At 41.3% G+C, this 245382-nt stretch overlaps 5 protein-coding genes across 25 annotated transcripts; 1 reads left to right on the top strand and 4 right to left on the bottom strand.

Annotated features, from left to right (window-relative positions):
• The first annotated feature begins 306 nt into the window (after positions 1 to 306).
• On the top strand, positions 307 to 13638 carry PCID2 (PCI domain containing 2). The gene is made up of 15 exons (XM_055801149.1): positions 307 to 464; positions 866 to 956; positions 2478 to 2567; positions 3001 to 3074; positions 3818 to 3883; positions 4407 to 4448; positions 4928 to 4982; positions 6626 to 6729; positions 7488 to 7563; positions 7686 to 7827; positions 8898 to 8998; positions 11062 to 11135; positions 11305 to 11430; positions 11630 to 11753; positions 12729 to 13638. Exons 2-15 carry the CDS (start codon positions 915 to 917, stop codon positions 12816 to 12818), a joined length of 1206 nt encoding a protein of 401 aa, XP_055657124.1. The 5' UTR covers positions 307 to 464; positions 866 to 914; the 3' UTR covers positions 12819 to 13638.
• A 303-nt stretch (positions 13639 to 13941) lies between these two features.
• PROZ (protein Z, vitamin K dependent plasma glycoprotein) lies at positions 13942 to 35429 on the bottom strand. Its single transcript, XM_055802012.1, is given in 13 exon segments — positions 13942 to 14703; positions 15236 to 15359; positions 15439 to 15524; positions 16791 to 16922; positions 18343 to 18456; positions 21412 to 21436; positions 22924 to 23087; positions 24691 to 25047; positions 29563 to 29613; positions 29995 to 30098; positions 30815 to 30983; positions 32715 to 32846; positions 35354 to 35429. Coding segments are annotated over 13 exon segments (2046 nt in total). The 3' UTR covers positions 13942 to 14191.
• Positions 35430 to 39740: 4311 nt separating this feature from the next.
• On the bottom strand, positions 39741 to 52210 carry F10 (coagulation factor X). The gene is made up of 8 exons (XM_055801147.1): positions 51957 to 52210; positions 49418 to 49578; positions 47914 to 47938; positions 45230 to 45343; positions 43853 to 43993; positions 42820 to 43070; positions 41872 to 41989; positions 39741 to 41114 (listed from the first exon to the last, which is right to left on the bottom strand). Exons 1-8 carry the CDS (start codon positions 52024 to 52026, stop codon positions 40564 to 40566), a joined length of 1431 nt encoding a protein of 476 aa, XP_055657122.1. The 5' UTR covers positions 52027 to 52210; the 3' UTR covers positions 39741 to 40563.
• A 2048-nt stretch (positions 52211 to 54258) lies between these two features.
• F7 (coagulation factor VII) lies at positions 54259 to 62747 on the bottom strand. The gene is made up of 8 exons (XM_005228641.3): positions 62530 to 62747; positions 60175 to 60335; positions 59645 to 59669; positions 59440 to 59553; positions 58402 to 58542; positions 55835 to 55941; positions 55191 to 55311; positions 54259 to 54979 (listed from the first exon to the last, which is right to left on the bottom strand). The coding sequence occupies exons 1-8, from the start codon at positions 62597 to 62599 to the stop codon at positions 54441 to 54443; spliced, it is 1278 nt and encodes a 425-aa protein (XP_005228698.2). The 5' UTR covers positions 62600 to 62747; the 3' UTR covers positions 54259 to 54440.
• A 7128-nt stretch (positions 62748 to 69875) lies between these two features.
• On the bottom strand, positions 69876 to 233637 carry MCF2L (MCF.2 cell line derived transforming sequence like). 21 transcript variants are annotated; one of them, XM_055801156.1, is made up of 35 exons: positions 233547 to 233636; positions 223832 to 224030; positions 139140 to 139223; positions 130015 to 130129; positions 109549 to 109639; positions 100946 to 101065; positions 100024 to 100140; positions 99406 to 99555; positions 98597 to 98721; positions 96743 to 96857; positions 95628 to 95747; positions 94157 to 94348; positions 93749 to 93940; positions 92895 to 93054; positions 92675 to 92745; positions 91567 to 91643; positions 90491 to 90557; positions 86865 to 86980; positions 85824 to 85893; positions 84493 to 84585; positions 84250 to 84342; positions 82741 to 82866; positions 81794 to 82015; positions 81137 to 81229; positions 80503 to 80581; positions 80284 to 80350; positions 78871 to 78986; positions 78118 to 78204; positions 77195 to 77254; positions 76767 to 76841; positions 74526 to 74606; positions 73287 to 73414; positions 72560 to 72672; positions 72330 to 72433; positions 69876 to 72177 (listed from the first exon to the last, which is right to left on the bottom strand). In XM_055801156.1, the coding sequence occupies exons 2-35, from the start codon at positions 224007 to 224009 to the stop codon at positions 72083 to 72085; spliced, it is 3792 nt and encodes a 1263-aa protein (XP_055657131.1). In that variant the 5' UTR covers positions 224010 to 224030; positions 233547 to 233636; the 3' UTR covers positions 69876 to 72082. The 21 variants fall into 21 exon arrangements, with proteins under 21 accessions (XP_055657131.1, XP_055657135.1, XP_055657137.1 ...); XM_055801160.1 differs by lacking the exons at positions 223832 to 224030; positions 233547 to 233636 and adding an exon at positions 204008 to 204081; XM_055801162.1 differs by lacking the exons at positions 223832 to 224030; positions 233547 to 233636 and adding an exon at positions 198423 to 198662.
• Between the last annotated feature and the right edge of the window lie 11745 nt (positions 233638 to 245382).

The following is a 245382-nucleotide window of genomic DNA, read 5'->3' on the forward strand; positions in this document are numbered from 1 at the left end:
CTTCAGGAGGCAGGGGGGACAACGGTGAGCAGGCGCCACCGCTCCCACGATGCCAACAACCCCCCGCGGGCGGAGAACCTGCAGCAGCACGACCGCCGGCCCACGCACGCACCCACCCGCAACCCGCGAACGTGCAGCACGCCCCGGCACACGAGGTTTATCGCTGACGCACGCCCTCGGCACCGCCCATCGCGCGTTCCCATTGGCTACTGGGGAAAGGCCCCGCCTCCTGGGCACCGCTGTGGGCGGAGAAGCAGCGCGGCAGCATCTACTGCTGGGGGGTGGGTGTCACGTGACTCGTCGCGTCGCTCCCGCTGCCCCTCGGACGCGGGGCGCGCGCGCGCCGGTTGGCTGCTGGGTTGGCTGTTGGCTCGCGCCCCGTGCCCTGCCGGGTACCGGAAGTGCGGCGGAAATTGCCGGAAGGGCTTGTCCCATTGCCGGAAGTACCGTGCCGTGGCTTGAGGGTGGGTTCGCGAGGGGGCAGGGCAGGCCGGGGCTGCGGGGGGCGAGGGGCTGCGGGGTCGTCGGGGGTGCGGGGGGGTGCGGAGGGGGGGGGCGCCTCCCGCCGCCGCCCTCCTGCCCCCCCGATGCCTGTTCTCCGCCTCGGGCCCGCCGGCTGCCGGGGCGCTCCGCTCTCCTGGGGCCTGTGCGCCAGGGCTCTTCCCCTCCGCGCGGTGTCCGGCGGCCGGCAGCGTGGGTTTGGGCTCTGCGCCGTTTTCCCCGTGGTTGTGTAGGCGCAGGCTGGCAGCAGCTGCCCGCCACCGAGAGGTTCCATGAAGTCCCCGTGTGCCCTCGGAGGGGAGAGGGCACCTGTGATGGGATGCTCTCGCTTTGCTGTTCTCGGAAACTCCCGTTTATTTTGCAGAATGTGATACGGCTGCGTTTCATTTGCGAATCCTGCCTCATCTACTTACATGTTAATGGCGCACATCACCATAAATCAGTATTTGCAGCAAGTAAGCAAGTTTTTCTTGTTATTTGTGGGCACATGTTAGAGTATGTGCATCTGTTTTTGTTTGCTGTAAATATGTTTTCTTCCTTAAGAAATAAATCAACCTAGAACACGTGACAAGGTAAAGGAATATACTTCAGTCTGTGTTGAGTATACCAGCTGCGTGCCAAGGATGTGTAGCTGGAATTCCTGAAGTGCAATGGTTACTGATATAATGGATAGTGAAGTAATTTATCCATAAGAACTGATGTAGTGGGATTGTGTCTGTGTAGTAACAAATGCAGCTCAAGGATTCAAGAAATACAGGGATTTAAGGAATACAGAGTGCAGAGACGCTGTGTGTGGCGTGGAGGATAGGCAGGAGCAGGGTCATGAGGGCAGCTGGGCAGAACCCTCACTGTCAAGCTTTTAGTGTGACCACTCCTACTGCTTCTTCCTGAACTGTCTATTTCCATCTTTGTTACCATCATACTCGCTTTGGTCAAGATCATTCAAGTCAATTGAAGGGCACAAAACCAGTAATTGTTTGGGTTTTAGTCTCAAAACTGGAGCAGCTCAGATCTCTCAGGACAGTGATATGCTCTGAAAGTTCGGCATCTTGTCTGGTTGCCAGTCCATTCTACATTTAATAAGAAAAACTACTTCCAAAACAAAAAATTAGCTCTCCGTTACATTAAAAAACCCCATCAGTCTCTGAAGGAGTTTAAGCAGTTGGTTTTCACTCTTTTCCTGCTTCCTTTGCTATTTTAGTCTATGATTTTTCCCATTTGGTATGAATTTTCCACGCAGCAAACTTTTTTTTTCTTCTTTTCCTGTCAGGACACAAAACAGAAAAATAAAGCACAAGCAGTGGGAAAGGAACTCTTAAGAAGTAATATCTAAAACTACTTCCACAACTGAAGAAGATTCTAGCTTGACATCACAATAAGCTGCTCAGACACTATGTTTTACAAGGAGTTATCTTGAGCAGGAAGCAGAATTAAGCCATTCTCCCACAGAATATAACATTTACAGTCCTGACAGGTTTCAACAGTATTCTATACAGATGCTAGTCTAATACCAGACATTGCCTTTGGAATGATAGCTATGCATTTAATCTACTTGTCTTCATTTTTATGCGTTACTCAAAGATTGTTTATGCCTTCACATTTATGTTTGATGCCTGTAAGTGTAACTGGAATTTTAAAAGCTTAACCAAATCTGGCTCACAACTCCTGTTCTATGATGCTAAACCCACCCAAGTTGTTTGGAGAGTCTCTGGTTTGCTTGTATCCTACAAATAAGGAGAAAACCAATAGTGTTCACCTTACCTTCCCTTGATACTTTTGTGAAAAACGGGTCTATTGAAAGTACAATGTTGATTAGTTCTGGTTTAAACCTTTAAAAACTCACATTTGAGTTGGTGTTGATGTTGATGAACAGTGGTAACATGTTTTGGTAACAGAACATGGCTTCTGTTGTCATGTGTAAATATGTGTGGCTGTGGCCAGATTCGATTCTGTAATATGTCTGTTTTCTTTGGTAGGTACAAGAAGCCATTGACAGCAGAGATGGACAATTTTGCGCAGAATTAGTATCATTTAAACATCCACATGTTGCCAACCCAAGGCTACAGGTGTGAATCTGTTCTTGACCTTTCTTTTGTTTTGGTTTTGGTTTTCTTAGCTCTTTATATGGTTTCCTTTCCATTGGAAACAAACCTCAGAGATGTTTCATAGGCCAGAGCAGGACCTTCTGGCCAGGTCTACGTTAGTTAGTAACGTGGCACAGTGGAAGTGACTACAAAGAAACAGTGGGTAGCCAGGCTCCAGCGTTTGTGATATATGTGTTTCAGATGCTTTTATTTAAGACTAGCTCTGATCAGGTTTTGGAGACAGAATGCATGCTAGCAATTCATTATGCTGGCTGTGATTATTAATGTAACGTAAGATACTGACAGGTAGCAGTCATATATGCATAAAACTGCCATGACAAAATATCCATATGGTGTTCTGTTTCTGGTGCATTGGATGTTCCTTTAATGTTTCATTAATTTATTCTGTATTTAGCTTCCAACTCCAGAGGAGAAGTGTCAACAAGTTTTGGAACCACCATATGATGAAATGTTTGCTGCCCACTTAAGGTAAAGATGGACTGGGAATGTAAAGTCAGTTGTGAGGTATCCAGCAGGGATGAAGGAAATCCTTGGGTTTACTTAGTTATTTTAAAGGGCTTACATCTGAAAACTTGGTATTTATTACTCTTACAAATAATGCTAGAACTGCAGGAAATAAAGACCACCTTTCTCCTCTCCACGTAAAGTTTGTTTCATGTACCTGGCAGTCATCTGCGTATAGCCATTGACACAGCTTTCGTTTAGGTGTTTGCTGTTTCCTTTGCTCTGCGTTTACTAGCTACACAAGAATTTACAGTGAAATAAGTAAGGGAAGTAGGTGTTTTTAAAAGGGAATTTTAGTCCTAGAAGTACTCTTAAGACAGCTTTAGGACCCAAGTAATTCTGTGAGGCTTTTATTTAAAAAAAATCTGCATTAACACAGTCTTCAGTTCACTTTCAACAGTCACGGAAATTTTTTTATTTGTGCTAATCTTGGTGGCAGGTTCAATAAGCATTAGCATATTACAGTTTGTACTGTCCATATTAGAGAAACAAATCCTTGTTCACCTCTCGGATCAGTTTGCTACAATTATCAGGCTTAGTGCTGTGTTAAAATACTTGCTCCATTTTGTTAGGAACGTTTCTGATCATATTTCTGTGCCTCTTTTAAATAAACTGTAAAGCTCTATGCCTGGTAAGAAGCAAAAAAGAAATACTTGTCTTAGGTATATGATATTTCCTGATGCACTAATACACCTTTTCTTTGGCAGGTGTACTTACGCTGTTGGAAACCATGACTTCGTAGAAGCATACAAATGCCAAACAGTTATTGTCCAATATCCTTTTCCATGAAACTCGTATATTGTTTTCAGATGAACTGTGTGTCGTCTTGTAGGCTAAGTTATCTTTACCCCTTTCAAAATCTAATGGAGTGTGGTCTGCTTCCAAATACACTTCAGCTGTGTAGGTTCTTAAGCAAGGAAGTCCAGGTACACTCAGCTTTCTGTAGGACTTGTCACTTGGCTCTAGAATAGAAAATTAATTTCTCACACAGCATAGGAAACCCTTCGATCATTAATACACCTCCCAGTTTGTCCTTGACTAGAGGGGAAGATACCTATAAAGAAAGCCATCTTATCTCTTTAAGTGCCCAGTGTTTCTTACTGCTACTACCACACGGAGGAGTGTGTGGCTGTGCTCACATACTTCCCTACTGTGCCTTTGCATCCTGACTCCTCATGTACTTCCTGCTTTTTTGGTTTCTACCCCTTCATGTAGCAATATACAGTACCATTAAACTGCTGGTTTTTAAATATGTGCTTAACTTCATAGCATTTGAAATTCTCCTAAATACAATACATCCTTCCTGCGAGCATTTCAGGCACATAAAGAAGAAAACTGGTGAGTGCATCATGGAGAGCTGCTAGAAACTAGACTGTCATCTTTCCCTAGTACAATACCATGGTAGTCAAACTAAAATTGTGCCTATAGTTTTTATTTATCTCCAGTGATACTTAAATGCAGCCTAGTTAGTTTTGCTGCCTGTTTGGGTTTATAGGTCCAAAAGTGTGAAAACTGAACACCTGAGCTTAATTACGTAGAATGCTCCATAAGTAAATGTAAAGATTTTGTTCAAGGTGAGATGGTGTTTTGTTAAAGCCACAGTAAAAAAGGTTTCAGAATTAATTCTTCCTCCATTGTAGTATTTCTGAAATTCTGAGGTCTTGAAAGTCTTTCCTTTTTAAAAGTGCATAGTTCTTATTTAAAGATGAATGTATACTTTTCTAGTTTTATGACCAACTAGGAAAAAAAAAAGTTTGTTTCTCATGTCTCACATTGCATGAATTGTACATGTGAAATACAGTGTTTTACTTTTCTAGGGCTTTACCTATTATGTATGCTGTAGCCCTTGATCTTCGAATTTTTGCTAATAATGTAAGTATATCTGATTAACAGGCTTGTTACTTTTCTCTGTTAGGAGTTTCCATGGTGGAAATATTTTAGACATCATTACATAGCCTAGTTTTTGCTAGGTACTGTTTAACACATTGTTTCAGATTTTGTTGACACAATAAATTCATCCAGTCCTATTGAAAAACTAGGTTGCTTAGTGTGCCCATCTTGATTTGCAGCTTGAACTAGAGAGGTTCTAAGGACCTGCATGCAACTCACAGCAGTTGCTTAGAGCATATGAAGTGATTAAGTACTGTCTTTATAGAGTAGCATGGTGGCACTACTCACTATTTCCAGGTGTTATCCTTGGGATTTGGTGGAGATCTCTGTAAGTGTGGAGATATCTCAGCCAACTGAGATAATCTAACCACTCACCCCATCTGAAGAGGGAAGTTTCTGCCTCTTTTCCCCATTTCCAGCTTTGTGTACTGCTTTTGATGCTCATTGGAGCCCTTGCTGAGCTGATACAGCTGCTGATAAGCAAAAAACCGCCCAATTTACATTATTTTTCTCAGGCTAGTGAATTGAAGTAGCTTGTGTAGGGATCTGTTGAGAACTGCTAGGCCAAGGTAAGTGGCAGGGTTGTGATCTTGCTCCTACTCACTTTACCTGAAGAGGTGAAGCTAGAGTTCCAGTTAGGTTAGAGTTTGACAATATCCAATGTTTTCACAATATCCAGTGTTTTCAGCATTTGTCCACTCAGCACTTTCTTGTGCCCACACACCCACAAAATGACACATTTGATATGCTTGCACAGGTAATACTTTTTGTGTTTGTGTGCCTGCTCTGTAAGAAGTCTCAATTCTCAGTCTGAATGTGGCAAATTTGTATATCTGAGATGTATGAGAAAGGGGAAAGTGGGACAGTGGGATCAGTCGTACTGGAAGTGTTTGAACTCTTCTAACTTCAGTATATTCAAAGGGTGCAGATGCAGAGAAGACTTCTGCAGCAGAGGATGCATTTCCATTTCTTTTCCTTACATTTCAGCTAGTGAGAATGCAAACATTACAGTAAAACTTTTTAGAAAACACACAGTAAACATCTACTTGCCATTTCCCCCCTGCCCTTCTTTATTGTTTAAGTTCTGCATTAATCAGTGCATAGATCTTTCCCATGTGTTGGCAACTCATTTATTTTTTTCTCTTGCTGCTATGACATATGTTTTCCATTTCTTCTGAAAGTCCCAGGTCCTAGCAGTGTGTGTTACTGCTAGAAAATGTAGAATATGGTTTAGAAATAAAATACAGCCTTTGTGGCTGTAGTAATAAGCTTAATTATAAATTCCAAACCTCAAACTCTGTAACTGGTAATCATTTTAGTCTGCTTTTTTCAAAAGACATTTTTTTTTGCAAGACTCTTGGTCTTTGAAGACTTGTTGAAGTGTAGTGCTCCAATACAGCTGTGGACAATCCTCCTGTGCATTAGGTTTGGTACATGTTCAGGAGGCTCTCCAGGTTTTTTCTTTTATTCTGTGAGCTTGACTGCCTTCTAGATTTGGGGGATAGCAGGCATGAAAAATTTATTGCTATAATACTTTATAAAATGTTGTATTAAGGAATTGAACTGTTTACATGCAACAAAACAGTATGTAGAATTACACATTGTTTCTTGCTGTGTAATGATAGGCAGATCAACAGCTAGTGAAGAAAGGGAAGAGCAAAGTTGGTGACATGTTGGAAAAAGCAGCAGAACTGCTGATGAGCTGTTTTCGAGTCTGTGCCAGTGACACGTAAGTGAAAGATCCTTTACAGAAAGAACTTGGACTATTAAATTGTTAAGAACGTATTGAACTTTGTAAGATTTTCCCACTTACTAAGTCTGTATCTAGGTAAGAATGAACATTTGAGGCTCGTTTCCTCTCATTTATAGTCTGTTCTCTGTTGACTATTAACTACAGCTGGAGAGGCCTCCCTTCAGGTTTAATGCTTCTAGCAGATGTTGTTGGGAGGAACTAATTATGTCCCTGTTTCTCAGGAAAGATCATTAATGCTTTTGTGCCCTCTTAGTTGTCAAGTTTGCTTCATTGTAATCAGGTGAAAAAGAGGTCACTCTCTGGTTTCCAATCTTGGCAGTTTCAACACTTTTTAGGTGGAGAAAATCTTTCACCTTGAATGTTACAAGCAACTGCTATGCTAGCGTATGTGTTACCTGCAGACTGGAGTGAGGACCTTGATGCAGATGAATAATATTTTGCATGGCATTTTTCTGTTACGTTGAAAAAATGTAGCAGAGCTGTTTAGGATGGAAACATGTTCTGTTTTGACAGTGCTGGTATGGAAGGAGTGTGGCCCTGACTTTTATTTTCAGACACTTATTTTTACCCTAAAAATCTATGAAATATCTGTGGAGGGAATCTACCATAAGGACGAACAGCACATGTCTGTGTGGTACTTAGTTGTTGGCTGGGGTTGAACCGCGACAAAATCATTATTTTCTTACAATGTTCAATACTAGTAGGTTTTTTTCTTTTTTCTCTTCTTATGACAGTCGAGCAGGCATTGAGGATTCCAAAAAGTGGGGGATGTTATTTCTTGTGAATCAGCTGTTTAAAATTTATTTTAAGGTAGGGTTCAAGTCTGGTAAGCTGTGTTTTGTATTTCATATTCTAAGTTAAACCCATCCTTTTTTGGATGATACCATCTATCTAAACTCTCTGATTAAAATTAAATCTTTTTTTTTTAACAGATCAACAAGCTCCATCTATGTAAGCCCTTAATTAGAGCAATTGACAGCTCAAATCTGAAAGATGAATATAGTATGGCACAGCGAGTGACATACCGATATTATGTTGGACGCAAAGCCATGTTTGACAGTGACTTTAAGCAAGGTACTGTGTGCCAATAAGATAGATTTAAAGTCCTGCTGCTTGGTGTGAAGTCTGGCTGATGTCATGTGTGCGTGACTCAAAATGTGTGTAGAAGGTGCAATTGTGTTTGCATTGATCAAAGCAAAGGTCGCGCTGAAAGATCCAAGGCCCCTAGGCTGAGTCAGGTCGGAGGTGAGATTACATGACAATTCTGATTGTAGTATATGCCCAGTTTTAAAATATTTGTGTCAGTAAAGTTCTTTGTAGTCTTATGCATTATGTGCATGCATAATAAAATGTATGAACATCTGAAAGAACAGGTTTGTAGAATGTTTCACAAAGGAGGCTTTGCGACTCTCTTGTCCTCTTGAAGTTGCTGTATGCCATGTAGGAAATCTTCACCAACCTGTACTGTAGAATTAGTTTCTCAGTGCATGTTTTGGAAGGTGTAGAAATGGCATTTCTGAGATTTCTAAAAGTCATTAGTAGAAATGCTTCTAGAGGCAAGTTGCACAACTTTCATTGCTAACTGAAGTCCCTGACCAAAATCTATTTTGGAGCTGGTTTTGTTACTCTATACAGTGTCTTCTGCCTCTCAGGCTTGCCCTCTTTTAGTGAAAAGTGATGAGGGATTTTCATGTTGTCATGCTGCGTGATCTCACTGGCATGTTTCTGCAGCTCAGCAGGTGGGTGCATCGCATGCAGCTTACATCCACTGAAGAACCTAAGCTATGAATTTAGAAAATAGAGTTTGGTTGCATCACCGCTTCTTGAGATTCTCCCCTCCTGTAATAGTAGCACATAATATTACTAAAATGAGCTGAAAATTCCAATATTGCTTGTGGCTATTACCTCTGACATCTAGACCTTGACAGGTTTTCTTTGTCTTTCTGAAGGAGGACATACTTTTCTGGTAATACTTTGTATTTTTTTTCTTAATGTATTTTGATTGGTGTGATATTTTTTTTAATAGAATTTCAAATGTCATGGGTTCAAGCTAGAGATGGACATTGAGCCCAGAATTTGTCTTACAGTTTTAATCCATTTTTGTTGTTGACTCATGTTACTAGCACTCTTATTTTTGTCTGCAGCTGAAGAGTATCTGTCGTTTGCCTTTGAGCATTGTCACCGCTCAAGCCAGAAGAACAAAAGAATGATTTTGATCTACCTGCTTCCAGTAAAAATGTTGTTGGTGAGTAGATGTTACAGTTCTAAATACTTTTTTAGGGACAGATAACCAAACTGATGCTCAGTACTGTTCTTATTTTTCCCTTACTGGAATTCAGAGGCTTTCTGTGCCTAACTGCCATAAGAGCCAGCATATGCACACTTTGTTGTGTGAGGACAAAAAACATTGAATTGCCATTTGTAGCAACAAAAGAAAGAAAAAAGAGGGGGGCGGAAACCCCAAACAAACAAACAAAACCCCCAGCCTCCTTTCCCCCTACCTTCCTCCTACCCCTCCTAAAGATGCAACTGAGGTTACCTCTGTAATAAAGATAAATTTGAGTTCTTTGGGGAAGCATTTAACAGTGCAACTTACATCATGTAGCAGAGTGCCTGTCTGGTGTACAGATGGGCCAGAGAATGTGTGGATTCACTAGTACAAATCTGTTTGCTTCTTTCACCTGGTGAAGGGAAGGAGGATGTGCAAACACATGGCTGAAGACTGTTGAGGGGAGTTTGCCACAGAAGTGAAAGGATTCCTATCTTTGGGTTTTCTGCTTGCACCTTGTACATTTGCCCATTTGAGGCATGTCAGAAGGGTCATGAAGTAGAGCATTTTGATTTTGAACAAATCAATGAAGACTGGTTACTATTTGATCATTTCATCTTTCTATTAGAAAGTTAAGCATATCTCTATTTCTTGTTCCTGTCCTTTCCCATGTGCTGTGCTAGCATTTGTGTATCCCTGAGTTAGTGGGATTATGTTAACAATGTGATTCAGTGTAACTGGGGGGACAAGAACTAGATGTTAGAGTTTCCTGTTCCTGGCTCTATTACCAAAGTTACCTATGGAGAATGTCATTATCACCCGCTTCTGTGCGTTGCCATCTTCTGCCTTTGCCCCAACCTGTTTATGACCATCCTCCCTTTTCCATTCAGTGCTCCCTTTCCAGTCCCTTGCAGTGTCAAGTGCATAAAGGGGAAGCACAGTGGGCGTGATAATTGGCTTCTGTTTTTAATTATTGACTTTCTTACTGGTTGGTTTCAGATCAATCAACGGTAGGGTTGATAAGGGAAACCTAACAGTCTTCCTAAAAGCTTCGTCCCAGTCCTGACTGGGTGCCTTAAACTGGTGGGTCCATTAGTGCCTAGAATTACTGTGGCTTTTCTGGAACAGTTCTCGTGTACAAGAGGTGCTAAAGAACTGGATAAAGGTCACTGTATCAGAGCCCAAACATTAACACTAACCTTAAACTGTACTAAAATAGCTTGGATGTTTTGGGGTTTTTTTTATTCCTAGCAGCTCTCAGTAACTATGCAGCTGAGTTCTGCTCTCAGCTAATCCTCCAACCAGGAAAGGAGGTAGCAACAGCACAGCATGATGGTAACTAAATTTAAAGTCTGACCCAAGTCAGAGTGCAATCTGATCTCTCCTGTGCAGGGGGAAAACAACAAGTTTCTTTTTGATAATGTAGCTGGTTCGGTCTTACCTGATCTAGCAATGAGAATTGATTTTGTTTCTCTAAACTTAAACTTTCCATCTCTTTGTTTTATTTTAGTTTGTTTTTTTGAGGGGACATATTTATTTCTGCATAGAGGCATAATGAAAAAAAATTCTGGTACAGACTGAGCTAGCACTGGACAATGTGAAATACTGCATATTATTAGTAATGCTTGGGATTCCCATGGTTCTTCTGTTTGCAGATGAAATCATACAGCCCCACGACATAAAATTTGGATTTGCCTAGGCCTCATGTCACAGGATCTTGATTTTACGAGTGTGAGAACTGTTCCCCAACATTAAGAAATACTAAAATTCCCTAAACCATGTTACCATGACTTGAGCTACAAGGGTTGTCTTACACATATTTTTATTCATGTCTTATTCTGTAGCAAAAAAAATTATTAAACTCTTGTTATTAAAATATTAAAATAATTTAATATTATAATATTCAAATGTTATTAAATATTACTGGATAATACCATGTTAGAGTCTTTCTTCTCTAACAAATGTTTTTATAGCTTACTAGATTACATTTAAAAGGCATTTGACTTTACCCTGGAAAACGTGGAAACTTTATTTTTCAGGGCCATATGCCAACAGTTCAGCTCTTAAAAAAGTATGACCTTATGCAGTTTGCTGAAGTAACAAAGGCTGTGAGGTATGATGATTTTTTATTGTGCTGTGTGTTAGTTGAAAAAGTAATAAGTAAAATCCATTTATTTGGGATGACTGAGGAAGGCAAGGGGAGGATATTCCTACCAAGTCAAGCAAGTTCTTTTCTCGTTTGGGTGAGACCCTCTCATGTTTTCATTTCTTCATCATTGTAGCGAAGGCAATCTTCTCCTACTGAATGATGCTCTGACAAAGCATGAGACCTTCTTTATTCGATGTGGAATCTTTCTTATCCTTGAGAAGCTGAAAATCATCACATACAGAAATCTCTTCAAGAAAGTGTAAGTGTAACAAAAGCTATGTTTTTGCAAAAGCATATTTAATACAGTTTCACCTAGGACTGAGATCGCTCCTTGGTTCTCTCTGAGAGTTGAATTCCTGTTAAAGTGAATTTATTATAGAAAGGCCATATTTCTAAGAACCAGAATTTTTAAGTGATCGTTTCTCAATAACAGATTTTTTCCCTGTTGTTTCTTTCAGATACTTACTACTCAAAACCCATCAGCTATCTCTAGATGCCTTTCTGTTTGCCTTGAAATTCATGCAAGTAGATGATGTTGATATTGATGAAGTCCAGTGCATTTTAGCTAACCTTATATACATGGTATGTGATGACCGCTTGCTGTCTGGTCCTTCCAGACTTCAGACAGTAAAATATATTGGGTAGAGAGCAAAAGTTCATTACAAAAACATATCAGTAATCCCAGTGTTCTTGTGTAAAAAAGTTGATTGACTTGTGCCCCAAGTGAAATGTTTTCGTTTGCCCTGAGGGGTGCCTCTTTTGCAGGAACCAGTTAAACGGAAGTTGAATTTTACATTACAAATCTAGTACTAACATTTCTATATACGCATAAATACTGATTCAAAAATATGATAATTGTATCTGGGACCAAAAGGGATTTGTTCCTTCCGCATTTGAAGTAGGGGAGACTCTTGACATTCTAACATCAGAAAAAATGAAAACCAGATTTCTTTGGTTTTATTTCATATTTAAGTGGATCTCAACTATTTGTGAACAGATAAAGGCTTGAAATCTGGAGATTTCTAATAAATCGGAGATTTTGGAGCAGCATTGCAGTGTTAGCAAGGAAATGAACCACTTCTGTATTTCTGAGACAGATTATTTGGTCTAGCAGTAACAAAGGGTGGGATTAGGTCACTGGAAGATTTTTTTCAGTGTTACACACTATGTCTGAAAAGGAAGTATTGTGTAATTTACTTTATTTGGTATGGAATAGTGATAAAATCCTCATTTTAAAGTGAGCAAGAGTAAATTCAGAAATGCTTCTGTAGAGCTCTGTCTCTTCAAGGAAACCTAAGCAAGCACAGTAGGGGGCCCTGACAGCAGGCTCTGTCTGACAGCACCGTTAGTATGCAGACGTGGTTGTGGTTCCAACTTTCTGCTTACTTTGAGTTGACCCAGTTGCATAAATTGGATCCTTATAGATACAAAGTACAGTAGTGCAGTGGTGATTGACTGTACCTACATGTCTTTGCTTGATGTAATCTGAAGACAGCTGGGGTGGTGGGCGTTGTGTTACCAGCTTCTAGTACTAACGCTGTCCTTTTCTCCTGCCAGGGTCACATTAAAGGCTATATATCTCATCAGCATCAAAAGCTTGTGGTCAGTAAGCAAAACCCATTTCCTCCGCTGTCAACAGTGTGTTGAGTGTTGCATCTTATCCATGCAAGTACCTCTCAGATACTCAGCTTTGTCCAGTGGAGCTGCTCCTAATCACCCTGAGAACACTGTAAATTATTTGGTTCATGTCCAGGACTGGAGTACCAGGAGCTGTTTGTGGCTCTTTTCCCAGAATGGCCAAGGCTGCCAGTGTTACAAAGCGTGTTGGAATGAAATGTTAACTTTTCAATGATACGTTCTGCAGACTGTCTAGGTCATTCAAAGTATTTTACGAAGAAATAAAGCAAAGCATTCCAAATTCCTTCCAAACTGCTTAAACGCTTTTTTATAAAAGTACTTTGTATTACTATTTCTGGATTTATCTTTCAGAGAGAAGTATCCTTCTTTGTTACTTGTATTAATCCATTCATCAGAATGGAAATTATGTTTTCTTTCATTATTTTTTTTAAGTCCATTTAATGATCTTACTGGTATTAAACACTCTCTTCAGGCTTTCTCTTAAAAGTAGAGAAGTGCTTGACACCAAAAGCTTTACTATGTCAGCAATACTTACAGGTTCAAGTAAATGTGGGATTTTTGTCTGTATGTGCCTAGAGATAGGTTTGTGGGGTTTTTTTAATCTGGGAAGTATTTTGTTTCATTTTCATTATGAAGAACAAAAGCTTATTTAAGTAGCTTATTGATATTGTTTTATTCTGCATCTGGGGATCCATTATTTTGTGTTACTACCTTGGAGGTTTTGTTTGTTTATTTGGGGTGATGCAACATAACTTTGTCCATAGTGAGGGGAGTGGTAGTTTTGAGTTTTAAAAGTTATTTTTACAGGAAATAAAACATTTTTCCCCCACTCTTTGAGACTTGGGTTTTATTTTACCCACTAACTGATGTGGACATGATTCATAAGGGAAAACAGGTAGCATGTATGAACAGAAGCATTTTTTTTAGTGTGATGAGAGCATTGATTTAAAGGCTTGGAGGTTCCCCTGGTGTTCAGAAGTTTTCCTTGTTGGGATGCTGAAATAATATGAATTTGCTGAATGAAACCTCAAGGTAACAAGAATTAAAAACCCTAATTTCCTTCTCCCAATATTTAAATTGCAGGGAAGACATCAGTGCTTTCTGAATTTTAGGATTAATAGTTCTAGGAAACTTAAAGTTCAGCCAGTTTTTAGTAAAATAACTAGGTTTACCACATGATGATGTTTCACAGTATCATGTGTCAGCAGAAGGAAAGACAGATGGGCTTTTCTGTACAAATGGGAGTTAGATACATATCATCATTGCTACTTCCATTGCTGCAAATCATCACAGAGTCTCAGATGGGTGTACTGACTGCATCCAAATGTTCCCTTGCAGTGATTGGTAGAGATTGGTGCTGGAGGGTTGGTTGTGTTTGTGTTTTACTTCATTTTTTGTTTAAACCATATCATATACCTCGCGGTGCTGGTGAAGAGAAATGTTTCCTGGTCCATGTCTTCTAGTGGCCAGGACCCCAATATCCCAGTCAGAAACCAAGTGCCCTTATACTCAGTAGCTAAAAAGCTTCCTCCGGCCAGTTGCTTGTCTGTGGCCTCCTGAAGGTGTCCACAAAATTGCCTGTTTGTGAGGCTTATGTTGAGGATTTGTTTGCAGTCCTCTGCAGGAAGGTATGAAACCTGCAACTCATCACCTTGGAGTTCATCACCTTCCATTCTCCAGCCACTGACTGTACCAGCCAGCTCTGGAATTAAAACATGTTCTGCAAAGTCTCTTTCAGGAGCGCATACGGGAAGCTGGTGGTTGTTGCACTCCACATGTTCTTGGAGTTGTAGTAACGCAATGTTGTTCTCACCAGTGTCTTCATCATACCGGATGTGTATGTGTTTCTCGCTAACTTGCATTATCTTCTCACTTCCACTTGTTCCTTTAGACCCTGTGAAACAATGATATTTCACTGCTTTTAGCACTAATTTATCAGAGACCTGAAAACTGCATGCAAACAGACACCCGTCTAATCATGCTGAGAAGTACATGCATGAGAGAAACTAAAAGCACCATTTCTCAAAACTGCTGCAGTAAAGGTAAACTGGGAATGTTACGCTGACAGCTGTTCCATGCTGGGTAGAAGCATGCATAGTTTAAGTGGGAAGGACAAATACCCAACAAAAGTAGTGAATTTTGGCATGAAACAAAAGCCACCTCTAAGTCCACCTGGTTTAGCTTATTCCTAGGTGCTGAGTTCTGAGTTGTTTGAGAGTCAGTTGTCTCTCTGCTTGGCTTGTAGGGAAGTATGGGGCAGCTGCAGATCTAGCTCAAGATACTTAGGTGCTGAAATGAGACTACAGTGGATTTGCTTCCTTTAACTGTTTTTATGCAGCAAAAATTTCAGTAAGCTTTTTTTAAAAAAATTACCTTGTCAATACCAAGATGTGCTGCATCAAGAGAAAATGTGTTTGATCACCTACCAGCACCAACCCTGATTTCAAAATGGCTGTGCAGAAGGGCACACTCTGCCGTAGTCAATACAAAGTTACTTTTTAGCAGCACTCCTCCACAGAAGCCCTTCCCTTCAGAATTTAGCAGGAGGACCTAAGGAAATGCAAAAAAACAATAGGTAGCACTGTCTGTACGCGGTTGAGCGATGGGTTTCATGAATTGCCAGAAATACCTGCCAAGGAAATCGCTCATCATGTTTCTTCCTGGTTTTACTTATCAGATTATCACTGTCTTGAAGTCTGCCACATGCACATTGATCTAGCAAATGAATTAAAAAAGGAAAAAATAATCAAAACCTCATGCTGTATTGTTACAAAACAGCTAATACCTGCAAATACCTTATTGCTTCTACCTTCACTTCAGGGTTTCAATTTTGCATGAAGAACAAGGACAATTTCTCAGCTGGGGAAAATGGGAATAATTTATTTGACATCTGTAGTCTGATAGCTTGGTGATTGTGCTGAACGTTTTGGGTCATTGCATGAGACTTGCAATTACCAGATTTCACTGTGTCTGTCACTAATGAAACTAAGCTTCCTCTCCAGCCAACCACCAGCACAGTTTGCTTCCTCATCTTTGTATCCTGTATCTGAATTGTGCCAAATACCTGACAGCTGTGGCCCAATGTGAACAAGGTAAATCCTGGGTTTTCCTTGTGAAGATGTTACTCTAGGGACATGTATGCCTTTCTGTTCTGGTTCAGACAGCATGCATACTTTTCAAGTGGATTCTCCTAGTTATCTGCATTTATCATGCTTTCTGTTTACCTTGTGGGATGGTCTTGGGTCACACAAACTGGATTGTGTTCAGGTAAAGCTAAAACAGAACATACCCTTCAGGAGTGCACATGATGTACTCTCATAGCTAGTGGGTGCTTAGTCCACAGGACCAAACTAGACCTAGTCTGAAGTAAAGCCCACCTGAAACGTGCACGGAGTGTGGACATCAAGCCTTCGTCACCAAGGTGTGGGTTTACAGCTGAACTCCTATTGGGCTGCCCTACTTGCTCAAGGGTCTGCAAGGGTCTAAGTGTACAACTGCATTTTTGGTAGACCTGGTTTATAAAGGGATGGGATTGAATGAGATACCTGGTGTGAGATTGAAATACTGAAGGCGGCTATTGCTTCAAACTAATGAATATGGCAGCAAACATTGCCCTTCATTTATCAGGCCATCAGGTGCCTGATGGGAATCAACTGAACCTCATTCCCAAACAGACAGGTCTTCAGCAGAGTTACTCTTTACCAAGCGTAGGAGTGGTAAACCTGGCTCATGAGTGATCCTGTGAGCAGTCCTCTCTGCAGACCTGTGTTTAAGTGTTCAGATCAAATATCACTTCTTTCACTACGGCTTTGGTTTCTTGGGTGGTGGCCCCTAGCTGCCTCCTCTTTCTGCCCTGTGTGGAAGGTCAGTAACCTCATCACTTAAGGCTCAAAGCAAGCTGATCGCATCTGGTTATCAGACAGTGGCCTACCCACCCCAGCACTGAGCATGTGCCCCCTGTACCTCCATGCTCACACCTACCTAATGCGATGCACTGTTTTTTATCCTTCCCAAGCTCATAGCCATCAGCACAGGAACAACGGTAGGAATTGCTTCCCGGGTAGCAGAAGTGGTGACATCCTTCCTTTGGGTGGTGATGACATTCGTTTTTAGCTAAACAGAACGAGTGGAGGAAAAGCACTGGGGACTGGAGTTCAGCTGGAGTACTCCTGCGTGGCTTCTCTCCTCTTTACTAAGCACTTGATTTTCACTTGCTTTGTGTGGAGGTGGGTAGGGACTCTGGCTTGGTGGCGTTCCCCCCCCCCCACACACACACACACATTGTTTCTCCTCTTGTTAAGCAGAAATTGGAGACAGCTGAGTTTTTGCATCAACTACAGACTCGTTACAAACCGTGCTCACCCAGCACATCCCTGCATCAGACTGTCTGCACCTCTAGGTTTTGGGGAGCATTAGCCATGGGTCAAACTAGACCTTCCATGCAAACATGTGGAAGGATGCCATGGGTTTTCTTCCTGCTCCCTTAAACACTGCCTATCTGCAGCAGGGGAAACTGCTGCACATGTTAAGGCGGCAGGTATTGCTTGAGGAAGAGGGTGGCTAAAGCTTCCCATTTTTCAGCAAAAACAAATGCATAGCTGTTAATTCTCATACTTGTGCTAAGAAACTTAAAATTAACAGCTGCCAAAGATAAAAAAGAAACAGGCTATTAATCACCTTTGAAACATGCTTGGTCAACTTTCCATAGCTGAACACACACTTAGGCAAACACAAAGCAACAAGAGAAACAGCCATTTGATGGTGGATCTAGCTCACAGGTGGAGAAGTAGCAAAAAAACTCACATAACGTGGCTCTCTATGGCTGAGGCTGAGCAGATCCAGTTCCCAGCACTGGTCCGAGCTGTATCATCTTCTGTACTCCCCAAGAAGCTGGTCACAGTCACCCCCCCTTATACAGCAAATGACCCTGCCCTGTGGCAGCCAGGGCATCTCCCACCCAAGGGGACTTCTGAGCCAGCAAAAATTGCTGCAGTAAGGGCTGGAAAGTAGAACCTGGGCAGATATAAAAATGTAGTATCTGGCCCAGGGTGGTTTAAGTGCCAGAAAGCATCCATTTTGTTTTATGCCTTTTATACTGAGAAGTGGGGTTTTTTTTCTGGAGTCCCTCTGTCCTGAGGGACTGTCTCACGGGTGTGTGTGGGAAGCCACCCTGGCACTGCAGCCCTGGTTCTTCAGGCCATGTGCCACCTGGGACCACAGCAGGACAAGCAACTGGAGAATGCAGGTGGCAGTGGCAGGGCTGCCTTTGGAGCCCACCCGTGATGGGGACTAGCTTCAGCTCTTTTGCTGCGTCCCCAGAGGAGGGAAGCTCAGGGAGAAGAGGCAGCCTGCGTAACCTTGGGATGCCATAATATTTCAATAGACAGGCAGCACACATCACCCCTGCTCTGCCAAGAGCTGTGTTTTAACCTAAAATATGATAACTGGCCGTAATGGGAGAGCTGTGTGTCGTTCCCTGGGGACCGCCTACGACAGGGGGAGACAGGGCTTAGAAGGTAGAGCAATGCCTTACCGAAAGCACAGTTCTCTCCCTCATAGCCCTCGGCACAGGTGCAGGTGTAGCCACGAATGCTGTCCTCACACACACTGTTGTGCTGGCAGGGGCTGGATGAGCACCTCCTGCCACCTGGAGAAATGCCACAGGAGAGGGACAAGTCACCACCACTGCCGACCCAAATTATGCAGCCCCCTTCCCAGCATGTAGTGAAAAGCAGTTTGGAAGGAAACGGGCTGTGTCTCACTGAGCCGCTCCTTGGGAGGGATTCTAGCCTGAGTCTCCAGTTCCAGAGGTGCTCCCGCAGCCCCTGGCAGAGGCTGGGAGGTGCCCAGAGGCAGAGCCTGCTTCTGGAGGACAGATGCTGTGCTTCAGGGAAAAGCAGAGTTACAGTCCATGCGTTTGTTACAAATGTCATGCAAGACGTGTGTTTTAGGTCTCCCGTGTTAGGTTGATATGCACTGGGTAAAAAAGCTGATGTCAAAATTATACAGCAAGCAACATCAAAATAGGAGGAAATCTGGCTTTTACACATTTATACAGTTATTGTACAGCTGCTTAGACACTAGCAAGCTTAGTCTTTCCAGCAAACCAGAGGATGTCCTCACTATGGGTGAAGCACCATGCAGAGCTGCCAGCTTCCCTTCAAGCTACCCAGTGGAAAGACTCCAAAAGAGTTTGAAAACATTCTCCAAATAACTGCTTATCGTAGACCTGATCAATCAGTGAGCAAACCAGAAAAACCTAACCTGGGACATGCTCTCCAACCTTTTTAAAATTTAAAACTTCATTGGAGAGGTTAACTTCAGTCTGCAGGTTGCCATAATGGATATCGGGGATGGAAAGGTGAAAACTCTGCCTACTACTTGGAAAAAACCACAAACCACCATCTGCTCAGATGGGCACATCTGTTTTTGAGTGTTAGCTGTACTAAAATGCTGGCTTAAAGTAGTTACCACCTTCAGCCCACCTGCAGTCAGATGCCACCAGCGTACCCTGGCACACTTTTGCTCTCCTGGGAGGGTTTTTGGGTGGGCTTGGTGGGGGTGTGTGTGTGTGTCATCAGCACAGCTGAGCAGGCAGAGTTGAGGGGCAAAGACATCCAGCAGCAGCAGTGAGTAGTTGGAGCTAGGGAAGGGCTACACTTACAACCTGGAGCAAGTTAGATGGTCTCAAGCCTCTGAAATTCATACTCAAATATAGGTAGGGAAGTCTCAGAAAATGTCTGGGGTCTGGTGAGGTTCTGCAAGACTGGGGAAAAAAGTAAACCTAGCCCCTAGCTTTATTAAAGTAGGAAAGAGAAGATTCAAGGAATTATACATAAATCATGCTGATTTACGTATTTCATTAATTTATATAATGTTATTGATTTATATAATATATTAATAATTATAAAATATATAATATAAAAGTTACTGGAAAGATTAAACAAACTGTTTGTAAGCATCCAGCAAAATAAGAAGGTGGTAAGTAACAACCACCACGTATTTTTCATGAATAATCCAAACCAATTAAATCTAATTGTATTATAGGATAAGGGACCTAATGGGGAATCAGTGAACATCATAGAACAGAAATGCCTCAGGCATTAAGTGAGCTCAGAAAACAGACTGCTATGAGGCATGCACAAAGCTGCTTGCAAAACTGTTTAAAGAGAAATTCTCAACAGCTAAGTTTATACTGTTAGTAAGAGAGTGTCAGGGACAAGCGTGACTTCAGGCCAAGTGCCCTGACAGCATACATCCACACTACAGCAAGATGCTGCTATGTCAGCTTTAGCTTGACGAGACCAAGGTGGAGCAGTACAAACAGAGCCAAAGGATGAGCCAGCAGCTGGGTGGGTGCTCAGCCCTTCTCCCCAGGCCTCCCTTACTACACAGATTTGCCCACCTCGGGCTACGGGACAACAGCAACATGGATACCAGATGTCTAGGCAATGAGATTTTTGGAAGACAGGATAGAAAAATTGGTTTTGTTTCTTTAGTGAGGAGGAAAGAAGCCATGGAAATGCACAGCAATGCTCTTCAAAATGTTAGAAAAGACATCACAGAGAAGGAAACATGCTGCTGTTCTGTAGGAAGAAGACAGGACACAATGGCATTTAAATACAGCAAGGAAGCCACCCCTGAGGCCAAAGCCAGTGACGCATCCTAACTATGGCTAAGCTTGTTTGGATGGACCATTCTCCACTGGTTGCCCTTCTCTCTTCATAGACTAGAGAGGAAGCCTGCACGACATGCTTAGTACAAACTGTGACTGAAATTAGGAGAAGTTAATCCCACCCTCACAGAAGTAATGAAAGGCCAGATATTTAGCGTCATTCCTCGTAACATTTATATGACTGATGGGATTCTCCTATGTAATGGTTCCCTGGACTCAGCGTTTTAGTGGCCCCTGCAGAAAATTAATACTAACCACTGGTTTTGCCACCTTCATACCCACTATCTAAAACAAAGATTAGACATTAATAAAAGTTGAAAGCAAGAGAAAAACTTAGGATGAGGTATGCAGAAAAATGGAGGGAATAGGGCATAGTCACCATAAGCTGTTTCCCCAGGCTCCTTGTTCCGGAGGCATCTAGTTACATCAGCCTCTCAGCTTTTACAGATTTGTTTCTTGCCTTGACAGCTGCCAAGGGATGACGACTGCCAGCATCTAGAGTTTGCAGACAGCCCAGTAGCTTTTAACACCCATTTTTCTCACTCACATTGAGGTGGTAGGTTTGTATTTGGGAGGTTTTACTGGTATAGCTGTGTTGCTCTATTGTATCAGCAAAGCAGGCTTTCTCAGGCCCCAGGTTGTGCCAGAACAGCCTTAAGTTCAGGAGAAGAAATAGCCTATTTACTATGATAACATCTCACCTTCAACTTTCATTCCCTTTGCAGTCTTACACATTTTTTTCTATTTATTAATTTTTTTAATGCTTTCACATCAAGACTTTCTCCTGCTTTACTATAGACATGACTAATAGTGACTGGCTGTTCCTTGTAAACTACTAAAAACTCTCAGAAATTCAGCACTAGACTGTATCATGATGTTCATAACATGACAGTGCTATGAAGGAGAGAAATCAAGAGGCCAGCTTACCGTAGTAGGCATCCCAAAACATTTTCTGGAAAAACAAAGAAAAACAAAAAAGGGAAATCAGACTTTAACTTTCAGATAGTATCACCTTCCATGAATATTTTGATAAAACAAAATATGAGAGAATATATACTATGGCGTAGCATTTGCACAGTTGCCCATCTGCAAGTTCTGCCCTGCCAGCAAAATTTGACTGAGATGGGAGAGCGTTTGCATCCTGCTTATTTTATTGTTTCTTGTTGCAGCACTCTCAAAACCAGGCAGCTGCAACAAGGCTTTTACCATCCCATACCAGGTTAACTTCAATAAGTAGTCCCCACGCCTTGCCCCAGCACAGCCACCAATCCCCCACAAGGTTTCAACAGTTCATCTACTGTGTGTGCTGTTTCCTTCATACACTTCAGGCCAGTCCACCCTGCTTCTTGCTTCTGCTGCATCCTTCTCCTTGTCTCTCCTACCTCCAGGGCACTCTCCTCTCTCTGCTTCTTCCAGGCCTCTTTTCATCCAGGGCTCCTCTTCCATATACCCCTTAGAGCTATTTAACTACTTAGCAGGAACCAGCCACAGCTGCACATTATCCACACCAGCCAACCCATCGCCCCTGAAGCCAGCCCACAGCTGTATATTGTTAATTAAACCAGCTTCATTCCTTTACAATTCCTTTACAGTTTCTTAAGAAGCTATAAAGGAAAACAAACACTTTAGATCCCCAGAGAGGAACAGCTGATCCTTTAGCAGTAGGGCTTCCCGGAAAAGAAATGCCTGGCCATTGTCTCCTCAGCAGGCAGTGGCCTGGGAAGCAACCCCATCCTGTCCCATCCCATCCCATTTGGCCCACAGCAGATGCTGCTGGAGGCAGCTGGGTCAGCACAGAGCAGAGCTGCAGGTCACCAGCACCATGTGCCTCGCTTTTCCCTGCATTTGTCAGCCAGCTCTGCCGCTGCTTTCCCTGTGGGGACACCTCTCCCCACTGTCCCCAAAGCACCAGGACCACCCACGGGCAGCCCTATGGCTGTTGCTGCTGCTTTCCCTGCAAGCACGGTCTCCGGCCAGATACTTATTAAAGAGCACAGCATCCAGCTGGACGTGGCAGCAGGGCTTCTTCCATGAGGGCATCTGCAGCCACCAGCTAAGTGAGCCTCTTCCTATAGGTCCCACTACCTGCTGGTGCATTGCTTCCCTCCGTCCTAACATCCCCTCCACCCTCCTGGTCCCTAGGGGATGCTGAAGCTGTATTTCTTGTGTGGTCAGGAAGGGACAAGAGCCATACACTTTCACAACACAGGCTACAGGACACGTCACTTTCAGGCAGGGACTTTAAAAGTGTCAGATCTGACCTCTGCATTTCCATTCTGATGGCTGAAGACACCTGCTTTCTACCTGCTGAGGTGGAAAGTGCAAAGATTTCCCATGGAGAGAAACTCAAACAAATGAAGCAGGCTGTGGAGCTGTATTTGATAGTAAAGGACCAAGGCAGTAATTTTTATTATGTATGCAGGAAAACAAAGTACTTACGAGCATTTCATCATTTTCAAATACTTCTCTCGCTTCTTCATGCGTACATCTCTCTTCAAGGCATTCCCTTTCCAAGCTGCCTTGGAGGACCTCCTCCAAAAGTAGGGAACTGGCACGCCTCTGTCTCTTGATAATGTTGTTTGCGTCGTTAGCTGATATAAACACTGGAACGTTGTATGACAAAACTCTACCATAAGTACTTAAATTCATTTCCTTATATACTTTTACATCCTCGTTCTAGGGAGAAACCCCTTTGGCTGATTCGGGGTTTCAGCCACATTAAACTTACATACTGAAAGAGCCCTGCTTCCTCAGCCCAAACTCAACTGAGGAGTGGTGACCTTTTACTTTTGGGAAGTGCCCGACTTGCTGTCAAGCAGGGACAATCTGCAGCCCTTCCCGATGCATTTTCTTCCTGCACGAGACACACAGAGCAGCATTGCTGTGGCATGGCCAGGGAAAGGGAAAAAGCAGTATCATAAAGGCAGAAGCTATTTCCTAAGACTGCACAGGGCTTTCAGACTCATCAGAAGTGAAAATGATTTGTATTAATTTATGATGATGGATCCAAACTGATGCCTTTCAGTCTTAGGTCACGGGGTTGTTTTTGCTGAGAAGCAAAGCTGTAACATGGCTGAGTTCTCAAACAAATGTTTCTTAAGGAGAATAAATAAAAGCTACCCCTCAAAGTTGAGGGCTATATCATATACTGTTCTTTATGTGGAAGACACCATCATCTTTTTGATTTGAGTAAAGAGGAGGAGAGATCAAAACCATGACAGCTATCAGATCTGAAGACTACTCTTTGCAATGATGCCTGCAACAAGAACTGCCTGCCAGCTGGGTAGCTGTGCTGTGCTGGAGCCTGTTGCCTTTGTCATGAAGCAGCACGTGGCTGTGTGTGTCAGCACATGTTTGTCGGTTCGCCTGCGCTTGGAAAGTAAACACGTTGGGCCAGGGACTGTTGTTTGGGGTTTGGGGATTTTTTTTGTTGTTTGTTTTATACAGCGTTTGGGGGCCCAGCACTGCTAGGCACAAAGGTTGAAATAATAATATTAGAACTGGAAAAAGTGACAGCAATAATGAAATTCTTCTGAAACTGCATGCAAATGCTTAGTTATGCTTTTGAAGGGTATCCGATAAGCAACAGGCTTGCATGTGATATGAAAAAAGAAAAATGAAAAAGCTTCATGACTGTGTTTTGCATTTTAAAGTGTTATCTGGCACCCCAGTGCACATTTCTGCCATGAAGTGGTTCCAATGCATCCAGCATAACTGGCAGCGCGCATCGGCTGCTGCCAGGGGTGTTTTGACCTTCTGAAGCAGTCACCCTCTTTTTCTTCCTTGCCCAGCTCCTCCTTATTTTTGACAAACCGTGAAGGATTAGTGCAGAAACATACATTTCTTCAAGCTATAACAAGCATGCATCTTTCATAGGACTCTTTATTTCAGCAACAACTAGAAATATAAAACAAAATTCTCTTTAATATCTGGGGCACTCATTAAGAATGATAAGAAAAGGTGAAATATTACCCCGGTGTAAATGATGGCACTTCAACATTACATTGCCTCAGTAACTTCATGCAGTTTTTACTTAGCTATATGAAATTAACAGGAGAAATGTAAGGAAAATAAGGAACAGATGGTTTTCAGTGATGTCACCCTGTGCTACAAAGTAAACACGAGACAAGGTACAAAATTACTGGGGCTTTTAGAGGAGCAGGAGCACAAATCAGAATTAAAGCTGCAACAAAACAAAGGCCATACCTGTCTGCTCTGCCTGAAGGAAAAGGGCAGGGAGAAGAAACAATATTGTCCAAGAGCACCTTGCCATGTTACCCTCTGAGCCTAACGGCCGCCTGCCTGCATTCCTGCTGCTGGTGAGGGAAATGGCTACATGAGAGGTGTGGAAGTTTAAAGTCCAGCTGCTCAGGCAAAAAACAAAACCTCTAAGGGCAAAGCCTGGCCTCAATGTCAACACATGAAAAAAATAAAAAAAACCACCCTTAAAAAAACCCTGGTCAGTGGTGCAGCAGTTCCCCATCTCGTGGTGCACTGGCTGAAGGTGGAGCAGGTTTGCCAGCTCCACCGAGGTGTGGGTGTTCCTCCACCCCCTGGCCTTCTCTTACCATAACGCAAAACAGGGAGAGATCAACAGTAAAGACATTTCTTTGCACCCTTTGCACAAGCCGCATGATGACTACAGGGATCCATTTTATGGCGTGGCTCTTTCATCCATTGTCCCCACAAAACACTTCCCAAGGCTTAGCTGCACTGGTCAAATCCTATCAGCTTTCGGAGCAACAAAGCAACCAAAGCGTGCGATTTCCCCCATAGGGGTGTATCTGAATAGATACGGCATTTTTCTTTTTCACTGTCGGGTTTGTACTGCCCAGCTGTGAAGGAGAGCATGGGAAAGTCTTCCTGACTTCAGGCTGCTGGTCTCACAACACGCAGAGTCCGTGCAAGGAGGTGTAAGTACAGCGAGGACCAGAGCACCTCCCTGGGCTGCTGTGCCATGCACCCAGCGGCCGGGGCGGCCCTCCTGCCTAGCCTGGGGCAAGAGGAAGGATGAACTCAAGGGAGTGCAATGGCAAGGATGCTGCAGGGAGGGTTTTTTCACTCCCAGCACAGGCAGCTCCTGGGACAGGCAGAAGTTGTTTCTACAGGCAGAGCAGCAACTGGTGAGAGGAAAAGTGTTTTTCTTAATCTGAGTTAGATTAAGTAGAGACCATTCTGTGTTTTAATGTCATAAATACGCAGCTATTATTTGAGTATGCAGTTCTTTTAACGAGGCATAATTGATCTGAGCATTTATGCATAAAGCCCCAAATTAAACTTCACTTTCCATCAATGGCAGCTTTCAAAACTAGCTGCAGGGAGTACCGGAGCAGGTGAGTGAAGCAAACCACGCGCCTCACCAAGACCAGTTCCTGGCAGCCCGAGGCTGATGTTACAGCTCACATCACAGACCCTGATGCCTTCAGCAAATAATTAACCTCCAGATTGGAATCGTACGATGGGAGGGTTTTCCTGACAGTCTCTGCAGGGGTGTTGTTCCAGAAGTTCACTCAGATTTAAAACCCTTGTAATATCGAGCTTGGTATTATTCACAGACAGTTCAGAACCTTACGTATTTATTGTTCTCTCCCTGATATTTCTGCAGAACTGGTATAGCCTTCCATCCTCTCTGGTTAGCCGTGTGTTGAGCTTTCTGTAGTAAATGAGCTCTCTTTGCTCTCCTTAGTCCCCTGAGGCCACCAAACCCCATTGTACCTGTCCCAGCAGGGGGCTTCTTGGCTGGGGAACGGGGGCACTGTTGCCAGTGGTCACATCTAGTGGGTGCTGGGGGGCTCAGCCAGCACCTTGGGTACCCGGAGCTGCAGTGGAGGCTCACCTCGCCCTTCTTGCCTCACACGGCGGTGACTGCGTTGCTTTTCCATACTCCTCTGGCTGTCCATCCCCATGGGAGCTCCTGCCAGCAATGCTGCTGCTGCAGCCCCCTGCAGCCTGGGTCTACCTACCTTTTACCTTCCCGTGATAACGAGCATCGCCCCATGCATATGCATGCGTATGCAGTACTGCGAGTCTGGCTCCCTTTGGCGTGAAAAATGTTTCACCACTTGATGTCAGTACAGGACTTTGCAGAATCCAGCACAAAAATGCAGATCTGCGGATTTATTTTTTTTAAAACAAGCTGTTTACATTTTGCAAATCTATGTAAATTAAGGACCCCTTGTAGATCTATGGTAACTATTCAGATTAGGTTAGTATTAACAACACAGACCTTCAGAAGCTGTATTTTCATCAGGTCTTTGTTTACATAGCCATTTTTTTTCCTTACTGTGTGTTGTTTTTTTTTTTAAAAAAAGTATTCCTTGACTGAGCAGCTGTGTCCTTGGGAATGAGCCACAGTGTACTAAGTACGTGAAGGCACTGACTTTGCTTTTTCTGTATTGATATCAATGCAACAGGCTTTACATTTTAATTTTCATATTGCTGTGGAAAATTGCATAAAGAGAGGGTTTTAAAAGGGCAGTCCTTTCCTCACATCTTTCTTTATGAAGAGTTACTGGGATTTCTTTTTCCATTCCTTTAATTACCACAGTGAGCACATGGAAACGTGTTTCATTAAGGAGTCTGGCACCCTGCCTGTAGCCCCTCTGAAGCATTATGTCCCCCTTGAAGCCTGCACGCCGTGTCAGATACAAAATCTGCAGTTCCTCAGGTTGGAGTAACTGAGTTAGTTGTTCCTGCTTTAGCAGCTGGTTCCCATGAAAGTCCCATCGTCACACACCCCCCCCGCAGCAGTGCGGCCAGCCAGGGGAAGCGAGTTGGCAGGCCAGCTGCCACGGATAGTGGTGGGACAGTGATGGGGACATGCCAACGCCACCCACCTCGTGCTGCAGACCCTGGCTGGCCATCAGCCCTGCTGCAACAGGGGCGGCTGAGGGCAGCCGTCCCGAGTAACTCTTGTCACATGCTTTTTGGAAACACCTCAGCTAGCAAAAAGGGACAACAATTATTTTCCAGAAAATGTTACCTCCGCATGAAGCAAATAATGAAAGCTGATGGCTGGGCTTGCAGCCACATTTCTCCCTGGGGGTGTCCTCTCACTGAGCAGCGTGCAGTCACAACCATTAATTGTGAGTCCTGGACACTTAAGGTGGTTCAAGGTGAAGTGGACTGTGGTGCACCTGCCCCATGGCAGGAGGTGCAGGCTCACAGAAACAGCTCCAGCCTCCCCTCTCCTCCACCTTACCTCTCTGCAGCCTCTTCTCTTTGCATCATCCCTCGACGGGGAGCTGGAAGCCCTGGGATAAGGCAAAGCCCACAGCTGCTTGCTGCTGCAGAGCTGGGAGGAGGAGGAGGGACAGGGACTGGGCCCACAAGGAGCAGACCCCTCCAGTGTTGCCTTGTACAGTGCCTCCCACCCTGGTCCTGTGTGCCTGTTGCCAGACCACAGCTCTGGGAGCACAAGGGCAGAAGAAAATGGAAGGATGTGTTTTCTCTCATGTGCAGAGAGATGTATAAGTTGGTGGTTAGTGACCTGGCAATGCTCGACTTTCTGGAAGTGAGTTGATAACAGGGGCCCTCCAAGCCCCTCTACTCTGAGCCAACTGCGCTGCAGGTGGACCAGGCAAGTTTCTGGCTTCTGTCTCCCCTCTTGCCCCATTTTTTCTGTGGCATGGTCCTCAAAACCCCACTGGCTTCCTCTGTGCTGCAGGTTACCCTGAGTCCGGGCTGGCAGGGCGAGGAAGTAGGAGCAGGCATGACTGACTGATGTGCTTGCAGCCCCACTGCAGCCCCCCGTGGGCAATGCCTGTCCACCCCCATGTGGCACAGGGCAGCAGACAAAATGCTGCTGAACCTCATGGCCCTGTCACCCCTTTTGCTAAACCTCCCAAGGCTAGAGCAAGCCACCTCCTTGTCCTCAATGTCATCATTTTCCATGCAGGTGACTTGTCTCCTGCCCAACAAACCAACGACAAAAACTTCTCTGTGCCTTGTGTATCGATGGGTCCCCAAAGCACCATCCCTACACCTGAGGGATGTGTAGAGGAGGGGACCGGGCCCTGCTGCTCCCTGCCTGCCTGGTCTCTCCCTTCCCGTTGGGAACAGCGCTGGTGTAGCTGCAGGTGAATCACAGCAATCACTGTCAGCTCTAAAGAGAGGGAGAGGGCAGAGGCCAGGTTTTACTATGTCCTCTGTCAGAGGGCTGATTTTGGGGACAAATAAGTTGTGGAGCTTTAGGCTAGTCTTTGTATAGAGAATATGAAAGTGGAAGCAGCAGATTCATGAACAAGGGAGAGCTTCTTAAACTGAAGAAGAAATGCTCCTTTGCAGACAACTGTTTAGGAGCAACAAAATGGGAATGCATCCCTCAGCCCCAGCTAGACACCAGCTGGTCCAAAACAGGGGACTATGGTCATGGGTAGTCTTGCTCAAGAGCCAGCAATGAGTGACACAAGCTAATCCCATTTACTTGCCTGATGTACACTCCTCATACAAAGCATAGTTATCAGCATGCATGCTTATAAGCAGCACAGGTCTTTGTGTGTACAGAAGCTACAAAAACGTCAGCTGAGCTTTGCTCAGCCAGCAGAGAGGAAGCACATACTCTGCAAAGAGTTAATGCTTAGTGCAGTTAAAATGGATTATAATTCAGCTAAACACCTGGACTGTCACCAGCCAGTTCTGTTCACCACCTGCAGAAACGTTTTTCTTGCCAAAGCCGAAGTACATCGAGTACATCACCATTTCTAAAAGGTGGAGGAACTTGCAGCCATTTTGGAGGAGCATCAGCACTGTCCTTCTGGTTGGGTTACAGACTGCAGAAAATCCTGGGAGAGCAAGCAGGGGGAGGAATGTAATCCTGGGGAGCCCTGATTCTCTGCCATGGATGCTGCACTCACAACAAGGACTTGAGCCTAGCCACAAGGTTGTGCAAGTCTCCTGACAGCCTGGCAGTGAAAACAAAAGCCACCTTGGAACTACTCTGATGTCTGCCTCATCCCTGGAAGTGTTCAAGGCCAGGCTGGATAGGGTTTTGAGCGACTTGATCTAGTGGAAGATGTCACTGCCCATGGCAGGTGGGGTTGCACTAGGTGATCTTTGAAGGTCCCTTCCAACCCAAACCATCTGATGATTCTATGATCTCTGTAGACACAACCTCTGACAGACTACTATCTACACGCTGTCAAAACAGTTATTGCTAACATCTGAATGAGGCATATGGAATTCTTCAAGGTTTGGCCAACACAGGAAATTGAATAAAGGTGTAATGTTAGATCAGTTTAACTACACCAGCTCAACCTTACTTGCTTGCATACCTTCCCAGTTTACACTTGGCTTCTATCATATACAAGCTACACTAGGCCAAGCCAAGCTTAAAGAAATTGTCCATTCAACAAAGTTGAACATGTATTTCACTGTCAGTCAAGCGACAAGATGAGGCAGTGAGAGATAACAGGAGTAAGAAAAAGCTCTTGCAGAGTTCAGTGTCTTGCATATGGAGACTAGAACATGGGAAATGTTAAAATTTTTGTAGTAAAGGGCAAAATGAGAAGCACTTACCAACAACGACACATAAGTCTTTAGACTGGTTAACGCACTGAGCTCCAGAAAGTATAAAATACTCATTCAGAACTGTTCCCCCACAAAACCATCCACCTCACTCATCTGCTGGTAGAACAGTCTGCAAAGAGAGAGAAGAAACATAAAGCACAAAACCACATGTACAGAGAAATCCTGAACAGCTAGCTGAGATTCAAGCAATTTTCTTTAAGTAGACATTCTCATGAGTATTTTCTGTCAAAGGCATCTTTCGTTCAGAGGTGGTGGGAGCCACCACAGCAGGAAACGTGTCGAGACAGACCTTTTTCCTGGCTCAAAGTGGAGTTTGTGCATTCAGTTATTTTATCAACAGGTTTTGGTTGCTATTTTTTAAACAAAATTTAGCTAATATTGTAATAGCACTGCTCCTGCTTCGTTTTTTTTTTTGTTTCACTTTGCTCTTGGTCACAACAGGAACTCAGGCTATTCTTCTGATACCACCATGCTGCAACCCAGAGAACAGGGTGGCTGGCAGGGAAGGAGCCCTGCGGCTCACCCAGCTCTGTCCCCTGTATCTGCAACCCTACTTTTCCTAGCCGCCCCCTCACAGCACCTGCTTGGTGCTGAAATGGAGGCACAACATCGTTCACGGTAGGAGACCCGTACAGAAACACAGTACTCAGGAGAGTGGAACAACCACCCAAAATGTTGACACCCAAATCAGGCTAGGTCCCCTTGGCAAGTGGGGATGAGCAGGATGTGGAATAAATGGCTGCAGTCCTGGTGAGCAGTGTCAGGTGTAGAACATCTGAGGACAAGGGCTCTTTGCTGCTACGGGGATGCACTGGGTAAACTGCCAGCCTCCCTGGTGACCTCTGGATGGCTGCTTGGGGCCTCGGTGGTTTCCTCATTGCCAGGATGAGCACCTGGACTTGCTGTGGTTCCTGTGACTTTCTCTCCACTGGCTTCATGGTTTCTCTGAAGCTTACCACACGGATACTTGACTGCAAAGGCAAACCCAAAACACTAAGACTTGGTGTCTGGATGGTAGTGGGACTTTGAGGCATGTATCACTTGCTGAAAGCAAGGTGGGCCTGTCCATAAAACTGAGCAAAGAGAGGTGAAGGCTGAGCTGCTGTTACCAGCCTTCACTTTAGCTCAGAGCTACCTTTCTTGCTGATTTAAGCCAATATATAGGATGTGGAGACCACGGTCATCCCCCACGTAGATGGAAGACTGTGCTGTCCCTGAGGCACCAAGGCATGTGACACGCAAGGGACAGCAACCTCCAGCAGAAGGACAGACAGTTGCTGCTGAAAAAAATTTCTGTCACCAAAGTGCCATTCAAGAGACCTTGTCTGATAGAGCCCTTGGTATAAGGGACAGTTTCATGGTCAGGAAAGTAAATCCAGTTTCCAGTGCATCTCATCCTGCTCATCATAAGAAATTATTTCAACCTGGTGGAACATGGGTTTTGCAGTCAAAAGCAGTCTTTAGAGTTACAGATAGGTACCTACAGTGGAGGAAAATGGTTTGCAGGGAAGCAGGTCACTTTCAGGGAATCAACTCTTCATGAAAACAACAGAAAACTTAACAGTTCAAGGCAGACTCCTTGACAACAGCCTTTTGCAATTGAATCAGGTATGCAGGTGTCCTTAACCAGGGTTGACTCTGCTAGATTTTTCAAGACACTAAAAAAACCCTTGCAAATGCAAAATGACCAGAATGGTTGAAAAATGAAAATAATTTTCCACTTCTAAAACTTGGCCATTTTGAGCAAGTGGGAAAATGGTTACAGGATTTTCAAAGTATTAAAAAATTAAACATCTTACATTATTGCCATAATTATTTTCGTGTACCTGCTGTTATTAAATCTTTTGTAACTGGGAAGCAGAACAAAGTATTCTACATTGGGAATTACAAGCTCATGACAGCAATTTGGTATAAAACTACAAAAAGCATTATAACAAATATCAGCATACAGACAGAAGAATAGGCAGAATAATTGTTACTGTTCACTCTGGATGCAGGCAAAACTGATGGATTTAAATTCAATGTCAGTAGTTATTCATGTATTTATGTTGACATGTTGACTGCAGAAAACCTGCTTTTAGAAGAAAATAGAAAGGCAGGTTGTATTCCTTTTAAATGGGACAGGTGATATTTGAAGGGAAACAAGAGAGACATAACTGCAATCACACGACCACTGAAATCACAGTGAGTCCTTGCGAACTGTGTATTGTAAAAAGGGAGGTGTTTCTTGGGTTCCTACTTGTTTGGATCTGTAGTTCAGCACACCCCAGAGGCCTTGAAAATTGATAAATCTAACCTGTTCCTTTCTAACAAACTCTCCTGAAGCATGAAAGGCCTGTTTCAGTCTGTGGGAGAAGAGGAATCTGAGCTCTGTTGTAATCATCAGTTTCTCATGTTTTCATACCTGCTGGGATGTGGGCTTTGCTGTCTGCTCCGAGAATGCACCCACTTGCACAGAACACTTCCGTAAGCTATTTTTGCTACTACACATCACTCACAGTTGCACAATTTGATGTTACTTAAATTATGACCTTTAGCTAAGATCTTGTTAAATTTGTCAGCAACACCTTGAGCAAGCCGTGTGAAAGGCGTGAACAATTAGCATTATTCTTTACGCTACAACAGCACTGCAACACACCAGCACTTCCAAAACGTGGTGAAGATGCGTCCCATAGAACGAACTTAAAAGTTTGGCTTCATACCTACAGGAATGCAGGTTTTGTTCTCATTGCCCAGGGCATAGCCAGCAGCACAGGAACATGCAACTCCTTCACCTTCACTTTTGCAGAACTGCTCGCAGTCCCCATTGTTGACCTAGCATGCACTTGGTATGACTGCAAAGGAGCCAAATGTATAGGCAGCTTACAAATTCATGGTCATTTCATAAAAGCACAAGCAGCTCATAAAACCTTGCTTGCAAACATTAGTCAAATGCCCCACCATTTTGGGAAATTCTGTGCAATTCCTGCTGAAGGCCTTAGTAATAACAACAGTTGTACACTACTATTGTACATCTTATGCTCTGTTTCCCAGCTATAACTGGCAGCTCTTTGAGGGCAAAGCAAAGGGTAAGCTGTGCTCACCAGAACAGCCATCATACCAAGGCAAAGATGAACATAGGTGTGGGTAAAAGGCTAGAATTAGCAACAACTGAAGTATCAGTAATAAACAAAGTATTGGTTTCTTCGTAGGCCTTTGCAATATTCCTTTTCCATCTGTATACGGCTTACAGTACTCAACTTAGCCCAGTCCCTGGCACTGCAAGATCATTGGCAGAATGAGAGAGCTTTTCCAGGTGCTAACAGTGTGAGAGCAAGGAGAGGTAAACTGGTCCTAACAGAGGCTGTCTAACCTGTTCCTACAGATTCAGCATGGGATTCCACAGCTCACCCACGCAGCTTAGTCCGCTCCTTAACTAGCCTTATAATGTCTAAAAAGTGTTTCCTAATAGCTAACCTGAGTGTCCCTCAGAGTGATGAGATCCCATTACTTCTTGTTCTAGCTGTTAATCCTCATGAAAATGGAGAAGACTTCTTGCTTTTACTACACACTTTACAAATTTCCTTGGTTGTGTGTTGTAGGATCAAGCGTAAAATTTTGGGTTTTTGTTTACTGAATTGCCTCCTGTTTATGTTGGACCACTGTTCCAGTTATACAAGATTGTCTTGAACTCTCATCTCGACCTACGGTAGTCCTTTTAGTCTGGAATGAGCTACAAATGCAGTGAGTAAACACTCTCTTCCGTCTTGCATGTCACTGTGGAAAATACCAAGTATCAGAGGTTCTCAGGCTCACCTGTGTAGAGCCCTGCCCTCCATGTAATCTTTCAATCAGTTAGCACGGTTTCTCAACCAGATGTGCACCAAACTTACAGTAGTTTCACCCAGACCAGTGTTTCTGTTGCAACAAAAGTGTTAAATAAAACGATGCTAGAAGCCTCCCTTAATGGAGAGACTTGACATGTACTGCATCTTTTGCAGCCACCCAGCCCGTTATCCTGTCTTTGGAGGAGACTGATGTGATTTGTTCCTGACTAGTGCAGCTTGGCAGTTTCCTTCCTCCTTGTTGGACACAAGTAATCTGGTACCTTAAGGAATAAAGATTTTCTTCTCCATTGTAAGCAGACTAACATTCTTTGTCTCTCTTCCAGTGTCGATATACTTACATCAGCTCTTGATTTTCACATCATATTTATCTTGTATTTACTCCTTAGTTTTTCTGGTTTTATGCCAGGATGTTTGCAATTCTTTTATACAGAACTATATTTTTCTGTACTTCCTTCTGGAGGTCAGGTCATGAAGGAGATCCCGATTTTAATCAAACTTCCTGTCCTTTCTTGACCTTGGGATAGTTTGGACATGTGCCTTAAACACTTTGGGGTTTTGTGGGTTTTTTAATAAGTAGCCTGATCTTTCTCTCTTTTAAAAGTTCAATTAATTTTATTCTCCTGATATTTTTCTTACTTCCTTCATGAGCTCTGTCAATTTACAGTTACTTTTATTAAATTCTTCTTCCATCTTTGTATTGTCAGACACTTCTAGTCTGTTGATGAAAATCAAATGTAGACAAGTGCACTCAAAATTGCTTTCTACATGTTTATATGGGAAAATTTTCCTTGGAACATCCTGAAGACTCTCAGGGCACCCTGTGTCCCACTAAGTACCTTTCCGACCTCATCTCTGGAATGTCAAAATCTCCTAACTCATGGCCTTTGTAATGTGGATGACTCAGGTGTTTGTTCAGTTGCCTTCAACCAGCCCTCTGTAACCACCAAATGACTTTTACAGAAAAATTAAATAACAAGGCATGCCTCATGTCTGCAATATGATTCACGTGCTTACCATGTAGAGAAGCATCTCAGGGTCTGACCTGAAAGACAGGTGGGACGTTTCCTCAAGAGGAGATGTGATGTTTGTGTTGGGACTTACACAAGCACAGTGAGTGACGGTGTAGGGTTCTCATTCCCTCTGCACTGTTAAACCTTGTGGGGTTCATTTTGTCACCCAATATCTTACGAATGGATAGTAAGGCTTATTTAATTATCACATCTCTTGAGGACATGAAGAATAGCACATCATTTGTGCTGTCAGTTTGAAAACCCCGCATACTGACATATTAACGTCATATTTTACACTGACACAATTGCTTCAGTCCAAAATGGTATTCCTCTGGTGACTCAGCCCTGGATGTCACTGCACTGCAGCAGAACAACAGGAGCAATGGAGGTGAGAAAACAAAGCTACTAATGTCACCTCGGTCCACAAAGCACAAATAATGGCAAATAATTACCTGTGCAATTTAGGCAAAGAAGCAGAAAGCCAAATTAAAGCAAAGGCTATACCTGTCTGCACCATCCGAAGGAAAAGGAGGACAACAGGAAGAAGCCACATTGTCCTGTGATGGCCTGGCATTGCCATCTTCCTCACTGTGCATCTCCCACCAGTTTCTCTGCAGGGCTCTGGGGCAGCTGGTGTATGAGAAACACTACAGCACAAAGGTTGTCAACTCATGAAAAAAAAACCCTCTAAGAGCAAAGCCTGGGCTCAATGTCAGCACGGGACAATGTTAAACCAGGAAAACGCCACTGTGCTGCAACAATGCCACCCTGTTAGCTTGCAGCCACCTTATGCTGGCAAAGCCCCTCTCTCCTGCATGGGCATCATGGTTTTCCATCGCAGCTGTGACACCTGTGTATTTCAGACTTCCCAGGAAGAGTGGGGTCCATAAACCAGGGCAGGTTCTGCCTCAGTAGAATAACACGTAGTTGCATGGTTAAACTTGGCCATGCTACCAGAACTTCAGATACCAGGCTGCCACTTGGTGATTCCCCCTGCAGCACCATGGTCTATGGCTGTTCTCTTTCTCCCTGTCTGCTGTGGGTGGCTTTAAGTCTTCAGGAAATATGGATGAAACCTCCCTAAAAAAGCTTTGCTAGCCAGGAAGCAAGGAGTTAGAATAAGTGATCTGGCTGTTGCCCATGCCCCAAGGAAAGCAGAACAACCAGAGCCAGAGCTTTGTGCCTCCCACAAGCTGGGCAGAAGCAGGAAAGCGTCTCAGAAGTGAGGAGTAGCTCAGAGCACCAGATCTGCAGAGCTCAGTAAGTGCATTACAAAGTTGTTGCCTCCCAGCTCTGGTAGTGTTTTTGGAAGCAAAAAAAGCATGGAGCAAATCAGGCTTTTTTCGGGGTTAAGCCAATAAGGTATTGTGCAAGGTTTTGGTCACTTTTATTTCAAACCACCGTAGTTTGAAGTGCTTTAGGTAGGGTGAAACTGACTGTCATGCTCATAGGTGAAGCCTTTGAATCCAGTGGAGCCGCTAAGCAGGTGTCCTGTACAGATGCATCAGGCTGGATGGGACCTCTGGGACACACAGAACCCAGTCTCTGTTGGAAGCACCAGGCCAGACCACACTTTCACAAATTCTTCATTTTCCACCTTATTCTGGATGGAGGCTTTGTTGGTTTTTTTTTTGGCTTACCCCACTCCATGGGGACAGCTGTTGACAGGGCCTTGTGGTCTGGGGCCCTGTCTACGGAAGACAGTCCTGTCAGGTGAGTCACCTGTGTCACGGAGCAGTAAAGAGGAAGGAGAACCTCACCTGTTATTACTGTGCTAGCGCGGGTCACAAATGCATGATCGTAACAGTGACCCTTTGCCTGTGTTGCTCACCTGGAAACAGAAAACAGGGGCTGGCATGACCTCCAGGATCACCCAGCCCAGCTTACTGAGCCAACAAGGGATCAGATTTGCCTCTGTTATTCTTGGCAAGTTGGCCAAGGCTCCAGAGAAGGAGCCTTCTGGGGAATTGCTTCCAGTTGGACACTGTGTCTGCAAAAGTGTGTTTTCCTGCCACGCTGTAGGCTGCCATAACGAAGGCCAGCTTGTCCACATGTGTTCCCTAGGGCAGCCCGCCTCACGTCACAGGCCTGACAGCTACTTACCTCTCCTGCTCTGAAAGGCTACCAACACTGGAGATCCCCTGCCCTCCACACAAAGTCTGTTAGAGGGCTTTTCTAGTCACAGCATTCAAACGTTTTCCCTGGGATCTCCCTGAAACTTTCTCACTGCAATTGAGATGTGCTATGTCTTTTTGTCTTCACCACAGACATGAAGATCTGATTAGTCCCTACATATTGCACACAAGAAGGCTATCACTATGTTTCTCCTCAGGCTGTCTCTATTTTAGTCTAAAGAAGCCTCATTTTTTCAAAGCCCAGTGCCTCATGCACAAAAGTCTCTTGCTCAGATACATCATCTTGGACTAAGCCTGATCAATGTCTTACCTATTTTTTTTATTCTTCCTATCAGTCCTTCTGAAAGGCTCAAAGTGATTGCACTCTTTTACTTAGCATCCTTCCTTTCTTCTCAGGACTGGCTTTTCCTTGAAGGCTGAGGAAGCCTCAGCACTAGAGGGTAACTTAGAGCATCTCCTTCCACCACCCTTGGTAAACACCAGCTCTTGCCTTAAACCAGAAGTGTTTGCTTGCCGTGAGGAGTTCTGGTATTGCTGTGAGGAGCACCGGTTTACTCTGCAGCTGTGTGCAATAACTCTTTCCTGGATTATAAAATCTGTTCAAATTTTGCTACATGAATTTACCCTCAAATAATTAGTCTACGTAAAAAAGTGTGCTTTAATTCTTTCTTTTCTTCAGGCTCTAGACTTGGTTATGGGCTTCAGCAGGAGGCCAAAATGCAAGCGTTTCACTCAAGTCCTCTCAGCATGGCAAAGACACTGCTAACAGAACAAGGAATGGGTATGAAGTCCTTGAGCCTTGGGCACCATAGGCACTACGGCACAGGGTGAAAGGCTCTCTAGGAATCAGTTTTGTTTGTAAAAGATAAAAACTCTGACTGTGAAGCCCAAAGACAGTCTTTCATACTCTGCAGAATAATGACACATCTCTTCTAAGCACAGTCATGTTGCACACAAACATGGACTTTCACCACCCTCCTGCATGCTTTTTGTTAAACCAGCTCTGTGCCTGCTCTCAAGGCACTACTTGCTTGGACAAGAACATATATATATATGTATACACACACACCAGCTAGTAAAACCCAGCTACTGCCACCATTACCAGAAGGAGGTCCCCCCCTCAGCATCTTATCATAGTCCAGTCAGAGTTCCACTTCAGTCCTCAAGCTTCACCGAAGCAGAAGAGTGCCCTTAGCACGAGTAAGTGAATAGGATTTGGGTAGCACCTAGGCCTGAGGTTGTCCCTTTGAAGGGTGATGTTTCAGCCTGGTAGAGCACCAGGCAGGCTAATTTGACCAGGAAACCAGTGGACAGATGAACTCAGGGAACAAACATTGCTGAGCTAACACTGAAGTAAGCCCGCTGAGGGTTTATACAGGTGGAGACCATCAAGCTGGGGTAACTGACCTATGGTCCTTACTGTCCACAACTGTGGAAGAGGAGGATGGAGAATGTCTGATCTGACAGGAGATAAGAGAACAACTGGGTATTGTGGAGGAAAGCAAGAAAGATAAACATGGTTATCTAGCCAAAAGATGTCTGCATGCTTGTAGCGATATATAGCTATGTAACTGCATGAATGGTTTCTGCCCTGAGCCTGGCAGGGCTGATATACACAGCTGGAATTTGTATCCAGCCTCAGAGATACAAATATGACCTTCTCTGCACAATAAAGTGTCTCTGGTTGCACCAGAACTGGAGTCCGTGCCTTCATGTGCCACACACAACTACTGCTGACTTGCTGCAGTGCAATACCTTGCTGCAGGGCAGAGCAGTATTTCTAGTTTGTCAGCCTGGTTTGCCCCCAGTACCTGCTATACAAAACTAGCCAGTACCAGCTTGAACACCAAGAGATAAGTAGCAGGTGTCTGGTGAAGTTCAGTGTACCTCAGACAACGGGGGAGCATAACAGACTGGAGAAGCTATGAAAAGGCCATCAGGATGGTCAGGGGGCTGGAGCACATGATGTACAGTAACAGGCTGAGGGGCCTGGGTTTGTTCAGTCAGGCAGAGCCGGGGGATCTAACTGCAGTATTTCACTGCCTAAACAGGGAATTACAGTGAAGACAGGGCCAACCACTTCCCAGAGGTGCACACAGAAAGAAGATGAGGCAGCAGCCAGAGGCTGCAACACAGAAAATTCCAATTGGACACGAGAAATTTTAACCATGAGAGTGCTAAAGCACAGGAAAAGGTTGCCCAGAGGGTAACAAAATCCCTGCCTCTGAAGTTTTTCAAAACTTGACTGGCCCAAACCATGCACAACCTGCTTTAACTTTGATGTTAGCCCTGCTTTGAGCATGGAGTTGGACCAGATCATTTTCACCCGTCCCTTCCATTGAATTTTTCCCATGGTTACTAAAACTAGGACTGGAGCAGAGAAGGTTTGAAGAAGAATATGTGGAGGAACACTACTCCACAGTCAAAAACCCACCGGAAAGTGGAGCTTCTGCCTGGAAACCTTACAGCACAGATCAGATCATAGTACCCGAACAGACTACGTGTGGGAAATCACTGGTTGAGTTTGCCTCTTTCCAGGAAAATTAGTATCTTGGCATCTAACTTGTCATTTATGAACCTCTAGGCCAGTGAAAGTCTTTTAATTATCCCCCTGCATTCTCTACCTCCTCCTCAGCCTTGACATAAGGCAAGTGATATGTGTCACACCTATTTGTTTAGGGACATCAATCTCAGATGAGATTTTGTCTTCATGCATTTGTAAGTTAACTGGAGAGAATAAATAAAATAAAAGAACAAAAAAGAAAGAATGTTTTATTTCAAATGCTGGTGTACATCCATATTGCACCTTACAGAAACACCCAAGAACAATACACATGCAGGGAGCTTTCCAATCCTCAGACATACACAATCCAGAACATGATACAGAAAGCAATGAACATGCACTTTTTGCTTATGATAAGCAGAACAGAAGTGTTCAAATCAAACTGAAGTACAATCCCTACAAAGCAACACAATTTTAATTAGCTGCTGTGACCTAAGCAGTCAATTTTGTAGAACATGGTTATTTAGCATCACATGTTGAATACTTAACTCAGGCCTCAGCTTCTACCAAGAAAGCTTCCCTGCTCCCTTAATCTTCTAAATACATCCAAAGGTAGAATCTAAACAGCTCTAGTAATGACTCCCTGCTGAGCCAGCTGGCTGCAGTACGAGGATTAACTCAAGTCCTGTCCTTCCCCCTTTCATCATGATTGTTGGAGGTTCATAATATGTTCAGGAGCCTCTGGTGGAAGCACTTGGGTGGACAGGAACCAAAATAGCAATGCAAAAATAACTAAACAAGCAAACAAAAGACACCACTGAGCAGCCATTTTGTTTGGGGAAAGCCCCTCATTGTACAAATTAAAAACAATACCAGCAGTCCACATATACATGCTTTAAAGCCAGGAATTAAACAAAAAGAAGCAGCACCATAACTTTACAGAATCAGCTCTCAAAACAAGTTTAGTAGATGGGGCTAAAAAAACAGAATGAAGTTTCCATTACAGAAACTGCATGCTGTTAGCTAACAGAAGGATCAAGAGCCACACCACTAGAAATTTTGCCTCATGACCGTTCCTACCCAAAATTGTGTCTCATGACTGTTCCTACCCAGCGTAAGAACCTGGACAGTTTCGTATAGACACCATATTTGCCTTTCTTTGCACATCCTTCTCCCCAGCTAACAATTCCAGTAACAAAATAAGTATCCTTATACCTGGTTACATGGGGGCCTCCACTGTCTCCTTGACAAGCATCTTTTTGCTCTGTTTCATAACCAGCACAGAACATGTTTTCTGTTATCGCAAAGTTAGTGGATTGCTTGCAAGTGTTCCTATCAACATAAGGGACTTCAAGCACTTTCAGTTTTTTGGATAGTCGTCCACCTTCAAATTCACGCCCGAAGCCACTAACCATCCCAGATCTTTGGTTCATCAGAACTTCATTAGCAAAGTCTGCTTCTGGGAGGCATGCTGCGACAATGTACTCAGAAAACACTATAGGTTCCTTCAGCTTTATTAAGGCTATGTCATTATCGTAAGTCTCGGCTACATATTTAGAATGAACAAGTATTTTGTCCACAGTATGCATCGTTTCAGACTGCTCCTTCTTTTCTCTGTCCACTTCACCTGCACAAGATTATTAAAAGGGTCATTAATGTGGTGATAGTATAGGAAAATAAGAACAACCTTGATAAAGGACTGTGCCTAAATCTTTTTATCATACAAATAAACTGTAAAAATGTATTGCAGTATTTATTAGCAGCACCTGTATCACTCTGAGTCCCAAGCTTTTGTCTAAAGATTTTTGTACCGGTTTACATAAAGGCATAAACTGATTCAGCTGAACTAATGCAACTTTGGATTGAAGCTCATACAGAGAAGAGAAACTGGTCTGGGTCAAGACTAAAACAGTGCAAATACAAAGTTGTGTTGATCTAGTATCATGCCTCAGAACTGAAGCAATCATAATTTGAGTTTGTTCCTTCTCCCTCTATTCAATGTGTCAGCTTTCCTGAGTGTTCCTGCAGGAACAAACCCGTATGCTTCAGATGTGCCAGGAATGATAAGCTTTCTGAAGAAACACTACTCTGATGAACACAATGCTAGCCAACACTTCCAGAACATTTGTTCTTAATCACATCCAACTAGCTGGCAAAGAAGAAAGGGATGCACCATTATCACCTTTCACATCAGCTGCCCCTGTTTTTACAAGGCAGGATTCCCACAAAACGAAGAAATTAGACAAAGCAAAACAACAGTGAAAAAGTAATAAACGATGATAAATAAAGTAAGGACAGCGCATCTCATAGGAGATTTAGAGCACAGAGGATTAGTCTGCAACCCATGCCCAAATGTCACAGGAGTAAAATAAATAACCACTTACCAACGACAACTTTGATTTCTTTAGACTGGTTCATGCAATGAGCTGCAGTAAGTACGAAATTTTCATTCAAAATAGTGCCGCCGCAAAACTCTTCCCCTGCCTCGTTTAACAGAACAGCCTGTGAAAGAAAAAAAGGTGAGTGCAGAATTAAGAACAGCAGTTTAACATCAGTGAGCTATAAACAGGTAATTGATCTCTCTTCACACTACATATATGCTTATTACTGCAACATGTACTGCCCTGCAGGTCTCTCGTAATATTGCATTCACACACGCGTATGGTACAGATTGGCATGTAATGCTACAGAGTCTCAATTATGTTTATCTGAAGTAGATGTTTGGCTTCCATGTTACCTCACTTACAGTGCTTAGTAATATCTTTTAGGAACAAGACACTGACTGAGTAGGGAGAGCACAGCCTCCAAATCACCCCATCCCTTGGACTTACCACCCCAAAGAATTACTGCCCAAGTTCTGTTCCTGCTTGACCCCCTCTTAGTGTCCCAAATACAGGAACTCATTTTGGCTGGTACAAACTCAAGAGGAAAACTTAGATATGAAAGCATATTTGCAAAGTACAGGTGGTTTATCTGACATGCTCTCAAGTATTTTACCTAAACATACCTAAATAAAACTGCTATCAGAGAGAACTGGAATATAACCTGCAAAAATGACACTGGTAGGACAGCATAACTCAAAAGCCCTCTCTGGTGACAAGTTAAGCAGCACCATTTAAAATTGCACAAAGTCTTTCATTTTGACATTTTAAGGCTGCAGTTTGCAGAACAGCACATCTAAGTGCCTATATTCACGCAATTCAGCTACCTCTAGCTACAAGTGACGTACTACAGGGGTAATGTTCAGAAGGCAACTGGATTAAATGAACAATTGCATGCTTTTCCTCAGAAACACATTCTGCTTACATGCAGAGCACAAATGCCAGATTTACCTGCCATGGACATTCACCAAGCAGACACTCATCACCACCCACTATCCTGGTAATCACATAGGGAGACTGGCTACTTGTTTCATTGCCCGGACCGAGGGTTGGGCTTTCTGTGGTAGTAACAATGTCCTCCTCCAAACTTGTTGCATTTGTGGGAGGGACATCTTGATCACTAGTTGCATTGCTATTATCAGCTGGTAAAATAACCGACCTTTTTTTTCTTTTCACAAAAACTTTTCCACAAGGATATTTTACTGTAAAGGCAAGAGTGTTGAAGTTAGAGACAGACAGAAACACCAGCACAAAAGGAAACTCCTTGACAACATCATCTCACAATAAATCAGTTGATACACCTGTCCTATTTTCAAAACACTAGCAAAACCTTGGCAGGTGCAGCAACGGAGGAAGACCAGGTGGTGTGAAAAACAAAAGCCATTTTGTAGTCCTAAAACTTGTCCATAGGTTCAGTCTCTGGACAGTGTTCTCAAAGTATTTAAAATATCATCTTCAATTGTTTCCATTGCTATATTTATGTATCTGCTCTTACTAAAACGATGTTAATTAGGAAACAAAGTGGCTCATGACAGCAATTTATTATTAGTTATAAAGGATATAAAACCCACATCATGAATATATGCTTGACTTATCCCTCCCACAGGTTTGTTGAAATAAAACAAAAGTATACAAATGTAAATAGCATTAATCATATTTAATGTAATCAGTTACTATTTTACTAGGTTAACTGAAATCTGAAGTAGAAAAATCTTTGTAAGATGCTATTTTATATGGTGCATAAGTGTTTAAAGAAATGACACATGGTAATTCTGTGAAAGGCACCTTGCAAAGGGCTCCAAATCAGCTAGATTTTGATAAGTCCATCACATCACCTCACAAATGGAAGGCTCTGGAAATATGAATCAGTTGGGCCTCAGTGTTACATCTACATTATGTAGAATACTGATGGTTCAAAAGACATTCTTTAACTGTGAAACAAGTCTCACCATAATTGCTATTAGTTTATTACATGGCTTCATACCTGATGAAACACAGCGTTTGCCATCCTCTGCTAGAACATACCCTTTTGCACAGGAACACAGAACATCCTTCCGTGTACTTTTTTTGATGCTGCAGAACTGCTCACAGTCACCGTTGTTTATTTTGCAGTACTTTGGTATGACTATAAAGGAGATGTTTGGAGAAAAACTGTAAATAAACACTGACTTCACAGAAGATCTTGAAGTTCACCAAATTAAACTGCAGTGGTTAAACAGGATCTGTATCTCCATCTGTAAAACTCCTGAAGCACATCTTAGTTACAACACGAGTGGCTAACATTAGCTTATGCCTTACAAAGCAGTCATATCCACCGCATGAAACATACTGGCCAAGTCCACATGGGCCCAGTGGCCACGTCATGGTAAGCTTAAAAAAGCAGAGACAGAATAACCAGAAGAATTAATAAAACACTAGCAGAAAAGTCCAGATATTGGTAAATCCTCACATTTCCTCCCTCCTGCCTTAAAAAACTCAACTCCTCATCACTCCCCTCAGTCTTGTGCCTGAACTTCAGTTCCACGCCCTCCACTCTTACTTCTGAGCTACTAATACATGCTCCAATGACATCATTAGGGTAGTAGCTGTATGCCACAGAAGTGAGGCTTAGGAAGGATTCATATGCATAAAATGATTCCTTGAAAAGCTGAAAAGATCTCTGCATACTGAAAAATCTGTTTTCTTTGGTTCTTCCTGCTGTGAGATGAGCAGGGAGGCTGTACTTCTGAGCATGGAATAAAGACTCTTGGATATAAATTATAAGAATCCTATGCTTTTTAGTTTTATCATCATGTTTTGGGGCTTCAAGCTCATGCAAAGAGGTGCTGCCATAATTAAGAGGGCTTTCTTTGGAGCAAGTGTAACTTCAGAGAGTTCACTAACACTGTCCAGCTGTAGAGCCACCAGGTCTTAGTGTTTCTGGCACTGTCCTCCAACTCACTGTTGACTGCTGTAAAGGAATGAAGCTGGGCTAATTAGCATTGATAATATACAGCTGTGGGCTGGCTTCAGGGGTGTCAGGTTGGCTGATGTAGATAAGGTGCAGGTGTGGCTGGTTCTGTTAAGGGGTTGAGAGCCAGTGAAGAGAGAGCAGCTGGGGAAGAAGCAAGAGAAGAGAGGGTGGGTCCTGGATGAGGCGAGAGGAGAAGACAGCAGAGGGACTGGCATGAAGAGTGTGTTGGTATGAGGTGGCAAAGGACCTTGTTGTAGCTTGATAGTTTGGAGAGTGCTGTGACAGACGGCCATTCTATTCTACACATTTTTCCAAGCGGCAAATAAATCTGGTTAAGAAAGAGTTAACAGTCTCTGTTTCAGCTCCCTGGGAAAGTCATTGCCACAGGTCTCTAAAGAAGAAACCTACCAAATTCACAGTTCTTGCCTTGATAACCATCCAAGCATGAGCAAGTGTAGGAACCAATTCCATCTTTACAATGTCCACCATAGTGACAAGGATTTGAGCTGCACTGGTTCCCATCTACAAAAACAAACCAAAACCACAATCATTGTAAGAGCGTAAGCATTTCCAGCGAACTCTGAAGGGGTGTTAGTGTTAATAAGCAATCTTTCATCCTTCCTTTTAAAACATGTGTCCTGTGAGTTGCCACGTTCCAGATGGAACAAACAGCGTAAATGCAAGCATTCCAAACCAGCAATGATTCATATACACATCCTCAGTTTTGCAATCTAGTTTTGGTGGCTACTGTATGACAGTGCGTACACAAGTCCTTTTCCGTAGGAAGTAATATATCATGGTCAGAGTACACATAATTTACAGTGAAGGCTGTAAAAGCAGGCAGGACATTCTAAGTTGCAACTACTGCCTAAAGATACCAACCTTTTGGCCTCTTGCATTTCCCTACAATTTCTGCATAATAATGACAACTCAACTTTTATTTCTTTAAAGGTCACCTCATCCCTTGTGCATGTTTTTTGCCTGCAGTGCTGTTCACTTAAATAAACAGACATCGGTATATTAGATAGACACAACAACAACAACAACAACAAAAGCTTTACTAAGCCCTGCTAAATTCATGTGTGTAGGCCAAATTCCTGTTTTGTGCTGCTTACAGTAGCAACATTTTCTCATTGTATCCATTCAGGTATGAGCTCGAGTTTCAAAAAAGTAGCTCTTACCTCACACTTCTCACATCTATCCTCGGATGTCCCACATCTGAAAGGTAGTTCTGGAGCCCTTCTTCCCTTCTGTGATGGGGACAAAACTGTCTGACCTGACTCCAGGGCCCCGGCCACATGTACCTCACAAACTCAGTTACATGTAGGACTGTGAGGCTGCACTGTGTTTGGAGACATGTTCCATGCAGCAGCCCTTTCCCCCACCCCCACAAAGGTATCTCACTCCTGCATTGATGTTTGCTGCCACAATGTCTCTCCCAGCTAGTCATCTGCTGTAACAAAGGTGTTCCCCCATCACATGACCCTGCTGGGCAATTCTGCACTGTTTGATAAGAAAAGCAGGATACCCGGAGAAGTGATGCTCACTCAGTAATTCGTTGCTTTACATAACATGCTCTTCAAATTTCTGCATTTTACCACCTGTTCTGCCTTTGGAGCAGCTGAAAGAACAGCAATACCCACAGAGGAGGCAAGACGCAAGAAGTCGCTCATCCTAAGGATTCAGTGACCGTATCTGCTGCAGCTTTATCTGCCACAGGGAATGTCTGCTGGGGTTTATGTACTACTCCCACACCTCAACATCACTTCTGTACCTGCACATGGCCAAAACTAACAGCACTCCAAATGCTGTGTCTGTGTGGTCCACCATGGAGGCATTGAAGACTGATGTCCATCCTCAACAGAGGAAAAGCAAGACCACTATTTACCAAAAGGACAGACTCAAGGCCCACAGCACAGCTCCTGGTTTCTGCCTCCTCTGCAGTGCCAAAGCACTCCATTCTGTAGTGGTTTTAGCTAAGCACCACCCTACTGTTAGAAACTGTACTTCTTTAGTTTTTCCCTACACTGTAGTTGCCACTGTGGTAATGGGTTTTACATCAATATTGCATAAAAGCATTGCAGAATCCCCTACTAAAAAAGGAAGCAAGAATGAATTGTTCTAGTAACTTGGCTGAGGGTGTCTGTGGTTTTCAACACTTCTGAACACCAACAAAGCATTCATGAACTGTGGTTTAAAACATATGGAATTGGCATTTCTGCTAAGAGCGCTGGCACTGATGTTCTGCCGCGTGTATTCTCAGAAGAAAATGGTTTGAAAATTTCCACTCCTGTTCATTGTAACACGGATGCAGGCTTTGCTTGAAATTTCAGCCTGTAGGCTGCAGAGTGCATCCCCTGCTTAGAAGATTGTGAAACTGCATCTCCTTTGTGGCAACTGTCTTCAATTTACTGCAGGCTCCAAAATACAAAGCTGTGCTGTCTTTTGCCAGTGTTTTTGAGGTACTCCTCCTAATGCGCAAACTGGACACGTACATTCAGGAGAAAATGTTACCAAACACTAAAACATTAAAAATCTGTCCCTTCATAGTGATTACAAACACTAGAGCCCTAATAAATACAACTCAGACCTGACAACTCTATAATACAGGAATCAACAACACTCTGGCATGGCAGGTGACATAAAACCGGCAAGCATCTGTGTGATACAGTTCAATAACTTTGTGTTGGCTACGGCATTTAAGCATCACCCTCATCCATGACTCTTTGCATCTTGAATTCCCCCATCCAGGGCTGCCCTTCTGGAGGACAACTGACCATCAGAGTCATGCCCAGTTTCTGCTTCTCACTGTCTTTTGCGCGCAAAGGGCCACTATTCTTTTTTTTGAAAGGACAAAGATCACCCCAGCAATTGGAGGCAGTTGAACCTTGCCTTCAAATGGAGTGACTGAGTTCAAGCAACAGCATGGCAGTAAATCAGATTCCTTTTTCAGAGGAAACACAAAGTGAGGGTGTCCCACAGTGAAAAGAGAGGAAGCAAGGGAGCAGGAAGCGGTTATTTAAGAGGTGCATCCTTTTTAACCTTGCAATAAGGAAGCTTAATTCTCTAAATAAAGGCAGAGTGTTTCTTACCTACATAGGTGTTCCAGAATTCCTCCTACAGGTAGGTGTGGTAAAAGGGGAATAAATGGAGACAGAAAAAATTAGATGAGAATTACTGAATTCTTCAGAAAAATATTAGAGCTTTCATACAGAGGGTACTTGCAGCTAACAACTGTTAAAACAAATATTTAAGTTACAGGCACATAAAGTGCCTTGCAGCCTGGTATTATCATTCAATAAATTAAAACCATGTGATCCCTCTATAGGGCCCAGCTCTACAAAAACAAGTCTCATGCATTTTTCAGAAATATGTAAAACTCCTTAGAGATCTCCCCATGTGATTCAGTCAGCACAAGGCACTTGATTTCTTGCGCAACTGTATCTTTCCATCAGTTCTGACTGAATTTACTTACATTCCTGTAATGCCAAATTCTCAGTCTCCATCCTCCCCTAAAGTCCCATCAACCAGGACCTCAGAAACCCTGAGATTTAAAAATATTTTGTCTGATTTGTGTTCTTTCCCTCTGCACTGAGGACTGCAGGTATGCCATGTGTCCGAGACAGTCCTTTTCAGTGACAGCTGGTCACCAAGCAGAACAGGCGGTGCTGGTTCTGCTGTACACCAGCCAACCTTTATGCTCTGAAGTACCCTGGCGATGCACCCATGACTCCCCACCCAGGTCATCTCAGGGCCACTCCAAGAACACTTTGGCCATCAAGTAACGCTAAAGTGAGATGGATCTGGCCTTAACTCCAGTTTCAGGGCTGTTCTTCACAGCCACATAGCTACAGCCCATGGTCCCAACTCCTCTCCACCACTGAGTCACTTCAAGTTTTCAAGTATCACCTTTTCTACTGACCCCAGTCCCCATAGCTGACTTATCTCTTTAACCCTTCCTTGAGTTTGGGAATAGATTGCATTTCTGTCTGAAGTCACACAGCCATCAGGGTAGGGCAGGTGACACAAGAGTCACATGTACAATCTTAATTCTGCGTGGGCAATTTAACATTAAGGCATGTAAGAACTGTCCAGAGTATACATTCTGTCAGTTCAGATACTGAAAAAGAGAGCCACAAAATAAGCACTGCAAAGCTGCTCGAGATAAGTTTGGAAACACTCTCCCATGAAGTTCCACATCAGCATTTGCCTTCTCAACCTTCCCATGGACTCTCCACCAAAGAACTCTTGACCATAGTCATGACACTCCGCCACACCACCCAAACAGGGTAAACATGTTTCCAACATGAGTAGTACCAAAGCATTTAAAGGTCAAATACCTCACAATGGCAATTAAACAGATCAGAATAGGTAAAAGAATGGAGGCTTTAATATGGGCTGGCCTTGCAAGAACTAAATTAAGACTGCTACCATACGTTCACACCTTGGCAATTCCAACCACTGTTAAAACCACTGTTCTTTGTGTTAAGTGATTGGGAGCAATTTGTGAGATTTAACACTCGGCTCAAAAGACCTTAATGCTAGTTTATAAACACGAAATACATAGACAGATGTTTCATATTAGTTCATCCTTACAGTTTTCTCCTGGTCTTCAAAGGCTTCTCTTGCTTCTTCTTTTGAGCAGCGCTCCTCATTACATTCTCTTTCAATATTCCCTTGCTTCATTTCCTCCAAAAAAGAGTTAGCACGTTTTGTTCTTTCCAAGAACTTGTCAGCATTTTCTTTCTTGATGAATACTAGACAATAAAGAAAATGATACAGGTGGCAGGTAACATTTGGTGGTGGTAAAGAGTCATTAGAAATAAATGAAGTAGAAATAAAACCAAACCAGACCCTTTCACCACTCTACCCACACACCACATTACCTGTGAGGTTAGTCCTCACGCAGACTGATACATCTCAGGATCTCTCAGAGCAGTCTTTCTCTGAGAATCAGCAGCTCCAGGACAAGCTGTAGGCCTCCAAAATTCTCTCCTACCGTTTTTAGTCTTGAAAATCAGAACATGCAGCTTGCTGCTGAGGGCTTATATTTCCATTGCTCCTGCTCAAGACTTCAGTCTTAAACAGAACGACTTGCCCCGAATGCCAGGGAAACTGCGTTCCTTGATTTGGTTTTAAAGCTGACCACCAGGCAGTACCACCACCCGCTCCAGGGGCTTGTGGTGCACAAACTAAATGCCACATAAACTCAAGATGTAGTAATGTATCTACTGACAGATGACAAAAGCCCATGTTTGAGTTCTTCTGCCCTTCACCTCCCCAAATCCCACTGTGTTCTCCTGGGGTCTTCCTTCCCTCTTAATACCACCTCCCAATTACCTGTAGAAATGTTTCTGCTTTATTAGTATGTGTACGGGTAGAGCCAAGGCAGCTACTATCTAAGATTTAACGAAGAGCAGAAGTAAATGAACGTCAGTTTAGCAAGGAAGTACAGTCTGAGGTCAGTTTCTTGGTTTGGTTTATGTTTTAAAAGCCTGGTGTCACAGAAGCCTAAGACCTGCTGCCTTCAAGTTCAAGATGCAGGTAGCTGTTGATTTAAAATCAAGGATCAGAGGCATTAAACTCAGCTCAGACACTTGGCTGTGTGAACAATATCGTTACCCTTCAGTAACTTCTGCACACATTACCAGACAGAAAAAACGGAAACAACACTGGATTTAATAAATTGCCAATTACCCTGTAAAAAGCCCATATTCTGGGAAAGGTTGCAGAGTTTGGAAGCTGGCATTTAATTATGTTCTAAACATCTGGAATTTAAAGAGAAAAAATACTTTCCGATCACGGAGTGGAGTGTGGAAGACAGTGCTGCAAGTGGGACTTCAAGGCCAACAGCATACGCTCAGTGGGCAGCTCGCATGTACCGCTGCAGTGCTCTTCGTGCAGCTCAATTCAGCAATAAATAAAGTTGCTGACAGTAATCACATACCCTAATATCCTCTAAGCGAACACAGAGAGGACTTACTCTGCTTTCACTGAAATTGGTGGATCAGCCATAGGGAGCCAAATTCTGCTTGTGATATTTATGTTAAGCAATCCCATAGAGCCCATGCGTAATTTGAAGCCCCACATTCTGAAAAGGCTTCTCACACCAAGGCTTGCAGAAAGTGCGTGTAACTTGTAGCTCAGCAACTGTTAGTTCATTCACCCATTATCTTATTTGCCCTTAAATCCCTCTCTGCGGTGGCAGGAAAGTGACAGGACGCAGCCGGTGGGGTTATCGCCTCTATATTCCTTTGCCTCCATATCACCCGCGTAAGCGGATGTTTTCATAACCTTGAACCAGCTGACCAGTCTTCTGAGGCTGGTTGTTCTCCTTCCCAAGCCTTCCATCACGCTTCCTTCTTCAGAGGCATCAAGGACCAACAGGTGTTGGGCAGCTGAAGTAGGACGTTCCAGAAACGTGTGGAAGACCTCATGTTAAAGCCTGAGCGGGCTGACCCGCTGAAGGAAGAGTTAACGACTTTTGAAAAGCCACTTGCTGATCCTGCTTTGGACTTTGGTGTTGACCCTAGCGGCACAAACAGGGCGGCTGGCCGGATGGGCTCCCGGCTGTGCTCCAGCCCCTCCACGGCCAAGCGCACCCCACCGAGCCTTGGCCGTGAGCACCTCAGCCTGCGAGGGCGGCCGTCCTCCCGTGGGGAGTGCCCGCCATCCATTCTGTGGGGTGAGGGGGGGTGGGGGGAAAGGGGAAGGCGCAGCAGCCCGGGAAAGCCCTGCGGGACGCGGCACCCCGGGGGCTCAGGCACCCGGAGGGGTCCCATGGCAGCTCCCGGCCCCTGAGGCGGAGCTGTCCCGTCTTTCGGCGGCATGCGGGGGGGCTGCACAGGTGCAGACGAGCCCTTCGGCCGCTTCGCAAACCGAGCCCGCGGGGAAGCCGAGCCGTGGGGTGCCCTCCCCGGCCCCCGACGCTTCCCGCCGGCCGCAGCCCCCCGCGCAGCCCCCGGCCGGCGGGGCCGCAGGGCTCCCCCTCAGCGCCGCGGGGTGCGAGCCCCCGGCCCGCAGCGGCGACCGGCCACCTCCTCCCGCGTTCCCCCGGCAGCCCCCCTACAGGCTGTCAGGAGGGGGACCCCGGCCCCCCCCCCCCCCCCCAAAAATAAACAAGGCGCCGCCTTACCGCCTCCTTCAGCCCGGAGCTCGCCCGCCAGCGCCGCGCCGAGCAGGAGGAGCAGCAGGCGGCCGGCCATGGTGGCGCGGAGCCCCCCGCTGCTGCCTGCCCTGGGGAACTCGCCGCCACCCGGCGGGACGGGACGGACGGACCGGGACGGGAGCCGAAGCCTTCACCCCCCCGGAGCGGGGAGAGACTGCGGCGGTGTTGCTTCACCCTGCCCAGAAATAGCGGAAGCGCCGGGGAAGGGGGCAAGCCGCCGCGGGATTTCTCAGCCGGGGGGGCGGCCTGATGATGAGGCCCTTCTTTATTTTTTTATTTTTTTAAACCCGAGGAAGCCGGCGTGTTTAATTGCACCTTTCATTTGCGCGGGAGGGGAAGCGAACCGCCACTCGCAGAAGGCAGCGCTGGCCCCGGCCCGGCGGCAGGTGAGGGGCCCGGCCGCGCTGCCCCCCGGCGCCGCCCGCCGCCTTGCCGCCATCCCGGCACCTCACCCGCCGGCTCCGCGCTTGCCGTGCCCGGGGCCCGGTGACCTGGGCCTGGCGCTTGCCAGGAGCTGGCCTCCATCTCCCCCTTTTTATGGGGGGCTTCCTCCGGCTGCGCCCGGTGCGGTGTCCGTGTGCTGTGGGGGCCACGTCTTTGGTGCCTCCAGAGCCTGCCGTCGGGTCCCCGTCGTCCCCTTGGCTTGTGTAAACAGGCTGCTGTATTAAAAATGTACCTAAACCCCAGCTTTGTTTTGAAAAAGTCAGTGCAGCCAGGGTTTCTTTCAGCTTTTTACCCTTTTTCTGCAAGACAATGATTTCTTCATAAATGTCCATGGTTACGCTGGAAGGTTACAGAGAAAAAAACATCGTATGGGGTGTGGAAACCCCAAAACTGTCGTAGCTGGAGGGAGTCTGGAGGTATGGTCTTGCAACGCAGAGTGCCTCATCTCAGTGAAAAAGAGGTCACTGTAGTTGCTGGTCGCTGCTCCTAGGCACCTTCCTCCCTGGGAATGTATTCTACTGGCATACATGCTTCCCTCTTAGGAGTAACGGGAACTGCTGGGGTATGTTTTCATAGTGGTAAGACCTTTTGTTTCTCAGGTCTCTGGAATCTGCTGCTTTTCCCAATGCAGTTCACTACTTAAACCGCAAACCATTCTTTTATGTCAGTAAAGCAGGTTATGGGGTGTTCAGGATTGCATGGTATATGTACCATCTAATGTCACTGTTTTCCCCTAATAATAGAGTATGGTCAATTTTAAGTGTTCTACTTGCTGATAAGCTTTTGTGATTGATATTCAGCATGATTTGAATGAATCCAAAAGCTTTTGTGATTGATATTCAGCATGATTTGAATGAATCCAAAGTGTAAGTTTTGCATAAGAAACTGTTTCCTGATTGCTGGGTCGGTTTTATCTCCCTCAACCTTTCACTGTTCTCATGCTTAGATTAGAAGCTACATTTATTAATGGTATAGTTGGTGGTGTTTTCAGAGTGCTTCAGGTTCTACCATTTATGCGTTAAGGCTTTAGAGAATGGTCTTTGGCCAGTGTTTTGCGGGTGGTCAGGCATATACCCTATTCTGACTCTAGACCTCAGGGTAGAGAGTACGACTTAGATTATACTGGACAACAAATAAAACAAACATTCCCTTGCATTTGCCCTCTTCTGTATCGACATAATAACAAGGCAAAGATAAGATTCAATTTGTGGCATTCTTCACCACTCATAAATATAGGGTTAAATATTACACTAAATAGTTATGTGCAGTAAAAATACTGCAATAATGCCTGGTGCAAGAAGACTAAAATCAAGTTTTTCCAGCAGACCTCTAAATGTATAATTAACCTTTTCTCAGCTTTCTTGTCCTGGTGGCTCTCTACAGTTCCTTTCCTTCAAATCTGCCTGTTGCCACTGCAGCTGTTGGAGAAAGCTACCTTAACACAAATTGAAATAAACACTTTTTTCTATTTCTTCTGCTATTGCAACATTACATTACAGGATCCATTGGCATAGGAAGTTGCAAAAGCCAGAAGCATAAATGTGTTCAAGAGATTGCACACATTTGTGGACAACAGGTTCATTAATGACTGTTCAACCTAATGCAACATCTGGTTCAGGAAGTCTGTACATCACTGATTACCAGAAGCTGAGAGGGTAGCTGGAGGCATAATCATGGTATACTTGATATGTTGCTGACAGCCTTTTCTCTCAGCATCTACCTCTGTCCCTTAGCAGAAATGAATACAGAATGAGAGGGATGCTGAGTCCAATTTGTTACTGCCATTCCATGCCTGCTTGACAAGACACGCAAGTTTACAAACAACACCGATAAGGAAGTTTTTTATATATTCAAGTAAGCATTAGGCCCGTTTCAGATCATTAGTAGTGGTGTGGCTATCAACATGTATCACACAGCTAAGATAATGAAGGAATGCTTCAATAGGAAAATGATGCAGAGGGATTGAGGGCCAGCAAAACCGTCTGGAAATGCTCCGGTTCAACATTATTAATCCATGTGCTTCTTCAACCAGTCGATGTATTTGGATACCCTTGTGTAAACCCCATAGCTGCCTTTAACAGCACAGCCCTTTCCCCAGCTGACAATTCCAGTCAGAAACCAAGTGTTCTTGTACTTTGTAGCATGAGGTCCACCACTGTCTCCCTTGCAGGAGTCTTTAACGCCGGTCAGGTCTCCTGCACAGAACATATTCTCTGTAATATTTAAATCAGTCTCCTTTTCACATTCTTGTGTCTTTACACGTGGCAAATCGACTCTCATCAGAACAGAAGAGGTGGCACCTCCATCTAGTAGGCGTCCCCATCCACTCACTGTGGAGAACTTGATGGAGGACAGTTCATACACTGCAAACCGTTTTTCAGGCAAACATATTGGCACCACATAGTCGGTGAGATTCATGGGTGTTTCCAGGTTCAGGAGTGCAATATCATGATCAACTTGCCCGTTCACGTATCTTTCATGAACAATTATCCTGGCAACTCCACTTTCTTGTTCGGTTTTCTCATCATTATTTATTGTGTGTTCACCTGAAAAGTTGTTAAACGCAGGTCATGTCAGGCAGCTCCTTGATTCCCCAGAAGTTTGAGGAGGTAGGGGGGTTTCTAGTCTGACACTTCTTAAGGGCAATTCCCTTATACTAGCAAAGCCTGCACATTTTATCTTTTACTCTGGTTTGTCAGGATGAGAAGCTGTCACCACAACCACATCTTGATAATATGAGAAGGGGAAGATACATACCCAGCCTCACCCGAAGCTGTACAGGATGAGTATGCTCCAAACAGTGAGCTGCAGTGACCACCCACTCTGGGGAAAGCAGGGTACCGCCACACTTTTCTACCTGGTTCTGTATTATAAGGGCCTGCCAACATAAAGCAAATTTATGTCTTGCATCAAATGTGCTTGACCTGAATCTCAGTAGAGTTGGGGTTTATATCACTTTTTTCTGTCTCTTTATGCAACCGCGTTTGAGGATACTGTGCTGATTGCATGGAGAATTTAGGATGGGGAGTCTTCCCATTGACATTTTCTCCATTTTGTAGTATGAACTTTGCCTATTATGGCCAAGAGCGTATCCCTGGAAGCTGCAACTAACATTCTTGCTGGCAGTGGCATTAAGAACTAAGGGGTCAGGAGGTAAGAGGAGGCTCTATTACCACTCCACTCCCATGAAAGCAGGAACTCCAGAACAAGGCTAAGGTGCATGATTGAAACAGGTAGATCTGCTGGCTATGGATGGAGCGGGAATTTGGGCATCCAGACCTGGCACTTTTTATGGATTTTTAACATAATACATTTAAAGCAATGAATTTAAGTTAGTGGTTTCAGAAGGGGGGTGTGTGTGTGTGTGTGTGTAAAGCAGTGAAAGATTTCTGAAGACTCACTTGCCATGGACATTCACCTGGAGGACAGATTAAACCACCTACTATTCTCCCTCGTGCAGTTGCATTTGTTTTTGCCAGCACTGGTATTTTTCCACATGGGTATTTCACTAGAAAAAGAAAAAAACAAACCAATAAAAAACCCAAACCCAACCAAAAGGCAGCAAGTGTGATCTTTTTGCGCTGGAGTCACAGCAAAATGTGTAAGGTCTTCAGTGAAATTATGTTAGCTGAAAAACTGGGTTTCTAGTCTGGGAGCATGGGTTCTCAGAAGTAATTTAGAGCAGCTCAGCAGGTAAGTAGTCTTTTTGTTTGGAAACAGCCAGAAATGCTTTTACAGATAGAGTGCAGGCCCACACATTATCATTGACACACTCACCTACCACAGAAGTTTGCAAACAATATACCTGCTTAAGATACATGTTAGCACTATGAGGTAGGCTGCAGGCTGTAGAGCAGAAGTGACTCTGTCAAGCTTTGTAGTGTACAAATTTTTCAGCAACCCTGCTGACTTTAACTCCGTTGTACCGAGTGCACAGCATCCGTGGCGTGGTGAGACACAGGCTTAAGCATGGGATGGACATGCAGCTTGCTGTCCCTTGTGTGGGTGGACCTGAAGATCTCCTAGGAGCAGATACTATGTCTTCTGGTATATCTTCCAGCAGACTGGGATTAGTCTGCTTGGGTCCAGAGCATCCTTGGTTCTTCTGGACTGCACATCTCAGTCTAAGGTCTGTTTTTAGCTTGAGCAATCACGTGAAGACTGGCAGAGGATCAAATCCTGAGAACTGAACCTGCGACTGACCTGCAGTGCAGAGGAAGCCTTGGCGTTTTCGTAAATCCTTCACCCAACACAGTTTTCCTTTCAAGAAGAAGGTCTGCCTTTGGGGATATTTGTGTGCCATGTAGCTGTGCTGTAAGTGAACACACCATCCCTTCCATCCAGCAGTCACTCTGTGATAACCTTCCATCCAGCAGTCACTCTGGATAACGCTGTGAGGAGCGCCCGCCTTCCATCGCTTTGGGAGCCAGGGCCCTCTGGTCTGTGCTGGGCTGAATCTGACATCTCCATGGATCTGTAATTACTTCAGCTGATACAAAGACAGCATCAAGCTTTTACAGGTACAGGCAAGGTATGGAGGAGCAGGGCTAGCTCTTTGGTGACAGCTGGTGTAAGATCAGAATAGGCGTAACACAAACCCATACCCTGTAACGCTGTATGCAGGGCAGCGCAGGGTCAGGTCAGGCGTTCGAAAGGGCTGTTGTGAGATGTGACAGGAGGATGGTGAAGGGACTGGCAGTTACACAGTTTTGTCTCCTTGCAACACACTGTCAGCACTAAGGCTATTTTGGTCCCCAAGAAGCAAGTAGCCACAAATACATCTTCCTCATGGGGGAAGACGTGCTGAAAAGCCTGTGGGGAATATTGAATCCTTTGTTCTCAGCTTTTAACAAAAGCAGCTTCCCCATCACATGATATTGCAGAATCTGTTAATAAGGGATAAGCACATTAATAGACATTTTTCCTAATGAAATTGCTGTTCTTGAGAGCTAGGTTGTCATTATCAGTTCTCTGCATGAGTGCTCCATCGAGGTGTGTGTAGCGGGGGGGCATTACCCCTCAGAATTACTTTGCATGCTCCCTGCCGCTTTTTCCGTTATGTTCATGTCCCTAGGAGTCTCTCCCCTCTAATAAAGCAATTCAAGTAGGCATCTGCAATAGAGTCAGGTGCCAGCTTACATATTGGAAAAATAATGAACTTGCAGTACTGTAGTCCCAATTGGAATTCACCTTGTCAGATGAGTGAGAGAAATATCTAGCCATAGTGCTGAGAAGAATACCAAAAGTGTACTAGTCCTGCCAAATGGGGGTGGGGGGAGAAAGAAAAAAAAAAAAAAAGAGAAAAAAACCACAAAACTTGTTTTCTTTGGTGCTAACAGTCCTCTTCCTCTCTTGACTCCTGTGCTGAAATAAATATGGTAATAAAATCCAGAGTCACAATTTCAGATGGGAGATCCAACAGTAAAACAATGCTGCCCCAAAAATGTTTTCCCAGTGTGGGTGTAAGCTGAAACAAAAAAGGACTTGTGAGGCCCAGAGCCCCTCCACTGACCAGAAACCCCTCAGCCTGATCCCAGATCCTGACTACCTGCTGCTGTGCTGTATTTAGGCTCCTTGGCCATGAGCTTGTCTCCACTGCTCAGTCCTTCACTACTAGACAAGTGGTGAAAGCACTCCCTAAGGAGGAGGCAGGGGTTCAGCTCCCTCCCTGCTCCTAGTAGGCAGGATGTTCAAACTCGAATTTCCCGTGTCCCAGAGGAGTGGACCTCTGGGGCCAGGAGGGGGAGGTCCAAAAGGCTCTTTGCTCAGTGTGCACACTTCGCCAGCTGCTTTCCTGGTGTCTAACTCCCACCAGCAGCCCAGACTTACTGCTCTGGACTCTACCCTCAGAAGAAGAGGTGGGGAGCTGCTGGCTAAGGGTTATACCTCGCACCCCCTGATGTGTACGTGTTGAAAACTTTTCCTCCAGAGCTGGCTTAGACTTGGCATCAGGCTAGCAGTATCTTACCTTGGGGAATGCAGGACACGCCATCACTCGCTAAAGTGTAATCATCCGCACAGAAGCACACTCGTTTTTCAGACTGCTCATCAGTACAGTACTGTTCACAGCCACCGTTGTCGTAAATGCACTTCAGTTTGTCAGCCACGGCTGAAGTCAGAGAAAGAGCATTTAGTTTTCCTAGCATGGATTTTGGTGCTTATCATGAATCAGTTGCAACTGGAAATGGTGACAGGGAAGCAAGGCAGCAAAGCAGATTTCTGTGATTTATGTACAGCAACTGCATCAAATGTGCCTTTTATTTGGCAAAACTTAGGTAGGCCTGGATCTCCAGGCACTGGGAAAGAAAAGGCTATGCTTAAGAAACACACACCTAAAATTAAATCAGTCTGCATTTATGCAGTAGCTGAACTGTTTAAAGGATGGAGGTCTTATGATTGTGTGGTAACCATTGTAACGTATGTCTGAAAAATAACTGTTTTGTATTTTGCCACCTGGCAGAAGGATGCTCTGGGATGACTGTTGAGACTGCCTGGTTAGACTTGACAAGTGCCTAGTCCTTGTTTGGGCTCAGCACGTTCTGATGGTGTAAGTGTAACGCTCAGTGTGGGGTGCCCACTGAAATCGATGGGAAGACATATACTGACTTCCTTAACTGCTGGATCTGTCACCCTGGCTCTGTACAACCCGTATGCAGTGTAGTTCTCATTCACCTACTGTACCAAGCTTCTAAGTTAAAGTAACTTCAGCATTTGAGTAGGGCAAAAAAAAATCCTCCTTTTCTCTCAGACAGTGGACAAAAGGCAATTTTCTTTTTTTTTTTTTTTTTTTTTTTATGAAGTCATCATCATAGAGTAATAATTATCTTGCTGCCTTGCAGTGCCTGACTGCCAGCTGGTTAGGTCCATCACGCACCACAGGCAGTGTGAACAGTAGCTGTCAAAGCTAGAATGATGCAGAATGTTAATGGTTGCTACTGCTTATCTCAATGCCTTGCATTTGAATTAATAAAGACACTTTTATTTTGTTATCGATGCCAGAGCTGACCTTTTTCACAGCTTTTGCCCTCATATTCGATGGGACAGCGGCAAACAAAATCCTGAAACTGGTCATCACAACTCCCGCCGTTCTGACAGGGGTTGGAGTCACACTGGTTAGGGTCTGTAAAAACATTCAGTGTCAGTCTGGTTCATGTAGAGCTGCAGCAGCAGGAGTGTTTTCACAGCTGTTAGAACATCCCAAATGATCGTACCGTAATAGATGTGCCAGAACTCTTTCTGGAAGAAAAAGATGTGAGATTTAATTAAAGAAAAATTAACTCAGGTTAAGCCCTACAGCCTGTGTAGCACAGGAAGAGTTACAGATGGCCACAGTGATGCCCTTTTTGCCTTTATAATTTATGAAAGTTGATATCCATAAAATATTCTACATTATTTTCTACATGATTTTCATGTACCAATAGAGAAGGGCACTGTGTAACACACACAAATAGGTTATTAATCAATAACCTCCGGTATAGTTGAGGTGGGATTGACTGAAACAGAAATTGCACAATACAATAATTTAAGGTATTGTCAGGTCAGGAATTACTGGGGGGTTGGAGAGACAACTTCGAGAGCATCACTACTGCTGCGTGTCCCCCTGTAAACGTAAGAGAAAGATGCAAACAGCAGGACACACTGCACTTTTTTTGCTCTCATGGTTTAATAAGTCTGAAAGCACAACCTTGCGTAGGGGGAGTCCACCTGACAGTGAGCACTCACCCAGCCCCGTGTTACTTACTGTCCTTTCTTCATCACGGTAAATCTCTCTTGCTTCCTCAAACGAGCACTTCTCTTCCATGCATTCTCTCTCTAGTGACCCCAGTTTTAGCTCTTCGAAGATGCTGTTGGCTCGTCTTTGCCTTTGCAAAATGCTGCTTGCCTCTTCCTGCTTTAGAAAGACTGAAAAACAGCGGCATACTCTGTTTGTTACACAGCTGTGCTCTCCAGACAGAGAGGATGGGGGGACCAATTCCCCTGAAAGCTTTTCTGCATCCCAAGGTTTTTCTGAGACACTTTAGAACAGAAATGGGCAAATGTGAAAGAGCCTCCTTTCTCTGGCCTGCCTGTCAGGTAAAGTGGCAGCACATGAATTTTACAGAGCCCAGAACTTAAGAGAAGATGGCATGTTGCTCTGGTGGTGTATGTGAGCAACTCTCAAGGTACCGCTGTATGTCGTATAGTCAGTCTCAACATGCACAGCATGGTTTCTTCTTGAAAAGCCTGTGTCGCTTTATGTAGCACGGACGTACGTGGCAACACCTGATTTTTCTGTACTTGCTACAGCAAGTCACTTTGTGGCAGGTGGACCACAGTCATCCCTTCACCCAGTCACATGTCATCTCACACACCTGCACTCTTTGGACCTGTAGAAGGGATTTACCGCACTATTTGTAGACCACAATCTAAAACCCACTGCTTTAATGTATCTTTAGTTTTATTCTGTAAAAAAGGCTACGTTAAGGTACATAGGAAGACTGGACAATGGTGTTCGCGTTTCCCGGTGAAGCCTGTGGATGGCTCCTAGCTGCTGCCAGCACCATAGACCACATTCGCAGGGGCCTTCTCCCCGTGTGTCTCCACCATGCTTTCGAAGGTCACTGGGTGCACAGGTCTGATAGCAGATATCAGCAGAGCTCGCTTCCGAGAGCTACGTCAACTTGCAGCTGACAGAAATGGGCACCGAAAGAGCTGATACCATTGCCACCATGCTGACCTGCTCCTCAGCTTCAGGATACAAGCACATCACGCAGCTGTGCCCTCCCAGTGTAATTCAGGATAAGGAACAAGAAGTCCCAGTACTGTGATGTACTTTTGATCCGTGTACTACACAGAACAAGTCTTGAAATAATTAATTTGTGAGGTTTTTTTACGTTTTGGGTTTTTTTTTCCTCTTCCTCCATGTCAGTAGGAGATTCTGGAGCTTCATGACAGCAACTTACATTTCGGTTCTTTTAACTATTTCACCTGGGATTATGGGTAGATTTGGGGACTGAGGCTGATGCATATCACCTGCCTTTCCCCTGGGACATTCTCCACTAAATGACCCCCGAGAGAGCAGGAGTTGCCTCCTACCTGCTGGAAGGGCCCTGAGATATTTGCTGAGGAACAAGACACGTGTGTCCTCACTGACGTACACACAAACATAAATACTGGGAAGGTTTATTCCAGTCTGGTGAGGTGTCTCCAAACAGTTGTGTCTAATCAGAACATTTGATCATTTACATGCAATATAGTGGTAACTGTCTCTATATTTCAAAGTTACTTGAAGGAATAAAATACCGTGCAGCATGCATTGAATTTTTCCCAGGGTGCTTCATAAACATTTACTCAGTGTAGGAATGGCAGCTGGGTCTTTCCGCCATGATTTTAAAGTCGGGCTGTATGCATTAATATGGCTTTCTTTAAAGGCTTTTAATTAACCTTACACTGCAGTTACATGACAGTATCAGTGCACAGGCACAGAGTCTGGCAGAGAGCATGCCTGGGCGTGTGGCTGGGGACATCCTCCCGCTTTCATTTTGGCGTTCTCCACTTATTTACATTGGAATGCTTTTGACTTTGCTACAATATTTTTCCAGCTTTGTTCACTGCAGTGCAGGAGACCCAGCCAATGGCTAGCTGGGAATCTGAAAGCACTGGGTCTGCTTTGTTAATCTGGGAGCTGATTTTCAGACGCGTACTGGAGCCACGAAAGAGCTACCACCTCACTGCCTTCTACTGCTACCGAAACAGCAGAATGACTGACTATTGATTCTTTGCTTTGAAAAATGCCACAGTTCAATATGAAAGAACAATAAATCCAAGTTCCCTTTTTTTCATGTAGTGGGCAGACAGCTGATATTTTGCCTGCTGTCTGCTCGGTGAGATAACAGATTCATTTAACAGTCTAGAGGTGCTTTTCCTTAGTTGGCAAAACAAGTGTGTGGATGCCATCACTGAAAGCAAACAAGAACCTTAGAATAACTCACAGGCGCAACTGGAGGCAGGACAAACATGCAACAGTGCTCAAAACTTGCAGTGAAAATTATGTCTGAGTAACAGGAGAGAAGTCCATTGCCAGTAAACACGATTACAGCCATATCCTACAACATACCTGCATCCAGAGAAAGAGGAATCAGTAGCAGGAAGCAGAGGAACAAAGCCATGCACTGCCTGGAAACCATGATGAACCCTGCAAGCTGGCGTCCTGGTAGTGTATTGACATTTCAGCAAGTACTGTTTGGCCAAAGAGCTCAGCTTCAAATGATCGGAGCCAGAGGAGGGGCTGGCGAGTCATGGAAACAGAAAAAGATCCATGACAGCCCAGTGAGCTGAGCAAATCCTGCAATGTGCCCTTTTCAAACAAGCGCGGAACTTGGTTTTGAAGCGTGCTCTCCTGACCTGTGCAAAGGCTATGCTGATTACACAGGCTGCTACCCCAGGCCTTCATTTTCCATCTAACATGCCTGTTTCATAAGAAACCTAAGTGCTGGGACCTCGGGTCCGTATGACTGGCACTAACTTGGCCATATTGCCATGTGCGGAGGGAGCAGCGACGTGATATTTATCTTGAATTGGCAGTCAAGATACAGCCTTCCAGTGCTTTGGAGTATGATCGAACCACTGACATCTGTCTTTTCCCATTTCTCTGTCACCAGCTGAAACACTGCACTTCTAGCTGAATTTACTTGGAGACACTAATTAACCAGCAAGAGACACCCTTCACTGTTTCTCTCCATCTTTACTGCAAGGCCCATGTGGCCAGCACAAGTTGTACCAGTTGAAGAGATGCTGAGCTGACCCACGTTACATTTCATTAGTAACATAGGGGCTTGAGGGGCTGATCTGCAGGCAATGTTTTATCTGGAACACAATCAGTCCTCTGATTTAATGGAAATCAATTAATGGCATCAGACTAAAGAATTGACAACATTCCTGGGGAAATATTTACTTAAGATAGCAGTGAGGTAAAGAGCATGTTTGCTTATGAGAAGTGAAGCGTTGCCTGAGAGCTGGAGTATTTCTGGGCTGTTTTCCCCTTCCAGTGTCAAAAGGAAGGAGGCTCAGCTCTGCATCTGAATGCTGCAGCAAAGAAAAGCAACAGCTGGATTTTTACTTTGCTGCCAACACTTGGTGTAACTCCTTGCAGCAGTCGTGATTGCTTAGGAGAGCCGGGCTCCCAGCTGTTCTCCACATGCGGTGCTACTATTTAGTGGCGATGTGCACAGCTGGGTGTTCTGCTTTGAACTCGCTTTCCCAAGAGGGAGCATCTGGGCACTTCCCTGGATCGCAACCTGGCTAATTCCCAGCAGCCCAGTTCCCGGGATGGTCAAGGTGGCAGGTCCTGTCCCAGGACAGAGGAAGGAGGCAAGTTACTAGAATACAAGAGGAGCTACAGCAGCCCCATGCTGTCCCCATCTCTGCTTTTGGGGAACCCTCTCCACACCTCATAGCCTGCTAACATGATCCTCCCTGCTTAGTCACTTGCCTATGGCAGCGAGTTCAAAATAGCAAGGGCACGTTCAGCTTAGCAAGACCAAAGCTTGTTGGCTCTTTGTCTCGTCCGCTTGGGGAAAGATCTAGCCCCGTCCAGCTAAACGAGCCAGGCAAATCAGAGCACGAGGCTGTGCCTCCCACACCTGAGGCCAGCCTGGCTCTGTGCCTATTGCCCACCCTCCCCGGCCATATTTCCTCAGGCTGGGTGGGTAGCTCCCTGCCAGGGAGGGTGGGCTGGCTGCCACCCCACAGTGGCATCACAGCAGCTCTGCACCAGGGCACCCACCCCATCACTTTCTTGTCTTCTTCCCTCCTAGCGTGCAGATCCTGTGCCTCCTTCAGGACTAATGCAGTATTTTCCTTCCGTCTTCCTTCCTCTGTTGGCATCCCTTAAACATGAAATATTTTGCTTTTATTGCTTGGGAACACAGCCAAACAGTTACTAGTTTTAGAGCCCAGGGAGAAGCCCAAGTGCTGGGGACAACAATCAGTTCATACAGGGACAGTCTTTCTTCCAAGAAAAATTTATGTGATTAGGTTTCATCAGGGATGACAGGGGTGACCATGCCTATGAGGAGGGTCACTGAGGATTCAGCAGCTCTTTGCTCATGAACTTCACATTCACAGATCTTGTCTCAAAGCTGTTTTCTACTAACTTCTGCTGGGCTAGTTCTTTGGTTAGAGCTGTGTTTTTAAAGAAGAGCTCCCCTTCCTTACTGTCTTAGACTCCAGCCAGGGGAGCAAATGTCAGTTCCTTAGGTTTTCTTCCCCAGAAGATCCCTAAGTCCTACTTCGCTATCCTTCTTGTGTGGTCTTGCTGTAGGTTCATGAGAATGGCCCTGGTATTCTGCTCTATAAACCTCCTTGTCAGCACAGGCTTCAGCCTTGGCTTATGTTTTCTGAGCAATTCCAAGAAAAACAACCCACTGTTCAATTAAAAGTGAATACATATTAACACAAACATGCACCCCTGCTGCTCATGGGTGCTACTGGAATGAGTTTGGGGGCAGCTGTTCAGAAAATGTGATTCAGGGTGTTTTTTTAGTGCATGTTTTGGATATGCCAAGATTACTTTATTTCAAGAAAAAAAAATTAAACATGAAAAATGTTAGCAATGTGAAATAAAAAAAATCTAAAGCAGAAACATTAGCCTGGAAGACATGAACTGATGTTTCAGAGCGTACCAATCTTTATTTTTCTTTTGTTTCCTACTGATACTTTTCAAAGAAAAACTCCTACAATTTTGCTATTTTTAGTTTCGTATTTTGGGTTGAAGAGAAGGTATGGAAGCTATTGGGAACTGTGCATCTTGAGCCGATCCAACACATTGCTGGTCATTTAAGCCCGAGTTTTCTAATCAGCACTCAGGAACAACTTAAAAAAAATAAATCAATGATTTCTATTTCAAAGAGGCCATAAGAGATCATTTCAGTAAGCTGACAAGGCTGTGTCTAGTTAAGAAAGGTTTAGAAACAAGCTCCCTCATGAATTTACAGAAGATTCAATTTAAATCTTCAATAACAATAGTAACTTGCCATCATTCATTTATCAGGCTAATTACAAGCAAGCCAAGCCTGTGATCAAGATAACGATTTCCTGTTTCTGTTGTACTAATCTATAAATATACGAATATCATGCTGCTAAGGTTTAAAGCAAATTATTTGGGTTTCAGACCTCAAAAGAGAACTATTTCTTTCCAGGAGAAAATTACTTGCCCGCTTGACTGAGTTCTGTATCCCCATAGAACAATTACTCTCATAAAGAGGAAACAGAAGATGGGGAGATAATATTTTTGATAATTTTTTTGTGACCAGCCCTGAATACAAGTGCTTAACATTTTATTTTTTAATCTTGATGCGGGTTATTTCATTCTTTTCTTTTGCTGTCTGAGAAGGATATCTAAAGATACCCAGATAATAAAGGAAGCAAAAGACATAGAAAAGGCAGTTGCAAAATAGATTTACAGTAAAGGCAGTGTGTCCCAAAGTTTGTCTGTATTATGCCACCTATCTCGGTTGATAATGAGAAATATTAACTCTACTACAGACCTTCTCTTGACTGTGTCCTGAGACCATCACAGCTGCAACAGCACCACTGGTAAATCCGTAGTCCTAAACGCAGCTGAGGACCTTGCTGTCTTGTCAATTGATGTGCACAGAATAAATATAAAAACCTGAAAGGCGATTAATCAATTCACTTCAAATGAATTGTCAAAGATAATATTTCAGCGCTAAACTGGCTAATCTGAGTAAAAACCTGTCACGACAAAAATGCAAAACTTGATCCTTGATTTTCTACCACCATCTTTAGGCTGCTGCTGGTACAGGCGGCGGCAGCAGTACCTGGGGAGGGGTGCAAAGATACCCAGCAAGCATATTTTAGTGCAGCCAGCTCTTCCTGTCTTTCTGCTACACAGACTTGCTGTTGTGGGTGATTTTGGCCACAGGTCAGAGCCATGGAGGAACTGGCAGAGCTCCTTGTGGTTTGCCTTTGCCCCAGCTGCAACTCCGTCCCTCCTTGCGAAGGGCTGAGGAACTCATCTTCGTGCTACGCTGCTAGGCTGGGTGAGGAAACACTGCCACTTCGTCCTGCAGCCTGCCTTTTGTGTACACCACGCTGCTTTTTTTCCTCTCGGGGCTTTGTCTAGGTGTAATGCTGCCCCCAGATTTCTCAAAAGGCTTGGGCTTTGGGCTCGGATGTTTCATGCTTCAGCAGAGACCCCTGGCACCCCTTGCCCCTGCGCTGCTGCTGCCTTTGGGGGCTGTCTTGGCCAGGGACATCGCAGAGGCCACAACCACAGGAGTGAGCGTGGGTGCTACTGCTTAGGAGAGCGGAATGCTGCACCCGTTCTGGGAGCTGACCCAGCCAAAAATTGCCAGGGAAAAGGTGAGGGAATAACTGAGCTGCTCCCTGGAGCTGGCAGGGCTACGGGTGCACTGCTTGTGAGGCAGGAGGGGAGTTTGCTGCTGGGCTGGCAGCAGCTCCATGCAGCTTCTACTTTGGCACACAACATGCAGCATTTTTTCATGCTGAAACAACTTTCCACCCCTGTGCTCCTCACCCCACTGCACCCGCCAGCCCCGTATGCTCCCCTCAAAAAATAACCCACTCTGCATTCTTCCCTCTGCCTTTTAACCTCTGGCTGACATGTGACAGCCCCTCGCCCCACCAGCAAACCAGTCCCTTGCCATCCCTCCATCCCTCCAGGCTGGCACAATGGGTAGCTGCTCTGGTACAAAGGAGCCTGCGGTGGGGCCAGCCTACGGTGCCCAGGTTGCCAAACATCATTTACACACTTAACCAACTTTTAGCAATGCAGAGCAACGCTAGCTCCAGTCAAATGAAAGAGGTATTAAGTAAACTGACAGCCAGTTTGGAAAATAAAGACTACTAGACATCCTTCTTTGTCTTAAAAAAAAGATTCTTTCTCTTAAATGGGCATTTACTGAGCTGGATTATCCACAGAGAGGTGGCATCCGAGTTTCTGCTTGCTGAGCGGATCATCCACCACGAAAGCAAGGAGAAAAAGGAGGAAACAAGGATGCTCGAGAAAGAGCCAGGTAACAGGGGCTCCAGCAGCCATGGCTGAGAGCTGGTGAAGGCACTGCCTGGGGGGTGAGTGGCCATCTGGGGCAGGAGGGCAGCAAGGCATCCCCAGTGCTCAACAAAGCAGGGTGAGAAGTAGGGCAGCATGTACCTTCTGGAAGGACAGCAGAGGGTCTGCAGTAAAAGGCTGGATTTCCTGAGGATACAACATTTGCAGGATATCAAAGCCAAGGCCAGCTCCAGAGAGCCACAGAAACAGCTTGCGATAGTGAATGGCCAAGTGATCAAGTGATAGATGAAGCTGGAAAGTGTGCCTGGGAAACGAGCTGGGAAGACTGTGCACACAAAATGCTGAACTCTAACCCAGCGCCATTGTGGATGGTTCCCTGAAAGTATCAGCTTGAGGCGCAGCAGCTTGGAAATACGTGGAAAGGAATGAAAAAAAAAAACCCAAGAAAAATCTGATCCAGTCTTGCTGGTGAGGGAGCTGGCATCCCTTCGCCTGAGCTGGGTCTCAGGAGCAGCTCCCGCTGCCTTTTATGCAACAGCTCACTGACTGAGGCGAACAGCTGCTTTGGTCCCCACGTTGCTATTTGAAGACGGTATTACACAGCCTTCTGCACAGAAAAGTGACAAGCTCAAAATTTCACAAGCCTTAAATTTCTTTCCTGGATGTGTTAAGGGAAGAAGGGGAAATTTTAGAAGTATGTCAGACAGCATTTAAAGAGGGCTTCTGGAAGCTGCCTGGAACAAAGTAAGTGAAGCACATCTAATACCTCTGCCAAAGGCCTTGGGTTGTCCAGCTGCTGCAGCTGGCCTCACCCTGCCGGGGTGTTTGTAAAGGCAGGAGAAGGTATTTATCAAGTGCTTTGCTATTACAGGTCAGAAAACTACTTCACCCTCTGCGACTCTTTACCTAGCCATTCATTTCTTTCCACCTGCCCTGAGTCTCTGAAAGGATCGCATCTTCATCTTCCTTAACAGCTGCTAAAACAATAAAATTAGTTGTTGCTAATGTGGCCATCACAGCTTACACATTACCTATTCATCTCCTTTCAAATGAAAGCCCAGAGAAGCTACTTCAACATCTAAACATCTTATTTTGATCATACAGTATCTAGACACAGTTTACAACAGATATTAAGGGACAACAGAATCTGGCTCTTCTATTCCTGCATCCCAAGTTAAGGGAATTGAACTTGGGTAGCTTCCTCATACAAGGCAGATTTGGCACTCACCCATACCAATCCAGGGAGACTGCTAATTCTGGGGACTTGTGCGGATGCGCCACACTTTACGATGCAGTTCATAACAACTATCTGATATACGATACAGAAGAGGAATGGGAGTCCCTGTCATCTTGAGGTAAGTGATGTAAACAAGTTATGGTTCAAAGTCCTCAGTTTTGCCCAATGACAATGGCTGTGCAGAATGGAGAGAGGGTTTTGTATTCCAGCCAGAAAACTGCTTCTGTGTCTGCGGAGACCATGCTCCAACTTTAAGCCAGTTATCTAGGATATAAGAAACCCAAGATGAGTCCATAGTCTTTACAATAGGAAAAACCATCCTTACAATTAAAAAGAGACCAATCATTATTAGGGTTTTACATAGAAAATTATTTAATTTCCACTAAGATAAATCTGGCCTGGAATTCTTTCTTTCTTTTGCTCTAACTAGTATGATGTGACTCTGCTCAGAAAGGCTGGACCTCCTTTCGCTCACAAAAGTAGGACTACCTACTACAGAGGTAGCTGTCAACAGGAACAAGAGTAAATAAAAGCAATCAGATCCTAATAACACCTTATTTGAACTGTGTAATTGCACATGGCCACCAACTCAGCCCAGATGACTCCAGTCAGCGTAAAATTCACCTCCTTACCATGATGGCCCTTAAAACCATTAATCAGTAAATGCGCAAACATGTTCCTCTTCAGATGCTGCAAGGGTGAACATGGTTTCTCATTTCTCATGAGCTGTGGCCAGACATGGACCTCCAACTTGTTCTGCTCAAACCACAGGATCAGGAGGAGCGTGCATACAGGAGGGGAACCATGGGATGATACATAGCTTGCTTCAGGAAAACCCAACAGCAATGTGCTGTCTTTCAAAAACGAGTGTGTGGGAGAAAGGGAATCAATCTGATTACCTGGCACTGGCTTTCATTTTTTTATCCTCAGCCTGCAGGCACGCTTTAATTCCCCCACACCAGGTGAGACAGGATCACAAGGGTGAAACGCTGTTCTTCTGAGATGGTCCCACAATGACTAGGCAAAGGATATGAACATATGGACCCTGACAAGCGACAGCTAGACAGACCTGGTTTTCTGTTCCAAATCCTTCAGCCTGTCTGTTTTTATGCGATACCCATAAGAAGCTTTTAAGACTGTGAGAGAAAATAAAACACAGAACATGTCTACATAAAGGCATTCAGCAAGAAGCGCTGAAATTTATTCAAATTAATTACAATAGGACCTCTGACTTTGTACTTCTAATTCACAACAGCAGTAAAAAAGGAAATGGTGAAATGGGTTGTATTAAAGTGCTATGATGTGGAGAAAACCGCTGAAATAACACAAATGAGGCTGCAGTGACAAATGAAAGGACAGTCTCATCCTGGCAATGACAGCAATATATAAGTAAATTATGTTACAGATAATTTACAAAATAACTTATATAGATGAAGATAAGCTGAATCTTATGTTGCCATTCCGTTGTTAAATATCAGACTAAATATTCCTGGTCAGCACAGTATTATATGGGATAATTAAAAAAAGATCAGAGGATTTCTGCATTGGAAAAGATGCCTGAAGTAAAACCCTGATCAAACTTTATATTGCAGTATTGCAAGAAACCTAAGTATTTATGGAATTGTAAAGTGACACATTCAGCAGCATGAAGACTATAAATACAACTTTTACATTGATACATTATATCTACACACATATACATATCTACACACACATATACACACACAAGCACATACATGCACATATATATGTGCATAAATATATGTGTGTGTATATATATGTTTCAATTTGTACTGACCATGGTCAGCTGCATTTTGATTGCATCTGCAGTAGGGTTGCTTTTGCAACCAAGGAGTAAGATAAATCTTTAGAATATTTGCCATTTAATTTTCCTAAGCTGCAGTCTCAAAAATATAGAATTCTGGCATAAAGATAGACTTCAGGGCTCAGCCATCAGAGGATCTGATGATTAAACAGCAGTTCCTGTTGACATAACTGACATGACTGCTGTGCTTAGTGCTTCTGAAAAATTAGGCTCTTAACATCCGCATTATTTTTAAGTGATATGATACATGAATCAGTTAAAACCCTATTTTCATATAAGTAAAAATATTTGAGAGGTGGACAGGAATGAATACAATATTCCATACATGCACAGAGTTTGGACTGTTTGTAAGGATGACATGCAAAGAACATTTGAGAATGTGAAAATCTACAACATTGGCTTACATCATACCTTGAAAAAGGGCAAGTTTAGCATTACCTTTCCTTTAAAAAAATTTAAAATACTTGCCTGTAGCATGAATCTGACTCTTCTCTAATAAAGATCTTTATTCTCCCCTGCTTCCCTTTTATAGAAAAATTATGTCATTATTTTTTTCTCTTTGAATAAATCTGCAACAAACACTACCGACTAAAAATAGTCTGATTTCTAGCCCTCATAGGTTTGTCTGAAGGACGGCTCTTGACCCATAGTGCAGCCACAAGTTTCCTCCGCCTGTAACTGCATGTTAATTGTGAGAGCTGAAGGTAACCATGCCATTTCCATTTATTAAGAAATCATTTAGTGAATAAGAACATTTGTGTTTCATTGTGTACCTGCATAAGGAAAAAGATACTACTAAATTGCCAAGGCTATGTAAACACAGTGATCTTGGTGAATAATTTGGTTGTGAGGCCAAAATACCTCAGAAAACAGCTATTGCATTGCACACATAAAAAGGTTGGAAAGGACAAAACAATAGTTTCTTTTGATGCTGCTGTGGTCAGTGAATTGGTCATGTCTGCATCCCAGTCTCTAGGGAGCAGAAGAATGTCCTGAAGACCCATAAGAAGAAAAATGGCTGGATCAAACCTCCTTCCTGGTTGCTGTAAGAGTCCCATTCACTGCACTGAGGTACATCCTTGGAGAAAAGAGGTTTTTTGGGAGAAGAAATTGTAAACTCTGATTTATTATCCTCATACCTACTCCTGTACAGTGATTGCTATGTTATTAGTTTACAAAGAGGATTTAGCACTGACCACATTTTGTTTGCTCACATTCAGATTCTGGCTGTTACGAAATGATACAGTTCTGCAGAAACCTGATTGTGTATCAATGAGAAAATGTGTTCTATGCCTACAGCTCTGCAGCTTCAAACTTCAGAGCAGAAGCCTCTACAAGACCCTATTTCAAATCATTCAACTTTTATTTACAACTTCACATTCCATGCACTTTTCGTTGGGATCTTCTGGGAGAACCTGTAAAAATCACTGAAAATACGCATGGCTGGCAACACAGAACTGGTGGTTCTCCGTTGGAGTCCAATGTCCAGAACTCTGCACAAAATGACCAACTCCGGGATTTACCTTCCGTGGAGGTGGGGTGAAAATTTAGTGTTAGCCCTTAATGTCTGAGAAGCTGGTGCTGCTGGCATTGCAGCTATCACTGCAACTTGACGATGTGCTCAAAGTGCTGGAGGCAGTGCCTGATTCTGGAAAAAAGAAAGACGGAAAGAAAGAAAGAAAGAAAAAGAAAGAAAGAAAAAAGGCAAGAAAATATGATATGGTTGCTGTTTTTCACAACTTTCTTCAATAACAGGAATCTTCAGAGAGACAATCATCTCATTTAAAATAAATAGCCTACCAGAGCTGCTTAAAGATTGAGCTGATTTCGAATTGCCTATGAGTATCAGCAGATTGTTTGCTGGGATCCAACCTTCTCTACCAGTGCTCAGGTTCTTTACATACCTAAAAAAATATAAAAAAATAGAAAGTCAGATTGCTTCATTTGATGGCTTTGAAAGTTTTGCCCTAAATATCTGCCTTCCAAACACAGTTCTGCGTATAAAAATTTCCAAACACAGATCTGCGTACCAAAGTCCATCCTCCCCTTCACGAATCAGTTGAACTAGATCTCCACTTTTCACTGTAAATTCTTCAGAAACTCCTTTCTCATAATCAGTCACAACTGTATATTTACCGGGAGTCTAAATGCACACAGAGGAAAAACATAAACAAATTATTTCTATTGTGTACTTTAAGGTTGCAACATTTGTTATGAAATTATACTTTTCCCTTCTTTCTCATGCACATACATGCTGAAGATGGTGTAAACATACATCCTGAGAAGCAGTAAAACTTTGCTGTTTGATTACAAGTAAATTCAGTACATGAATTCTCACACCCTGAAAAACATTTAGGGAAATGTTCCCATCACAACAATTAATTCAAATCTCTACAGAAAAAAATCAAAAGACAAGACAAAAAACAAGCTGGCAGACTAGCGATGTGATGTACGTGTGGAAGTTTGTTGACATGGTAGCTCAGCATGTCATTGCTTGACTGCTGTACTATGGCATAAGCAGTCACGGTCTCACTAGCCTGCAGGTACACAAAAGCACAGATGGATCTTCCCAAGATACAAACACAAGGCTCATTTAAGAGAAGAGGATAATTTCCATTCCCCTAGGAATTTTGCCCAGCTGAGAATTTCAAGGCAGACACTTTCATTCCTGCAATTTTCAAAAGCATTCCTGTATACTGCCACACACGATGTATTGGTATCATTTGCTTAGCTCAATAGGAAAGCATTTCTGGTTACCAGCTTCATCTCGCCTCCCCTTCCTCCCCCTTCTTCCTCCGCATCCGATGAATTCAGCGGATCTTCAGCACTAGACCAGCCATCATTTTCTTCAGATGCATCAAGAGAATGAGACGTTTTTGCCCAGCCTTGAGGAACAAACAGCCAACAGTTAACTTTGCAGCAGTGAGCCACTGACTGGGAGGAATGTTCTTCCTGCGGAAAAGCTCTTAAGTGATCTACATAAACAGCAGATAAACTGCACACAGGGAAGTTATTACAGCCACTGGGTGAAATTCACAGCTGGCAGAAGTTGACCCATTTCCATCAGCGTAGGTGGAGTTGTGGCAATGCACATCAGTGAATTTGGCCCTTTGGATTTATACAGAGTGAAACAGATGGAAAGAATGCACATTCCCAACTAAAAAGCAGCTATTTCTCTCTTATACAAAGATGAACAATGGATAGATACTCTTTTTCTTGGGAGGAGGTAGAGGACTTTATGGGAAGAGGATGAACACACAGGACTGTCATCCAAAACAACCTATCCAGCCTACTGGAACAAGGGATGGAGGCACACTACCTCCTTCAAACTTCTGAGCCCTTAGAGCTGTCAAGAAATTCAACACAAGCTCCAGGCACTCTGCACTTCATCTGACAAGGCAGCTTATTATTTAAGGGTATTCAGGCTGACACAAGGATACTTAATCACGCTGACTTATCTTGGTATTAAGTCACTGCACCAAACACCACAAAACCAATCTCCTGCCTGTCATTTATTGCCAAGTGTTCCTTTTTCTCTCTCAGAGTGAAGCATTTCATTTATTTACGAAGCTCAATCATATCCAGAGTGTACAAAATCCCTCTCCAAATAAAACTACAGTAAGTTTTACTAGTACCATGCTTTTCACTAAGGTCAGCAGCTGCTAATGTGTCAAGCTTATAATGAAAAAAAGTCATAATAAAATACAAATATTTGTAAGTAAGATTTTGGTTCAAGCCAAATGGTAACAACGATGAAATTTAATGAAAAGAATGAAAGCAAGAACAAACCTCGCAACTTTTATGTAACTACTTGTTAAGTTGAGAAAGCACCAGCATTTTTGCCCTTCGCTGCTTCCGAGGCATTTGTCACACAGCTGGTCATGCCAGTGCATTAGGAAAAAAACCTGAGCACTGTCAGAGAGTAAAGCCAAAGCAATCTAAGAATCACAGAAACAAATCACACCTAGAGCACACCAAACAGAGTAGGACTTTTACCTCGCCTGCGCTGGATGACCTGCACAAGGTTAGAAGTACTGACCCATTTGGCCCTGTCCAGGGTTAAGAATGAACTTCCATCTGTGAAGAAACTGAGTAATAAATTCCTGCTGTATTCCATGAAAATTTCCTTATAAGTTCACATCTTATAGTTGGCTCATGGGACACAGGCTCATGAAACCCTTTCCATTATTTCCAAGTCAAGAACAATGCAACAAAAGAAAACTTGGTTTCTCCTAATTATTCCAAGCTCTCATTAGAAACAGAACCAACACGTTGCACAGAAGAAACAGAAAGTGAAATCACTGTAAATTGCTCTGCCTGCAGCATCATACTCACTGGCCTGCTCACCTGGAACATTTTGGGTAACAGCTCTTGTTCTTCAGCCTCTTTTTACCCACATCAGCACACTGTGTGAAAAGAAGCAGACGTGCCTGATCCTGCCATAGCAACAGCACTCCTACTCCTCATACAAGCTGTTGCTCTATTATTAGCAAGTCTGTAAAAAAGCCCATCTCATCCTGGGCAGGGAAGTGGTCACTATGGCCATATTCATATTAGCTAACTACAAGCACCAAAATTATGCATGTGCATTCAATGTCTATGTGTGTTTCTGCACAGTGTGACTAGATCTGAGCTCCCTATAAAGGCAGAAAAGGTAAGAAAATGGCAGACAGTCTTGAGAAAAGATGAGGTGAAGCAGAAATGAGTTTAGATTTGATGGTGCTAGGAAAACCAAGGATTCATTAACCACTTCTCTTCAGAAATGGGCCTGCAGATTTCTTCACAGACATAGGATCTATCTGCAAGATCCTTGAGCTCACTATGATGTAAATCAGAGCAATAGAGCAGTGAAAGGACGTAAGTGGAGCAGTGTGCTCTGCACTGGGGAGCTGTGGCCATCACCTGCTGCAGTTTCATCCTGAAATGCCTGGGTCAACTGCCTGCTTATCCCTGAGTTGGGGAAGGAGAAGAGATCGCGTCAGAAAAGAGATTGGAAGGTGCAAGACAGGAAAGGGAGTTACCAGATGTTTTAAATTCATTTACTTGGTTTAGTAGTTTCATAAAGTGAGAGGCTACTGGACCAGACAGCAAATCAGACAAGTCTGTTCCAACAGTTTTACTGTAAATTAGTAATGGAAAAGGACTCTCCACCCTGGAAAATTCCATCATCTGTGGAAAAGGCCACAAAACACCCTTTTCTTTCTAATAGCATTTTCAAGCCCTCAGGATTTCTAAGGCACCTGGAGATCTCAGAGGTTTGACTGATACCTGCAGAAAATTAACCTTGTAACTCCCGTATTCCCACTTGTGGAGTTTCTGCATGCATCCAGCCTGGGATTACATTGCCTGCTGCTCAGACAAGTGAATGGTGTTCCCCAGCACAGCAGCTGAACCTGTATCATTTCTACAGGTGAGAGAAAGACAGAGGCTATGGAAACCTGGAGAAGAGGATGAAAGAAGGGCTTGAAACAGCCTCATCTTTAGAATAGTATTTTCTAAGAGATGGTGACGGAAAGAAAGTCAGGAAGAGAGCAACTGCTCTCCTTGTACTCTTTAGTTAATTAGCCCTAGGGATTTGTACTCAAGCGTTCACCAACAGCCTTGCTGGTTAGAAATGGGTCATTTAACTGAAATGCTTTTCTGTTCTTTGCTTAGCTATGGGTTGGGAGGACAGAAGGGAAACTGCTACAGTTAAATGGGTTCAGTTACAACATCTGGGGTTCACAGGGTGGTAAAAATTGTCTGCTGTCACCCAAAGAAAGATGCAACAGGACTGTGACTGCAGTAATAAAAGCAAATCTAAAATAGAAATTCCACATGGCAGTGATGATCCCCACTCTGACTAGAGTACATGAGTTTTGCATTTCTTTTTTTTCCCTTCCTTTTTTAAAAAGTTAAATCTCCTCCACAAGGAGCACAGTGACAGGACAATGCTGACTGGAAAACCATGTGTCTCACAGCAACTGGATGCCCCTGTAATTCCATTAAACACCCAGCTTCTGGTTATTTCTTCAGCAGATGACCCCTTTTGCATTGCCGTCTCCCAAAACCTAGTTAGCTGTATACTACTTTATTTGATGCCAAGTGTAAACCTTTAGCCAATTGTACTATCAAACCCAGTATATACAGAAGCTGACAGACCCACTTAGAAAAACTCAGCTGAAAGCGCTCTGATGTAACATATTACATGAGGAATGCATGGCTATTTGTGGAGTACAAGATGTGGTATCACTATACCTCTTAAACCAAAAGGAGTTGGGTCACTCACTACTTCATGCCGTTTAGCTTTTTTGTCAGGACTGGTAGGAGAAGCTGCAGGAGGATGAATAGGCAAAAAACACAGAAGAGAGATATTGAAGAACTGGAAAAAAGAGAATAGGTGGATTGCATGCTAACTACCTTTGAGTTTACACTGGAAAACAAGCGGATTTCTGTAATCACTCTAATTTTAGCTGTCATTGGTTAATTACAGCAGAAGGAATTAATTATTTACAGGTAGTTATTTGCAGATAAATTGACAAATTTATTTTATAGTAATAGACGAAAATAAATGTAAAATTTTCTAAATGAACTAGGTATCAACTGAATACAATTAATTTCAATTTTAGACAAACAATACCAAATTAAGCAATCATTTTTATATAAATCTAGTGCTACTTCAATACCTGGTCCTGTAAGAAGGATCATTGGCAATATCTGGCTTTTAGCAGAAGGAGATGGAGTTTCTGTCAAGGCAAGCATGGGATATTAGTGCTCACCTCATTAGCATTAGATACACATCCCTAGAGTCTCTCCAGAAAGAACTCAAAGGTAATCAGGTTTTTAAAAGGCATTCTGAAAGGATGCTGGAAGGAAAAAAAAAACAACCCCAAACCAACACCATGCTCTTGAACAAGGGCCATCATCACAGTGCAATTCAGTGTTCAAGACAGCTGTTCAAAGCAAGAAGTGAATGTACCGGTGCAATTACTTGGCAGGAGGAAGCAAGAAAGGTCTCAGTCTCCTATTGCCAGTTTTAGGGAAAAAAGTAAAGACTGTTTCTGGAAGCATAGGGAAATTCTTATTTATTTTTGTATCCAGCAAAACACCACCATCATACACATTCTGCTGTAGTCATGCTTTGGGAGTTTTGTTAGCAAGTATGCCAACAGAGAAGTAATCTAGAAAACCTTGATTCCTTTTTGCCAAGTACAACTGCATTTGGGGCAGATCCACTGAAGCGAGAAGCAGGCCAGGTGTCTGATCTGAAGACAAATTCCTTCCTCTAGTTTTCCTACAGGAATAGGGCACTATACACTTCCTCCTTAGCCTTGATAGTGAGGCTAGAGGCACTGGAAACTGCACTTCTCCTCCTGCATCTCCAACAGCTCCACTTTTCCCAGCTGCACCTCCCCCTCCCACTTTGGAGCTGGTTTCTTTTGATATCTCCCTGTCAGGGTCATTGACTCAAGAACCCAGCTTGACCTCAGGAGAACAAGCTAGTGCATACACCGAATACCTGTTAACACTACACACATATACAAAGTGATGCTTCAATTACAGCCTTAAACAGAAAACAGTCTAGCTTTATTCATTTTTTTTTAATTACCTTTCTGATTTTTGAGGTTAGTAAAGCTATGCAGCGTAAAGCGCTTTTTTGACAGTACAGAGCATTCTGAGGTAGAGCTAGTGTCATCTACAAAGGAAGAGAAAGACATAGAAAGAAAGAGGAGACGGCCATGAAAAGATCAAGGCAAAAAACTGTTTGCAGCCCTGTCAGGAACCTGCATGTTAGGATGAGAAAGGACAACTGAAAGGCCAGGTACAACAGATGAACCCAAGTGGCCAGTTGTTCTCGCTATGCAGGGCTTGTCCTGCCACTGGTTCAATAAATAATCTCCATTATGGGAACCAAAATTAAGGAGAAAAAAAATCCCCAAACCAAAAACTAAATTAAAACTCTTTAGAACAGGTAATGCTGAGAAATTTATCCAGGGTAAGAGAACTCTGAGAAGCTGGGCAGCTCTAAGAGAAGATCTGCTGCAGACTTGGGCCTCGTAACACATCGTTCCCACCTTCTTTTGGCTACCCTTCATTCAAGGTGGCTTTGGGCCTGTCCACACCACAAAGTGGAACGCAAAAACCCCAGGCTAAGGGCAAATAAGACTGGTGTGCTCGTGGAATGTGGGCAGCGCTTTGTGGGTGGACTGCCTTAGGGATGAAAGCAGCAAAGCCCTGCTCATTCAGGTGTATGCTGCGTTTCCCTGCACTACCATGGCTACTCTGCTGGTGGATCTGCCTGTGCATCTGCAGTGCAGGCATGCTCTTTGCAATTAAAGATAACACATAGGTGTAAACTCACCTTTGCCTTTTTCAGGGTACTTTGGTGCTACTGTGGTGCCATAACCTTCTAGACTTGCAAGATCAGCTTTTCTCTCCTCCATTTTTTTGGTGTTTCTGATGTGGTTCCGTGAAGGACTGTTTATTAGAAGAAAATTAAGACAATCAATACATCTCCAGCAAATCCGGGTCTGAACAGGGATGATGACCTTTGGTCACAGGCTGCCTTTTACATACAGATATATAGGCTGAAAACAATTTATTAGATACTTTCAGGACTGAAAAAGTCATTGGTGATTGTGCATTTAAAGACCATGCCCACATACAAAGGAAAAGGCTCCCCTAACTGACTGCAACCACATGTACTATGGCAGTGGGAGCTCCTGAAAAGACAGGTCAGGACAACTTCCACTCACTCTCAGTTACAGGCACACATTCTGTGCTGACAGTTTCCTCCTGAACTTACTACGGAAAAAAAAAAAAAAAAAAGGGCATAAACTCTGCCCCTCTGAAGCTCTTAACACAGGAACAGTTGAGGGATGAACAATGAACATAGGCTGGATCTTGCCACTGGATTCTTATCACACCTCTGTTTGGGCATGGAATGGAGAACGACATCTTACAAATACTATATATCTTGGAAACTCTCCCTGGGTGATAAGCAGATGCATAAAACATGCAGGGCAGAGAGCTACTGATAGATATTTGAGCAGACACCATGCAGGAATAACTGAAGATACAACCACATGGTACATACACATACTCACATCACAGAAAAAAGAGTGAGTAGCAGAGGATTAAGAAGAGGTGTCAGAGAAGGTGGAAGCAGAAGAATGTATAGGTTGGTAGGGTGAAGGATTAAAAATAGGAAAAGAAGAAAAGCTTGACTCCGAAGCTGGGACACTGGAGGAATCAACACACCAGTTAGTTTAAAAAAAGAAAGGAAATTGGAGGAAAAGTACAAGGGCAGAGCAAAGATAATGCCCTGAAAAAGACAAGAAGAAAGGTAACACGACATTGGAAAAGAAAAAAAAAATAGTCCAGGTGAATGAAACAGAACAGAAAAGAAAGGAAAAGGCTGCTCCACATAACTCTTATCCGGGGTGTAAAGTATATAATTAGCTGTTCAACAGACAGACCCATAATGCCACCAGGATTTTGGCTGGTGCAGAAAATTACTTTTCTGTGTTGTTCTCTTCATCTGGCAAATCCCATGCCATGGGTGCCCAATTTAACAGTTCTGGAGATGCATTTACATATATATATATATATATAATATATAAAAATAAAGCTTTACAGCTTTATAGTGGGAAGAGACCTAACAAACCCCTATAAGATAAGGGCCAGTAGTAAGGGACAGGAGTAATGAAGAACTGCAAACTAGATGTATTAGTATATTTACAAGACAGCCAGGCTGATTTGACAACATACTTACCTGGTACAAGATGATGTTGGAAGAGGTAAGCTCTGTGTTTGTTCTAGTGTCCTGTGCTGACTAGCTTCTGTAATGGAGGAAAGAGAAAGAACTCAAAACATAAATCTATTTTAATAACTTTTTATTTCTACAGTCCTACACAGTGAAGATACACAGTGCAGGTTTTGAAGTTCAAAGAGAAAAGAGATTAAAAAAATATATATATCCAAAATATTTCACCTCTGCATGCCTGCAGTTGACTCGTCAGCACTTTTCTTATTTCATTTACCCAAGTAGCTTTAACTTCAGGGGTTGGAGCCTACCCAAAAATAAATACAATCAGCCATCAAGCATAGAATAGTTATTACCCAAACAGTTGTGTGCCAAAGCACAGCTTCAGAGGAATCCTTCGAGAGGGACAGACAGAGTTCCCTCTCCAGCTCTTCAGTGGCAGAAACTAGTTGTAACACCTGGCACATGCTGGGGCAGAAGCTGTGCATGTGCTATAGTCAAACCATGGCTCCCAAGCCATCCACTACTCCAAAGAGAGCAGCAGTAATGGTGTGTACAATATCCTCCATCAATACTGTAAAACATGACTATTTTTTCCCCGCAGAAGACTCTGCAATTGAAATATATTAAGAAACTACCTTATGAATTAATCTGGTGGTGGTTTGTTTTTTATTTTTTTTTCCCCGATTTTTGTCTTTTTTTTCCCCCCACATTTCCTCACCACTGTCTACTAGTGATATAACAGAAGAAAAAACCTCCAGATCTTAGGATTAGAGCAGTGACACCCCCCCCCCCTTCTCTCTCTCTTTTGTTTTAAAAAATGTAGTGGCAAGTTATTTACCTGTAGTGGCAAGTTATTTACCTGTATAATGTAAACTTCTTCCCTTGCATTATACCAGATCTCAAATTTTTTTGCATCACCTTTGACATTTTCTGTTATTCCAACTGCTGCCATCTGGAAGCAAAGAGAACAGAAGCTGACCTACTACATTGTGTTTACGGTAACAATGGAAGCACGTGGCTACTGGTATTCTTTGGTACCCTAGTTGTGAAAAGGAAAACTACATTTAGCTTCTTGCTCAAGGAAAAGAAGAGCTAATAACATATGATTTGCATGTTGGACATGAGATTTAGTGCTTTGTATCAGCTTGGCTACCTTGGAGGGAAGAAGGGTTTAGGTACATTAAGACTGACCCACAAGATGTCTCTCCAAATCCAGACCACCAAACCTTATATCTATTTTATACTACCCTGCTCTAAAATTTCTGTGTGATTAATGCAGCTGTCATACAGCTAGACTAGTACAGTTTGGATTTTCTCAAAGGGTAATTTCCTCCCCCCCAATCCAGACAGCAAACACAAAGTAACACAGATGTGCAGCACCACTTAGGTTTGCCGGAAAGGGTGAAGTTCCCAGTACAAAACTGTACACAGCCTCACAGACAAAAAACTAGAACGTTGTATTACTGCATGCTAAGCCCTCAGTACCTCGACTTTGCTGGACTGCTCAGTGTCTTACATTTAAGGAGTGTTTGTAGCTATAAGAAGGTGCTTTCTCATATCCCTCTCCATTTTCTTCTCGCTTTTTACAGAACAGCACTGCTTTCTCATGTAGGAAGAGGTGTCGCTGCATTGGCTTGAAGCGTGCCAAATCTTTCACCTTCGAGTGACCCTTTTTATGATCAGTCCAGACATTGAAGGATCCCTGCATTAAAAGCTTGCCCAGCTCATTCAGGTTTCCCTGGAACAAAAAAAAAAGTGGTATTTATAACTATAAAGAGATCATAGCAGACTAAAATGCATACTCTGAACAGGTCTTTACAAGTTCTGTTGTTCCAAGTAATCTCTCACATCAGTGTTTATGTTGGATTTGAAATGTAATAAAAATAAAATCAGTGTTGGATTTTTACACATAAATTTTCTCTCCCCAACACTGTTCAGGGAGGATTTTACAGTCAGGAGTACCAGTAGCACAGATCTACACAGAGAGAGAGGGGGAAAAAAACCACTTATTTGATTATTTGTTTTTGTTTTTGGTTTTTTTTTTTTCCCCCAGCATTCTGCTGCAAAGCTGCTTACATTTTGTTTTGTTTGGGTTTTTTTTTTTTTTTTGTTGTTTGTTTTTTGAGTGGAAGTTCTGGGTGTAGTTTTAGACATAGATGTAAATCCCATTTGACAGTAGCCTAAACCACACTTTTCATAACAAATTTCAGTTTCTAACTCAGTGTTAAGTAGATATAAGAAAAAAACTTGGGTAGACAGAGCAAAGTATTATTCATAGCAGGAAAACTTCAGAAGAGTATAGAGATTTATTTTCCATTGTTTTCATTACACATTTCAGTTTTAAAAAAGCACCTTTTGTAAACATTCTTCTCATTATTTGTACACACTATACAGTATGCTGTACATATATCTAAGAATTAAATGAAAATAAATTAAAAAGTAAGTAAAAATACCGTTACTTACATCATAGCCTGTAATGGCTATCTGGTGCATAGAATCATTAACTGCCTTGAGAATACCCAGTATAGAGGTTAATGCTTCCTGAAGATCCTCAGCCCCTTCACAGTTCTTACTGTACTTCAGCATTTCCTGAGCGGCAGGGAATGACAACATACTTAGCTTTGGAAACAGCAGAAACTAGGAATGTTCGAATTTTAACACTGAATTTGGGCTAAGTTTTTAAAGTCATCCAGTAAAGTTTTATACCCTATAACCTAGTGGGTTAAATACTGGCTGAAATTCAGAAGACTCTAAAGTTTTACTTCTCATCTCTGCTGCTAATTAGCCAAATTATTTCATTCATCTAGAGGTTTTGTAAACTCTACCTAAGACATTTTACAAGACTAGCAAGACTAGCTTTGAAAACTTTTTTTATCAGAATTTCTAAAAAACCCTAAAATAAAACACACACCCCCAAAAAAAACAAAAAACTGCAAACACCCCAAAACCCAAAAGAAGGGGGGATGGTATTTTTTCTATTTGTTACTTTGCAGAAGTGAACAAATGCAAAAACATAGGTAAATTTCATTTGCTATTTGAATTATGGTGAGGCCTGGGATGCTAGTAACAGGTCTAGACTTACTACACTGAGCATTGTCTACACATTTAAAAAAGCATCCCTTCTCCAAAAGGCTTATTGGTGAAGCTGCATCTTCTGGTTTGGTCCAGATAAATATAGCTGCAAGTTCACACGGAACTCCCCAGACTCCATACTATGAGAATAAACATCTACTCATGGATTGCAGGCAGTAAGATATTTTAAATCAAAAACCTTTCTAACACTTCTTTTAACACAAGCTTAATGTAATGTTTTTAAAAGCTGTTAACTTCAGCTTAGTTTTAACTCAAGAGTAAGTTTGGTCCAGTGCAATCTTTTTAAACTACTTTTAAATACAATTAATGAGATGTGTGTCTGTGGGAAGTATTTCTTACTTCAAGCATGGCAAAACCTCACACATTAATTAAAAAATCTGTGACAGTATATTGCTTTCATGTTGCTTCTCAGTATGGCATGTTTAAGTGAATCACAACAGCATCCTTCGTAAAAACACCATACAGCGCTCTCAGTCACGTACATTTCCTAGAACCCAGCAAGGCAAATCCCTGCAATATGGGTGAGGTGACTATAACAGAAGAGCAACCAGTACTTTAGATACTCTCTTTCTCTATGTTCTTTGTTGCAAAAGTTTTTTATCTTTCTGTTTCCCCTAATAAACTTTCCATTCTTCTCTTCAGCAGAAATAAGGGCAAAAGCAGTTACACAAGGTGTCTCTAACATTTTCTGTCTACTGGCAGCTTTTTGGCTGAAAGAGAAAAGAACCAAGCTGCAAGCTGGTAGGCTAGGATTTGTCTCACAATTTATACATCTGTCCACTAACTTTTAGGTTTCTCTTCAGCAGGTTGAGAGAAGCAGCATACAAAACAACCCAAATGCACAAAATGTACTTACCATTATAGTTTAGTAACACATACCTTTAGCAATAATTGGTATTTGGTTATTCTTTGAACAGGTTTCAGCAAGTATGAGTCCAAACTGAGCTTGTGATCGAGTTTCCTTTGACATTCCTGTAATCAGTGTTGAATTTTATCAGGATACAAATCAATGTATTTGTTATTTCTTCTTGAGATGATTAAATAAATAAAGAAAACCAAACAAAACCCCAAACCACAACAAAACCAAAACCTCAATTATTTTGGAAAAGCAAGCAAGCATACCTGAAAGAATACAGAATCTGAAAACTGCCTCCACAAGCTTTCAGATCGAGGTTTATTTTGACAGTATTTTTCATAAATCTGGAAATCTTCCATCTGAAATCGGGGAGACAAGCAAAAACTTAATAAATCCTTGTGACTTCAATAGACAAGGTTCATAAGATTTTTTTCATAATTAGTAAGGCTACAAAAAACCAACAATAACAAATGCAATTCCTTGAGGCATCCTAAGCACACAAAAAAATATAAAATTTTGAAATCACTGATTTTGTAATGGCTACTAATTTTGTACTTGGAACATCAGAATAAAATATTACTGTAAATTTTTGCTTCCATTGAATGTTAAGTACTTTATGAAGAAGCATATATTATGTTTTAATATATATTTCAATACAACAAATATATTTCTATTACAATACGAAAAACACTTCTATAACTGCCCAACCACGAGTCCCTCTGTGCAACTTTTTACAAAGAAAAAAAGGCAAAGACTTTACGTGTTTTCATTTTATGGATGTGTTTTTCACTGGGAGTTGCACTAAAGTAGACCAAGCAGTTTGCTGCCACTTAACCACTTCAGCAAGTAAATAGCATGACTTCAGCACTTGTTGAAAGCAAAAGCATGTAAGACTGTTGAAAATGTCCTAGTAACTATGAAGGACAGACTAGATAGGAAATCAGCAGGCACAGAAGCACTTCTGTCCCTCAGCTTTAGGAAACAGCATCTCCATGGATGTAGCCAGTAAATAGGAGTGGGAGGGATGGTTTATCTCAGGAGTTCTACAGTATCAATAGGTAGCAACAACAGATTGATTTCCATAAACAGATCCCTATTATAACCTTTAGTATACTATGGGTGAGACACATTGTTTAATAAAACCCAGATTAAAAAAAAAGTTTAATTTTGTCATAGCTGTCTGTTTTCACGATAAAAGTATTTTGGACTTACTCTGTTGCGGTGTACTCTTTAAAGAAAACAGAAAAGAACAACAGCAACAACAACAAAAAATCGAGTAAAGGAATCCAACCAAGTAAACCAATCATTTATAGTGATGTGAAATCATGTAGTGCATGACTTCTCTTCATGTTTTCCTAACTGCCATTTTAATAAAGCAGTTTTCTTTCAATAAGGTTGTAGCTCTTTCTAACAAAATTAATTACCCCATCAAGTGAAAAATATCCCCAACTATCAATTAATATCTACATTCTCAATCTGTTACCTGTTCAAGACAAACAAAGTGGATGTGGTGGCAATTACTACATGAAAATCAGCCTCATATGTTACAGTCCTAGAGGGGCTAATGAAAACAATGCCAACAAAACATGACACATACCTGATCCAAAAAGCACCGTCCTACTAGTTCTGGGTATTCTACGTAGTTTTCTAGTTCTCTCAGGAATATTCTATGAGGAAGAATATTTTCTTAGAGCACATGTTAAAAAAGTTGTAGTAAATGTTCACATTCTTGCAAATCATTTTCTAGATGTTTGGAAACAGAGTTGTAACTCTGTACTACAGAACTAAACAAAACTCTTCTAAGATCACATACCTAAAAAGGGATAGCAAATTAAAACAAACATTCTGACCAATTTCTGTTAGCTTACTGTTGCTACAACTGAAATAAAATATAGGACTGGGGAGAATGGGAGATTTTGTTTCCCTATCTTATATATTCAGCAGCAGGATTTGTACAACTTAAAGTGTTTGGGTTTTCCTTCTCAATACAACAAACACCACAAAGCAAACAAACCAACCAAACCCCACCTCCTCAAACCAACCCACCCCCCAATAACAAACTACCCCAAAAAGTCAGAGGCAAAACTTCCAGCCTAGTTTTGCCTGAGTAAGAAACAACTGTTTAACATGCCTAACTTCTCTTCAAAGTACTTGTCTTTTCTAACAATTTAAATATTATCCAGTGAAGAAATACCTCTCTAGCAGCAAGGATTCAAACTTCAGAGAGAGGTCACTCAAGTATAAAATTAACCAGCCTCAACCAGATGTAAGAGTTGAGAATTTGTGGTTTAGAATAATAATTTACTTTCCACAGCAAATTTCATAAAAAATAAAAGAAAGCCAAACCCAAACAAACCTTGCTTTAATTAGCTTGTAACCAGATCCCAATACCTTTCTTCAGGAAGAGGACCACAATGAAAAGTTTACGGGTGTACCGAAACATTTCAATAGTTTCGCACAGCTTTGCTCATCTTTTATAGATATTTTGCTTTTCCTCCTCTATGCAATATGAATTTTGACATGCCAGATAGCCAACTGGGACTCAGTAAGGATATTCTTAGCAATTTAAATCAGATTAAAAGAAAGAGTAAGGAATCCCATCCAAATGCTGGTTTTAGATCTGAATGCAAAACCTCACCTGTTGTGAAAATGATAAATTTCTTCCATATTCCCAAACAAGATATCCTTCTTATTTTGGAGTTCTGGTGAAATGAGGTGAGCCATTAAGGGGTTGTCCATCTCTGCAGCATAACCCTGCAGCACAGGAGAAAGGCACACTGATTGTCACCCTTCACTTGCAGTACTCACCCCTCTCTGACAAAAGCAGACTGTCTGCCTGCAGGCTGACAGTGAGCAAAGAAAGAGCTCAGCGTTAATCATTAAAAGAGTATACAATTTCTGTTTTTCCATCAGTCGAGTAAGAAATACTTACAGACTTTAGAAAGACAATTGAATTATTGCAATTTTAGTTAAGCAAGGATGAAACAAAGTTTTCAATCATTTCCACCAAGCAAAGGCTATGCATTCCCATACTGCCTACATATTATAGTTTGTACTTTTCCTGTTACAACTTTACATATCTGTGTCTAAAGCCACAATTCCAGTACACATGTAAACCTTCATGCTGGTCTTGGCTATCAGTATGAGGGAACAAGCTGAGTGTACTTATTTATGCAGGTAACAGAAGGCATTAAGCTGCAAATTCTATCTTTAAGACATTTTCATTAGTTTTGGTACCAAAAGTTGTGACTTCAGATTCTGACATCTTCCATTTGTCATGTAAGGCCATATTCTCTTGACTGTTTATCTGGCACAGATAAGGAAAAGAGAACACACCAGTGGCTTTAGCCCAGGATTGTTCTCTGGTCCTGAGGTCACTAATCTAATCTGTGATCTCTCAAAACACTAAAAAAACCCCTAAACCAAACAACCTTCTCCCCAAAACCCAAACAGAACACCCCCAATCAATCAGAAAAACTGCAAGAATGCTCTAGTACCTGCATTGTCAGCAAATTTCTTAATGCAAGCAGGTTCCTTAGTGTACAGTCACTGAAGGAAGATGATGCAACCTACTTTAGATTTGGATTAGATTTCTCTCTTGTGGTTTTGTTTTTGTTTTTTTTTTTTTTATTTTTGTTGTTCTTTTAAAAACAAAATTATCATACAGAAGGTGATCATTGTATTAGTGACTGGTTATAATAAACTGCACTGAATTGTAACAACCTGACAAATGAAATGAAAGGGTAAGCAAAAGTGCACCTAGAACTAAGATTTTCAATTTCTAAGTGATGTCCGAGCTACAAAAAGTAGGAGAACTGGCTAGTAAAGTCAGCTAGCCTGAGGAATTCAAGCATTTGGATAGGACAGTGATTAGATTTTTTAAAAAATCAGAAACATTCTTTCAAAAATCTGGGTATTTTTTCCTCAAATATTGTAAAAAAGAAAAACAATGGTATAGACAAAGATGATGGAACTCATAGATAGTTAACCATTGGTCCCTCTCCCGTATCTCTCCCCCAAACAGAAAAATGTGGAGTCTGAAGAGGGGGTGGGGTGGTGTACAACTTAAAAAAGAAGGAAGGTAAAATGTACAAAAAATGGGAGTTCAAAAAATTAATAGGAAAGAAGAACTATGGCCGCCATGCAGTTTAGATGCAGTGAAGAGATGCATGAAGAGAATGTTGATTTCCACTTGAAGTAAAGATATGCTGAACATAGCAGCAAAGGCAGCATTGGCATGAAGAATGGGCACCTAATTCAGCTGAGATGAAAACAAACATGACAATTAAAAAAAAAAAAAGCATGAAATCCATACATTGACAAAAAGCTTTTGACAATTTCTTTTCCACTTCAGGCTGACGTAGTACTTATTTTAAAGCTTTAATATAAAACCCCTTCATGTTTTACTATCTGTGCAGCACTTGTGTTTTAGGAAAGGCGAGGAAAAGCTACTCTATGCAGCCACAGGGATCATTTCATCTTACTTTAAGAACATATAAGGCTTTGCTTAGTCTTCCATTTGAAAGCTGTTCTAAAAGCATCAAAGTAGATGAAAAAAAGGCATTGAATACAATATCTAAAAATAGACTAGACCAGTATTCCACCCCCAGTAAAAATTACTGGATTTCACAGACTAAAGTAGGATGACCATGGTTATTAATGAAAGAAAACTATCAAGCTCAGATGAAAGCAATTATAGCAGTTTCCGAATAACCAGTCTTGGGAACTTCCCCGTTTTTTTCTACTGCAATCTTTGGCAGAGAGAAAATGCGTAGTAATTAAATATGACATAATATAGGAGAGACTGTCCATACAAAGGAGTATCAGGTTGTTTGACAGGAAGAATGGGAAGATTCATAGAATAGGAAAAACAAAGGAATTGGGAGAACAGCCAGAACTACGGATTAATAACTAGAAATACTCAAAAGCTGGAAGACTGCCATTGAACCATACCTCAGCAAGGATCTGATCCAGAATTACTGTTGGCAGTCCAACCACACAAATCCAAGAGATGAATCCCAAACTGCAAGGAGGCACAGAGAAGTGTGCCTGGCGTGGTCAGAATACTGGACAGCCTATCACAGAAAACTAAGACAGCTTGGCCTACCAAGGCAAGGGTTGCGCTATACTCTAAGCAAAACAAGAACACCACCAGAGGAAGAGAGAGATTTTGCAACAACCCAGCAGCAGTAAGGACCAAAAATTCTCCAAGTACTTGAGGCTTGGTTTTATGAACGGAGCTGTACAGATAGCACTGCATACAAAAGCAGAGAATAAAGTGATCCTTAAGGTCCACTCCAGACCTATCACACATCAGATGCAACCATCCTACTGTCATGAACACTTCTTAGCACTCGGACAGGACCCAGGACATAAATGCTATGGGAAGCTGAGCACAAACTATGTAAAAGCAACACCAGAGTTCAAAACCCTCATACAGTACTCTTATTTGAAGGTATGCACCCAGAAATTACCATTCCTAGTCCATAACTTAAGACAGCTCCTATTTAGGAGTTTAACATTGGCATGCACACTCAGAGTAGCCATTTGGCTCCTGACTGGCACCCCGATTAAAGTAATTCAGCCTCAGTTATCTGCAACTTCGTCATCTCCTACAGTCAAACTGGACTAGAAAAAAAAAAATGACACACGGAGGTCCGAAGACCTAAACTTGAGGAACAACACAAAATACTGTAGCATGTATCTACAAGCAACTCAGCAGTTCTGCAATTGTGCCTCCACAAAGGGAACACCTTTGTTTCCTTCACAATTTTGAATGAAGATATTATTACAAGGCACTCTGTTCCCACAGCTGTGCCCAAGACATATGGAAGATCACTTAAAGGTATGCAAAGAGGGATGCAAGAAACAAATTTTTTCCTGACACAAGATTCTCTCGATGCGGTTTCACATTCCTTTGTGACACACTACTGTCCTGGGGTTGCCCCAAGACTCTGGAATGAACTTTTGCAGGAATTCATCATTACACATCTCACTTTGTTCCACCTAAATAATTAGGCATATCTTATTTTCTGCCCAATTTGTGTTTTCTAATATAAAATCCCAGTTGCACGAATATTTCTAGAAAAAAAAATTGCACAGTCCTGCCTCTGTGAAAATATGATGAGAAAGGAGAGATTTAATGATCACACTGCTTGACAGGACAAGCAGAGGCATTACAGTGGTAAGAAGAGCATAAAAGCATCCATGAAATGGAAGAGAGAAAGAGATTCACTAACAGCTGCAATGAAATTTAATCTTTACCTCAAGAACACAGAGAAGTTCTTCCACATATGCACGTTCAGTCTCAATAAGTTCATTCATTACATGCCTGTAGACAAAGAATGAAAATTAAGGCAGGCCTATTCACTTATGCAAAGTTAGGAGGCAACATTAACTTTTTCTGTGTTTCTACTTTAATTCAGACAATAAAAGAACAATTTCCAGGTAATGGAAAACGTGATGTTTCATGGATACTTCTGTGAACAGCTTTAGTATGCTTACTGAGAAGCATGTATTTTAAAAACATTTTTCAATTTTTGAAAATGTTTTTAAACAGCAAAAAAGCCAAATGTAGCATTTGCAGTGCTGTAGTAACTGAATTGAAGCAGTGAATCATTTTATCATTGTAAATACAGAATCTGGTTATGCTGTGTTCACAAGTATTACCGTAGCTGGAGTTAGAGCTGCACAGGATTATCAAATACAGACTTAAAGTTACCACCTGTCATTTTAAATTAGGGGCATTTAGGGCACACTTTAAATATCACAATGCTGCTTTAAGTTTAATTCCCCTAACTCTCTCCACTTGTGATTTTGTATGATTTAACATGTGGTTGTAACAGCAAAAAGACAGAAGTATCCAGTTTGTAGGTAGAAATGTAAGCTCTTCTATACACATTGCGAGGGATAATATAAGTTTTTGAATATAGTTTTTATATAAGAAAGTTATTTTTTCATAACATTTATCAAAACAAGGACTAAAAAGAGTCAAATAAAAAGACAAAGCCTCCTGAAACAATGAGACCAAAACTTCCAATAGACTTAAAGGAGGCTTATTACTCAAAACTATGTCATCTCTGAAATGAAAATACATAGTTATCCTGCCATAGCATCACCTCGCTGCAGCAAAGCTGGAGTCTGGTACTATATAAACTGCAAATAATGCTACACACTGAAATATCTTCTTCTGTGTACAGAGCATAGCCAAGGCATTTCAAAAAGCACTGAGGCTTAATTCAGAGAGGTGTACTTGTCTTATCAAATCCTTAGCCAAACTCAGCCTTTGCTGGAACCAAATCAGAGAAAAAGCATTTTTTTGTTTATCAAAATACACTTACTGCCGTAACACAGCTAGGTTTTCTTCATCATCCATTGTAGATCCTCCTCTGCTTTGATGGAGTTCAGTCATTTCACTCTAAAGAAGGAAACAAACAAACAACAAAAATCATCACAACATCACAGATGGGGAAAACCCACTTTAAAATACAGAGCTTTACACTCAGATCTGCTTGCATGTATTTTCACAGGAAAGACTGTACTCCATGAAAAATTAAGGCAATTTGCAAGAATGCTGCAAAAAAATCCAAGTCAACCTGAAGGTCTTGAAGCACACAAGGACACGGGGAGTTCTCCATGAAAGGCCCACTTAGAAAAGACCATGGTTCAAGGCTCTTTTTTCAGGAAGACGTTTGAGCATCAGCATAATCTTGGAGGCAACACTGGCCTTAGTCTGTTTTCCAAGCTAAAAATGAGGTACTGTGCTAACTTTCTGGTTGCTTCCTAACTTAACACAGAAGTTCACTCTTACTTCTACTGTAATGACTGACCTAATTACAATTTGTTGAAAAAATAAAATAAAATAAAAATTAGAGGTTCTGCTTTCAATCCCCCTTGAACTAACCCTTTCCTCCAACTGTTGTCCCTACTGGTCACGTGGCCCTGCCTTGCTCCTTGCATTGTCTTGCTGAACCTTCGCTGAGTTGATTCAAGTCTCTAACCCAGTGGGAAACTACTTGCTTCTGCTCCTGCTGTCAGGTTACTTTCCTTGCCAGAGGCGGAGCAGGAAGACCATCCCCACTTGGGAATGGCAACCCATTAGGTCAGGTGAAGCTGTCTTGGAGCCAACGACAACTACCTCTTCACTTTCGCCAGTTTTAAGAGTAGCCAATTACTACTGGCAAATAATAAATGTTTCCTGTTCATAGATTTTATATTTTGCTGCCCCTAACATTTTTCCTAATATAGGCAACTATTTACTTTACATTCCCTCATACCCAGCCCAGCAACAAAGCAGCCTCTATTTAAACCACGACTGCTTCACCAGAGTTACTTTGATAGGGGCAATACCATCACTTTTTCAGTGGAATTGCCTCACTCTTCTTGACGTTCCTAAATATTCCATTCTATTATGATTTTCTCAAGCCGTATGTGCATAAAAAAAATTACCTTTCCTCTTCTGTAGTTTACCCTCTGAAGTGCACTGCTTTCTGAGTTGGATATGTATTCTCTTTGAAGACCTAAGCATGTAAACCAGAATCAAACAGCAGTTAGAACCTGAGCAGATCCAACACAGATGTTTGTGCAACCACAAATTACAGCTGAAAGTTTCTTTAAGTTTCTCAGCATAGCACAAAAAAATTAGTTACAGGCTACTACATTTGCTTACCTGGAGAAGTATAAGGAGATTTTACAAAGGCTTCAGGTCTTGGTGCAACTGGCTGAACAGGACGTGTCTGCTTAGCTGCCAATTTCTTAAGACTTACTTGTCTCTTTTGAAACATTTCTTCCATACTTTCTTGCTTCTGGAAAACCTTTTGCACATGCTCCTACCATTGCCACAGAAATAATAATAAAAAAAAAAAAAAATCCCTGTCAGAGACCTATCAACAAGCTACAGTGCCATTCACAAGCACACTGATTTGAAATTGCAATTGCTTTTATGCCACCTATAAAAATATTACCCTACTCTTCACTCTTAATAAGACATAATTTACAGTCATTTAGTACACTTAAAAATTGGAAAATCACTTCATAAATTTTTTTGTGCGCTTGCTGTAGAGAAACCAATGGGGTTCAAGTTTCAATTAAAAAAAATAGGGAAAAGGTTTTTTTGAGTGTGTAATGGTTCTGTTACGTTAAGAGATCAACTGAGAGGAAAAGCCATGTATTCTCAAGTTCTAAAATAAAGCAGTTACAAAGCAGAAGTCACACAAACATCAAGGACAGGCATGTTCTTACTACATTAAAAAAAGGTATTTCACATACTTACTTGGGATAATTTATTTTAAAAGCAATCCTCCTGTCTGAAAAATTGAAGTACTTACTAAAAGGCTCTGAAGCCCTTGATGCTTATCCAACGATATGACATGACTAGCACCTCAGGCAGGGAAATGTGTTGGCTTTCCAGTTCCCAGGTCTAACTCTTAGTACTGATTATTTGGCTTTATCAATGGCCATACAAGAGAGCAATTCTAAAATTAAGAACCGGATGCACAGATAGGCATAAACGTCTTCTGGTACCTTTAGGTCCTCAGTGAGGAGCTGTGCATACTCTCTGTAAATTTTATTCAACTCCTTGATTTTATTGTCTGCACCAGTGTCCAGGAATTTCTCGATCTCCTGTAATGCTGATTCTGCACCATCCTGAGACTGACACTTATCCACCGGCTGTGAAGCCAGCAGATAAATTCCTTCATCGCACCACTTCATAGACTAGAAACAGAGAAAAGAACAGGCTCAGAATGTTTGATGTCAGCATCAACCACTAAGAGGTCTAAAACATTTCATACCTATACTTGTGATGTATTCAGCTATTTAAGGAGAAAATGTCCAGCACACTCAGATATTTTTACCTGCTGTTACGACAACAGGTTGACTGAGGTTTTAGCACACAAGATGGGAAACAGAACTGTTCCGTACAAAATTTACCTTTTCTAGTAAGCCATGCAGTTCTAGAGATTTGTTAAGAAGATTCCTTCTGCGTTCTGTCTCAGTAATGAAGGCATCACAGAGATGATGAAGTTCACTGCATTTTGGAATAATGGAGTCCACAGCATAATGATTGCTTTGAATAAAAGCATCACCCTCTGAGGCTAGCATTCTGGCTTTTGCTATAGTTTCCTAAGAAAGCAAACATTGATTTAGGTAAGTCTGGAGCACAAATCTTAAGAGGAGCAGCTGAGGAACTGGGGTTGTTTAGTCTGGAGAGGAGAAGACTCAGAGCGGACCTTACTGCTCTCTACAGCTACCTGAAAGGAGGTTATAGGCAGGTGGGGGTAGGTCTCTTTTCCCAGGTAACAAGTGACAGGACAAGAGGAAATAGCCTTAAGCTACACTAGGGGAGGTTTAGATTGGATATTAGGAAAAGCATCCTCACTGAAAGGGTGGCCATGCGTTGGAATGGGCTGCCTAGGTAGGTGGTGGAATCGCCATCCCTGGAGGTGTTCAAAAAACACGTAGGTGCAGTGCTTAGGGAGATGATTTAGTGATGGACTTGGCAGTCCTAGGTGAATGATGGGACCTGATGATCTCAAAGGTCTTTTCCAACCTAAATGATTCTATGATTCTATCTTTCCTTGAATCATCATCAATGAAAGAAGTTAAAATTATACCATTTGGTTTTACACAGTAAAATACACATGTTGATAAGAACACTTCTTTAGTTAACAGCTGCCTTGCCTAATAAATCAAAGTGATTTCCTGTCTTCCCAGACACCCAAGAACGTTTATGCCTTCTTTATTGTATCAGAGTACTTCAGAAACATTGAGTTTAATCATATGCCTCCCTGTGAAGGAACTACTATTGGCTTTCTATGCCCTAGTTATTCAACAGCATGTTTGTGTGCATATGTCTGCAATTTGGAGTACAGCAGCATTCTGAACCCCAGTTAAAAAATATGTAACTGCAGCACCTCATCCTCAAGAGCAACAACCTCACTTACTGAGCTGTATATTTTATTGAAGCACAGATCATAATAAGGTTCTCCTTCTACAGTGTTCAGAGTGTATGTTTCTGTTCATCATCTTTTAACATGTTGTACATCCAATACACAGCTTTGTCATTTCTGAGATTTAATGAAGTAAGCGGCTTTAATAGTAATGGAAGTGGCCCCTCAATCACTAAGTGCAGAACTTTGCTATGCAAACATTTCATGCAATTCTTCCATGAACTAATCACACCAACTTTATGACTGGTCACTCTGGTCTTTGAGAGATGCCAGAGAACTGGGCTGCTCCAATGGTTAAAAACTTTATTCCAAATTCCTTCTGCACAGTGCCTGAGACACTGATTCTGCCCCGTTGTCAGCTTAAGCTCTGCTTATAAGATATACCCAAATATCGTGCCCCTCCACACACACATTGTCATACTAAAAATTAAGGAGACTTGCAGAGTTCTTACACATGACTTTTCTTCAAAGTTGGCAAGATCTTTCAAAATATGCTCCACGTGTGAACAGCTGTTTCCCACATCTGTGAAAGCAGTCAGTCTCTCGGACACAATATCCAAAGCTGCTTTGACCTGAAATGAGACACAGCTATGTATCTGTGTGATTCTACCTCTCTGGAGACCCACCAGTTGAATAACTGATAGCCACTATTTCCAGTCAGGTGACTCACATTATGTGGTTACTGGGGCACAGAGAGAAACCACTTTTACTGACAGCCTACCTTTACCCCCAACTCAAAATGAAAACAATTAAAAAAAGGCAGTGAAGTAATTCTATTTTCTGGTAGTGAAAGAAAAAAAAAACCAAAATAACAAAACCCCAAACCCAACAATGAAGGAAAACTAACGTTCACAAAGCATTTACGATCTTGCTTTTACCAGATGATTGTAATACAAAACAACATTAACAACTAGCAAAACGCGAGGGGAGAGGTCCTCACACTAACAACTGGCTGAGACAGACATACACACACACACACACTTGTAGGAGGGTTTCAGAGCTTTGCTCCCATGGAGACACAGGGGCCATGCTCTGAGATCAGCTACACCAGCATAGGGAGACTGTAGGTGCCATCGAGCATATGAGTTAAACTAACATGAGATCAGAAACTGGCTGTAAAAATTGTAGTTCAGCCTCCACCCAGCTTCCAACAGTGTGGTTGCAACTTCCCACCCACAGTGTTGGAGACTGTTTCATAAAATTTCAGCCAGAAGGTTTAGGTAAGTCTTGGTTCCTTAAAAGGGCCTACTGGCAAGATGAAAGTGTTGCAGCCACCGTATTATGCTTCTGTGGTGGAGAACAGGTTTCAAAGGAGTTTTTGAATGCTTATACACTGCTGGGCCTGTGGAAAAAAAAATCATAAGCCTGCAGAAGAGAAGCTATTATGTCTCTATAGGCAAGTATTCAAGGTAGTAAAGATAGCAGTATGTCAAGTAAGGACACATTCAAGAAAAAAGTTGGAGAAAGCTTTCAAGCACACACGAGCTGCAGAAACAAGAGGGGTAAGTATTTTCGCCTGAATCATTTCTATATTACCAAATACTGACTGCCACCAAGAAGTTCTCACCTCTCTGAAATTCTGTTCAAAATTCCGAAGGCGCAGACATTGCTCAAGTTTTTGCTCATGCTTAATCCAAAACTCATCAAAGGCAGTCTCCGTTTCATGTAATTGAGCCAGAAGCCTTTAAAAAAAGAAGAAATACTGTAAGAATGATGGGTATAGCCTTCAAGGGACAATACAATCTTCCACAGTAAACAAGAAACTTCCCTAAAGCAATATCTTCCAGAAAAAATAAACTGGATACAGGAAACTTTCTGAGTATTGCACAGAATTGTTTCCTAGAATAACATTGACGTAAAACTGAAACCCAACACAAACATTCAGTTATGAAAAACTGGCAAGTGCTGATTTGAAGCTAACTGCTGCGCATACTATTTCTCAGCTCTGTTCTGGGGACATGGGGACTTGGGGCTAGCAAACATAAATAAAACATGCAAATGTGTGTGGGCTAGGACCCAGAGGAACTCAAGCCTTGGGCTATAAGGAAAAATGAAGGCAAAAATTTTTACTGCTGTGACCAGCCAGCTGCCCTTACATTTCATTCTTTGGAGCAAGGTTCATAATAAACCCGAAGGTCATTGCTGCTCCTCTTCTGAGCACAGTTACTACTTAAGTATCACAGGCAAGTGTGATACAGCAGTACTGCAATGAAAAGAGCCTTCTTCGATTATAACTTTGGTGAATGCTTTAAACCTTTTACTTTTCAACTTATCTTCCAATATTGCATTTGACAGCATGGTATCCTATGGACTTATCTTTACAGTCTGCTTTGCTGTACTCAGACTACATCCAGGGAACATATCAGAATTTTAATGAACTTTTGTCTTCAACAGCAGAGAAACAAACTCTGAATTCGCAAGTTAAAATTGATTAGAAAAAAGGCAGACACACAGAGTTTGTTCCAACTTCTGTCAGATATTGTATTGAGTGGGAATATTTTGGATAAATAAGCAACACCCACTCCGATTGTTCTTCGGATAGCTGATAGCAACAATGACCAAAAAAGTGACTTCTGCCAAGCTTTGTGGATTGGAATGGACAGTTATTTGGAAAGAAAAGTCAGCCTGAGTGTAACAGAAACATGGAATGACCGACAAAAAAAGAATGCAGAATACTGCCTGGGGGAAATGAGCTATGCTTTCACGCTTTGTTCAAATTTGCATCTGTGCTATGGTGATATAATGTCTTCAAACCTGGCAGTAATTTAAGGGAGGGGGGGTGGGGAGCAAAGGAAAACAACATCTATTACTTGTATGCCCAAAGGAAGCATATAGGTTATTTGTGCATAGATACTTCAAGAGCAGTGTACTCCCTAGCAGCCCTTTATAGGCCACTGACGACATTGGTAAGATCTCAGCAATGTTAGAAGCTGCTTTGGGCAGGGTTAAAGAAAAAGAAACCCCTCACTTCAGTTCAAAAGGACATAATGAATGTGGACAAATCTGCTGAAAAGAAGGGATATATTACTTCTGTCTTCCTATCTGCTTTCCCTATAGCAGCAAAGTTTCCTTGGGTTGCACTTTAGTTTCTAAACAAAGCTTCAATATTCTTTTAAATAAGGAAAAGCTGCTGAACTATATAGTCCAAATCTGAAAAAAAGAACAGCATTAGTTGGCGCCAGAAATCAAACCCCAGCCCTTATTTCCTTATCAGCAAATGACCCGGTAATGGACAGCAGGGGTTTACTTTGCTCAGAACAGAACAGACAACAAAGAAGTTGTTTCTGAAAGTACATTTTATATGTTCATGTTGTAATATCTGCTTATTTGCTAAGGTTAAGTATGGAACTAAGCAAAAGAGCTGGGGAGGCATCAAAAAAAACCCAGAAAAGCAGCATGTTCATTATTTTGCTCCTCTCACCTTTCTACTGTTGTTTGATTGTCTAGCTGATCTTGATTCAGTTTGTATTCAGGATTCTCAGTAACTGGTTTTGAAATACTTCCAAGGATATCATCTCCCTGTTCTACTGCTAACCTGATATCCTCCTACAAAACAAAACAAACACCCCACACACTGTAGTTGTGTGGTTTTTTTTTTTTAAACAGACTTCATAAAGCACCAAACTGGAAAAAGGATTTTGTTTTAATAGCAATAGAGCAACAGTAGTATGATTAAAAGCAGTGTTTGACAACAAATACAGACAGTAAATGCTAAATTTCAGCTTCTTCTACATTTACCAGTTTAAGATCTCAGTAACTTAGTTGAATTTTCATGATACGTAGCCTTCTAGTGTCTCCTTAGGTTACAAATCTCTCAAAAGTTTTTTGGGGTTTCAAAAGTATACATCTAACAGTTTTCATTTAAGCTGATTTGAAAGAACATTAGTCCATTCTTCAAAAAGTCATGTATCTGCATGCATATGAAAATAAAATCAGTTTTCTTGTTGCAAACAAACCTACAAATTATAAACACACCACTACTTACACAGGAATTTCTGTTTCCACATACAAATTATTATGCATTTGTACATACGTAGACTTAGTCTCAATAAATGTAATTTTTGAATGCAAAAAGGACTTTTAACATCAAGCCAAGCAAACCAAGTTCAGTAAGATTTCAATGTTTTGTATTATTACTATTAACATCCTCCACATTTTCTACTAACATTATTAGCTATAAATTAAAAAACAGTTTCACTAGAAGACAAAATCTTTACAAGAATTACATACCTTCATTTTGTCCTTCTTTTCTTTATGTGTTGCAAGAAGGGAGCTGGTTGATTGCACATCATTTGGTAGTTCTGTTTCAGCCAGTTCAGTCCCAAAGGACTGAAGAATCTGAGCTGTTTGCTTAACCTTTTGGGCGAAACCTTCTATAGCCTTTTGGAATAAAAATCATTAAAGATGTTTCATGCTCATCACATACACATGTACCAATGACACATACACACAAAATACAGCTCTCAAAACAAACACAAGCAGGTTAATTACAAGCCTGAAAAACGGTCAAAGTATAATTTTGCAAGCAACAGATACCGTCACCATTAATTCCTTAATTGTCTATTTTTCCTAGGCTCGTATCAGGTCTATCTTCCTCATATTTTTATAATCTGGAGTTATTTTACAAGTTGAGATTTTTCTTTCTTGTAGCAAAACCAATAAACCTCAACACAAAAACACACTGTAGTTCCTTTGCTCCAAGTGTTCAGAAAACCACTCCCAAATTATTACTCATATTATTTCTCTAAGATGACTAAGTACCATTGGGAACATCTTCTCACTCTGAGCAAGTCAACTTGCATCACTTGGAATCTGTTTTATAAATGACAGGGTATAAAACAGACTTACAGTGCGACGGGACAGCCATCTGCTATGGCAATAATCCAGGGTGCCACCAAGATCTTCTGTTAATTGTGTTTTATCAATGTAACCCTGCAGTTCTGACACTGAGCCCAGCATTATGACCTGCAACAGCAAAGAAAGTGAACACTATCAGAGGCGAGAATTCTCTTCTTAAGGATTCTAAGCCCCATCCTTCAGCCTCTGATAGAGAAAACTCAGCTTAATACAAAAGCAAATGATGGAACTATTTCCTTTGCGTACAGAAAACCAAACTTAACAGTTGTTTCAGTTTAAGATGATGTAAATGTAGATAACTGCATACGAGCAAGAGCAACAGTCATATTCAAAAAAAGCTTATGGATTATACAACATAAATTACACCACCAGTTTTTTTATCTTGATAAACCATACAAGGCTTTTTTCTAAGGGCAACATTCATTCAACCTATTTATCCTACGAGAGAGAAAAATAGTACCTCTGTGGATTTGGCATGTAAGGACTGGTTCCCCAAAATAAACAAGGGGTGGGGGAAAAGTACCTTAACTTAAAGACTTGAAAATTTCACCCTTGACATTGACATATGATACATAAAAACTTGTATATCTTTAGTTCATTTCATTCCAGTTTATTTTCAAGTATAAATGCTGTACGTTTTCAAACAGAAGTATAATCAGTGGGTTCACTGGCAATGCAACAACAGGCATCAGTTGTATGTTTGCTCAAATGACAGAAACTACAGCATTTGTCCATGGGAAATGCATTTGCCTCAAAATTCACATACTTCAAGAATAAACCATCAAGAACTAGCCAAAATTGCTGGAACCGCCTTTAAGCATGGTGTTTTGTTGGGATTTTTTGGCCCTCGCTAGCTACATTAAGTACTTTTAACAGATTTCTGACAGTACAGTGGGAACAGAGGATTACTTACAGGTACTTTCATTTTAAACTCATCTTTGTTGAATTTGAAAGCAATGTCTGAGAGAGCTCGATGAAAAAATCCTGTTGGGCGCAGAACGAGGACTAGTTGCAGATTTCCCGGGAAAGATGCCTGCAAAACAAGTTTAGTCTGTTATTTTCTGTCTCAGCTCCAGAAAATATTTTTGAACAAGGAGAAGCCCCTGTTAAACCACAAACTAACTGTATCAAAGGCCTCCCATAATGGGGTGACCAATTACAAACTTGCAAGGCTTGCACAAAGAGCTTCATTCAAAGAGATGTTTACTCATCTTTGGGTATTGGAATCTATTCTCCTGGAATCAAGTTTTTCAGGGCTGGCTTGTACTGCTCTTCAGCTAAGAATACATCCTAGCCAAGGAGGCTAAAGAACAAACAGCAGTGGCTTAGTACTTTTTCAACAGCAGTACTTTCAGGGTTACCTTATCTTCTCTTTAATAGAGGGTGTCAAGAGAAACCGCCATTATTGTCTGAGCACCGAATACATTTCTAATTTGCCCATATACTACCTTGCCAGCTGCCTACACAAACTATTGCCACCAAGACAATTTCTCAGGCAGTAGCTTCGAAATAAGCTTTAATTTTGCAGACAAAAGTAAAAATCAAACACAGTAATTGTCAGCTCTTTTTCTCATTATCTTACAACTAGTAGTCTCAAGATCTTTCCTATTCTACAAGTGATAGGGGGAAAACAGAAGAGATCTGAAGGAAAGCAAAGAAATAGCATTAAATTAGTAAAAACCAACCCCTGCTGTGGCAGAGGTTTGCATACTTGGCATTTAGCTATTCTTGAAATTATGCAGATCTTCTCCCCCTTTCGTTATTTCCACCATAGGGATGCAGTGAAGCTCACTAAAGAAATGATCATTACAATGATTAAGTATGCTATTTTCTTCATTATACTGTTGGAAATTATGTCACAATTTTAGTAAACTGAATTACTACCAAAAAAAAAAAAAAGGTCAACCGAAAAACAAATACTGACTGAAGAAACTGTTATGCTATGATCTGTTTCCATGCTTAGTGAAACTGTTAGGATCTGGAAGGCTGGAGAGTAGTTTAATATCCATTTTAAGATTTCCAAGAGTCCCAGGTATTTAGCACTGGAAATTACAAACTTTTAAAGAAAAAAACCAAACAAACAGTTTAAAACTTTTCTGAAAGACTTCACAGGTGCATTGTGGTTCCCCAGATACTCAGTATACAACCGAGATCTCAGCTTGACTGAGAAACCTTAAAGGGCTGAACTTCACAATCTGTCTCCACTTCAGTGATGTCCAAATTTTCTAGAAAGCATGGTGGTTTGGTCCCAGAGAAGTCTGTCTGAGGGCTGGGAACAGAATCCAGACAATTCTGAGTGCCCAGCTTCTCATCCTTGCACTGTAAACAATCTGTCTCTGTGTACTAATAGTAGTACACCCTGTGGACTTACTAATCCACAGTTACTAGAGGAAAAACTTCTAACAGAAAAATTCCTGATGGTATTCAGAAGAAAACGTTAAGAAAAAAGATGATTTTTTTAACCTTTTTTCCCTCTGAATTACTGTACCAAAGGCAATTGCACATTTATTTCAGAAAATTAATTAACTCATATTAAGAGACATTGCAAGAATGGATAAAAGATTTTTTTTTAATAAATATCCTGAATAATCTTTTTACAATGATGGCTGTGCAGTCTATCATTTCACGCATTCAACAGATGTGTCCAACTGCACCTGGATCACTGTGTCCCGTTCCGGTTCCCACAATTCAAGAAAGACGTGGACAGACTGGAGAGGGTCCAAAGGAGGACCACAAAGAAGATCAAAGGGCTGGAGAACCTGCCCAGTGAAGGAAGACTGAAGGAATTAGGTCTCTCCTCTCTGGAGAAGAGCGGGCTTGGGGGGGACCTCATTACAATATTCCAGCCGCCACTTAAAGGGCATCTACAAAGAGGACAGAGGCTGTCTCTTCACAAGTTGCAGTGTGGGAAGGCAACGGGTACAAGTTGCACTGAGGGAAGTTTCACCTTGATGTAGAGAAAGAAATTTTTTTTACAGTGAGAACAATCATTCACTGGAACAACCCCCCCAGGGACACGGTAGAGTCCCCATCACTGGAGGTTTTTCATGATGAGACTGGACAGGGTGCTAGTGTCAACAAAGCTCCCTTTCCCCGGGAAAGGTTGGGCCCGGTGATCTTTCAAGATTCCTCCCAATCTGAGCTGTTATTCTGTGATTCTATTGATATTTAGGCTATTACTGAAGCAAACAGTAGTAGCCAAATGCAAAGCAATAGTAATTTTTTCTAAACTGTGTATTATCTCTTATGAAATACAAAGTTTAACTGCATGACCAAATTGAGTATCTTATTAGTATTCAATTCAAAGAATACACATGTACTATTATTCTCCATCTCAGTGTGTCTACCCAAAATGACACTGTTGAAGTCACTATAGTCTTGTACCACTAACTCCCATTCAAGGCTTGCCAGAAGTTTCCCCTCTCTCTCAACAAAACCTCACATTCTAGGTTACTCTAACTTTGTCTACAATACCATTCTTAGCTCCACTAGTCTGTCTCCTATGCTTCCCATTTGGTTTTGTTTTTTCAAAAAACAGTTTTTCAAGACTGATGCCTCCTCTGTTTGTTGTGGCTAGGAGTCAAATACGAAAATTGACCTTTGTGAAACAACAAGAAGAACAGGGAGGATTGCTACAGTAAACAATGCTGGACCTGTGCCAGCTATTCCAGTTTATCTGAGCTTGTCTCTGCACTGCCCAAATATTAATGTTTTCCTAACTTTTTTTTTCCCTTAAAGCCCTGATGACTTGCAGAGACAATGATATGATGCAAGAGATGCTCCTTAGATGCATGTGAACTTCATCAACCAGTCCACCCTGAATACAAGAGAACAAAACCCCCAAAACCAAACCATAACACCCAAGTCTACGCTCCATTCCAGTCCAGCAGCATGTTTGTTTGAAGCCATTGTATGCTAAGCAGACAGAGCAAACAATGAGCTCTCAAGAACGCTGTGCCAAGTGTTAAGCACAGAAATAAATATTCATGGATGTTTAGTACTGCCATACAATAAAGTGCCTTCAAGGACTGTTGAAGTCAATGAACTTCACTGCAACTTGAAGAAGGGTTTGTGTGCTTGAAAGCTGTTTTTTCCAGAAGTGTCTTTCTTTACTAAATGAATTAATGCCAACTGCTCCCCCAACATTTTGTCTCAAATATTATACTTCAACTCATTTGATACCTATGCAAAAGAGACCATGGGTCATGTTTTTGGTATCCTCTATGAAAATTAGAGTAGCCCCTATTCTATTGTAGCCCAACCCATACATTCCTTCATCTCACTTGCATTAGTTCTCTATCTGCTTATCTCCTTCACTTTCCCATCCAGTCAGGTCAGTGCTGATTCCAAAGATACAGGAAAAGATGCAGATGTGCATGTAGTTATCAGCTTTGAAATGAATCTGACCAAACCAGGAACTCATATACAGCACAGCCCTTAAATCAAAGCTTTCCAATACACTGACATCTTTGCTGCCTTGTAAGTACCCTGAATCAGGAACACGGGAAGAACCTTTGCTGGCTGGAAAAAACAGGAACTACTTTAAATCCTCTGGGAAATCAATTAATTAATACTCAGGAACCGGTTGACCTGCCCGCTCTCAGGCCTCCACTTCTCAGGGATGTGGAGCTTTCCACTGCATGCTCTAGCCTTCTGCAAAAGGGGGGAATCTTAGAGAGACTGAACGCAGCTGGGTTTTGTGCAAAATGGAAAATTAAGTGAGCTGTGTATAATCTTATTTATCACTTTTCTTCACATTATATTAATGACAGAGAGGATGTCTGTAGCACCAGTATTGACCCTGAAGTTAAGCACCTTCTAACAGGAGAAGGTAAGGAGAGGCAGGTCTTCTCTTGAATGAAGATGACACAATGCTGAATGGCTGGTAAGGAACTGGAAAAGCTGGGCAGGAAACAACCCCTGCCTGACGCTCAGTAAGGGGTGGTGGCAGCTTATTTGCAGGGAAGGGCGGGCAGCATTTTGCCAGGCAGGTACTGAGATTCTTCATATCTTTGGTTTCCCCTGTGTAACGTGGTCTTGCTCTGTCAGTGTGAACAGGGAGCTATTTAAGTCACTCAATTTTACCTGCACCAGTCAAGCTGAGAAGCAATCCCACACAACTGAAAACAGCCCATAGCTGCTAGAGGCTATTGGGCAGATGGCATTTTCAAGGGAGGAGTAAGTCTCACTGAATCACATACTTTACAATAGTTCCAATATTCACTGAGGTAGGATGCAGTGCTGCCAGGCTGCCGCTCCCTGGAATGGGCAGCACTGGAGCAGGGCAGGGGCTGGGATCTACAACAGGAGCCAGTCACTACAGCTTTCAGCAGTGAATAGCCAAAGGTGAGCTTTTGGAAAAGACAACCAACACCTTTGAGTTTTCATATCTCCGGTTACCCCCTAGGGCTTATTTAGTATACAAAATAATTATGTGGATAGATATATGTACCTTTTAGACAGAGATTCACTTAAAATAAAGTTGCAGTCTGCTGTGTTCAGTCCCACAGGGCAATTTGCTCAGCTGTCCCAGAGCTCAGAAGTCGTTTATACTTCTACACAGCAAAGAAAAAGCTATTCTGATAAATGGTGAACCTACAACCCCTTTTCTTCCACTTCCCAGGTAAACAGGCAGCTTTCAGAAGTATCCGAACGATGTGAGCCATCAAAGAGCTAATGCTTGACCCAGTTTTAGTAGTTCTGTTTCAAAATACTTGGAACAGCACTATTTTCCATTTTATGAAGAGCTTCAATATACCCAACATTACCAAACTCTGTGGTGGTGTTTTTGCTTCTGCACTTATTAGTATGCCGTAAGCCACAGGGCATTTCTTTCCAAAATACCTCTGTATATAAAGGAGCTAATAAGTACTTCCCCCCCCCAAGACTGTTTATTCCTGGCTAGAATGAAGTCTCTTACACAGGCTTCTTGTCAAGGAAGAATCTTGAATTAAATCAGTTCATAAAAGGAGCAGTTTGAAAGCTAGGTTTAAAAACATTGAGCTGTTTTGCCTTAGATCTGGGTTTAATGCTTGTGTTATGATCCTGGTTTTAGAGTTTAAGTGATTCACTTCTCTCTTTTTACATATTAAAAAACCCCATGTAATAAAAAGGAAAAATGGCTGACTATACAAGGATAACCGCAAAAGTGCCTGCACATGTAATATTCTCAAAACAACCAAAGCAGTAAGACAAAAATGTACAGCATCTCAAAATAACCTTTTTAGTTTATCATTTACTGGAATAAAATTAATATAAATACTGTTCTACCTTCATCATACTGTCAAGTTCTTGTTTTGAATCCAAGCAAAAATAAGAAACATGACTAGGGGCTGAAAGAAGAGCAGTTTTTTCAAACTCAACCCATATAAATTGTTAAGTGTCATTACAGTTTTCCAGACATGACACAAATTGCTAGCTAGAAACTGGACTAATGGGAAATACCTATCCATAACAAAAAATAGTGCCTTTCATGGAGTATCACTTACTAAATGCATCTTTTCTCCATCAACACTCACTAAGAAACTCAAGGTCTTTCTATAAACAAGGCAGAAGAATGCAAGGTTGGATTACTGTAATTCATGGTTTCTCACCTTGGATGTAAAACCAATGATAAGACTCCAGATGGCACAAAAACGGGACTGCCTGGCTCCTGCAAGGTTTAGGTTGGTATTAGCAACTCCAGTCTCTCCATTGCGTTTTGGTATCCTCCTGCCAGCTAAAGGTCTTGGCCCTAATCTTTAAAGCAATTAATGGGCTATGCCTGTGCTACAGGGAAGGTTGCATTTTGATTTATGAAGAGCTAAGAAAAACCAGTGCTCTGGACAATGCAGTCCAAAGCAGAAGACATGAAACCTGCATGCAGTGCATCCTTAGCCAAAGGTGGCAAGTCACAAAGCAAACTTCTCCAGGGGGTTGAATAAAACCCAACTCCTGCCACATTTAGAAAGGACTGTAAAGTTTTGTTACTGGGTAAATCTTTCTCACTACCACCTGAGCAACCTCCATACCAACTTCTTGCTCAAGAGTAGTTGCCCACATGTATGTTATTCCCTAAACACCAAGTTTAAGGAAGTTTGTTTCCTCTGAACTTTCAATATGAGGCTGATGGATGGCTATGGTGGAACTTTTAATGATGTTGAGTGCAGTTTTTTGTTTGTCTAAAAGGCTGAGTTCACACTTCAACATTTCCCTCAAGATGGAGGAAGACAATGATGACAGGACAACAGAGACAAAGAAAAATGTAATGACATAGGCTTCATTTTTTTAAGAAAACACACTGGAACTATGAACAGAAGAGCAGTGTGAAACCCAAGAACACATTGATTAGTAACATGCCACACTCCTGTAACTGTGGATTGAATATTGCTTTTTTTAGTATGATAACACCAGGCAGCATGGGAAGGAGAAAAAAAAGTAATTTTTGACTGCATGGAAAGGAAAAGGGGATCAATTTGTCTGGTGTTTGTCCTTCACTCGACTACAGTTGGGAAAATACGGAGCCATTTTACCAAGCTATGTGACTGCTCCTCCTTGCACCCTCATTCATCATCATCAAAAGACAACTCTAACTGTTAGGAAAACTAAACAAGTGGAAGTTAAGCCTCCAGTTTCCCTTGAACCATTTAAAAAAACCCCTTTGTCCATCAACAGGACCCAGAGAAATCCTCATGACTTTGGTGCAAGATACGTATTGTGTATATTTGGCTTTGTTTTTTTAAGAAGCAGACAGAAGAAATGAATTTAGAGTTCATTTATGGCAAATATTACAGCAAACAAATGGTGGACAACAGCAAACAATGACTTTTCACTATATTTTTTTTTTTTAATATGAAGATAAAATTTTCAGGCAATCGAGGGTGACATGACGATTGCTGAAGCCCAAGAGAACTGCCACATACATCCACGGACACAATACGAAGCCAAAGCTGAGCCAGTTCAAAAAAGGAAACATATAAAAAAAAATTATGCCTCTAAATATTAGACTTCAGCTAGGAAGCATGATTTCTCTTTTAAATAAAGCTCTCAGAAGAATGAGAAAAGAAGAAAAAAAGGAAAACAACCCATCACCAACAGCACTACAATCCGCAGTGCTCCCTGCTCAGTACCCTTCTCCAGGCAAAGCCCTTAGGCACCAACATGATCACTACAATGATGGATCCCTTATCATGGGGATAGATACTCAGGTTCTCTATATTGAGTTTCTAGGCAACACACAGGAGGAACGCTACGATAAACATTACTATTATGGGTATAAGTAGCATGTCTGTAGTTGCCCCCCACGCTCTACCACCCCAATTACGTAAAAAAAAAAGGACTGTCATCTGTGGAATACTCACCTGTCCTTGAACAGAAACTACAGCATTGCATTTTGAAAAAGATTTAAAAACTCCACAGATATAGTCCTTTTTCCTTAATCATCTCAATTTATGCTGCTCTCTGTTTCCACTACTGGAATCTGCTCAATGCTGCATCTCAAAATTTCGAAATGAGCTGCAAAAGCAGATTTTGCTAGTATTTTGGCATATTTTCAATATTTTAACATTTCTAACATACTCACTGTGAAAAAGTTGTATTGTGAGAATATTATATCATTATATATTCATTCACAAAAAAGTCATGTAGTGGGAGTAAGGTATTACCTTTAAATAAATACCTTTAATTTACAATAAGCAAACAGTTCTTTGGTCAGAATGGGGCTACACAAAAATGACATTTACTGTTTTGATTTAACTTTCACCTTACAGAGTCAAAATTTTTCAGCCACTAAAAATTGAATAAAAGATGCTTACAGCACTTACTGGAAAGATTATAAACACTAACAATTCAAGCAAGGATAACAAGAAAAAAAACCCAAAGAAATAAAAAAGTAAACCAACAGTAGGATAAGTACATGATAAACATGAATCTCTTTTCCTACTCATGTAAAAAAAGAAGCCTCTAATAAGCTTAGTTTTCAGATTTAAAAACTAATAATTAAAAAAGAGAATGAAAGTACCAGCATGTGCTGTTGATTGATCACAGTAGGTATGTAATATCATAAGGTACACAAGCAACCCTTATTTTAATTTGAACACCACTGAATCAGTTTTTACACCTGAATACCTTTCACAAGTGGCAAACTAAATCAGGACCCTCATCCCTTCCTAAAAGGAAAGCTCACTTGATTAGTGAAAGGTGGACCCAAAGCTGTATAGGACACATGGGACGTCCATGTAAACACTGGCTCCCACCTGGAAGAGCTGCACGCTGCACACATTTGCATGCACACACACACATGTTCTCCAAGTGTTTTCTCAGGAAGATGTTCTGACCTGCAAACTGCATTAAAAGCACATCATAGATACATGATGCTTGGTCCCAGTCAGCTGCAATACAAAACTACTGGATACTTCCTGTGTCATCTATCAGCTAACATTTTGCTGAAGAAATAAAATATTTCCTGTTTTTCCACTCATAAGAGGAAGGTTCAACATAGAAAATCTTTCTTAGGAGTTAACTTAAAACAGTACTCACTGCTATCCGCAGTATGGAAGCTTTCACAGAAGTCCATTTGTCCTGTCTGCGATCTATGACAAGAATAAATCCAATTCCAGCATCTCGCAAACTAAGTTTGGAGGAGGAAAGAAAGAGAAAGTTCAGTTAAAAATGCAAATGAAATTCCTATGTTGTCTCACTCACAAAAAGCAGTTAAAAACTATTTACAAAAAAGTAGCTTGACCTTTTTGTGCTGAATCTTCTTCATCTACACATCTGAAATAAATACATACTATACACCATTGGAAAGATGCAGCAGTCCCAAACAGGTTCCACAGAGCTTCAAACCATATTCAAATAATGAATTCTTCTTTTTCACAAGCGAGTTTTTACATTTCTTGCACAGAGATTATTTCAGAGGAAAATAAACCCCTTCGATTCTCCATTGCTTTGGTGCTGATATAATCCCTCCTTCATGCTGTTTACAGTATAATTCCAGGATCAAAACAAAGTTGTTTTCCTTTTGCATCTGCTTTTAACCTTCTGTTTGAATTGTCTTCCTCCTCACTGATATTTAAAACTCCCTAAACCCACAGATCCTTCTGATCATTCCATGATACTGCCTTGCGCATCTGAAATTCTCACATGCCTCCAGGTTGCAAACTTGTTCCCAGGTGCATTTTCACGTTCACCGAAAGAAAAATATCCCTATGGCATTTAAACACTCCAAGTCGTAGAGGAGAAAAATGGGATCAGACGTGCTTCTCTGGAATGGAAACATCTGTGAGAGAGATTCTGCTCAAATCCTTGTCTATGGGTGACCTTTCTTTTTCGCCTGTGCTCAGCTGCATGTGCTACGGAGTCCCAATCAAGGGATCTGCTCCTGTTTTGTAATTCCCCACTAAGCCAATTGTGCAATGCCAGCAGCAGCCCTTGCCAGCCAATCGCAATCAAAATGGAAATGACAGGCAAATACAAGGCAGACGGGCTCGGATTTGTTATTTTCTCATATATTTGGTCATTTCTAATATATGTGCTGTATTTTCAATCTGGATAATAATTTACTGCAAGGCCTACTGTGTGTCATTTAGAAATACTGTGCATCAATTTGTTACCAACATACCTTAAAAGGCAATATAAAAATCAACACACAACAGAATGTCAGGATCTCTTATTCGAGATTGCTGAATCATGAAAACATGAGCTTTGCTATATGAGATTATGTTGGTAGCATAATAATAACAGGATGATGAACACAGGTATCCAGATGTGTCATCTTAAGCTATTCTTCAAAATTACAATTTTAAACATGACTCACAGTCTACCTCCTCTCTTTTACAAACTGTAATATCTCTCAAATTTACAGACTAAATATTTAGGGAGAAACATGAATATTCATAAAAAATGCAAAGGAACACTTGCTTTCTTTCAAAAGAAGCTAGGCAGTCATTTTAACATAGGAGAATATTAGAAACAACCCCTCGCTACCTATATTCAGTGCATGTTACTTAACTCTTGCCTCTGGGTTTGGACAGCACTGATAAACAACATCTGAGTACTTGCTTTGTAAGCCTGAATAAATCTTGCAAACAATCAGGGCTTTATATTAGCAATATGCTTCCCACTACAGTAAATATCCATGATTTACTAAAGCTTCCCCTCTTCCTTCTCTTTCTTTATCTGAAGGGCAAGAGGGACAGATCCAGACTGATTTTAGCATCTTCCTGTTCCCCATTTAAAGGTCCCACCATTTTAACCTTTAGCAACTGAGCAAAATAAAATGCCAACAGCAACCACGTTCCACAATGATCAAGTTGCAAAACAAAGTCCTTGGGTTACACAGTCTAAACATGGGTGAATGAAATAAAAAAGGTGCTACAGCTGTTCCCATGGCAGTTCATGCAGATTTTGAAGAGTATTATGATGCTTAGAGAGCTATTTTCCCTGCTCAATAGAAATCTCCAGGATTCCTGGAGCATTATGGAAGCATAATTTCAGATCCCACAGAGTACCTAAATGCAACATCTGTATAATATTTCAAGAAGCTATTGAGATTTCTGCCTAACAAGCATAACTTTAAAGCCTCTGACAGAGCATCTATCAGAGATCTCTCCAGGAGCACAGAGGATGACAGACCCAGCTGGGATCCCAGAGAAGATCTAGATGGTAGCTCCACACAGTTAATCACCTGCCTTAACACCTAGCGATAAGCAGAGCTTAATATCATTCTCCTAGGAAAAAAACCCAAACAAACAGACGAGGCTTACTTAAGCGTAAGAGTTGACAAAAGAAAAGTACATCTCTTAGATAGCCCAGATGATGTCTTTAGTCAGCCTTCTTTTTCCACTGCTGGACCAAACTGAGGGATCAAGTATGTTGGGTGATTGCATGATTTAGATTGCAGCCTCCTTCCAGGCTTAGACATAAAAGCCACAATTCCCCACTGCTGGCTAGCAGACAACCAGTGGCACTGTCTTGAGCACCTGACTTCAAACTGTTAACACTCCATTAATATAGACTACTTAAAAAAAAATTAAACACTCTGTTCTGAACTGATCACAGTGGGAAAAATATTTGTTATCTTGATAACAGTGTCATGTTGCCAAGGGCTGGCTATGGAGTCTGGGATCCAGCTCCAGCAAGTCGTAGGCAGGAAGCAACAAACTAAACTAAGACATTGTGTACAAGAGTTGAGAACATTACGAAGGTAACAAAAGTCACATATTCAAGAAAAGTAAATACTGGAAATGGGTCTGTTTGCCAGTGCACCCTTGCTCTACTGACCTCTCTTTGCTGCTACACACACCTGTGTATGTAGTTACAAGACAGTTTGCGAGACTCCCCTCTTTTAGGGCATAGGATGAATGGTGTTTCGGCAACAAGCAGTATTCAATTTTTCTTTGGCTCCTGATTTAACTTTAAGTATCAGCTCTCCCTCTTTTCCTCAGTCATAATTATTACATTCTATCCAAACAGTGATTTCCTCTCCCCTGCCTTCCCCCCCATTTGCTGGAGAGCAAAGCATTTTGGTGTCTACTGTGTTTCAGCAGAAGAATGCTCTGATGGACACGACCTGTCCTGCTCATCAAGCTTTACCCCCTGCCTTGCTCCAGTTGCACTGTACCCATCAGCTTAGGCAGGATCTTCTCACACCTCTGTTACACTCTCCAGTAACTTGTCACCACCACCCACATTTGTGTCACCCATTCATCCCTTCAACCATTCTCATTCCCTGCTGCCTTGCTCCAAGAACAGCTCAAAAAGTCTTGGGGCTTTAATTTTTTTTATTTTATACTGTCAGAACAAATGACCAAACTGGTTCTCACCCTGCCCCTTCCTGAATATCCAGTCCTCTCATCCTCCAGCCCAAGTCTCCTTCACCCTATGTCCCACTCAATCTGTCAGTATCTTCCCTCAGGTGGACACTTCCCTTGGCTGTGGTCCTGCCTGTTGAGTCAGGAAGCTTGCCTGCACAGCCTGCTTGTCAACAGGCAGCACTTGCACCCCAAGAGACAGTTTTCCCACTGTCAGCCTTGCAGCAGACCTGCCTCTAGAGCAGCTCATGCTGCAATGGCAGAGAAGGCCCTGCTCAGCCCCAGGATGAAGTGGGACATTTTTGACAACAGACGAGTAGTTACTGAGCACCTGTGACCTGCGATACAGGCAGATTTTTCTCAAGGTATTTCCTTGAGACAAAGGCCATCATTCTTCTAAGCAGTCCAAGTCCTTGACCAAGGATGGAGGCACTTGAGCTTCTCAAACAAAAGACTGTTTCCATGTTTGAAAAACACAGTGGATTTGTTCCCTGGCTTCTTGGGAACAACTCAGTTGTTTTGGCTGAACTTTAAATCAAAAACTCAGGTGAGACTCACGAATGGAAAGAAAATCTGGCAGAGTTGTAAATGACTGGAAACCAACCCTGACAGTGAGAAACAGCAGACAACCTTAGCAGAAGCACCTGCCTATTAAGGCCTCTCGACATTTCCCTTACAAATTCTGTTTTCTTTAATGCCTTTACTTGTATCTGGTGTACTTTCTGAAATGTAACTTCTATAAGCTTGTAATTCAAATTTAGTATTTCCTTCCTTTGTTTCCCTCCTAACACACACACAAAACAACCCAATGTTCATGGCACAAGCTCTGTTTTTCTCTTTACTCACCAGCACAAAGAACAGAACATTTTTAGAAAGGCAGAGAAACCATCCATGCTCTGCAGGAAACACATCTGGCAAACTCACAAAGGCTGGGTCAGAAAGGTAGAAAGCAGGGGAAGGGGAGCAGGGGCCACAGAGGACAGGAGAAAATACAGCAGAGGGTAGGCTTTCTGCTCAGTCCCCTTTCTCCATCTTGGGGAGCCAGTTTAACACCTTTTGGAGAAGGTGAGAGACTGAGGTTGAAGCACCTGCCCTACAAGCACCAAGTTCTCCAACATAGACTGTACAGCAGGAACTGAATCTTCCATTTAGTGACTCCTCAGCTTTCAAATCTGGGGACTTCTCCCTCTTTGACTTGTTTGCAAGACTTAATGAGCTCATGCACCTGGGGGAAAGGGTGGGAAAGCTTCTGCTACATAGGACTGCAGAAAGAAACTTCCCTCTGGGGTGTGTGGAAGCAATTACATAGTCATCATCTGAAAGATCCTTGCATTTCTCCAAGATATGGGTGGTGACAACTGCTACACAAATAAGTTCCTATTGCTTCTAGTATGAAAACTGATCGTATACATTGCCCTCTACTACAAACAAAAACAAATCTTCAGGTTCACTGCAGAGGCTTGATAATATCATCATTTTGCATGTTTGAAATTCTGTGCGGCATTTTAGGTTAAATAATTCCAATTTAATGAAAGTGAATTTCAGTCTTAAAGCTTTAATAATAAACAGTTGGCTTACATTACACTCAGGATTATTCCCTACCTTGACTACCTCTGCCTATGCATACAAACTGACTAGAAATTCTTGCTCTCAACAGCTGAACAGCTATTTTGACAGGAGGACTTCAGTAACATTCAGTGAAGAATTAACTGCATTAAGCAGAGCACCCAGGCAATGCCTGCAGCAATCTGCATTATAAACAGCTGAAGCTGTCTTTAGATGCCTGGTATCACCCATTATTAAAGATTACTAACCCTCTGTAGCTCATCACTGACCAGCAATGTGCATCAGTGATACATACACACTGCTCGAAGAGATGCGGGGTCTCAGGCTGCTCACAGATCTTGGCCTTTTTTGGCATGCAACATGTAGACCTATGTACGAAGGACCATGGAATCGGCCCACCCACCCATCATTGGCCATACTACTGTACCACAAAAAGGGAAACATACAAGACCCAGTGAAACATCTTCGGAATGATATTGCCCATCCTGTCCATATGGCAATTAGGTTTATGCTTGGGCATGCCACAAGGGTTGTGTGGCTCATAAAAAAATATATATTAAAAAAAAAAAATCTCGAAGGTAGAATTGTACACAGTGCAGAACAAGACAAGCTGGAGCTCAAACAGGTTCAGCATATACAAGAAGACAGTCCAGTAGCCTGAGCCCAGGGGTAACAATCACTTTGAACAGCAAGTGTTCCTGTCATGCCCCCAGTCATAAAAATACTTTCAGCAGTTATCAATCTTTGAAGTCAGAAAGTTACCCTATATTCAGTCATCAGCAAACAAGCCAGGGTAATCAAGAACAGCATTCTCTGTTACTTTGTTTAGGAACAGGCTGTTGGAAACCAGACACTAAGTACTAAGGTTATCGTTCCCCAAGAGAAACTCTGCATCCTACATTTTCAGAGGCATTTCAACAGATTGAACCCGAGTCACTTCAAAGACCACTTCTCCATCTCTCCTGCTGCTGCTAGGAATGACTTCTAGGGGGGTGAGGGGGAGGACAAGAACTTTTTCTAAATCGTGTTTAACATATTAAAAATAAAAAAAAGAAACCACTAATGCCCTGGCAATGAATGCAAGCAGAGAAGAGCAATCTCCTTAGCTGCCTTTATACGTTCTAGAAGACAATCAGATATTGTCTTATGGTATTAATGGTATTAACAAATCAAGACAGAAATCTCCAGTACAGCATCTATGAATGAAAATAATTCAACTAAGCCCTATGGTGACATTTCACATTACCAGTTTTATGCTGGTTTTCCAGCAAGGGGAAGGGCTGGAACAATTCACCTGGCATAACCCTGCCCCACATCTCCCCTCCTTGTGTCCTTATGTCGGATAACCAAGACTTTTTCTATTTGATAACTAGGTAAGTCCTAGAGGATGCAGTTTTTCCTACAGTAGAAGAATTTAAGTGTTTATGAATTTGACAAAGAAAATAAAGTTGAAGCTCAACTGTAACACTAAACAAAATCTAGTACCCAGGCACTAAACAGGAATTAGACCTACAGCAGTTTAATTTTCTTATAATTCCTGATTGCTTGTTATCATAAAGCCTACTTTCTTTCAAAACTGGCCAATTCGTCCACTTAATTCCAAAACAAATCCACCAGCTGGATATTTTTAAAAAGAAACAAAAGAAATTATCACATTTGGCACATTCCCCTCATTTTAAAAGGTGTTCTAATTACTGATTTTAAAATATTTTTTAATTTGGTCTTAGTATTTTGATCTTACGACAGCTTCTTTCTCACTATCCAAAGCAAGACTAAGATTAAGGACTTCTTAACATTTGAAACCACAGTCTCTAAGGAGAAAGCAGTCTTGTGCTTTCTTGAGTAAATGATGGGAAGAAGGGGATATATCCCGCTCTGCAAAGCTCTAGTTTGAAAGCTACAGGTACTGCAGGGTTTTATAGCCCATAATACCCAGCCTCACTGTAGAATGTGCCTAATTGAATCAATTTAGATACAGCAGAAACTGAAACAGAACTATAAACCATTATTGGAGTTCTACGTTAGACAATTAAATTTCTGGTTTAAATTGCTAAGTAAGCCTGTAGGTTTTAACACAGCATCTAAGCTGAATACTGCTCTGTAATGCTGCTGCTATATCAGATCTCTCTTAGGTGTTGTCTAGAAACCTGCACTTAAATTAGTACTTAAAAGCATTCAACTGAAGAATAGGTTGGAAAATAAAAAGTGTTATAAATCCTTTGTAACACCAACATTACAAATGACATTCCAAATTTGTAATGTGAATGTACAAATCAAAGTGATTACACACTTAAGAGAAGTTGGAAGTATTGAGGGCTGGACAGTAATACCTTCCCACTAACCACACTTGCTCTAAATTAGGAAACTTTAAAATCATATTTTCTATTTTTCTGACAGAAAAATTGAGGTTTGCATTGGTGTTGAGACATCAGTGGCAAAGAAACAATCTGCCAAGAAAATAAATAGAATGAAAACATATTCCCAAAAGATCACTGCATATACAAGTGCATGATACTACCATGACATTCAATCGGTTAGACAGAAAATCAGGCAGAAAATATCAGTTTGGTGCCAAGTTCTGCCAGAGATGTATATGTATGACTGAGGTCAAAGAATATTGCACACATCTGAGAACAGAACCGTTCCTAACAATGTCACATTTATGAATATAAGATTTACGAACACCCAGATGAACCTCTTTGGATACCAGCAAACCTCCTGAGATGCCTTAGAGCAAACTGGCATGACATTTCAGCTCTGATTCAAAGTGCAGGCCCGACACCTCAGTCCAGATTCCCACAAAAACACACTTTCAGTTGAGGTGTGTAACTGGTCTATCAGGTATCGGTTCTTAGTCCAGCAACATTTAAGAGAAAGAACAGGAATGATGAGCACCCTCTATTTCTGGCATATGACAATGCATACGGGACAAAAATGTGAATGCAATCATTGACAACTTCAGCATAATTTCAGATGGAATTAGTAATATAGTTTTGTCTTTAATTTCTGTAACCTACACGTCTTTAGCTGAGAACACTGAAGAAGTCAGCTAGTACAGGAAGCACAGCTGGGAGGACACATCTATTGCTTCTAATCTCCTTGGAAAACCATCTATAGAGCATAGACCCAAGGAACAGGCTCACCTCAAGCTTCCTGAGGTGCTGAATTCAAAGCAGGTGCTTGGTGTTGTGAAAGTCACTGCACTGCAGCTATCTCTCCATATCCAAATCTCCGGAATCAGGGACAAAACCTGCCATCTACTCCTTATTGTATTCAGTGAGTGCCCGTACTGTGCTTCCACAAAAGGTTATTGATCTAGAATTTGTTATATTTGATTACTGGGCCCTCTCACAGTCAGCTCGATTAACTTAAACTGTGGAAGGATAAACTCACCCATCTCAAACTAAGGCTGACCATTGTTCATGAAGAAATCTAGGAAAGAGAAGGAATTCTAACATAACAAATGTAAAGTGAGACAGTCAGAAGCGCTGCTGTACTAGTGCAGCCTCTAGTGGTCTGTCCAAGATTGCTGAATGCCAAGTAAAAATTTATATATAAACCTCCCGGCAGTATCAGCAGCATTTCACTCAACACACCCCATTTTGTGGCAGCCCACAGGAGGACCATAACCTGTAAGCAAGGAGGCACCATTTCTCGTTGATTTTTATGTTTAAAAATCTGATTATGAAAATAAACACTGCTCCCCCCCCCCCCCAATCACTATAAATACAACGTGCATACTATTCTACCATCTTTTTCATTCTGCACTGGAATTCTGTGACTATACGGATTTTTTAATGCACATTCAAAACACAGCATTTGGACTTTTTTTTTTATTTGGTTTTGATAATTACTGCCTTCCCTTCAGAGAAACAGATGAAGCTGCCCAGGAAATGAAAAAAACCTAAGCCTTTGTGCTGGAGCTGAACCTGTTAAAGTTTCATCATTAGATAAGGTTCAGATAAGAAATCTGATCTGTTTCCCTCCACTATGCACTTCCCCCCCCCCCCCCCCCCTTCTCCACATTCCATTTAACTCTCCCTAAACCTCTTCCAGTGTACTACTGATGGAAAACTTCTATTTTTCTTATTTATGCTTACTTTTAGTCTCGGCTGTTATTAGTTCATGCCCCAGGTATGTCTGAAAACACTCATACTGTATTTCAGTGTTCTCAGGATTGGGGAATCATCAGATACACAAAACTGTATTTTAGGATTTCACAGCAACCAGGCAAAGAAGAATTTAGATCAACGCTCGGTTGTGAGATGGCATAAATAAAACCCATGACATAATGATGTAATTTACTCATGAGGTGGAAGAGACAAGCAGAACCACACAGCCTGGAAGAGCAACACCATGAAAGTACCTTTTGAAACTTTATAAGCATAGGCAAGATAATTATACATGATGTGTCAGTGACAGGAGATCTTAAAGGCCAGATAAACAGGAGACAAAATAATGAAAGCAACTTCAAAGAGCTTTGTCTAAAGTGCTGATGAGAATTCAAAATTTTGGAAGTGTCATCCAAACTTCACGATGATTGTAGATGGGCTGAAAAGCAAGAACCCGCAAGGAAGATGGTCTGCTATCAGAGACATATTGTCTATGAGGCAAGTGACAACTCACTGACAACCAGGAGAGCTGCTCTCAAGCCTTGGTCCCAAAGGCAACCACTGGTCTTTATCCTGCGCAGCAGTAGGTCCCTTGAAATTGTGAGATATGAATTAAAATGTGTTTACTTGAGGCACCTCTGTCTCAAGCACTGTCTCAGCCAAATAAGCAGCACTGCTACATACCTTATTTATTTTAAATTATTTATGTCGATTTATATAGCATAAACAGTCACATTTCTCTTTTCCCTCCCCACTCAGCTTCAGAGATACGGGCATCAGTATCTTCTTTGATTCGTCCCTACAGCTCATCTATCTTCTCTGCTACTTCAGGTTCTTAAATCAGACTCTCTCCCACTTTAAAGTGAATTCCCCCTTAAAATAAACACAACTGACTGGAGTACAGTAATCTATTCCATTATATTCCATTATATATGCTGAGATTCCTTCTGCTCCAAAAAGCTTATGTTGTTGAAGGCAAGCTGAGGGAATGTAGCCAGTGTTAAAGATATAAACTACAGTGTCCAGGTATCATCATTTGCCTGGGCCTGCTCATCTGCTTGTACCACGTGCACTGGTGTCCTTTCCATGGTACCTATCAGCCTTTTTTACGGTAACTTACCAGGCTTTACCCCATCAAAGAATCCCATAGACTATAATCAGAATGTCTGTGATGCATTTCTACAGGTAACAGAAATAATCACTAAAAGACAAAGTTATTGCTTAACAGATTCTCTTTTAGTGTGTGAAATTAACTAAAGTAAGGGGGTTTAAGGAAGAGTTTTAATTTTCTAAACTGAAAAAACAGTGTAATTTCTTCAGGTTGTGCAGAGCTGCTTTGGGTGGACTATTTGAATAAAGTTAACAACTTTGAGGACTCATTTAGAGTCAACTACAGATGGCTGAAGTAGGCCATGTTATTCTTGAGGGCCAATTAAGGATAAATAGGTCAATAAAGGCAAAAGGGCTCTATGCTGGTTAATCTTAAGTAAACGTAAGTAACAGAAAGCCTGCATGATCCTCACTTTTGAACTACTAAGTCCAACTCCGTAATAGCTTTTTTACACCTATTCAGAACTATGATATTGGAATTATACGTATTTCCAGTACACTGCAACAACCATTAATGCCACTGAAAAAAGTACTGGCACAACCTTATCTGGAATGCTGCTTGTTTTGTTTTTGAAAGGTGAGTTTACCCTTAGTAGGGTGTTAAATTCTCTGAACTTAAGACTGGACTAATGAAACCTGCTGCATAAGGTCCAGCATTCTGGTAACTAACTTCCACAATTTTACAGTGCTTAATTTAGTTTGTCTTCTTAGAAGATTAAATTTACCACTGGACAGTATGTATCGTGCATACTATTCAATTCCTCTAAACCATGAAGGTGTAAGTGGTATTTGAAGACTAGAAAAGCTTTGTCTGTATGGGGCTGAGCTTTAAACAAGTTTGAGACATTCATAAAGTGAACAAAAACAAGTGTAATTTGTTCCAAACTCATTAAAAATTCAGACTCTAAGTAACGTGTTGCGCTCTGACCTAATCTTGTCAAACTACGTATCTGACACAAAAGCTTCTGACTATCACTTGACTTTAAGATGCAATGCCCCTGCTTCAAACCTAAGCCTTTACATTTCCTTTCTGCTTACAGGAACATATGGTATTTACAACTGTTTGGCAGCTGTGCTCTGAGAAAGGAAGGTCACACACAGCATGACAGATTTTGCTGTAAGTCCTGGGATGTTCTCACTGACAAATCTGAGGGGCTGCCAAGGTAACAGCAGGGTACAGATTCCACATCTTCAGCCTGGATTGTAATTTGACAAAGAGGACAGCATGGAAATGAAGCACAGCTGACAGAAACAAACTCTGAAGCTGCAAAGCTGTTGCTCAGTGTGTCAGTGCAAACTGTCAGAGCATCTGGGTTTTGGCACTTCTTACCCATTATGTGGTGATGCTCATCCCTGGCACTATAAAACAAAAGTGGTTAACTCTTAGCTAGTGGTGGGCTGCCTGTTTAGTTTGCAGATAAATGAGGAAACATGTGCAACTACCCTTCCATAACTGGCTCTTCACAAGGTCAGCCCGGACCCTGAGGGAATTCCCAACTCAAAATACAGCACTACCCCAACACTGCTGCCCCTGCAGTGGTGGATCTATGCCAAGAACGGCCAGACCTGAGCTCTGTGAGCACTGTGCTCTCCAGTGACCCTCACGCTGGGAAGGTTTGCTCCAGTAACATCCATGCCATGCTGTGGTATATTCTTCTAGTCCCTACTTAAAATCCATTCTGTCACTCTTTACTGTGCCCACACCAGTAAAGTCTTCCCAGATTTGAACCCACTGGAAGGCTTAGCACAGACATTTCTTTTTCAGTTTTCCAGCGTTAACCCAAACAATGGGGAGCTGGTGCAGTTAACAAGGAAGGGTCTACTCAAAGCTTAGGAAACCCTAACAACTGAGTTTTCAAACTGTTGGAACACTTTTGGAGGTCATCTTGTTCTGTTTCATTACTCAGACAGGATGGCTCCCTAGTTTCCAGCACCAGACGGTACCACAAAGAACAGGATCTCAAAGGGGATGCTCTCAGGCAGGAAAATGACAGGGACAGTTTTCAAAACAGGAACTTGCCAAACACACCAAGTTAACCTGAGAGATGCTCAAGATCATGCAGTAGGACAGAAGGGCGTTGCAAAGAGAGGCTGTACAAGGCTCTGTCTGAATACAAGTAAAACAGGCCTGTGTATTATATTTAATCAGCAGTGTGGGACTCCAACTGGCCATCAAAACCTGTTCTGGATTTCCTAATCAACACTATTTCTTATTTCTCTGGAAGGAATTTCATATTTAAGATTCAGTTTTACACTTTTAAAATACTAATTTTCCAATCTCTTGTGACTGCAAGAATTTTAACTTGCTTTCTTTGTTCAAAGACAAACCTATATAAGTAACAAAGAAAAGCATCAAAACTATGTATCCTTTTTTCTCTCATACAGCATATTGTTTTCTGATTGCAGTAGAAGCTGCTAATTAACCAGAAGCAAAACTGTATGTTGAAAAATCCTTTTTTTTTTTTTTATAAAAAAAGCACCACACACTGCAATTATCTATTAATTTCTTTTGGACCAAATTCTCATGCTACACCCCACATTTCGTAAAGTCTTATTCCAAGAATGTGTACACACTGAAGTGAAATAAAATATATTTAGAGTGACAGCTGTGATGGACAGAATTAAGTATGAACAACACTTGCCTTCAGGGTACATTGCAAATCCTAAAAGTCTGTTTACTAAGATAAATAGAAATAGTAAAAAAATACTTTCAAAAAAGAGATAAAAAAAAGAAGAGAATACTGAAAGCCCTGAGATGACTTCTTAAGGGTACAGTTGGCAGCTGTTTCAGGAGCCAACTGCAAACCTGAACAGAATATTCTTCCTCTAACCGTAGCAAAGGTACATCCCACAGGTGTCTCTCCCACTTTGCAGCAAGAACGATGGACACTGTGTATGGAGGTCATCAGTTTTTTCATTAGCTAAGAGGTGAGACAACCCTGTTCTGCATGACCTCCTTTTCCTACCCAGCCCAGCAGCAATCCCCAAAGGACTCATCCAGTGAAGTCACAGGAGACATTCTTCTCTGCAGAAAAAGAATCAGACCAGCTACGTGGACATTATAAAATGTCCTCAAAGCATCTCAGATAGATGCAAGACTCAGCTCACTGTCCTCTGCTGAAACCCAGTTGAATTTAAAGAGCTTACCTCTTACAGACACTTATCTACAGATATGACTTCATTCAGCATCTCCACCGACAAGAACTATTAATTCCTGTGGATCAATACTTAGATGGAAAGCATTTGTATCAATTCAACCTTTCAGTTAAAACACTCTTCCTAGAAAGTACTGTCTTAAATATATTACATACTGCCATAGATTCTCCTTCTTTCATCTTGGGTACTATACGTATAAAACCAAAAACCATTTGACTCAAGAAAAATCTTCCCAAGAGAATGCTCACCTTTTTAATAAAACTTCAACTTGTACTTCAAGACTAATAAAAAAAATTAGCTGCTGAAAGGAAAAACCTGTTTCAGAAGTATTACATGTATACCTTTACAACATAAATCTCATTACCAAAACAGCAGTTATAAACGGATTAGCTGTAATCTTCCACTGGCTATAGCATTCATCCTTAATCCATCATTTTTTTCCTGATAAAGCAGTGATCTTTAAGTATACATGACACATGACTGTTGTCACATGCTATGTCAACAAGCTGTATTGAATATTTTGAGATAATTACAAACCATATGTTAGATATTGTATTTTATCCACCTGTCTATAGAACATGAATTTACCTTGCAAAAACATCCACCTGAAGAAGATGGTTCAGCTCTTTGCTTAATGATATCCAACTGCACCAGGGTTAATTGAGTATCTTAAGTTGAGGTATTCCCTTTCCACTGTCTCCTTTCTTAACATCATCATGTATCAGGCATTTACACATCTGAGCACAAGCTGATAGCTTTACTATTTGCACTATTCTACTCCATGGTCAACTAAGTAGGTAATGTGCAATTTGTAACAGTTCCATTTCCAAACGCAAGGTGCCCCATAAGACATTTAACTCTTCATGATTACAGTTCACTATGAAAAAGACAGGAGAAAGTTTACACAGAAAAAGCTTGCGAAACCCAGAGACTAGATAGTATAGAGCAAGAACGCAAGAAGAGGAAACAAGGTCATGTTTACCTATAAAATTAGAGGGGAATAATAAAGGTAGATTAAGAGTTTTCAGTTTTTCCTCCTTCAAGAAAGTCCTAAGCTAGTCTTATTACCAAGACTACTTCTTTCACTTGGGAAAAAACCTTGAAAACCTGATGCCACTGCTAAGATTTATTATACCACTGAATATTTTATTGGGTGAACTCTACAGCAGAGCAAAGAAAGGTCCTTTCTTATGAGGCTGTAGTAGTTCCTCACTGTCATTCCCATGAAATATCATTTCCCTTAACACGCGATTGCAGGCAGGCAGACAATGAGTTTTAAGTTATTGGTACCAACCCCATACTGCGATCACGAATCTTGTACAGGGCTGAGTAGCATAAGCAGTTTTCTGACAAACTGTTGTGGCTCCAGAAAAGTCTGTGCCCTACAGGGCTTTTCACAGAAAAGTCCACTTCCCCTCAGTCAGCCAGAACACAGACTTAGGTACTTCATAAGCTAGATGACACTAATCTGGACAGCAGTCTATGCATAAAAGCTGTGGGCTGCATTTCTATCCTTCCTGTAAATCTGTACTCCTTATGCCTCTTTAATAAAGTTACAAAATAAATAAAAAACTGCCTCCATTTCCCTCAAAAGCAGTTTCCAAAGCATCCAAAACAGTATATGAAATTTTAGCCCTTGAAAACTAAGATAACAATAATCCTAACTTAGGACAGCTTTAACAGCACTAGAAATATCACAATTTAAGGAAAATTACAGTACTGCCCCTCTTTGGAGTATACACAGGCAATAACTTATCATTAACAGAACATACTTTATAAGGGGATGTCTGCTGACATCTGGCTATGTCATCTGGTATTTCTGTATTTTTTTATTCCTATAAACCTTCAAAAGGGCTCACAAACACAATTTCACACACACTAAGCTCGTAACACCACTAGAGAAGATATTAAGGATGTCTTCAGCCCTCTGAGAAAACTGCAGTTCTCAGGCACAAAAAGGTCCCAGGTTTATCAGTATCTTAACCGCAGCATTATTTTTACAAGGTTGAAACTGAACTGTTATCGCCCTAACACTGAAGTATTGTTATATTTACAATAGTTAATACCTTACTCTTCACATCTACTCAGCCGGGCTATCTCCTTCTTTTACACAGAAAAGTGATTTCTTTGTAAAGAATAATAAAAGAAATAAACAAGAAAATCTTACAACAGCCAGACTTGAGGAATGACCACTACTGGCTCAATACACATGGAACAACTGTTGTCAAGCACGGTAAACTAATAGAAAAACCTCCAGAAAATCTGCTCCCAGACTTAATTAGTAAAAACATGCTCCTGCCAAACTGGTGCTCTTGAGATGTGTTCAGTGCTCCTCCCCTGCACCAGATGCTGTTTTTCTGATCAGAATTTCTCACACAAATCCCAGTCTGTGTGGAAGTTCAATGGGCCACCATGAAGCGCACCACCAAGGACTTTCAAAAGGAGGTGCAGATATGAGTTTAGTACATAAGTATTTGTAGTAACAGTATCCAAAAAAGGTACCATGAAGGAAGGCTTAGCACCATGCAGTTTAATCAACACAAGGATAAACAAAGAAAACTGAAAAGTTGATTGTTAGCCTCACAGTTCCACTCCTTGATAAACTAGGGATTATCAAGCACAGCCAGGAGGGCACCTCACAGTACAGTGCTACGTATAACCAGTATTCCCTCACAGGGAGCAGGTCCTACAAAATAATTAAGAGGAAAGCCCTTTACAAGAACACTACCATTTCTCTCCACAGACGTACAATAAAGAAAAGCATGCATGTGTGTGAAGGACATCTGCCATGACTAGTTCCAAATGTGAGTTCAGCATGAATGCTGTCAGTGAAAAGAATGCAAAATTCAGCTTGAGCCCAAATTTAGCCAGTGTTACATAATGTGTATTTCTAAGAGGTTTTAATCTGGGAGAGCCATATAGATCAATTTGGGAAAGACATAAAAGAGATCTTGAATCATACAATGATTCAGATTTGAAGGGATCTCAGGAGGCTTCTAGTCCAGCTCATCCTCGAAGCATGGGCAACTACAAATTCAGACCAGGTTTTTCAGTGTTTTGTACAGCTAGGTCTTGAAAACCTCCAAGGACAGAGACTCCATAGCTTCTCCTGGCAGCTTGTCTCAGTGCTTCATTATTGTCCCAGCAACGATTTTTTTCCCTTACTTCCAGGTTACAACTTCTCTGTTCCTATTCCCATCCCAGGCTTGCCTTCCTCCACTGCCCACCCCTGTGAGAAGCCTGTTGCCACTGCCCCCTGGCCCCCTGGCTGGTGGGAATGGTGGCTGTTGGATCTCCACAGCTTTCCCTCTCCCAGCTGAGCAAGCCCCGCTCCTGTAGCCTCTCCTTGCACATTGGGTCCAGCTCTGACCATTGTGGGGCCCCCACTGGACTTACTCCCAGTTTGTGGCCCCCCCATCCTGTAGTAACTCAGAGCTGGGCCCAAACCACAGATGGGGTCTGGAGAGAACCAGCCAGTAGACCTCTTGCTGCCACCCTCTCCTGGCCATGCTCCTGCTGGTGCAGCCCTGGGGCCACCAGCCTTCTCTGCTGCCTACTGCCCACCAGGACCTCCAGGTCCTTTTCAGAAAATCTGCCTCACAGTCAGTTAGTTCCCAGCCTGCACTCTTGCAGGTGGTTAGTCCATCCCAATTGCAGGACTTGGCATTTGTCGTCAAATTTCATGAGGTTCCGGTCAGTCCATACCTCCCACCTGTCTAGGCTCCTCTGAATGGCAGTCCTTCCCTCAAGTGTACCGACAGGCCTACTGGTCTCATCCACAAAGTTGACGAGGATGACTCCAATCTCCTCCTCCAGATCTTTGCCAAGGATCTCAGACAGCACAGATACGTATGGTTCTCTGAGGAACTCTGTTTCCAGGTAGAGCATGAGCCATTAACCACCAATCTTTGAGCTGGATGATCCAAGCAGCTTCTCACCTACCCAGCACCTGCCAAAACTTAACTACTCAAGTGGATACAAGGGTGCTGGGGAAGATCGAAAGTTTTGCTTAAGGTGAGGTAAAATACATGCACAGCTTGCCCTCATTCATGCAACCAGTAAATTCATCACAGAAGTAGGTTGGTCAAGCAGAGTTACTTTTGCTTAATCAGTGCTGGCTACTCCCTATCACCACCACCTTTCTTGTGCCCAAAAATGTGTTTGAAGAGGACTCACTTCATAATTTTCTCACAGACTAGAGTGAGGTTGACCAGCCTGTAGTGCTCCAGATCATTATTCTTGATCTTTCTGAACACGAATGCAATATTTACCTTTCTCCACTCATCATGGTCCATCTCTGATCTCAAAAACTAAAAGGTGATAAAGAGCAACCTCGCCATGACACTAGCCAGCCTCCTCACCACTCTCAGCGTAGCTCATCTTATCCCAAGGACTAGATTTGGGTCAAGATTTCTCAAGAGACCCTTGATCCTCATCCTTTGCTAGTCATTCTCCTCCTTGAACCCTCACTCTAAACACACAGGCCTAGGAGACGCTGTCAGAGAAGACTGAAGCAAGGGATTTAAGTTCCAGCCTCATCTTCATTGGCTGCTACTAATTTACCCAGCCCATTCAGCACAGGTCTACATTTTCTTTGTTTATTCCTGTATAACTAAAGCAACAGGAGGTTTTTTTAGGTTGTCCTTGATGTCCCTTTGTTTCTTGTCCCTCAGCTCCAGGTGTGCTTTGACTTTCCTAAAACCATCCCTACAGGTCTGGGCAATGTTTCTATATTCTTCCTTTGTAGCCTGTCCCTGCTTTCACCTCCTGTATGCTGTCTTCCTACTGCAGCTCAGTCAAAAGTTCCCCATTCAGCCAGGTCAGTCTCCTGCTATGTCTATTCGTTTTCCAGGACGTACTGTTCTTTGTGCTTGGAGGATGCTGTCCTTGAAAACTTGGCAGCCTTCCTGAGCAGATTTACTTTTCAGAGTTACCTTCCATTGAATCCCACCTACCAGTTCCCTGAATAAGCCCAAGATCTATTCTCTTGAAGTCTAGCTAGGGTCTGTACTTTGCTACTTGCCTTCCTCACCTCCATCAGGATCTTGAACTCCAGTATTTCATTCCCTAATAGTTCTTCAACAAAAGTCACAATTTTTATTGAGCAGCCCGCTGGTAATACTACCGTACCCTCTAAGAGAGCCAGGATTAATTGCTGGGCCTGCTTAGCATCCTCGAAGTTTTGGAAGTGCTGCAAACATGGCACATTCAACTGAGCCAAGGTAACAGAGCACAGGCTGTTAGGACAAACCTCTCTATGTAACTATGAAGTATTCCTTCACACTGAGTAACCTCTTGAGTAGCATCCAAGAATTAGCATGTTCTGCCAAAATTACACGTTTTCAATTAAAACATAGAGCATTGCACTCTAAGATACAGCAAAGATAAGAAACAAGAGGACAACATCTATCACAGAATCTGCATCCATACATACCAAGAAGTAGTTTTCTGATGCAACATAAATAGCAGTATATAATTATGGGAAAAACACCATGAGGGGGGGAATTAGAGAAAACTGGGTCCTTATAGAAGCATAGTATTACAGAAAACTTTTTAGGTTACAATACAGCTATCGCTTTCAGGATGGTTGGCATGCATGGAATCTGCATCACCACAGTTCCCTAAACAACACACCCTGCCAGCTCAGCAGGTGCTGATAGGAGTAATGGAGGATGGAGCAGAGTGGAGACCTGGTGGCCAGGCTCTCTTGTGCTCCCTGCAGGAATGGGAACTTGATGGCACCACACAGCTGACAAACTTCATATACCAGTTGTCACATGAAGAATCTATGACGTGTCTGTGGCTGAGCCAACCACTGTGGTGAAATTACTGTCCTCAGATGAAATAATCTCATTGTAACACTAACGCACACCTCCAAAGTTACCAGCTCCCAAGGTACTACACCTCACTGGGCACAAGATACCAGGTCGCAACAACAATATGTGTGACTAGAGTCACTCAAGCTCCACCTAAATGTGATGGAAATGGACTAGTCCTGAACAGAAATAAGTCCAGAGGCAGGGGAATGCTGTCTAAACTCCCATATCACCCAACCCTGGTTCAGTGTTCACAAATCTAAGTCAATCTGACTCACTTGAAAGTTGTTAATGAATGAAGGGACTTCTAATCAAGGTAGCCAGCCTTCGGGAGGATGAGTGACAAAGAACAGATAGTGAAGAGAACACCATTATCTAAGTTATGCAGAAAGAGGCCTTCAAATGAGGAAAGTTCTAGCTATGAGAGGAAACAGGAAGATAAGGTGTTGCAATCCACTGACGTCAACAGAAAATTAGTTGAAAATAAGACAAAGATAATTGTGGTAGTGGGACATCATGACCTCCAACCCAAATAGCTTCCCTGAAAGAGGGCAAAACCCTGCTTGAGGAGCATGCATAGTTAGTAGAGGACTTCAGTAGTGCAATCTGAGGATGTGTACTAATTTGCATTAAAAGCAAGAAACTTGTAACCAATCCTATGTATGATGAATGAACATGCAATATACTATGAAGTATAAAAGGTGGACAGAACAGGGGAGAAGTTAGGAAGATTCCATCATAACCTCTGAGATCAGTCAACAGGCTGAACCTATCTTCTCCCCCCTAGGGACACCTATTGGGTAAAAACCTTTCTTCTGTGATTACCATATGTTAGCTGTTATTAGATATATTGTTTAAAACTTGCTTTGCAGTCAGTGTATTTATCACCATCAATCTTTGAACCTTATTCTATCACAATTTTATACTACTAAAGAGTGTTATTCCACAAACTGTTAGTGTTAGTCCTTTGTGGTGCTAGCAGTCAACCACAGTGAATAACATATTCAAATCAAGTGGTAAGAACCACTGAGGGGTCCCCCCTTACGCTGTTGGCGTGTTTCCCTGAACAAGTCAGTTGAATTGCCCTCTTATCCAGCAGGACTGTTCAGTGAAAGGTCCCTGTAACAGGACACTGACAGACTAGCTGGGCACAAGGGTCTCGACTTTCCTGGGGTGCTGATAGAAATCAAACATTAGGGGTTGAGAAAATCTCCCTTCCTGCCACCGTCACTTTTCACATGGCAATAATTCATCCAACAGCTACATTAGGAAGCTGTCACTGATCAACGCTTATTGACACTGAACCATAAGCTGCATTTTCTTTTTCTTCAATTAAATACCAAGCCTGACCTTTACACCATTATGTAAGTGACTGAACGTGAAAAATCACTTAGCAGATAAAAGGGTATTTTCTCCTAGACAGGTGCTCACCTTGGGATGCTTGTCAGGTAGGTCAGGACATTCTGGAATTCCTTCTCTGGGATCTCACTGAAAGCTGGATAGTCTGGAAAGGTGATAACAGGACATCCATCTCCTCCTCTTCCGCCTACAAAAGAAACAAGCAGCAGGCGTGTTTACATGCAAGTCCCTTTACCCAGCTTGCAGTTTCCCAGTAATGAAACTACTGTGGCGGGTTTTTTTGGTGCAGGGCTCATCAGCATGGACATTGTTTATTCTGAACAGTCTAGTCTTTTCTTCAGAGCTTTGGAAGTTTTTTAGGAAGGAACTTTTTGCACCACATCAGATTTTTTCTGTACAAATGGCTTTGCTCATGTGAACACAGTTTTGACACCAGATGGCAGTGCATCTTTTTTTTGATAAAGGTCAACTGTATGTAAATATTGCCAATTTGGAGAAAGAAATGAACCAATTTAGGAAAAGAAAAAAAAAAGTAGGTGAATCTCCATCTTGAACTAAACTCAACCTTCTTACCAGTTTGAACTCATTCATGCAGCCCCACCCCCGTCTCAGCTGGCTGCTCTACTACCAGTCTAAAAGAAATGGCAGAACATTAAAAGAAATGGGGGAAGGTGTTTCAAATGAGATTTCCTGTTCAGCCTCTCAGATTACCTACGAAAGGTAAAGTGGAGCCAAATACCTATGCTGCAGTATGGCTGCTGCTGAGCTAGATATCATTATCTGTATCTTTTCTGTCATTTGCACCACTGGGTAAAATTCACAAACACAATGCTTTTAAGTGAGTGTGCTTCACACGTTTTTATATACAAAATGTAGTTGTTGCTTTTTTTAAAGGCAATGTTACTGTTTCTTGTCTTAAGCAAGTATATTTTCATAAAGAGAGGCTGGACAAAGGACTTCTTGAGCCCTAGCAACTGCATGAATTTTACAGTGGGAGGTGGCAGGGACACATCGCTGAAAAGTTATCTTTGCTTCACAGTTAAAAAATTGAGTAAAACCAGCCAAGAATTGCTGTGGTAAAATAATAAGGATATTTTTTCCAGCCCTGAAGCCTGACAATTGTGCAGAAATCAGTTGGAAACTATATTAACAATACTCACGACAGCAACAGTGATCTGTGAAAATTAGTGTGCTATTATGCACTTTCAGTGTCTTTGCATCCAACCTCAGCAGAAAAAGAAGAGAAATATTTGAGCTCAGATTTATTTGATAAAAGCAACCACCACTTCCCTCCAAAACCACATATAGTTAGAAGAACTCAAGTAGTATCCTTATGTTAATTTATGGTGAATCTGTCTTCAGTCTACCAGTTTACAGGCTTACAATGCTACCACTATGTGGCCCTTGAAATCAAACTACATCAGAAAATAATTGTGCTCTGGATGCATGTAAACAGCAACAACAAAATGCAACTATTATGCAAATATCACAAATTTGCAAACATAACCTTTACAACACAGCCAAATGCAGCAATGTTAAGTCAAGGGACTTAATTTTAGCTATATAAATATTCACAACACAAATGTAATTTAAGACCAGTTTTGATTCTATTATTTTTTTTCTACCCCCGGATCCTAGGACCAAAGCATTTTCCTCTCTTATTAAAGAGATTTTTCAAGCATGATAATGATTATTTCTGTTGCTCATGAGGTGTTCTGCTCTCTCTTGAATATCTATTTTTAGGTCCAATTATACATTATTTGCTGTATCCCTATTGGTTACTTGCTTTGTTCTACTTAATTTCTATAAATAGGACATATGAAACAAAAACCCAACAATAGGCTTGCAGGACACATCCTAAGAGCAGAAGCCCAGACTATGACCTTCAGGAAGTTCCCAGACCACCACTGATTGTCAAGGGCAAACACAGTCATCCTGCCTTGATATTGCCTATTAATTTTCCATTTCTAGTACAGTCATCTGTGGTTATCTTGGGTGGAGACGACTCTGTCCTGCCTCGTGCTGTTAGAAGATCGTTACTCACTGATTATCTTTTTCCCCAGTATTTTCCTGCTGGGACACTTAGGCACACATACACCTTCAAATGCTGCTGAGCTGTTTTTCCTTATCAGGACCTCACTGCTGAAAAGAGTTTAGGGCAGAGTGATCTGAAGTGCTATCCGTAATATATTCTGTAATATTTTCAGCTTTAACATCGCTGATCTATAGAAGTCACTTTCTATGTTGCAACTTTAAATACATGGCCACCAACGGAAGACAGGCCACTAGCAAAGCAGTTGCTTGTCACAGCAAGCTACAAAAAGGACATGGGAAAAAGTAAAAATCCTACAAATAAATTTTGTTTGTATTAAATGACAGTAAAAGTAGGTGGATTCACTTTTTAAAAGGTGCCCTTTATTTCATAATGAACCTGATAGAGCACGGAATTATTTTTTTTTCCTTGATTTGGAATCACTTTTTCTTGCTTCACCTCTACAAAAGCAGCATTACACAGTTGATTCTTAAATTAGCTCCAGAAAATGTGATTTTATTCCCTTCTCCCAGAAGTAAATCAAGCCATAGCATTCAGGAGGGAGAAGATAAAAGGGAAATTTTAGGAAGCTAGATAGGGTTTTGTTGTTAGTTTTTTGTTTTAGTGAGAGAAAGCATTCAAGTGACAAAATGAACAATCTCACTTCTCTCATCCTTCTTGAGACACAGGTTTAAGGCAAAAATCTAAAACACCTTATTAAAAACAAATCCACACAGTAACCTTCTAGCATCTCCAAATTATATACATCTAATTACAAAAAAAAGGAGACAAAAACTTAGATGAGCTCTATACATGCTACAACTCATGAAAATAATTCAATCTGTACAGAGGTTTGTTTGTTTGTTTGTTTTTTTAAAGAAATGACTGGAATTTTAATCACCATCCAAAAAAGTAATGATTTAACTGTAATATTTTAATAAGTTCAGGTCTGTTGACTGTCTGTAGAGTGACTACATCTAGTTACCTCAGCCATAACCACTGGAAAATCATCTTCTTCCCCTCTAGCTCACAGTCCTGAAATCTCATCCACAGCTGTGCAGCAACCTAAAGTTATTTGCTGGGCAAGTTCTGTCCACATAAAGTTATTTGCTGGGCAAGTTCTGTCCACAATGGCACACACAAGCCCACTCTCCTATTTCTAGGCTTAAGCAGGGATGCACTGACGGATACAATTGGAATCAATTAGTTCTATGTGTTCCTAAGACAACCAGGTATCTCTTAGAGAGCATTTTCTTAGTCTAATCTTAGGTTCTTGTTTGTTCTTTTTTTTTTTTAATCAAAATTTCTGAAAGGATATAAACACACACACCACCCCCCATGCCCCCCCATCCCTTATTTTTGCTAAAAAATGTAAACACTGTTGTGACTATGCAAAGGTCAGGTTGGATCAGGCTTTGAGCAACCTGATCTAGCGAAAGATGTCCTTACCATGGCAGGGGGGTTGGACTAGATGACCTTTAAATGTTCTTTCCAACCCAAACCATTCTGTGATTCTATGAAAATGCTGAAAAACATTCAGCATTATTTCATTTTGAAATATTAAACAAGTGCCACTTGAGTGCTACCTTTAGTATTTGTTTATTGCAAAGGGCAGAAGAGAATGCATCAGTCCTCAGTGGGTGCAATCAGTCCACACACATTTTACCTGAAATGATTCCCAAGAATTACTTCTTGTCTTATAACATGCACCTGTAAGGAATATTCTGTAAGTGAGAGCATTCTAACTTTTCCGTCTAAAAATGGAAACACCATAGAAAAAAAGAGCACTGAAGTGCATGTGAGCAATCTAAAAAAATAAAAACACATCACTTCAAATGAAGTAGATCTGCTTCCACTCTACTTCCATGAGCCTTCATTAAAGAAAAACTTTGTTATTAACTCATTTATAACTGACTTTGGCAAGCTATTCAACTGAAACTTCTTTAACAGATTTAGTATCAAAGAAAACACAAATTACCTCTCTAAAACGTAAAGCTTTCAGTGGATAAACCTCTACAATTCTAGTAAACCTCCCGTTAGGTGGAGCTCTTCTAAACAGATCTACACACCTTGGTGTAAGGCCATTTTTTACAACAGCAACAGCCCTATATTTTGGAGAAACTCATATTTTAAAAACATGTTAAACTGCATTAGCTCCACAGGTTAGGTAGCAAAATGACTTAGCTTAAGAAATAGCACTTTGTGCTCCTAACTCTTGTATACAATTATTTAAACAACAGCACCAATTATTAAAATTATGTGGACCCAGAGCATTGTGATCTCACATATGAAAGGAGTGGAGAAATGATCCTTGGAAAACTCGCTGTGCTACTGTGGGATGGGACTGGTAAAGTTTACCACAAGGCTAGGTAATTTAGCGTTTATTCTTTACACTCTGTTACATCTAAATTTTTCCCATCACAGTTGCAATTTCTTTAGGGTTTGTTTCCTTGTTTTTATTAAGCAGGTAGGGTAACAGAGAAGTGTCAAGCCAAGGAAATTGCACTGTTTTACACAAATTCTAATTAAGAGGCATATTAGTGACTTGATATCTAAAAACAATCTCAAATTAAAAATAATTAGTATTCTTTTCAATTTCAAATGGCATTGACAGGGAAAATTAGAAAAACAATGTAGTGCACAGCTGCTAAAACACACACACGTGTGCATGCACACACACACACACAGAAAAGGGTAATGCCCCACAACTCTGTGAAAGCCATGCTAGTTTTTTTGGTATGGCAGCAAAATTTGGGAGCAGCAAAGAGACTGCTCAGACGTCCAAGAAAGAAAGGCAGGAGATTATTTTGTAATGTTTCCTTAATTATTCTACTGCTGTTTGCACAAGAAAAAGTATTATTAAAAGTGTTCTGCCCATCCCCACACAAAGGAAGCAAAGCAGTTGGATATAATTAGATGATGACAGAGCAAAAAGGTGGGTCTTCTAGCCTGAATCTATAATGCAAATGAAATGGTATTTGGCCTGTAAGAAAAAGATATGATCTTTATGTCTATCAATACTCACACACAAGATTCAAGAGTGCCATCATTCTTAAACATCTCAGATCTACAACTTTGGTTCAAAAGTGAGGTCCTTACATGAATGAGCGAAAGGCTTACCACAGATTTTGCTTTACTGTTGTGGTGGTTCAGCTATTATGTTTGTATGTTCCTGATACAAAATGTCTCCTTTCTACTTGCATAATACACTTAACTGGAGTACTCTGAGTATTTGAAATTATGTGTAGACTTCAGTGAGGTAGTAGATAAAAGCTTCATTGTGTATCCTTTGCAAAGAAAAACAGAATCAAGGAATTTACTAAAATATTCTTTCCTTGAAATGAGAGAGAAGTTTTACTTTTATAACTTCACAAGCTGCGTTTTTCCCAGGCTAATCAGCAGCAAGTATACTAGCTCAGAAATTAAGATTGCAATAACTAAATTTGTACCTGAATGTATTTGAACTGGAGATCTTAGCCAAGGATCTATTCTTTCTCTTTTTCTTTGCTACTTTTTTTTTTTTTAAAAAAAATCTCTACAATGGGTTTAGCACTGTGAATATAAACCAGCAGTTAAGCTTACACCTGTGCAAGACAGAAATTGGTAAGTCACATCTCTTCCCTTGTCAATATACAACATAAGACGTTGACCATGTTATATCAGCAACAAAAATCAAGTTGGTATTTTTAACTAACTGATGCAATGTATGTGGTACAAGATCCACTCGGAAGTTCTCCAACACAATTTTACAGACAGACTCAGCACCTGTGGACACTTCAAAGGGAACAGTTTGACCAGCGAGGTATTTTCAGGTCATTTCCACAGAGGAGAGCAAGAGCACAGACAAGTAAATAAAGTTACAGAGAGCAGGGAGAAGCTTATTATTTAGATTGATAGTTTAAAGGGGCAAAGATATAAGCATTTTGAAAGCTACTACCAAGCTAACTTTTCCAACAGCAGGAAAAACAGCTATGAATAGCTGATAGGCAAAAATGCAACCAGCACAAACTTGTATTTGTATTTCCTTTAATGGAAATGCGTTGTTTAAAGTTGTTCAGTGCATAAAGAGGCATTCAAAAGAAAGTGAGCTGAAATAATTGGTTCAGTACTTAGGGTGGCCAAGAGTCTTATTTGCACATCACATAGCTTGTACAACTTAAGACGCTTGTAAATATATACAGCTGTCTATATGCTCTTCTTCACGTACATTTATTTTAACATACCTGCATACAGCAATGGCAGATAGCTGTAAAGCTGGGTAAGAAAGTCACACAGCAACTTTCCAATCAAGGCAAGAGAAAAGGAAATACTTATGAAAGAAAATACAAATACAAAATGCAAACAAAAGGAATTTATATAAAATATAAGGAATATATTTTCCAATGACTTTTAAATGGACCTTCCCAATGTCCTTCATGAGGATGAAAAAAACAAAGGCAAAGACCCTTTGCAATGCTGATGAAAAAGTGGTTGCACAAATACTAACTGAAGGAAGAAAAAAGATGAAACAGTGAACCATGTAGAGAGGATGTTTAATACAGTCTAACAACAGCAAAAGATTAACAATTCCTGCAAAGAAAGATAAGGACTTTGTTCCACAGAAAGAAAAAACATCCAAGGGGAAAAGTAAACAGCTGGGCCTGAGGTAAAGTATTAACTTCAGGGTTTATAAACTTGTTATGTGAATGACTGATTAAAAACCTCATCCCCATCTTGCCCCTCCATTAGATTTAAGCTCGACACATGACTGCATGCTCATTGCTAAGTGACACCTAGAGCCTTCAGTGTCTGTAGGAGTAGCTAGCACCTTGATCTCATAGCACTTTGCTATATTTACTGAAAAACTGAAGCATTAATGGAAGTTTTTGCTTTATTTTGTTTAATTTCAAGCCTAATTTGGATGTCCCTGCAGCACTTTCATTATAATCTAGCAGAAGGAGGGACATGAATTACTTTGTACCTGCAGAGGAAAAGAGACCAAGAAGTGACTCCTATTTAGACCAAAACACAGGAAGTAGCTTGGGAAGGGCTACAGCTTTTAGCCACAGAAGCAGACTAGGTTTCATTCACTATTCAAGCAAGCATCCCACAAGACCTAGATACATCCTATTAGAGAAACTAAAGTAATTCTCAAGTATCTGTCGCATTGCTGTTCAAAAGCCAAATCCTAAAACCTGAAATGCATCTAAGACATTATGCAATTCACCATACCTGCAAAGATGCTATCTACCAGAAGTGTTCGTAATCTATGGACTTTCATTTTAATGAGCTTTATGCCATGTCCTAAGATTCTATTTCCAAGGCAACTTAGTAATAAGCAAAAAAGTCCCTTTCACACACACTGTGAATGTCTTAAGTGGCACTACAGCACAGCCACTCATAAGCACAACTGCAACAAAAACCAAACTGTATGTACATTATCAAAATATTGGCTGTTCCTTTGTTCACAGAACCCGTAACACCACTATTTGGTATAGCACAGAAAATTAACTGTCAGTGTCTTGCAGGAGAATTAGGGTAAAAGAACTGAGGTCCAAAGTCAAATGAAAATGCTTAACAGTCAAATTACCCAAGAAATATGAAATACAACAGAGGGTAATGCAGATGTCCTACTATTTCAGGCAAACAAAACAGACTTCTGATGGGTGTAAAGGTGAATAAAAAGAAGAAAACAGGATGAAGAATGGCTGCTCTTACTAAACCCCACTGCATGGTAGATGTAATGAGCACTGAAGGTGCTTGTGGCTGTGTGAACTCAACAGTCTTAAGACATGAACAATCTCCAGCTGGACTCAATGAGATTTAATTCTTCTACTGTAGTCACCAGTTCTCCCCCTCACTCAGAGGGGCAAAATGTAAACCCTACTTACAGTTTCCTAGATAGGCTGATTCTTGCATAACACTATTATGAGTCAGTTTCTGCCCCTGGATACAAAGGAAGAACTTGTAAAGCCAAAAAAATAAACTGCCAGAAAAGAATTGTAACTTAAACACCATAATCTCAAATGGAGCATGAATGCCAGCTTCATATACAAAATAATCTTCTAAGTGCTACCACCACCCCACAGAAAACACAGTCATTACCACAGACTCACACTCAGTTTAGCTTGTGTGGCAGGAATAAACTATAATTAATGGTTAGTTATTAATACAACAAGATTCAATGAGCTCTTGCCAAGCAAAACAGTACATTGCTTCATTGCCCTGTGTCTTGATCTGATGTGAGGAGGGATTTAAAGGAAAAAAAAAACAGTCATAAAACCCAGCTCCAGCCCAGAGAGGTAAATCTCCTTTAGGCTGAAGGAGGCAGGGCAGCTCTGCGAAGCCACTGATGCTTTCCCTCTCTATGTACCAGAGGGAGGGCAGAACAGTAACTCCAGCAAGTTCACTGCTGAACACCTGCAAGAGCTTTACGGGCAGGAAAACAAACTCAGAAGCTTATCAGACACCTGCCACGCAGCCCGATCAGTGAGCAAAGGCACTATTGTTCCTTTACCCATTATTAGCCAGCCATGGTCCCAGCATTGAGATGGGCCAAGCTCAGAAGCCAACACCTGGATGGCACAAACACAGGCCCCCCATCACCTACCTGGCACAGGTTATCCAGGGGCAAAGACTCTGTGCTGTGTGAACATGGCTGTGCTGCATTTAGAGACAGCTTCACATCTAAAAGCAAGCTCCTTTGCAGAAGACAGGTGGTGATACCAAGCCAAAAACCCTGTCCAGAACTCGATGTTACATGTGCCTGACCCAGCACTGAGGCTGCAGGGGAAGGTAGTACTGTGATGCTCACTCCACTGCTTTGGTCAAAACCAAGGTGTCAACTTGGGCTTCAATATCAAACCTGACGGCAGAGCCAGTGGCAGCTGAGGCTGTGGGCCGAGGACTATAAGATAACAGCAACCACCAGTGCACCCATGCTGCACTCTCCAATTCTGGAAAACTCTCCAGTTAGCTGGAGAACTAACTGTAATTTAAAAATTCTATAACACTTTCTTTAAAAAAAATAAATTTGTAAATTATTAAATAACAATTCTTGATAGTATGTATTTTTGGCTCATAATACACAAATTTCTCCTATATGAGACCTCAGAAACCATGAAAGCACAACAGGCCAAACCATATATCTAATCAATGTCTATAGGACAGTACACCATAGTCTTACCTGACAAGTAAGCAAATTGTTTCTTTAACTGGTCCTGAATATCTGCAGCATAGAGGGGAACGCTATCCTGATGCATGATTTCATCTGTGGAGGGAAAAAAAAAATTGCATTGCAAAGTCATTTTATGTAAAATTTCACAGCTGATATTAAAAAAAAATAATCATCATTCCTAGAACACAAACACCAGAAAATTAGAAAACTGTCCAAGTTTTCAAAAATACAAGAAAATGTTTGGAGTCTTTCAAGTGTTTGCCAAGGGTAAACTTTTCTTTGAACAGCATCTGATAAAAGAGTAAAGTGGATTTGCTGACACTGGGAAGCAGTATGGAACGTCACTAAACCAAACACTGCAGAGCTAATATTCCTCAGGGATTATGTTAAACAGTGGGTTTTTACATATCAAATTCAATTTTTATTAAAATCTTCTCAACTCACACAAAAAAAAGAGAAACTTATATCCCTCTAACCTGTTGTCTAGCGTTCAAGGCAGCCCCAAAGCAACAGTGTTCAATAAGATAGGCAGAACGGGCTTGAAAGTACATCCTCACACTACGCACACACATTCATACCTCAGCTGTGAAAAATATTGCTTAATCTTTTATCTCAGCCTTTCTGCTTTAGCTTAATGACAAACTTATTGCTTTCCCAAGTCTTTGTCTTCTGCCGCACTGTTTGAGCAGAGGCATTTCCCACGGCCTATTTCCAGAGACCCAGGTTTTGCTGAGCACAATAAAGTCTGCGTGACAGAGTTGCCTCATTCATTAAACTATGATGTCACTTTTTTTTTTACAAGGAAACAAGAAGTTTTACTCTTTCAAAATTCATAAAAATTATTCTACATTTTTAACCTCATTGAAAAGTAGCGAAGGGATAACCCAGCATTTTCATTATTTGGTTTTGAACATCTCTTTTAATCTGACATTGTATAAAGTTTTGTTTTTTAATGCACTTTGAAATGCTATTAAGGTACACTTGAATCTGACACTCAAAACTGTGACTATGCACAGGAAAAGCAAGTAAAAACCTAACAGTGATGCAAGGGTGTCATCTGCCTTGAAGTACAAGCTGATCAAACAGAAAGAAGTACGGTTCTGGCCCTCAAGGAAGGGACTCGTTATTACTGAGATCCATCAAATACTGTATCTTGAACAGAGACCAACTTGCTTTTGTAAGTGATTCTCATGTACGTAAAATTCTGAGAATGGCAATTATTTGAGAATAGCAAAAAACCCCCACTTTCAGTTACTTCTTCCAGATAAGCAACAGCTTATACTGGGAAACAGATCGTCTCTGTTCTCTTTCAGCCAGCCGGGCAGAGGAAGACCCATGACCACTTCCAAGGTCACACACTAATCAGAGCTATTTTTCTGCATCCGGTGAACTGCTGCTTGATCAGAAGACCTCTGCATACCATGCTGTCAAATCCATAAGCGGATACATTTAACTGTTAAGCTATATTTCACCCAGACCTTCAGTTATGTCACCATCTTAAGGATTTTAAGAGAAAACTGAATACAGATCTTTCAGAAGGCCAATCTCAGATGGCTAAGTCATTTCCAGATGAGGGGAACCCCTCCCTCCAAAGAAAAAAGGATTTTAGATTTTACTTTTGCTGTCAGCACTTTTTAATATAAGGCGCCCTCCTGCAGCAGTGTTTAAGCAATGAAACATCCCTGATTCTGCAAACCAATGCCTGCAGGTGGACCCATTTACCTGAATATAAGCTGTCACAGGGTCAACACCTGATATTTTTGGTGGGAGATGGGAAAAGGGAAAAGAATGTAATCCCTTTGTAATATGCCATTCTGCCTACAGCCACAGGCAGAAAAATTTTCATTATTTCAGCATAAGCATGCAATAAAATAGATGTGTTTTGCATATTCAAGTAAACATGTGACACACAACATTCAAGCAGGCAAGGCATTCATAAGGCAAGGAAACTCTTTATGTTTCCCAGATAAATAATGATCAACATTTCTTCATGTATCCACGCGATCAATCCCACTGCAGTCCTGATTTGTGCCACGTGAAGACCCAAGTCTTGATTGCCCCACTGTTCCCTCCAACAGGAGCAGCAGCTTTTGCAACCAGCACAGAGCTGCCCCATAATTTTGTTGACAAAACAGTGTTTCACTGAAAACACAGTATCCTCCCCATGATTTTAAACTGTTTTAACTCAAATTTAAGAGACAGCCTGTTTGCAACTGGAGGAGAAGCACACTGTCCATTTACAGACTGAAAACCTCCAGAAGCTCTTCCTGTTGCGTCCTCCTCCTCCAAAGTGCATCTCATCTTGCTCTTGCTGATCTAGTTTCAACTTCAATGCTTCTGGAAGTAGAATATGCATGAAGACCAGAGCTGATTTTCGATAATTTGAAACAGCTGAGATAAATACCAGTACAAAACGAAGCAAGAAAATGCAACTCTTGGAACTCCTGAACAGTTCACATCCAGCAGCTTGAATGGATATGCTGGAACCCAGTATCAGCGCTCACAGATTTAGCCAGAAATCCCTCTCCAATACCCTGTTTCCTTGCAGAGGAGATGCAATTGTAAAAACTCATTGCTCTGCATAATTTCCTTCATATTTAGCATCCCTCTAGAAAAGACAGCTCGTCACAGTTTGCTTGGGATTTAATCTGATTTCACTTTAAGTTTGCCCATCATGATTTGAATACACTATTCCCTTAACAGGACAAGATAACAAAAGGCATCCACACTAAACAGACTGCAAGGGCACACATACACTCCTGGACTTTGGGGAAAATAATTTCTTGGAAATATTCTTTAAATAGAGAACCTGTCACCTGCTACATACTTTAGGGACATTTTCCATTTTAGTAAAGCTAATTACACACACATTAAAACACAGAATTACTGAAAATCATTCACTGTTTTCCAAGGAATTTTTATAGGCTTGAATTCTACTTCCACTCACATGGATCAAGGTTTACACAGCTCATGATTTTCCCTGTTCTACCTTGACTGCTTTACATAGTATTTTCAAAACAGAAACCTAATAGTTAGTCCGTTTTGCTTTATCCAAAATCCACAGCTGAAAAAAAGATGCTTACATCAGAACATTCCAGAATATCTACTCTTTCTTGAAGAACTCATTTAGACTTTTCCAGAGTAGCTTGCTAAAAAGAAAGCCTGTGGAATTTACAGTGCATCTGGTACTGTAGGTGCTAATAAACAGTAAAATAAGGTTCTGTAAAGTTATTACTGCTCTCTTATTATTATTCTTTTTAAAGAATGAACACATAGAATAGCTGGGAATGCACAACTGGAGGTTCTTTAAAAAAGCCCCACATTATCTAGCATTTAAATTATGAGTGTAAAAGGGGACAGAAGTGTCATCTTACTAATGTACAAGGATTCAGTTAAATATGTGGTTCTTACTAAAAAAACCGCCAACCCTTTCTCTCTAAAAATGTGAACCAGAGTCTTATGGATATATCATTTTCTGATTCAATTTTAAATCTTGCTTTGATAGTCCTGTCTCTATGATGGAGAAAGATGGCTTAAAGGGGCCTGACCCTGTCCATCAAAGGCATCTGACTGCATTTCAAATGAAGCAGGATGACAGATTTAAGCATGAGGGCACAAAGATAACTTGTGCTTGAATTACCTGGTGCCAGTAAGCCCTGAAGAAACCCAGATCTTAGAAAACGATCAATGTCACTCAAGTCAAGATTTTCACTTACTGGTAAAAAGGCTCCTCTTTCTTTTCCAACCAAACCAAAATGCATCATCACTCAGAGTTTGTCTGACATGCTGAAGCAAAACCGTTTTCACAGAAGACAACGCTGGAGGGGAGTCTGGACAGACCATACCTACATTATGAGGAAGGAAGTCTCTGGACACAACTCATGATCCTCTCTAATGGGTTTAATCCAATTCCCACCAAGCCAGCTGGAATTACTCCACCCTTTTGAGTAGTTTTGCATTAAATTCTATGGTCATTACTTTATACCAACTTGAAAGCCAATCTGTGTGTACACATACGGACGCAATTATGCCTTTCAGCACAGATCCCAGCAGTACACCATAAAACAAACTACCAATAATTTTTCCTCTTCCTCTTTCTTGTTGAGTCAGCAAGATTTTCCTGAAAACGTGCTTGGCTCCTCTATGAAATTCAGGCTTTAAACTCAACCAGTTTTGTTTAGTTTCTCCTCTGGAACAGCCTAACCACTCAAAGAGTTGAATGCCTTTTATGAAGGGGGTCTTCATTTGAAAAATCTCTCAATTAAAGCACCCTCCCATCTGGTAATTACAAATGCATGATAATGACTTTCAGAGCAGTGCCTTCATCTTTCAGCCCCAAGGCAAACCTTTCATTTCCTCATTCTTCACTCTTCATCTTTGCCTCCAGACCACTGTCACTAACAGTCAGCTCCTTTGTGTAACTCCAAAAGGAGGAAGGGCCAGAGCAGCAGAGCTGGTGAAGACAGTCCTCTTCCATGCTAAGCCACATGAAACTAATGAGCTAGTTAAGACGCCAAGAGAGATCTCCAGCTTTAAAACTGAATTTTAAAAATCACTGCTGAATAGTGATGATGCCTGCAAGCTCTGTGCTAGGTCTGCCCAGGCACAACAGCTGCAGACTGAGCTATTCAGGTCCATGTGCAATTTGTAGCCACACCAGGCTGATGACAGGAGTTCATGCAAGTGTTCATAAACCAAGTATTAGAACCTCATCAATTCGAACTATCTTCAGGAAGAGTTCATTTCTATTTTATTTGGCTAAACTGCCTTCAAAACAAAAGGCCAGGAAAAGCAAGTGATTAAACCTCTGGAATTTTCATGCAAAACACAGTTCTCTGCTAAAGTGTAGTTGGGAAGGAAATTATCACCCCAATGAAACAGCGCACTCACAACTTGTTCGTTTGTGGTGAGCCTAAAGGTCCCAAGCAAGCAGGAAATAGCTAGATTCTTTGCCTCCACCAGCAGCCCAGTTGCTAGCACAAATAGAAATAAAGCAACATAGCGCTCCAAATGCTTCATATGGCACATCCATTTTAAATGAGACAGTTATGTAAAAATTTTACTTGTAAAAGCTTTACAGACTACAGTCAAACTACGTCTTCCATTATCTCTCCTAGCCAGAAAAGACAATTTCCTCTCAAGAGCCCTGGTACGTAAAACAGATCCTCAGGTTGAGGTACTTTTTCTTTTGCATGGATCATGCTTTGCATAAGTTTCACTTTTGCAGCATTACTAACATCAGTTCATCTTCTAGGAATGTTGAGCCTACCACCACAACATGCGTAGGCCAGCATGACTATGTAGCCCATTGCTACAACAGGCTAGGCTGCAATCCCATATATTTCCAAAGTAAGGATCTAGTTGAGTCAAGAGTTCAAAGCAGTCCTGCCAAAGAAAACCCAAAACCTTAGGAGTGATGTTCCCTCTATTATAAGTGCATGCATGGTGGACAGAGGCACCTATTATTTAAGTGGTGCTCTGAGGAGTCTGAGAGGAGTTTGAGAAGCCCTGACCATTCAGATCTTTCACAAAGTCCATATTTCTGCAGCGCTTTTCATAATCCCTAAGTTTTGGTAATATTTAAACTATTCCATTGACATGAAACTTGATAACTGCTCATTTAATCATACCTGAAGAATACCACAACTACTTAGAAGACACATAAATTAATCAGAAAAGGCTAAAATTCCAGAATTTAAATACAAGGGGCAGGAACTAGTCATGGGTGAAATAAAAGAAAAACAAAAAAAGGAAATCTCTGTATTGTATAGATGCCTACTGAACCACCTGCTTTACCCAGGTGATTCCTGCTTCCTGTAACCACAATTAAAGACAAAAGTGTCCACCTGTTCCTTCTTTGAGATCACAGAGCTGGAGATCTGGCACAGGACTACCTACCTACAAGACTACGAGGATGATGGTTCAGTTTCTAGTAGCGAGATTAATCACTCATCCTTCTTTTAAAAAACATTTGAGGTGTACAGCAAATGCAGCACTGCTGGGCTGGCACAAGACAGTAAGAGGTGTAACAGTCCCCATTTCCTTGACTCATATTATGAAATACCTGCTCAAAAGCATACTTTGAGTCTCAACGAAGATTTCTGTTTCTTTCAAACTCTAAATATTTTTATTTGACCTCTTATTATGCATGTCAAAGGACATTCTTGGGTTTTTTCTCTTCCTTCTTCCACCTCCCTTTTTGGAAAAGGCAACAAAGTTTTTTTTTGCCATAGTTTGCCTAAATAATATCACCTCAAAGCACAAACATCAGAGGAAATATAATTCTCTCTCTTCCATGTATAGTAGATGCATTCACAGCCTATCTTGAGTGCCAAATACTACAGCTTCTTCCTCTTCTGCTTCATCAGTCACACCTACTTGACACAGGTACTCCGTAGCCCCACAGCTTCTCAGGGATCAGCTTTAAGTTTGGATATGACTTACAAGAGTGATCAAATACTAGCTAATCTGCAACTAGAAGAAATTGATGCAATAATTAGAAAGTCAGTCTAGGGATCAGTATTTTGCTGTACTTGAAGAAAATCTAAAGTAAGATAAAAGGGGAGGGAAGATGTTGCAACTTCTGCAAGAAATCTGAAAGTGTTACCAGTTAGAGCACCTAATCTGTTTTGCCATGCTTTTGCTCCATACAGTGCTTAAGTGCACCTAGTCTGTTTTGGTGAGAAAGGTATATTCTTCATGCTGTTCCAAGTCATAATAATTACTCCTTTCCCAAACTGAGAAGGAAGGGGAACTTTGAATCACGCCACACAGCCATACTACAGCATAGATTCTGTTAGCCACAAGAGGACATAAAGGGGCAGCAACACTGTCACATGTACTTACCAGCTAAAAGTAAGAATTAACCTGGCACACATGCCATGCTCTTACTATTGCAACAATAATACTGTTCTCATCCTTTTTCCAGGATGTCCTGAAGAAAGCCAAGCCTGCTGGTAAACCCTTTTCTGGTTCTTGCAGCACAGATTCAGACTGCTAGGAACCACACCCCCAAAACAGGGTTAAAATATTGCCAAAACTGCAGCATCATTAACTCCTTAATACTGCAAATCACACTGAGTGCATAGTATAAAAATATTTCTAAAGTTAAATGTACTTAGCCACCTAGAAGCAGCAGATTTTGCAAAAAGCAAGGATTTTTTTTTTTTTAAATGGAGAAATAGTAGATACAGACTGAGCAGCAGAGAATGTTCCCCTAGCCAGCAATCAAGTGATAAGAAAGTGAGTGACCCAGATGTGTCTCACTTTAGTACTTTAGCAAGCAATCCTCCATGGGATAACAGAAATGTTAGATTTTGCCAACTGTATTTAACAAGATTTAATGCTCTGAAAAAATTATTATAGGAATTTTGCTTTCTAAGTACTTAAGTCTTGCAAAGAAGGGGAAGTCTTACAAATACAGAAAATGGAAAGATTAGCTCTGAATAGAAAAGCTGCATGCAGATTGTAGGAGTCATCTCCAACATGACTTAAACACTAATGATGCAATCACACAACTTAAAACACATTTGCTAAAGTGGACATCTTTTCAGGCAACCAAACTGAAGTTTCTTCTCCACTGAAATTACCTGCTCTCAAACCTCCCTTTAAAAAAATATACATCTCAAAGCATGACCCAAAGCTTTAACTGAAAAGTCAACACACGCAGGACCAGCTGCATGAATACTTGGCGATTCTGCTAAACAGAATGCTATTTTTGTATGATATTTTGGAAGCAAGACAAGATTTTAAACAACGATCTGAAAATTAAAATCACTTTTATAAAACAGCAAAGTGGTAAAATCTAATCGCTTACTGTACACTTGTATTCTGGTAAGAAATTATAGAAGTGCTAACAATTGTAAGGTTGTCACAGAACGGTTTGGGTTGGAAGCAAATTTCAAAGATCACCTACTGCAACTGCCCTGCCATGGGCAGGGACACCTTCCACTAGACCAGGTTGCTCAAAGCCCCATCCAGCCTGGCCTTGGACACTGCCAGGGATGGGGCATCCACAGCTTCTCCGGGCAACCTGTGCCAGTGTCTCAACACCCTCCTTGTAAAAAATTTTTTCCTTATGCCCATACTAAACGTACCCTCTTCCAGTTTAAAGCTGGTAGTCCTTGTCCTGTCACTGCAGGTCCTGGTAAAAAGTCTTTATTTAATTTTATCATTTCAATGATATGGAGTATGGCTAGAATCACTTCTAACAAACAACGTATTTTATGGTATGCTGGCACAAGCATACTTTTTCATAGAGCCGTATATCTATAAACCTAAGTTTTGGAAGGGGAAATGGAGCACTTCATGGGTGTGAGTGAATGAAGGGGTAAGTGTTCACTAACTGGCTTATTTGAAGCTGAGTACTAGTTTTCAGCTAAGACATTAACCTGCAGCTGCTTGTGAACTTCCCAGTATTTGGGACTCTTGACTAGAGATGACTTACAAAAAAGAAGTTGCTGAGTTCATAACCAAACTGGCTGCCCCACCTTACCATAGAGATGACAACAGTTGTTAACGAAGCAGCTCTTGAAGCACTGTGGCTTACTGCCTAATGCCATGAAAAACGTGAAACCCATCACATCTCTCTAAAGCGCTGCTAATATGCTTCAGGCAATACAAACAGAGGCAGGACATGGACATGGTTCGGTATCTCTCACAGGCAGCTGAATAATCACTTAATGTAATACAGTCAGCTTTGCTGCTCGTATCCAGGGTTTTGCAGGCTGCTTGCTAGGGGTTTGGTAGGAGCCTCCCCACCTTCACTTTATCGGCCCCCAACCTCTTTTAGGTCTCAAATGATGCATCTATTCATTATCCAATCTGAGAATTTGGCACATAGCTGTAATGACTAATCAAGATCTACCAACTAAAGCTCTATCCCAGTAAGCAAGGAGTATATTTTGATGGAAACTAACTTTTGGACATAGAGGAAAATCCCTTAAGTTTCTCAGAACAAAAAAATTCCCCATTTTGTGTGTGCCAAGTACAAAGCAGATGCATATTAAAAAAATTAACAACTTGGCTGTTCGTTAGGAGAAGCTATTGTCCATAAAATCGCCTCAAGTGAAACAAAATCCTTGCTTAGAACATAAAACTTAAACCCCTGTCATGTTCAAACGCAGAAGTGAATAGATACATCAATGATTCTGAATTAGATGAACTTCACAATTTCTGTCACCTAAGTGAACAGAAAACAGAAAACAGGATTAAATTCAGCAGAGCTGAACTTTGTTTGCTACAATACCACATGCTCTGTGGAACAAAGGTTTATAAAAGGTAGAGTCTTTCAAAAGCACTCTAAGTGACTGCTCTTCCGTTTTCAAAGGCTTTGGGTCTTCTGCACAAAACAGAAACACAGTAGGGCTGCATTTTGAAGAGAAAAGCAATGTAAAAGAAAAAAGTTCCAAACATTTGATGCTTAGAGAAATGCTTGAATCACAGCGTCTATAAAGCATTTGAGGTAACAAACATTTAAGACTTCCTTCATTTCCAGGTACACAGTAATGATAGGGGGTAGCACCTTTCATACTTCATGTGCAGAAGAGGCTACAAAGCAGCCTTTGGCCTTGAACTTCCCTGGTGGTGGGTATTCTCATCTAAAGTTTCATTCGACCTTGCTGGACAGTCTTGAGACTAAAGGCAGGTTAAAATAAACAAACAAAAAGCCAAATGAACAAAAAAGTCACATAAGTGGTTTTAAGATGGGGATAAACTTGTCCCTAGGTCCCAGTAAGTACCAAGTTTCAATGACACCGCTGAGGTGCTCTATAGAAGTTTAGAGCATTTGTTTTAGTTTTTAAAAGGACATTAACACTTACTAGAAAGGAGCGAATGTCTTTTCTGAAACTTTGCACAGCAAGGGGATGAGACACAGAAGTCAGATGCTTCAGCATAGGAAATTCCAGCTGAATGTGAATGAAAAAATTCACCATGAGAAGAGCCAAGCACTGTAACAGGCTGCCCAGAGAGGCTGAGAGATCTCTACCCTTGGAGGTATAAAAAATTCAAATTTCTGAGAAACCTGCTTTAACTTTAATCTTGCTTGGAGCAAGAGGCAGGACTAGGTGGCATCCAGTGTCCCTTCCAACCTAAGCTCTTCTGTAATTCTGAAGGAATTAACTGGTAAGAAGTCCCCAAAAAAGAAAAGAGAAATTTCCAACCTAGATATCAACAAGTGAACACGTACAAACTAAAATCAGTATAGTGACTTTAAAAATTAACAGCGAGTAGGGTAAAATTTAGTTATGTTGACACATTTGCTGAATCTCAGGCTAATAAAATATGTCTATAACCATATATTCATGGTATATCAATTTTCTGGAAAACAAAATTAAAACGAAAGATAAATAAAGCAATAGCTTTTGCAAAGGAAAGAAGAAATATCTCAGTCATGATGAAGTAGTTCTGCTTTCTAAAAAAATCCAGCCAATAATCTGTTTCATAAGAACTGTTCACAACCCTCCAGAAGATCCCATATCAAGCTAACAGCTTTGCAGGGTGCAAAACTAGCAGAACCTTCCTGCTGCAGTACTATAGCTCTGAGAAGACCACATCATACCCACCTCATATGCAAACAAGCATGAAAGATACTGACTTGCATTGCTTTTCTCCTTTCAGATACAACTTTGGCATGTTCTCTAATACCCAGATGTAGCAAATGATGACAATTTATCCACTACACTATTCATTCCCCGACATGTGACTCCCATGTGCTGCACCAGACTCCAACAGCTGAAGGAAGTCTACCTTCATTGCAAATAAGGTTGAGGTAGCCAGATTTTAAAAACAGTCCCCTCAATTACAATCACACACAGAAGACTTCTGCCAGGTCTGTAGACATCCTCTTCCCATATTTCCCCCACCTACAAAGAAAACTAGGTTGAACCTCCACAAGATCCTATGCCTCGGAGAGAGCCTGTTAACTCCTGGGGATCTGAGGCCTCAGACAGGCAGTGCTGGCTCATCATCCTGCTACTCAAACACCCAAACTGTGTCAGAAACTTTTTAATCTTGCAAGTTACCTATAAGACAGGAGGTGCTTTCATCCCCATTTGGATGCTGAAAACCAGAACCAGCACTGCTCACAACTACCTGCACAATCTTTAAGCAGAACATTTGAGTCCTGTGCCCATATCCTAAACCCATCCTCTCTTTTCAGTTTGTCCACCCTTTTTGCCATCTCTCTGCACTCACTCCTGGACACGGACTGACAAAGGAATTCCCCAAGATGGCATTGTTTTCCTTGGGAAATTTCATAGGGTTGAGAATAGAAAGATGGGTATCTGAGACCTTTCCTTCACTTCCAATTTTCTCCTCCCTGCTCACTGTAGGCACACAAAATACCCCGGACAGCACTCAGGAGGAAAAGAACAGTGCCTGGGAAAGGCAAAACCCTTCTGCCCACTTTAAAGAGAAAATCCTTCAAGAGTTCTCTGGGAAGGAGCGATCACTGGCACAATGAACATGCCCCCAAGAAGTCGTGACAGTCAACAGATTAAAATCAAGCCTTGGCAGTTGCTAACAAAAGCAGCCTTGCTCACTTATTTCTCAATAATCAAATACAAATTACACCCCCACCCCCCATTTTAAACTTGGCAACTTGCAGAAATAATCCTGGCACGGCTACATATACACTTGACAGAAAACACTCCCTGGTTCTGCAGTTTAAAACAGAGATTTACTCTCTCATACAATAATCAGCTGTTTCCTAAATCTACCCCTTCCCTCTCAGCACAGACAAGGGTGCACATAAAGATCAAGAGTTACTCAGACTGATTAATCCCTCCACCCTTTCCACCTGGCTAGCCTCACTTTACTTGAATTTTTCATTCATTCCTCCTAAGCAGCATGCCTTTGGTATTACCCCTAGTACCATGGAGCTCTACTGAGAAGCAAAGCACTCAGACTCAGACGTTGATAATTTAATTAGTAAAACTAATTAAAGATTAGTAAGATCACCCCGTTAGTTAGAAGATCCACTCTTTCCATACCTGCTTCATCTAAATTTGACATTTGAAACGTCAGAAAGTTAGACACCAGTCCATGGACACAGTGCTCTGTCTCTGGTCCTCCTCCGCAATAGTCACGCATACCAAAAGCGGAAAACACAACTGGAAATGTGAATTCAAGCACCCGAATAAGGAAGCAATTTTTGCTTGTCCCTATTCCACAAAACACGCTTTCAGTTCTGCAATGGACTGTAGCCGCACTATTAACAGCAAATAATATCTCCACTATTTCGTTATATCTTAACAGAAACAACATTCCTATAGAAAGCTGTGACTGAAAGAATTTAAGAAATAATGCATTTTAGATTAACCCTCCTATACAAACAGCTAGGGGATGCCAAATTGTATCCTGCGAAAGAAACCATGCTTTTTTCCTACCTCAAATAGGGATCAGGAGAAATTATGTATCTGATATTTACATAAAATGCAATGAATTGAAAATTAAACCCCACTGTAATTCAGGAACACCAGGACGGCTCTCTGCAACAGCAAATTCTCCTTGTAAGCTTTAGCAGCAGTTCTGATCACCATAATCACTGTGTGAGCAAATCCTGAACAAAGCACCTTCCATGTAAAATAAAGGAACAGATTTAGTGGATATGCCTGGTGTACTGAGAAATACATCCACAAATAAAAGGATACACTGCAAATTTGCACAAGGACAGAATACACACACCACACCACACCCCCCAATAAACTGTATTTATATATGAACATACACAAAAAAGTACAACTTCTACCTCTGTAGTAAAAAAAACATCCCATTTTCCTCAGTAGGATTACATTACCTAACAGCATTCCTGCCTGATCCTGCAATCAAGTAGCTAAGAAAATTTGAAAAACTAGACACACCTGTGCTTTTCTTCAGAAGAAGCCACAACTCAGCAATATCTTTGTAGAGCAAGGAAATCAGGCTTAAGGTCATGTTGCTTCTCATCGATTTAGTGCAAAATAGTTCTGCAGACAGTGACCTATTTATCTGTGAGCCTGTCTTCAGCGCAAAATGAGAGTGCAAAACTCCATCTTTCAGTCAAAGCCAAGCCACCGGCAACACAATGGCTTTCTTCAAATTACATGCAGAGCAACTGTGCCTGTCAGCAGGCTCAGAGGTCCTCCGAAGGGCTCACTGGTTGCGGGTTACCACTTCTTGTCTTCCTGCATAAAGCACTGGCATGCATTAGATGCAAGCTGTTTGCTTTAAATGTGAATACATGCACTGTTCAAACATTAGCAGAGTAAGAATGCATTTAAAAATTAATCCTGAGTGTGCCTCGTCAAGAACCTCTGAGGGCCCTAGTTTTAACAAATGATGATCCAGTAAATCCATCATTATCCTTTTCTACCACCCATCCCTATTCCACACAAGGAAATTAATAGCCCAAAGGGCAGATGTCCTTTTCCAATGAACCTTTGGTTAGAAAGTTCCCCAAAATGCATCCAGTGTTTCCTGTTTGGGGGAATTCTCATCCACAGGTCTTTGGTGGAAGCGAACTGGGGTGTTTTCCTTGGTGGTAAACCCATCAAGCACCTGTTCCCTATGAAGGAGCCTACCCAAAGCAGCAGGAACAGCCAAAAGGACAGGTATTCTACTAACATGATTTTGTAAGCTGGAATATATACAAATCTTGTTCATAAGACAATAGGAAATACAGCAACAGATGATGAAATCAACTAGAACCAAAGTATTCCTTATGATCTTTCAGACACGAATGCAGAGCAGTCTTGCTTTACTTGATCCTTTAAAGTAACTGTATAGTGATGGATTACTGGTTAATTAATACACTTGAGATTAGTTACCGGCCATCCAGACTCACTAATACAAAGAGCGAACCAACGAGTGGGAGTGACAGCAACAACCACATGAAAACAAATGGATTGTTTTTCTTCACTTCACAGTGTTATAACAGGCCTTTCCCAACAAGAGGGGTCAAGGAAAGAGGACAGCAAGGATAAAAAGCTTGAACTGATGGTTACATCTGTTCACAAATCCCATTTACACATGGGGAAAAGCTGTTTCTGTTTCAGCACTCCTGGTCATCAACCAATCCCATAAAAACAAACTCAAACAAACCCGGGTCACCCACAGACCACACCAGAGATTACTTTCTGAAGTGCCCCACACATGTGTCCTTACCACTCATCTGCCACAGGGCAGGAACTGTTGAAAATCCCAAACCAGTCAGACGCATTATAATAAATCTACCATCTATATAAGCAGTTCTATTCAGTGCACGGCGTTAAAATGGGATCTGAAGAATATAATTGAGGTAATTTATTTTAAATTCTGCTGTTTCATTTTGGGGGCCATTACATTTTGTACCATGTCAAAACACAAGAGTTTCCTAAGCAATATCAGATTGTTTTAATTACAGGTAGATTTAAAATAAATAACACTCCTCAGAAATGTTGTACGTAACTGTTCTGTATTTTATGAGGTCAACACTAGCATACTGGATTTGAAGAGAGTTCCAAATTAGTGAATGAGTCTTCACACCACTCCCACCAGTCATGTAAATACTCGCACATGTGAAAGCTGAGATGGAGCAAGTGACCTCTCTTGGATCAGGTAACAGCATCTGTCACAGTGTCAGAAACAGGATCTACATCCGGGCTCTAAGCCCATACTCCCTCCTTTTCAGGACTGTCACCTGACTGGCTTGGCGGAGGTGTGTGCTCCTAGATCAGCATCTTGACTTGTAGTCCTCAAAGATCACACACAATTCACAGTGTTTTATTTCTAGCTCTTGCGCTACAACTTGGCTCCAGGAAGAACAGGCTCAGAGCCGCTAGAAGTCCTACTACGTATGATACACCACACAAGTATACACACTGATACGAATTTCTTATTTAACAGCACCAAGCGAGTCTCAAACATTTGCTAGTGAGAGTCCTCAGCAATATGCTTGGCTGACTAGATGTGACTGTTCGTAGTAACAGGAGTTTTCTGTCACCTGCAACACAGCACGCTGAAAACCTCTCCTGTTATCTAGTTTTGTGCAATGACAAAGTGGGCATAGGAGTGGTTTCTAAATATGCAGGGAGGGAGAGGAAGATTTTTTGCCTGCCTTCAGAGATTAAAACGAAGCAAAAGAGGAGCAACACCCTTCTCAAGAAAAAGATCACCCTCACCCATATGCACCCATTCAGTTAGATACAGGAACCTGATATCTTGGCAAGCTGGCTACTTCCTTAAGAAAAAAAACCAAAACCCCAAAACATGAATGTGGATGAGGAAAAAGAACGACGTACAGCTTGTTGGCCATGCTTGTTCTCATTATCAAGACAGAGAGGAAATAGAAATCCTTGTATTAATCAACACTGACTGTTCCAGAGCCCCTTGATGTTTGTACATAATGTGGACAATTACCTCTCATCAGGCTTCTGCCTTCAGATTTCAAAGCAGAGGAAAAAGTGGAACAAATCATTCAGGTGAAAACCAAGTACTAGTTTAAAAATAACTTAATTTCTCAGACTAGCACAACAGATACATGTAATCATCCATCCTCCAGGCTCCCACTTAGTTTCCTCCTTCCTAACCTTCCAGTCTCCAAACCCCACAGTTACGTTATGTATGGACCAGTTAAGTTCTAATAATGACCGTGGCCAAGAGCACCAAAATACAGCATTGTTTGTTTCAACCCTGCTATCCTCCAGTGTTAACCAACTAGACACAGCCTCACCTCCTGCTTTCAGGAACCGCAGTGTCCTTAGGCTGAACACCACACGTGAGAAAACAGTACCGGGAGTTCAGCCCGTGCTGTACAGGACACAGAGCCTACTCCCGCTGTGCTGGAGGGACAGGAGCCCACACAGAGCATCTCCATGAAAATTGGCATCAGCTACCTGGCTAAATGGTATTTCAGGCAAGGGTGATTTTTTTTTTTTTTTTTTTTCCCCCCCTAGCAGTTCCATTCTGCACAGAAAGCTTAAAATTTCACTCGGTTAGAGATGCTACAGATTCCTGGGAAACAAGGCCTGCAGCCAGTAACCAAATGACTTTATTTCAGCGCTTTATTTTGGAGTGCGCGAATGGGGGAAACATTTGCTCCATGGTTAGAATACCTGGCCTCCTTGCCGTGCATTCAGAGAACAGCTGCACGAAAGAACAAACAAATCGAAGCACAAAACCTTTCCCTGGCCTTCGTGATCCAGCCTGAAATACAACTGGAGAGGAAGAGTGTGGTATGTGGGCACGCATGTTAGCAACAAGACTTAAGGGCAAATTTTATTTCTATTAAAATACACAGGAGCAACAGCCCTCCTGAGAAAATCTGTGTGGGCACACATGCATATATTTATAAATATAAGGGAATTCATTTCAACTCCACTTATGTGCCGTGCTCAGCTTAAGCTCTCCCTGCCACCTTAACATGGCCTGCGAGTGACATACTCCAGCCCACAGAGCAGAGGAAAATGCTGTGGGAGAAGCTGTTAAAGGACGTATGCAAAGTCAATTGAGGTTAAAAGGCTGCATCATCTTAGTTTTATGAGACCCAGAGAAAGAAGCTATGACTGTGACTTAAATATACAAGATACTGCACCTGCATAATAATTCATGTGCAAGCGTGCAGCACGAGGGTGGCAACATTCGTGGTAAAGGATATTAAGGTTTGGTAAGTTCAACATTAAAGTATAATTATGAAATGTTTTTCCTTCAGGGGTGTGGTACTTAGCAAAAAGCACATCAATAAAATGATGTGGCACTTTGTGGAATTCAGCACAGCAAAAGCTATCCTTACAGGATTGTCTTCAGCATAATGTAAACATACACTCTCTCTAAAAAAACCCAGCAAAATACACCTCACTCGCACTTGTAACCACAGAATTTATAATTGGGTGGAGTTTTAAAGATGTTGGGCAATTTGATGCATCATCTATTGGCAACTAGTTTAGCATATTGGACTATTTAAAAGCCTGTTAATTTTCTCCTTCTAATCCTTAAATTTTTTTCAAAGAATGAATGCAAAAAAGGTTTCATTCTTTTTGAAGTCTTCAAGCATTCAAAATTGCCAATTCTGTCTGGTTTACATCAAAAGATTGCAAAGCATTAAAATGAGCTTATGCACACGTTATACATACACACAAACATACGTGTTTTATAAATCCCTTATACAAACCAGCTTCCTAAATCTCTATGCAGCAACAAACCTGATCATTTTGAAACTGCTTTAACAGTTTTCAATTTGGATGCTAAGTCATCAGAAAAGGTCCCTATATCACACCCAAATCTAACTTTAAGCAAGCACAAACAATCAAAACTCGTGGTCAGGAAAAAAGCAATAAAAACTGCCACCCATGAAGACAGATACTCTGTCCATGAAAATGAGCATGCAGGTAATAACAATAGTTGCTGGAGCACTTAAAAGTGAAGGACGCTGTTCAGTTAAGAGGATTAATATCAAAAAATATTGCCAGGAAGAAACTTGAAGAAAGCTGCTGAGAAATTACATCTTGAAAGTAACACTTTGCACTGTAAGACAGCAATACACTTCCAAGCTTTGAGGATCACACCCCACTCACACCACGTTATCTGCCAAATAAAACAAAAAAGCAAAAGAACACTTCAGTAATTTTTAAGGAAGCGTAACACTCCGTCAAGGACAGCACTTCTCTGACCTTGTGACTATACTTGGAGCTTCTCCCCGAAACCATTACAGAATCCTGCCTGCTGAATGCAGTTATCACACACCTGCTTCAATTTCTAATGAAAAAATTGTATCTCTTCTGGTGTTCTGTGAACTGAATTTTAATCAGTTTATCTTTTTCTATTTACATGTCCTTTCTAAACAAGCTCCCCCACAAGTATTTAATCATAGACCTCTCCTTCACTGTGCTGAAGGATTTACCAAGGTTTCTCATTTCAGAGACACAAAAGCTGGACCTCTCTTCCGGTCCAATTTAATCATGCAGGAATTAGTAGTAAAACACTTTATCATACACTATTTGGTGACAGTTCCATCTGTCCATAACTGCAAAAGCCAACAAAGAAATGGATGTGAGCTTTTTAACTTTAAAACCAGGAGCAGTACTCCATACAGCATTGCCTGCAGGGAAAAGTGGCCACTCAGACTGCACTGGGTGAGGAAAAGAGGACTCCTGGCTCTGTGCTGAAGTTGTCTGCAGTGGTATTCAAAATTCAAGAGATGGGAGACAGCAGCCTGATAAGAATTGCAAAGTAATTAAAGGTGGGAACCAAATCACCACTGATGTTATAAGGTAGAACTAAAACTCAGAAAACTCAAGACGATGAGATCCATTTTTATAGCAGCAGTGGAATTAAAGGAGCAAATTGAGATTAAAAAAAAAAACAACAAAGAAAAAGAGACAAAAGACATGGATGTGGAGTTTATTGGCAGCAGAAAGGAGAACCCAACAGCGAGTAACAAGAACAGAAACACATGATGAGTGCAGCACAGGAATTAAAATCAGGAACAGAAAAACAAGTTAATTTAATAATCTGAAACATATATATCAGTAAGAACATTACTCCAGAAAGCAAGGAACACCAGAGACCATTACAACAAATGAAGTGTTGTTCCACAATCACAACTATATTTATAGTCAAAATATAAAATAAAACTTTGTCAGCAATAGGAAACTCTTTCTATGACTCCTAAAGTACACAGAATCATCCCCCCCCCCGCCCCCCCCTAGATTAACAAGATACTCAGGAAGCAGAAAAACTTTCAGGTCAAAAGTTGTGGGAGAATTGGTTCCAACAAAACTGATGAACGCAGATAAAGGCTGCAAAACTATTTATTACAAAGGAAGGAAAGGAAAAGAACATTTGCAGAAATCATCATTCCCCAAAACCCTGAAAGAGCAAACAGGACAGAAAGAAGAGAAACCTGGTTTTCAGCTGAGGTAAAATTAAGAGACAGAAAACATTAATTCCATCACATCTCTAAAAGTACTGGAGGATCATTCATAGCTTCAAATGAAATAGCAAAACCTGACTATTAGATTATCCCAATTCCCTACCATTTTAGACTGGTCGGTATAGGCAAAATCCTTGTTGGTGATCAACCTTAAGTTTACTTACGCTACATAAATCCAACCCATATTATTGTGAGGTTACACTTGAAAATGGTCAAACCCACACAATAGATAGATAAAAACACCATTGTCTTCTTAACGGCTTCTTACTTTTTAAGCTACTTTTGATTTTGACTCATGATTTGGAATTTTTGTGGCCAAGGCATGCATGCTGCAGCAAGCTGCCCATGGCCATGCAACCCATCAAGTTCCCACACGTGGGAAATGATGCTTTTGCTTGCATTTTTTCCACACAAGTAATCCTCAAACTCACCATTCCCTCCACTTACAGGATCCCAAAACATTATCCCAGTTTCTCCCATTGCCAATCCTTTCAGCCTCCTGGGCTTCAACAAGCTCCAGTTTCCTCAAGAAAAGAGGAAACAGTATTAGCTAAGAGTAAACAAAGCTCATTTTATACCAATCAAACAGAAAATGAGCAGAAAACATCCTTTTGGAGAGCCAGCCTGAAGAACTGTGCTTCAGGTTCTCCACAGAAATTCACTTCCTTCTCAGAAAGGGAATCTTACTGCAATGAGAGAACAAAATACCTTATCCCTTGTGCTTAGCAGTGTGATATTCTTGGTTAAATTTAGTCAATGGAGAAAAGACAAAGCTCACACTGGTTGCACTCTGTGGAAAGACACAACATACAATCACACCTGATCTTTTTACTTTGTAGATGCAGGATTTTAAGAAAGCATTATTGTATCATTTAAAAAAAGGTAACGATGCCTTTAACAAAACACTTCTTACAAAAAAAAAATAAAAAATCTAACCCTGCAAAGAGCTGTTGTAACACCCATAAACAACTGCAGCACAGCGGCTGTAACCGTGTCCTGTTTCCAGTCTCCGGGAAGCAAACAGGAAACCTATGCCCTTACCTGATTGAAAAACCAGCCAGTCCCCAAGATTTTAATCAACCTAAAGCAACAGACATTGTCCCTCTTTTCCAGTTTCCTGGGATGCTTCCTGGCCGGTTCAGGATAGCAGTACGGAGACCAAGCTTCTTAACAGCAGCATTACCTTAATTTTCTAAATTAAATATTGCTACGTGCCCTGTTACTGTATTTACTTTTGGTCTAGGTGTGACAGCTCAGGCAGGGTTGTGGATTCAAACAACAAAACCACTCCTCTGCCAAGGGTGATTTATTAGCATTAGCCTCTAACTTCAGAAGGCAGGATTTTTCAGCACACCTCAAAAACCTTCACACTATTTTGAGATGAGCAATAACAAAAATAGATGCATCAGCCATGCAAGAGATATAATTATGCAAACCTTTAGCTAAGGAGGAGGAAAGACCTATAAAAACTTGGTAACCCATCACATCCACCTCCTAACCTTCACCGATTAGGCTTTTGCAATTAACAGAAAGCAAAACTTGCTGAGTCATCCCCCTCCAGCTTTTGCAGTTCTAGGTTAATGCCTCAACTCCAAAAAGCTTTTGAAACAGTTTTGTTTTATTTCTCCTTCCCATAAGAACTAAACAAAGGCCAAAGAGCAAATTCCACTTGTTCCAACACATGCAGCAGCTGAACTAATGCCCACAAATGTCACAGGAGTAAGAGACAATGCAGAAACAAGCCCCAGCCACTCTTCCTCTTGTTGCCTCTGCAAAAAGCGCATTTAGTTTCCACCACCTCCTGCCTTACCAAGCACATACCTGATTAGTTCAACCTAATTTTAACTTAGCCCTTACCCTTGTATTCCCACTAAGTGAATGGGGAAAGTGGATCAAAGGTGAGGGCGCTCTTTGTAGTTCCCTGCGCTATGGTGGCAGCAAATAAGGCCTCTTCAATTCAGGTCTCATCCTGCAGCCAATCTTTGAAGTATTTAACAGTGTCTTTTTAACAGGACAGATTTTATGTCCTTTGCCAGAAGCCTCCATCTCCCCTTACTCAAAGACAGAGCATCCAGTGACTGCTCCTGCTTGATCCCCACACCACAGCAGTTTAGCCAATGCTGAACACATACACACCTTTTCACATATATATATTCATATATATATTCAGCCAATACTGAGGAATAACAAATACAGATACCCAGTCAATTCAAAGGATCAGGAAAGAAGCAAAGACACTGCTCAGACAAAGAAACCAGCAGCAAAGGAACATTAAAAGTATCCCCACACCACAATGAGTATTTAGTTGCTGCACTACATTTTGGAGGGAAACTTCAGGGCAAGAAATGGGATTTTTGTTTAAGAAATATCTTGTACAGGCTTCTTCAGAGCACTTGGGTAAGTAAGATGTAAGTGGCCTGCAAATATTCCATTTTTTTTCCAGTCTGAGATTCTGGAAATGTTTTCTAACAGCTCTAAGGGTTTTTTCTTCATTGGAATTTCTTTCCCCATGCTATGAACAAATTCGATGCACCTTACACATAAGATGGGTTCAAGTCCCTATTGTTAGCTGCATATAATTCCCCAGAGCAGAAAAAAACAATCCACATTTTCTTTTTTAATCTCCCTAGTTTATTAGCTAGTGAAGGAAACAGCAGCTCAGCTACAAATAAGTAAAAGCATGTAAGTATATTAGTCTCCAGAAACCAACAACAAAAATTGATGACTTCATTGAGCTTATTTTGTGTTTTCAGCTTCAGGCAAGAAGAAAGAAGCTCTTACTGTACCTGAGTAGAAGGAAAAGACTTGCAGCTCTACCATTACATTGCCCAAAAAAAGCAGCATGCATCCATCTGGCACCTCGTGGAAGCTGATTGGTATTCAGCTTCAGCCAGCCCAGCTGGGGTGGATTCACGGGCGTTTAAAGATTCACAGGTGCAGCCAGCAGCAGTTAGCTGACAAAGAGCTTGTGCAAATACTCCTTTTGCAGGCAGGTCTTCAGATCAAGTTCAGTGCTATAAACCAGCAACTGAAGTTTCTCCTGAAGCCTAAACACTGAGAAATGGACTCAGGCCTAACATGAGCCCACTCCCATCTGTGGAAGCTATTCCACTGAAGTTACTGTCTCCCGTGCAACAGCAGAGATTAGGAGCTAATGAGTATATTTCTGGTGTGCTCCACAATTTTGCAAACTGTAACCCGAAGCCTACTTTGTCAAATTTTCTCTGTTCTTATATTATTGCTTTATTGTCTCCCCTCACTTGCTTAACCATTGGTATTGTGCTCTAAAACGTGCTTTCTGTCTTAGAAGCACTTGGTGCTCTTTGCAGGCACCAACAGCAATCTGTTTTTTCCTTTCTAAAATAAACAGAGTCACATAGAGGAAATTGTTTTAAAAAATTTAAACTATTCAAGAGCGAACAAGCCTATTGTTTGGAGAGGAGACTTCGGGGCAGCACTGTGTTACCACAGTTGTGTTGCAGAGCATCTGTAAAAATCCTCTGGACCGTGAGGGTTCGAGGCTGGCATGTGCTGGGACAGGAGAGGGGACAGAGCATTCTCATTGTTTAAATGTAAACAATAATAATAATAGGTTTTCATAACTGAGAGAAGGAAGCAATCTAATGTGGAAAACAGTTGTCATCACTCTGTTTATGACTCCTTGTTCCCGAAAAATATGCTGGGTTACTTTGTAACACTGAAGGAGGCTAAACTGAGGTGACCTGAAATGGGGCAAATGGCTGAAATCCCATCTGGTAAAATGGACTTGGGAATACCTCCTCTCTTTTTTATACTGGAAGCATTCCAGAGTGGAAAATACTGGGTGGAGGATCCATAACTCTTGTAAGAGCTTTAACCTCAAACCCCCAAATTCCAGTTGTTTAGGCAGTAAACTGGATTCATTGCCAAATGGTGGCTTAGGCACCTTTAGGCAGAAAGCTGTTACCTGAATCCAAGGGCATGATCCTCAAAACAATCTCCTTATACCTCAAAACCTAAAGGTTCATTAGAATTTTTTCCAACACAACCAAACTTCTCTGTCTAAATACAGACCAGATGGTATGCAATTTAATATAGAAAGAAATTCCAAGAGCTGGGCCCAAACGCCAAGTCCTTCCTTTGGCAAGGAAATAGGCTTTGTTCAGGGCCACTAGGTCAGCTCTTACATTTTAAAGTTCTAATATTAAAAGTCAGTACCATCAAACCTCCTCTAACACATCTTCAGTGAAAACAGCAGCAGAGGTTGGTTTCATGCTGAACTGCAGGTGCCCATTACTCACGCTGGGAGCATGCTAAGCAGACTGGGATGCCTCATGGGATGTAAGCTGAGGATCTCCTTGCTTAAGGACACCACTGCAGTTCAGGGTGGCAAATCTGGCATTCCCAGAGGGTATTTTGGGGCACTGTGAAAACTGTACTCACAAAGCGGTGATACCTAGGGACCCAAAGGACCAAGCGAGGACACTGAGGGTTGCATTTTTTGGCTGATGTACCCATTTTCCGTTTACATCACTCTGTCTTTGAGCCTCGGTGGCTCGTGTGATGCTTAAGTAGCACCATACAGCCAGTCACCTGAGCCGAAGCAGCTCCTCTCTCAAACCACAAAACATATTAATCTCTTTGTCTGACAATGTAAATCTTAAAAGTTCCAGTCACATTCAGGAAAAAAAAAAAAAACAATCTCTCCTCAGGCTATCTTAAATACACATTTTGTCTAGCTGCTTGACTTAAAAGATGACTAAATGTATATTTGATTTATCTGATGCCTTTTCTGCCATAGGGCATTGTTGTCTACAAACAGTTCCACCTGTGAAGCATTGCAAGATTTCATCACAAGCAATGTATATACTTCATTCAGTCCTAAAGGAAGTATCTTTTAAAGAAACAGTAAGTTAGCACTATCATTATTCAGCATGTGCATCTACAGACTGTCACATCTTACCTGATTCAAGTAAAAAATCACATATTTCTGTACACAAAGCATACCATAAAATGTTTTCATTTTACTGACATCAGTGAATTTTACTTCTCAACTTTGTTTTCCTGTGTAATTAGAAGTTATTTCACTGAAAAAAACTCAGCAGCTTTATTTTTTTTTTTATTCAAGGAATCTATCCCTAAAATAACTCTACAAAGTCACATGACAACATCTGCAAAAATTATTACTGCAGCTTACCTTGCAGACAAAGAACGTAATTGTCAATAGCTGGAAATCAGAAAAACATCAGAGAAGGAACCAAGGTCAAATGTTAACAACCAAAAGGGTAAAAGTTTACACTGAAGAAGGTAATAGACACCACCTGTACTTGCACCTGAAGTCCTTAAACAATCTTTGATAGCCATCATGGTAGATGATACAGAGACAGGCAGCAAAGCATTATCTGTGCCCCATATGCACAGTCCAGTTAAAATGTCTGAACACACTATTAAAATCTGAAAGTTTTAGATGGTAAAAGCTAGGGAGTTTGAAAGTGAGCTGAAGGAGAGCTGTGTGGGTTTGGCTCCCACGAAGGACACATTTTGAGTTTCTGTCTCAAAAAAACAGCTATGACATACAGCGTTGGAAAAGTAAAACTTCTGTAATGTAAAAGGATAGAGGTAGTATCTTCAATTCTTCATTTCACATGCTAGCTCTCTTTAGAAATAACTGACCTATTGATCCCTATCCATTTTCTCATATGCACCTTTGGAATCCACCAAAGACAGTAACAATTAGGTAAGTGTTTGGCTAAACCAGACAAAATACTTATTTTTTAATCATGAAGGTTTAGGAATTAAAGGGTAATTCTGCTCCATAGACTCACTGCATGGAACAAGTTGCTTGTGTTTCATGAAAGCTTATGACTTTCACCTAGAAGAAGAAAAGGAGGGAAATATAAATTGCATCTTTCCTTCAAATAAAAGCCTGAAAAGCAAGTAGCTCCGTCTCCTAAAGCCAAATGACACATATAAGCAGGCTCTTCAACTAGCCCTCTGACAAATATTAACATAAACTCTATGTCATGCTCTGGGGAGACTTCTAAAGTGATTTCTCAGAGAAGTAAATAAAAAGATGGAATCATTCAGAGAATTATGATGAAAGCAATTAAGCAACAATGTTAAAACCATTCGTCTGAAACTCCTGATGATTTTCAGAATAGAGCCCCATCCAGATTAAGATTACTGTAGGTAATTCACAAATCACTACTGTTATAGTAATCCAGGACAACTCTATGATAAATTGTCACCAGAATTGTACTAGTCACAATATTTAAAAGTACACTCTTGAATAATCACTCACATCTGAAATTAAAGGATCATTCTCTCCCAACTGCCCCACCAACTGCTACCTGTTTCTTCAGTGGACAAAACTCTTTGCTAAAAGACAACTGCAAGCTACTCCCACTGAGTCCTTCAAAGTCCTCTTCTAATTTGCTCATTAGACTCATTTTTCTGTGGCCTCTATTTAAAAGAGTTCCAAAATAGTCTAGAAGCTTTGAAATGAAAAATAAGTGTAAGTCTGGTTAAAATAGTTAGATGAGGCTGAGACTCACTGCATGCTGATGGAAGTGCAGGTGGAAAAATCTTGTATTTTTTCCACCTGGGGATAAGAAGGGATAAGAAGCAGCACCCCCTACAGAAGATTTCTGCAGGGTCCTCCAATCGGTTCTTTGGCTCCACTCACTCCAAAAGGAAAGAACAAACCTATTCAACAGCTTCACTCCAAATTGTGTGCGAGCTGACAAACTCACCGTCAGTGACACCAAAGGCTGCTGACAGATGCTAAGAGTAAGTAAATGTGAAAATGAAAACTAAGACTGTCAGCAGTCCTTGTCCATTATCTTCAAAAAAACCCCACTGACAAACAAGATTGAGGAAGGTTTCATGCCATACTTGAGTTGAAGTGCAAGAAACAGAAGTTGTGTGTGAAGCTGGATTAACTGCTGACTAAAATAGAATCTTTTTGGGTTGGGATTTTTTTTGTGTAAATCACTGAGCAAGAAATGAAACACATAAAAGTTGCATTGATTTTCACTTCCTGCTTTGGAAGAAGACCTAGTGGCTCTCCAATAAGATAAAATAAACGCAAAAGCCATCTTCAATCAGGAAGTGCTGGAAATCTTACAATAAACTTTGATCCTTTTAACTTAGTGTGCTTTACCATGAGGCCATGTATGTTCAACCTTTTCAGGTTAGCTTAACCTTTGAAGTTAATTTGAAGATCATGTAGGATTCTGTTAAACACTACGAGCATACACAGTAAAAGGAAGTAGTGCAGGCCATCTTCTTACCTGTGACGTTAGTATAGCTAAACAGATTGCAACAGCACATAAGACTGGAAACTTCTTGAAAGAACAATGAAGAAGATAAAGGGAGTAAATAAAGTTACATCCTGGCTCCAGGACTGGTTCTGCCCACAGAGCAAATACCTTGTATAATTTTCCATATGGAAAAGCAAAAGCATTCTATAAGATCAGTTAAGTCATTTTTCTCTAAATTACTGAAGCAAAGTATCTCTGCTTATTCAGCAGGGAAACAGTAAGTTCTTTTATTCATATATTCTTCACTGGCTATTGAAAATATCAATTTCTACTAACTCAACTGCATACTATGGCACTAATGCCATACATGCTAGTGTCTCTAAAGAAAAGGGTGTTTCAAATAGCACTAATGGTCAGGAAGGCATTTTTTCCCCCATTCCAAGAGATGCAGGCATAGTTAGATTTTGTTTTCTGAGGATTCATTTTACATGTATTGAACCAACAATAGTTTTTGTCAAAAATTACTACTTTTGACATTTTTTTTCTCCATACACACACACAACCGGTAATGTCACGCCACAGCAACCCTTAGAAAAGGTCTGTTCCTTGTAAGAAGACTCAAGGACAGCTTCAATCTTAGCAAACAGGGACAAAGAGAAAATCATAGGCAGACATTGGGGAGGTCTGAGGGGCAAGGGAACAGGTGCAAGGAGTTCAGGCTTAGTGGACCTATTGGAACAGAAGCTTAGGGGCAAGGTCTTATATTGCCCCTAATTCTGTGTGTGTGTGTCTCTCTAATTGGAAAGCTTCTTAAAAGCCCTTGTTTTCTTGGAGGAATCATCATCCAGGGGAATAAAAGTATATGGCCTGTATATCAGTATCCCAGAGCCTACATATTCCTTCATTATTATGCACGCAGCTAGAGAAAAAACAATTTTTCCCCCCAAGTTAAGGTTCCAAAAATGTTTAAGAGTAACTTTTATAACATTGTAATTTACAATATTATAATTTTGTTGCTTAAAATGGAATTCAAATCACTTTTTATCACAAGAAATGGGAAATAATAAGGAATTTCAGGATCTTGAGTGGGACCACTCAGAAATCTGGTGATAATGTCATTCATTTTAGATGTTGCTACTTTCTGTCACAGCATGCATCTTAATGTGATTGTAAAATACACCCCTCAAATTATGCATTTCCTTCACTTCTATTTTTTAACATAAAGAATGAAGATTTTAAAATACCACACCCCCTCAAATTAAAAATTTCAGAAAAAAGCAGGTAATAAAGGAGGCTAGGGTCCCTCAGTTTTATAGGACAAGTCAATACAGACACCTAAGTGAAGGAAGAAAACCAACATTTGCCCTTGTCACCGAACAGTAACAACCTCTTTATCAGAAAATCTATACTGAACACATTCCAGCAGCAGAAACTGCCCTATAAATTGTGATGATGCTCTGAAACTGATTTGTGAGAGAAGCAGCAACTCACTCTTGACAGGCATATTTGCTTGCGAACATTTCTGTCTTTGGAAGGATGGCAGCTGTGACTGTTTTTGCTGATGTGCACACTTTGCACTAACTTGGCTGAGGCAAATACATCATTTAATTTACACACATCACAGATATTAAATGGTAACAAGTTTGGAGGGGGTGCTATTTGAGAGGAAAGAAAACTCTATAAAAACTTTATATGAAAATTTAGATCCTAAAATATTTAATATTTTACTTCCTTTGGGAAAGGGAATTTGAAATAAAATCCAGACAGTACCATCTACCATTCAGACTCTTCTAATGACATGCATTCTGTGAACAGTGTGTTTTCAAGAAACAATGAGCTAGCAAAATCTATATTAAGATTCTTGAAATGCATGCTTTTTTGGCACATATAAAACAGAGTTCAGAATGCTTCTAAGAACACAGTCCCAAGCCACACACCTTACACACTCCTGACTTAGCAGACTGCACAAATCTGTTCACCTTTACAAGATCTAGGAGTTATTATAAAGTTAAGCCAACTCACCCCTTGCCACAAAACCCAGCCACGAACACCATTCTGAGAAAAAATAATAGCTCTTCATTTCTGCTACAGAAATTCCTCGCTCATTCATTATCAGAGAAGAAAAATGTCCACTTTTCCCTTCCTCTGCTCAGAACAAACTACCCTGAGAAGGTAAGAGCTTTCATATTAATTGAACTTTGTTCCATAAATGCAACAGGTGGCACAAGATGACTTTACAAATATATTTTCCTCTAGTAATGCCATTGTTCTTGTAATTATCTCTTTAATTACAGTGTTCTCCCCTCATGTCCCCACCCTGAATATCTACAGACCACTGATACACCCAGTGTCTGATCCAGTGTATCTAGGCTATAGGCTGAAGCCCTAAGCATATTTTCACCCATGTTAGGCTTTAACAAGGCAAAGCAAAACTGTTTTTCACACAGATATTCAGAACACTATCTGGAACTAGTTGTATTCAATTAATTGCTTACTCACAGGTTTAGTATTTCACTGCAGTTTTTCACTTCTGCTATGGATTCATACCCAACTCTCTTCTCCAACTTTCTGCTGGAAAAAGTGCAAGAGCATTTCCAGCAGGACAGGTAATGGAAGTTTCAAGCATGGAAACCTGAAATCTCAAAAAACCCCCAACCTTTTCAACACATTTAACCAGCCAGCAAACAAAGGTGCGAATACAGCAAACAGCCTTACGCCTGGACCTATCTAGCATGGGGACTAACAGTGATGAAGTTGTAGTGGCAGACTTAAACACTGACCGTAAATCTCAGTGTTTACACAGGCTCCAGGAAGGCTTTGACTATGCTGAAGTCTTGAGATACTTCAGTATGGTCTGCTATATTAACGTATTCAGTTTGACATATGCTCATTCTGACTTTTTCTGCATCCATGCATTTTGCTATCCCACCTATGAGCTAACAGCCTCTCCCCATACAAGAGTGCCCAATATCCAACAGAAATACTCTTACAACTCCAGGACAAGATGCACTCATCTCCATCCCCTCGGCTGACACAGAAGATGCAACAGTGCTCTTCCTCTAGACTCCTCTTCACTATTTGTGGTGGATTAACCAGGCTTCGTCTGACTCTTTGACTACAAAGTCCATTAGTATTAGACACCCACATTACAGCGCTGCCTCACTGTATCTCACCACAGAACTTCTCTGCATTGGATTCGAGGACCCTGGGACACAGACAGTCTTCTCATCCATCCATTCATTACATGCCTACAATGTACACACAAAAGCAAACTGCCTCGGAGCTTTAGTCATCTTCATCAGAAAACCAACCTGAATTCAGTGTGAAAAGACGCAGGCTACAGGATGCCTCCGAAGATACTCCCTGTACATACTAAGCGCAGCGCAGACTGAAGACGGATGTGTCTGGAGTCCCCACTTGACAGACTTGTTTTACAGCTCTCAAGCTGACCTACTGTTCCCATTTGCTTAGAGAAAGTGAGCAGAGGGAGAACCTCAAAGGATGGTCTGCGAGTACCACACCGGGAAGCCCATCACAAAGGACCACAGCAGGTCAGCACCTTGGAAAATCTCCCCCACTGACAGGAGACATCTCCACAGAAGACTGCTTGAAGCCACATCTTTCCAGGGCTGAAATCTTCCACAAACTCTACAACTGCTGTCCCACCTGCCTGCAGCTAAAGATGCAGAAACACACAGAATATGTACAGTCAGGGATAGATGTAGAAACCATGACGCTGTCTCACACGAGCCTGCCCATACCAATCTGGGCCCTTCCTACCCAGGCAGGAGGGGTCACACAGCACCTGGTCCCAAAGAGCAAGTGTCACCAGAGCCAGAGCTCTACCAGCATGAGGGGATAAAGGCAACACAGCCTTCCCTGGGTAAGAGACACCTGCAGAGAGCAATGCAATGAGGATTAGGCCAAGGAGGACAGATCCAGCTGTCCATGAGCTGTAAGTAAATAAAGTCTGCTTTGTTAAAATGAAAATAAAAACAGAGATGGATTTGATGAAGCATGACGACTCTGGAAGCGAGCCCAGCTTCCCTTATTAAAGTACATAAGGTAATGCAAAATCAATGTATGAACTACGACATTTACTGTTCATGCAATGATTTCTATATTCTGTATTAGATTTTAACATGTGGGGGAAGGGGGAAGTGACAGCGAGCAAACCTGTCTTCAGCCATTTCTAGAGATGCTAATGAAGAGAGATCAAAGCTCTGAGAGACCTGGGACAACAGGACAGAGTGCCTTAATTTTGTCACAAGGAGAAGAGAGATGCATACATCATGGGATTCAGAGTCACAAGCACATTTGGAAATACATGCTTGCCAAAATTGTAATTTACCCAGTGTACCCACAGGACAAAATGTTTCCAGGCTGCAGTACCTCTCCCCTTCCACAACCTAAATCCTTGAACCACCTTCTGTATGCATTTGGTCTGGAAGGGCCACTGAATGCTAACTGAGGTCTGCCACCAGGAAGGCAGGAAAACTCTTATCAGTCCAAAGGGTCGTAAAATGGCTTTGATCAAAACAATGGAATAACTCTTACTGGATATATAAGGTAAACATTAGAAGCATGTAATTGCTTTCCTACTGCCAATATAAAATGGGTAACAGGAAGGAAAGGAAACAGAATTTTTACATACTTGAAGACTTCAAACAGAAAAGGCTGCAACACAATCAAAAGGAGTTTTGGAATAATAATAAAATGGGTGGGGAGAAGACAGACAACTTCCTACAGAAATATACAATTTTCTGACTATACACACCTATATATAGTGAAAGGAACCTGTAAGTAAGAGATGACTGTATAGCATTACAAGATTTATATTAAGGATCTGAGTCTGAAGGAGATAAGGCTAAAACAAGGAAAATTGTATGTTAGAATGGGTTCAATATATTAAGCTTGTGTTTTCCTCCTCTGCAGTCAAGGCTTTGCCTATATTTGGAATTAGCTCCAATCCATTCATGAATGGCCAGCAGGCACTCGAAACTCCTAAGTACATACATGTTATAAAATAACTGGTGCAAGTGCTAACTTTTATGGCTACACTTTGAACTTGACTGCAGTGTGATTACTACCAAGTGATGGTTGAATCCTACATGAAGGTAAAACTGAAATTTAAGGCTGCCTTGTTTTCCTTTGCTTTGTAAGATGGCATCCCATGTGTTTAAAATACTATTTTTTTTCTGAATTTTCTTTACTCTGATTAACAGCAATTAACATAAAAACTTTTTCTAATCTGAGCTGAATAGAATTCATGTTAAATCTTGATCATTTCTTAGTTAGCATTCCTAAGGGTACCAAACTTGGCCTCATGAGTGCCCAGAACTGAAAAATCAAGAAAAGTGAAATGTTTACATTTCAAAAGTTATGAAAAAGAAGGTTATCAAAAAAACTTACAATTTCCATTCCAAGCAAAACAGTTGACAAAACACTCAGCGAGTACAGTACAAAAGAAGGTGTGAGCAAAAGGAACCACCAGGGAGATAGTTTTATCTTCCTATTTTTTTCTAAGATTGTCAACATTGAAGAAAGAAATACTGAAAGGCCTTGAAAATATAATATTTTCCTATAAAGGCAGCTCAGCTTATGTTGATTTCAATTTCATATGCTCCAAATTAATTTTAAAAGAAACAAAACAAAAAAACCCCAAAAAACCCCCCCAAAAAATAGAGTCTTCTTTTTTAAAACCATAATAGGTCATTGTGCATATAAACCCAAGAAAGGATTAATTAATTATTGAAAAATCTGCTCCAGGTTATCTCAGCCAGTCAGGGTTAATATATTTCAGAGAAAAAAACCCAACAAAATCTAGCTTTACTAAACACAAAGATTATATAATTTCAGTCACACTAACATATTATTACACTGCATAATATATGAAACGGACTTTAAGATTGAACAAGTGGTGGCAAGCCCTAAATTTAGAACATTACACTTAAAGAACGGAGGCTTCCTGATTTTTTGAGTACAGTCAAAAATAATTTTTTGGTGTAATTAATTTTTTTAAGAGTGAAGCACTCAGAAGTTCTTCTAGAGTATCAGAGGCGAGTTGGTGTAAACCATTAGATACTATCATACACCTGGACCTGCAAGGAAAAACAAGATACAATGTTCTCTCCAGTTCAGTACTGGTGACAGAGAGTAATCACTATCCATGAGTTGTATCTAACATGGATAGAGATACGTACTTTTTAACCATAACAGTTGCTGGATCCCTACATGAGTATGCTTTGAGAAAAAATACTTATTCTTACAAGAAACATCAGTTGAGATAATCAGCAACACAAATACTAAGCTACTTACTGCTCATATTCACCTGACACGCTACTCAAATTTAAGTGCAACAGCCTATGTAGATACAAATTGTACTACAGCATCACCTATACATTCACCTCACCAGAGCATATTTGGCGTGGGTTATTTCGTGAGTGCCGTCTACCATGAAGGATTTGGATGAATCTTGGTAGGATCCTAAAATGACTTTCATGTCCTTCCCTTAAAAGGCGTCGTTGAGACATGGATGTGTATCTCTTATCTTCACCAAGTTATTCACCAAAGGAAATAAAAAATCAGCTCTTCCAGATTACACTCTTCCAATGTACTGAAAGATACTGTGATTTTCCTTCTAAGTGTTAATGGAACATAAATTTTCTTCATCAAATTCAAATGCTACCCAAAAAGATATAAAAAGGATGCAGTTGTAAAGAGCTGGAAATGGGTGCAGTGAAGTTATTTTTATTGTCTGTGCTTTTCCTCAGAAACTAATACCTGGTTTTACTAGAAAGAGAAAAGAAAAATCAGTTGTACTTAATGGACTAAAAATGCCAAGATAGTTTCTGCATGAAGCTGCAAGACCCTCTCAGTTCCTAGCATACCACACTCAGCAGACAGGACATCTTGCCACAGCTTTCCATCTGCTTTCAGTGTGGCTAGTATGAACAAAGGAGGCACAGCTTCTCACGTAAGCAGGTCAGATTAGCAGATGAAATTAAAAAAAAAAAAAAATAAAGTGTGAAACAGTCTGGTTTTCAGTGCTTCATCCAAAATAACTGTAGCCAAACTAACAGCCCTGTGCTGTTTCAGATGAAGAAAACCCCCACCAAAACATCCTGTTTGTTATTGTGCTCCAGCCACGCACAGTGATCCAAAGCTGCTGCTCATCCCAAGTAGCTGGTACTATCGCCTCCGTCTTCGCATCCTTCTCCTTATTGTGAAGGATGTTCAGCTGATGCAAAGAGACATCCAAAGTTTCTCCTGAAGAAGGGCAACTTAGAACTTTATAGTCTTCCTTGTAAGTTCACAACTCAGCACTCCAAGGGCAAAAATCTCACGCTGACACTTGCTGCATATCCTGCTTCTGTATCTGAAACACCCTCAGGGGTCTGTGCTTATGCCAGCAAATTAAAAGAAAACACCGTTGTGAACACAAAGTTGTCTATTAGAAACTCCTTTTCAGTTCATTTGCCCTAAGTCAGACTCTTATAATCCATCCACCTCTTCTTCCTCCCCCTGCATTTGCCCAGAAGTGAGGACCGAGCCCCTCAAAGGCAAAGTCCATTCCCAGAATGTGCGAGCAGAGAGGTCTCACAAGAAAAACCTGAATCTTCCTGGGAGTTAACAAACAACTAATAGGAAGGAAGGGAGGGGAAATGAATCCCAGGCTTTCTTAAAACATATCAGGAAACCCTACACTGTCTGTTCCCCCTGTCTCTTTCAGTACAGGAGAGAGGAAACTGATAATGCTGCTTTACTTGGCAGTCAACATTTTCCTCTCCGTTCTGTTTAACTGTGTCCTGTGTGCCCAGAGATCTGCCACAACCCCAATATACACCATTACGTACATAAAAATGAAAAAGTTTTGAAATATGGTGTACCAACTATTACATTGAAAGCAAATTCAAACAGATAACCTTTAGTTAAGTCACACTGAAGTAAATATTTAAGTAACCTATTACAAAATACTAGTTTGAATATACCTCGTTAACAGAGGAGAATCATCACAGTTTTAGCTGGAAAATTTTCACCTTTCAACATGAAATCACAGGCAAACGTGACAGTCTTGAAATGTGATGATCAAGAAAAGTATCAAATAAGAATTGATGCATTTAATGCAAATATCACTTGCTTTCCAACTTCATTATACTAAGCAGATGGACCACTGCATATTGCAGCTGTGCTACTCTTCCTGGAACAAAGGCCTACCAAGCTTATTTAAGTAATACAGGAATTAAAAGGAAGGAAGGGAACAACTTAGTGGTGGAAAACCACCATGATACACACTGTCACTGTACTATGTTTCCCAGTGGAGGCATGAAATCTGACCAGGAGATGCCTACAGGAGATTGCCAGCCATCAGGGCTTTCCTCCTGCCTGGCAGATACTACTTGTTTGGGGCTTCTGGGGAACACCAGCCTCGTGAATGAAGAGCCCAGTCTGACAATCAAGTAGGGTGCTATTGAAACTACACATCTTCTTCCAGCAACCAAGCCACTAGCTAGAAAACAAGGTAGACAGCATGAGAGGAAACAACCTCAAGTTGCACCAGGGGAGGTTTAGATTAGGTATTAGGAAAAACTTCTTCACCAAAAGGGTTATCAAGCATTGGAACAGGCTGCCCAGGGAAGCGGGGGAGTCACCATTGCTGGAAGTATTTAAAAGATGTGTAGATGTGGCACTAAGGCACGTGCTTTATTAGGTTTGTGGTTGGACTTGATGATCTGAAAGGTCTTTTCCAACCTAAATGATTCTATGAAAAGTGACTTTCTGTCCCAGCGGTGTTTTGAGTGTGTGGTGACACTAGTGGCATATGGTGGAAACCTCACCAAAAATTTGCTGGTTTTTTGTAGAGGATTATTACAGTGAAGCAAAAGGACATTCTCCTTGCTTTCTTCATATACCAAATGCACGCAGAAGATTGATGACTTGAGTTGTAAAGTTATTAAGTACACACAGTCCTGCTGAAAGCTAGCCATTAGCTACATCCCTGTCCGCAAAACAAGCTTTTAATCTTCTTTTGAGCACTCACATTTGTGCCTAGAAGCAAAGAAATTAATCACAACAATGGCTATGGTGGTGCACAATCAGAAGGAAACAGATGGTGTAATGCAGTGTTTTCCAAACAGCAATAGCCTCTATCTCCAGGAAAATAATCTGAATATTTTCCCTTGCTGTTGGCATATAGAAAAGCTCCTATTAGAAGGATTTCTTCTCTGCTCAGCATCAGCAAATTACATAGCAGTTTAAAGATGGCAATATTCTTTTGAGTATTGGTTGGCAGAACCAATTAGACTGCACCTATCTCCCCTTTCACATCACATGAACAGTAGCATTCGATGGGTAAACACCTCTATGATTATCTTTAAACGACTGCAGACAGCTCGATGGAATCAAAAAATTGTGGCAATGAAACGGCTTATTTTTCTCATACTTCATTTCCAGGTTTGTCTCTGACCATAGGCATAGTGTTGCACACGGACAACAGAAGCAGCACTACAACTTAGATCACTATACCCTCTCGGCTTCCTCCTTTCATTCCCGAGGACTCTCACAGATTTTAGTTCAGTAACTTCCAAGTTCTTGGGGATCATTAAATTAAGCTGTCATCACTTTCATCATTGTTGGGCATTCTCAACGTTCCTTTAATCTTTTTTGGTTGTACAGGAGCCTTGTCTTTATGGGACTTCTCAAACGCCCTACTGTGATTTTTTCCTCCAAATCCTAACAACTATTTACAGGCCTTTCCTTGCATCCTCACATTCAATGCAATGCTGAAATGTTCACGTTATAGGACCATGTAACCCTTCCAACTGTACAGTGCAGGAGGCTCTGGTGGCAGAATCAAGGCTCCTTTAATGTCTCTCCTGTGTTTCTTCCACTCCTGAAAACAAGTTATTCTTCGTATCTGCTGATATGCCACTGCCACTGGTGTTGCCATTTCTTCTTAATCATAGATCTCATTTTTCAGGGAAAAGAGTGCATTTCTCAGACAAGAAAACATGACACCTCTCATGCCCGGAACTTCAAGATCCTACCATGCACATACCACGCAGGAGTCCATCTGTGAGATCTCTACCTACCACTCATCTGGTCTTTTCCCCTGGAGTCCCAGTAGAAAGGAGCTTCTGCAGAGAAACTTCAGTATCAGAAGTGCCATCACATCCCTGATAAAAACCCCAGAGGACTGTAGGAGAGATCTACCATGAAGAATATAAAAGACTATGAAAATTACATGAGGAATTGAAATAACATACACATATGCAGAACTCAGAAATGACTGTTTCTTGGACCAGTTTCTAAAAAACAAATACAAGGGTACATACAAGCTATATCTCATAGTCTTTTCAAAAAGGTGCAAGTGCCCTGTGTGTATTTCAGCATCAGCACATTTGCAGTAATAGTGGAAACGAAATGAGGGGGAAGAAAAGTGAAATGTTGTTTAGAATCTTCTGTTTAAAGCATGCCTCATCAATTATCTCTGCACACATTTATTTTGTTGAGAACAGTAGTGCAAACAAAACTAAATTGGACTCATGCTACATTATTGAACCAAATGATCATTTTACACACATTCAAAATATGACACGCAAGCTACTTCTAATCTGAAATGTAATCTGTTTTGTAGAGTTGAACATCCCATATACCATAAAAAGGTAGCACTAACTGTTGTTATGCCTAGTCCTGAGTTTTTTTATAACCCTACATAAATATTGAACCATGGCAAGTTGCTTGTGTTGATTTTTAAAATTAAAAACAAGTTGACAAAGATTAATCCACACCAGAGACTGTCACTAAAACAGCAAAGAGTCAGCTACAGGCTGATTTTAAATGAAAAAGGAAGTGTAGCTGGGATGTTAAAGACACAGAACTTGATATTATTACATTCACAAATTCCATATTGTTCTTGTAGAGGGAAAATGCTGAGAGAAAACCTGGCTGAAAACCTGAGAAATAAATCATTATTCCATGAATACTCTGGTACTCTTGAAATTCAGCACAAGAATGAGTCTTCCTTTTTCAGTGTGGGTGAGATGAATATAAAGTTTAGGTACAATCTTTTGCCTGTATTATTTTTATACTTTATAGAATTGGATAGGTGTGTTTGTATTTCACTTTCAGGCTACTCTATCAGAACATTCTACCTAACAAAAAGTTTAGAAAGGACTCCCATAGTGTAATCTAGAAAATCTGTAAACTGAAATTACATGTAATAAAATACCATGACATATAAGGAGAAGCTGGAGTGGGGAGAAATCTCAGAAACAGACATGAATGGAGATATACCCTGGCAAACGTGAAAGCTATTATTAACAAACTCAGTACCTCCCAAAAACACAGACAGTGAGACAAGCATTCTCAGTGTTTTTTTATTATTAAAGGTTAGTAGTTGAAAGAATTATCTGGTTTCACAAGAAATCTACACAGTAACCCTGAATTAAATTACAAGAGTGAATTAGGTTAGATGTGCAAACTTAATCCTAACTGGATGTATCTGCTCAGAGAGAAACCACAATCGTAACAAGCATCAGATGAATGTAAGTAGATCAGGACTGAGATAAATGGACAGCTTGCATTCTATTTATACTTGCACATTATGCTGCTGAACCACAGCTGCCAGTCCTTTATAACAATCTCTCTCAAAAAAACCCTAAAATAAATCCTAAAATCAATACAGAGCATTTCATAATTTAAATGTACAGTAAGAAACAAACAAAACAAAAAAAAATACCACAAGATACAAAATCAGGGTTTCAATATTCTGGAAGTGTTACTATTTAATTGTCAAGATAACAAAAAGCTTTTAAAGCCTAACATCTGTCCCTCTATTTTAAGTAAGCTTATACTGCATGTCAGAATTTCCTGAGGGCTAGCAACAAATTTGACTCATCTGCAAAAGAACAAGTTCCTCCATTAGCCATAGAAAATACTCAGAAAAATCACAGTGGATCAGAGAAATAACTAGAGGAGAACAACTCTTCATGACCAGCCAAGCAAAGTGATTTTTAACATCTAACAAGACAGCACTTCTGGTTTGTCCCTTAATGTAAGTTCTTTAACTTTTGAATGCAACTAGCAATCAATTTCAAAACTTCAGAGATGTTCCGGGAAAGAGTAAGGAAACTGCAGTTACACTGGTGACGACCAGGACATCATGGGAAAAGCCTCATTAGCATCTGATGCCAGTCCAAAGCTGCAGGTAAAGGCTACCACGATATTGGAGCTGATTAAACAACTGCCACCACCGGTCACTCGTTTACTTAAATTCCATTAGATAAAATGACCTGGCAAATGACAATTACAGGTTGAGCAAATCTATCAGAGGTATGAGGCCTACCTTTTTGATCAGAAGTGGAAGCAGGTGAAAAAAAAGAATCTGTTCAGATTAGGAAGGTCCTGGGAATTATTTTGCTCCTATGTTTGATACAAGCCAATGCTTTCACCCAACACCACCTCAGCTCTGTGTTCAATACCTGACTGCTGCTGCTGTGAGCACAACGCAAGGGAGGGAGATGACCACGGCAGGTGGTGGGCTTGTAGAGAGGGGATTTTTGCACCAAGAAAAGGAGAAAGTGATGGGAAACCTTTGAGTCTTCAGTCTCTGCTACCATAATTTCCTTCCTATGAAAAAGGTTCTCTGTTGCCATGTGCTTTGGACCCAAGGGATCCTGTGCTCAGCTCTCACGTCTTCTCTGTCAGACTTCAATTCTTTTCCACATTTCACAATCCTCCCTCTCTAGCCTCTTCATGAATGGGGTATTAATAAAGTGAAAGAGTTTTCGGTTGAGTAGCTGCTTTGAAATTCTTCTGCATGCACTGTTACACCAGCTATAAATTTATATGGCAGTAATCCACTCAGCACAAAAGAAACAATGCTATTAATACTTCACAAAGCTGGTATGCAGCTACGAGTAATACCTTTTAGGGCCTTTCAGAAATGCTGTAAAAATCCTTAGGCTGTTACAATTTTTCTCAGGCTACTTCTTAGGATGCAGCACAGTAGGTTTTCTACTGCAACTTTCTGAAATGACCATAGGGGTATAAGAGTGATAAATCACTTAAGTGTTTGAAGAAGGAGCTTTTCCTAATATTAATGAATACAAAGAATTCATGAATTGCTGATTTTGATCATCACTCATGTAGGCCTCCGGCAAAATAGGATTTTCTCCATGTACAGATAAGCATACTTAATTGAACTGAGATGAAGGGAGATACTGGTGGGCCATTTGACAGTTTACTAGAAAGTCAAAAGTTTTGGTCTGTTCAGAGTTAGTTTACCTCATTCTACATATCAGCTAGTCAGTTCTAATAGACAAATTTTAATTATACAGTCATAATTAAAGACATTCAAGCAAATAGTTCTAAACATGCAGTGAGAGAGACACCAAGGGTCTTTACACCATCTGGAACTGTAAAGGATGAGGACAAGTCCATGGTTAAATTTAAAAATGAAAAGCACTTTCACAACTAAGAATCAACAATTTCCTTCTGAAAATGTAAAACAAATGCTGTATGATATGCAGTTACTATGGCTGTAATTCTTAGAGAGACTGAGAAACTCATTCCATGTATAACGTCTTATCAGCAAGCACCAACACTGAACAGAGCCTCAATCACACAGGCACTTTGTTTGACCTAATGCCATACTGCTGCCACAGGGAGGATTCCTGCTCCCAGTAACGTCGTCCTCCTGCTTCCTTGGTGCAGGCGTTTGCATTTGTGCAGCCACATGGTGAATGATAAATGGATACGTTCCAGGTAGGACAAGGAGGACAGGGACACATGATGTGGCTTCTGGCTGAAAAAGTCAATAACCCTGGCATGTAACATGGTGTGTGGAAAGCTGCTGAAACCATAAGTACCTATTGATTTCCAGGTTAGGAATATTGTTTAAAGATTATTTCCTAAATGAGTACTGCAAGCTGTTCTTGTCTCTCTTGGAATCTTCAGCAGAGATCCTCACATGATTTAATAAAATAGCACTAATGATTACTATTTATGGCTATACCCTTAGAACCCAAATAAAGGCACAATGGGTAAATGTATAATTGGACTTATGGTCTCCACATGAATTATTACATCAAAATGTGTTGAAAGATACTGAAGATTTTGTTTATTATTTACACGAAGGAGAAACAGACGGGGATGAAATCATGGCTCCTCTTGACATAATCATATAATGTTGCAGTTTGAGTCCAAATCAGCCTCACACGGGGCACCAATTGTTGCCACACAAGCAAAACTAGCAAGCTGCAACAAGGCTTTACCATGTGTTAGATTCTACTGCCCATGCTGTTCCTCCATCCTTCAGATGCCAGACCACACTCCTCCTTGTCTCTGCTTCATCCGGCTTCATCCCCCTCTCCTCCCAGACTCCTCAGAGCTATCTAACCATTCAGCAGGGATGAGCCACAGCTACACATAGTCCATGTCAATCAAGCCACTGCCTCTGAAGCAAGGCCACAGCTGCATATTGTCAATGCTAATCAACCCACTGCCTTCATTCCTCTACAATATAGCATGAAAACACTGAGGGAAATAAAATATTGTTAGTATGTATGCTACTGAGAAAGAAAACATCAAGACATTACACATCGTAGCTTATACCTGAGCAGAATTATTTTCCTGCATATTCTCTCATATGAATAAAGCCTGCAAAGGCTACAAAATGTCAATCCCCATAGCTGTAGAGCTGTACAACCAAAGGTCAATTCCGGCCAACAGCCAGTTTTTGGTCTCATTTGTTACATTTGGATCCACAGATTATTTTTTTTCCAGACAATCTAAATAATGCTTCTCGCTTCTCAGTTAAAGACAGCACTATGCCAGCAGTTTCTTTTTGTCCTTTCTTTATACAAAAGAAATGTTACACAGGCATGCTCTGCTGTCCAGCAAGGAAGTGTTCCTGAAAAGTGAGACCATTAAAAACATAACCCCATTGCTTCACTCTTCATCTTCAACTGACACAATCAATCCCAGTTTGTTTGATGAAGATGATGATGACACTGAAAGTGCAACTACTCAGGAAGAGGAGCATGAATGCTCATGCTAAAAAACCGATACTGGGGACTTGGTCTCAGGGATGAAGCTGCTGGGATCTTTGAGGAGGATGATCTGCTCCAGAAACCAGGCATCTCTTCCAGGTGACAATCCTGATCCTGCTTTCACCATTCCATCCACCATGCCATATATACCGTCCCTGTGCATTTAAACTACGTATTCTAGTCCCTGCACACATCCCATCCTTCCCACAGAAAAGCTGCTTTGCTCTACAAACAACCTCCAGCTTTTCAGCTGGGTGACTGACAACAGTTAGCAGAGCTGGGTGTTCAATCAGCAGCAGCGGAACTCCAAACCCAAGGACAGATTTGTCTTGTGAACCAGTCCTTTCATTGTGCAGTCAAACAAAAATCATAAACTTGGTCACAGGAGCAATCTTTGCTCAGCTTTGTGATGTGTAGAAGCCACCAGCACCAGGTAGCTCTATTAGTAATGTACAGGTCTGCGCAGATTATTTTTTATTTGTATTCTTAAATACAGGCAGTGCATCTGGAAAGCATCATGCATAGTGACCTTCCCCATCAGAAGAACATATGGAATTCCCAGATACACCCCAGGAGTGAGAAGCAGGTAGGAAAATGAAACAGAAAAGGCACAGATGCTGCAGTTCATGTTAGAAATACACAATAATAAAGTATTTTAGAACTTCCCAGCTGCTCTCAAATCCAAATAAATCCAAATCAAACCAAAGTTATATCAGGGAAAAGGCTGTTACTGAGTGCAGCAAATTTGCAGAATACAGGCTTAATTATAATGTATATAGCTCTTCATCAAACCATGAATTATACCATGCAAGCTTCCCTGCATCAGACTTCACTGGTAGAGCACTCTGCTTTACAGCTACATCCCTGGACTTTGCTGCTGTCCTGGATACTTATAATATCTTATAACATTTCCCTATGTACAACTGTGTGATTATCTTCAAACTTTAAAAACCAATCTGTGGAAACTACTAAAATGTATAGTAAAACAAATAAAAACCCAGTAAATAAGTAAAAGAAAAAACTGGCAACTATGAAAATTAACAAAACCAGATTATTTTTAGTAGTAAGACCTAGAAGCCTTCATAAAGTCACTGTGTTTTGATCTATTAAAGATCAATTTAGAGTGAGTAGCAAAATTTTTTGCTCTGCCATGGTGGCACTGGAAAGCCTGCACGCTTTGCTGCAAAGGTTTTAACCAGTGGGAAAATTTTTAACACTGCAGGCTGCCATCAAATTCCACCAGCCAGCCTGGTAACAGGTCCCATGTGCCCTGTTCATGTACCCAAGCATGTAGGACACTCCTGGAACATCCTAGAACATCTCCACCCTTGGAGGCATTAAAGACTCAAACTGAGCATGTCCATAATAAGTAGATTGGCTTTGAGCAGGTGGCTGGACTAGATGACATTGCAGAAGTTCTTTCCAATCTAAATTATTCTACAATCATCTTGTCCTTTTAGCCCCCTCACTGTTATCCAGTTTTGTTCACTGCTTTGATTCCCATAAAGAAAAAGGGAACCATTTTTGGTGTTTAATTTATATGGGTTATTTCAATTTCCCAGTGAATTCATAATTCAGCAGAATTTTATCTTCCTCATTTTAGAGTTATGTGAAGAAGAAAAATGGTAAAGTAAAACATTAAATTATTTAGAAGTTGTACACACAGGTAGGCAGATAAATGGTGCAGCATTATAAATTTAACAGTTATTAGAAAGTACAGAAACTGTAAGCATGATAGCCAAAGTCCTTTGTTAAAGGAGAGAGTAGTCGTCTTCAATTCTGTGTTAATTTTTTTAGACATTAAGTAAGAGCCAAAGCAAATGTATTTACGGTAGATCTAAAGTCTGTATGATCTTCAGAGCTACCAGAGTAAGCAGTTTCTGGCTGCAAATGAAGGAATGAGGCTCCATTTCCCTATTGGCAGAATTCTTCATAAAAGGCAATTAAAGCCCTGCTCCATGTTTTAGCAGGATGGAATTGAATAAATCACAAGTGTGCAGAACTTAAAAATGCTGGCAGCTGATTAGGTCATCACAAACAAGGAAAATAAATTATAAATTCATTTGTAATGAGTGAACAGTGCTATAAACCAACAAACAGATCCTAAATCCTCAAGTCTCCAATTACCAACTCTATTCAGTTTGCTTAAATGTAGGATTATGTCTTCTTATTTCTGTGCTCAAGAAATAAAGCACTAAGAAATAGTATTAAAATGGCTTAATTTTTATACAACTCCAAATAATTTCTACACATGATGAAGGCAAATACAGCAAACAGAATTCCTCATGATTCAGCCTTTCTAAATGTATTTACTGTCTTATAAATGCAGCTGAACATCTTTCAAATAAGATTTAACCAGAAATAGGTTTGAAAAATGGAAATAGTTTGAAGTACCATCCTCTGAGTATTTACGACAAAGTAACCATGATAAAGAACAAAATATTGCTTTTTTTTTGTCCTGTAACTCCACATTTTTCTTGACAAGTGATTTAAAAGGTACTTTAAATATTTTCTTAATGTCCATATATTTTACACAAAGACCATCTGTTAAAACTCATCTGGCTATCCGGCCCCCTCCTCCCCCCCCAAATGCACACAGACAGACATAGGCATTTAAGGATTGGCTGAACAAGATCTCTTTTCTTTGCTGAAGGGGCCTCTCTAACAAAGGACCTGGGAAAGTAGTCTTTATTTTAGGCACCGGGTGATGCAATCTTTTATGGCAGTGAAGATTTAGGATCCACTTCCTCTGTGTCCTGACAAATAGCCACATCACTTAACCCCGCTATATTAGCATCCTTCTACCCTCTGTTTTTGACAAACTGTTATAGCTCGTCACCGATTTTAAGTTCAGCAGGAACCCCTTTGAGCACCTAATACAAGCTCCACCAGACCCAGAAGGTAGTTTTCTATCCACAACATGTGTTAAGCTCATAAGTTCTGGTGTAACGACAGCAAGAGGAAAGGGTAAAAGCACCTCCATCCTCGGGGCTTGCCACCACTCTCCAGAAACACTTAATCTGGCCGGCAGCTCCCTCCTTTCCCTGAAGCAAGCCCCTGCCTCCTCTCACTGGAAGACCACCAGGCGTGGGAGGCAGAAGGGCCCCCAGCAGAATAAATGCAGCTGCTGGCACAAGGTGGACACAGGCCTGCCAGCTTGGGGGAGGCTGGTCAGTGAGACAGTGACATGAGGGGAATGGAGGCTGGACCCACGTGATGGAAGATGTTGGGCAAAAAGTCATCTGTTAGTGGAAGCAGAGACTAGGAGGTGGCCAGACTCAGTACATGGGAGACTGTGGAGGAGCAGCAGGGACGGAAGGAGAGTGAGGGCAGAGGAGGTATGGGCACTGGCAGAGGTGGTGTAGTGTGAGGCTGGGTGCAGCAGATAGACCTCAGGCAGGAGAGCAGAGTAGGGACGTGCTTAGGACAGCAGTGATGAGGAAGCAGATGGCCAAGATGAGAGTTAACTTTGAAGGACTCATATGAGGAGATGAGAAGACAAAATAGCTCTGTCATGCAAGGGTAACTGCTCCTGGCTTTACCTGAACACCCAAGCACTTGCTGTTCAGTGCTGGCTGACTGACACTTCAGTTCAGGTAGCTGTTTTGCTGTAGCATATTAAAAAACCCAGACAAGCAAGACTTGGGACCATCCCATTCACGGCGTATGAATGAAGAAATGTTCCCTACTACGCATGCAGAGATAGAGGGGGACAGAGAGCAGTGCACACAAGAAACAACCTAATTACAGCTTGTTTTGAGATCACAAGTATTGATTGTTTAGGAGCACAAATTTTAACAGAATATGGTAAAACACAACACCTTGGTGAGTTACCTAATCTTACAGATGATGAGCAGACGAAGCAAAAAATGCAAGGCCTGGGAGGAGCGAACATTCAGCAGTCAGACAAGCCTAGATGTACCCTGTTTGCTTTTCAGAGTATGTTTTATGCCTCAAATCCATGACTTCAGGCTCCAACTGAAAGAAGAAACTTGAGAGCTTGAATATATTCTCATCAAACTACAACACAAGAACTGACAGCATATGCCAAGTAGGAAGTGTAAAAATATGTATTTCTCACATTAACTTTGCAAGTATTATAAAAAAATAATAAAAGTTAATAACCAGTAAATTATCAAAATGTTCTCAGATAACACTTAAGATAAAAAATTCAGCACTGCAAGGTAAGTTTATTATGACTATAGACTCCTGAATGGAAAAAAGAAATATCTAACAAGCATGTTTCACATCAAGGCTAGTAAAACAGCGCCACATAATTGGGTTTGTTCCTGGTCAAAACAGAATAAATGGCAAACCTTAACAATATTTGTAGCTCTTAACAGATGGCTTGGAAAAAATTCAAGAAGGTATCTTAGCAAAAAAAACCACCCCAAAATTACTTATAGTTCTTATCATTAGAGTTGATCACTTACATATATTTAAAAGTTGTTACTGATACAATGTATGATTTGTCTCTACTTTAGTTTAAGCAATAATGCTTTTCAGATTCTTTTCTCCCATTTAATTTTGGATTCAGCTAAGGCAAGACTGAAAATCACAATTGATAATATTCACTGAACCAGGAAGGAAGAGAAGCTTACTGGCTCACTAAAGTAACAATAAAATATCAAACTAAAAGTTACACTTTTAGACACAATACGTACACTCACCTTTCAGCCTTGTGCCTTCCCAGATCACCCTCCTATTGCAAGTTTGTCTCTTTTAGACACAGTACAAGGTTCAGATGCAAAGGGAAACACACAGTAAGTCAATCACTGGTTGCACCTGCCTCCTATTTACTCCCTATGTGAGTTAAAAATGTGGTACTTGAAGAAATTCCAGTATTGGTTTCTACATACTAGAAATCTGAATTTCCCTCGAATTTCTAACTATGCAATTGCCATCTTCAGTCTTCTGAAAAATATTGCTTGAGGCATCACATATTTGCTTAAAAGGCATGAAAAAATTTCGCAAAATAGTTTGGATAAATGGTGCCACAAAAAAAATGTAACTATTGCTACCTTTTAAAGCAGTGAAATTAGATTTTGTGTAAAAACAAATGGTACAGATATCACATCTTAAATTGCAGCAGTCTTCAGTTACAGCCAGGGAGAGAATGAGCAAAAATGTCACGTTTCCAATTCATGCAACATGGAAGAGTAGCAGCCTGATACTACACCCACTGAAACAAACTCCAGCGTAATTGGTGAGCTCAAAATTAATTAACTTGAACCCTGACAGAAGCATGCATCAAGAAGTCAAAAGTCTCAATCCAGAAATTTCTGCAGAAATCAAGTACATACAGTACTGTAACAAACAGATCAAGAAGTATCTCTCTGCTTTGCCAGCCAACAAACCAACAGCCATAAAGCTCTAGCACAAAACACCCATTTCAGATTTGAAGTTAACTAAGACAAGTAGACTTCTAAAGAGAAGACTGTACTTAACTCAGTAACCCAGGAAACACAAATTATGGGATATGGTGACAAAGACCAGGAGTTTCACTGTTTCTCCTCTGGATTAACTGCAGAGCACTAGTGAAGGGACAGTCATACCACATCCATGTTCCTCCAGTGCCACAGCCATGCGTTCCCACTTCTGCCCTGATTATCAGCTCAAATGACCACAGGGTGAGGCAGGACAACCCACAGATATGACAGCAACCACTTCTCTCCCCTCCACAAAGAAAAAAGCAGTTTTCTGTTGAATCAACAAATTCAACCACTTCAATGGTTCAAACAATTGCCAGGTACCTGTCTCTTGCTGGATGCAAAAAGAAACCATGAGAAGCAAAAGTCAAGGGAAAGAAAAAAAGTATGACCAACTCTTTCTTCAACAACTTAGTTTCACCAGATGGCATGTGGTTTAAAAATGCATTTTAACTTTAGCCAAGAGTGATTAACATCCACAGATGGCTCCCAGGATGGAGACTGTACAGCCCCTTCCAGATGCAGCTCAGAGGAGTTAGCTTCTGCACTGAAGGGTGTTCAGAGGGCACTGTCCCTCTCTACTTACCACAGCAGGCGGCTCAGATCATCCTCACTAGATTAAAATCGGCCTGTGCAAATTCCTGCTTGTAGTAAAATGCCATATGAAATAATTTTCTCTATCTAGGTATCTGAATTCCTCAATTAAATGGAAGCAGGGCTAAGAGAAACGATGGGCATATTGGAAGCATCTTTTCCCTGCACTGTAACCTGAGTATTTACTAGTGCTTTGGCACATAGCTCCTTCCACACCTAGATGCTCTCTAGAGGTAGGCTGGGAAGATATTTCACAATAAATGCAAACAGGTCGGAAGGCCAAGACTTCCAAAAGAGCAAACTTCATTTTGCATAAAGCCAAACACGGCCATCATTTTCCAATATTCATAATCAAGTACAGTATGATACTACGCTCGAACTCATGAAAAAGTATATCAAATACTAACACTACTTTTTAAAGAAAGTGTAAAGTTGAATTCAAGAAACTAATTGCTCTTGCCCAAGCAATTGATAGCCAGATAGAGCAAGTGCAAATTACATGACAACGGGCTGAAAAGAATGCATAGTCTCTAACTACAAAATGGAGTTGATTCTTCACACAGGATAATCTTCCCAACTGATAGATTTTTGAATTGCACAGTGTTGGGCTATTATTTCAGCATGCAAGCAGCTCCGTTACTTCTTCAGGTATGTTATATTTTGCTTTTCAGTCACACATCCTATGACATAGTTTTATAAAACAGAAAATCAGGTTCTTTCTGTAACTTATTATGCTGGCTCTGTCAGCTGCCTTCAGAAAGAATCATGATTTGTTTCTTTTTCCAGCAAAGTCTACTGTATATATATAACAATACCATTTTGCTAAATACTACTAAATCATAAATTTCCAGCATTTTTTCTTAACAGAAATTTTTTTGCTAGATGGAATTATTTTTGGCCAAAAAAGAAAAGTTTTTTACAATACACTTTTCTCAGCAGTTGGTTGAAATTTTGCTTTTAGTACTAAAACATACTACAATCAATTCCAGTTTGAAAAAATATCTCCAAAATCTGCTTTTTTTTTTTTTTGGCTGATAGCTTTAGCAGAAAACTGCCTTCTCATTACAATCATCACTAAAGCTTTAATAAGGAAAACATTCTAATCCACATACTGAGGGCAAACCTAGGGCGAAAGATGTGCTTGCAAAGTTGTTTGGGACCAACTGTTGTCAAAGAGCTTCAAAAATAAAAAACTTTATTAAAAGTAGTTGTTTTGGGGGTTTGGGTTTTTTTTAAACTGGCTTAATATATTAGGTGGCAATAATGTGGTTTATTACTAGCAGTCAAACTACTGCCTGACATTAGAAACTTTAGTTCAGGGAAATTGCCATTTTGTTGACATCTAGCATCTGTCAGAGCCTAACAAGTGAACCAAGTGTTGGCTCTACACCATACAAAACCACAATTCTGCATTAAGCATTGTGAAATTTGGTATTTTATGCCATTTCCAATCAATTAATTAAAAAAAAAAAAAGAAGTTACAAAGATGAAAACTAAAACATTGGAGCAAAAATACTATTTCATATCTTACTGTCCATAACAGCTTCAGTTGCTTACTGAGTGAAGCACCAGGTGAAGGACAAGACCGGGTAACAGACCCGGATATCCAGGTTTACCTACAGCCACAGTCAGACGCCACACAGGCTACGAGACACGAGGGTGACTGCTGTTACCGGGGCTCCCACCCTAGCCATGCCCTGACTTTATCAGGGGAGGAGATGTACAAGTGCCAAGCCCTCCCTCATCCTGCTCCCTTCCATCCCAACCCATTCCCTAGAAAAGGAAACTGAGGTCACTGAGCTGGGCAGGAACCACAATAAGACTCTTACCTCTGCAAGCAGAGGACCAGACCTGCCAAGCGATACTGTGGGGCACATAACCCTTATTCCCCCAAATAAGAGCAGGCACAGCTAGAAAAACTGCTTGAAGCCCACTGACAGTACTGTGCAGTGATGCGCCTGACCTTATTTCTTGCTAGGAGTGTTCCTTCCTCATCAATTCCACCACACTTGTCTGATGTTTCCTTTTTTGCTGTATCAAATACAGATAACAAGTTACTTGAGGCAGGGAATTGTCGAGAGCACTACAGCTCAACCACAAAGGGCTTGGCAGGCCGTACCCAGTAACAAAAATAGAGCAGAGCAGATCACCAGCCTTTAAAACAAACACAGTTCCATTTAGTCACAGTTTAATAACTTACTAATTCATTGCCTAATGTATTATTAGCAACACACTTTAAAAACCAGGCTCTGACACTCAAAAAATTCCTTTCTAAAGGCATAATAAATAGTTCAAACTACGCTTCCCCCCCCCCCCCCCCCCCCAAGTATTTTTGAATGCAATGGTCATGTTCAAAGCATGAGATCTCCAGTATTAATGCTGCTATAAAATTAAATCTGAAACTTTTAGTAACTTCTTCCTGAGTATTTCATGACTGCAGTAAATTGTAGTCAGTGCAGCTGCCTGTGGAGCACTCTGAGCTCAACAGGATGAAGGGCCCCCGACAGCCAGGGCAGCCCCCCCAGACCCGGACAGGCAGTAGGGCAGGACCTGCAGGGGGGCAGGCTCTGCAAAGCCCTGCCACAGCACCCAGTGTGGCCCAAGCTCCCTGCACAGGACAGCAGCATGCTCACAATAAGGCTTGTGAGGCCCTGCAGAGGCTAGTGAACAAAAATAGCCCCCGAACGACTAGCTCACAGCTGATCTGCTGCCAGGAGCAGGAAGCAGAGAGAAAGGTTAGGAACAAGTGGAGAATGGGTGTACAAGTTGCCATGTTTCCTTTTCTTCTATGTGTATCTTTAAACCTGAATACTACATATTGCATTTTCTCCCATTTAATGTCATAGGGCTAACTTGCTATACCAGCCACATATCACATCTCACATGTCATGGAAACTCGCAGACTGGTTGTCAAACAAGCAAGGCTGCCAGTCCAGGGTGGTGGTGATACCTGAATGAGCAGGAAGGCTCCTCTCCCTTGTACCACCACCTGCTCCGGCTTTCCTTCCTGGGCAGGACGCGCACCAGACAGCCACTAGCAATGCTGCAGCTCAGGGAATGCCCATGTGCAAAAGGTCAGGAGCTACTTGATGGGAAAGGATGGGAAAGGAACTCCTCAGGGAATGTGGGGGAAGAGGAGGGGCTTCTCTGTAATGCAAGTGCCAAACGGTAACACCCAGATGCCTTCCTGCCTTGGCAGCCGCACACTGGGCCTGTCTCAAATACCTGTATTTCCCCTCAAACCACTCTTGGATCTCTCTAAACTCTCACCCTCCTTAGGGGATAAAAATTTAAATCAATGCCTGCTCTCACCAGCTGTGATAAGGTTTCCCTGCAGCATCATATAAATGTCAGGCAGTCTTTAGTGAATTCAGTTCTAGACATTACTCTAGAAGAACCATCAGTGGGGGTAAGAGGGTGTTTAAAAAAGCCAAAGCCCAGAGTAATTCTTCTGTTTCCATGTTTTAAAAGGCAGATGGCAGGATACAGAAAAGTTTGTTTCCAGTTTTCTGAAGGCTGGATGAGAACTGTTAGTACTACTTTAACTTATGCAACTGCTAAACATCCTGTGCAAAATTAACAGTGTTTAACACATACCTTCACCCTCCTGATACAAAATGCATGGCAGCCCTCTGTGCCATCCAGCTTTTACCATCCAGCTTTTTAATTCCCTGTCAGATCTTAAAATATGCGAGCAATTGCTTTGAAAAACACCTCCACCTGCCACACTGAAATAATTTGTCTTCTATCTTCATACAACAACAGAAAGAAGCTGTTTCTATTAATATCCCTCTTCTGCTCTGGGCTGTATGCTCTCAAAGCAATTCAGGTATACTCTCTTCAAAGGAACTGACTGAAACGATGACGGCACCAAAGTCAGCAGCAGTTTGCAATGTCCTTGAAAGGCAAGTAAACCATGAGCTGGGGGTAAGGAACACTGAAGAGACTCAGCAGAAGGAAATTAAGAAAATATACAATTAGAAAACTCAGAATGCTACGTGTACGTTGTATTTTTTTCTTACCTTTACTCCATAAATTACTTCACAAGTGATTTGTCTGGTGTGGAAATGATAATTTTTTTCTGTAAGCTGCTGATACCATTTTGAACACCATCAACAACTTCAATGGCTTCCTTTTGCTCTCTCCAATGTGCTCAGATGCTTTTTGTCTCTCTTTACTTTCAAACCTCTAGTATCAGAACTTCAAAGTACATCCCACGGGTCACTTGCAGCCTCAGCAGCCTTTGCACAGAACCTAAAATGGGAATTTCTGTGGCTGTCCTTGACAAAGCCAGCTGTGCCAGGTTCACAGCAAATGTCTGAGTCCTCAGCAGATCTGAGCTGTCTCATAATTAGTGCCTGGCATATACTGAAGCATGAATTAAGTAATGATAATGAATTTTCATCACTCTTGTGATTCTGTGTACGTAGGTCATATTCCCTCATAATTATTAAACTTAAAGCTATTGTGTTTCAGACACTGTATCATGGGGGCTCCAGCTTCAGGTCCTACTAAATGACTACCTATGAGCAAAACATACAGAAAATCTTTTTATACCGCCTTGCTTCTGCCAGCTTTCTATTTTCATCCAAGCCGCACAACCATACCCACCTGCTTTGCTTCTTTACCCCAGCTTTCTCCTTCTCTCATCTTCTTCCACCATCAATAGCCCTCAAAGTAAGCTGGGAAAATCCCTCCCTCAAACACAAACGTGCTTCTTTCTCTACTTTCTTTCACTGAATGTTTGTGTGGGAGCTTTTATTTTCTTCTGAAGTATTTTTACAAGAATAGACCATTTTATATAAATGTACTTTGCCATTACAACTATGCTGAATGTTTGAGTAAAGCGTGTCAAAAAAGTGAAATGCTAAGTAAAGAAAGCATCAAACTGCCTTTGTTAAATCCGTTGGGTAATAACCACCAAATTACAGACTCAGCTGGAAGCTGAAAACAAAACCCAGCAGAAGAATTACCCAGTGTTTGGACAAAGGAGTGCATGGTATATGGCAGCAAGAGGGGACAAGACAGGTAAGTTTTGCCTTGCCGCAATCTGAAAATTGAAAATGCTGAGATAATGGAAATAGGGAATACCCAATTCAATTACAGATACTTGGTGGCAACAGGATACAGAGCTGTGGGGAACATCAAAGTTTGAAGTTTGGCAGGGCCTTTCCACAGCAGTTGCTTCAGGAGGCATCATGCCTGAAGTAACATACGTAAGGTAAACATGGAAAGAGGAAACAAATGAGTCATGCAACACGCTGGTTCATTTCGTGTACTCCATAGGCCAAAAGCTGATGCAAGGCTGGGTTTTCAAAGCCACTGTTGAAACCCAGGTGTGTGATGAGGTAACCTGGACTGACCAGCTAAGTAACACAGGCCAGCATGGAGCGACAACCAGCAGCCCAGGGGAAAATACTGACCAAAGGAAGCTGCCTTACCCTGTGTCCTCAAAGGGATTTAACTGCCTGCGAGCCCATCACACAGGCCCCTCCCAAGCTCAAACACCACCGGCCTTCACATGAAAACAGAACCATTTGAGGATGGGTATCACAAGGCTTCTCCATTTCAGCTTATTCTCATGCTGAAACCCACAGCCAGTTCCACCCTTCATGTGACCAAGTTTAACATCTCTCCATTGTACCAAAAGATCCATTGTGCCCAACTCCCCACTGCTCCAGGGAACCATGTGAAGCCCAAAAGCCACCTCCGTGACCCTGCTACATGACAACTCAAATAGCACTTTCCATCGGTCATCAAAAAATTCAAAGCACTAGTACAAAATCTCAAAAGCCACAAAAAGACGAGCACAGACAGATCAAGAATATAGCCAATATCCAAGATTGCTGTAAGTGAGGGGATGTCTTGTCTGAAACTGCCCAGCAAGTCAACCTCCAAGATGATGATCCTGTCTCTACCTATGCCCAGGACGCTGTGCTTATGCTGACTGTTCCGCAAGGCTTGAGTTGGCTGCACCCACAGTACTGTTAAAGGCAACGTTAAAGGCCAGTCTACTGGACAGTTTGCCTCAACCACAAGGCCTGCATTCCAACGTGTGGTGAGCCAGGTGGCTCATGCTCAAGCTATGCAGCTACGTGGATAACTGGAGAATTTAAAGCAAGGTCAAAATAACTAAGATAGCATTGCAGGCTTACCTCAAGAGTCCTACAGGCGATTAATCCATATAAAAACATCCAAGATCATACTCTTTCTGTCTGAAATAAAAGCATATCTGGCTGGTATTTAATAAGATAAGACAAAAGAAACAATGAAACAAAATTAAAGTGTGTTTGCCAGATGTTGTAAAACAGCAGACTCAAACTTCCAACTGAAATGCACTGTTTCAGATATTGAAAACCTTAAGAAATTGTTGGGTTGACTCAGAAACAACAAAGTCACCAATAGCTTGCTTGATCTACTTCGTTAAAGGTGAATGACTGGAACACCTCCTGCTCCCTGGCTTTGCTCGACACACGAGATTAGAGCAAACACCTTGAAGACAATGCAGCCTGTGTTACATATTACACCCGTCCCTGTGCGGTGCTGTTCCTTTTCTCCAGAAGTTCCCTGTTATTTGATATGCACAAGGTAGCCTTGCAGCTTGGCTCTCTGCAGCTGTAAGTGTGGCAGGCAGCTGTGCCAGGCACTCTTGCCAAGGAAGTATTCTGAGTCACTGTGATAATGAAAAGGCATCAAAGCAACATGTTTTTTTCTTCTTTCGTATCACTAAGGACATATATATCCAGGCAGGGCTTTCTTGGCTCTGCAAGCTTTAAGTATATATATCCAAAGTCCACAGACTGAATGAGAGACTGACAAAAACGCATCCTGCAGTCCTCTGAAAAGTCACTCTAAATGTGCTGTCATTTACTGTTTAATGCCTATTTTGCCCCAATCTCCTGTTCATTTGTTGAAAGATATCTGCAAAGAATGTAGCTTTCCTACTGTAGTTCAGCAACTGCCATTAAAATCAGTGAAAGACTGGGATAGATGATATGATAAGTGAGGTCACTGACAATCCCAAAAAGTATAAAGTCAAGTCGACATTTCCTTTTTTCTTTTTTTTTTTTTAATATATAAAAAATAATCCCCACTGAGCTGAAATGTTTTGGGATGCAATTTTAAGTAACAATACTTTGGTTAAAAATAAAATTTAATCAACTTCCATGTTGATCAAAACATTTTTCCTCAGATTACCAAAAAGGCAGCTCTAATAAGTACATGACTGGTACCAATTCTGAACTTATCTCCCAGGAGCTTCACTAGGTTCAGCTGTTTCAATAGTAAAATAAAGATTTTGATTTAGGCCAATATAAACTAAGAAACAGATGCCATGTAGGTGCACAGAAGCCATAATAGTGCACACTCATAGAAAATACAAGCCATCCACTTCCTAACTGCTTAATTGTGTCTGTTTCAACTGCAGCTCCCACCCTTAGTCTTGAAATTTTAAACCTCATAACAGGAAGAGCATGCCTGCTTTATACCCTCTGGCCTGGGAAATCGGAGGCCTCTTTCATGGTTAAGCTCAACATGGGGGCAGGAAAGCTGAAATGAAGGGCCAGCAAGCTAATACCAGGCAGAGGCATCCCCCACTGCCATTAAATGCCACCTGGGTGCAGCGGACTTGCTCACACCCTGCAGATTTCCGAGCTCTCAGCCGCATCTCTTCAACTCTACCAGCTACACAGAAAGCTAACAAAGTCGCCAAATAGTAATTTAATGCCCCTTCATGCTCAGACCTGCCTGCCTGCCAAATTAACACACACACAGAGTACTCTGCCACACGCAGAAAGATTTCTTTCGGTTCTCAAACTGGAAAATCAAGTGAACCAAGGACAGATCCCTACAAGAGTAAGAAAGAGCGGGCAAGCTCACAAGAGAGTAGGAACCGGGAGGACACACTGAACAAGTCCTTCCAGCTGCCCACAACTTTATGTCCCTTCAGTGTGCCTGAGGGTATCCCCATTGCACTTTGCAGTAAGCCAACTCTTTCCACTGATATTGGGCACTTGGAGGTGGTATGTGAGTTCATTCCTCCTACATCTGTTTCTAATTTGTTAAGGCAGGTGAGCCAGCCTTTAAAAATGTCAAAAGCCTGCCTGTCAAGACAAAGCCAGGGAAATGAAGTGTAAAGTTTTGGACCAAATTGTTTGATGACAGAAAATCTCGAACTACTGAAAACTGACTGAAGCTGAAATAGCCAAGGGATGTTACCTGTACTTAAAATACTAGCACTGCATACACATTTACTAAGGAACTACACACATGTTTATCTTTGATTTGCAGATGTTACTTCTTTTTGCAAAGTGCTAAAATTTTGTTCAGGGAGAGGAAACAGATGGTACCTGTAATAGTGGCACCTTTCCAAGGTGGAAAGAAACCATTAGTGGGCTACCACAAGATGAGGCTGGGAATGCCAGATTTGTATTGCCTGTTTGCATGAATTAGACAACACCATCACTGCAAGGCTTCCAAGCTCAGTGCTGATGCAAACATGAGTAGTGACGGACAGAAAGAGCTGGTGCCTTACTGCTGTTTCTGTACCAGTCAGAGCAAATGAAGAGTTCTAAACAGAAAACCCACAGCATACAGTAATATGGACAACGTATGAGGTCCCAGACCAGAACTATTTATAACTACTTATAACCTCTGAGCTACTGTTCCATGGGGAGAGGAAGTTCTGCCCATAAACAGCAATTTGTGGAAGAGGGTCTAATGTAAAACAGCAACAGAACTGAAAAAGAGGAAAAGTAAAAAATATGGCCAAATGAACAGAAATTATGCGATTATCTGTCAAAAAATAAAGATGAACAAAACCAGATTTTTATAATTTTTTTAGTATCAATAATCATTTCAGTTTTCCTAAAAAAAACCCTCACAATTCTAATAGGGGGGGGGGGGAAACCATCTTAGGCAGAAATAGAGAATGTCTTTACATCACTTCTGTCTTAATTTAAGGATTTATATGCAAACAGGGAAAGCAACACCCAGGTTATCAAAGTCCAGGAGGGCATTTGATAGAATGGAAGTGACCATGACCGGGAGGACTGAGGAGCGTATGTGGGAAAAAACAACAGAAGATGTCATGGAACTGTTCTTTTAAGTTGCTGGAAGAAGGCAAGGCACGAGGTTATTTTGAACTGTGCAGCAGGAGGCAAGAGGAGGAATATGAAGAGGATGATACTGTTAAACTAAAGAGCACGATCTTAATAGCTAAATATGTCCAGAAGCAGAAAACAATGTATCTGTGAGGTGTTGGAGGATAAAGCCAAGGTGAGCAAGATAAGAAATAATCAAAGCTTTGCTGGAGAAAGCTGTCCAGTTTTGTAAAATGTATCAGAGGAAGGCACTTGAAGGATCCTGTCAGAGGATCACATGTTCAGGAGAGAGTAAGAAGTCAGTAATTTACTACAGAGGCTGGGAGTGTGACCAAATCAGAATTTAGTCAGAGCACAGGGAGCTGAAGGACAACTGTGGAAAGTGCTGGTGTGGTGGTGAGGGACGAGTAGCCCAGAAAGGATGTGTCGGCGCCAGACGGACAGAGGGGACTCACTAGCGGGGAGAGCAGACACAAGCAGAAAGGCTGTTGTAGCAAAATGGCAAAAGATGAGACAAACCCAGATCTACCATACCTAACCTTAGGCATTGGGGAGATGCTAGGTTAGGAGCTGAGCTACTCCAGCCTTCTTGCCCCCTCACCCTAGTCAAGGAAAAGACAAGTGCACCTCAGAAGGTGGAAGGACTTCCTTACTGAAAGTGCTCCCTTCTCTCCTTTCAGCGCACATGGATTTTAGGGGAATTCCTCTTCTGCCTTGGATGCTTAATACTACCAGGGATGAATCTTGGCCTGCCTGCAGTATCATTAGGAAAAACGAGTGAAGGAAGAGAAACAGTCTTTTTCCCTGGATCCTGCAAAAGAAAAAAACCCTTGATGCCTGAAGGTGGGGAGCTGCACTATGGGGCACACCAGGGGAAGGCTCTACATTTCAATTACTCCTAAGCAGGATGCTATTGAAAAATGGGCTTGGAAAAATCCTGCACAAGATCTTGGGCTGTTAAGGAAATTGCTGCACACAAAAGGCTTCCGAGTCAACAGAAAGACAGCTGTGAAGTCAGACAGTAGATAATATGACCCACAGACAAGAGTAAAGGCCAAGAATGGGAGGCAGCAACAGAGAAATGGTCTAAGCAATCTGAAAGGAACAAGGGGGGGGGGGGGGGGGGGGGGGGGGCGGGGGCAGGGAAGGAAAAAGGGAAAACTGAAAAGTCACCTATAAATACAACCATTGGTTATACAAATGAGGTGCCTTTGGCTTGGAAATACCCACACAGGAATTACAGAGAGGAAGAAAGATAAAGAGAAGGGGAGGAGAGGGACCACCTATATCAACATGAACATGAAATTGGCTGTAAAGTAACAGCTGCTTTTTTGGAAAAATATGCAAGTTTAACAAGCTAAATATCAGCACACAGTCAGAGCCTGCCGGCAAGTGTGGAAACAGCACTCAGAGCCGCTAGTGGTTTACATGAAGGTCACAGTGTACCTACATCTGCACAGCTGAAAGACAGGCAGTGTCATAGGCAAACCAGCAAGCCTACTCCCAATTGAAGACTACTTCAATTCAGGAAGAAAAGGCTCCCATATTCCCAACCAATTCTACCATCCATTATTAAAATTTATCTTGCCTCAGAAAAACTACTAGCAACAATTTTAAGGGAATAGATAAAGTAATACATGAATTATTAAAATAAACTGCAAAAGACAGTATGCCCTAGCAAATATCAGGCTGTCTTTCTTCTTAAACATTTGGGAAATCAAAACACGTAATGAAACAAATATTCATACATTAAATAAAAACATGTTTTGAAAAAAGGAAGATATTCAAGGGAAAAGTATATAGGAAAAACAAGGAAGCAGAAAATAGTATGTATGGTGACCTTTACTTGTAATTTAATGCTTGCTCTCACCAGATTAAGTCTCACTTTTCTCCCAAAACACATGTTATTAAGAAGGTAAAATACCTACTTCCCCTATTCCAGGAAAATTGATGCAGCTAATCTGTTCATTTCACATTTGTCATTTAATCTATCTGTTCATCCAAACACAGCATCAGCCATCTTGCTAATTATCTCCTCATAATACACGGAAATTGAAACAGCTGAAAGTCATCCTTAGGAAACAGGACTAGGGAAATGGGAAGAAAAATTCCAAGTTTTGATACTGCAATGAATAATACCTTAAATATTCTGTATCAGCAAAGCACCTATTTGCCTCAGATAATAAGAACATGCAAGACTTCTGACATCTGTCAGCAGACTAAGAAGGGGCAAAAGAAACAGGTTCAAAGGATGCAAAAACATCTCTTGTCTTTACAGGTAACTTTTTATCTGAAATACGTTTACATCTCTGCATGAGCAACAGCCAGAAAAACACTCCTAGATCTAGCCACAAATCATCTTATTGTACACTGCTGTTTAGTTCTGGTATTGAACACATAAGTGTTTACATTTTCAAGAAAATCTCTCAAAAAGCATAAGAAACTTTCTACAGTGCTAAAACTATTTTAGCAGACCTGCTGAAATTTTTAATCCATACAGATGTAAAACTACATTTACCACGATTAATGCATTTAACTCTTCATTTTCATCAAAGTGCAATTTAGACCCACCCAAAATAATGGCTTGCCGTGCTTTACACTTAGCCAAGCTCTTCATTGCTTTATAATCGACCCATTCCGCTAGGCAAATCTGTAATTCCCCCCACTTCTTAGCTATAACTGAGTCAGACATAAAAAAGGAATCAAGACCCATTTAGAGTATTTGACTGGGCTAGCAGCTACCTAAAACTATTCAAGAGGACCTTCTAAAGCTTGCCTCATGAATATCTAAGCACTAAAAATGTTAATTAGCGTTAATATAAACAAAAGTTTAACGTGGTGACAAAAGCTCTCAACATTTTCTTTCCTATTAATGCAAACATGCATAAAGAATGCTAGTCAGATTACCAGGATTTTCTGTAAATCCTACAAAATCACTAACAGCATCCACACAACACATTATTTAAGACCAGCAGCTCCTCCTACCAGTGCACTGGGAAACCGCATTTGATCTTTGCATCAGTTCTTCTAGGGCCATTTCTTCAATTTTCAGCCAGCATCTCATTCTCTGATAAAACAAAAAGAATCCACAGCAAACATGCTTCCCCCTCCTCCAGGAACGAAGGGAGGAGGGCGGGGGGGAAACCCCAAACCAGACCACTACAGCAGTGCTTCGCAGCCCTGCATTTCAATTACTCCACACAGATCCCCTCGGCACAAAGGGAGGCAGGAGTGCACGTTCCCTTCTGGCAGTGCCTGGGTGAGGCGGGCGCTGCTTGAAGCCAGAGCCGTGAATGTCAATGACAGCAGGACCGCTTCAAACTTCTGTCCCCTCCTCTGCGTATGGGTTTGCCCGCAGTGGAGTCCTCAAAGGCCAGAATTAATGCAAAGCGTTGATCAGCCGAAGTACCGCCGGTCTCTCCCAGCCTGCAGCAAGCGCTGGGAAGGGCTGCGCTGAACTGACAGCACAGCGAGGGGACGGGGAGCAGCCGGAGCTTGCGGAAAGCCTCCCGCACACGTGAAAGCTAGGCTCCTTTCTACCTTCTTGCCAGTTTGCTGCAGGGTGAGGAGCTGTGCAGGAAAATGCCTTCCCGCTGATAATGCCAATGCTGCTCCGCTCTCACCACCTCGCATGATGCCCTCTCTTTTGGTTTGCAATGGTCATTTTTGAAGGCTGAGGACTTCCAGTTCCCTTTAAACATGGAAATAACCACAGCCATCTTCCACCTCTTTGGAGGAGCTGGACCGCATAAGTGTTGTGCCACAGTAGTCTCCGCAACTCCACAAATTCCAGATTTCCACAAAATGTGTATTACCACCTTAGGCAAAGGTGTTTTAGAGTCCAGATCTGCGGACCCCAACAAGGTGTATGAAGTAGAGACATGAGAACTGCTGTAGAAGGTAATTAGGAAAAGGAAACCTAAGAGCCAGTAAACTTCTATTTGCTATAGAGGGTACACCACCACTGGAAAACTTCTAGGGATACAGAAAATCCTGCAAGACTGAAAGCCATACAAAGACTCTCTGTACAACTGGTCCTCATAATTGCATTTTCAGTGCTTTTATACAGACTGTTTGACAAGTTTAGAACTATGACACTTTTAACACTTTCCTTTTTCAAGATTCTCAATGCCTACTAAATCTCATTATTGAAGTGTTTTTGCTGATGGTCGGCTGAATTTTCCCAGTCATCTAGCCATCCTATTCGTTTTAGCTGTGTTCTCTTGTATTTTAGCCATTGAAATAAATATATAGTTATCTATGGCTAAAAGAAAAAGTGATGTTTTCTTGTGTGCTTAAAAGGACTGCATTATGTTATTTAGGATAAAGATTTTCTTACGGATTACATACAGCAGGCAAAAAGCAGCAGTCCTTCCTAGAAAAATATGTGGACGCCTATGATGGCTTGTTCATAACTCTCAGTAATGTTACGGAGGGCATGAACTAAAAAAAAAAAAAATAAAATAATATTTTAAGAGGACCCATCAAACTAGCTGGGCTTCCTCTGTCAATAAAATGAATTGAGATCATACTTAAATATTCATTTATAAGAAGTACCACATAATTTCCACTTCAAGTATGATGGGCCTACAGCAGCTCCATGTATTATATATGACTAGAGTCAATACATTTCCATTTCTGTATTAATAGAAATGAAAAAAATTGCGTGCAGTCAAGCTTTTGCATAACAAAGCATTACCATAGAAATACAGCATCTATAGAAACTTTATATGCAAAAAATATTTTGTTTATCTGCGTGCCATTTAAGACTGCATTTTTGCAAAGGAACAAGTGATCTGCAGAAGACCACAATCACCAGGTCAGGCTCTGGCCATTCAGGTAGTGAATCAGCAGCAAGGGACCAGCAAAGGTGTGAAAGTCTGCGCGTACATGCGAACAACTCCAGCTTGTTTTGAAACAAAGGCTGTGGGACAGAACACCACCTGAAAGTGAGTCCAGGGAGAACTCCAGATGTCAGGAAGTCTATGGGACTTGTTGACTGCAGCAAGTTAAAGGCCTGTCCTGGTTTCAGCTGGGATGGAGTTGTCTTTCTTAAGAGCTAGTACAGTGCTGTGTTTTGGCTTTAATGTGAGATTTTTCAGTTCCTCAAGCCTCATTAGCAAAAAGGATGAAAGGGGACACAGCCAGGTCAGCTGACCTGAAGTAGCCAAAGAGGTATTCCATACCATGGGATGTCATGCATGGTATACATACCTGGGGAGTTGGTCAAGGTGGGTGGACCGTTGCTTGGGCACTGACTGGGCATCGGTCAGCAGGTGGTGAGCAGTTGCATTGTGCACCACATGTTCCTTTCTTCCTTTCCCTCTGGATTTTATTCTTTCCCTTCCCCTTTTCATTATAACTGTTATTGTCATCATTGTTATTATTGCTCTTTCATTTTTATTCTGTTTCAATTATTAAATTGTTCTTATCGCAACCCTCGAGTTTTACATTCCTTTCCAACTCTCCTTCCCCTCCCTCTGGGTGAGGGGGGAGCGAGCAAGCGGCTGCGTGGGGCTTAATTAGCAGCTGGGGTTAAACCACAACAGTCATGTATGCAGAACACTGAAATTCAGTTGTAAAACTACACTATTTCTGGGTGTAGCAAGAAATGCAGGAGAATACTCATTCATAAGCATCTACTGCAATAGAAGATGCTAGTACCAATCCCAGCTTTCCATAGTTCAGTAGCAATTTCAAATTTTCCCTGGAGAAACAGCAAACTGTTTAGGCCTCCCATATATCATAAGGTCCATGGGGTTTTCTCAGTGAAATGACAAATGAAAGGCAAGACAAATGTATTGATGAATTCTATCACATCAGCCAGTCTACTTTCAGGATCACATGCACATACCATGTATTGATACTTGTCCAAAATGAATGAAGAACTCTAACAGGCTAGTTAAACTTCAGTTATACATCACCACTTTATATATACTTTCACACTTTCAAGCAAATTCAAAACATGCAAGGCAAGAGCAGAGTATCAAAGCTAAAGGTTTCAGTTAGCCAGACTGAAAGTTAGTTTATCTAAAAATGGTTGGTTGGGGTTTTTTTTGTAATTACATTCTTGTTTAATCATGCTCAGTCATGAAAATCAGGCAGCCCTATCTGCAGAGATACAGTTTTTTTCTACTGAAGGAAACAGAGATTCAGTATCTTCAATATATTTAACCAGAATGTGGGATTAGGATCCCTGCTGGTTTGAAACTGGATCATCCATGGTTTAATGAATAACCTTGAGTCAGAGTAAAGAAACAGACCTTAAACTAATTAAAAGAAACTCTTAACAAGAAGAGCCAACTGGGCTTTCTTGCAACAAAACCCTGAAGCAGTATCTTACCATGAGCTACTAGGGAATCAAAACAGGCCTGGAAATAACAGCATCTGGATAGCTCAGGGACAATCTACTGCAATTTTCATTCTCTTTAAGTTTGTGTCTGACACCTCACCCCTCTGCAAGTCATCATTATGGTCATATCAGGGAGTTAAACATGCCATTTGAGCCCCACATATCTCATAATATATTAAAATTTGAAAGTAAAAGGACTGATGTCCAGCTCTGGCACTGACAGTCTGTAAACAGAATCAGAGATGTTTCAATTTATCAGATAAAACTTAATATATCTTTTTTAAACTGAAAAATTCAGGCTGCTTCTGGAATTCTGATTTTTAACTTCTGCTAATGTATCACCTCTAGCAAAAGGAAATTCAGCAGCCCTAGGAAAACCCCTGCTGCAACGGAGGCATTAATACTGAAGTATAGCCCTGTGTAAAAATCTTCACAAAGAAATCTGAGGAACACACAACTTTTCATTGCATTTTAAACATCTAAGACAGAACCGAGAACATTTTTGTCATATGGTCTGTATTCCTTTCTTTCAGTGAAACTGCAAAGATAATAAGCAAAGAGAAAATGTATTACAGAATTTACACAACTTCCAGAGCAACATGGATGAAATATCTGGCCCAATTTCTGCAGGTTTATATTTATTTTTTTCTAAATTTCTGTTGGGTTTGAAAGCCACAACATTGTTTTTTTTCCTTCAGTACTCTACTTTGCTCTGGTTTTGGCTGTGGTCTCTGGCAAAGCCTGTTCAAACACAGCAACGTCACACCTTTCATTTTGAAACAGCTCCAGCCAAAAAGCATTACCTTGTTTTTAAAGAAATTATAGCCGTTTTGAAAATGTTCCAGAAGTAATACGCAACTGTCCTCTCATGCGAGGAACCAAAGCAGTAACTGTAAATCATTAACATACAATCATATAATGAGTTTTGCCTGAACAAAAGATACTTGCAACACTATACGTCAAGATTTCTCTGCTAACTTTGCTTTGATCTCCATAATTTCAGTCATCAATGAGCTCCAAAATTTAATGACGTGGTGTGTGAAAAGCTTCTTTTGTTTAAACTACCTTCCTGAAATTTTTCTGGGTGCCCCAGTTTGCCTTTTGTGAAGCAGTGGAAAAAAACCAGGAAATAAACACTCTCTGTTCACTTCCCCAAGCCATTCATGACTATACAGACCTCCACTGTAGGTGATATTATGTCCCCTCCAATTGCCTTTTTTTCAGACAGAAAGTTTCCTACTAATTAGTTCCTATTTATACAAAAGCAACCCCATACCTCTGACTGCCTTCACCATGCCCCCACATACCCTAATTCTACTCTAACAAAGCAAACAAAACTGGACATGGTACTCAAGAAGCAGGCACAGCAGAGATTACACAGTGACATAAGGATTTTGTTGTTCCTGGTTTCCCTCTCAGCAGTTTGTAATCCTCTGTTTGCCTTTCGGACCAACACTGAGTGCCGACACAGCTACTGCTGTTTTCAGGGAACTACCCACAATCAATCGAGGTCTCTTACTGAGGGTAACAGCTAGCTTAGGGAAATGTTGTCTTTTTTCATATGTATCACTCTGTACAAACAATTAATTTCACCTTCTCTCCTGATCAGTTACTTAGCATCACCAGTTTATCCTCCCTTTGCATTCAGCATTGAATTTCACTAATTTGAATAATTCCACGTATTTACAGATTTTGTCTTTCCCGACTTTCCATTTCTAGCCCGTTTAGGATTATGAATAGTTGAAGCCTCTGCAGAAATCCCTGTTTTACTCCACCAGTAACTCCCCTCCACCCGCAGAAACCTGACCACCTAATAATCAATTATTAATCCTCAAAAAGGCTTCCATTTTAACCAACAGGAGCTTAGTATCTCTAAGAGCCTGAGAGCAGATGCAGTGGAGACTACAGGAAATTAAAACACATACAGGTTTCCCTGCTGCTTTGCATGGGCCCTACCACATTCCTTGCTGTGAAGGGAACGGGCAGAGCATATGGATGGTTATGCCTGCGCAGCTGAATCCTCTGCCAAACATCCCATACTGCTTTCCAGCAATACCACGTGGTCAACATCAGGCAGGCAAGTCAGACACGCTCTTTTCTGAATGGCCCCAACATCACATGCCACAAAACTCTATAGACCATGTAAGCAATGAAGCTACAGGTATCCACACCGCCACCGCTGTCCTAAGACACTGCAGACATAGCCAGAAAGACTTACCTAAGCTGGGCTCCTGCAGGGCGGGAGAGAGCCACTGAATGTGGTTTTCATAATCTAGGTCCTCACAGGTCCTACAAAAAACTTCCACACACATCCACTGCACAAGAGCAATACCAATCCACAGCCTTAAATAAAAGCAGAAAGAAAGGGGAAACAGGACAGTTGATATGAAAGATTCAAACAGAAAATGCATTTTTAACATTTCAACCTCCTCTTGGCACCAGTTCTTCCTTCATGAAGCAAAGGGATTTTTCCCTTTTATTTTTCTGAATGACTGAGTTCTCTTGGTAATCAGCCCAGTTGGGCTTTATTATGTAAAGCATCTGGGATTTGAAACTGGGATTCATAAGCAGAGATGGCAGTATTCTGTTTTTGGCAACACCTCACTCTTTCACAAGGAGAAAACTGTTCCTAGATTCACAATCTCAAGGAATACAGAGAACTTCGTATTGTAGAAGTCATTACCCTGCAAACACATGCCGGAAGGAAGAAAGAAAGAAAGAAAAAAAAAGTAAAAGTCTTTTTTTCTTATGAACTTGACACTCAAACACTTGTACAAAGCCAGAGTAAGGGCAAGGTTCACAGAAAGAAGTCTTCAAACGTGCAGGAGCATTTAATAGAGGAATTCCACCAAAATTACACCTTGTTTTACTCATCTATTAATTTACCAAATCTCTATCAAGTCCTCATTGTCAGATAAAACTCAGTAATATTTTCCTTTGAGAAAGTAAGTACCATACAGAAAAAAGGCCTAGCAGCTGCTCTCCACACTCCCTCACCTAGCACGTGTGTTAGTCACACATGGGAACCAGGCTGATAAAGTACCCAGACCAAGTACTCAGCAGCAAGGGAAAAGGGTCACACTCACCCTCTTTCTACACAGGTGCTCCCCTTCCTTTCCATTATTGCTCAGGCCCATTGCTGAGAAGTACTAGAAGAAATGCAACATACTCATTTCTATTTGTTGGCCTCCTCCCCAATTCAGCCCAATGTTGCTACAGTCCAGCTCCCAGTACTTTCAGTCTTCTTCCCCCCTCATCAATTGCAATCTAGTCTCTCCCTTAAATAAAAAAAATCCCAGCATTAGTCCTTAAAGCTTAACTTAACCACTAATTTTTTCTCATTTCTTTCATATCATGTATCTCAGTTTTTACTGTACAGCAGCATTCCTCCCACTTCTGTGAAGTTTTGTAGTTCGGCTCTTCAGCCTGAATGAACTTAACATGATTGACCGGATCAAGGGTTTCAATACCTCCCAACATAACAGGCAGTACGATAAAAATCTCCTTTTTCCCCAGCCTCCCTTGCTTGTATGAAGCAAATGAATGAAGAGTCATTTGAATCTCTTCCACTGATCTTCCGTGTTTCTAAAGAGCACCAGGTTTCCCAGTGACTACTTCATTCAGTTTTCTTCTTCATCCTCCTCTTTTGCCACACGGGATTAAGTAATCACGGCAGAGCCAACAGCCTTGAAAGAGTTTATTTAGTGCAACATCTCCTGCCCCTGTTCAGCTGAGGGCTGCTCCAGCCCTTTATCCCTCTCTAGGCTGAGGAGCTGAAGTACCCTGATGTGCCAGCAGCCACACCTCTAAAAGAAGGCACGGCCACGAACGAATGTTGCCTTTTCACCAGTGCGGTGCCAAGTAAAATACCAAGTAAAATACTGAGATACCTTTACAGATGAAGGAAGCACTCTCTGTGGGAAGTGAGGAAGACTGAAAACAGGCAGCATACAAGTGATCAGGGAAAGAACTTGCTGCAAACAGAAGTAATATGGAAAGAAATGAAGTATCCCTGTTATTTTCCACTTCGGGGCACATCCACAGGCACGTGTATTTGAAGAAAAGGCCACACACAGGAAACTAACACCTAAAAGAATGAAACTACAGTACTTCAAGCAATGAACAACGCAAAAATTGGTGAGCTTTTGTTTTAGAAGAGCACATATTCAAAGGTACCATGATAACTAAAATAGGTGGTAGAGTCTGGATGCAGAGATATCATAGCCATATTCTACCCCGGAGTTAGTATTCTGTATTTAAATGCAGAAATGAAATTCATCTAGAAAACACACACCTTTTCCCTTCTCCTGTCATGGTGGTTTTCCTTTCAAAAGGAAATGCAGGGTGAGGAGTTGTAAAATTAATTTCTCCCCCAGAAAAAGCCTGTCTGATATTCTTTGAAGCTCAAACACTTGAGGTCTCCTAAAAAGTCTTAGACTTTAAATCAATCCCTTTTTGTGTGTGTTCAGATTTGGAGTATTAAGAGAAGTCCAAATTTTATGACATGCCCCACTTTGTAAAAATCACTGCTTCAAAAGAACTGGCAGTACACATAAAAGTTTAGCAGGTCTATACCATTCAAGAGTCAGGGCTGATTTAAAACATTCTCAGGAAATTACTCTGTAACAAAATGTGATACTTAACTGCCACTTACAATTGTTACTTTTACATACAATCAGTAATCTACAAAGTATTCAGAATCAGAAGTAGGGTATTTCCAAGACCATTCAATTTGATTGCACAGAATAAAACTGAAGTGCTTACCCCTGAGGAACAGGCTGACAAGCTTTATAAAAGACAAGAGTAGAAGGGTATCAACTTTGATTTGGAACTTTTTAAAATGGGATGTATCTTAAAGTTTGACTGCCCTTTTCCAATTGTATATATTTAAAAATATAGCATTCACTGGAGCTTTAGGGTGACAGAAAGCTTTTCCCTTTTCTGAAAAGAAAATAGTGCAAAACTCAGGGAACACACTGAGGACATGGGAAAATTCAGTTTGTCATTGGTCTGGCTGAGCTGCTCACCTCCAGCAGACATGCCCTGCCAAGGCTACTTACTGTTCTGCCCTGGGTGCTGGCCTCCTCCTGGACTTGGCTTTCCCTTGATGCAAAACAGGAAAATTTAAGAAGTCTCAAAAACATCCAGGAATAGGAAAATAATTTCTAAGCCTGCAGCCAAAGAGGCCAAACTCTGAAAACGATCTCAGTCTTGCTGCAGCACACTTGACCTCACCGCAGGTCCTTCAATGGTGCCTTTGTGTCTTTCACAACAGAGCTTGAAAACTTCACTATGGTTCTGTAACAGGCTAATTCTCCCATCTATTTTATTGCATATGATCCTCAGTAAATAAAATAACCAGACTAAGAAGATAATGCTATTTGTGTTGATGGATGCTTTAATACAGGAGAGAGAGACCAGGTCAGATCTTGTCAAAAGTGCCAGGAGATTCCAGGTAGGGAAAAAAAAAAAATGCCTCTGAAAAAAAAGGCTTTTGCAGACAATTACAAGTTTTTAATTTCTTGACAACCAAAAATTACTATGTCCAGTTCACAATGATTTGGGTTTGTTTGGTTTTTTTAATTAGAATATGAAATAGTGAACATTTTCAGAGTAAATAATTTTTTTCCATTTAATATTCATCACAGAAGATGCTACTTCCCAAACCAGCCAAATTAAATTGATCTTTCCTGAGAGCTGGTCTGCACAATATCTCAGTAAATGACAGAAAATTACTGCTCTTCAGTTTATAGTTTCTCTGCCATCATCATGGTAAAGCTGTCAGAAAGGAAAATGTCATCTAAGCTTCTTTACATCATTAGCCACATCCAAACCACCATTTCATCCTTTGTTCAAAGATTGAATTTTTGCTTTAACAGGCTTCTGAAAGTATCGTTGTTAGTTTTCTTGAAGGACCACAGTCCTGGATAGTTACAGCTTTTGAAAGAAAAATGTAAGCATACATGTATACATTTCCTTGTTATTTTGATTTTGTACCATAGTTGCTTTTTCTTATTTTCCCTTCTTCACTCTTACAGCTATTTCAAGTCCATAACAAGGATTCTTTTGTCAGTGACAAGCTTAATGCAATGCTGTTTATTTTCACTTTCTTTGCCTTTAAAATGCAATAAAAAGTGCTTTTTGACAAACCACCTATCACACGTGAGAGTCTGCATAGGTTTCAGTTTCAAATAATTCTTTAAACTTTTTAACATCTGGATACTTTAAAACACATCTTTTGTGTTAACTTGATAATAACTGCAATCAAGAGGTGTCTCCATAAATCCACAAAGATTAACACAGAGGGACAGGCTCACAGAGAGACTCATCTCCAGGACATAGTACACCATTTAATATTCCACTCATGTTTGTTTCTAACCAATGTTGTCAGGTCAGCTGCACAGTAATTGGTAACTAATAACCTCCATGATGCACCAAAATAACTTCAACACTGGTATTCTCAACAGTTGCTTTGCAATCACGCTTTTCTTCATGTCCTGCTGTCCACTGAGTCATGTTTTATGAGACCTAAACAAAGTTTGAAGTGATATTTCCACAAAATTTCAGGTTCTGTACTCTTGCCATTTCTCAAGTTGTTCAAGTTTCTTCCTGCAAAGCTTTGCTCTTTATGGGACCATTTTCAATGGGCTGAAAATGACTCACTCCTTTAGCTGCCAGCTCCCCTCAACAGAGACTCATGAGAACATCAGTACCATCTTGTCCCACACTTCTGCCGCTTACCCACCTGCATTTACTCATCACGTGTAACTACCACATCAAGATTGAACTGTAGCACAGGAGTTCCCTCAAAAGCTCAGTAACTGAACGCCTACTGTTGTTGAATGAAACACAGTTGTACAACTTCGATGTGCTGATTCAGAGAGTGTATCTATAATGCTGGTTTTGGTTCAGCTCGTCAGATGTTATTTACAACACTGAAAAAAATTCTAACAATTAAAAAAAAAGTATGCAAAAATTTCCAAGAAAGTAAAGGAAAAATGCATGAATGCATCAGACAAAAACCACAGCATCTCACACTACTTCATTGTACATGGTCATATATTTGGCATAGCATACAATGCTTTTGCATGATTATTGTCAGGATGTTAGCCCTGGAAAGGATTTCAAGGAGAGGAAGCATTATGGTACCATATGCCCCTTTCCAAGACAGCAGATGTGTAACGGACCAGTCTCCAGTCATGCTCCTGCATACCTCAAGGCAGTGCCTGGCTCTAAGGAAAACATATTTATCCTCTCCACCGTTCCCACCTGTGTACCCAAGAGGAAGAGTATTTTCAGAGACAAACACTGTCCATGCATCACCAGAGCACAGATGAGCAGCAGGGAGAACAGGGAGACTAAAATTATGAAATGAAATGTAAAAGCTGTGATTCCAAAGGGCAGCATATACAGGAGACTTGAGGATGCCAGATACCATGCACTGGAAGGCTTGACTTGAAACACAAACTATACCACACCACCATACACAAAAGGAAAAGTCTCTTTGGTCCCTAGAGACTGCTGTGCATTAGCATCCCCCTAAGCATTTACTTCCTTCAACATCTTGACCAATCCTTTAGAGAAACAAAGGGGCATTAAGGCAATAGTCACCTTTGCACCTGCGGTTATTAGTACAGTTGGATCTGCCACTGCTAGGATCACCTGCTACAAAAGCAAAAATCAGTAAGTAACTTTGGCTGTAAGGCTCTACTGGGTAAAACCAAAGAAATGCATAAAAATAAACAACCTAGCAAATAATGTTTGAAATTACGTTATCAAATACAGAAGTCAGATATTCTTTAACTATCTAAAATCTTTCCATAACACAATGTAACCTGTAACTGTTATCCTATTTCACCTTTCTAAATACCAGATTTCTCCTCACTGTCACATGTACATGCACAGGATGTCTTGTAATTAGCAGTGGTGTGGTAATGGGTTGTAGGCAAACCACTCTCAAAAAGCAGACATAGTTACATTATTAGATGGTTGAACTCCAGTTTTATTGCTTTCATGGGATTAGGCAGCATGCTGTTCAAGGAACTGTGTTGTTTGCTTTACAATAGTAAAAATATTTCTGTATTAGCATTCTAGGTTTTTAAACGTGTAGAGGCAACAAAGAGGCGTAGGACAGATCATGAGTAACAGCTGACAAAAATAATTCTTTCACTCTACTTCTATCCCTTTCCTTTCTCTCTCCCTCACATTTGCAAAAGATGATTTAAAACTAAAGACTAGTTTTTCATAGAGAAAACTGTATCTGCCTGCTCTCCCCATCTCCTCAATTCCCACATAGGCTCAAGTCTATACACAGAGTACACCGACTATTCTGATAATATATTAGTAACTTAGAGCACCCAAAACAAAGAGTACTAAAAGTCAGTCCGTGAAAACTTCAAGTCCATTCTAGAGAGAGAACTTTAAAACGTTGTACCTCAGCAATGACAGGCAGCATTATCTGTGGGGGGAACACAGTAAGGTCTGAGATTCAAACGTCGCGTAATACTCACAAATAAAACCAAATGCAAAGGGCCTAATGACTAAACTATATATATAATTTCATGTGAACAGCTGCCTCCTTTTTGAGGAGAAAAGGAGTTTATGAAACATTTTAAAGCCTATTTTAGCGACCAATCCCACCATGGAATCACTGTCAGATGTCTCTATATTAGCTGACAAACTACAGACAATGTTTTGTCAAAGTGTTATGTTTTTCTATACAGCTTAGTCTTCTCAGTACTATATGTTATTTTTACAATATATATAGGAACTCATTTCACTAACAGAAAGAGTCACAAACATGACTCCTACGTCATGTACTTGTGACGCAGGTACACACATGAAGCTATGTTACACATACCTGCCAAAAAATAATTTAACTCTTACACAGTACTTGCTTAACAGAGCTTCTCTTTCTTAAAGTACATTAATGCAAGTAAGTTTAAAATTAATTCTTCCCGATATAATTACACAACCACACTGTAGCACAGATTTGGTTTTGGCTTGAACAGTTGAAGTTAATCATAAGCATCGCTAAAATCTTCTAACACAATATATGAAGTCATACTCTTCTCACAGCCAGAACAAAGATATTAATCTGTGAGAACACACACATGTATTCCATGCTGAATTACTTAAACTACAAATAAAACCAACATCCTGCCAAAATACTATTATAAGGCAAATGTACCAGCAATTCCTTTCAGCAGCTCTCTGATCTCCAGCTCCAACAAAACAGCTAAGACTGCAACAACATGCAAACAATAGCACTGTGCTTTAAAAGGCAAGACTTCAAGCGTTCAGAAAACTAGATGCTGTAAGTAAATATATATGTACACACACACACACAGAGTCCATGTTTAGGCTTGTGAATACCAACCTTTCTTGCTGTTCTGTCCAACATCCAAAGCATATCACACGTCCTTTGATCAGGTGTTTTATGCGAGAACAGCATAAATGACACAGCATTTGAGAAACAAACATAGTAAAAATGTCCAAGTGTGCATGTTAAACTCTTCTCAAATGCAGCAAAATTGACGGGCTCAATGCAGTGCATTTAGCTTTTGCAGTGAGTTTGTTTCCAAGGAAACCAACAACTGCAGATGTTCTCCCATATAACAGGGAAAGAAAATTCAGCAGTGAGATTACTTGTTTACTCAGTATTTTATGCATACATTTTTTTCTGATAGATAAACTATTCTTCAAACTCTGTTAGAAAACTAGACTGCATTAAAAAATTATTTTTAAAAACTTCCTCTACACATAACCTACTGAACAGGTGCTGCTAAAGGAAGCACACCACCTTTAAATCAGCCTTCTCTCCCAAAGTGATCTGCCTCCCCTGCTTTGTCTCCTTCAACAAAGCACACAAAACCTACCCTGTATTATGGGTGTGCATCCTAAAAGGTGCTCCAAAAACTTAGCCAGGCCCCAGGTTTCAAGGAACAATGCTGACCTAGAGAGCCTACCGGAACACCTATTCTTACCATATGGCATAACATTGCAAAAATGTATCATGCTACAGAGGTATCACCATGACCGACATGATTTATCCTTCTCAGGATGACAGTATGAAACATAAATAGTAAGTAAAACCATAATGGAGATGCAAGGTAGAAGGTACTTTCACTGCAGTTCTTCCACAGGACGTGAAACCTGTAACTCAAAGTTACACACACAATGTTTACTTTTCATTTAGGCTGCAGATTCTCAAGCCTATATATATAAATGAAAACATTATGGGCACTGCTTTTTTTTTTTTTTTTATTAGACCTGTTTTCCCTGGGTGAGGTAACCGAATATTTACCATACCTTCTGAGCTCTAAAAGCTTACCCTCCACCCCCCCACACCCCCCGTCCTCTTTTGGTGTTAACTGATTCAACAGCAACACCTACTGGGCACAGAAGGGCAAGATGCAATTTCTCAAAAGAATAAAGGGCCAGGCACAAAAGCAGAAAATACTTTTGAGCATCTATCTCTGGATACTTTTGCATCCCAGTCACTGTGAAACCAGAACTGAAAGGAACAAGACTTTAAAATCTGAATTTTCTCTCTACTCACCCCTCTGAAAGGAAAACATACTGAACAGAAAGATGGATAAAAGAATAGCAGTGACTTCTGGTTGCCATTTAGAGACAACATATTTATACTACATCTTCTAGGAATACTAGATAAACATGGCTAATAGAATCAGTTACAGGAATTCTACCAGTAAAAATATTCAAACAATCTTCAAGTTCATGCAGCAAAGAGGTTTATTATATACCTTTTTGCTCTTTAAATCTTTTCCCTCTGTTAAACAATTACATAGATTTTTTTTTTAAAAAAAGAAACGGCCACATAAAACCCCAACCAAACAGCAGTGACTAATAACCAGCCAGATCAGACCAAGCAGAAGTTCTTCAAATCTTCACAGAGAAGAAAATGAACACATGTGTACCTATTAAATGCTAAGAACAAGGACTCCAGAGGTCTTTGGTGTAATGACACCCAGCATTTGCCTTCCATAAAGAAATCTACTGGGGTCTAAATTCCTTAAGTGGAGCACAAGAAGAACTGAGGTCTTGTGAGAGGGACACAGGCCAATCCACATTTCTGGCAGGGTCCATCTAAGCAAGCCAAAGAAAACAGAGGGGCAGCCCAGCTTCACCCCTCTTTTTGACCTTCTGCAGAGACTGATGTTTCATTTGCCTGCTGAAAGAAGCACATCATGATCAGATTTCACAATCACAGCCCTTGCCTGGTTTTCAACATCTACACAATTCCTTCTTTTAAAATGCAATCAGAAGAGAACAGGATCCCTACTCCAAGCACTGATTACACATCACATAATAAGCAATTATTTATTAGATGTATAAATGCTACTAGAATCAAAGAGCAACCCTGAAGACTCCCATTTTACAAGTTAGGGCCTCACTCAGTTGGCACTGAACCAACTTTCCCCTTGCTACCACCCCCTCTAGTCTAGTGAATCTTGACTCCTTCAAGACAGTGTCTTTATCTGGTGTTCTTGTTTCAGCTGGGATAGAGTTAATTTTCTTCTCAGTAACTAGCCCAGTGCTGCATTTCGGATTTGGTGTCCGAACAATGTTGACAGCACACTGATGGGTTTGGTTGTTGCTGGGTAATGCTTATACTAAGTCAAGGACTCTTCACTTCCTCAGACCCTGCCAGTGAGAGGGCTGGAGGGGCACAGGACATTGGGAGGGGACACAGCCAGGACAGCTGACCAGAACTAGCCAAAGGGATATTCCGTACCATATGGCGTCATGCTGAGTATATATAAGCTGGAGGAAGAAGAAGAGAGGGGACAGACATTCAGCATTATGGTGTTGGTCTTCCCAAGTCACCGTTATGCATGATGGAGCCCGGCTTTCCTGGGGATGGCTGAACCCCTGCCTGCCCATGGGAAGTGGTGAATGAATTCCTTGTTTTGCTTTACTTGTGTGTGTGGCTTTTGCTTTACCTGTTAAACTGTCTTTATCTCAGCCCATGAGTTTTCTCAATTTTACTCTTCCAATCCTCTCCCCCATCCCACCGTGGGAGGATTAAGTGGCTGTGTGTGGCTTAGTAACTGGCCATGGTTAAACCACAATATCTGGGAAGAACCCACCAGCTGGTTGGCCGAGCACCCACCCAGCCCTCTAGGCTGAGCAGGAAACTGAAGAGCACTCCCTTTTTCTGGGCAAGTGCTCTAATCACTTCGATAGGATGTGTGTCGGGAGCCCCAATGCCTCTGTATCCAGCCTGCATGAAACTGACCATCCCACCTTCTGAACAGTTCAGTAAGGTGTATATGGGCACACATAGCAGCTCAAAAGCATGGCACACACCAAACTGCAGACAGCCTTCTCAAGAAGGCAGCAGCTCTGGGCAAAGTCAAGGGGATCTCATCAATCCCAGGCAGCTCAATCCTCACCAGAAAAACTACCAAAGGAATTACAAAGAGAACGAGTGACACTCTTTTGAACTTAAAACATCCGAAGACTACTGAAGCACCCCAAACACTGGCACTCTTCTCTCCCACATGCTGCTCATGAGCCTCTTCCTTTGGAGTACAGTGAACAAAAGCAAGCCCAGTCACCCTGCTGAAGCCCCACCAGTTAGCGAAATGGGAAAACAACCCAGCTGCTCCCTTTGGGACCACCAGTCCTGGCTGCACACACATACGCCATTGTGAGACCTTCTAAAACCCTGCTTACAGCCTTTCTATGTAAATTTGGTTTGCAACAGTGAACAGGGCACGTACAGATGATTTCTGTTGAATGAAATATGCCAAGGTACATGATACACCACGTTATACTATTGCTCAGAGCTGAAATGATACAAAAGTACACTACAGCACACAGATGGAACAGCGTTACAATATATCATATGGCTCTAGAACATATACTATATGTTCTAAAACAACAGGTGTTTCTCAAAATAGTAACGGGGGGGGAAGTAAAACAACTTCCTTAACATGTGTAATGAGGCATTTCTGCAGTATTTTTTTGCCGCACTCCTCTGACTGCAAGCCTTGCCTATGTGGAAAAAGAAACTTCTAGGATTTCTCCTGGAAAAACCAAAACATGTATTCAAAAGAGTGCTAGCAAAGAAGACTTCAGGCAGCATTAAGAGAGCTGAGACTGCTTCTAGGCCCACCAGCCTTGTTTCAAGTGGATTTTTTGGCAAGTCCTGACTGCATTACAGAGGTCCCCAATAACCTCTCTGCACATAAACAACCTCATGCATGTATCAACACACCTTACTGGAAACAGAAGTTGCTGGCAAGACTGCCTGGTTTTTCAACAGCCTGCTCCCCATCTCACAGAAACCTGAGCAGAAGCAACACTAATGTGGTTTCCCTGGAACCTTCACCTTTTGGACAGGTATCCTTGGCAGCAGGTCCCAGGCAGCTTATTTTCGACTCAATCCATCATTTTCAGTATAGCTGTTTTTCCCCCCCAAGATGATTCTTGGATCGGAGTCACACCTGCTGCTGAGCTACCACGGAGCCTTTCCTCCCTCTCTCCCTCCATTTAATAATCAGCAAAAGTACATTTCCCCAGGTAAGCCTTTGCAAAACAAGTCACACAAATTTGACAGTAGAAAGCTTAAACTGACAGACTCCAGATGCAATATCAAATTTATTTCCCTCCTCTCTATATAAGAAGTTGTTTAGCAATGGTCAATGGAAATCCGTTCAATAATTAGATGACATTTTAAGACTACAAGCAATAATCCAATTATGTGCAACAAATAATTTTAAAGATTCACAATTTTTTAATGTACCTTCCAATCAACAAATAGGCTTAAGCAAATCTGATAAGCTGAGCTGAGAAAATAAAACTGCTCACTAAGTAACTTAAAGTGTGTATCCAAATTAAATAAACTCTCTTTAGCCTCTAGCAATTAAAACAAACACAGTATCTTTAGCTGGAGGAAAAGGTTTTCCTTTGACAGCTGGCCATTTAACCAATTCTAGTCAACTCTAAACCAGCACAATTTTCAACAGCAAAGAAACCCAGCCATATCAGCATCTAGTCTGCAGTTACAACTATGAATAATGAACAAAAGGAGTTCCTAGATAGCTATTTTCAGGGGTAGGAAGATTTCTGTGCACCTTACTTGTGGATGTAAACACCTGTTGTAGCTATAGCAAAACACAAAAATAGACGTGAAAAAATGATTTGTTTAATTACCTTCCAATATTTCTGTTAGCAAAGCTCCCTCCTCCTATACAGTGATGATTTGACTTTCTAAACACTCTAAGAGTGCACTGATTAACCCCAGCAAATTTGTGCATTTGCATGAAACAGCCATTCCTAAGTGCCAGAGGCAACAATTGAACCGAACATATAATCTGTGTATTGGCTATAACAGAGGCAAAGAAATTCATTTCCATGACCAATGGTCCAGCTGGAAGCCAGTGAGTCAGTCTAACCCACCACTTCTTACCCTACAGATGTGTAGATAACACTGAAATGGTGTTAAGGCAGCTATAAGTGGAACCTTATAGCTCAGATGGTTTCTATTGCACCTGTGCAAGACCTAATGTTTACATTCACAACTCCTCCATTGTCATGGTCTTAGGAGTGAGTGCCAAACCCAGCAAGCTGTTACAGAAACAGAGGAGGCAACAAGCAAGGGAGAACTCCAAATCTGCTATGCAACTGCTCTTCACTACATGGGGGACACATCAGAGGCATGAAATATCTAAGGTCATGCACTACACTGTCAGAAGAATAAGCCCATTTCTATTACAGAGTTTGTTTTTTCCTGTTTAGATATTATAAACAAGCAGATTTACAAAGATATCCACTGCCTGCAGATGCAGAAAAATGAGATTTACAGAATGCCTAAACAGGTACACATATCACCGTTCCTGCTTAGGTACTTTTCCAATTTCTAAGGAGCCATCTGAGGCCCTAAAAGCACAAAGGTACTCATGTCAGGGACTGAGCAGAATTAACTAAGCTTTCCTACTTCCATTTCAGCAAGTATCTAGTGTTTCATCCTGCATGGAGAATATCTGAAAACTGAAGTATGATTTAAATTAAAAGGAAAAGATTCATTACATTCAGAGGTATCACAAAAGCTATTAATAATAAACTAAATTATATTGCTTTCCTTTCTGATTGAACGGCTATATATTTCAAGTATATTATAAACAAAAGGACACCTATAACCACATCATATTAAAATACATAAACCAAGAAAGCTGTATTAATTTTTACTAGCTTAATACTGCTAGAGAATGATTTCATGCCTCCCTATGCAACGTCAGAATTCCACTATTCTACAAAACTCCAATTTTCAGTTTACATGGATCATGTCTTACCACAGAAGTTTTGAACACCACACAGAACAAAGCAAGTATAGTGTCCCTCTAACTGAATCTTAAAAAGTCCTTGCTGCTTTGTACAGATTATTGGTGTTTGCCTCTCCCTTGGCATGGAGCTCTCCAAGCACAGAACAGGCAGCAAAATGAAGGCAGGCAAATCAGGCTGGCAGAGCTCCAGCAATACCTCTCAGGTTCATGTGATCTCACAGCTAACAAGGAATCCCAGCCAAACTCTATCTGAAAAGCAAAAGACTCTCTAGGAAACGGGAGAATAGAAAGGGGGGAAAATAACAAATGCTTTGGCTGTGCTGCTTATCACAACAGAAAACAGGGAAAAGGTAGAAGGATGTACAACAACGGAGCAAAGATCTTTCCAATGCACCTAATACACCATTACAAGTTGTGATGGATCAGTATAAGCCATTGCAGCACACAGTACATGGAACATCTCCCTAAGATCTTTTGCAACTGGGTTCAGAAAACTTCAAAGAACAATTAAAAATGCTTTCACACCTTCGCTACAGCTGCAGGTGGTACCAGAGGTTCAACTTTATCTTAATGGCCTCGTAATGGGGAGGGGGGAGAAAAAAAAATAAAACAAGAAAAAACCCCTAGCAGTTAATAAAGGATGAGTAATTTCAATAAAAGGCAGCAAGCACTATTTCCTGAAAATGTCTTTTTTTTTTTTTTTGTTTAAAGCTGCATTCTTTTTTTGTTACTGTATGAAATAGCCACAGAGGCAGAAAAGTAAACAGCTGTGTAGCACTGCATTACAGACATATATATATGCACACATACGTACACACTCTGAATTTTTTTGCTGACATTATTGAAATACCTCTCCATAGCTCATTTTTAGCTGACAATGCCTTTTTGCACTAATAGAGCTTTTCTGCTCTAACTTCTTGAACTGAATGCTACTAGTTGAACAGGAAGTTATTTTTACATATTCCATATTTGCTGTAATTCCCAGGAAAGAAGGAATTAAAGTAAGATGTTTAATACTAATTTCATTTAAAAGGCTACTTAACCTGCATAGCTTAGAAGTCTTAAGGCTAAAATCCTGGCAAGACTCCTACTGATTTGAATCAGACTGGGATTTCATTGCTCTATTACTTGAGGCAGGAACACAATACAGATGAGGTTTACCACGCAAAGGTTCTCCTTTCCATGTTGTTAGATAATTATTCCAATTAGCTTTAAACATATCTCATTTTGAGGAGTTAAACTCATAAGAGTTTGCAAAATTCTTTCAGTAGGAATTCAGTTTTAATAAAAAGCAGCTCTCTTAATTAACACACAAGAACATTGGCTCATTAACATGTGCTGGTACTGGTATCAGTCCTACAGTTGCCAGTAAAGGAACAGGTCTGTAAAAACATTTATTTATAAAATTGAGTTCCACTGGAAGCAAATAGCCTTGAACACTGAGAATTACTAACTGTGCACACATAATATCTGCTATACCTTACTTGGACAGGCACTTCACATCAATCAGTCTACTAGTACCAAACAGAAAGCTCAGCATGGATATACTTAAAAGCTCCCACAGTAAAATCCAGCCTGTCCTTTAGCGGCAACCCACTGTCACTAAGCAGACAAAGAGAAGCATACAGAAAAAAAACAGCCCACCACCTTTTGTCTGCCAACAGTTACGGTGATCCCAGTTCTGTACTCACAAAAAAAGAAAATAAATCCCCAGTACCCGCTACTTGAGCATTATGACAGATGCCACCAGGGACAGCAATGGCCCCCGTTCTGTGCTGGGCCATGTATCACTAAGTGGCTTGTGTATTATAGCATAGGGACTCCTGCCCTAGTTGGCTTGTATTTAAATGCAAAAAAGGTCACAGGCTATTTAGCATCTGCACGGACAGGCTGAGAAGTCTATAATGTCATCTTCATTCCACAGAAGATGTACCAATGTGAATCAGATGACGGCACGCTGTTCTCATTCCCATGAAAAAAGCAGTCTTGTCACAGCTGCATATGGAATTCTTACATGGAAGAAATTTCTGACTACCTCACAAATTTTAGTCTTGACTTTTTATTTATTTTTTTGAGTCTGCTAACAGCCTTATAAAAAACACTTGCTATGATATTCATAGCCTCGTTTTGTACATATACCTGCTAGCTGTATTAAGTCTAGTTTGCAAGTAATCCCTTGAAAAAAGTTTTTCATTAAGTTGTTACTTGAAGTATGCTGTAATATACACAGCTTTGCAAACTAAAATTAAAATTCTCATGAGATATTGAGTATGATAAAGTTCAGAGATATAACACAGCTCCAAGAATCAAGGAACTTTCCAAGTATATTGCATAAATGGAGGGCTTCCCTCCCCCCCGCCACAAATGTACTGGGACTCTTTTAGCTACCAATAAAAGCAGCTTATACAGATCATTTTAAGTTTCTTATTTTTTAGTTAAGATTTTTAAAAGGTTGTATTTGTACACATCAAGGAATAGAATGGACTTGATCCAAACAACGTGAGCTGTTGTTTTTCTGAAAAGCCACCTAATTTGAAAAAGCATGATTATTATAACAATGAACATCTACAATATTTCCCTCGTATGTTACTAGTGGAATCTTCATACAGCTTTTATACAGCTGTGACTTGTGGAAGCAAGGGGCTAATGAGTATAACGGAAGTTATACTCTGGATTCAGAGTATAACTGGAGTTACCAAGATGTATGAGTGTTCAAGAGACGGCATGTTACTGGCTTTTTTCCCTACTCTGATGTGGGTGATGAGTGGTCTTGATAACGTAACCTGACCACACTATTCCAGACAGCGAAGATATAGCAGGTATATAATTCAGTCAAAGCCATCAGCTTCAATAATGCCATTGAGAAGTGCCTAAAAGGTGTTTATGTATGGAAAACAATGCAAATTAACATTTCTTTCCAAAAGCACATGACTGTAACAGATGAGCATTTCAAGTGCTTGGGAGTGCAACAGCTGATGATGTGCTTTGCAGCACTGTTACAAGTGCTAGAATTGCCACATTGCAGTCACTCAACTGTCTTTTCAGCTGCCTTGTAATTTCTCATGCAAAAGTCCTCACAATCATGTAAAACAGTAAAAAGACACCCACTTTATAATTTAAAATAGTTTTAAAAAAAATTTTTACTCATGAAGTATGTCTTCTCAGGTAAGTTTGGACCAGGGAGATTTCAGTCAGCTGTATCCTTGGATTCCTCAAAACCTAGGCAGAGTCATGATAGTCCCTTTACTTACAGCTTAAAAGCTTTGATTGTAGCACCGTCATTATAAATAGGCTTATTCAAATAGGCTGTTTGTTACAACACCAGCAACTACAGTTCCCAAGACATCACAGTAGCAAATCTTGATACCACAAAAGGTTTCCTCTGTTTCCGTATTACTTTAGCATCATTGCAGGAACCTAAAATACTCTGTGTGAAAAATTATATTCCAGACAGATATGAACTGTACAGAGGGAAAAATCAACGAAGCAAAGAAAAGGTGTGAACTGTTTAAAGGGGACCATCTCCAAAGCAGAAAAGTCTCATTCAAAAAAAAACCCCCAAACACATCGCTGTTATGTAAACAAGCCTCCAATCACAGCACTTCTGGAGTCCAACCCCAAACAGGTAGAAAAGCATAACAGGCACTGAGAAACTATAGAAATACTAGATTATTTTTTTTTTCATTTTTAAAGACTAATGACTGTCTTTAATGCCCCCATCCTTTCTCCACAATCTTTCCATTTTCCAGCCTCTTTGAAAACAAGAGGGGAAAGGATGAAAGGATGTATTACACACGATTTGAAATGAGACAAGAGCACACACAAGTTGGTTAGACGTTATCATGCTTCTATCTCAGTTGTGCTCTGCCTCAAGCTAAATTGTGCATGCATTTCTTCCAAGCTAACTTTTTAAGCCTTCCAAAATGCAACATGTTCTCTGTGTGTGTAAACTCACAGACACAATGAAGACCTGATCTTAATTATAACTTCTAGGAAAACACTGCAGTAAAAATATTGCTATTAATGTAGTATCAATATTATAGCAGATGAGTTCCTGTGGAGGAGGATGCAACAGAGGCGTTAAAACTTCAGAAACAGCAACATATGGTTTAACTGAGAAGAGCATCAAGACGCTCTCCATCCTATAGTATTATTAGTCTGCATGAGAGACTCACATTTGCTTACAGAAACCAAAAACAGAACAGAAAAGCACTAAAACAACATTGCTGGAGTTTATTTTCTGCAGCAGCATTTCTCTTTGTGCCTTTTCCCACCAGAAGACTATAAGGCTTAGCTTCACTAAACAAGGTACTATGGCTTTCTTTACCCAGCCACAAAAATACTTGCTTCTTTTCCTGAAATAAGTACTTGAACAAGTGTTAGAACTAGAGCAAAAAAACTGCTGATCCCACCACATACCCAACATACAAACTGTCCATTTTAAATATCCACCATGTTATGCCACTGTAGTTCTTTCCAGAGGAGATAATTTTTAGCAGTCTCTTGATAAAGTCAGAAAACATTAACACGCAGATTGCATCAATTCGAGGCAATAATTTGTTAAAAATCAAAGCCCAATAAACGGCCACAAACACAACGACTCATTCAATCTGTGATACTAGCAACAGTATTAGTAATCGCACAGAAAGTGCTTTCATACTGAATTTAGTTTTTAAATTTAATAACTTTACCAGAAAATTATCTGCAACTATGTTTCAGAAGCCTATCTCTGGGAAAGCTCCTTTCCCAGTCTACACACTGTTCTCTTCAAGTCAAAAGAAAACAAGCATCCATTTTTTTTTTAAAACTACACTCCACTCTTTCACAGGCATAAAGAGTATTATCAGGTGCTTTTTTGTTTTGGTTAGTGGCTTGTAATTCAGCTGTCAAACCAGGCATGGATGCAATCCTCAATGAAAAAGCTGCTACATCTCTGACCAGGAAACTTAGTCCAGAACTTCCTTCACTAAACCTTATACTCCTTTCATATGGACTTCAGTGACGGAAAGATAGCAGCCACAGCTAACAGGTGAAATTAGCATAGCCAATTATGTGCAGGTTATTATAGGCAGACCCATGCCTATGCAGCATGTATATAAACTCAGTTCCCAGTCTGTCTTCACTGCTTTGATTCTTATCTGTGCATCTTACTAAACTTCCTTTGTAGATCAATCAGTCAACTGTCAATTCACTGTTATATCAACAGAGAATACACACACACCTTAGTCTGAACGTAACACCACTGTCCCCTGAATTTCTGGAGAGGAGTAGCAGCAATTTCCCATTGAAAATTCTCCAGAAGATACAAGACAGAACTACCTTTCCTCTGACTTCATACTCCAGGCCTGCCTTCCCAAGTCCTTTTTGTTTCTTCTTCCACCAAAGAATCACCATAAAAAAAAAAAAAAAAAAGTCTTGAAATCTCTTAGCCTAGCTTAAAGCTGAGACTGAATCAAGTACACTTAACTCACCTCCAGCTGTGGTTTGTTTCACTAGAGGCTATGGACAAAAAGAAAATTAAAACAAGCAGATGTCCACCTTCTTCCATAATTTACAAAGATCTCAACTACAAAGTCAGAATACATGTGCTCTCCCTTCTGTTTTCTCTTGTAGTCTAGATACATCCTTCTTATTTCCACAGAAGTCATATTTTGTAACCCTGTGACCAATCCTGACACCATTCTCTGGCTCTTCTGCGGGTTTTTTTTGCATCTTTCCTTGTTGGGTTTGAGAGAAATCTTGTATTCTGGCAGAGATCTTGCTAGCACACCAATAAAATGATTACTCCAGTAACTACTTCCTGTTAAGCCAGAGCCAAATATCAATCATTCTGAAGTATCACCAAAATCATTTGCTCATCCAGGCTGAAATAATGAGGTGGGTTTTTTTTCTTTTACGACAACAGAGTCCTATCCTGCCTTGTAATCGTATATTAAATGCAAGACTGCATTTTAGTGAATTTCATCTTTCCTGTTTTGGATCATCTTTCCAGCTTAGAGATGTTTGCATGGATACATGTAAATATTTTTTATTTTTAATATTTTAATATTTTTTTTACCTAGGAGGCTTTTAAAAAATTTATTTTAAAAATGTTAATAAGATGTGTTAATAAAGACCAAATGCTATCAGGTACAACTGTTAATCAAATCATAGATTTACAGTCCATCTACACTACAACCAAGGCAAAGGTCACTTAGTTCATATATGCAACAACCTCCTGCACAGGTGAATACAGGATCAGGTGGTACAGGAAAAAATGTATTCTTAGTCCCTGTAACTATAAACTAGCACTCACTACAGTTTTCTGCTTATGGACCACAGCAACAAAAGCAACGTGATAAGGTGCACAAGCATTTTATACTTTCTTCTCAGCAGCTTCTCTAGAACATGATTTTAAAACTGTTGGAAGGTAGGTCAGGTTTCTCCGGGATGACTATTTTTTGCTAATCAATTAATTTAAAGAATTATTTTAATTTCTTATAACAAGCATCAGTCCTCCTGAGTAAAGGTTTATGCTCTTCACTGGCTGCTACTTCACACTTGTTTTTGCAATGACATCACCCTTCTCCAAGTAAATAGTCAGCTTTTCCTTTATTTGGACTTCCTGCCCTACTGTCATTGCTAGTGATGAGACATCATTGCTAAAATTCTTAAAACCATCAGTCCTCCTCTTAACACAGTTTGGCAGCCAGCTGGGCAATTTTCAAAATACACTATATTTTTCTCACCTGTTGTGCCTTCTGGCACCTCCAGCTTATCTCGCACAAGTTGCATGATATCTGACACCACAACCTGATGGTTTGTGTCTTCTTCTTGCTCTTCATTAGACTGGTTGGCTGTTGCAAAACAGTTGCAGCTTCCAGTTTCTTTGCACAGGATCAGCCTCCAATACCAGTAATCAGACATGAAAATGCTGTAAGTGGATTTCTGAAATTTAAAAACAAACAGAAAATAATTTTCTGCAAGTTGTAAGAAAAAAATCTAGATAGTTGAAAAAAGTTTCAAATCATTTTAAGACAGTTACATACAGATTATCATATCTTTGATTTTATGTAAAGAAAAAATATGTGGTTTATAATAACCGTTAATGGTATTGTACCCAAAATAAAAACATCAAGAGTCCCCTGTAGTTTCTCAAAACACTTATATCTTAGGTCAGGGAGCTAATCACAAAAAAAACCCAAACAATATACAAATATCAAATTACATATGATCTTAGTAACAACCGCATAAAGGTAAAATATATCTGTATCATATTTTCAGCAGAACAACTCAATATTAGCCTTAAAGCACCTTCTGAAACCCAGTTTAACTAGGTGGAAGAACACCCCCAAACATGGACTGTCAAAAACTAAAATAATGTAGGAATAGGTATTAATAATTTTAAAAAAACCCAATACTATGCTTTCTGCAAGGGCGTGTGTGTGTGCGTCCCTGAAATTACCGTTCAAAACTTTAATAAAGCAACTGACTGAAGGAAACCTTGACACTGGAAATGCAGCAGGAAGAAGAGACACTTTGGTTTCCGACACAGCACCCAGGTCCTTTGAGGCTACCCTCTTCCTGACAGGAAAAAAGGGGGCAACTGTTCCCTTAGCCTAGGCAGGACTTACTAGCAAGCCGATTTGTGCTTCCAGGTAAGAGAGAGAGCATGTTCTTTAACACCTGCAGGTTTCTCAATGTACAAGTACAAATGCTACAGAACTACAGTGATTTTATCCTTTTACATAAGCAAAAGTAATCTCCTTCTTGAAACTACAACTAAATCATCACTAACTGTAAAAGATTTCTTCCACATGAGCAAACAGCTTGAGCTTTCCAAATACTTTGAGTTGCTAAAAGGTATTTGGGAATTCTGCTAAGTGCTAGCAGGTGTCATTTCTTCAGGAGATCATACCACACCCCGAAATGCGCTTGTTCCTGCTCTCCTCCAGAGGGCATGTGGGCAGCAAAAAAAAACCCAAACCAAATCACCCAAACCTCCAAACACAAGGACCTGAACATGCTTTTCCAAGTTAATCTGGAAAACGCCAGGCCCAAGCAGGGGAGATGTGCATCTCTTCCTTATCCAAAAAGCTTTATGTTTACCTGGAGAGATGCAAGATTTCCGTTTGTCCTACAAGCATCCAAATCCAAGTGTTTCTAGCGTATTTCTGTTTATAGCTGCTGATTAGCTTGAGTAAAAGCATCAATCCAGACCACGGATATTCACAATGATACATACAGAGATTCTCTACATTACACTTAAAGATGGCAGTTTTATAGACCTGAAGAAAGTAAATCCTTTTACATGAAGAAAGCTTTTAAAATGGAGTTACATTAAAGAAACGGCCAAAAAAACCCAACCCAAACCCCCTGCATTATTTAGCACCAGATCTCCCAGGAATCACCCAAGAAGGATACTTTATCACTTACTACTTTACTTCAACAGAAGAAAGGATTTCTGGATAAAACACTCTTCTTTAAATACTACCACAAGGTGCACCTTCTTCCCAGTTTAAAGACAGTAATTTTGTTTTATTTTAGCTAACTTAGTGCCAGTTTCCTCAGTTCTCCCTTTGCCTGTTTCCAGACTTTCAGGCTTGGCACATTTGTCAGAGGATGGGTAATGCAGGTAAAAGCAAACCATTCAACTCTTTCCATAGCTGCTTCAGTGTACATATCCTTCTTGTCACACAGGTAGTGGCAAACAGTTACAGCTGTACTAAAGCACATGCTGCTTGTAAATAATGTATGTAGTACATAGTAAGTACTTCTAAGCTGCACCTACCTCTGCAACTGTCTGACATGGTACGTGCAATGACGGGCACAAGCGTGCGCAAGCAGGTACCAAAGCAGCACGTGCACAGGGGTTTTAATGAAAGAAGCATTTCGTAGCACTTAAATGTTTTTCTCAGTTTTGTGGGAGTGGGGTGTGTTTGTGTGTTCCAATTACCCTTACACTTGAGGCATTAAATAAATAGATTTTACTTCTTAAAGCCACTTAGTAAAGTTTAAAGTTCTCCTGTCCAGAACAACTCCTTTTTACCCCCAGAACTGGGGCAGAGATGGGGAAGTCTCCTCTGAAGGAGACAGTAAACCCAAAAACTTCTAGTAGTTTTTCCCCTGCTTTTGTGCAAGGTGAACTGGAAAGCAGCTAGATGTGTGTTTCAGTAGCCAGCAAATTACTCTAGGAATAAATTTTTAACTTACTGCTTTTCCTTAAGGAATGGAAACTCCTGAAGATAACCAAAAATAATTATATCCAAACGTGCAGTTAGAGACACACATTTATGACCTTAATCCTAATTTAATTAATTAGTTTTCTGACCCACTCCTCATTTCGGTTTTAAGAGCAGTAATGTGAACCTAGTTTTTAAGCTAACAGCTCAGGGACTCAGAGGGCAATGTAGCTGGGGAAAAAAACATGGGAGGGCTGACACATAATCACTACATATGTCTGTCATACTTTCACAAAGAGAGGCAGCCTGTAGAGACATTCACAAAATTGACTTGACCAAGATTGTCTACAAGTAGGAAAACATAAAAAAAAAAAAGACAGTAAAAAGCCAAAAAACCCCAACTTATTCTTTCGTCTTAAGAACCAATGTACAATGTTCCAAATGGTCACAGCATTCCTGACAGATACATGTCCACTCGGATTGCTGCAATGATACTGCAGGCACAAGCAGTTTTTCTTAACTCTTTCAAAACATCCATAGATAAACTAATTCCCTCAACCAGCATAAAAACTAGGCTGATGTACCAAAAAAACCACAAAAGACCCAAGAATGAAACCACCATTTGACATTTATGGGTCCGAACAACTGCTCCTGAATCCCAGTTCTGCATGCCAGTACTGCTTGTGTATTTGGGTTTTTCTGTTTTATTTTAAACCAGATTGTAGACAACAAAGTTGGTGAAATACCCAAGGAAAAGCAAGGGCAGAATTTGGATTCATTTGTTAGGGACTAAAGGCACTGGCAGACTTTACTGGCCCTGACCAGCCTCACGCAGGACCTCCACCCACGGACCCAAGAGCTGCACGTGTGTTCAGGCCAAGGCCTTCAGTCCCTACTTAAGCTAGGCCATTGGCGCGCCTGTCTACAGCCCTGTCCCTGGGCAGGCCTACACCGCAGCCCTGCTTTGAGTCCTAGCTCTGGGTCCTTTCACTTCTGACTGGATTCCCTGGAGGGAACAGGTCCATCACTCACTGGGTCAGGGTTGGCTGGTAGAGCCTGTCACCAGTGCCCAGTTCTGGCGTTCAGACCCTGCTAGCAGTGCCCTGGTCAGCCAGTCTGTGCTGGGGCCACCCTCGGGCTCCTGCCACGGCTCCTCTTGTTCAGCATCCCGCGCTTGCTGCTGACACCAACTAAGGTTACAAGTTACACAGACTCAAAGACCTGCTTCTCAGCTTAGTGAAGTTTATCAAAATACAATTCTAACAGGGATACAGCAAAGCACACAGGAACATGTGGGACTTGGCAGAGCGCATCTGACAAATGTGATAGTTCCTTACCACTGTACGAAAACAGAGATACGCTACAGCTTTGGCACGTGCTCTAGGCTGGGAAGGAGGGAAAGCCTCCAAGAACACAGCAGGTACAACGGGTCACTGTGAACTCACAGGCACCATGTAAAAGCTCCATTCTCCCCCTGTGATGCCACTCATTCCCCAAGGGAACGCTACATAGGGGTCAACATCCCCCTATTTACTACAAGTAGTTGCCAGCTATTTTGGTATCGATTAGGTACACAGCATGCTTCACCTGCAAGGTCTGGCAGCATGCTAAGTGGATGAGCTTTGAAACTGTAGTTACTTATGGGGCCAATAATGCATTAATATGTAATATTAAGTAGTAACATGTATATTATTACATAGCACTCCACACTATTCTTAATTAAAGGTGTAAATGCCTTCTGAACTACTGCTTATGAAATTCAAACAATTTGAAAGCAGGAGTCCTATCTGAATCAGTCTGCACACACACTTCGCCAAACCTACTTCAGTTTCCAGTCCAAAATCCCCCTTTAATTCAAGAACAGCATTGCAAAGGAATTAATAATTATCTTCAAACGTAACCAGATTACATAAGGCATCCAGTTATCTCAGAAACCTAAATTCATATTCTGCAACCATTTCACCATGGCAGTTAAACCTGACTCCTAGGGTCCCCGTTGCTCTGAGTCAATATGCTATTACGGGATCACGGTGCAATTTCTTCAGCTGTTTCCCTGGTTATTTAGGCACAGCATCATTTCTAGTCAGGTGAAACACAAACATTGAAATATATCTCACTTGTAAGATCATTTGTCTGATACTTTCAGGCCTGTAAATTACCTTACTCAGCATTTAATCACTGCAACATTTTACCATGCTTTCATCACTGCTCCATTTAAGCCACTGGGGAAAAAGAAACCAACATATTTGTGTGGGGAAAACTGGTCCTAATTTAGCACCTACTAAGGTTTCACACCCTTGTTTTCCATATACACAATGACACTTTATTCCAATGCTCTTAAAGAAAAACTGTTTAATATGTTATCTGGCCTGAATAGGCAGGCTTAAACTTAGTAATTCACGAAGCTCAGTACACCCACATCAATAGAGATAGTGGAGTCCAGTTGATGAAGTAAGAGCTCATCTGTGTACCTCACTGGTCTCTGCAGGAGCATCGGACTGAACTGGACACCAATGTCTGTGTAGTACTAATTAATATTTCTTTATTTTATAATGGATTAAAATACACTGAATAGCATTTAAACCCATCAATATTGTTTCTATGAGAATCTTAAAAAAAAAAAAGTGCATTTATCTGGGCTGCAGCATTCTTTTCAATTTTTGCACTTTGCAACACGGGTCAGTCATTTTTCCCATTGCACAATACACAGGGAAAGCGCAAAAACTGTAAGACGCATACACTGTAGTTCCACCTAAATTGAGACATTACACTGAGAGGTGTAAGTTAAGAAGCTACGTGACCGATGTACATTCGGCATTCACTGGAGTACGAGAGACACACATCTGCTGAGGCTCATCAGCCCCTCGCTTTGACTCGATAAGAGTCCAAGACAGTTGTGGATGAACCTAAGTTTGTACGATGAAAAGTGCCACTTTTGTATACGTTATTGACAGAGTGCCACAAAGAATGAGTCATTAATATAAACAATAAAGCATTTTAGGATTTTATTAAAGCCTATTAAACTACTCAAGTTCTGCCTATGGAGATATTGTATTTCTATTCTTGCCCCTCCCCCAGCCCCTTCCCATTTTGTTCAGAAAGACGAAGAGGAAAAAACAGCAGCAACAAAGCCCCAGACATTCTCATCTCTCTCTAGGGCACATAGAATATCCTCACATGTTTTAAACCAAAATTGATTTAAAGACTAAATTTTTTCTCATTTGGAGCTTTACTGTGATCAACATTTAACTTGAGTACTAAGTAGTCTTTCAAGATAAATGTTCTCATTTTTTATTTAAAAGCCTTTCACAAAGCATTAGAAATCATCAACTGACTTATGTAGGAAATACTAATTTCAAAGAAATTGTAAGACTATTTAGCAAGAGCTAAACAGGCCTCTTCAAAGGAAGGAAAAAAATTATGTGTTTCATAAAAGAAATGAAAAGTTTAATAAATAAGAAAGCATCTGATAGGTAGCCACTTGTCTTCTGAGGAACACAAGTTTAAATGAAGTCACTCAGCTGTCCTCCTTCCTCCTTTGGGGGCAGCCACACAAGAAAAGTTTATTATTTGTTAGGTAACTCAGAATCATGCATCTATATTTTAAGACATCTAACAAAAAGAATAAAAAGGTAAACATACACACATCACAGAGGGCAGCCGAGTTGTCCCAAAGCTTGAGCAACCTTCCCTACTGCCTGCCTACACCACTGCAGACAGGCGTTGGAACAGCTTCAAGTACTCAGCCAAATTCTCTCTCCCTTTTCAGAGCTACAAGCCCAGCGCACACCAAGCTGCCCACAGACTTAGAGCAGAGCATAAGGGCAAAGGAACAGCTTCTTGCAGGTATTAAATGAAGTATAGACAAAGCCAGAATTTCCTCCTCCTCCCTCGCCAGCTGCAAGCATCCTAACCAAAGCTGCATCTCAAGCCCTTCAGAAATCTAGACCCTACACACACATTATTTCTACTTTGAATTCACTACAGGAAAAAGCAGAGGCCCTCACCTTTAGTGTCGTATTGGATTTGTGAAGTGTCTTGCTGTCCATTTTGTACAAACTTCACGTTTAAGGCGGGTGAAAGATCTTCCCTATTTTCAGTTAACATAGCCAAAGAAAATCAGTCTGTAGAGTATTAATGTAGATGTGAGAAAAGCACCATATTACAGAATTCTAGTTGCCTAGGGATCATTATCAGCAGTAGCGTAATTTCCTTAGTCTTTAAAACTCCCACCAAACCACCTACATTCCTGAAAACTGAGCTTTTGGAGTTGGGTATCTAAATTTCTTCTCCTCCCACCCCTTCATACTGCCCCCACACACCAAAGTTTTCTTTCCCACTCATTTCTCTTTCCATCCATGAGAAATCAAATAATCATTCTGGCCTGAACATGGTATCCTCTAAAATGGCACAGAGAGCAGTTCACATCTCTCAAATTGTTCACAGTCTATATCTGTTTCCACTCAGATCACGTCTATGAGATTTTTCTCAAGACCCCAGAGAATGACAAGCTAGGTTTTATTTTTAAATTAAGTCTGAAACACAATAGAAACTGACAATGCTATGCAGCATTCTGTGGAAAAGGAGGTGGTTACATGCTTGACCCCTTAAAATAAGGGGCTGATAAATCTCCCCGTATTCAAGTTGTTCTCATGATGAACCCAAACTTCCATCTCACCAATGCATTATGACTGCACACACAAAGCTGTGACAAACCCCAAACACAGCCACCAGCATGAAGACACTATGCAAATACCATTTGTTTAACTCAGAGGTACCCGTAGCCAAGCAGGCAAACCCTAGTTAACTCCCAAACTAAGTAAATTGAAAGAAGTAAAATATATGCTACTTTCCGAAGGTCAGTGATTACATGGCACATTCTGTTTATTTTTTATGTAATTATTATGGAAACAACATTAGAATATTAGCAGTTTCTCTTCAAATCAGAACTCAGAATGTCAAAGACCTTTCTCTGGAGAAAGCTCCTAGGACACCGTCTTTGTTCAGTGACCATGTAACAGGAGTATGTGCTTTCCTCAGCTTAGAGGACACAGGTCTCAGAGAGATCACTTGGGTCACTTCATCCCACCGACCTGCTGACAAACATATAATAGGTGTCCAGTTTCAAAGGGCTCACAAAACATCTACTCCACAAGTCCCTTCTCTTCCCCCTCCCGCCCAACCCCAGCTTGTCGCAGATCTAAAGCATTTTGCAATAACCCATAAAAAAAGCCCTCAAGACTCGTAGCTTCAGCATTCAGCCTTTCACCATAACACACACAGGAGAAAAAGGCATGGCTGAGATCTATAGCTCAAGAAACCTTCCCTACTGCTTGCCTACAGAGACAGCACTGCCAACGTCCTGTGCCTGCAGAATTTGTTGAACAGAAATACAAGATAAAGGAGAACCTTTAAGAAAGAAGAAGTAAGTTCTCTTCTGATCTATTTGGGATTTAATTTTCTGTTAAGTAACCGCGCTGAATGCTTCCTAATGAAGTTGTTAGAGATTTACTTAGCAGTGTCATTTTGTTAGAAATAGCAATTGACAACAACCTTCATCTTGAAAGGAACACTGTATTAAAAGCTGCAAGTAGATGTCCATTTTAAGATGGCTAAACCTGGTATCTATTCTGAAGCTCCTGCAAAGCCTCAACAGGGCACACAGGTGGCTGCTTTCAAGATTGATTTTACAGACATCTTCGTCATTAAAAAAAGCCATTCCATGCAACTTCTGTAATTACTTTTGTATAGTCCAATCCTGAATCAGTGAAGCATATCGCTTCTGGAAGCCATCCGACACACAAGCATTTCAAAGTTCAACGGAATAAAATCACGTGGATTTACCCCAGACCTCCCTACAGAACTGATAAGGACAGGAAAGAGGGTTGTGTGGTAGCAGCCAGGCCCAAAACACAAGAAATGGCGCTCAACATCAGCACGTATGAAAACAATGCTGAATCCTCTACTCTATGACTGTGCCTTTATTAGGCATGTGCTCTAGCACCTTCTTGAATTAGGGTCCAAATCAATTTTTTTCCTCTCCCCTCCTACTTAAATGACAAGACATGTGCTTTTGTTTAGAATGGTGTTCTTAATTTTTAAATATGCTAACCAAATTTACACTGGGTAAGTACATTTAATAAACACAGATCCTACTGCTGAACATTATTTTGACTGTTTCACTCCCCAAGCCAGAAAGGCTGCACATACACTAATAAACTCTGAGAAGCATTTGAAGACTGTCATAAAAAGGCAACCTATAGATCTTGTAGAAAATTGATTTGGTTTCTTTTTATTTGCTTTCTGACCCTATCCACATTCTCAGCTATTCTGAAATCACTAAAGCAGACTGGCTTTAAATATGAAATAAAGGGTTTGCAAGAGCAAATTACTGCCAAGTCTATAAAGATAAGTTTTACATTCTTTTTCAAGGTTTTCAGCTAAAAATATCTTTAAACAAATCTTTCTTTCTGGCTTTTAGATTGCGAACACTTAAGTCTCCTTCCTTTTGTTGCTACAAAAAGAAACAGAAGTAACAAAAAAAACCCCCAAACCAAACAAACAACAAATCCACAGACAACACAGCTGCCTAATTTATTTTTAATAGTCCAGCCCAAGTGAAATACAGAAAGTAAATAAGCACCACAAGCTGCAGAAACATCCTTACAGTCCGTGTGATTAACCATTGCAGGTAACACCAGCCAACAGAACGCCGTATCTAAAACATCCTCTTCATACCAGGGGACCGCTTTGTCTCCAGACCCAGGATGCCTCGCTCATCTGCTACGAGCCGGGCGCCGAGGCAGAAGCCCCGCTCGCACCGCACGGCGCCGGGCGGGATGCGGCGGGGCAGCCCCCGCCGCCCACACCCCCGGGGAGGAGGGGGCATCCCGAGGCGCCCACCGCGTTCGTTCCTTTATTCCTCCGTTTTCAGGCAGGTTACCGCGCTTGCCTTTGTTTTCGCTTCCTCCCCTAACCCGGACCTATCGCTACGAAACTGAAGGTGGGCTTAAAAAAAAAGAGAGAAAGAAAGAGCACCCACACACAGAAAACCCCCACCGAGGCGTCCCGGTGACCAGCGGTTAAGTCCCACCGCCGGTGCCCCGTGAGGGGAGCCCGGCCGGCGGCGGCACGCGGCGCACCCCCGCCCGCCCCTGCCCGGGGCGCTGCCCGCCCTCCGCCCGCGGGGGAGCGCTGCCCCCAGCAAGATGGTGGCGCTCCCCGGCGGCGAGCGGAGGCCGGGCGGGCGGTGCGGGGCCACGAGGAGCCCGCCTCCACTCACCTCGGCACCCTGCCCGGAGGACCAGGTGGCCGCTGCCGCCGGCGCTCAGCAGCTCGCCCGGGCGACTGGGGCAGCGCCTCCCCCCGGGGCCGGCGGGGCGGCTATAGCAGCTCGGAGGAGGCGCCGCGGGGCCCCGCCCGCAGGCGGGAGCGGCGGAGAGGGGCTGCCTTTTGTCAGGGCCTCGTTCCTCTCCCCAGCGCCGTGCGAGCTCCCGGGGGAGGCAGCCGGAGGCCCTTTGTGTGGCGGCGCGGGGAAGGGAAGGGGGGAGAGGTGGAACAGCTCCGTGCCGGCCCGGGCCCGCCGGCCGCGCTTCCCTTGAGCACCTGTAACGCCTGGCCCAGCCCGCCCCGCCGCCACCGGCGGCCTCCGCCCGGGCCAACACCAGGGGCGACCCGCAGGGGCTCCCGCCTTCCCGCCCTGGGGCCTCGGCGGCCGTTGGAGCCCCGCTGAGGCGGGGCGGGTGGCACCGCCGCGCTTGGCGCCGCACCCAGCCGGCCTGGTAACGGGGGGTGTGCGGTGACCTGCGGGCGGAGCCGCCCTTGTCCCTCACGGCCGCCCACAGGTGCCCGCGGGGCGCGGCTGCCGGCGGGCGGGCGGGCTCCGCTGTGAGGGGCTGCGGCGCGGCCTGGTGAGTGAGGCACCGCCGCCTCGCAGCGGTGAGCCCGGCTACAAAGGACAGGTGTTCACCAGGTGGGAAGTGTTGGGGTTAGGGTCTTCGACGTGCCTTTTTCTAGGAAAAGCAGTTATTTCCAGGAAAGTAGTTACTACTTGTAGGAGTGTCGCCTCATCTTTTTAGGAAGCTATGGGGATGGCACAGCGGTGCCATGCGGAAGTTTTGCAGCCTCGATTCTGCCGTGTCCTGGTATTTCGATGTTTGGCTTCCAGCGGTTTATTTTGCTTTTATTGGAGTGTGTATATGAAGATAATGGCACTTCTTGTGTTTGCATCTTGATCAGGTAATTGAACAGCTAGAAGTGGATTAGTTTTCCCATTATAAAAAATAAAAAAAGCAACAAACCAACCAGCAACATGTATTTGCTTTCTTATGCAGGCATCCCCAAACAGTAAAAGCTTTGCCTATAAGCAAAATAGTGCACAGCGTGTGCTTTTGTGCGCTAGAAGTATGAACATGTGGAGAACAGGCGGCGCTGAGAGGGGGCGTGCTTCGGGGGAAGCACCCAAGATGTGTGTGAGTGACCACACTGACTTTTCCAATCCCTTCTCCTCTCAGGCAGTTTCATGCTACTCTCTCAACGTCCCTGCAGCAACGCTGCTGGTTTACATTCACGATCGCCAAACTGTACATTTTGGAAACTGAATTTTTCAGGAATAGTATTCCAAGACTGAGGGCTAAGGGTGGTTACCACATATTTCTTGTTCTTTCTCGTTCTCAGGTGAGGGGCATCTGAGTTTTAGAAATGCATCAAATGACAGAGGTATGCTGTGTAGACCTGTCTTCTTAATAACCTGAAATGCTCTTTCTTAAAGCCCAGTGACCCAAGGTAGTGTCAGGAAATGGTTTACAGAAACAAGGTTTCAGTATCTAGCAGCTTCTTACAGCAGCTTAACCCAAAATGCAGGTCAAACAGAACCTGAGATGCAAGTAGGTAATCAAGTCACCTTGGCAGCAACCATGCGCTGTTATCCATGAGATACCCTGTGCTGCAGTATGCCTTGGGAAAGAGTGATGCTGCGACACTTCACTGCAAAACAGGGGACTCTGCAGAGAAAAAAGTGCAGATTCAGGTAAATTGCACTTCCCCCGCCCCCCTTTCCCCCGTACCTCACAAGAATGTTTTCAGTGTTGGTTGAAAAGATCTGGTTGGCTGTCCAGGGAAAAGGGCCAATTAACAATATGAAAGAGCAGGGAGGACACCTTAATTTGGAGATACTGTCAAAAATCACTTTGAAAGAAGAGTCTGTTAAGCACCAGGGAGACATCAATAAAATGTATAATTTAGATTTCAGTTCTGTTTTGTGTTGCAGGCACTTTTTGATCTCTGTCCTTATAGCTACCCCTATAGCATTAAACTAAACAGAGCTAGGGTTTCAGCTTAAGCCACAGCATGTGGTCATCTTCTGTTCTGTTTCCTTGGTGGTGGGGTCCCCAGCATGGTTCTGTCCTAGCAAATTAGCAGTCTCTGAAGCAATTCCCAGCACAGCTTATGGGTTGGTGTGGGCCAGGGGCCATTCCCAGCAGACCGGGCGCATGCAGCTGACCTGTTTTGGGAGATAAGAGAGTTTAGTTGTGTATATGCAAGCTGTGTTGTGCCAGCTGGTTCCCATGCAAAGGGAGAGTTCCTGACCTGCTTTATTTGCTAGTAGAAACATGAGGTATTTGATTTTTGCAATCCCTGCTGTGTTCCGTGTCAAACCAGAACCTTAGGCACTGGCTGGTTTCATGACTGGTTTCAAGTAATGAGAAGTCAGACAAGAAGATCTGAGCATTTTTTTGACCAAGCAGGGTCTCTGCAGAAATCTCTGCTAAAAAGAAGATACAGTTGTGTTGGCTAGGAGTATCAGAATTTATGGAAGAAAATTCTGTCAGTATGAATAGCCTTTCTTTTGTTTCCTCAGAAATGTTATTTCTTCTGCATTCAATAAAATACATTCATGAATATAACATTGGGTTTGATCAGAATGCTATATTCCATGGAAAATACTCTTTTGTTCTTCTTCAGTGCCAAGAAGCTGTAGTGAATTTCAGCAGGGAAGCAGTTAAGTTTCAAGCAAATGTCAAGAACAGATGGCATTTAGGAGTTCTGAAGAAATTAATAAAGAAAGTAAGCCACTAGAGCAAATGCATGTTTTCATATTACAACAGCTGAAGGTGAAAGTGCGTTGGAATGAGGTTGAGGTATCTTAAGATATCCATCCTAAATAGGAGACGTAGGGTGGGTTTCCTAGGAGTTGTAAACCAACAGCTCTGGCAAAAATTGTACCATGGAATACCTCCTTCAAATGCATGTATGCTGTATTTCTGGTGTCCTGTCATTGTGAAAGTGCTATAAATATGTATGGGGGTAGTTTTGCTGATTTGTTTTTTTAAAATTCTTCAGCTCAAACAAAAGCTGGAATGAGAAAGCGCAGAAGGATCTAACAAATGCTGAGGTGCTGGACATGCTCATCTATGGCACTGACATTGCAGAGTATGAATGGACAAACTCTGCAAGGTGTTTGAGGCTTGCTGGAGTAGCTGTGCTTTGGGACTCAGGCTGGAAAGATGGACGACTATATTCAGTGAAGGGCCTTTAGCTCAGGAGTTAACTTCTCCTGATCTGGTGCCTGTTACCAAATCTATCCAGAAGAACACTCTAGAATGCGTGTTTACTTTAAATTGTAAGGAGTAAGAAGAGGTACAAAAGTATCTAAATAGGGAATTGTTATTGTGTGCCCTGTGTGGTCTGGTGTGATTCTATGCACACGTTTCAAGCGCGGGCAGAACCAACGATGGTGCTATAGGAAGAAGTTACTGCAGTATGAGTTGTACCCTTTTCTGCCAGTTATGAAGTCTGGAGTGGCTACAAAATGACGTTGGCTTTCAGAGAGAGATTACGTGAATTGTGTCTATGAAATATCTGAGACCGTTTTTTATTCAGCAACCGGTCTAAGCCGCATCTTTTACAGAATCAGAAACTGTCTGTAATACCATAGTGATCTACTGAAAAAAAATATGTAGAAAATTAAGCCTTAAAGCTGTTAGTTGGAGAAGTTCTCCAGGATATGTTAGGAATTCTGATTTTTGAAACATGAAGAGAATAAAATAGTAATGATTGTCCACGGGGAAGAGGAAATTAAAAAATATTATTTTTTTTGTACATAGGCTGACAATGATTCTCTTTCTAGTAATTATGGCAATAATTAAAACCAATGTTGATTAAAACAAAGGCAGTCTGAAAAAAATCAGTGCAATTGAGATACGTCTAATAAAGCACTGAGCTGAAAGATTTATTAGTGGCAAACAGAACGGAAATGTGATAACCTGGGAAAAGGAAGAGCCCAGATTTCAGAGAATCCTATTGGTAAGCTGCATAATGCCATGTTTTTGCAAGATGTGAGCAAAATACGTTACCAGAAAAGCTAACCTGTCTTGTTATGGCACTGTGAACATTAACAAACACGACTTACGGGCTCAGGGGACACTGTGCAATCATATTCTGCTTTCTAATGGTGTAAAGTATTGCCAGAAATTCCTCCTCCTCTGGTATGAAATATTTACCTTAATACAAATCCTAAGAACTCACTAAAAATAACAGCAGTCTCCCCATAAATAATAGAAAGACTCAACTTCAGGGTTATTCTATGGCTGAAAACTCAAGCTGAATGTCCTAGAAATACCAGTGTAGCCCCCAGCACCTTTCAAACTATAGTAAGTCGGATTTTATCAAAAGGGTGCTGCTGAAGATTCAGCTTGTTATGGCTGGATGATCCTTTTGTGCCCACCAGAGTTCTTGAGGAAACACAGGATGATTGACATAAATGGGATTGTGTCAAAAGGAGCTGGCTTGCAGAGGTATCCAATGGACAAGGCACTCAAATATGTGCATTGAATAGGAAGAAAGCTAATTGGCTACAAGGAAAAAGAAATGTGCACACCAACTGCTCTTTGATGCCCTTCCTGAACTCATTTTGATCAAAAAGCAGTGTACATTGGGCTTTAAAAACCAGATGGTAGAATGGAGGGCTTCCTAAGCATGGCCACAACCTGCGTGAAGACACACAGGGTTCTGGAGATGAAGTCATTTATTGTACGTCTTCTACCATTTATTGCCATGATTCCCTGAGCTAGTCACTGGAACAAAAGTCTTGTAAGATGAAAGAGGAATGAATAAACCAGGAAGAACATTATCGCCAGGGAATCTGCTAATAAAGGGGAATCCGTTGGTGGGACCTTCCTATTGGAAGGAACAAGGAAAACTATAGCAACAGGAACTGGGATTAAGGGAAACTGTAGTGAATGTGGAGGAGGACTTTTCATTTACATTGCTTTAGAAAGGCAGGTTAAGAACTCCAAACTTCTGAAATCCGGAAAGGGTTTTTCTGTGCTTTTTCATTCTAATCGAACAAACGCTGTGTGGAAAGTACTATCAGCACAAAGCAGGCAGTGTTTGTGCAGCCGATGCTTGCCATAGTGACCCTGCGTAGCAGAGCTTCCAGAAAGGGCCTGGAAGAGCTGGGTATGGCTCTCCCTGAGCAATACAACGTCACAAATGCCTGTCACAAGACAGAAGGCAGTTTCTTGCAGACATGGGGAAATCTACGGGGCAAGCATCTCCCTGCATGTTGTTTTAGCAAATACATGGGATTTCTAGCAGGTTTGCACTGGAAGTGGTCATGGAAAATCTGTCCTGTTGTTTACCTCGGTGGCTGGCACAGAATCAGACTCTTCCAACTTCTGGTGCCTGTAAAGCGTATCTGATGTGTGGAGCATATGACTCTTTCCTCTCCTCACTTCCTTCCTTTCAGGGTTATAAGAGTCACACCAGGCCTCTCGTTAGCAGTCCCACAGCCATTAAAGGTGTTGGGAGGACTAGGAGGTCTGCCTGTAATCCTGAGTGTGGAACACATCTAAATGGAAGGAGAAAGATTCTCTGGCTAGACACTTGGGACTCTAAAGATGCTTAGGTCCTGCAAAACCCTACAGCTTCAGGCTGCAAGATCTAGACCTTGTCAGCTAAATAAGATTAGTCCTAATCTGTGTATTGGGGACACAGCCACAAGTAACAGAAGTCACACGGGAGGATGAAGCTGTAAGTCCATCCTGCTAATGGCTTGGGCAAGAGCCCCACATTCTACCTTTGCTATTCACATTTCAAATTTTGCATCTCTGTGTCTGTGTTGTCATAGTGATAGAAAACACTGAGAAAATGTTGTCTTTTTTTTCTTGGACATGGATGCAAAACGTTCTTTGCCATCTATGTTTTCTTTCCCTCCTAGTTGATTTTTTTTCAAGAGTGTAAAAAAGAACTGAAATCATTAATGGAGTTCACTGTGCTTATATTCAGTAAATACTTATTATACTAATATTATATAATATTAGTAAATACTTATATTAGTAAATGCTTATATTAGACAGTAAATACATTTTTTATGCCTGACAAACAAATACAATACATACGAAAGGACTTGGGCTGAACGTCAGGATTATAAATGTGTTGTAAGTACTATTTGTTGTTATTCTCAATGTACTATCCAACGGAGAGTCTTCCGCTGGCTCTAACAGGAGCTCAGGCACCTGCATTGTACACATACAGCTCTAACTCCCTGAATTTGAACCTCATGCTTGGCTTCTCGGATCGTATTTTGATGTGGAGTTGTTCAGATACACAGCTCCCACTTAATTCCTGCCTTGGCTTATGCAAGAAGAGGCAGAGAGGGAGAGGAGAGTGGAAAAGTTCCTGGGTCTAGAAACATCGTGTGCTTTGACCTGCAGTATGGAAGGAAAGGATTTCAAAGTCATTCGTGCTGCTGTCTCGTTCTGTGGGAAACACAAACTGGAGATCAGAGTTTTGGGCTGTGCACCCCGAAACAGCTGAAACATAATGACAAAGACTAATCCTTAAGAAAGAAGTTGTTTGGGACTGGACAGAACCATGGACTTTCTTTAAAAATATTAGTAAGGAAAACTGTGTTGGTTTTGACTGCATCCAGTAGTGTGGTGGTAGAGAATAAACAGATTTGCAACCCATGAACTCTGTTAGAAGAGTGGTGTGACGTGGCAGTAAGATGAAATGCCTGTGGAACGGTAATGTTGAAGATGAGTTGCAGGCAAATGTTCAAAATGCATGTTCATCAGACTGACAGGTCAATCTGTGTGAGAGGATGCCTGCGAATCACTGAAATTTATTTTTATACTACTCTAATACTTCCCCAGGTCCTGACCCAACATAGTTTAATATAACGTCTGTAGTGTCCACATACAGGTGAGAAGGCAGATCAGTGACAAGAGCACATGGGATCTACACTGCCTGGCAGCAGCGGTCTGGGGTTTTTTACACAACATCCACTTTCTTCCCTAAATCAGTAGAATTCCAAACATACCGTCTTGGCTCGATACCTGGATATAAAATTATGAGAAATCAGAATTGTTAAGTGTGCATCTCTGCACACTTAAGGGCAATGCACACATGCAAATCTTCATAAACTGAAGCAGTTAAAAAGTTAATAGGGTAGTTGGATATTAACCTTATGAAAAACCTTCGAGAAACCAATTATTTACTGTTCTAAAATAGCAACAGCTCTGAAACAATGAGTGGGGGTGGAGACTTCTCGAATAAGAAGATTAGTTGCCAGTGAAATTAAGATAATCTCTCAACTTTCTGTATTTCAACAGTCATACGTATTTGGAAATAAAGAGTTAGCAGATGGTTCTCATGAACTACATCTGGAAATAAAAGATGCCAAAGTTGAGTACGTGAGTATTATTCAGATAGGCTACAATGGAAAGATTCATGGGCTCAGGACAGTGGCGAATTGCCCAAGGTTAGTTGAAGGATATAATCATGATTGATGCAGAACCAGATCACGATGAGGGAGATGGATCTTTAAGACCTGGATAAGAATTTCCTTTGGGAGGTATGTATGGGGGGGTCTTCGAATTTGAATAGCCATTCCCTTTCTATGTTACCTTCAAGTCTTTGGTTATGTACGAAAACGGGTCTTTTGTCTTACAAATAAAAATCTCCCTGGAGACCCTCAAACACGAGAATAGACAGGTAATGTGTCACTCAAGCCAAAATTGTAGGATACAGGTAGTTTGCAATACTCAGTGAGTTAAAAATTCCTTTTTTCCAATATCTTCAAATCACAACTTTTTATAGGAAAAAAAAATAATGAAAAAAGTCCCATGAGATCGTGTATACCTTTGGAGCAACTAGCATAAACAGACTCAATAGGGAGAGACTTGATTTCCCAAATATGCGGAGTTTTAGTACAGAAAAGGATGGATGAGCTTATTTTGGGCCTTAATTTGCTTAGAAAGACACCTGGGAGAATCAACAGAGCTGTATGCAGGAGGAAGGTAAGATGGAGATTATCTCCCACGTGAAATTCATCTCGTGTGTGTGTATGTATGGGGTGTTTGTGTGCACATGTTCAAGTCTTTCTTGTACAGAAGCGCCCAAGGCAGTGACCATTATGGTGGTGACCATATTGCTTCAGATCTGATGGTTTGCATGATTTGCTGAATGCTCTTCAGACACAGCGTGGAAGAGATCTCTCCCTTGTTATATTTACGGGACTCTGCTTTGCTCAAACATGGAAGGAATGGTTTCTCTCAGCATGAAGCATGGAGTGCTAAAATAAGCGTCTGGGGGGAAAGAGAAGTACCCCAGCATGTCAGGTACTAGACAAGGAGCAAGAAAGGTGAGATTTAAAGGTATGTATCCCACTTCCTACCAGTAAAGAGAACAAGAATTGAGCAGGCACTAAGCATGAAACCCTAACCAAACTCTGTAAGACAGACAATTCTCAATTCCATACAGCTTTGCACTAAGCATGAAACCCTAACCAAACTCTGTAAGACAGACAATTCTCAATTCCATACAGCTTTTTTTTTTTTTTTTTTGGCATGTGCACATTTTTTTTTTACTTACCCAAATACGTGCGCCCAACTAACCACCTCTTGAAAGGGTATGCTCCCTTATTTTTAAGTTCTTCCTGCTGGCTGGTGGAAGCAGTTGCTGTTGTCCAAACTCCCTCAAACTCTTCATTATCACTCAGCACAGCAGACTACAAACAGCGCAGCACCGGCGCGGCCTCCTCTCCAGTACTCCGTGCAGTTTTGGGCCTCACTATATAAGAAGGATGTGAAAATAGTGGAATGTGTCCAAAGGAGAGCAACAAAGATGGTGAGAGGACTAGAGGGCATGACTTCTGAGGAGCGTCTGAACAATACTTGGTTTGTTCAGCTTAAAGGAGCCCGAGGGGTGACACGATAGCTGTCTAACAACTGCCTCGTGAGGGGGAGCAAGAGAGGGAGGTGCCGATCTCTTCGCTCTGGTGTCTGGTGATAGGACGCGAGAGAACAGCTTGAAGCTGCATCAGGGGAAGATCAGGCTGGACATTAGAAAAAAGTTTTCACGGAGAGGGTGGTCAAGCACTGGAACAAGCTCCCCAGGGAAGCAGTCATGGCTCCAAGCTTCTTGGCATTTGAGAAGTGTTTGGACAACACTCTTAGATCTATGTTTTAATTTTAGGTTGCCCTGGTTGGAGTCAGTTGGCCCCTGTGATCCTTGTGGGTCCCTTCCAACCCAGGATACTCTATGATTCCATGAGTAGCTCACGTTTTACATGAGAGAGACTGGGCGTCACCTTTTGCTTGAAAACAAGGAAAGAAGAGCAGAGACCTCAAAAAAAAAAAAAAAAAAAAATAGAGAGAGCGAGCTCAATACTCTCAAAATGGCTATACTGTGACTTACTAAATTTAGGTCACCTGACTTAGCCAGCACTGGTACTAGGATTTATAGAATCTTTTTAATTGCTGCATATTAAAAGTTCTTTGCTGTAATACCATGAATTCAACTTTTCTGTGCAGATGGCAGCAAAAGACTGTAAATAATGTACAACTACAAAGATTTCAACTAAATAATCAGCTTTAGGAGTAAAAAACTCATTTTAAGAAAAAATGTTCTCCAAAGGTTTACCTTATGGTTGTACAGAGTATTTTAGCTGGTATGACACGTAACTAGAAGACCAAGATAATTTTCAGACAGCAGTGTGGCAGGGCAAGGGGTGAAGTTGATCAGCTTGACTGTCATTTTAGCATAAAGTGGCAATGCTGTGGATTTTTATTTCCTTGTTTGGCGGTTTTCAGAATGCAAGACAGAAGTAACTGAATAGAATACTTGTTTGGAAAAATAAAATCTCCTATTTCTAGGCTGGGAACAAATATGTAAAGTTACAGCCCACCCCACCCCCCAGGAAAAGTAGATTTTAAATTGTCCCAGAATTATCTCCAACAGCTCAGTGTTTGCAGCAAGCACCTACTATATCATACATAGGCCAGCACTGCCTATGAGTAAGATCATCTTGGAGTCACACCTGTTAACGGCATTAAGTGTCCTGGACATGCACGGCCGTTGATGCGAGTATGCTGTGCAGCTGCTCTCACAAACGCCTTGTGAGGTCGGAGGGTATCAGGTAGCTGGGCATTTCCCATAAGCACACGGAAGTCCAGGGCACCCAAGGAAGGTAGATTCCAAATCATCTGCTGCGGGCTTTATCCAGGAGAACGGAGAGAAGCCTGACTCATGTTGCAATACAATCTGCAGTGGAAGGATCTTCAGCTTTCTTCCTTCTGGACCAGTTCCTTTCAGCACAGTGACGCACAAACACTGCTTTGGGGCTAAACTAATACATGATTTGGACGTTCTAAGAAGAGTCACTTAAAAGCCAAGTGAATCCCAACTGCTACTGAGCTGTAACACCACATCAGTGTTAAGCTTTGTGGTCTTGTGCCCGAAATCCCTCAGGAGGTGAGGTCTTTCTTTCTGTGGTATAGTTTTATCAGAAAAGCGAACATAGTACCTCTTCGTAGCTGGGTATAAACAATTAGAATTCAACCTAATTAATATTGACAACTTTCTCTAGCCATGCCATTTATAGTCATCTTAGAAGCAAGCTGCTCAGCACTTCCTAGAATACTACTACTAACTACTTGGAAGTATTTTCTGAAATAAAAGTCAGCATACCACTTGATGGTCTTGAACCTTGGAGCAGGATCTGTTTTCCTTCTTTTTCAAAGCTCTGTGTTTATTAGATTGCAAGATCTAGCTTTTAAATTTGGTTAACATTTCAGTATGAAATACCTTTACAAAATATGTTTAAAATCTCAAGGTAAGTGTTGATGTGTTTTTTGAACAACTATTAACGTTGCTTTCTTTCCTTGTTAGGAACAAGAAGCACATCCGTTTTTCCCATATAAATAAGGAGATTGGATGTTAACAGTTCTCCTTGATGCAATCTGAATAGGGAGCCTCTGAACTTGGCAGGATGCTGCACTGCATGTATTTTTAAAAGCCTAACGTACCATGAGATTTCTTAACCAAAATGAATAATGTAAAACAACAACAAATCTTTTGGTGGTTTAAAATTGAATACTACTCCTGTTTGTCTCCTTTAAATGGAAAAAAAAAACCCCACTTAAATTATTAAAAGTCGCTGCTATTAATTTACTGCAGACTCATCGAGTTAAAGAAGAACTGAACACACTGTGATTTTCTGATAAACACATCCAAACCTAGATGGGGGACATGAGGGATCTGATAAACTGTTCTGTATAATGAAATTATTTAATGGCTGTATTTGTCTTTATCCCTGTCTTATCACATCACAGTGTAAATGACACCTTTGAATGGCTATGATTTTTGCGTTAGCATTTGAATGAAATTAAAATGAAAAGACCTGTAAGCGTGTGGATGGAAACACACAACAACAAAGCTTTATTAGAATGGTCAAATCCTATTTTTAAATTCCTGTAGACTATCACCTGAGGAAATCCAGAATATGCAGAAGAAAAAACCAAGACACTTCAGTCTGTCTTCAACCTATCTCACTTCGTATCAAAAGAATCCTTCAGGAATGATACAGCAGTATTTCATATACTGCAGAAAAAAATGTAGTCTCATTGTAGAATATAAGTTTTCAATTAATTCTACAACATAACCTACCAAAAGGGCATAACTTAAAGAGCTAAAGGAAAACATAACGTATTGAATTTAGAATACTGTACAGAAACCACTGACTTTCTATCCTTTTTTCCTTTCAATAAGTAAACATTTTTACATGCAAAATAAAAAGTTGTCTACTTATGAGATAATTTATTCTTCTTGCTGCT

This window comes from Falco peregrinus, chromosome 4 (genome assembly GCF_023634155.1).
Source record: "Falco peregrinus isolate bFalPer1 chromosome 4, bFalPer1.pri, whole genome shotgun sequence".
In the NCBI taxonomy this organism is placed as follows: Eukaryota; Metazoa; Chordata; class Aves; order Falconiformes; family Falconidae; genus Falco; species Falco peregrinus.

Bases quoted from the DNA above. Each gene is read 5' to 3' on its own strand.
- F10 (XM_055801147.1), bottom strand. From the start codon at position 52,026: ATGGCCGGCCGCCTGCTGCTCCTCCTGCTCGGCGCGGCGCTGGCGGGC. The intron at 43,994-45,229 runs GTAGGTTTCTTC...TCTCCTTTATAG, and splicing joins AGGCAAGAACTGTGAATTTG to TCATACCAAAGTACTGCAAA. The intron at 41,115-41,871 runs GTAAGTGGTTAT...AATCTTGTGCAG, and splicing joins AGAAATCAAAGTTGTCGTTG to GTGAAGTGGACAGAGAAAAG.
- MCF2L (XM_055801156.1), bottom strand. From the start codon at position 224,009: ATGTCTGATTACTGGTATTGGAGGCTGATCCTGTGCAAAGAAACTGGA. The intron at 80,582-81,136 runs GTAAATAACTTG...ATTTTTGGGTAG, and splicing joins AAGAAGTTTACATTATACAG to GCTCCAACCCCTGAAGTTAA. The intron at 72,178-72,329 runs GTAGGCTATTTA...TCTTTTTTCCAG, and splicing joins TCAATCTTTAAGCAGCTCTG to AATCAGGCACTGCCTCCAGC.
- F7 (XM_005228641.3), bottom strand. From the start codon at position 62,599: ATGGTTTCCAGGCAGTGCATGGCTTTGTTCCTCTGCTTCCTGCTACTG. The intron at 58,543-59,439 runs GTCAGCTCTGGC...CTCTGACTTCAG, and splicing joins GGGCAAAAGCTGTGAAAAAG to CCGTGGCTGACAAACTGAAG. The intron at 55,312-55,834 runs GTGAGTCTTCAG...TTATGTTGGCAG, and splicing joins CAGGTGAATGTCCATGGCAA to GCCCTTATAATACAGAACCA.
- PCID2 (XM_055801149.1), top strand. From the start codon at position 915: ATGTTAATGGCGCACATCACCATAAATCAGTATTTGCAGCAA. The intron at 3,884-4,406 runs ATATCCTTTTCC...TAAATACAATAC, and splicing joins TGCCAAACAGTTATTGTCCA to ATCCTTCCTGCGAGCATTTC. The intron at 11,136-11,304 runs GTATGATGATTT...TCATCATTGTAG, and splicing joins GAAGTAACAAAGGCTGTGAG to CGAAGGCAATCTTCTCCTAC.